The sequence below is a fragment of the Eleginops maclovinus genome, chromosome 1 (genome assembly GCF_036324505.1).
Source record: "Eleginops maclovinus isolate JMC-PN-2008 ecotype Puerto Natales chromosome 1, JC_Emac_rtc_rv5, whole genome shotgun sequence".
Lineage (NCBI taxonomy): Eukaryota > Metazoa > Chordata > Actinopteri > Perciformes > Eleginopidae > Eleginops > Eleginops maclovinus.
Window position 1 is genome coordinate 17,613,359 of NC_086349.1, and position 243,793 is coordinate 17,857,151.

A 243,793-nucleotide genomic window follows, 5' to 3' on the forward strand; every position below is an offset into this window, starting at 1 on the left:
CCTTATTATACATATTTGTTCAAATTATTATTCCCTTCACAGTTGTCATACTTCATTCATTTCCTCATCTTGATCCATTTTGTCTCACCATTTATAAGGTCATTTTTCTCTTCCCATAGCTGTGTTTGTGCACCTCCAGTTTCAGCTTGGAATTTAATCAATTTCATGATATAGTATAATAGTAATGTGACACTCTCCCTGCAACACGCAGAAGATGTGGCAGTGAAGCATTAAGCTCTAATCATTTAAGGTTTGCATTTGGAGAGAAACTTTAATGAATATTGTTGTTTGAACATGCTTTTACTGAAATATAAAAAAGAGGGAATTATGAGATTTTAGATTTTTATAACTTAGTTTATTATTGATTTTCTGTTTCTTTTGACCAAATATCACATTGGAAACAAATATTAGTAAACTTTGCATAGTGATGGTATAGACTATTACATTTGCGTTATTGTGATGTACGTACCTGCTGTGAGCACACCATAGCATACTAAAACCAAAACTGGAATCCATTAGTTACAGTGTGATAATTCTCAAGCAGGCCTATTAAAACAATCAGTAAGTTAAAACACGATGCAGCCATGAATCTCAGCAGCCTTTTCCAATATGTGTCAGGTGAAGCGTTTATGCAGACAAAGCCTCCTTGTCTACATATATTGTCATTACTTAGTGACCTGCACGTAACATAACCTTGTAATGTATGAGCAATGTGACATGACCTCCTCCTGTCTGTGTTCCTAACACTTGCAAGTTGCCTGCAGGTAGAAATAGTAGAGCTAACCTGATGTCTTACCCAGTTATTTAGGCTGGCTTCTCAAATCCAATTCTCATCTCATCTCGTCTCTCTCTCTTTCTCTCTCACTATAATATCTCCTATTTTGGTTGGATTTTCATTTCATTGTTTGAATTGATTTTCTCCCATGTGGACCTTTTTGTCCATCTTATTGAGGCTGGGCTGTGGTAGCAATCTTTTTTTTTCCTACCCAATATTTCCCCAGGTGGTGTACCTGTAAATTGATGCTGTTCAAAAATGTCCTTGCAACACATGCATAAAGTGAGATCTAACAGTATAGAGGGACTTTCTTTGTATCTAAACCTCATTGTGAGTCACATCACACCTCATGTTTCTTAAGCCTGCCAGTACCCTGCACTTATGGTCAATTATAATTTCCCTCCTGCTTTTGGGGTGCTGTTTGTTAGGAATGCAGGGGGTGTTTATGTTCAAGGGCAAGTCCCTGCAGAATAACTGACACCAATAACACCCCCTCCACCCATCCTCTCCTCTTCCTGCTTTATTGATCCAGAGATAAGGGAGTAAACAGCCACACTGATTTCTGTGTTACAAGTGACAACCTCCAAATATAATAAGCCCTGTGTAGGACAATCTGAATTCATGCACATATGAGCCTGAAGCTATACCAATTGTTACAGATAATCCTTTTCCTTTATTTAAAAAAGGCCTTGTTTTGAAATCACTGGTAGCCCCAAACTGTTGTGGTTTGTCTTTCCCGAAAACAGTAATAATACAGTGTCTGTCAAGAAATGTAAAAAGACGAAGACAGTCTGGCAGACACATTTTAGAGCTGCATTAAATAAGAGATGACAAAAGCATAATGCACTTGAGGGCTGTGATAAGTGTTGTTGGAACGCTTTCAAATCTGCCATAATCTAACGAATCTGCTGGTAATTTATTGCACTGTTTTGCTATGTATGAATGCGTTCAAGCTGTCTTTATGCATCATTTACTTTGAACATTTTTTGTGCAGTGTAGATTTTCAGGAAACGATGTTGTTTTGCAATGTTAAATATATGTGTAGCTTTTATCCTCCTTTGCAACAAATATCTTCCCAATTTTTTCATAATTCTTACCGTGAAATGAAATCCTACCACTTAAATAAAAATATATGGAAATTGAGACAACCTTGAGCAGAAAAGGGCTGTCAACATCCTGAACCTTTCCAGGATATTCAAACTGTGGCCAGCAGCCTACACATTGAAGCTACAGCCTTGTTTCTTTATTCAATACAAAAGCATCACTACTCATAGACTGTAGCACCAGTATTGATTACACACCACACCTTCTCTTCTTAGTTACGGTAAACACATCAGTTAGTCCCGAATATTATTCAGAACCTTTCTTTCAGCCTTTATGTTTAAAATTGAGCAGATTATCCAATTTCCAAAAACAAAGTTATAAATCATGATCTCCACTCCCCTACAGACTTGTGCTTACACTTTATACCCGTTCTTCTCATTTATTTTTGTGAGTGCAAGATAACAAAAAAAGCAATCCCACAACTGAAGGAGTGAGGAATGTGAAGTACATTTTCGTTTCAATTTATTATATAGAAAAGGCTAAGTGTCTGGATTTATATTCAATTACCTGCTCATAAAATGGAGGAAGAAATATGTGTTGTCCCCCAGATGCAGATACACATTTCTCCTAGCTGTCCATTGAAAAGCAGGGGTTTCAATGAGCATTGACAGGCTTGAATAGAATTGATTCACTTTTTTTTTTTTGTCATTCAGACAATCACTTAACGTTATTTCAATTTCGGTGGTGATATATTTCTTCCCATATGCATTAATATAAAGTAATTGCATTTTTCTTTTGAGCAAGCTAGGATTTGTCACAGTACTACATAATGAATAACACTTCGATGGTGATAAAGGATGGTGCAATATTTCTGATTTAAATGTACAGCTCAACAAGCCACAGATACCAGCTATAGTTTTTCAATAATTGTTCCCCTGAAGGAAGACAAAATGACAGAGCGTTTGCCAGGTTAGGCTATATAAAACATTGAACAAAGTAAGAGTGAATCATTCTTATTAAAGACAATTGGTTTTTGTGACTTACAGCTCTTGCAACAATTATGTCACGCATACAGTGATTAAAGTAGCTGTAATCTGTTGTGTTTGTTGTGGGAATGGAATATAAAATCGTATTTATAATTTAACGGATGTGGGGATACTGACATCCTTGGTTTGCAGTTGTGACCATGTGGCCCCGACAAGCTCAGAAAATGCGTTCAGTATGGAAAACGTAAATTAAACTAATCCGTTAACAGGCCACAAGTGTTGTCAGTACACACGTCATGCTAATAAGATATCTGCAGTCGAACCACAGATCCTTACATCAACACACCTACTGTACATCATGACCCCTCTTTACTATTTGCACATGTTATATTGAACAGCTCCAGTACCAAGAAGACCACTTCAACTAAAACACAGAAAACCAAAGATTTATCACATATTTAACACACACTGTGCATTACGATATTAAGTGAAGTCTTTGCAAATTGTGCTATCAACTCACAGCCAGATCAGGACCATGGTGAATAGCTATTGAGCTTCTTGGAGAGGTGTGGAGCGTGTCATTGGCAATCCAGCGGCACGGTGTCATTTTTCACTTTATTTATTTACAGCTCACTCTATCTGAGTAGTCATCAGGGTTCTCCACTCAGCACAGGCTTGTAAAGTGTCAGGGGTAGATCTTGAAGGACCTGTCTAAAATCACCGCACTTCCCGTTAGTTAACTTGGGTGTGCCATTTGCTAGCTTTCACAATAACGATGAAGCGGTATGAATTTTAATATTATTTTTTAAAACTAATATTTCGTAATGATTTTATGAAAAAAATATTGGATCTTTTGAATAGCTTCCATACCGTGTGACCTAATGACATGATCAATGCAACATTGTTTTACCCACAGGACAAATGAAATACACCTCTTGGATTTTAGTCAAGTGAGTCGATATGAAGATAAAGGTTAGGCATTTTTTAATGAGGAGGTTGTGATTTTTTTTCAAAAGCCACAATCTCATGTGACCCAGTGACTCCAAATCAATGTGGAATTTGGACTTTGTATATTTTTTACGAATATTGTTATAAAAATATACAGCACAAAAATAAAAACACACTTACAAATATGAGGAATCTGTTAGATACTAAACTTAAGGTTGAAACATACATTGCATTAAATGTCAACATATGTATTAACATTATGAGATTTTATGTCAAAACCAACACAGCTTCCAGGGAAAAGACTTAGCAATTTTTACACACCTCAATCTTCAATGTGTCATTGTACACATCCTCTTTCGGTTCCTCACTGTTAGTCTCATTTCGTTTTTCTTCATTTTGTCACTCTTCATATTCATGTATTCACCACCTCTGCCTCCTACTGACTCAAACAGCACTCCTGTGATGCACACAATAGCACTTTGTCATTGTGTTAGGTCAATCTGTTGATGATGCAGTTTCAAGGTTACTTTACCATCCTTGTTGCATGCCCAAGGACATTTTAAAAATGTAGCCGCTGGGACAGAGTTCTTAAAAAAATGTAATTTATTTACATTCCAGTAATGCTAAATACTGCATTTGTGCTCTTTGAATGTTGACAAGTAATCCCCAGAATTATCATGTCATGGGTAATGAAAGTTTAACATGTACTGTAAATTTGTTAGTATGCGTGCTTACACGTCTGTCCTCAACCACGCAAAGGAAGTTGCTCAAACCGTGCTGCTTTCTATATCAGCAACCATGGGAGCTTTGCAGCTTACAGCCCTAGATAGGGGTCACTGACCTTAGGAACCATGCAGATCCAGAAATAAAATTGCTGCCCAATCAATGACTTACATGCTCTATGCTCACTGAAGGAGTATAAATGTGCTACAATATACAGTACATCAGTTTAGTGACAGATTGGCTTAGCTGGCTATCAGTGTGGCAGCCTTGACATGTTTGTATGCTATAGTCGTGGAGAGTAAGGGAAATGTGTTGATGATGCTATTTCCAAGGTTACACCGGATGCTTGTCTGAGGATATTTTCAATATTCAGCTAGGACACGGTTCCATGAAATAGTCAAGATTGCACATCTCTCCTCATTTATTTACATTCCAGTACCGACACATTCTGTTGTGCTGTTGAAATGAAGGATGACATTCAATCCCCAGCATTGTGATGTCAGGGGTAATAAAAGTTTAACATGTAATGTAAATGTATTTGTATGTGTGACTGTGCTCAAGGCGCCCACAGGAAGTTGTTAAAATTGTGCTGCTATATTTATGTAAGCTTTGCAGCTTATAGCTATTGATATGCCACTGACCTAAGGAACGACTGTGCATGCCAACCATGGATGAAATTCCTGCTAGATCAATGCCTACCATACGCTCAATGCTTATAGACACAATACGGAATAACCAATGTGGGCTAGAGATAAGGTGGCAACTGGATTTTAAAATTGAGAACTTATGATGAGTGTTTTTTGTTTGTCTATATTGTAGATATTAGAGTATGTGTTTGCCTCTCCTGTGGCAAGTAGTTTTGTATCTGTCATATTTCTTAACCATTACATTGTTAACAGATTTAATGCAATACATTTACTGTGGACAAAGGGAAGCGCCTTACTCTGTGATTACAAAATATGCATGAGACTGTTGTGATTTGTTGTACACCAGAGCCAGTGAACAGAAAGAAACACATTTTAAGCTGTTGAAACATTTTCTGTAAATACTAAATGTTAAAGTTAATTGCTTTATTGACCGCCAAAATAATGTACTGTCATAATGTATTCATTATTCCATTCTGATGTTGATTCACCAGGTGGTTGGAAGATCTCCAGCTACAATGTCTGTCTATTAATATTACTACTAGCCTAAGGATCACACCACATTATGCAAAAAAATCTGAACATTTTTTGTTAATTTGATATGTGCTCAGAAGATACATTACAATGATGTTGTCGATCCCCTGATTCTTTTTTCAAGAATCACTTGACATTGTACTTTCGAGTCCACAGCCATTGGATAGATTGCCTTTAATTTGGTGCATACATTCATGTCCCTCTCATATTGAATTGTAACTCATGACTCATGTAGTGCCACAATTAGGTTTAAACTTCAATGTGTCCATTATTTTGTGACCAGATACATGCAAAATTAAGGACATTCCCATTAATTGAATTTTGTTTTAGTGTTATCTCAAATTGTGTAGGCATGCTAACCTTTGGACTGCAGGCTTTGCGTCACCATGTTAACATTGTCATTCTGAGATATAAGCATGATTATGGTAGCTTTTGTCTCAAAGAACAACATCACAACAGCTTGGTTACAGAGTCTTAGCCTTGTTTTTGCGCCATCAAGGGATATGGCCTATACTTTATAACTCTAAGGATCGGCTAGAAGAGTTATGTTTTGCCCCAGGCTAATAAAAGTTATATATAGCATTAGTGATTTTGGGTGAAGGGGAACTATTTGTGTTTCAATTCAGTACGCAAGACACCGGGAGCATCTATTGATGGATGGATGTCCAATGAAATGTCAATGAGGTTAAACACCAAGCCTCTTTATCCCATCATCTAATTGCCACCAAAGCGTTAATCATCAGTCTGTACTACTGATGGCTCTCATTGCCACCATTGACTTGATGTCTCTTTCTGCCGAGTGGTCCTTTCAACCCACTCACATCCACTCCATATTTTCTCTCTCTCTCTCAGGTATCAGTTTATCAAGTGGGCACACAAGCACATGTGCAAAATATAAAGTCTTAAAACATTCCATATCTTAGAATGAACATAAATTCAACAGCCTAAGAGCTTTGGCAATGAGAGAAGTGAGATATGAAGAAACCTCCCACTTAACAGATCAGTGTCCAGAGGGCTTCATTTTGGGGAGAAATAATGACTTATGGCACAGACATATTAAGGCTTGTGTGGGTTTCACGTCTATCTTGAACTCCCTTCAAAGCATTCCCAGGAAGTGTAAGTAAAAAAAAGTATAATTTAGTTTGTCTTGTTTCCGTGACTAGTGAACTAGTAGTTTATTCTACCACTTAAGGTGCTACGTTTGACTGATCTGATAAAAAACCGAGACAATATGAATAATAACAATTATAGCTACCATCCATTGTGTATGTGGAGCAATTGTTTAGCTTTACAATGCATGGTGGGATACCTACCATATTGACCAATATCTGGTGCAAAAGAGAGATGAACAATCATTTATCCTGGTTATCGATCTAGGTGTAATTTTTTAAGCATATGTCTTAGTGACAAATTCATTAATGTCATAATCATTCACCTGACGCTTATACGTACATGTGAAGTACTGCTGTTGTTGTAGTTTCTGTTTCTGTAATAAACACCCATATGGAACTGGTAGAAAAGGCAGTGGGGAGCTAGCCAGTCACTAACTGATTAAACTTGTTAATAACTAAATGCATTATCTGTTAACACAGGAACACAAACTGTTTTTCCTGCCTTCAGACCTTCACATCATTAAGCCCAAAGGTTTACTTTCTGAAAACATATTCTGAATACATAATGGTTTAAAATAGGGATTTCACTTCATTATTTAAATATCAATTGGATTCTATGAGCAATGAAAGTAAGTGTGCTCCAAGCAGCAAAGGTAAAAGTGATGACATTGCTGCTGTCAGACAGTACATTACATATTCTTAATGCATTGAAATTGGGCCTTTTCATGCTGTTGAACCTGTAGCCTTAGGCTACTGTAAAGCTGTGATCTGATATAACCTAAATCCCTTGCTGAAAATATTCAGACACTTCATTTCCAATAGATCAACACAGGGGTTCTACTTTGGTCATCCCAGTTTCCCTACTGTGAAGCAAGCCCCCCTGCAGATCCTCTCAGGGCGTTCACTCTGTTCTCCGCAGCACTCCTCCATACCTCTATAGCTGTGATTACTGAGTAATCCTGTGATTCTGAGCAACTCTAAAAATGAGTAATTTTGGCCCAAGCAATACCCTTCCACTAAGTGGTATAAATCGGGCCATAACTGTATTTGAGAAAGACAAATACACAATCAGTCACTATGTGTCTCGTAGCCCAACACAGCACATATTTCAATACCTCTCAGTCACTGCCAACACCCCTTTCTCAGTGTAGAAAAAACTGAATTTTGTCCTTTCCTGTAAGCAAAATATTTTCACGTGTCTGCTCTTTCAGGCTATAGTTCTCCTCTCCTAAATACTGAGAGAAAAAACCCTCCAGCTTTTGAAAGTGGGACAGTTGGTTTTGCTGTTTAGGTTGCCCTATAATATGTTATATTACTAAACCTCAGTGGTGAGGATTAACAGTCCAGTGAAATGCCCTGCTTCAGTTTGCTTTGTAACCTTTGTGGGACACAGTATAATGAGATGTCATTTCTGCTCTAAAGGTGAGAAGTTTTTGTTTTGACATATCTCTCCCCCTCATTTTCAATTGATAACTTTGGAAGGCACAAATTCAAAAGAAAAAAGATGTAACAGTCAGGTTTTATCTCATTTATAATTGCTTCAGATGTAAGTCAAACTCAATTCCAAAAGAAGTCCAAGATCTCTTTAATATCCAGTTCCCCCCTCCTATTTCCCTTTAAGTAGTAGCAGTAAATCATCTTATTCCACACCGCATTTCAGTATACTATATTTTGATCAGCTTGTTCAAGTGAAATATATTGAAACCCAAGAGTGATTTATAAGGAAGCAACATCAAGATGAAAAATTCATTATGTTTCATGCACCATTTTATTCATACAGTATTTTCCCATATCACATAGTTCATAGTTCTTAAAACTTTGGGATCCAACCTCATTTTCAGCAGAGCTCTTTGCGGTCAAGCTAAATTTGGCCCCACAATATTAATTTGTGCTGTTTTCCCCTACGCAGGTCAGTTGACGTTAATGACAAATCAACATAGAACCTTAAGTAAGTCAACTGACCTTTTGTCAGTGAAAATTTAGGCAGATAACAGACTTGGGGGTCATGTGCAGGAGACCAGGTGGAGGGCTCCTCTAATAGAATGAGCTTCATTTATTTTTATAAATCTCACTGACCTTCAAACAGCTACAGGTTACCATCTGCAAAACAGATCCAAACAACTCCCATAACAAGACATTGTGGTGAAATCCTCCTGTGATCCCACTCAGAAAACATATTGCTGACCTGAAGTCAGTTCCCATGGCAACTATAGGACTTAAATCTGAGAAAGTAAAGTTTTTTACTTCCTCCGTGTCCGCTGCCCGCTAGATATATAACTGCCTGCATCTGTCTGCAGACATTCTGAGTTCAGCTCGGGTTCACTCAGACACACACACCGTCGAATATGTGAATACTCCTGTGCTGCCCCCGTGTTCATCACTGTCATTTGACTGATATGTTATTTGGTGGCTACTACTCTGGAGACACATGGTTGATATTTGACCTAAACACCAAATAACCCCTTTCTGTCAGTGCTCTTCAGGATTTTAGCTTGTGCCAGATTTAATTTGACCTCTCTCCTATTGCCTCCCTCTCTCTACATCCCCTGCTGCTATAGTGTTTTTGAGAGCTGTGCAGAATAGTTTGTAACACAGAAGCTTCATTCATAACGTTAAATATATTAATAACTTGAAGAAACATTGCTTGCAATTGTTTACCTTCAGACTTTGTAATCAATTCCAAACTTCTAAACGTCTTTCTATCAAACTAAATGTTTTGCTTCAACTCTTATTTGTTGCCATTAAGACTTTTAAAAACTGAATTTTAACTGCAGCCAAACATGTCTTTGCTTTCTCGCACAAAGAGAGCATTGCACCATACATCTGAAGCCTCAATAGAAGCTTTTATGGTAAGAAAAACATTTCACATAGCCCTGAAGGCTACAGACATGTAGCCGACTGTTAACGCTGAATTAGACATTTTTGGATTAACAAAGTCCGATATTAATGCTTACACACTACCAACTTCATTCAGTTATAGTCGTCATGGATCATAGAGAATTATTGAAGTCAATCAAAATGAAGTCTGAACACGACATGTTACTACCTTGATGCTTATTAAGTTCTGTTTTCTTTTTTGTTTGAGTTGTAATGTTATTTACCTTATTTTTTACTGTTGATATATTCCTTAAACAAACTACCATACACCCCCAAACATTATTGTAAGCATACCTATTCTGTCTAAACAGTCAGTTACAGTGGTTAACTTAATGTGTGTTATGAACCAAACTAACGTATAAACAGGTGAGCAAATGAGTGAAGAAGAAAGAAAGAACTTGAATGGAACACTTATTCCGTTTCTCTGTTTACTTTTCAGGTGAGCATACAGAAAGAAAGAGAAAGGATCGAAAACATGATTGAATCTTTGCAGGTCGCCTCGCCACACTGATTCGGTTTGCTTGCTTTTGTAGTTGTAGTTAAGTTTATATATGTGTTTCAGTTCTCTACTGGATTTGTCAGCTAGATAATGACACTGAACCGAGAGTCTTACAAGGTATTGTTCATTATAAAGGGTTTCTTTTCTCAAGAGTTTGTACGGTTGAGGTGCAGAACTACCGCAGTAAAGGCCATCAGTTTTTGTGATTTGAATAAATAAAATGGAAAAGTATTGCAGTATAACAGTGATTCAAATGAGGGTCATAAAGAAACGTTAATTAGGTCAAACATGCTTTAAGCGATAGAAAAAAGGCCAACAAATTAAGATAATCCTTTAATCAGTTCATCAATATAACTTTTTCATTACATTAGAGTGTATCCTCTTTACCAGTCTCTCAATTAAATTATTCTGCAGATCACGTGTGCGAGATAAATATAGTGTAGTAGAGAGAATGCTTTTTTTTGCAATATGTCATGCTATGCTATGATATTGTAAAAAAATATGACATTTTCTTACTGTTTTATGACATGCTATACTATGATGGGTTTTACAATATTAATGACATAATTATCTTTGATTTGTTTTGTAATTTGATGATTACTGTACCTTACGTACAGTATTTCATACATTTTTTATGAAACTATACTATGATATTTGCATAAATGTATTTATGACATTCTGCACTCTGAAGTTCTTTACATTTTTAATGGTATATGATACTATGTCTTTAAAAACAATATGACCTATGATACTATACATAATTGTTTTTGCGTTTTGTATGACCTACTACACCAAGATTTTGAGGAAAACATAAATATATAGGCTACATAAACATGGTGTATCGCAACATAACGTATGAACTCTTCTGATATACTCTACAATGACTTTTTAAATTTATGATATCACAGAGGGCAGAGAGTCTTCAGTCTAATGAACAAAAGCTTTCACAGAGGATTTCATCTGATAAAAGGCAGTTATTCAGGGAATTCCCTTGTTGCAGTCCACATGAATGATATTAACTGCAACACACATGCACATTATCATGCATGCACAAGGACATGCGTATGCTCAAAAGCTCTGAGTGCCAGTGCTAGATATTAATTCAACACCTGTGTAAACCAGGATGGTAATTACATTCTCTCATTTATTATATCCATATTTCATGTGTTATTTGACAGCGGATCTGTCTGGATTCATTAACTGTGTGCTTCCTAATCTACCATCATCTAAGATCTAAAAAGATATTGTAAGTTGCAAAACACACAATGATACGTTGAGTTATGATACATCCTAGGCTCAGGTGAAGAATAGTGGATATATCCTGGAACCAGATTTAAGGCAGAGAGGAATTACAAGATTTACATGTTCCCATAAACATAATGACATATCAATACATTTCTATTGTATAGGTACAATGGAAACCTTATATGGAGGCTCGACACAGGAACACCAAAGCCAGCTGCTTGCCGGTTACCCACATATTTATTTTGACAAGCCATCACAGTACAACATGCAAAGGTTTCCAGAAGGACGATAAACAATTGATCGTTGAAGAAGTATTATTCTCAAATTAATTATTACTATTAAATGTCTATCTCGTTAGAAACTCCAGAGAGGCAAACTGGACTTAGGAAAAAAGGTAAAATGACATCTGGGTGTCACATGGTGTACATTTAACGAGAATTGAGTGGCTTTGCTTAAAGATAGGATCGAATAAAGGCTGAGTTTAACATGCTCAGTGTCTATCAACACATTGGGTTTGGGCCCTTTTATTATTTTGTATACTTGCATTTAAACCAGTTGGGTTGTATATAATACACAGTGGATGATTCAGTAGGTATAACTGGGTAATAATCACCTACTGTGTTGGACTATTAATCTTTCATGGACCAATGTTTTGGATTAAGACCCCCTCTGCTGGCTGCACATACTTATTACAAAAACTTTATTACCAGACAAATTCATATAAATCAGAGAATTACATACATATTATAAATATACAATATCATATATAATATACACATTAGTACTGGCGTCTGTATTCTTTGAAAGTCAGCTGTACCCTATGTTTTTTTTTTTGATTGGTTAGTGTTAGCAATATATGACACTTTCTGTGGGTAACTCTTGATAACAATGTTTTTTAAATCAGCAAACCCACTAACTGAATTTTGCTAATTATCTGATCAAATCAATGTATGCAAATGACTACATTAACCTCCCACCTTGCAGAGTTACCCTGAGTTTCTTTTATAAATTCATCACTGTCACCTCCTTATCAATACGCAACCTGAGATCCCACAAAACGTGTCAAGGTTATGTCAGCCTGTGTTTCTTAGGGTTGAACAAGTGAGCTTTACAGGATATTTTCTGCAGCATGGCCACACATTAACCTTCTGAATTGAATTACTCTATGGACTCCTCTGGCTTTCTGTCTTATTCATTATAATCTCCCAATTTGCAAAGTTCTGACCTTTTAACACATGGGGCTTATAGGATGAGTTAGAACCCTAGTGGCATAATGACACAATCACTGAAACGCACGTTGAAATATGGAAGTCTTGTTCTAATGATCTGCTAGTAATCAGAGTCATGAGTATTAAACTTACACGAGCTGTTATGATCGAATTAAGACAGCATTAAGCTCTTTTTATGAAGTATCTTGTTATATGAGGTAATTTAGGTTGTGGTATTTTTTCCATTTAATCTTTTTAATAAAGAAAAGTGCTTTCATGGACAAAATCCAATTTGAGGTTGGCTGACTTTGATATATCTATCTAAACACTTATGAAAAGTAGACGTGATTTGCAGTAGACTGTGGTAAATTGCAGTTCCCCATTGTTATTCAGTGTACTCCTAAAAATTAACGAAGGTTTATAAATCAAATGTATAACAATATAGTCTCTATTGGTTTAAAAACCTTCTTAAAAAGTCAAACTGAATATCTCAAAAGGGTGGAATTGGTAAAATACATTTTCACAAAAGACAATTGATCCAACATTAAGGATATGTTTTTATTTAATATGTTTTCTTATTAATTCTGCAGTGCTCATAGAGCTAGTAAAAAGGTTTTTGGCCCACAAACAACACATAAATATCTGATAAATAAATATAAAATAATTCACATTCACAAGCTATTATTCCCAGTTACCCACACATCCATTAGGAAGCCATAGTGAACAATCACAAAAGCAGCATTTCATAACATACACATTTTGTGGAAAGAGCCACAGAAGAGACTGAAAAAAGCACAGAAAACCTGATTTAGGGAAGGCAAACTGTATCCAAAATTTCAAATGAAAGCAAAATCCTTGAGCATAATTATTGTCCCGTAAACGAGGTATTTAATGTTTTTAAAATGATTATTTTCATTAGTTTTAACTCCCTCCTGTATTTCTCTTAATTTGCTGTGTTACTGGAGGCTGTAGTGGTAGCTCAGCTTCACTGCTGCTTCTTTTTTTTGTATTCGTCATTATATGCGTATGTATGGGCTCAGTCAGATTCATTAATGCATACAAATGTAGAAAGCCGGAGAGAATTAAATCAAGTTCAATAGGAAGCCATTCAAAGCTGCAACCTGTGGCCTATTCCAAATCATACTTTTAAAATGGAGCCTGTAGCAACATTATGATGCATCCTTCTGCTGACACACAGTTACACTTCCTGCAAACCTGATCTGTTTTGATCAGAGCAATACAAAAGTGGAGAACAAAACAAAGCGAAAAGGTGCTTCAGTATTGCTTTACATAGAGAAATTCCCTCTTGGCTTTCCTCCAATATTACTTTCAGACCTTAGCGTTGTAAAGAAGCATCTGGGAAAGAAATCAACCAAACTTCCTGTGTTGGTTTAGCAAATAACAATATGGCATTTATAGGAGAAACATCATTTCACAGATAAGTCTTTTTTTTGCTTCCAGTGTTACAATTTACGATTCCAGTTTTATAGGAACCCCACTGGAATTTGACACATTCCAAAACCACTGCGCACTAAAGACGTGCAGCATACGGAAAATGTTTGTTCCGTTCACAGAAGTTCAGCTTCGTCATCATCATCCTCAGATCCTGAGGGTCCCTGGCGAACTTCTTCGTACCACTTGTTGGTCAGTGTCTTCATCTGGATTCGGCCATGTAACAGGTCCTGTGAGACACACATTACACACAGAGCCCTTAAACACACTACATATGGTGAAGCTCTTAAATGTCAGGGGTTTTTGTATTTTGAGAGGTATGATTCAACATTAAATATCCTTTTCAGGTATTTTGGAAAATTCAAAATTTTTCTTCTTGAAAAACGGCATAATTTTGCACTTTTGAGAAATTAGAAACAGTGAATCTTAATTGCAATTTATGTAACACAATGTTACTATATTAAACTAATTACCAATGGTATCCAGTATGTATAATTCAGCAGAGGTTTGATAATCACCATTTCATAATTTTCTAAGTGACTTTTGAAGATTATAGCAAATTACCTGAGGTGAAGTATATATTACTTGGCCTCCAGCAAATTACACACAACTTTATTCTCACCAGAATGATGCACAATGCTTTTATTGTGAAGGAGGTAAAGTATATGAAATGTGTTTGCATGTTTCAACAGCTAACTGATATAGTCTATGCGATATGGTCAGAAAATGTGTCTTTTTAAATTACAGGGAGGCATCATAAACAGAAATCGTCACTCAGGATATTACATCTCCCAGACATGATATTTTGGTTGGAGACAGTGATCAGTCAGGAGGTAAAAATAGGTGCAGGGTGCAAAACATACTCGCAGCTATGTAGTCGTTGATTGCCTTCCCAAGGGCCACAGGCACTTAACTAACCCTGTAGGGCTTTGAAATCTAGAAACAAACTGAATCACCAGCTGTCAAAGTCTATAAAGCTCAAAAACATGAGCTTCGACAAATTGGTAGTTCGAACATGTGGTGAAGCATTTCTGTTTACGAGAGGTCAAACTTAAAGGACTGAAAGAAAACCATTATTGGAAATACTAATATATGTTTAGGAAAGGGACTTAGAGGATGGCTGTATCTCTCTTTCTCTCACTTACCTCTTGAGTGAGCCTTCGAGTGAAGAAGGGGTTAAGGTATTTAGCATCAAGCCACATAAAGCCCTTCAGATCTTGTCTCTGGTAGATGTGTGCCTCATACTCCTCCTCTGTCAATTCAGATAGGTGCTCTGATTCAATGGTATTACCCTGGAGAGAAATATGGAAGATAGAGAAAGTCAGACTAATAAAAAAAGATAGAGGGGAGTAAAAGGAGAGTGGCCAACAAATTAGGCAGGGGTAAAAGAGATGTAGGGGAGGAAGTCCACTGCAGGAGTAAGTCCAAAGGACAGAGGAGTGGGGAGGGTGATGGAGTTGAGATCACACACTGAAGGACCAGAGATGAGGGGGAAAGAGCTGAAGGAGCAAAGAGAGCGAATAACATCAAAGATAGATTGAGAGCTGAAAGGAAAATCAGAGGGCTGATAGATCTAATTCCCGGTAGCCTGGGAATAACACTAAGCTTTGGAAGACATCAAATACTGTACATTCTGTACACCCAGGTCATGCAAACACACCACCACATGCCACTAATCAACTCAAATGCAAGATGTACTTTAAAAAGAGACCTTATGTCAAGAGTTTGAGCCTATAGAGTCAAATATAATATACCCAATTGTATGGTGTGTCTGAGAAATTGTATTAATGAGAGTCGTTAGGGCTTATTGATGCTTGTCTGAGTTTTGCTGTGACTAAGTTTAAAACTCTGAGATAAGAGTTTTACAGTTAGACCTTTGATGTTTCCCCCTCTGAAAAGAACATAAGGGTCTGGTTGTAGAAGGCAAAGCAGCCAACAAACTGTGTGTACAGACTGTTATAGCGAAACATATGACTTTCATCATTTACCATCTTCTTCGTCTTGCTGAGATTAATGTCTTTCTTGTTCTTACGCCGCGACTGGCTTTCCTCAATGTCCATGAGGCGAATGAGTGGCATGGTCCCGCCCCCCATGAGGAGGATGGTGAAGAGAACGATGATGATGGTGGTGGTGCCAATAAGCTGCCGTTTCTCAATTGGCTCCAGGCCCAGATGGAGGCTCAAGGCATAAGGGATAGCACCTCGCAAACCTACCGGAACAGGACAAAGCAGAAGAACAGGACTATGAGAACACGTACGTCACTGTTTTTTGTAAATATGTAAAGCTGCAAATAGCTATTAGTGTCATTATTTATTAACTGATTCTTACTTCTATTGATTGGTTAATTGTTTTGTTGATACATGGTCAAAAATAGTGACAAATGCCCATTTTATCAATGTCTCATGATGAGAGAGTTTGTGTACTCATTTGACAAAGAAAGCAGGAAATATTCATTGTTTGAGAAGCTGGAATAACAGAAATGGTGCATGCTAAATGACACAAAAAACTAATGGTTTTATCTTTAAACTACTTAGCTGTAGATCAGGGGTGTCCAAACATTTTTCACTGACGGCCACATACAAAAAAATATACGAAAGGATTGGCCCCTCACTAGAGGTATACTGTATTGCCCCATAAGTTATAACTTAGAAAAACCAATCAGATGTAGGTAAGTTATTCTGGAAAAAAGCAATATGATGAAAGAAAAAAAAAAAAGCCTACATCAAAGCTTTCCGTTCACAGGGTTTGATTATTTTCTTCCCATTTTCATCCCATTCCTTAAAGCAGAAGCCTCAGATGCTTATAATAAGGGAATTCTGAAGGGTATATTTCAAAGTTGTTATGAAAATTAATTATTGGGCAATGTTTTAATTAAACTAAGATTTGTTGTTGTTGGTTGTTTTTGTGACAGGTTAGACAAAAGGGTCATCTCACCACTGAACCACATGATGAACATCATTTTGGGAGTGATCTTGTGATCTCTGAAGAAGTTGAGCAGGAAGGACAGAGGGAAGATGTTTATTGCTCGGCCTAAAAGAACCAGGACCTAGAGAGAGAACAACAGCTGTCACACTGACACCATGCGGATGATCACCAGGAGTGAAACAACAACAGCATTCAAATAATGTTTTGAAAAGGAAAGGGCACTTACTATGCACCAGATGACGAAGGATATTTCAAATTTATGAGGGAAGCTGAAGATGGAGAGACCCAGGAAGGCAAACACACATGTTTCTGGAAAGAGAATACATTTGGCATAGTGGTGAGTATTTATTGTAAAATGAAAACAAAGGGGAAGTAGGGAAAGGACTAAATTCACTGACCACACATGAAGGCCATTGTGCGCAGTGTCTGCTGCATGAGGATCTGGGTGACAGGAGACAAGTTGTGATGGGTGTAGTGAGACATCACGATTCCCGCAAACAGGATGGACATTATTCCTGTAGGTGGAGAGAAAGATTGTCATTTAAGATAGTTGCATAAAGTCACATGTAAGAATCTTTAGCATGCATTGAGGAGTATGAGACACCCACCAGACAGTTTGATGCCTTCTGCCAGTCCATAGGGAAGGTACGCAAAGATTATCATCATACCAAACTCCAGCGAAGGAGTCTTCCTCAGATCGAAGTGTTTTAAAAACTAATCAGTAGGTTAAGGAATTTAAACAAGATGAACAATAAGACAGAGTTCAACACATACACAAGACAAATACACTAAAAGAGTAAGGATACAATAGCCGAGATGAGTCCAGTGAGGGTTCCCAGAGCAGCAGAACCAAAGAACATTTTAAGGAAATAACCCAACGCTTGTAAGAAAGTCTCCCAGCCTGTTACTGTGGAGTTGTCTGAGCGGGTAAAGCCCTCCGCCGTGCTGAAAGACAAAAGTGAAAAAATTCAACTCAAGCCACAATATCAGTATAAAATCCTGAGGTGTGATACCTCTTTCTGACCCTAGAGGGCAGAATAACTCCACGATTGAATACTAAAAACTCACAAGTATGAGAAATTGTGCATGAGATCAGAGTTTCTGCAGAACGTTTAATCCTTTATCAAAATCCTGTTTGGTAAACAGAGGTTGACTATATTAACAACGTGATTCAACAGGAAGAGTGACACAAAGAAATGATTGGGGAATGTTGCAATACACGGCATTGTATATTAGCTGAGTCATTTCTTTTTAGAACGTGAAACATATATTTTCAAAGGTAAAGTGAATTTAGGGACCATGTAGACACATTTCTACTCAACAATAACTTTACATCTTTATTATGTTTCTTAGCAGTTAAAGCTATCTATCAAGTTTATTCTTTGTACTCTAACTTAATTGGGTGGAAATGATTTACCATCATGTTTTCATCCTAAAAGAAAAACATTGTGGATGTGTGTGTTATGGTTATTCTGCAGACAATCTATTAAATTATGCAGTACAATGTTTTTTATAATATCATTTATACAGACAAACAAACAGGCAACACGATAATCTGATTGTAATGCTTATGAACAAGCTCCCAAACAAAGGCATTAGCTGCGTGGCTCCTATAAATGACTAGGGCAAATTGTTAAGTAGCTTCGAATAAAACCAGTCTGCGAGGTGTGAACACCAAGCAAATTGCCAAGGCTGTGCAGACTTTCCATTATTCATGCAGTCATTTACTCCAATGCGGGAATACAGACACTTGAGATCACTTTGCACATTTAGCTGACTGTGGGTAATGGAGATAAGGCAACTATATAGTGAGTACAGAGTGAGCAGTAAGGATCGCAGTGATGCAGGCACACAAGAGTCCTGCCACCAGTCTGCTTCTGTCAAACTTGTCTGACAAGGTTAAGAATGTTGTCGATTGCGACCCCTATTTTGTCGACGCAGAACAATCTTTATAAACAATTCTGAGAGAGTGATACACTACATTGTCTCCTATGATGACTGAAAGTTTCCTGACAATAAAACATACGGGCAGCAAAGGGACATTTGTTTCCATCTTTACTGGAGGCTTCTGGTATTAAACCGATCCCGTGGAAGCATTCCAACAACAATCCTCATCTGTGAAGATAAGTCAGATCATATTCTCTGCATTTGTAAACTTTGGAGATTAAATAGGTCACTGGTTCTTTTCTCATCTCAACTCCTGTCATCAGCAAAAGAAGGTGGGGTTAAAATGTTGGAATATGCCTCACTGCACCTCAGCTGACAGAGGAACAAGTGTGTCAATGTTTGTGTGCGTGTGCGTGTGCGTGTGTGGGGTGGTTCCTCCATCAAAGCAAATAATTTTTAATGTATTGCATTGGGAACTTAAGGGGTTGGGTACAACAAAGTAAACTGTTCTTTTTAATAGTATGCGTTGCTGAGAAAAACTGTGTAAATATCATGCAAGGGCAAACATGTTACACCCCGTAGAATAACTAAACCCAGAGGAAGTAGATAGAGACTCTTACTTTGTGAGGACAATGGAGACGGCGTCATTGAGGATGCTCTCACCAAACACCAGCATTTGGAGGACCGGGTCTACATTTAGGGCGTTAAAGATGGCGATGGTAGCCACGGGATCCACAGCTGAGATCAGTGAGCCAAAGGCAAAGCTACAGCAAGAGAGTGGACATGTGTTATACAGGAGTCATAAGACACTTTACAGGCATGGACATAAGAATTAAGAAACAAACACACATGGGCAACAGAGGGACAACATCTGTGAGTTCACAAGGTCAGACGGATGCCGACAGGATATGCATCACAAACAAGGAGGCACATGTTTCTGCTCAGGCAGGGCAAACCTACAGGTTGTTATTTTATTAATTGCAATAATGAAACTGAATGAAATGAATTGCATTAATGGAAATAATTACACTGCGGTCTGTGTGAAATGGCAACACCTACAACAACACGTTTTTATAAATAGTCCTTTCTTCTACTTTAATGTCATTTGTTTTTGTACTTTGCAAAAACAAATAGACTTGAATGTCAAGCAAACAATTTTGATTAAATTACTGTTGATTACCAAAAATGGCATTGAGTGGGCAAAAATGTTTGTAAAAATACAGTGTTGAAACTAGAAAGCCCCCCCGAAAAAGCCAGGAATGAAATGTACGTTTTGGGACTTCCCCTTTCCAAAATCCAATCAGTTATTTTTTGGCTCACGTTCTGGGTCCCCTCCTCATGTCATTAAAATGGGTTAAGCAGTTTCCGCGCTATCATGCTTACAAACACAAAGAGAGAGGCAAATGGGACGGGAAACATCCTAAAGGAAATGAGCAGGAAAAAACCCTGTTAACAGTAACATTCACACTGACTGAATCGATGAAGATACACACATGTGCTCAATAAACAAACCCCCAAAAAAACACATGGATAGGGTTTGGCATACTGCTTGTGTCTCAGTCATCTTTGGCAGCTGGTTTATCCAGCTGTCTGGAACTGAACCAGTGTGTGGGTGTAGTACTTAGATAATACTTATATCAGATTTCCCTAGAAGTCAATTGGACAAAAAGTGGTTTAATTGTAAAAAGCCTGGAAGTACAAAAGTGTAATCCCTAGACACTTCTTACACTATTATTATTATAAAGGATTGCTAGTTGAAATGCAACACTAACACTCACCTATCAGTCATTGACATCTTATAGATCACATCAGCCTGAGAAAAACACAGACACACATTGTTAGGAGAGGCAACAAAGAGATCTGTTATGTACACAGAGCGAGAAACATTCTGAACAATGAAAAGATACTAAGGGCCAGTTGCAACTTCACACTCTATTAATAGCACACATATCTTTTAGTAAAGCATTAACACGTTCAAACTTTTTCTATGACCAGGCCCTGGTAAACCTCACCTGCCCGAGGAAATAGATCCCTCCGCCGACTATGAAGGCAGAGATAGCTGTGCCGATCACAGCAAAGAGAGTAATGGAGCCAATGTTCTGGAAGAAGTTACCCTGAACATACATGGACACAAAGCTCAAGTATTCATAGGCTTCAGTAGCATGACATTTAAGTTTACATGGTGTTACATAACATGTGGCAAGCAGTTAAATGAAATGTAGGGCAGAGAACAGGTACAGAGAAAAGACACAATATCATTTTGAGAACTGTAGCAGAATGTATCTGTAAATAATCTAATTTAATAAATAATCAAATGATACGAGTCCCCTTTTTGGATTTGTCAATTAGTTTCAAACCTCAGGTATGATTTGATATGACACTTGTGACAAAACATAGCGTAGCCAGTCTGAGGCCGAAGCAAACTTCTACTACTAAACAGCAAACATTATTATGTAATAATGTTTGCTGTTTATTTGACTGCAAACATGTTTTGTTCTCTACATATATGGATAAGGTTATTTTTTTCTTATTGTTAGCCAATTGGCGTAGGAAATAAATACCGATGTTATGTTTCCATGCATACATCGGTTTGCACTTTTAATTACATCACATGCATAACAAGTCATTATTTATTTGATATCTTGGGCAGTCTTATATATACCTTATGTAAAGAGTATCCGGATTCAAAGATGATGGGCGGAAGAAGCAAAAGGAAGAACATGTTGGGTCGGAACATTTCTTCCTCCTAAAAGAATAAGATAGAGACAAAGTTACATACAAAACACAGTAAAATAGCAGACGTGGTGAGGTGATGGACCAGTGATTCCAAACTTTGCTTGAAGTTGCACACTATCAAATAGTAACAAATCATAGGGGTAAAGGGAAATTGTCAATTACAGCTGGCTGGGAGCTGCGAGTAGCAAAACCACTCAAAAATAATTTCAGATTAAAGACATTTCAAATTGATGTCTACAGTGAACATTTATATTGAACAAATTACTTATTTACAAAAAGGATTTGTTAGCATTTTTTAAATTAGCCTAGAAAAAAAAGTACTGTTGTATATGAAGGAAAATCTGTGTGTGTGTGTGTGTGTGTAATAAAGCATGTGATTGTAGTAATCATGCAATCCTCGACAAAAATTCCTTAATATTCATAGCGATAAATTCCGGTTCAGTGATAATCAGCTGACCTTTTTGTGACAGCCCTTCATCTGACAAAACAAATATGGATGTTGACTTCAGGACGGGTGACAAACACACACGTCCTGTGTTCATCACAGGAAATGCCTGTCTGCCAGCATTCATGCATTAAAGCATTACTACCCCTGACATGGTGCTTCTAGCACACATGCTGTATAAGAACATATGGATACTTATATTAGTTTAGATCTTTTTATTCACATACGCACACAGAGTAACCCTGCAACCACTGCACACTGATGATTTCAGCGATATAATGAAATCATTGTTGCTTCTCGCTAAATGGGCCAGCCTCCAAGATCAGGCGTAGGCATCATGTGGCCAAGCATTACGCTCTGGCTGCCCATGTGTCTGTGCATGATGTGCCATGTGTTCAAAGCCAGCGCGTTAGTGTGTGTGTGACTGAGTTCTGTGCATCATCTATGTCAGTAATGTTAAAGTGAATTTACAGTATGCATTAGTGAATGTTCATGGAGAAGATCTATTTATGGGCTATGGTTGACCCCGCAGTTGTGTCTGTCAGGCAGAAGAGGGACATCCCCATATTTTCTCCATCCAGTCAACAATCTCTCTTACTGTATTATGGAAGTCAGCTTTGACAGCTGGTTGGGCCTGACTCTCGACCCAAATAACTCGACAAGCAGAAGGATATGATAACCATTACTTCCCAAACAGAATCTCTTTTTATTACTTTAAACATTGCAATGGTATGATTTGCAATGCGTTAGCAATTAATAACTACCTTCCCCTGTCAAGCGCTGTTTTAGTTAGAGTATTAATTCTTTTACCCCATCCTCTGAATTTATAAACATATTTTTTCCATCCATCTCCTTATTCTGGGCTATGACCCAGATATGCATGATACGATTGGCACATGAGATGAGACAATACAACAGCATATGTTTTAATTGAAAACCATACTGCAAGTGGCTCTCAGGATTTTTACTTTAGCTCTAATGATACATTTGCCAACACCATACACTCAATATAAACTCTTAAAAACAGCTCAGGTAAAGAGGACAGCCTACACTGGGTGTATGCTGGTGTAAATGGTTTTGCTTTAGCTTACTTTGCCTTATTATGCATTCAAATTTCAGGGAAAGGTAGGTCAAAAAGGACTGCTCCTAGATTATTCCTTTTTTGACATTTATCTCCGGCCAAACTCTACCTTCAGGGCAGATAAAAGGTCAGGAATGAATATTAATACCTGAGACACAAGAAATATACCTATATCTACAGCTGTACTTCCGCATGAATGCATGCATGTTCCTGACTGAGCACACAAAGACTTTGCATATGCACATCTAGAGATTTAAATAAGCAGATGTCAGCAAGCTAGAGCTTTGCCATATGTGTTGATAGGAGATTTAGTAGGGCTTCAATTATAGGTCAAAATTATAAAGATAAAAATTGCAAATTACATTTGATTAACTAACCAAGGGGAAACATTGTAATTGGTTGTTCGGCCTGGCAAACAAACCAACAATATTTAATTAGCAAAAATAAAGAAAAGCAGCAAATCCTCACAGTTAATAAGTAAAACAACAGCAAATATCTGCAACTTAAATAATGTATCAGTCATTACAATAGTTCAAATTCTGTTGATGAAAAATGATTTATATGATTAGGTACATTGAAGAATACTTTGACAACATCAGAGATGGGCATACTCTAGGGAAGTGCCAAGACAGAGCTTCAACTAAATTAGGAAAGATGAATGCCAAAGATGAAGAGAGCACAGTTAAAAGAGTGTCTAGAGAGAACAGAAAATATGAACGGGAATGATGGGGAGGCCTTCGTTGGAAGTACAGGCTCCCTGGGGGCTCAGCTTTGACACACACTGACATCACCACATGGGAAAATGCCCCTGAAACCACAATTAAAACTGTTCCCCTTGTGTCGGTCTCTCTACGGCGTGGGAGAAATCTATTAAAAGTACGTGCTACCCCTGTGGGGATTTAAACACACCGATGCTGCCACTGAGGAGAAATGAGGCAACATATAACAGTACGTAGAGAAAACTAAATGATTATCTGGAGTCCGATGTAGATGAAAATATAATCACCTATGTATGTCTCTCTGTGCCCTGCCTGGGAGAGAATATGCTCCTAGTGTGTTACTTCTTACTAGCATCTCTTCTTCAATCTGTGTCAGAGCACATGGGAAGGAGATGGGCAGATGAGAGAAAGGAAAAGCATTGACAAGTACCAGAAAAGCAGAAAACAGGAACTACCTCTCTTCATGTGCTGGCTTGCAGGGAAATGACAGGAAATAAAAGGGTTCTTAGGAAATAAATAGTATAGAAAGCGGAGTGGTGGTGAAAGCCAGTTATGACAGGATGCTGCTGCCTGCAGGGTTTGTGGGGCAGCCCCAGAGGCCTGCTAGATAAGTCATGTGTCTGCTAAAGAAACATGCTTGTGGGAAGAGATGTCGCAACATTGAAGCCTTTGAAGGTAGCTAAAAGCGTGAGAAAGCATCCAGTTAAAACAAAAATGAGCTAGTAATTGAAAAGAATGACAGATGCATTCCATTGACTTGGTCAAACAATTTAATATGTAAATCAATAGTATGAACAATTTAAGAAAAGTCGCAGTTGAAAAATGATGCAGACAGAACCACCGACTGTGTCTCTCACTGAACAGGTCACAGGGTGCATCCTGCTCCCAAAAACCAGTAGGTCAGAGATAATGTTTTTGCATCATGGCATGGGAGTTTTGAAGTTTCCAAAGGCCTACTGACCATTTATCAAATCCATGATTCTGCAAAGAAGCTGCTGCATATCACCTTATAACTACCTTCATTACACTCTTCTTAAGCAGTGTGGCGATAACAGTTCATGAAGCCTATATACGGACAGGTGAGGATGCGAGTTAAGCCTAAACACAGAGATGGCGGTCTAGAGATTCACAGGACAGGGCAAAGGGGCTCCGGGGGCTCTGGTTACTAGTAGTAATGATGAGTCAGCAACACCCTGGGGCCCCCAGGCTAAAAAACAATGGACCCCAGTGTGCAAGAAACATTGACAAAACCTGTCCTCTTTTCAGCCCTCCCCCTCACTTTGCATCTCTCTCTCCCTACATCTCTTGTTCATTTGTTCTCTCACTCACTGGCAGAGAACAAGGAATGTTAATTAAAGGCTGTGAGAACCAGGAGAAAAAAAGAAGGGCTCATAGGGACACAAAGGGGGAAGATAGCAAGCAAAGAATGGCTTGTGTCACGATGGGTAGGTAACAGTGGAGATAGAGGGATGAGATCTGTGACAAAAACAGTGTCCAGGAAATTAATGAATGGTACAGAAGGAGAGAGGGAAATGTACAGCACATGGATGACAGATGCTTATTGTGTTGGGGTTGGGTGGGGAGTTCCCGGAGAAATTGCTGATGGATAATATTACATTGTATAAGTACTAGGAAATGTAGTTACATACTCTAGGCTTGATGTTTGCAATACGCTTACACTTAGCAATGCAGAAGTGTGTCCACCCTTTCAAAATGACAGTTATCAAGCATGCAATGGGTGTTGCCCTTTTGCAACTTGGCCATGCATTGCAAATGTGTTGTTTTTTTGGTTATATGTGTGGAGGTATTTGGATCTGTTTACTTGATCAAACAAAACTTATCAACATTAATTATGGGTAAATCGTGAGGGAGATGTTTTGCCAAAGCAGTGTATAAACAAAGAGCTGTGATGCAGGGTGTGAACGAGCAGTCAAACAATACCTTCCAGTTGGCCAGTTCCTGGAACTCAATAATCTTAATAAAACCTCCCATTAGAATTCCTGGAGAGAAAGAGTAGAAACATGGTTTGAATATTTTACAACATCATATGAACGTTTCAATGAAAGCAGAGTAAAGACTGAGTTCAAACCTGAGGCAAAGTGATATTTTAGTTCTCAAAATGAAAACAATCCTGTAAAATATCCACCATAGCTCAGGGGTAAAACAGATATGAAGAGTGTAAAAGGGCTATTGTCTTAGTTTTGTCTTCGAGAAATTCCCCTTGGGCATTAAGCTCTCTTGTTACGTAGGCTGCAGGAAAATTAATTAAAAGTGCAAGACAACACACAGATGTTTGAAGGGCAAAAAGAGAGCGAGAGACAGATAAGATGGAAAAAGAAAATCAAGCACAAGCATAAAAGCATTCTGTAAGACCCAAATATACAGGCAGATGGAAGGGTATAATGGAGAGGATGCAATACAATGAGTAAAGGAGAAAGAGGAAATTATGAGTAAGGAAGAGCAGGCGTCCTGATCTGTAAGCAGAGTGTTATCTCTATTCAGCAAAGCCCCTTACTCCAAACACGGAGACAAGCCTTGTCTCATGTGCAGTATGCAGGTCAAGCAAAAAGGGAAATGCCTGCAGGGTCAAGACAGATGTGTGTCTGGGTGCTTGAGTGTGTTTTAACTGCACAAACAAATCCATTCTTAGAATTCACCTCAAGTGACCTCAAACAGATAACACAATAGAGAGTTTCATAAGCTTGCAGAGAAACATGTAACATAAGAAGTACTCACCGAGGGAGACAACAGCCACACTTTCTGGAAGAAAATGCAGTTTGAACTTGATAAGCAGGTGCACCAATATGATGCAGATACCTGGGGTGAATGGGAAGAGCAAAGAACACTGAATGAATATTTAGAACGAATACATCTCCGTCATGTCTCAAATATAATGTCAAAACAGATCATCACAAAAATAGCCACCACATCACATAGTGTTAGGATCATTTCTACGGCTTCTTTCCTTCAAACAAACAACTGTGGACTGGAAAGGAATGTCTATTAAAGATCATGTAACTTTAACTGTGTATACTCTCAAATGGTTACTTAAATTCAAATCTAAGTCTTTGAAAATATTTGATGTAAATGAGTAGACTTGTTTGATATATAATGACTGCAGAGCAGCTGCTTGACATTTAGAATTATCATTCTGACACTGTACAATAAAAGATCATAAATAAATGAGGTTACACTAGAAGCAATCATGTTCAATATATTAGCAGATCAAAATGTAATGTTTGTAACGTTTCAAGACTAACACATACTAACAAGCTTATCCGTCTAAAAAGTAAGAGTCTTATTGGCTACCTCATGCATCATTAATGCCACTTCCCTTGAAAATACGCTTACAGCGTAAGCATGTGACTTAAACTGCAGTCAACTAATGTGGATAATGGGTACTTTGTATCTTAACTAGCTCTTCGTGACATTACACATACTGTTGTACATATGTTAATGTTTAACCACATCCTCTCCTTCCTCCACTTCCTACATCCTGTATCACTGCTTACACATCGGATTTAACAAATCCCTATATTGAATGTACAATTTCCATACATCATAAGCTGTATAAGGTCTAGTTTACATACACTGCCGGGCCAAAAAAAAAAGGTCACAAGCCTGTGGGGGGCAGTGCTATAACCTGGGGTTGCTGCAGTTGGCCTGGTCTAGGTTCAGCAACGTTATGTGCCCAAAGAATGAGGTCAGCTGACTACCTGAATATACTGAATGACCAGGTTATTCCATCAATGGATTTTTTCTTCCCTGATGGCACAGGCATGTTTCAAGATGACAATGCCTGGATCCATCGGGCTCAAATTGTGAAAGAGTGGTTCAGGGAGGCATCATTTTCACACATGGACTGGCCACCACAGAGTCCAGACCTGAACCCGACTGAGAATCTTTGGGATGTGCTGGAGAAGACTTTGCGCAGTGATCCGAGTCTCCCGTCATCAATACAAGATATTGGCGAAAAATTAATGCAAGACAGAAATAAATGTTGTGACATTGCAGAAGCTTGTGGAAACGATGCCACAGCAAATGTGTGCCGTAATCAAAGCTAAAGGCGGTCCAACAAATATTAGAGTGTGTTACTTTTTTTTAGCCAGGCAGTGTATATTATGTGAACAACGATGATCATATTTTTCATTGTGGATTATTTGCTTCTTCTTTTCTAACCTGTTTTCTCAGAATGAATCTAGACTAGTTTCCTCTTATAAAACAAAATGTGGGAGGACTTTATGCTGGCAGTCATAGTTTACAAAACCAATATGATACAAAAGACTGAGTTAGACAGATATTCAGCAATGCAGCAACATAAAGCCACTAACCAATAACCAATAGGCTGAAAAAAATGGTCAACCCGCTGGACTGCTCTTCTTCTTGGGCCTTGACCCCTGTCTGGACAGGAAGAATGGGCTTGGCGGTTGGGGGAGCCGGGGGCGTTGGCTTGGCAGCATGTGTTGTAGAGTGGAGGGTTTCGTTGCTGTTATCAGTGTCATTGGACTTGCTGCTTAGACACAGTCAAAAGAATAATGATAAAACATCAATAGGTTTTAAGAGGGCTCTGGTTACAATATTCACACATCACAGAAATGATCAAAACATGTTATTGTTAAATCCCTGCTGAACAATTAGTAATAATGATATTCTTTTATAATGGGAGACGCCTTATTAAGAAACATAATCCCTTGATGTTACACCTTTTCCATGCTAACCTTTTATAATAATATTAAGGTTAACTAGATTTGTACTCGTACATTTCGTTATATAACATAATTTCAAACTAACTCACCTTAATGATAAGATTATAACACCTGACAATACTAGAGAGAATATAATGTTTTACCATTTCAAGGACTATTGTAGGCAACTATATCAAGATGTATTTTAACTAGACTGCAGTGACGCGACATTTGAAACTTGAGTAACATTGTGAAGCTATTGCTAGCTAGCTACAATGGGCTAAGTTACTCCGAAGAGAATACTCAAATCAATAGTTTTTGCGTCAAACCTGAGAGACTGCCCCTTCTTTCGTGTGTCGATTGAATCGTTTCCATCTTCTCCATCATGTTTTATTGTTTGCTGGCTTTTAACTGGAATAGCCTTATGATTCACATCCACTTGGTCCTCTCCATCACGCAGGTCCAACGAGTTCTCCCTCTCAGCTCGCTCTGGCACACACGGATTTACACATAACAGCAAAAAGGACAGCAACAAAACCTTATGGTTAACGCCTCTCATTCTCAAACAGGTGCATTTAGACCTAAAAGCAACGTTTTTAAATAAAAAAGACGGGAAGTTCCATGTCGACAGCTCCATGTATCTGTTGACATCACATCACTTCCTGGTTGAGGGACTTGGCTGGGAATTGTAGTCTTTACGTTGCAAGAATAACAACAGAGAATAGAAAATAAACAAAGGGACGCAGATTGTTGCAATTATTGTCAAGCAAATATAGAATCAGATTTATGTGACAATTGATAATATTTATTTCAATGGCATGAAAAATATGTCAAATGCCGATGGTTTACAGTAATCTCTCTGTACTCCATTTCCCATGAGCAACTTTGGTGTAGCGTCCGCCGTCCACTAACCATCACGGTCCACTATCCTTCTCTTCTTTTTCATGAAGGGTGTAAAGTCCACCTGCTGTTATACGGAAAATTGTGTTTTTATTGTACCCCGTACTAGCTTTAAATAACTTGCAGATCTAGGAAACACCTGCCATCTTGTAATGAGGTATATTAGATAGGTGCATATTGAGCTGCTTATAATTTTACATCAATAACATAAATAAGAAATGGGAAAATGTAAACGTGTACCATACACATCCATTGTTATGAAGACATACGTTAATAAATAGGCCTCTACTTCCAAACCTTAATCATACATGGCCAGATTTACATCTCTAATTTTTGAGGACCTTTATCTAAGCTTTGGAATTGAATGGATTTTATTTTCATATATTTAAACCTTACACAGGTAAATACAAGTAGCCAATACATCGTATGAATCAAATAAAAGTCAATGTATTGGCTATTTTTTTATTTTGTTACTGAAACTGAAATATATATGGTTATCTGTACGTAGATTAGCTGGCAATAGTTAATTAGATTAGATGGATTAGCTTCACTATATTGTTCTCAATTGGGGGATTGTTTTCGTCACAGCAGGATGTAAACAAGGCATTGCACATAATGTGAAAATGATAAAAGAATAGAAAATAAACAAACATTTTACATAAAATATATCTCAAATTTAAAAAATAATACAGAACTACGAAGTAAATACATTATCGACAGTGAAAGATGTCGCAAGACTATCTGTGAAATACAGAATCAAGGGCTAATTACAGCTAATAAAACTATTAGTCATTATTAGCTAGGTTATGGTCATGCCACATGCCATTATGTTTTAGACGTCGCAACGGTTGGGAAAGTGTTACGTTCCTCTGAATTTTCAGTCGCCAGGTTACGTTCTCATCGTTGTGGGCACGTCCTTGTTTTGTCGGGTACGGTTGACGCCCACTTTCAGTATTGCAAATTTTGCAGAGAGGCGGCTGCCCCATTCATAGGGCCAGACAGCAGGCAGGCAAAGCGCAGGAGCAGCCAAAACACTATCACCGACGTAGTGTCTCAGATAGATGATGGTCTCTCACTGAAAATACCAGGCCAGGTTAAAAGCTGCGCTATCATTGGAAGCCGTTCCCGGAATCGGACACACCCGCAACCAAAATCGTAAACAGAAATGAGATTTGAATGTTTTGATTGAATACTGGGGGTAGTCTCCTGCGCTCGACCTGCCGCGGAAATAGACTGACTTCCTAGTCGCCTGTCTCCTCATCGCTACCGCTGACCGGCCACTCTACTCGGCTCATTGAACCCAGGCTGTCCGCGGACCACTGGCTTCGGCATCTGGACACATCGAAACGGGTCTGTCGTCGTTGAAGATACGGGAGCGTGCCTGTGTGCGGGTTTTTTTGCCTGTATAATGCCGACACATTTGCGATTCCGGAGAAGGTCATTCCTTGGGCTTTTATTCCTATTTTCGCTGTCCACCTCCGCATTGTACTTCATCTACTCCGCCCCCGGCATCGGTAAGTGAAACAAGTTGATGCTATTATTTGAAACACATAAACACGTTAGGATGAAGTGAGGGTGTTATGGGCTGCGAGGTCATGTGTTCAGCTTGGGAGTGTAGACAGGCAGAGGGGCCATGCGCCTCTGCTGAGCCTTGATCTTTCCCAATCGATGATGAGACTCAACTGGATGCTGGAACTCTATCCTATAATATTCATGTACCTGACCATGATAATAATAGGGCCAATGGTGAGCACCATGGCTGGTGTTATTCTGCTGGAGTTAGCAGGCCTTACAGCTATGATTATAAGCTTTAAGTAATGGCTATGCATACAAGAAAAATATGGTATTTTGCGTTTGATTTTAGGTTTATCGTTGGCATCCATAGAATAGCCAAAGTTCAACAGATAGAGGCAAAGGTCACGTTATGAGTCATGGAATCATAGGACCAAATGACATTTGCCTAGAGATCAGTGACAAACATCCCTACATCATTATTACCTGTAAGTCACCTGCAGTTGTGCAATATTACATCCCTAATATCATTAACTCATTATGTGCCTCATTATGCTATCCCTTCTTATTTATTGATGTGTGTGCAGACATGTGTGCCAACTCAGTTTTTCCTCTGTATCTGCGGTCTCATCCATCTTTTCTTGAAGACCTTTAGCTCAGTGGCAGTGGTCCACTCATCCTATCTGACTCAGATAGGATGATAGACCTTTCAAGCTTGCTTTTATTTTTAGCCCTTATCACCCATGTGATGCCCAAACATCAGTCACTTATTGTAGCTTAATTGACACAGCTTATAAAATTTGGACTTTCAACCAACTCTGTCCTTGACTCCGTACCAACCAAATCTGCTGTCGTATAACTTTCCACTGAGTGGGTGTAAAAAAAAAAAACCTGAAGAAGGTGCAAACTACTAACAATAACATGATTGCCTATTCTTTTTATCTGAAGGGAAAGTTCAAATGGAAATATTTCTGGAAAGGGTGCAGTAAAAGTTGACTTCTGGTTTCTTCTGCTTCCTAGCCACTTTTGGATACATATCCTGTTATGCTTGCTAAACAGATAGCTTGGTAAGGTTGAGCTTCGATCTTTGAAACCTTTTACTTTCCAACACGTTCACAATCAGCATTTATGGGCTTTTCTCTGCCAAACATGCGATCCTGACATTAATGGAGTGGGGAGTGTATGTATAAATAAAATTGTGCATATGTCATACAAGTGCATCCTTTCTAAAAATTAAAAAGAGAGCTGGTCGCTCTTACTCATCAAAATGGTTATTGACCCATTCACGCTTTTTACCTGCTGTGGACAACTTAATCAATAATTGAATCAATTCTCATGTGGAGGACACATTACAGACAAGAATAGCCTGTGTGAGTCCCAGTAATGGTGACCAATGATTCCTGGAAATGTGAAACAAATAAACAAATGAATCATTGAGCTGCCAGTTACAACACAATCCTTCATTCAGTTGTTTCCTATTTTTCCAGTGATGGTGTCTGGTGACTGACTGAGAGCTGCTCTTGGCCATATCTGTACTCCTGGGTGTTGACTATTGCAGGGCTGTAATGACCACGTGGTTTACTAAGGGTTAGTTCAGAAACAGAACAAGGACCAGCAGCACAAGTCCATTAATTATAGATGGTTACCAGGAACATGCCAGCTTCTGCTGCTGTTACTAAAAGCTACAATTTAGTCTTTTACACTTAGGTTGCCTAGTGAAGCAGCAGGCCATAACGGGCATACCAGGTGGGGGTTGGATGATGGTGCGTAAAATAAATTGTTCTAATTTCTTTGACAAAAGTCAGTGTGACTTTCTATAGTGATATTGATGCAGGGACATTAAATGAGGTTTCAGATGCTGTGGTTAGAGATGCACAAGTGTGCTGCAGCCTGTGAGACAAAGACCGACAACATTAAATGTGGCCAGTTAACAAAAACATTCACAGCGCATTACAATTTGATTTAACAATCCCCAACAGGATACATCATTTGAGTATAGCATCTCCTCTCAGACCTCTTGGTATCACAGACCTATTTAACAAATACAATACTTCCTTGGTGCAGATAAGTCGATAATAAATCAAGCACAAGGTGTTAAAAATATGGGGTAGTGTGTTTGTTTGACTTCATTTGTGGGCTACCCTTAATTGTTATGTGACAAATGCAGCCTCATTGGGACATCTTCACCATGATCACAGCCTAACCTAATGTTCATGCACCAATATTACTAAAAATTAACTTAAACAATCATACTGTCTTAAAATCAGCCCTGTAGTGGGCCTCAGAGATGCCATTGAAGCCTTCACATTATTTGCTTTACTGTTGCAGTTATATTCTCTGTAATCCAAGCAAGAGTGTATTGTATTATTCTGGGTACCCTATGGCCCTTATTATCCTTGTGCATATTTTGAAGTAAATGTGAGGTAAAGTTAACAACTAATTGTTAACAAATGTGTTAAATATAACATTACACCCACAATTTGAAGGTGTAAAGATTTGCTAAAGGATCATATAAGATGGGACACTCATACCAGGTGGGGGTTGGATGATGGTGCGTAAAATAAATTGTTCTAATTTCTTTGACAAAAGTCAGTGTGACTTTCTATAGTGATATTGATGCAGGGACATTAAATGAGGTTTCAGATGCTGTGGTTAGAGATGCACAAGTGTGCTGCAGCCTGTGAGACAAAGACCGACAACATTAAATGTGGCCAGTTAACAAAAACATTCACAGCGCATTACAATTTGATTTAACAATCCCCAACAGGATACATCATTTGAGTATAGCATCTCCTCTCAGACCTCTTGGTATCACAGACCTATTTAACAAATACAATACTTCCTTGGTGCAGATAAGTCGATAATAAATCAAGCACAAGGTGTTAAAAATATGGGGTAGTGTGTTTGTTTGACTTCATTTGTGGGCTACCCTTAATTGTTATGTGACAAATGCAGCCTCATTGGGACATCTTCACCATGATCACAGCCTAACCTAATGTTCATGCACCAATATTACTAAAAATTAACTTAAACAATCATACTGTCTTAAAATCAGCCCTGTAGTGGGCCTCAGAGATGCCATTGAAGCCTTCACATTATTTGCTTTACTGTTGCAGTATATTCTCTGTAATCCAAGCAAGAGTGTATTGTATTATTCTGGGTACCCTATGGCCCTTATTATCCTTGTGCATATTTTGAAGTAAATGTGAGGTAAAGTTAACAACTAATTGTTAACAAATGTGTTAAATATAACATTACACCCACAATTTGAAGGTGTAAAGATTTGCTAAAGGATCATATAAGATGGGACACTGCAAATAATTAGCAGAATAACAGAGCAAAAAGTGGTAATTGAATGATGGAAAAGGGCGAAGAGGAGGGAGAAATTTAGAAGGAAGGATGAACGGCTTGAGCCTATCTCTTTTCCTTCTGCTGGTTTGCACATCGGGGAACCCATTCATAACACCTGAGCGGGGCTTCCTGATACCCAGGTGGCTTCAGTGCAGAATGCCCCAATTTCACAGCTTAGTCCTTTCTTGCTCACTCTCTCTCTCTCTTCCTATCTGCCTCTGTCTCTCTCTTGGTTTCTATGTCTTTATGTACTCATATTCATCAACACCCCAGCCTCTATGTTGCCCCACATCATGGACACTGTCTAATGCAGGCTGCGACGAGAGCTAGGGAAGACACAAGCTCTATTTATAAGTTGGGAACACACACACCTCAACATCCGGTGAGACTAAAGAAGACTAGAAGCCAGGTGCTTTCCTTGATCTCTGGAGACCAGGCTCATCATCTCATCTGAATAGCTACTGTATATGTGTGTGTGTGTGTGTGTGTGTGTGTGTGTGTGTGTGTGTGTGTGTGTGTATGTGTGTGTGTGTGTGTGTGTGTGTGTGTGTGTGTGTGTGTGTGTGTGTGTGTGTGTGTGTGTGTGTGTGTGTGTGTGTGTGTGTGTGTGTGTGTGTGTGTGTGTGTGTGTGTGTGTGTGTGTGTGTGTGTGTGGTAAGGACTGTTTACTGTATATCTCTCTCTAAAGATCTCTCCTACTAAGTTTAGGTGTGACCAATACAGAGTTATGACAGTTTCTGTTTCTTCACAGTGTGGAGTAATGCAGTCAAGGACATTTAGCAACGGTTGTACAGGTTAATCAGGGAAATTTAAGAGTTGCTTCATGAATATTAAGCAATACAAAGGTGAGGTAAGGATATGATATTGTATGTGTACAATGACATTGAAGTGTATTGACACTCCTTATCCACCTGTCATTCTTTCCTTTATTGCAAGCTTGCACACCACCAGTAAGTACATGTCTCAGAAAAAAATATAGCCAAAGCCTTACCATTTAAATACACCTTCTGCTTTGACAGCCACATAATAACTGTACACCTGCAGGTGTTTGCTGACAAGAGCAATTTTGTGTGGCCCTTATTTCAGGGTTTTGAGAGACTCTAAATCTATGTATAGAAAGATAGGTCTAGTGCATTCTGTCAATCAATTAATTGTTTGCAGTATTATCAGAAAATGAATACCACAAAAAAGAAAACCTGCAAATGTAGAATTTTCTCTAATTAAATTAACCTGGCTTTCTTAAGTAATATGTAATATACTCGATAAGCCTTTCATCTGCAGACAAAGCGTTACACTGCTTTTAAAGCTTGCTATCACAAATGTGTATGCATACAGTATATGTTGTTTTATGTATTTTTCTTAAAACTGGAAAATGTGCTTAGTTTAGATAAGATTAGGTGTGATACATTAGGTTCGATCAGCAATACAAATGATGTATTGCTGCCTGAATATAGTCTATTTTGTGACATTTAAAATACACTAGCACCAGTATAGCAATGTGCATTGAACTTTCTAGCTTTTCAGCCTATTGTGAGTCTATGGATAGTTGATAAATGATGTCATGTTGGTTCATGTTGTTATTCAAATTTCATATTATCTGTCTCCGTCTTCCAACCCTAAAGTTATTCAAATGCTTGAGTTTTGGAGGCTGGCTGAGGACCATGTATTTGGTTAAAGCTTGCCTTGTGTGCTGTAATTGCTGTGATTGATGTCCTTTGACTCTGTCAGCACCCCTCCATCCCTCACTGCTATTGGTAATGCAGGTTTTTCCAAAGCCCTTTTTTTACATTTCCTCTGGTCCAAGCTGTGTGTCAGTCTGCACATATTGATTGTCCATCCACTTTTATGTCTGTGTTTGGAGCCACTTCCTGCATAGCAGACTCTACAATGTTACAGTCATCTGCCATTCCCCAGGAACATTTGAATCCTAATCAACTAGCTTTAACCTAGATTACCATGGGTTTGTGACGGCATTGTTTTTTCAGTAGGTGCAAGACATGGTGGTTAAATCCATGAAAATAGAAAATGTGTTCATCATTCTAGATAGATGAGCTGAATTTTTAATAAATGAATGCCAAAGAAACTCCAAATCCCTAGCTGTTTAAATTTGGTCTCTTGTGTGAAGTTTGTAGGCATCAGCATTATAGCATTGTTTGTGGTAACCATCGTGCTCACTGAATTTACCAGAGTCAGACACAAATCCTCTGGCTGTAGTAAAAGTGGTGTCTGTCTTTATGCAATGCAGTGGTGAATGTTTGTATTTACAGTTGGTGTTGAAAATACATGTTAGTGTCTATGGCATAGTTCTGCTGATGTGTAAGTGTTCATGCTACTCTAATGCCCCACTTTGATTAATGCGGTATGGCTCTCTGGCACTTTAAAACCACCCATCTCTAGTCCCCTATGTAATGCCACCTCCACACCACCTTCTGATGCTTAATTGATCCATTCATTTCACTCAATACAGCCACCCTCTTAAGGCTATTTTCCAGAGGCTAGGGATAACCGGGGTAACATATTAACTTGGTGCTGAGCTGCCTCGGATAGATTCCATTGTGAATGAACAATCAAACTACATTGGAATACATGATTCAGCTTCTGTGTTTAAATTCTGAAAGTTCTTCAGCCATTTAAACATTAAAAACATTTCTAGTTTATAAAACAATATGAAAATGTAAGAACTCAGCATCAAAGGAGAACAGAGAAATCTGGATACACAGCAGGTCAATCACTGAAATTCCTCCGGCTGGAGCACTTAAGATCTGGCGTTTGACATTTTCACTGCTGTTGCCATGGTTCCCCGAGGGCTTGTTCCCATCCAGGACTGACTCCTTTTTATCGTCACAGCAACCACAGAAACATGCCCTCCTTGTTCCCATGATGATTGGGGTGACAATAAATCCCCAAGGATACAGTCATTACAGTTATTTGGGACAGAGCCATTGACTGTCTTTTTGTCTGGGACATCTGTACACTACAGAGGAGACCATTCAAGCAAAGTTACATTACAACTTCTCTAAATAACTTCAAACAATGGCAATCGGTTCTTGCTCCTTACCAGTGACAGGTCATAACAACACTTTGGCCCTTATTTATATTAACACTTCAAAATGGTTATTTGTGCTTCCGTCTAGAATCTTAACACTTAAATCTGCCTGCCTGGTAGTGAGCCACATTCCTGTGTTGAATTGTGTCTGCACAGTCCAAGGACATGTGACTCTAAATACTCTATTAACAAAGGAATTTAGTTAAACATCAATAGAGTGGAAGTTCATTGCACCTTGTGAGTCAGTCAGAGGCATGAGCAATCCTCTTAAAGCCTTCATTGACCGTGTGATACTTACCCGCTTTCACCCATTACACACACACACACACACACACACACACATACACACACACACACACACACACACACACACACACACACACACACACACACACACACACACACACACACACACACACACACACACACACACACACACACATTGTATACTCCAAATATGGTTAACAAGAATATGCAGACAGGAGTGTCAACCCGGAAAGACACAGCAAAACTACTTTGATTGTTACACTGTAAAATCTAAAGCATTTGTTTCCCTAAGTCCTTGCTTTTATCTAAACAAGCAAGACAATGTTTCAAGACAATTTAGTTTATATTTGTGGAATTCTGCCTGGGCCAATACAAGAAATGATTGTGACTTAAAGTGGGATATCATGCTATGCAAAGATTTATTGAGGCTCTATTTCGAAGAGATGGGTCAAACCAATTGCGGCTGCATTGTAATATTTATGTGGGTATAATAAAGAAATCATCATGAGTCTCCTGTTTCATGTGAAGGCTTTTTAATTGTATCACATCCACAGGAAATAATGATCTAGAATCTAGATCATATTCATTAAACCTTTGTCTGCAACTTTGTTTTTCTGCACATTTGAATACTATTGGATTCCACCTTCCCTTTCAATGAGACCCACTTCTGTATACAGTTATATACATTGTTTACACAGTGATCTATTTTTTAACCAGTTATTTGATTTTCACATCACTGTGTTTGATTGAGGTGTTTTAAATGTGTCATGTAACTAAAATATACAGAAATATCATTGCAAAACAGCAAATCGCAATAATGACAGACTTGCTGTAAATTACCCAACTTAACACAAGGCTACTACCTAAAGATTTAATAACTTAACACAAAATATTAATTGTAAATATAATTTCATTCATTTAAAAAAATGTGATGCTTTCAATAAATATCCATGCAATTGTCAGAAGCATAATTGATTATTCATCAAAGCTATGAATTAAGGTTGGGATAGTCAATAAACAAATTCAATTTTATGTGTTAAATGTTAAATATATTCTGAATGGTACCATCCAGGCACATTTCTTTGAGTTGTGAGATCCATTTCCCATTTCAGTTGAATTATTTGCACACAGAATGAAAGCCATTCCTTTACTTTGCTGTTTTAAAGATGAATAATGCATAACAAAAAAAGGTTAAACAAAAAATACAATTTGAATGTTGTGTGTTTACCGAACATTCATGATGATTTTATTGTCCACATTTCTTCACTAGACTGGTAAAAAGTATTACAGCTACGGTTTCCTATCTTCTGCATGTTTTATCTTCATACACTTTGTAGATAAAGGCTCACAAGTAGGTAGCTTCCTCAAAATGTTGATTTTATATTGTAATGCTCATCATAAACTCAACTTCCCTCAACCTAAGTTCCTGATCCTGTAATTGTCTGTTTGGTTCACCTTTAGAAAGACACAAGAGGCAAATGAGCCATTGTTGACCCTTACACACGTACTATATGCACAAGTCGTATGTCTTATTCTTTTGTCTGTAAGATGACCCATGTCCAACACGTTTGATATTTGACCACAGACAGATGGTGGAGCTGGGTTCAGAGGGGTAGGGGTGGAGGTGTACCAATGTTGAGATAGAGAGTTGTGAGTCATTTTACTGAGGCAGCCTGAAGGTCTTGTGTCGAGCCACTAATCATTTATGTAACCTAATCATCCTGAGGAGAATCCCAGTCTTTGTTGACCTGGTCTGGGCCTCTTTTTGTTATTGAGACTGTTGCCATGGTTACTTTGGTCGTGTTTAGAGGACAGTCAAACTGTAACTTGTGGTGAGATGGTGTACAGCAGTAATGATGCCAGTGAGTCATCATTCAAACACAAATGTTGATAACAATGTTGATAAAGGTGTAGCTCTGCTGGTGGCTGATAATGTGATAACTGCACCTGTTTTAAAGTTTACCCATAATAAGCATTTGATTAAAGCAAGTATACTCTGTCTAAACTTTACTTTGGGACTGGCAGTATTTGTGTTACAAACACTCCCCATAGAAAGATTATATATTTCTTTCAAAGCATCTCTTTTAAATAGGCTTAACTATATGACCCCTAGTATTCTATACATGTCAAAATGATTATTCAATAATTAATTAATTATTTACAAGGAGTGGATATATAATACATTCTCCTAGTCATCTTTCCCGTAATGAATCACCTTGCTAAAGCAACATACGTATCAATGTGTTCAAATGCACTAATAATGCTGGAATAGATTGACACACATCTGCAATTGAGCTTTTTGGACTTCCCTGCGATTCTTGGGATGAACAATGGTGTCAAGTGCAAAAAAAAGTAAGTCTATCGCCATCTTAAGGAACCTTAAAAAAGATCTATCAGTCAGGGGGGAAAGAAATCCCTCCTCCAATTGAGGTTAAAGGAACATAGGGGGTCAAAACTGACTGTGAAAAGATCCCTTCCATGTGTGATTTTAATGAAAGTGAAGGATTACAAAATATGCAGTTATTGTGTCACATACATTTTAAAATGTAATCAATGCTGATGCTGCTTTAACCAAATAAATAGGTTCCATAAACATTTGCATACAAATACTTGTGGCTTTAGAGTTGTTGGGTGTGTTGCTACAGGTGACAAGACACTTCACACTAGTTTATCCATTATTCCTTTGAGACAGGATTTTCCCTTTCTGCTAAATTATCACACCGGCTTCAGCTTAGTATTTGAGCATGCACATATTTTTTTGGCCAATGTACCTTAACATGCTGTAGCATAACTTACTCTTAGCCTGGATGTACTTGCTTGGATGCTATGTCTTTGAGCTAACCCCTCTGTAACGCATCCCCACTGTACTATAAATGAGTCCTGTTAAAACAACAAGGACGCTAGGTAATTTGATGCACTGCTATTGTCAGTCTTTAAACACAAAGCTGACAATTTAGATATCATGATAATGCCTTCTAACATGCAGTCATGCTGTTTTGTGTTTTCTCGGGTATCCAGATCAACATCTTAGGTTGGCCATGGCAGCAAATGCAAACAGGTAGCACAGAACCTACGTAGAAGCTTCATTATATGGCTCCTCTAATAAAACCTCAGGAGGCCAGCTTTGTTGATTAACAAAGCATAGCTGCGGGCAGAGCGGATTTATGTCCACTGCGTGATAATAGTCCAAATTACCAGCTGCTTTTATATTCTACTTTGGTGAGGCCCCTAAAAATAGATCCTTGTTGATAAAGTGGCCAGATGAGACACCGTTTATTTGATTCTCAAGTGAAGTTACCCCTGCACAGAATGTAGTTTTTATCTTAATGGTGCAGAGCGGGGAGTAAATAAACCAGATAAAAAGTTGTTCTCATTTTTGTTTTTCACTGGAACAGAACTTTCTCTTTAGAGAATGCTAGACTATTTAAATATTTTCTTCAAAACATGCGTTACCTTTATCTAGCATCAATAGCTACCAGCTTCTCTTGTAGAACACGTTTTTCAACGTGTCAACGGAATCTGTGTGTCACAACCGGTGTTAATTTTGTTGGAAATTAATTGGTTTTAAAGCTTAAATCTGAAAATCATTCATCAACTTACTACCAATTTGAGTCTTTTTCCAAACACTGATGTGAATTGAAGCGATACATTTGATCTTTCTCATGATGATGCTAACTGCAGCCACCAAGCCTGTGCAATTTCCTAATGTCCCCATTGAATAAATAGACCAATATTTAACACATATAGTTAAAATGCAGTATTGTGACTCCTATACTATTCAGCCATACTGTGTCCTAATCTTTTCCCAAGGACAGTCACTTTAATGTTTATGTTTAAGAAGATCAGAATACGATTTTAATTTAGCATTGGTGTGATTAGCCAGTTTACCTTGTGTCTTGGAATAACCATAAGCATACGCTACAGCAGCCATATAGGTCCTTCAGATAATAAGATGAAGAAATACATAGGAAAGGGCATGTGGGGTTTTCCTGCATCTGGCTCAACTGTATGTGGCTACTGTGACAGCGTGGTGTGCTAGCTGCCTGCTCTGGCCCATTTGTTCAGTCAACAGGAGTAACCTCCAGCTGTGAAGAGACCTCATCTTTCTGCCTGGGGGTGGGGGTGGGGGTTGAAAAATAGAGTAAGCAGGAGAAAAATAGGCAGAGGCAGTCTTGTGTAGTGTATGATTGGTGTGTGTATGCGTGTGTTTGTGTGTGTGTATGTTATTAGGTGCCTCTGTGTGCGAAGTGTGTGCCTATATGTGTCTGTGTATTTCCTCAGTAGACGCTGCACACTGAGCCACTGCAATAACACAAGAATGTTCTGGTAAGCTGCCAAATTTAAAAGTAGGTGGAAATGGCTTGGCAGAAAAGAGCAGAGGGGTGGGTTGGAGGGGGTTTACCGCAAGAATGATTCATCTACCCGGACCTACTGACACCGCAACTGTTTTACTGTTAACCCAGATTGAGACAGGAAGTTTAATTAAGCATCAAACCGTCTATGCTCTGAAATCAGAAATTGTGAAAGGAAGCAACTAGGCTGCGTAATTGTATGAGTTCTTTGGCAAGAGAAACACTGAAACACTGTGTCGAGACAGGAACCGCAGAGGGCGCGAGGGGAAGACACTGAAATGAATCTTGAGTTGATTTAATGACCTGCAGTGTAGTTGCATTTGGCAGGACCTAAGTTAAAAGGTGATGAAATCTGCAGTTTTAAGTATTTCTCCATACACACAAAAAAAAAAAGAATTAAAGGGGTATGGAAAGCAGCAGTGGACAGGAGAGAGTAGAGGTTGGGAAGGGTTATCACCACCTGGAGGCAAACTTGCCCCAGTCACTTATAGTAACTGGAAAACGTCATAGGTCAGACAATCACCTAACCTTGTTGTAGTCAGTCCTGACCCTGTATGTACCAGTGTCCTTCCGCCACGTAAAGTTTTACTTCTTAATATTAGATTATTTTTTCACATTACCTTTTCTGCAATTCCAGGGGACTATTGAAAAAGAAACTCTATGACCTGCAGTTATATTTCTAGCTTTGCTTCAACGTAACCCAGTTTGTAAATCCAGAGAGAACTGAGAACCTGAATGCTACATTAGGAAACAGGAAGTGAATGTACATAGTCCTGCAGAACTGCTGTAGGTGTTTACAGATTTAAAAATATTGATTGAAGATGAATAATTGTTTCAGTTCACATTTATGAATACTGGCAGTTCATAGTATTATCGTGTACTGCTATAGATGACACCCTGATGACAACCAGATAACACCTCAGCCAATAAGATGTTCTGTTTTTCCCAACCACTCTGTTGGTACAAGATAAAGGCACTGCATACCCACAACTTCTCACTTTTGTTAATATCTTTATACTCACTGACACTGCCTCCCTCAAATTGAGAATTAAACTGTCACAGCACTTTTCCTACTTGATCTATAATCCCATCTATGCACTGACTGGACCAAAGCTAAAGGACGTAGGATATACTGAAATTTGCAGTTCAACACTGAACTGCATATTATTTTGGCCACCAATAAAAGAATACAGGCCGCAGCATGGATAGAGAAGAAGATGAGGGGTTTGAGACTGTGCTAGGAAAACAGATTGTCTGTCTCAAACTTATACACAAATACATATACACAATCCGTCAGTCTCCCACTATCCATCTCTCACTTTCCCTCCTTCAGATCAGTTTCCCAGTATGTGCTTGCAGCAGACTGAAAACAAGGGGTCCTGGCACCATTGTGTCGTTTATGTAATTCTCCTCACCGCGTCTGGTCCCTGTGTTTCTCTGCCATGTAGTGGCTCGGCAGACACAGGGACTCAGGGGAGGGTAACACACACAAACACACACATACACCAGAGCAGATGGAGGGGCAGAGTGCCTAGTGCAAGACCAAAGAGGAACTCAAACTAGACCCCATGCTTTCCCAGCTGGCATAGGCTACTTTAGTGTATACTGTGTCTGAGTGTGATGTGTTTTTCCAAAGACGTTATCTTTTGAAATGCCTTTTCCATTACTCATGGTTTCTTATTGCGCCTCACATAATGATACATTACAACATATCTCCTACATGTATGTTATCAGTTCAACTCCTTATCTAGGTATTTAGGTGTATCCGTGGAAGCAGTTCAAGATTTCTTACTTTGACGTGCTATGCTGCATTTATCAGCTCTGACAGCAGTGGTGGTTCCTCTCTATATGGAGGTTAATCAATCGATTAGTGTCATTGATTAACCGGGAGAGTTCACAACAGCCCTAAAGCTGAGAGATTAAGAAAGAAAGAAATCTCTGTAAAAGTTTGACACTTACAAAATTCTTTGAACCGTAGAGAGATATGAAAATGGCATGTGTATGTAGGCCCTCTTCTTTATTTTAAGTCCAGCATCTGCTGTAACCATAGCTAACAATAAATAGGGGAAGCACAGTTAAATATAATGCATTTCAACTGTGCTCTTCTTTATGAATGTGCAGTGCTGTATATTAGAGCCGATTTATAAAGACATACATCTCTATCAACTCCATCTTTAATAAGTATATTGTGGGTCATATGTAATTAGGGTTGCAAAGGGGCAGAACATTTTCGGTAAATTTCCAGTAAGTTTCTGGTAAATTTCCATGGGAATTTAAGCATGTGAATTTCGGAAATATTTTATATTAGAAACTTTCCATTGGAATAATGGGAATTATGGGAACTAACTGGGAATTGATGCAATGGCATGAACAGATACATAGTTAGGCTAGCTAAACAACTGGGATGATCTTCAAAACATCTTGCAGGAGGCAGATAAAAACAGCATCACATTTGAGGTAGCTAGCATCTTTATAAGAGTGCCTCATAGATGGTAAACGAACTGATGCTAGCTATGGCTTATTTAGCATTTAAATGATCAGCTAGGTATCTAGATGAATACATTTGTATGTGATATTTGCAATTTAAACATAAAATAAATAGATTACCCCATAATATCATCAAACCTTACTTCACTTTGTGTAGTCCACAGGCTCAAATGAGTGGCTTCAATAGTCTTGTGCTTTGGGCTCAAAAGTGTGGTCCAGTCTTCTAGAAATCATATGTGCATGTGATGGAGTAATGCACAGTGCCTGTAGGGGTGTGGTCTCAATAGCCATGCAGTAAGCAGTGTGCATGTGATTGAGGAATGGCATGGATATACTTGAATGGCGTTTGTTTGTTTTATTCAAAATTATGCTAAAATATACTTTCCCCAACTATATTTAAGTTCCCTATGAAGAGCCAACCTTCAATTTTGAAATGTCCCAGTTTATTCCCTTAAATTCTCGTTAATTCCCATGGAAAGTTTCCATCATTGAAAAATCCCGGAATTTTGCAACCCTATATGTAATGCCGGTTACTGTTTCAGATATTTGACAGAGACAGTCCTCCAACTCAGAAAAAGTGTGCCCTCATGTCTTTTGCCAAATCACGACACATTGCAGTTTTTAATTGTCAGAATAACCAGCATTCATTCATCTGACTATCTGAATGGCAACTTTTACATAATAGTTTGTTTTCCTATTCCTAATAATAACATGTGGAATAAAAGCTTTCTGATTTAATACAAATATACATACTTATTCCATATTTTAATGTATGGCGCTATTTAAAGGATGTCCTTTACAGGCAGATGTTTAACCATAGATTCATTTAAAAAAACGCTGACAAATGAATGAATAAAAGGAATTGACTGGCCGGGAGGAAGTGGGAAGCGTAGGAGAGGGGAATGTAAGCATGCTCTCAGGACGCGGACAGGGTGCCAGAGACTGTAATAAGTGCTGACGTCATTTTTACTGCGGGAAATGAAGAGTACTCATCCTGTGAAAGAGACATCTGGTCTGAGAGTCTCGTCTTCCCTGCTTTTTTTTTCTGTCATGGACTCTTGGTTTCTCTTTCTCCTGTTACTTGTCTGCCAATCTGTTCATGTCCTTTGGTCTGAAAGAGAAATGCAGTTATTGTAAACATTTTTGAATTCCTTTGAGCATAACGAGGGTTCTGCTTAGTGGAGTTATAATGGTTTTCCTGTCATTGTAGTTCTACACAGTTATTTTCAGGAGCGTCGGGTGTGGTGTGAAAGGAGGTGTGTGTGTGTGTGTGTGTGTGTGTGTGTGTGTGTGTGTGTGTGTGTGTGTGTGTGTGTGTGTGTGTGTGTGTGTGTGTGTGTGTGTGTGTGTGTGTGTGTGTGTGTGTGTGTGCGTGCGTGCGTGCGTGCGTGCGTGCGTGCGTGCGTGCGTGCGTGCGTGCGTGCGTGCGTGCGTGCGTGCGTGTCTGCAGGGTAGCTGCGTGTTTAGAGGAAGCCTCATGATCCACTTTAGACTGAGTGCCATGTGACCATAACTAGCACTGAACTAATATTGTCCTTATTATCAGCAGCAGCTGCTTGTGCTCATGCGAGTTAGCTTCCATGATTTAATGTACCAATTAACAGAGCAAAATCACATTTTTATTGGCTATACTTACCCCAAACCTCCCTTGGCCAGTTTAGACAGAATGTCAGCACTGATACATCCATCCTCTGGCTTATGTTGGACTCTAACCTCCTCTACTTTCTCCCTGTATTGAGCTGAGAAATTAAATGAGAAACAAAGATTGAAATGATTGCAAGCAGAACAAAAATAATGAATAGCAATTTTAAAAGAAAAGCAAGTAAGAATTGAAAGAAAAAAACATTTGCTAACTGTTATGTTGCAATTATGGGTCATGACCGAAAGAACGAGATCGCGATACAAGCGGCCGAAATGGGATTTCTATAGTGGGCATCTCCCGTAGGTATAAGGTGAGAAGTTCAGTCATCCGGGAGGGACTCGGAGTAGAACCGCTGCTCCTTCGCCTTGAAAGGAGCCAGTTGAGATGGTTCAGGCACCTAGTGAGGATGCCACCTGGGTGCCTCCCTAGAGAGGTGTTCCAGGCAAGTCCAGCTGGGAAGAGACCGAGGGGTAGACCTAGGACCAGGTGGAGGGATTATATCTCTTTGCTGGCCTGGGAGCACCTTGATGTGGCCAGGGAAAGAGAATTTTGGGGCTCTCTGCTGGAGCTGTTACCTCCGCGACCCTGAAGGATAAGCGGGAGAAGATGGATGGATGGATGGATGTTGCAATTATGTTAATAATGTTTGCATTAAGGTCTGCATATCTTATTTCTATATAAAATACCATTGGGCTTTTTGGCCATAAATAAAAACCAATTTAATTTGAATTTGAACATGTATGAAAAATATTAAATGACAAGGAAATTGATGAAATAATCCTCAGTAAGCAGATTGTTGTCCCCCTATTTAGTAACATAGAGGAGGAGTCGACGTCTGCGACATATTATGAATTAAGGTATTAAAGATGTGGTAGCTTTTATCCTTCTCTTCTAAGAACTGTGGGCCCGAAGCAAGATTAAATTAATCCAATTGTTTATTAACATGCATTTAAATTGTAAGAAAGGGAGCTCTGTGTGACAGTATATGACCTTTGTGGCGTGTTGCAGCGCCTTTGTCACTCACACTGGTTTGTATTTTTTACCAAGCGGTTGCAGCAACTTTATTCCTCCTTTTTATATGTCGCCTAAGGTGTGCACAGAATGGCCACTGAGGAAAACATTGCACATGACTGCTTACATAACCTTAGGTTACCCATGATGGGAATGGATGTTGGGGGAGGGGTCCTGGAAGAGTAAATGGAAGAAGGAATGATTAATAAGGACTGGGGAGAAAGACAAAAGAAAGTGAGTCAGACACACCACAGATCAAGCAGTGTTTTTTCCATTACAAACTGAAAGATAAGATTCATTAAGTTTGGTTGAGGTAGTTACTTCTCTTCATGTATGGTAACTCAAAATATATAACTAAGATTTGCCTACGTTAGCAACACAGAAGTTGCTAACAATGCCATCCAAACAGAAACTCAGAAATGTATAAAAATAAAGCATTGAACTTTACTGATGTGTAACAGCCTCAGTCTGACTTTATTTGCCATGGCACAACATCAGAGGAATCTACTAAATATAATTAGATTTACGCACAACACCAGCTGTACTTTAGTCAATATACTCATGTAGTAAAAACCCTCTGCAAAGCAGGATATTATTCACTGAGGTTTTGCTCAGTATTGTAACAAAATACTTTCATAAGAAGTGACTTAGCTTCTGATTATGTTTGTTAAAATATCCATTGAACTTCTCTAGAATAATTCCCTTTATATGGGGTAGTATATTTTGAAAGCATAAAATGTATCACACAAAGAGTAAGACGAAGTATAAGTTGATGTTGGAAGTGCTTGTGTATGTATATGTGTGCATGTGGATGTGGTTGTGGGTGTGCGCATTCCCCTGTATTTGTGTCGGAAAGAGAAGTTTTGAACTTTTTGAGGCTGGCTGGCAAGCAGGAAGTGAGTTTAGTTATCTATGCGTGTCTGATTGACAAGAAGGAAACACATTTTTTAAAAATAGTCTTTGTTTTGAACAGTGGTTGTTTAGAAGCAGAATGTGAATCAAAGGAAGAATGAAAAAACCTAGATTACAGACAGGATTCACTTGACCTGTTGTTTGTTTGTGCAGATGAGATTGACATTTTGAATCGTTTTCAAAATCGCAGTTGAAGAGAACTGCAAAAAAAGAAATGTATACATAATTTCCCCATATGGTAACACAGCTTTGCCGGCTAAGTGTGTTTCTGCTTGTGTATTGACTGAGAGGCTGCTGTGTGTGTTTATTGATCTAACACAGCCTCAGGGTTTCTTGGCATCACTTACAAAGGGTCAAAAGAGGCTAATAACACACTTTTCCAATAATGGTTTGAAAAGAACATGTATGGTTTATGTGTTTTAAGAAATCCCTTCATAAGTGTTTCCTAAATCCACCTTTATTCAATCGGAAATCAGAAATCAATTTTCTTAGCATCATGCCAATCCTAAACATCCCCAAAAGGACAATTAACACACATTGCAGCAGTTTTCCCCGTTGAATGTGAGGGATTTGGTGCTAATGCAATGAGTAATGGAATGTTTACTTAACAATTAGATATTGAATGGTGCTTGTTCTGTTCATTTAGACTGTTACATTGCTGATAGTGTCATTAATCCAGCTTTAAAACAGGCACAACACACATTCAGCATTCACTGAGATATCTGTGCCTTTAGTGCCCTACTTTATATATTACTGGGTATATGTACAGTATGCATGTGAGGGTCTGTGGCTGTCAGTGATATGCAGTGGAAGTAAAAATGACCCTCTCTGAGAGTGACAGCTTTAAACCCTGAAAGCTATGAGTGTATGGGTATGTCACTGTGTGTGTGAGCATGCAGAAACCATTTCTGCTGTGAGGAGGGAAAAAAACCTCTTATCAGGGAGCAACCACAATGGGGCTGATCACCTCCCACTGCTGAGCTATCAATGTGGCGTTAATTGCCTTTCAGAGGCAACGCTGGATGGGTTGTGGGGGATTGTGTGTGCATTTCCTTTCCTGCTTGTTTGTTGGGTTTTCTTATTCGTTCAACCCAAGTTACAATACATTATGGTGCAGTGACTGCCTGGAATTGTCCCCGTCAGACTGCAATCCATCTTTCAGATTATTTACTTAAACGATAGGAACAAACAAACTTGACAGGAACTGATACAAACCACATTACACAGAGACAGCAGCACAGAGAGATGGAGAGAGGAGATAGAGGGGAGGACAGATAAGTGGAAAGAGGAACGGATGAAGACAGAGAAAAAAGAAAGAGAGAGGTGGGCTGGGCTTGGCATGCGGACAGCGTGTTCTGTGAGAGCTATAGAGGACAAGGGCTTTCAAGGTCTCCTTTTATGCTTCATGGGTTACGGTGGGGGTGGGTTTGTGGGGTCCTTCTGGTCTGCATATCATGTAGATGTGTATGCATACATGCGATGCCCCTTGCTAGTGAAACATCAGAAGGCTTTGAAATAAACTTTGATTGAAGGCTGTGTGTGTGCTCACGCATTCGCTTGCTTACATGTCCAGCGCTAATGGCCTTGTTTTGTTGCCTACCACATTTGCTTTCTCTAAACTCCAGGTCTCTTGTATAGCATTTGTCACAGTATTAAGTGCGCAGGTTTGACGAGTGAGCAAGTGTATGCCCACTGCTTTGTATACAGTAGATCAAGTGTTAACATCCTCAATCTCTGTGCTTAAAGACTTTTGCTGACTTATGAAAGAACCAAAGAACTATTTTGCTTTAGAGAGCCAAATGTGTTTCAAGGTTGATATTTTACAGTTAAGATGAGCAGAGGCTCTGGTTTGCGTTTTTTCTACATTCTGAAGCAGTTCAGTGTTTACATTGATATGTACAGTGCATGTGTCCTGATTTGTCCTTGTAAATATATGCATAGATAATATATCTCCATATGTTTAGCAGGCAGAGGAGATGCCAACATGTCCAAATATGTTGGTGCCTGCAGGACTGCATCACACTCCAGAAGCCTCTCAGCTTTTTTCCATCATATGGTGCCTCAGAGGGGCATCAGTGAGCGTGTGATTGTGTGTATGTGCCTGCAAGTGTTACAGTGAGAGTGAACCGGATCAAGTCAGTGTCATATTTTCCTTTTTATTAATGTTATCCTTTGCCAATTTGCTCTAGCCACGCGGTAATATTTGCGTGTTGCAGAAGTAAAATGAGAACATTGATTTCAGTTACCGCTTAGCCGCTAGTCTCTAGTCCTGCAAGCCGGGCAGTTTGTATAAAACAAGATGAATGTGATGGAAACTGTAATACAATTACAAATGACAAATTACATTCCCTGTACTTCTAGCTCAGCAGTATTACCCATGCCAGCACATACACAGACAGTGTGTGCATCAACTGGAAGATGTGGATCATATTAGGATTGCTTTAAGATATATGCTGATTGGATTGATGGGGAGAAATAATGCAGTTGGATACAGATTCACTGAGGAAGGGGTCCGTCACTGTTGCAGGATTGTGTTGGCATGCTGTTGAAAATAAAAGAGTACAAACCACTATTCAGCATGTTACTTCCTGAGTTTTGGACAAATAATCTCTTCCTCTACTGACAGCAAATCAGGAACACAGCCATTTACTACATGCCCTAATGCAAGTGCACATTCTTGACTTGAATGTGTATGAAGTGAGCTTGTGGGCTCAAGTGACAGTTAGACAACATCCCCTCTATTTGTTCCACTCTCTTGCTACTGTTTGGTTTAATTTAAGTCAACCTTCACAGAGCGGAAGTGGCAACAAGCTTCTCTGGTAAACTTCCCAACAGCAGAGATTTCCCACATGATATGCAGCAATAACGGCATGAGGTCTCTTGATTGATTGAATGCTGGTTTTGCTAGTTCTCTTTGAGATGTGCACCACACCACCCTTTCATGACAATTACTGTGGTCATTGTGGTGCCTTTCAGACACACAGAAATATCCAGAAACTTAGGACTTCCTCTTTATGTGACTTCTCTGCTGCCCGTTGCCCTTTTGTTGGACTAACAAATGCATCAAAAATTACTTTGCATGACTAACAGAGCAATACATGATGAGTGCGGCCTAATACAGCATCATAACAACATTGCAATTATTACAAACAACGGTAGTAACCAAACAACCATTTCATTATCTCAGTTTCCTTCTTCCTATGTAAATTGATTCTTCCTCCCTTGTCCTCCCCCATCAGCACAGATTAATGCTCTAATAATTGGCTCCTTTGGAAAGAAAGCCCGTTGATGTGTGGCAGGGTAACCCCCCTCATTACGTCACCATAGCATGTTATCAGTTTTAGCCAGATCAGGTAGAAGAGTATGCTAACACTTAACTTTCCTGTGTTTCATATTTATCTTTTTCTAACATGGGTATTGTTCTAGAAATCTGAAATTCAAATAGGAAGTTGTCGGTCATCAGTTAAAAGTTTTGTTACGATAATGATTTATTTAATTTCTGTTTATTATTGGTTATTATAACTGAGGATGTATTTCTGAGGTGTTTTCCCTTCATGCTTTAGTGTGTATTTCTATTATCTTCCCCAGTGTGCTGCTTAAACACACTATTGGAACCATAACAGTGTATCAAAGAGTAAAATAGCTTACCTTGCTGTGCTTTTTCTGTGTCCACAGTGAATGAGTATGTGTTCATGGTCCAAGCCAGAGGGATCCAGATCAGAGAGAACGTGAAGAACATCGGGGCCCAGGTTCTTGAGCAGGTGGTGAGAGGGGCTTACAGCAACAATGGCACAGGTAAAAATATACTCTTACACTGGTATCTGATATGCTATCTATTCATTTATGATATGTATCCAAACTGCTTAGATAAAGAGGGGAAAGAAAAGTAGCTGTTTTATCCTTCATTTTAAACGTGCATAATTAGGCAGCAGTGAAAGGAGTAATGAACTACAAAAAGCATTCAAACAAAAAGGAAAGACCACCTAGGAAGAAAAATGCTGATAAAGCTTGGATTAATATGCAGTCACAATCAGAAGATTTTGATTTGATATATTTGTATTTGTGTGACTCCAGATTATGTCTATGACTTCAACGTGAGTGAGAGTGATGGTCCTCCCCCCACATACCTCCCTGAGGGCTTCACCTACCTCCCCTCTCAAGTTTGCCCCCAGAGGCTGTCCTCAATGAGTAAGTACACTGTAAATTATGCGATGGAATGTTTTGATTTCACTGATTATGTAGTATATGTATGCTACCAAATAGCAAAAATCAATCAGTATCCTAGGTGGACATTTACATAAAAAAGCTATTTTCTTGGCCTTTATAAAATCTTCCCTTCAGTGAACTTTATTGCTCTTCCATGAGTATTTGTTCTAAAAAATAAGTAGTGAATTGGATGAGAGCTTCCAATTTTTTCTGTTTATAAAACATAAATAAAGTATTTCTTATTCCGATTCTGATTATCTTATTCTCTTCCTCTTCCTCATTCCTAACTGTGCTATTTCCCCCTGTTCACATTCACACCACTGCTCTCTCTTTCTCTCTATTGCTCACCTTTGTTTTCTTTGACTCATACAATGTGCCTCTCCTTTTTTCCCTCTCTTCTTCTCTCCCCCCCACACAGAGGGCAGGTTAGACGTGAATATGAGTGAAGTGTCTTTGGAGGAGGTGGAGAGACTCTTGCTGCAGGGAGAGCCTCAGATTGCCTCAGGAGGCTACTGGAAGCCCAAAGACTGTATACCTCGCTGGAAGGTAAGTCCGGATGAGATATAAGATGTAATAACTGAAAAGCACTGTTGTATACACACACAAGGGGGAGAAGGGAACACACTGGAGTTGCCCTCAAACAAGGCAAGAGGGGTCATTGGATTGTTTTTGTAAATAAAGGATGTAAATCTCAAACCAATCCAACATCTGTCAGGATAAAGGGTTTTTATATCTGATATTTAAATAGGAAAAATCACACATTTACTGGAATATCACTAAGTACAAGAAGCAGAAGGGAATGAATTCAACCATTTCAATGTGCTTTGCAGTACTGTTTAATTCTTGCACCCTACTCTGTGCTCTTTTTTTTGCCCAACAGAGCAAGCTTGACTGCCATCTGTGTGTCTGTCTCACATTCAATTGCCCTAAGGGACTGTGACTGACTCTTTTCTCTCCCTCTCTTTCCCTCCCTCTTTCTCTCTCTCTGTCCCTCTTTTTTATTAGCTGGCAATCTCTCTATCATCTCCTTAGTTCCTCTCTTAGCCACTCATTGTTTTCCATTTCCCTTGCATTTTGTTGCTTCCTGTGACAGCTTGCCTTTTAGTGAGCTTCAAAAGAAACTTAAAAACAGGAACTGTCAAAGCTAGGAAGTAAACACGTCCACACAGCTCCTTAGTGCTTCTTCGCATGATGCATGACAGATCTCATTGTGGAAATGGGATTTCAAAAACCTGCCCATCTTTTAACATGAGTCTTTATGGCAAATGGTTGTTTTCGGGGCTGTCTTTGCCCTTACTTTCCCATTTTCTCACACAATTATAGCTCTCAGAAACATTTTGTGCCAGTAGAAAAAAGTTAGCTTTGCTGAGCAGTCCCAATACATTTATACACATCTTTGTGTTTTTGAACATGTCTTAAAAAATGTATAATAATCCATTTTTTTTGTCCCTTAGGTGGCAATCCTAGTCCCATTCAGGAACCGACATGAACACTTACCCATTCTGCTGCGACATCTGGTGCCAGTGCTGAAAAAACAGAGACTCCAGTTTGCCTTTTATTTCATAGAGCAGGTATGCACACACCTATTCACAGTCATTGGCAGGGATTGACAGATTCTCCTGTGTAAAGTCCAAACAACTGCAGAAAGTAATTCTACTCAGGTGGTGATATGTTTGTGATTTGCAGTAGAACAAGGGTTGACATTAACAATACAGTACAGGCACAGTTAACAATCTTTTGCATAGCAACCTACAAAATGAGTTTCTCTTTTTTTCCTTTAGGAGGGCACAGAGCCATTTAACCGAGCCATGTTGTTCAATGTGGGCTACAAAGAGGCTATGAAGGACCTGGACTGGGACTGTCTTGTCTTCCACGATGTGGATCACCTCATGGAGAATGACAGAAACTACTACGGATGCACAGACATGCCCCGACACTTTGCTGTCAAACTTGACAAGTACTCCTACATGTGAGTCCTGAGTCTGTCTCTGTGGGCATGTTCAGTAAATGTGTTCCTCCCTTATTCTGAGTTAAATGTGTGTAATTTTCCCTCCAAGGCTTCCGTATAATGAGTTCTACGGTGGTGTCAGTGGCCTGACGGTGGAGCAGTTCAAAAAGATTAATGGATTTCCTAATGCGTTCTGGGGCTGGGGAGGAGAGGACGATGACCTCTGGAACAGGTAAGGGGAACACACTTAAATGCACAAACACACACACACGGCTGCAGCATGAGCTTTTCAGTACAAACACACAGCTGCAGCTAGGGCTTTAAGTATCGTTGACTTTAGGTATGATCAAGAGATGGGATGGTCAGTTGGCATACAACAGGCTTTTGTATTAGTTTTTGTATTCTTTCCTTCCATTTGCCTTTGCAACTCAGCATTGTTGATCCTCCCCCCACCCACACAGCTCACAGGCAGCTGTACACACTTAAGCCTTTCTGTATACACCACCAATTCTAATTGTTTCAGTATGTAATGATCCCTTCTGTTAAAAAAATGTTGTAGAACCTTTTCCTCTTGTATTGTTTACATACCTATATCATGTTACTTGCACTGTTAATAAGATAGTATGACCCTTCTTTCTGTGGTAAGTTGACAATCAAAGTCATTACTGCACTGCTTGTTCTGCCGGCCTGTGTACACTATGGATAAATGATCGCTTAATATGTTTCTTTAGGGTGCGGTTTGCAAATTACTCAGTGAGTAGACCACGCGGAGACCAGGGACGCTATAAGTCAATTCCACATCACCATCGTGGGGAAGTCCAGTTTCTAGGAAGGTGAGTGTTTACACACACACACACACACACACACACACACACACACACACACACACACACACACCCACACACACACACACACACACACTAAACATTACACATACACACACTTTGGTTAAAAGGGGAGGGCGATCATTTGAATAAGGCTCATGTGGTGTAAGCCAGTCACATGATTGTCCAGAGCAATGACTTCAAGAGAATTTCAACTCATTTAAAGACTTTGCATGTGATTTGCTTGTAGGCTTCAGGGCTGGAATTCCAATGAGGCTATTTCTATTCACATCCTGAGTAACTCCAAATAGGCCGAAGAACAAGTCCCTCTTTAATTTGTTGATAGGAAACTTAGTAGATACTCCAAATTTTTTCTCCAAAATAAATGCACCTTTGTTAATCTTATGACTCTTTTGAAGTCACATGAAGAAAAAAAAGCCAACTGTCACTTGCCTCACTAACCACAGACAATGAGGCTTTTTTTGTAAATGGAACTCCTAACAGAGTACAGGACCACCTGTTTTTCTACATTTCACAACATTGTGTCATGAAGTCAATGTAACTTGCCTAACCAGAACCTTGAACTCCTCTCCACTCCTTGTTCATATATTGACTGTTTGTTCTTGCAGATATAGTTTACTTCGCCACTCAAAGGAGAGACAGAAAGTGGATGGTCTTAACAACCTAAACTACTCCCCCATAGTGTCCAGGAGGCCTCTCTACACCAATATCACGGTCAACTTGAGCAGAAAGCTTGCACCCATAGCTGACTACTGATCTAGGATCAGCTGGACTGCAAAACACCTGGGAATCAAAGTCCTCTGGGACATCAGCCATATCTCACCAGTTGCAGCACTGCTTAGGGCTTTTAAGTTGATTGATTTGTTGCTTTATTTCTTTGTTTGTATGCAAAAATAGGAGACTCAAATACGTATGTTGTATAAATCATATACAAAATTAAGGGTAAATGCTGCACTTGCTTGTACCACAGTCCATCACTCCTCTCATCTCGGCTTATCTAGTCTTCAGTCTCCACATGCCTTTTGCACCATTTTGGCCTTCAGCATCCATTCATTCATTCGTATCTTTTTCAGTCAAATATTAGCTCAACCCTACACTATTGTGCTTGTTTATCAAAATAGGCCGTGACACACACACAAACACACATACTCACACAACACTTTGACTCGCACGTGCTGACCTGGGACCCGAGGCTTTCCTTTTCTTTGCTCTTGCATTACTTATTTTCAGAAATAAAGTAGGCCTGTGAAAACATTTGCATGCACACAAGACCACACAACAACTTCTAATCCGAGTGGACTCCTGCAGCTGGTTCTGCAGAAAGGTTTGCCAAATCTGAAAATAAACTTATATTAAGCCTGAGTGTTTTCAGTCAAGTAAACTGTGTGTGAAAGGGATTTCCTAACTTCAGAGAATATGAATACCTTTATCATATCTCATTAATTTAATTTTGTCCTGTGAACGTACCACTTAAAGACTGTGATGTTTGTGTTGGCATAGTTGGATTGGATGTTCTGGCTCCTAGCAAGTGGCTGTATGTTGGAGAACAATGCTCATCCTGTTAGCAATAAGCTGTAATATCAGACAGCAGAACTTAGACCCGACTTCCTCAGTATACAGATGCAATAGCATGGATGCTAGCATACCCTTATTGGACGACAGAAAAGGAGTAACTGTATGCAAACTTCACATTCACAAGCAAACATGCCACCCTCATCAGAACATGTGTGTGTTTGTTTGTGTGTGTTTATAAGGTAGGGAGAGCTATGCAAATGGCCTGTATGTTTCCTATTGTCAGTGAAAGGTCTTCAGGGGGACCTCCAGGACCCCTGAAACTGTGACTGACTGACTTTAGACCTCACTTTGTGTGCTAAGTGCTAGTCCAAGCCAGGGAGAGATAAACGTTTTTATTTTTAGATCCTACATCCTTGATGTTGACTCAACTTCTTTTTTTTACAACAGAGAATCGGACGTAGAGAATACTTTATTGCTGTCACTGTCACTTGTGTTTACAGAGGCTTTTGCTTTTGTTATTTTTCAGATTGTCTAGTGTTTGTTATACTGTTAGCCAGCCCTCCTTCACCGTGGGTGCTGTGAGAACTGTATCTCTTCAACAACTAATCTATGGCTGCCTTTATTTTTTTAACTAATACTTCAGTTCACTTTGAGACGTGAATAAAAAAGAGCAGATCTCATTGCTTATATTAGATGTCTCCTGATAAACCACTGAAACCACTAGCTTTCAGTCAGGCAGTGGTGAGTGTGATTGTTAAGTAGATCAAACTTCAGGATGTTGGTTTTAAGTATCCAGTTGGTAGCATGCAGCCTAACACTGTGCATTAAGACTTGCACTCTGGCAGTACATAGCAGTTGCTCAAATGTTGCTTCTCTAATTTGTGTTTGACAGTGTTGATTTTGAGTAAAATATCCCAATACTGTAACGTAGTTCCTTTTAAAACAAACAAAGAGAAAAAAACATGCAGACACTGTCTACTCACTGTCTGTCCTCTAGTCATGCAGCTACTTCATTTCACACAAATCGCCTTGTATGCATTTCTGAAGATGTATCTTTTGGGAAAATGTGGTTAATTGACAAACTGTGTTTCCACTATACAATAGGACGTAAAGAGGCTGGACCTCATTTAATTTATTTTATGTTTTATGGATAATGTTCTGTAATTGTTTATTTTTATTTTTGCGGTTGATGTGATGATTTAGTAGGTGACAAATGACAGACTGTGTTAGATGCACTGAAACTTGTAGTTATGTGTATTTATGTGGGATTGTGAGGTGCAGGTCTGTGTAAAATGGGAGATTTTCCATTTCATTTAGATCCAGATTCACTCTCCAGAAATGAATAGCTGGTGACATAGAACAGGACCTGTAGCCTGGTGTGTATAAATCTGCTAGACAGTCACGTTTGAAGAGGCCATTTTGTGTGACAACCACAGGAAGAGCAAGACACCTAATCAGAAAATGCTATTAGTTGTTGCCTTTCACTGGGCACCTCCTTTATATTTATCGGTAATCAATGGTGCTGACCTACCAGAGCTCCCTTTGTGGGAGTCTCTCTCTGTGATTACTGAAACCAATGTTAACATCATAAAGGCTGATATCGCCAGGAAAAAACACCCCTTAATCCTGCCTACAGGTGGCATAATTATTCAGTATTTTTTACATCCACACGTTCTGCCTTTTCATCCAGCCAGGTGAAGCTAAATTTTGTTTTTGTTGCACTGGTTATTTGCCCAAAATAGACGTTCGTGTTTATCTCCGAGCCAATCACTCGGGATGTGCCCAGTGGAAGTCATGAACAGTACCAGCGTTTGTGTTAAGTTTTACTTTTCCACGTGTGTTTGATTGAAATGGCTAAACCTTTCCGAGGTCTAACTGTCATCCATCTAAATTTTGAAGTGTATTTTTTTTTATTTTGTTTTTCAGCACTGATATGAAAATGATTTATAGTGACCTGGTTTTGAACAACTGGCAGGTTCCTTTTTTAACGTTCTTGACACAAACATGATACACTGTATATTATATTTGATTTTGTCATTGCTTTAAATTAAAAGCTAGATGGAGATATAGCAAAAGCCAAATTTAGTTTGAGTGTTCAGGTGAAGTTTCAGACCTGGAGCGACCTCTAAGTATCAAAAGCACTTCTGGATGACTTAGATATTCTTAGAGTCAGTGCTCCACAATGTAGAATGTGTAGATTCATCAGCCAACACCATACTCAACAAGATGAGTTTTCTGACTTCTAAACATCTTTGTCCACTATGAAGTAACAGGGGCAAATCAGTCAGCGCTCTCTTGCTTTTTATTTAAAACAGAAAAATGAAATGTTTTCAGGTTGTGATAAGAGCATGCTGGCTTAACTTGTCCCTGTTATATATATTTACTGTACATGGTCTCAGTCCAGACCAAGACCAAGCGTGCTGCTCACTAATGAGGCTACATTGTATCATTATCTCACTTGCTCTGATCCATTCTGTACCAGTCTGAATGAAGAACCCATATTTTGGGCATCTGACAAGACTGGCAGCCTTAAAGCTTCTTAATTTATTGCAGTGTTTTTTCACTTGAGTTTTTTTATAAGCAAAAATATTTAAATTAAAAAAGTGCATATCAATAAAAATGATCATTGTAAATATAGTTGTGCGTAGTGTTTTAGAAATTCTATAAGGTCTTAAATCACTACAAATGCTAGCATAAAGAACAAGGCTTTGGAAGGATTTGGCTGCGGGTTTATCTGGTGCCATCTAAGTGCTAGTGAAGCTTACACAGTGACATCAATGTTTTTTACATCCCTGCTTCCCGGCACATTCTTTAATTTAAACTTAAAATATCCATATCCCATGAATTTCAGATTCTCTCATGATCTCTGAGGTGACCTATAGGCCTCACTGTACCTAATATGCCGTAGCAGTAGAAGAGACATATCACAGCACACATAGGCATCACTTTTGAAGTTCAGTCTCTTTGTTCTGTGTGATGTCTCTTTGATAGTGACAGCAGTTGGGATAAAGTGTAGGTTAGAGGAAAGCACCGCAGAATGGAGATGTGTCTGCCATAAGCACCATATGCTTACAATGCAATGCAACACAGGCACACAAACCAGCAACACAATCCACTCCAAATCTACAGACGCATCATTTTGTATGAAAGCTAATTATATATAAAAAAAAAAAGATTGCTAAATTAAGAATATATATCTTCTCTGATTGTAAGGAGAGCATTTCTCCTTGAATTGAAGCCATTTGAAGCCACTTGTCAAAACTTGATGTCAGCCTTATGTGAATCTGTTTGTGTATCGGCATATTATCTTTTGATTATTGAAATTTGTATGATGGAGATTTTCTTTTATACCATCAATGTTATTGTCAAATTACACCAATAAAATGAAACTTGGAAAGATCCAGTATCCTGTCCCTGCCTGTGTTTTTGTTCTGCGTGTTAAAGTCTGTTTATTTTCAGTGTGCTTGCCTGGAACCGCTGCCTTTTCCCAAGCTTTCCTCACAGTGTGGTCAGTGGTGCTACTTTAAATATGCAGAATAATGATGTGGTTATACTACATTTACCAAATTACGGAAACATGAAGAAAATCATGCTTACTGTGAAGAGGCGTTGAAGGAGCTGCCAATGAAAGGGCTCTACAGGGAGTATTATACTTTAGTTTCAAAGTGTTCTACAGAGCCTGTAGGGGGTAAGAACTATGTGCAATAATGTCAGGATCTTCCTTAGAATGTCTCTCTTATCTTATCTGTATATAATAATACAAATATATAACACTAACAAAGTTTATTGTGGCCTGAAGCCTAAATGGCTGCACAAGCAGAGGAGGGGCTCTACACTGTAAGTAGGAATATAGACAGCATCATGCCCCCTCTTGAACACTTTCACACACTGATTATTGTCTGTGGGCTCTTGTGATCCACAGTCAAAAACAAAATCCCAGCAGGGGAGCAGATTCCTCAGTTTTTTTACACATCTTCAAATAGTCCCTCTTTCCTCTCTTATCCCTTACAGTCTGTGCATGTGCATGTGCATGTACATATCCGGAGCCGGAGACAAAGATAATGCTTGTTGGGATTGTGCAGCCTGTCACCCATGGAACAAAAACAGAGAGCAGAATGAGATGCTTTGACGAGAGGACACTTAAGATTCATTGAATCAGAGCAGCTCCAGCCCTGTGGCATTTAGCACGTTAACTCTGCATCTCTGCTAGTTAACAGAAGTGACAGCTGATAATTTAATTATGCTCCTGGAAAAAGAAATGCTAAGTGGCAGGGATGAGATATCTAGATAGGGTTTTAAATGTATTCCAGATGATTTGAGCATCACTTCCCACACGGGTTATCCTCAGCAAGCGTGAGTGGAAAGATGACAGTATTTCATGCGATGCACCGCTTTTAAAAGTCCATACATCCTCACTGAAAATGCCCCTGCTTTCTCTCCTGCTGTGTAACAGTAGTTGCAGTGTGTGTGAGAAACTTGGCAGAGACATAGAGCCCGGCTGGAGTAGCCACATCTTAATGGAGCCCGGGAAACACAAGGCTTTGGTATGCTGACACCAGTGTCACTCTGTCAGACACTCACAGAGGGCAGCTCTTAACATCTCAAGAGCCATCTCTGAATGTGTATACAACACACGCCAGCGTGCACATACACATCGGATATTAATTCATCCACATGCAACCCCTTGAGTGTTGTGCCACTCAAAGGCTTTGAAGTCACTTGTTGCGCCTTTGCCTTTGTATGCTGCTTGTGCGCCAATGTCAGTGCACTCCTCCCTACAGGGTATCTTAAACTGGAATCTGCATCAGGAAATAGCAGAATAACCAAATGTGTGGCTCTCAGTAGATCAGAATCATGTTACACTGTTCATCCACACTTCCTCTATGCTGCTGTCTGTACACAGACTCCTCACTGGGAAACAACCAGAGAGACATGTCCTTTAGCGTTGCACAATTTCTTGATTTGTGGTTTTCTTCTATATGAAAATGTGCAGACATCATACCATTATGTTCAATGTTTTCATATCTGGTTGAATCAGAGTTATAGAGGAAGACAGCGCCTGTGCTGTCTCATGCAGTTGAAAAAAACAATAAAGCAGAACAAAAGCCACGGTGCACATGTACAAATCTCACATGAATCTGTAACATTGCTTGGGTTACATAACCCTTTATCATGGTCTCAGGTTGGTAGAAGCATTACCCAGCCTTGCAGCAACCTGCTCCCTCCTCCTTGATTGTATTTTCTCTCGCAGTGCTCCCCTCCTGTGTGTATTCTCTGGGTTACCAATGGGACAGTCCTTTGTGTAGTGCAGCTTCCCGAGGGATGGCGAAGCGTTCAGCTGCTGTCTAGCCCAGGAGTATAAACTGGCACTGCTGCTGCTTGCCCTTTTGTCGTTTACTGTTTGTGTTTTAGTATGCGCCTGTGCATCAGCGCAGGCATGTATCCTCCCCAGCTCATGTTGTGGCTATTGCCTGCTTCCCTGTCAGGATACAGGCGGGGGACGAGGAGCTTGAACACACAGCTGCTTCCCATTCACACATTCTTTATCCTCCTTGACACTGCCGTACTCTCTGAGTCACGGTCCATCCTCTGCTCTCCTGCTTGCTCTGCCCTTGTCACATCGCTGTCTATCAGCTTGCATTTTCTCCTCAGTAGAGCCAGGTTTTGTCCTCTCAGCTTGCCTCCTCCCTACACTGCCATACTCATCTGCTCACTCTTCCTCTCTGACACCATCTCACTGTACTATCTTTTAATTTAAAAAAAGTAGTGTTTGATCATCTCAACTTACCCCCTCAGCCAGTTCTGATCCCCCAATATTGCATGATTTGCCTGTGACCTCCACCCTCTCCATTCGCTATTTATTAGCCCTCGAGCATTCTTATTTTAATATGTAGCCTCTGGTTTTCATTATGCTGTGAATGCTCCATCCTGTTCTGGTTACTAAGAGATGTTGTCTTTAAAAAACTATGTGCTGATGATGTGCAGAAGACCTGCTGACGGGTCCCCAGTGGTGCAAGGTCAACTCATTATTTACAGCTCATTTCACTCAGCTTCATTCATTATCATTGAGTCTCACCCTAACCCCCCCTTCTATAAAAACACAGACATATCCTCCTCAGTTTCACTTAATGACCTCACCTTATCATCTGACCGCTTCATGTGACCACAGTCTTGTGAGCTTGAGAGGATTTGCAACTCTGGTTTGATCTTCCAACTCTGTTTCTATTACGTTTTTTCCAATGAGCACAGTTTTCTTAATGAATGGTAAAGTCAGGGATGTTGTACAAAAATTATTCCCTCATACAAAACTGCTTACTCTGTGGAGTCACACCTCAGATTCATCCACCCAGCAGATATTAATAATATAATTTCCGGTCCACATTACATGCCGACAGCCAGTTAATCAGTGAGAGATGTTGCTGTCCTGAACTATTCGCTGAAATTCTGTGAAACCTGCCGACAGTGCAACCTGAATGCAGGCATAGTCATAATTCAAAATCTGTTTGCTGTCATGAGTCTGATATTTAGAGGAATTAATGCACTGGAGCTTTTTTTAAAACCCCTTTGAAAGTTCATTATTTTCAGGTTGTTATTATTATTATTATGTCATTAGCAGGTGTAGTTTTTGACCTGGTTGGTTAAGGACAGAAACAGCCTGGGCAATCATTTGAGGATCTGTTCAAAGAGAGTTTGTATGAATCAGAGGGAGTTATGTTTGCAAATCAAGTAGCATATTTAACCCACAAAACCACATCTTGGCAAGTGAATTATAATTACTGCTCATAGGACGTTGATATGCATCTGCCCATAAAAAAATAAATGATTCCAATGTTTGTCAGATTCTTTTACCTTATTAGGAATTCCAACACGCTATGGCAGATGTTTTTATCATACTTAATCATAGGCTTTATTTTAATGGCTGTTACCAAACATGGTGCCTCCACAGTATTAAGAAAGGGTCATAAATGCAGGTATTGACAGTGATATAAAATGTTTGCAGTGTAATGTACTGCACATTAAATCCCAAAGAAATCCTAAAATCCTAATGGTGTCACAGAATCTGGTCACAGAAATGTTTTTTTCTTTTGAAAGTTTTTTCTATTTTCTCCTTATTTGTTTGCTGACTATCAATACATGGGTGGAAATTATACAGACAATATTGTTATTTAAAAAAAAACAAATATATGTGGAAAAATTGCCCTTAACTATAACAACATTAACGAAATAGTATAATTCCTTCCGGTCTAGAAAAGGACTTTTCATTATAACAATTCCTGTTACTTAGAGTAACGTGTCTTTTTTATTAAGTATTCATTAGCAACATAATTGAAACACAATCCCACTTTGCCTCATTGTGTGTTAATAACACTGCCACCAGGAAGTGTTTTAAATTGTATTTATTGTAATCTTTACCATGCCATGTAATGTGTTGTCACTGTCCCCTAAAGGTGAGTTTTGGAACGTCCATGCAACTTGAAGCACTGCGGCATATACAAACACAACTGTCAAAGCAGAATTACATTTTAAATGTGTGACAGGGAAGTTTACAAAAATGTAAATAGCACCAAGTGGACATACAGTAAGAAAAAAAAGACCAAACAACATAGTATGTCAAGTGGGCTTGTCAGTAGAAACCCGTAGCAGCGTATTAATCCCATATCATCCACTTTGTTTCCCCATTGCTCTAATATAACAGTTTGACATTTTAACAATGCAGTCACTTCATATAAGTTAAAATAAAAGGTAAAATGTAAAACAAAACAATCATGATCAGAGAAAAAAATCAAATGCCCTATTGAATAAAATCTCAAGGGAACATATTGCCCAGCTATACAACCATAAGTGTGTCTTTGTATTATGTGACTTCCTCTTCTCATTTCATTAAACTGAACACCCACAACCTCCGGAGAGGGTGGGGGAACTTTTTTTTCTGGTTCAGTTAATTTGCATCTTTTCAGATGGGATTTGAAAGAAAGAGGAGAGAAACAGAAGAAGTCACTCGATCCAAATGAAAATCGCACACAAGTCTCTTTTTGAAAAATATTCTATAGCTCAGATGCTACTGGTCTCCTTTTTGGTTTCTGCCTACTTTTGGCAGTCTTTGACCTCCCCTTTCAATTCAGCTAGCTGTTCTGAATGGGCGGTTAGGGTGCCATTCACCTCGGCCAGATAGGAGTCTGAATGTCTCTCAAGCTCTGCCCTGATCCTCTCCAGGTGCTCTGCCAGCTCACTCAGGCTGCTGCACTGCCCCTCTACCTGGCTCACCCTGCTATCAACGTCCTTCACCTCCTTCTGTACTTCTATCGCTGTGCTCCGGCAGCCCTGCAGCTCCCCAGACAGCCGTCTTTTCAGGGAAACCAACTCTCCCTTCAGCTGGGCCAACCTCCTCTCACCGGACCCTAGGAGCGAGGCTTGGTGGCCCATCAGTTTGGTGATTCCTTCCACCTGATTGACTATCTGGTGCTCTCTCTGCTCCCAGGAGGCGTTCGCGTGGCCAACTTCACTTGCAATGAATCTAATAGAGTCCTTTAGGCCCTTCAGAGTGCGGTTCACAGAGTTGATGTTAACCTTCAGCAGGGTGATCTCTCCATGGACGTTGCCCTCTGTTTCCTCCTGTGCGATGTGGAAGAGCATGTTCTGCAGGGTTTTGTTAAGGCGATCTAGCTGGTCAGATTGTGTATCAAGGCGATCAGTCATCTTCTTCTCCATCCCTTCACATTCCTCCTCTACTCCAGGGACACTGACACCCCTGCTGGCTGGCTGGAGGGCGAGCAAGAGGAGGTGCAGAGAAGCTCCAGATCAATTAATTGTTTCTGAATGCCATCCAAGTCTCCCTCCACTCTCCTCCTGACAGACTCGATCTCCGTCTCCAGTGCTGGGACCACCTGACCCTCCAGGAGTGCTGGAGCAGTGGCATTACTCAGCTCCTCAACAGCCACAAACACTCTCTCTTCCAGGGTCTTCAGCTTGTCATCCAGTATGCTCTTGAAGCCGTCCAGACCACCAGGAAACCCACCATCAAGTCCACCCTCTGTAGAATTAAGGCGTACCTCTATGTCCAGTAGGCGGGTCTCAATCAGTGTCTCTACATGTACGCTCTGGTCAGTGAGAGCAGTCTGGAGCTGTCTCTGAGACTCTGTCAAACCTTTTACAGACTCTTCCAGCAGCAGCACACGCTGGGACAAACTGTTTACCTGCAAAAATCAAACAGTTAATTAGTAAATTATGAATCCAATAAGATGTCCAATTAGACCTGATAACAATACATTCTCTATAGCAACAATGGAAAAAGGGTTAGAAATCAATCAAGCATTCTGGCCAAAATGTTCTTGAAGAATTTTATCTACTTTTAAAGCTAACAAGTACATTTATTACATTTACTTGAGTAATTGGTGATCAGATCAGTGTGTCCTACCTGTCCACAGCAGCTCTCAGTGAGAGTGAGGCCCTGGATCTGAGCCTGCAAAGAGCCCAACTCCTCCCTGATCCCTGTCTCTCTTCCATCTAGAGACTGCTGCATCTGCTCCTGCCCATCCATGTGCTCCCTATGGCACTGGTTCTTCACCGCCCCAATCTTCTCGTCACAGTGGTTCTCCAGACCGGACAGACGGCGCTCAAAGCCATCCAGGATCTCCGCTCGCACGCCAGCCAGCTTGGCGTCTAGGATCTGTTCCACATTAATAGAGGAGCCAGAGATGGGCCTGCCTCCGGCTCCGTCTAACAGCCTCTTGAGCTGGCCATCATGACCCAGGACCATCCCCTAAGGAGAAACAGGTGAAAAGGGAAAAAAAGTAACATTTAATAAAGGAGGGTGAAGGTAAACTGAGGCCTGAACCATCTGTAGAGATCTGTTTCCATCATCTTTGTACCTGAATCTCCTCTAAGATGTGAGTTTTGGCTCGCAGCTCATCCTTCACTTCCGTCACACTCCCTGCCAAGTCTCCAAATCCATTGAAAATTTCTCCTCCAAGTCCGTCAGGAGTCCCATCTGGGATCACCCCAAATCCTACTGTAGAGTCTGGCACACGGGGAGCGTTTGGTAGCAGGGACAGCAAGACTTTGTTGGTATCTTCCCGGAGAGATGTGCGCAGGCGCTCCTCCAGGCCGGCCACCACCCCATTGAGAGTGTCCAGACCCTGTGTGAGGCGACGCAGATCCTCCTCCATGCGGTCCAAACGTTCACCAGTCACTCCCGAAATCCCAAATTTGTTTCCTGTATTTCCAAGCGTAAAACAGAAAGGACAATGGAGGATTTTTCTGTGCCCCAGGCTTTACAATACATCGTTTTATGTTCTCACTATAGTTTAGATTTCCCTTACCAGTAGGGAGCTGTCCTGAGGGTATTGGTCTGTGGTCAGGCACACCAGGGAAGGGTTTAACAGGCTCCAGTTGTCCTCCTCCAGGCCTGTGGTCCACAGGGGGTCTAGGCCCGTGAGGGAAGCCTTTCGTTCCTGGCCGGTGGGGCAAACCCCCACCATTGAAAGGTGGGATCATGACGTCAGGCAACGACGTGGGTCCATCATAGCAGTTTTCTCCTGAGTAGCCGGGACAACATCTCCACTCCAGCTCACTCACCGTCTTAAATCCCACCTTGTACGTTGGCTTATAGAATGTCCTGTACCTGAACGGGACATAACAACAAAATGAGACTAATGAGGAATGACACCAGAAGAGCAGCATTTGTTTTTCCTAATTAAGATCACAGAGCCAGAACCAGGGTGTGAGGTGCAGGTCAGAGATAAAGGGATGAAGGTTGTTCTTTATGAGATTATATACAGATTAGAGGGAGATTAGGAGATTAGAACAAAGTAATTTAAATGATGCAGCGTCAGAGGATTGAACCAACTTTCTCTCTCACACACAGACACCAACAACCACACACACAGTTATTCAAAAGGGAAAATCCCCTCTTTAATGTCCTGTGTATTGGATACTTGAAGTCACATCTAGAAAATTCATGAGCATATCAACATGGTCCCACACAAATCTGAAGTGTAGTTAAAGTGTTATTCCAGACCTCATTTTGTAGGTTCGTACATATATATATATATATATATATATATATATATATATATATATTATATTGAGTATTTAGCCCCCAGTGACTCATATTGACAATACATGATATGAACAGTAGAGGGCAGCATTGATATAGAATATATTCTAGAGCATTCCCCAAACTGCAGTTTCTCTTGAAGTGATTACTGCACATTTTTTACTTCACAACAAAATTCCTTAGGACTTAAACTTGAAATGGTTATCGTTGTTAGTTTAACCGTTTCCTGTGTTGCATTTTGTGATACATGTTTTTGAAAAACCTACATGACAACAGGACACTTCTGACCCCAGATGCACTTGGTGGTGTACTCGGCCTTCACGAAGGTAGACACTCCGTCCTGCATGATGCATGTGATGTTCTTCTGGACCACGTAGGCACAGTGGTTTCTGTGGACACAGTAGAGTGACATCATAATTAGTTACAGCACTGACATATCAACGTGGCAATACCCGTCCCATTACAGATCAGAAGGGCCTTATTTTGCTCCATAACTGTGTATTAATGTTAGACTACATAGCCTTCGCTGAAAAGGAAGAGTCTGTTTTATAATATTTGTTTGAATATCACTGTACCCTATTTAGTAGTATTTCCCTACAAAGCACTGCTGCTACTCCCCCTCCAGCTGGGTGATTATTCCTTACTGACATATGTCATTCAGATATGAAGCTCCCTTTCATCACCACCCTAGTGTTTCATAAACTTGCTATCTTATGTAGAATTGTAATAATATCCATTTCAAATTGCATTTTCAGGGGCAAATTATAACCAGAACTTACAAGCTATGAAGGAGTTTTCAAAGAAGAGCTTCATAAATGTAAGTAATATTCCCCTGTTTCATTTCAAAATCACCTATTTATGGATCCCTGTCAGCGTGATGAAAGAAGATTTTTGCTGTGCTTTGCCTGAATTGATGTTCTTATGTTTCCTTTTAGTTAAAATTTGTGATTTAGTAATTCAAAACACATTTATTATTGACACATTTAGTGATTTGAGCCAACAACATTTTTGAAGACAAGGAATATCAGCAAGACTTCATCCCCGGGAGTTCTCAGATATGTCTATTATCCAACACATAATAACTTCACAATAACTACTTTGAGTAGTTATTGCATCATGCTGGAGCTGGACCTTCTCTATCTTTCTCCTTCTTCATTGCCAGTGCAGCTATAGCAACTGCTAAATGTTCCCCGGGCCTCTGCGCAACACAGGAAACGATGATCTGCACTCTTTAGACTCACATGAGAAGCAGTTCTTACATTCAGGGGGGAACGTTTAGCAACACATGCAGTACTTTACGTTGCTCCACAGCTGTTTCGGGACAAATAGAGGTTTTTGGAGGAGCAGGGAGGGAGACGGGGGCTGAGGAGCTTCTACATGCCAAGTTAACAGGTTCAGAGGGCTTACAGGCGGCCTGTCAGAAACTGTGAGAAACCGCTGCACTGCTGCTGCTTTATACAAATCGTTGACTGTGTTGACAGCATTTGTGTGTGTGTGTGTGTGTGTGTGTGTGTGTGTGTGTGTGTGTGTGTGTGTGTGTGTGTGTGTGTGTGTGTGTGTGTGTGTGTGTGTCACACTCTCTCCGTGTTGACATATGTTAATGGTGGTGGAAGGAAAAGGGCAGAAGTCAAAATGACAGAGCTCCTTTCATACCAGCCTGACAACCTGCTGCCAGGTCATGGGTTGTTAAGGAAGTGGCAGTTATGACCTGAACTGATGTGGTATGACGGGAGCTCTTAAACTACTTTAAACCCACACAGGCAATGTACTGGCAGACAGAAGGTTATATGGTTAGAACGTTCTTTAATGTATCAAGTGGTGCTTAGGTAAAGGAAATTAAGACCTTTAATTTCCCTCTCACTTAAACTCATAACTAACTCACGTGATATTTCCCTGCCCAGTCGTCTGTTGCCGCTGTTACAATGCTGCAAACAATTTGCTTTCATGCATTTTTTTTTGGCACAACCCTGACTGCAGGCTCTTTTCTATATGACCCCTTGGGTGGGTTAACACTGATCACTCCCTCTGCTCTCATCTGCTGCTACACAGAGCCTTTGGTGCCAAAATAAATGTAATACATTATTTTCTAACAGATGAAAAATACATATGTACACTATCACATTTAGGTGGTGACAGTTAAAGTGATTCCTGGATTAAGAAAATCTGATGACACTTCATACAGAGAAGTTTAAACACTAGTGAGTACTTTAAGTAGCTTCAAAAGCTTTAACTATTATATTGTGAAATCTTAATAGTATCTTAAATGAATGGCTTCCTCCTCATAAGTTACAGATTTATTGAATGCAACAAAAATCTTTATTTGTTGATAATAGAAAAAGCTTATACAAGCATTAAAGGATTTATGACAGTTGATGGAGCACAATACACAACCATGTCTGTGTATTCAATACAGAAAGTACGTGACCCCTTCTCCATTACAGGCAGAGCTGATCAGTGGAGTGAAAACTGACCATGTTCACCAATTTGGTTGTCAGGTGCACATCAGGGTGGTGGGGAATCCAGATGTACATGGGTTGAAAAAATGCTTTCTCCCAGTGTCTGTTTCTGCCTTTCCCTCCCCAGTCTGCTCTTTGCCTGTTTTAACAGATCTGTCAATGTCATTTAGATCCAAGAGTAATATTTTATCCTGAGTTTTCTTACGGGTTGAGGTCCCAATTGAGAGATCGTGATGGTGTATGTCAGCTGCGCCGACACTGATATCCTCTAACACATGTGAACATATAATACACACCTCCTGGGTCTTTGATCTCATATCCACAGAGACCGAACTGCTTTTCAGGATAAGGATTAAATGAGCTTTATCGAGAGAAATACGAACCATAATGAGCAAGTGGTCATATGTGAGAAAAGCAAAGTCTTCAGTGTTGCCGGGTTAGTGAGAACTTTGTTTTGTCTGCTAATGCGTGTCTGGATGACCTCCAGACTGGAAATGACAGCACTAATCGGGACAGTTTGGGGAAAAAATGATGAGAAGTTCTGATCTATTATGATCTAATATCTGAGGATAACGGAAAGGAAAGAGAGAGGAGCCACCTCTGGTCTATTTTCACGCCAGTGGCAGAGGGATACTGTTTAAAAGCGTATTACATACTTTCCAATGTTAAGCACTCAATGGTGACAGATGGGAGCGGTTGACCACACAAGATAACCAATTAACAGTAAACATTATTTATGACTCGCATTTAAAATCAAATAGCATTGGGCAACATATCATACCCATGCAAAAGATAATTAGCATCAACAGCTCCAATAAAAACACAACATACATGTTTTACATTTTTTACATTTTTTAAGGGATCATGGTTAGAGCTATATCTGATTTATGGGTCCGGGACAAATTAGTCTTCAAAAAAGATTTAACGGTGTCAACTGAGGGCAGGTGAACTTTTCCTTGGCTTTAGGGCAGAAGCAGCTATGGTGATGAGCCTTTAAATGTAATGTTGCCCCAAGGACAGACAAAAGCATCTGGACAGAGAGCCTGAGCTAGAAAAAGAATAGCGTAAAAAGTAAGAAGTAAAGGAAGACGCCAAAATATGTTTCTAAATCTTTACAAAACGTAAGAGATCCTTTGCGGTTATTTGGTCCTAAATGATCATAAATAGTACTGGATACATGAAAACTTTGACATGAGGATTACCATATTTCATGACAATCTGTCCAATAGCAAAAAACCATGACTCCAGCCACACGGCCATAATGGCTAACAGTTTCTAGTAGCAGCTGATTAGTATGCTTTCCTTGAGTGAACTTACCAAGCTCATGTAATGCATCCAATGTGATTACATTCCACTCGTCTGGTATGCAGTTTAAGACTGAATTATGCCTTGAAGAATGTTTAGCCAGGGCTGAGTCAAATGCTACTTATTGCTTATTTGACTAGTTCACTGTACATGTTAAAAACATGCTCATCAGCTTCATTTGTATGATCTAATACTGCAGTAAATGGTATTTGAGCGATTTCTGATATTGTTTTTCTCGTATGTGTTAGACAATTAGAATACAACAGAAAACATCAAGAAAAACACCCAAAATCGTAGAAAAAAAGTCTCCAGTTGATCCACACCCTCACTGAACCACCCAACCCCAATTGACTCAACATTGTTTCAAATTCATCTGTGTATTAAGCTCTGTTTTGAAACTCTCACCTTCATTTGACACACGTCTCTTTCTCTCCAATGATTATTAAAAGTCGGGAAAGCCACTCTTTCTGTTTCTCTTGCGCAACTTTCTTTCACCTTACACACGTCGCCGTTTTAACGCCACAATTTTGTCTTTTTTCTATCATTAGAGCGTGTCATTTTTTGACTGTTAGTCTGGTCCCACTGTAAATATTTCCAGTATAGCATTACAGTTCCTAAATCGTTTCAGATCCTCCCAGGGGAAAAGCAGAATTCCCATCTCAGTTTCTCATGTGGAGCGTTTTGGTAAATATTATTGCTGCTAGACCTCCACCCTCTGCTCGGCCCAAAACAACTCACCTTTCAATCCCCCCTGTTTTTTCTCAAAACCTCCCTCTACTTATTTTCTGAAAAATCTGCAAAGTACAGGTAATCTCTGTTTACTTTCATAAGCATACCAGTCCCGCTCTTTCCTCTGTTTGTAATGTGTCTTTTTTTTTTTTTTACTTTCTTTCGATTTTTCAAGAAGACCGACTGTGTTTCCTCATCATGATCCTGAACTCTCCGGCTTTCTAAATTGCTACTTTTCCTTCATGGCTTTGACGCTGTGTTACTTAAATCCTCACCTTCCTGAATACTGACCGCTCTTTCACCTGCAGGTTTCCTGACTGTTTGAACCGGGCCACTGCTGTTCACTCCCGACAGATTTATGACTGGAGAAGGCCAGATAGAAAACCATGCAAACTTTAATAGCACCTTTAACAACCGTGTCTATAGGCTAACCACTCTCCTCCAGGGCCCATCTCTTTCCATATACGCTTTTAATGAAACCTATTTCTAGCCAACTGGCAGCACTTGAAGGCCCCATGGTGCAGGGTTGATTGACGTTGCTCTTGTGGCTACTGATTAGGGTTAAAGGAAAGACGTGATACTCCCAGCTCTAGAACCAATGGGATCACATGCAAAGACAGTCAGCTCCAATGCCCGCTCTAGTTATTATAGCTTTAAGACAGACCATTACTTTCACATGTGCTTACTTCTGGCAATCTGCCTCTAAATCTCACTACAGCTATGAAACCATCCAAACATGTTTACAACCTGTAGTTGTTAGTTTCTATTCATTATAGATCATTTTGCGCTTGCTTTATTGGACAGTTCTATACTTTTTTATGTTGTTTTGTTCTGTTTCTCTCTTGGAGTACTTTAAGAGGCTCAACCACCGGTAAAAACACATATATAACTTATCCTGAGGCATTTCCCAAAGCACATAATCTTCTTTGTGTAAGAATAGCACTCAGTGTTCTTTAAATAATAGGGTTTTTAAAAGGAATTGTAAGGTTCATTGCACAGTATATGTTTGAGAATGAATCAAAAGCAATGTGTTACACAGAAGGTGGCTGCTGTACAAACCAAAACTACTATTTCTCTGACTGATAGCACCCTTTTAATATTCAAAGAGAGCTGAGAAACCTTATTTAAAATGTAGATACTTTGTTAAATTAACACCATCTCGCTAGACCTTTGCAGGTTTAAAGTCAGGACTTGACTAAGTGGCCAAGGGGCCGTGGTTCTACTTCAATCTCCCTACAGATGTCTGAGCTCCTTAAGCTATTTCTAAGGGTCAGCCCAGCCACCACAAGGGAAAAAACTCATTCTTTTGGTCAAAATTCAAAGCTCATGGCCCACAGATGGGGGTTAGATTGTAGATGGACATCTTTGCCATACGGCTCAGCGCCTTCTTCACCACAATGGTCTAGTACAACGCCTGAATTTAAGCTGCCAAATCCAACTTTTGATCTCAAGGCAGTTAAAGTATTTTGGGTACTTTTCACACTTTCTAAGCAAAATTGAGAGAAATTGCTCCAGTTTCCTTTCTTGCAAACAATTTCACTCAAGGATCAATACGACTCTCATGTAGGTTAGCTAAAAATGAAGCTTAAGCCAGCAGGTGTAAAGCTCAAACATGACTACTTGTTTCTCATTCTTTGCTAAGCATTAATTAACTTAATGTCAAGCTATTAATTTCTACAGTTTTGAATAGAAATGTGTCAAAATTTTAATGGGAAATTAGGAGACAGACAACAGACTTTGAATATTGAATCATCCCAGTTCTAAAGAAAATGTTTGTGAATTCATTAGCCTTGTAGATGGAATTTCACTTTCACATTTCAACATTTGACCAGAAAGGTCAGTGAAAGCAGTTAAGATGGATGTATATATGTTGGTGATGAGCTTGGTAGTTCACTGCCCAGCCTCTGTGACCCTTAGCAGGAGACTGGCTCCAGTCTTGTCCTCCACTGGACACTCAACACAAACTTACAACAGCAACCGACAACCTCTAACCCCTGCCAACTCACTGACCTTTACCCCCTTGACCTCTGTCCAATTTATCATCAAAAAGCCCTGGGATATTTCTCTAATCTGATCAGTGAAGGCATGTGGCATCTGCTGGGATCCTAATTGATAAATACAAATTTCCCGTTGATGACTCTGTTTGGCTTTTGGATTACGTTTCACCTGTTTATCTGCCATGTTGTGGTATAGTGGCAGTAACATGGTGAGAAATGTTATGTGTGATGCTACACACATTTTTAAGACAGCTTGTTTCCTTTATTATTATTAAAAAATAAGCAGAGAATTTGATACACAGAATAACATAGAAGTAGATCATATGGACTTGCCAAACCCAACCAGTTAATAATAATAAAACCAGAGTTATTTTTATTTGCTCTAGGAAAATAATGGTATATAATGTCAAAAACATGAGCGTCATGAAACTTTGCAACCTTGCCAAAGCCTTGGACGAATATTACAATCTGGAAAATCTGAGCTAAGGCTGGACCGTTTTAGCCATAGCCTGTGTAGGCTTATTTGCAATAAAGCTGTGACAGGTACAGTATTGTAACTGTCTACGATGTCCCAGTCGGTGACTACAGGGCTATATATTTTCTCAGTGAAGCAACGGTTGCACTGAGTAAAAGGAAAAGACTGTGAAATCAAATGACTCGCTTTGCTACCATAACATAGATAATTCAACATGGACTAAAAAAAGGCTCCAACAGCTGATAATTGTTTTAATATCTCACTAAAAGACAGGAATGTTTTGTCCATGTGACTCTGCAGTCGGTAAGAAAAAAGAGTTTGTATTTACAAGCTGTTAAAACATACCAGTGAAATCCTTTACAAAAAACCTTCCACCTTACATACATGGACACACACACACACACACACACACACACACACACACACACACACACACACACACACACACACACACACACACACACACACACACATTTTATTTTTAAGTGTCTATTTCCACGGACCAGTCCAGGACAAAAACAACTTTGCTCGTATATCTTTGGTGGTGGTCTGACACTGAACCGTCCCCAGGGCCCACTGTGTCCAAGGTGGGTCAGCAACTCATGTATAAACACTATAGTTGGACGCAGACACGTGTGGGAATATGACCAGCTACCAGCAAACACTGACCAATTGCAATTACTGATCAGCTACTTTTAAATAGAACAATCTGAAACAACTAGTTAATCTCCCGGTCGATCAATCTTTCTTGGGATTCTGGCTTGGAAATATATTTGGCATTAATTGGCATGTGTGAATATAAATAGACCTCTCTGGAGTCATTGTCAAAAATAAATGGATGCCACCAGCATGCAGTTCTTCAACAAGACATGAACAGCAAAGTTAGAAATATGAAATATAAGTAATAATAAGATGTATTGCATACAGTAAGAGGCAGTAAGAGAAGTAGTGATTTTGGCGGGAATAAACGATGACACGATAATTAGCAATGAGCAGGAGACAGACAAGAGTTATTTTGTTAGGTTAAAGAACAAATGTTGGTGTTGCATTTTGGGTGAGGGATGCTGATGAGCCTGTTCCCTGGTGAGGTGTGTGTACATGGCAGACGGAGCAGGGCTGGGCGATCAGCAGTGTTCAGTGGCAGTTTGAGTGAAGCAGCAGGTAGCTGGGGAGCTGTCCAAAGACATAACAGCTCTCGGGGGAAGCCAAGCAAGAGAGACGGAGAAAGGGAGGACAAAGTGAAAGAGCCCCACAGTCCAAACATCAGCCATCCAGGCAAAATATATCCACTAGACCTTTTTATCTCACAGCCTCATGGCTTTAAAGTGCATTATGCGTTGCTTAGGGTTGGTTTTCCCCTTTGCTCATGTAGTTTGACTGTCCTGAGGATATGATTTCAATTTTTTGACATACATCACAGTTTATTGAAGAAAAACAGAAGAATATCCTTTTACCTCGACTTGTTGATTTTGGGAAGAACTTGGCAGAAAGTAAAATAAAATATAAATCAAGTTTTCAACATTAATCTCAATGCAACCTCAGTTTAGACGGTGTTGTGACTAAAGTATTGATTAAAGATAAGCGGTACCACTCCCCTCTGTCAGCGGCTGTCCAGCTGTACTGTAAGACTTGTCTCTTGTTGAGCCCCCATCCCAACCACTGTGACACCCGCTGCATTACTGATCAATACTCTTGTCATCAACTCAGCACCCCCTTAGCTAAATCATGAAGGAAATAAAGACAGCTCTGTTTTCATAACCCAGCATGTAGTTGTTTCTCTATATTGTTAAACACAGATGGTTTTAGGTGTGAACCAAAAAGGGTGGATGGTGAGTAAGGGAGAAACAGAGAGTCAATTCAGGGATCTGTTACCAAGACGATGCCCTAACTAAAACCATATTTCTGCAACTCGCTGGTGATATGTGTTTCTCAGGGGAAATACAGTATGAGGTGGGTCCTGCTTGAAGCACTCTAGCTACTTGGAATGCCTCTTTGAATTCAATACCCTGCAGTGTGGGAAGGGAAAGAAAACCTGCACTAGCGCCTCTGACATGTCCAAAAAGGAGCACTTACTTGTGACGGGTCATGGGCTTGTTTGGGGAATGGTGAGGGTTGAGTCCAGCCTTGTACAGGTTGAATCTGTTCCCATAGAAAGGACTGACATGGCCTCCATAGAAAGTTCCTTTACTGTCCGCCACAGATAGCCACACTCCTAAAAGAAAGAGCTGTGCAACCAGAAGACACAACATGGTCCTGATAGTTTTTTCCTCTAAGAATTTGAAAAGCTGAACTTAAATCCACAGTCTTGAACTGGCTGGTGAGGAAAAAGTTGTAAAAAGTGATAGTTGTAGCTTCCTCAGAGTGTGGTGTTGAAGGTCCCCGGCTCACGTGCAGTGTTGTCTTTCTCAGCGGGCCCTGAAGGAGACATGGAGCCCAAACAGCTGTACCATCAGCAGCATCTCACGCTGCACGCCTTCAGTTCACGCACTAACCACAGCCTGAGCACATCAGACAGAGCAGAGGGAAAACTAGTGGGGCTGAAGAGGGAGGGGAGAGGAAGAGGGGCAAGGAAAACAACACAAAGGTGTGCTGGAGGAGGGGTAAAAAAAAAGAGGAGAGCAGGACAGAGGAAAGGAGGAGTGAAGAGAGTGTCTCTAGGAAAGTTTCAGCTCCATATACATACACATGTATCGGGTGTGACCTGCTGACTAGGTTGGAGCCTCCAAGTCCTCTGCACTCTGCATGAGTGAAGCTGTGTGCAAGCAGCAGCGCTCTGCTGCCTCTGAAGGGGCAGGCAGACAGACAGCCTCTATTTGCATATCCCACCCCAACTCCAACCTCGCTGCTCTGCACAAGAGGGGGACTGACAGCTAATATGATTTAGTGACTCTCCCTTTTACACTTTCTTACATACATACATTGGTTTATTACTTAATTCTGCTTTAGCTCTGTTTGCCATCACATCTCCCGCTCGCGACCCCTCTCTCTCCATTCTCCAACTAGAGAATCTCTCGTTAATTCCTGATTGCTTTTATTCCTTTTCCCTTTCCTTTTCATTCTCCATCTGCTCTGGGAGTCGTTGGACATCAAAGTTCAGCCCCAGTTTTCAGTGCCATGTGCGTAGCCGTGGCTGCAGCCGGCTTAGACGCTGCAGATCCGGACACAATGGACCTCCTCCTTGCCCTCACCGCGGTCAGTCATTAAAAATCCCAGCCACAGCTTCAGTTGCGATCCACACCACGACCCCCTGCTTATGTCATTCCGCACTTCCATGTCGTTCTTGAATTCATGCATAACTGCCTCCATGTCTTTCAGCAGTTTTTCCCTGGGAATTACGCAAATCAATTCAGTCTCCTAATTCAGTTTAATAAGAGAGCGTCAGTGACTGATCAGTGTCTTAATTTAGGTTTGTTGAGCCCTATAAAATGTCCCTAATGTGCTGTAGATGCTTTCTTCTCGATTTTGGAGGTGCATTGTACTTCTATCACAAGAAATTAGAATCACAAAAGCAAACTATAATTACTAAACGGTATAGATACTGTACATATTTTCACCTTATTTGTCAAATTTGTATTGCAGTAGTTACTTTCGTAGTGATATGTCATAGATAGAATGTTCATCCCATTGTGCATACCATAGAAAAATATGCAAGAAAATAAAGTATCATCAGAAAAATATTAAACTACACTCCAACAAAGGTCAATGGTTTATAGCTCTACCGTCTCGTGGCAGTTTGAGCACTGCTGGGTCTGAAACATTTGACAACATTTCCCCCCAAATAAGCCACTTCAATTTTGCATTTATAAATTCTGATCCGACCGCCACACCAAAATAGCCACAGGCTCGATCACAATTTTATCTTCTCTAGTTCTCATAGTGATGCACCTCATCACTACAGCATGATAGTTAGATGGCATGCTAAGCCATGACATCTCGGTGAGTGTGTCTGATTGTAAAAGCCTCCTTGAGTAGGAAGATCTAAGGGGGGGGGACAGAGTCTGAAGGGGCCTCTTTGTTTAGACGATTACTAAGCAAGTGTCCTTCACACATGTGTGTGGAGCCCACACCATTAACCCCGCTTTATTTACTCTTCATTTACAAGTCAGTGTGAAAGAAAAACACACAGTTTCACAGTATGCAGAGCCACATCACATAAGTGGAAGAGTTTTTCCAAATATTACTATTTCAGACCCAAGGGTGCTCTAAGATGTTGTGTGTTATCGTTGGTATAACTAATATTTTTAAATCTGTTCATCTTATTCCATGGTATGCACTATATTTTGGACTCATTCAGCTTCCTTTCGTCTGCTTGTGCTGCAAAGATTTATTGACCTACAATGTCAAAGCTGCTGAAGAGTTAAGCCTCCTGCTGAAGATTCACCCCGTCGCACCCGAAGCTGTCGCCTTGGAAAAGCAGGAAGACGGTGAAAAGGAAACTATTTTCTAAATCTTTGTCTATTCTGGCAGACAGCTCAGAACTAAATACCATTTTTCACAGAAATGACTGGCACAATTTTAAGCAGATGTCAGCCTCAGCACACTGTCCAGATGTTAGAGAGCAAAGAAATATATCTGGGATTCTCTCACTGCAAGTTTGGGAGTGTATGTCTATTTACAGCTTTAAAAATACATTAAATTTTCTGTTTTGATTAATTATCTCTGCACAAAACAGTGGCTCATGAGTCTGGTTTGCTCCATTTGTTCTGATCCCAATTCTATTTCCTTGTGTTTCATGTAGGATGGCTCATTCTGCCAATAATACATTGTCTTTGGTGCTACATGTGTGTGTAGTTTCAGTATCCTTATCTGTTCCTGACTGAGTCCATACTCTGAAATCTGAGAAGAAATTCATGACCCATTTTTTTCAAGGCCATACCCTTCTGGGCATTGGCTCATATATTGCTTTTCACTGACTGCAGTGACTGTGACCAAAAATGTTATACTGCAGTTGGTGTAATTTCTTCATCCTTATATTGTTTTGGACTTGGATATTGTATCATGTTCCAAGTGACATACTTCCTATGTCTAGTTTTTCCCTTTAGCCCGTAGGAGCCATCTGTATGTGGAGTCTCTGCGCACAGTCCCGCAGTGAAGAGAGATAAAGTTAATGAATCCACTTTGGAGAAACAGGACACCACTCAATTAGTTTCATTGTCCTAACCTCTACATGAACCATCTTCCATATTTTGCTATCGGTCTTTTCCAGGACTTTTCCAGGACAGACTTTTATCAGATTAAGAGACAGGGGGCACAGACATAGTGAGGTAGAGAAAATTGATGGATTCCAGTTTAATGACATCATCTGCTCAGCAATGAGGAGGACACTTGATCCTTTCTTACAGAAGTGACCTGGGAAGTGACCCAATCTGAAGACAAGGCAAGTAGCCGTCATTTATTTTCTAATTCTCAGGGTGAGACCAGGAGGAATCGGTCAATTTATGTAGAAAATAATCGTTATTGACAAATGTGTCAATGAAATGGGAAAGCCAATGAGCGAGGCACTTCTGCTACGGAAAAGATGAGATAAACAGAGGCAAAAAAGGAGTTTACCAGCACACTATCATTTAGGACAACTGAAAAATAAATAAATTAACCTGCAATCAACCCACTTGTGTTAATTACTTGGTGGTTATGACCCTCCAACACTTTCACTAAAAAATATACTCATTAAAACGTGACACCAGCAGTTAAACCAGACCACCATCTACATCAGCTCAGGATGGACAGTGATAAATGACCTATTCTCCCCACCTTCCGGGCTTTTAAAGACCCACTGGTGCTGTTTTAACCAGAGAGAGGAAGTATTCTGTTTTGGCATGGGGATGGTAAGATTTATTGAGTGCACAGAAAGTCCACTATCACAAGCACAGATTAGGCACATGTTGAGTTTGACTTCAAAGGCATGAAAAACCTTTTCTCTATCAGATTTACTCTGAGTGACGGGACCCTATATAGACTCATGATCACAAGATTTCTCTTCCTGTTCATCCTTATACTCTTCACACTGGTTTGAAGAGGGCAGAGTTAAAAAAAAAAAAAGAATGTTTAAAAAGAAAAATACATCAAGTGGTCATTGTGGTTTGAGTTGTCACACACCCCCAAATAAGGGGGACAAACACAGGTTTCTCACGAGGTCAAAGGGGCCTTCCTGTGATAGAAACAGCTTATTTTTCCACAATAGGACCAGGAGGATATGAACCCATAAAGATGTAGGTGGGGAAATGGAATGGCCTTTCAAAATATACAACTGAACTCAACAACAGTCCATTCTTCCTCTTCTCTTTGCAACCACACAAGCCCCAAAGCACTTCTCCATGTCGTTGTCGCTCCATGTTAGGTATGCAAGAGTTTACCGACTGTCCAGGTCTGTTCAAACAAGAGCCAAAGAGAACGAATGGGTCACCGAGAGAGGGGGGAGCGTATTTGTGAGACAAAGAGGCACCTCATTGAGTCTGTGGTGGCAGCAGCAGCATCCTGACTGTAAGAATGTGACAACTGTTGCTTCTGAAACAGAGTCCCAGTGTGAGCTGGAGATGACCTGTACACTTCCTGAAGGTTTCATCTGAGAGAAAGGAGAAAGCTTGTACTTCTCTACTAATATCTGAGGGTCTTTGTGGGAAAAAGTGATTTTAAACTAATATGGTAGCTACAAATCAGGAATGTTTAACTCTGAAGTGAAACAGTCCTGAAAGTTAAAGTTTTGATCCTATTTTTGCATCAACCATGTCACCAAGAATGTCAAAATGTGATCATTTCGCAAAAACTTTGATAATACTTAATGGCAAATAAGATAACTAAGATTTGTGTTTAGATGTTTTATTGCTTTCCCACATAATGGTCTTCTAAATGAACATTTACACTGCTTTCAGGCTGTTCAGGCTGACTCTTCTTATGCTCAATTCATTTGAACATTAATTGACTGCTATTCTGCATAGGGGCCTTTTAGAGCACTAGAATATATGAGTGAACTTTTGCTGAGCCAGACATCCAGTAATTTCTCATTCGTAGTCCATCAATACTGGTGGCTACGGTTGGATTTCTTTTGGGCTTTTTTTGACGGCTGCCTAATGATGCTTTTCCTGAAGATAAAGTACTGAAGTATGAATGCTAAGATTTATATTTGTGGACTGTATTGACCATGGGTTTTTTATCTATATGGTTGTTTGAATATTACTCTACCATAGGCGCCATAATAATATACATGTGACTTCTGTATTCCACAAAGTTATCAGAGTTCCTTTTCCGCTATCCATTCATAACTACATATTCAAACGTGACAGCCTGCTCTCAAAGTTACGATTTTATATACATGTGTTGTTATTCTTAATTTACAGACTACGCTGCTGCAAAAGGACTTAATGACACATAAGATATAATAGGAACAGACTGCTTTAATATGAACAAGTTAATCAAGTGCAGCATTGTTGGTGTATATCAGCCAGATTTCGCAAGTCAGTGGATTCCTGGTTTAATTGTTTCTGACTTCTCTATTTAGTATATTTTCAGGTGCCAAATAATGAAGGGACACAGAGAGAAGAGTTGATTAAGAGTGATGAGGTCAGAGAATAGATTCCAAATAACAGCTGTACGTGACTATACTGTTTTATATTTTCCATGTGAGTTTGCTCATTGACCCTTTCTGATTTTATTATTACCAGTACTATCACAATTTACTCATGCCATCCTTGTTCTTTGTTTTTGGGGCTGAAAACATCGAACAACATAAATGAGTCTATTCTTTCTCTCCCAACAATAAAATATAACAGATTTAGGAAATTAGCAATTAGATTTGTGCTCATACACATGTAGCATTGTACATACCCAATGTACTCCAGGAGCAGATAAATTGATTTAAATGGTCTGCAAAGAATTTCCGCTCATTTTGGGAAGTCAGTTTAGAGAGATTAGATTTGAGTTTTTCTCAACTTCTTGAAATAGTGGTCAACACTGCTCAAATCAGTACTTTCAAATTGCAAATGCCACTGGTTGTATGCAGTCTATATGATTTATGGGTCAGTCATATGAAGCATTAGCTCATACATGCCAGGTCACTGCCAAATGTGGTTGGTGCGACGCAAAATTACATTGGATTTATAATCAATGCTGGCGCTCAGCATGCAACACACACACACCCCACACACACACACACACACACACACACACACACACACACACACACACACACACACACACACACACACACACACACACACACACACACACACACACACACACACACTTCTCCCTCCAGTGGTACAATAGTCTGCATCTAGTCCACATCTGGTTTACATCATAGCTATACCACCACCACACAACCTAAATCTATCATGAGACGCACACATGCATTTCAATCTCACTCATATTTAATACCTCATCATGCACAGCTCTTAAAGAGTGAAACACAGAAGCACAATGTTGTTCTTCACCCTCCAGCAAGAAGGCTGATTCACATTAATCCTCAGTGTTTATAGATTGCAACATTCAGCATCTTGGCCCACTGTAGGAATACATCAGCACAGACACACGTGTTAAATGTGTCAGCAAAAGATTGTGCATGCAAACACTTATTACTTTAATTGCTGGCTTTGTGTTTTATTGTAAACGCTGTAGAGCTGGTGGGGGTCAGCGGCCTGCAGAAAATATGAGGTGTGTTGAGTTGCACACACACTCACAATGAGCCCCTTGTTTCCTCAGCAATGTGTTCCCAGTTGCAAAGCAATTAAAGACTAGTTTACTGGCCAGGACTGCTCTTTTTTCTGCCTGTGACGCAACCCTCCAGGTTGGCCCAGCTGAAGGCTGAGTGATGGGCATGCACACACTGGCAAGCACAAACACATGCACATGTGCATTCAAGTACAGGGAGGGACATAAACACAAGTGGAATCATGCGTGTGCATGAAGAAAAATACACATCATTTAATCTTAGCCAGAGTTGCCAAAAGGTAAACACTCTACGTTATTGCAGCACAAGGCATGCCCTGTCTGAGGCTTCATGAGGCTCATACTTTGCCGCATTACAATGACAATAAATCTACATGAGTGACTGAAACTTTACAGTGAAGTCACAGTCATTAATGTGTTGACTCAACATAGATTCGCTGAACACAGATCCCAGTGTTAACCTCTATGCAGCAAAATATATAAATGCAGAGTGGAGTTAGCTCATATTAATGATGTCAACTGTTCTTTATATAGAAACAGAAAAGGATTGGGCTTACCACATCATTCTTCTCCTCCACTTCCTCCAATATTTCTTGAATTAACTCATTGTTCATATTTTTCATTTTACTCTGCCCTATTATAAGAAAACTGTTTGTGACCCCCCCATATGCAAAGTCCTACTGCTTTCCTTTATCCACTGATGGATGGATTCTGGGGTATAATGTCAGCAGAGCATTAATTCAAAGTTGCCGGTGATCATTTTAATCACTGTCTTTAAACAAGAAAGGTTAAACAGTGCTCTCGGTTACAACAAAAGCAAATCTTTGGCCATATTGTGAGGATAAATATTATTAGTTGTCAGTCGGCCAGTATCCAGGGCTCAGACTGGTATGTACTGTACAGGTTGTGTGTGTTTCCTTTCCCAGAGAATCTACTACGCCAGGCTGATGTGTCTCATGATAGCACTGCAGGCGGTGTGAACGGGTATAACTTTCTCCAGGTGACGTGGTCCTTTTTTTTCACTCCCCCTGAAACCTCTCCAAAAGTAAAATAGACACACATGAGGGTTTGGCGCACTCAGGGTCAGAGGGTTTAGGTTTTTTGCTGTGGCTTAAGTGGGTGATGGGGGGAAGAAGCCGTAACTTTCTTTTGTCTCTTTATTTTCATAGTGTGTTACGAGAAGTAGTGCAGAAACTCTGCACAGCTGTTCTGTACTGCAACTCCAAATTACTTAAGATTGGGTTATAACACTGAAAAGGAAATAATTCAATCTAACATATTAGGCTTTAGTTATTTTCATCTGTTTTCCTTTTCTTATCTGTGGCAGAGGTTTGATCACACAAAAGCAGCCTTGTGTTTGTTCTCTTTCCTGTGGCTTGTGGTGAAAACAACAGCATTAAGTCAATCACTCACAACTTTGTGTGGTGGGTAATGTTATGCGTTTGTGTGTTCCCCATTTGTAGTTAAGTGTGTGTTTTCCCACATACACTGGGTGGTTGTTAACAGTTCATGTGAGGTAAAAACTTTAAAGGTTCATAAACTCGCATCACTAAAGCCATCATTGCGTTTCCTTGCTCATATTTTGGAATATCACTCATCCGTCTGAAAAAAGGGTACGAATCCACATGGTTTAGACAGAAAGTAGTCTTTCTTTCTGTTCCATCCCTCAGATGCCCACTGACTCCCGTACCACTTTCTCCTTCATTGCTCCATCATAATAGAGGGATTTAATTCTTGAGGCCGACCAGCAGAGTGCTGTAGCTGCAGTTTGGCATTCCTTCAGGGTTGATTTTGTAGTGTGTTCACTGCATTTGGTGCCAGTGTCATCATTGCTGAAATGGTCAACAAAACCTCCCTCTCGGTGAGACCATGCACCAGGAATCACAATAAGTTTTCACTTTTCCATAGCATCAATGACTGGCGCCAACAGTTTTTTCTTGGCCCATCTGTGTAAAAAGCCTTTGAGTGAAAAGGAGTCTCACTCAAACACAACGAAACTCCAAACACCCAACCACTAACTTTATCAAGCATTTATTTTTTTTTTTAAATGCTTGATAAGATAAATAATTCCATTCAGTAGCTAAAGAAGTGAGTTCAAACCAAACATGTTGAAAGACAATGAGCCTCACATCATTACAGTTGAAATACTGTACACACACACACACACACATACACACACACACACACACACACACACACACACACACACACACACACACACACACACACACACACACACACACACACACACACACACACACACACACACACACACACAGGAAACACTATAGGCAACCAAAAGTTAACTAAGTTAAGAGTCTTAAGTCATGCAAGTGGCTCAGGGAGGATGTAGTCATATTGCTGATGTAGCTAAATGCTATCTTTAGATAGAGCCACACCTGTTGTGTGAATGAAAATGAATCAAGCTACTGGAAAAACTGAAAAAACTGCTGACTAAACAAATAACAGCAAAAAGCTGTCCGGACTATCATTCGCTGCAACAGGAATTCTGAAAATGTATTTTTGGCAATCTTCTCAAACCAGTGTCCATGATTTAAGCCATGTTCATGTGTACAGCCCTTAATCAAAGTCACATTCTCAGAGCTTCACAACAGCCACATTAAAAAACAATAAATGAAACCAGCACCCCTTCAACTTGGGGCCTCAATAAGAACAAATGAAAACACAGAAGAAAGTAGGTTAAGGAAGATAATTGATTAAACGCTGACATAAAACTAAAACCCTCTTTTGAAGACCACAAGGCATGCAGTTGTGAAATATGCTGCGTTATAGCATACTCAAGCAACATCTACAGCTAGCATGAAACATGGTTTTGTCTGCTATACACTATCATCATTAAGGTTTAGGAAAGGCTTTGATCCTGAAGTACGAAACTAAAAACCACACAATGGTAGGAGTCCCAAACTACAACCAAGATGTGGTTTGAAAGAATAGATGTTTTCAGCACGCAAGTTAATGCTGAAAACAATCAAATACATCTGGATCCTTTTGCAAACATTCACAAAATGCATTTGTTACTTTCACAGGCAGGGGAAAAGGGAGCAGAGGATACATGTCCATAGAGCACAGCAGCCCTTCTTTTTTGCTTGGTGGCGAGTTTATGATTTATAAACACCACTCACAGAGAAGAAGAAAGAAGAAAAGAGGAGCGTTTGGCAGAAGCTGCAGGCTGAAAAAGACGATTTACCGCGCTGTGATCTAAGACCACAATGAAGGCTTTTACAACTCTGGTGAAATTGGCCTCACTGTTCCTAATGTGTTTTTCTTCCTTGACCTTCAGCACCAACGCAGCATTCGCAGAACACACACATACAAACGGCATTCTTTAACAGAAAATACAGCAGGCTGCTGTCAGTGACATTTATGAGTTTCATGAATGACATTCTGAGCATTTAAAGAAAGAAAAAGAGTGCTGAGAAAATGTGTGTGCTGTACCATATTTCATCGTCCTAATATATGAATTGTGAGCAGGGCATGGCAAACATGTAGTAAACTCAATACACTCACAGTCTTGGCTGGTCTGGCGTTTCCTATAGATGTAAGCGTTGGAATCGCTATATCTTAATCCTCTTTATCGTGTACAGAGAATGGGTGCAGTATCTCCACTCTTCTTCGCATATTAGTTACTCAACTTAAATGGACAGCAAATACTTTAATTTAGAAAATGGCCAAATCGTGTCTCTGAGTTAGCTTTTTCCGCCCTAATTTCCTGTGAGCTGAGCATGGCAAACATGTAGTAACATAGGGCTCATCTGGGATGCAGTCTCAAGCTTTGGATGCCAAGAACCCCTGGCTTGCTTACCCTGGGGAGCAAGGACAGGATAGAAGAGAAACAGAGAAGCATCAAACACACCGCCCAGCACAGGTTTAAGGCTCATCCTCACCAGCCTCTGAAGTGGAATCAGCTGCATTATTTGATCTTTTGTTGTTTTTTTGAACAGAGATCATGTGTTTCCCCCTTATTTTTCTGGACACTGAGACGCTTAACTTCATGAAACACTTACTAAAGGAGCACATATGTAAGGATAATAGCCATTTGGAGCAATAAAGCTGTCCACTTGTTGGCTGTGACAACCCAAGCCTGCATGTTTCAGTTTCAGATGGATAAATCAAAAATGCAAACGTCACACACACTTCCAAAGGGTTACAGATGTGTTGTTTTTTATCCATGCATGTTTATATATGTGGGTTTGTTTTTTTCTGTGTTGAATGTACACTCTACCATTACGTAGAGCTCTACAACTATGTAGACGGCTAAGACACGTCGCAATTTCAGTGGGGAAAATATATATTTAATATAATATAATATATATTTTAGTAGTTATATTATGGATATTTGATGGCTAATTAAGGTGGGGATTAGCTTGAAAATAAATAGTTTAGCTAGGACTTTTGTTTAAATATTAGCATGTTACTTTAAATGCAATAATCCATTTTATTTTTATTGTAAAATATTCAATATTTTGATTGCATTGTTGTGTTTTGTGATATTTCTATTCAAACCCGCAGTCACTCAGTATGACCTGCTGCTTCACACACCTGACGGAATTTATCCAATACAATTAATGGCTCACATGTGCCACAGGAACGTATTGGAACTACGTACAGTCACACTCGACTCCCTGGGGCCAGATCCAGTAAAAAAAAAAGGCTTCTATAAATAAGGCCAACTGTTTCCCTTTAACTAATAAATCTTTGAAAGCTGGATTTCTCTCCATTGTGGCATCTGGCGTCATTTGTCACATCTGTGGTGAGCAATTAAGTATAAAAGAAAACCAGGAAACCCTGCAGAGGTTGCACTAGCTGGTGCCAGCAGCCACTGCTATGTTTAACCTCACCACAGAGAGACCACAATTCAGAGACAGTGGAGTGCAAGAAGAAAAATGTCCGAAAGCCAAAGTATTGGATCTGAGAAATGACATCATTGTTATCCAGGGAATAATGTGGCTTAAGTTACAGCATTCTTGTTTATGTCCACCACAGGCTAACAAGCGTTTCAGGCTGAGCGTAGATTGCAATCACAGTCCTCAACTCTTGTAATCTGGGGAGGATAACCTTAGATCTGCACTTTTAAAAAGAAAGATACAGGGTAATCACCTGCAGACAAATGCAAGCACAAATCTATTCACAAAGGGTGCATGCATGCCACTGCTACCCCACTGACTCCACCTCAAATCATAGACTTTTAAATCTGACATTGACATTTAAAAAACACAATCTGTTGAAATTTATCAAGTTGTGATTTTAGATAAAAATGGCTTATATATGGTGTCATTGTTTAGCATTTCCTGACTGGTCCTTAAAAATGTAAGGTATTTCTGTCCTCTAATCAACAGTACCGTTCAGTACGAACCAATAACTAAAATAGGGCTTCCGGCCATGCTGCACCAGACTTACCCAAGTTGAGAGGTCTGACTACAACAGAGTCTGCGTACTATAAAGATGACATACTTGAAGGAAAACAGAATCTCAGAGACTGTTATGGGATTTTGATTACAGCCCTGCTAACTCGCTACACGTTCAGGACAGAGATTCCTGGTCTGGCTCTGAAGCCTCCACAACTCTTCCTCTACCTAAACCCAATAAGAGTCTAATTGCTGCATCTGTTTCCACTCACAATTGAACCACAATTAGGAGGTTTTCCCAGTGTGGGGGTCAAACAGCAAAGCTACCGTCCGAACAGAAACACTATTAGACACGCTAATGACTTTAGACAGAACAGGACACAAGTCAGGCCTGCAGTAAGGAGAGCTGTAAATTAAGTGTTCTCCAAAAATGTTGATAGAAATATCTGCAGTCATATGCTAATGTTTAAATTTTTACTGTTAGAATAAGTGCAAAATAAAGCTCAAGCATGTATTCTAACACCACTTGTAGATGCCATCTGTTGTAAATAAAACATCTACCTCAACCTTTCAATGGTCCTTAACTTCTCTTTCATCAGAACGCCTCCTCGTTCTCCTGACTTCCTGATCTCACATCTTCAAAGTTTTGGACTACGCTGCTGCATGCACCTGTGCCAGTAAACATAAAAGAATATCATCAGCACATATATGTGCATACCAGCATATATGTATACACACTCACACAGATGCAAACCTGCTCAACCACTCAGTGAATGAAATAATGTGTTTCCTTTTATGTTTCATGCATAATAATAAAGATATTTTTTGATTATTTTTTCGCCTTGTTATTAAAAAGTTTCTTCTCACATGGATGGACATCTGTCTAGACTAGTTCACAGCCCAAGTGTGTTAGAGCACTGACATCCCACGTGGGAACTATTGAAAAATTATTTGTATAACTGGGCTGACCTTTCCTCTCACTATCCCCAAAACAAACACAAAATAGCAACAAAATGCTTTCATAATGGGGCTTTAATGTTCCCAATTGGAATGTGCTTCTGAATAAAAGAGTTAGAATAGTGGAACGAGTGTGTATGGACCGAGAGCGAACTGGGATCAGTGATGCACGTCGAACTATCAGACCCAAACCCGTCCACCCTTCAACTTTTCAACTGCTCAGAGCCATCGCTCCCCAAAGCCTCTCATCCCCTCCCACCACCAGCTCCGTCCATGGCATGCTTTCAACTTCCACCCCACTCTTTGCCTCTTTTTCTATACATCTTTCATTTGTGCTTTGCCTTTCTCCTCCTCTCTGGATCATGCAGTGAAGAGAGAGGCAGATTTCAGTTCATTGATGGTGGAATGCCATTCACAGCCTCTTCCTCCAGTTCATGGGTTGAGTGAGGCGTCTTCCTCGTACTAAAATACCAAACCATATGCATCTTGGCCATCATTTTACCCAGGCCCTACACCATAGGCCAACTCCTTTCAAATAAATGTCATATCCTCCTGTTAAGAGACTTCAGCACTGACCTTTGACTCCTTTCTATTAGACAGAAGCTGTGGTAGCAAGTTCAAAGGGCTACTGGACATACCTGAGGCATTAGTGGCATTACCGCTATATGAGGGATTACTGTTTGTTTGTGTATGAGCCTGAGCACTTGTCCATGCACGAAAGCACATTCATGCACAGCACCTTGCATGCTGTTGATAGGGTAAAGGGCATTTTACTCTAAGTTATGGAAGCCTTTCAAGAAGCACTGTGAGCCAACCCTCAAAGCTACCGGGTCACAAAAAAGGAACATAATGCACCTAAATTAAACAAAGCACAATGCAGCTTCTGTTGTTGAAGCGAAACTCGCCCCTCTCTGTCCCCAACACACATCTGCAAAATCATTAACAGATGTCTGAAGAAACTCCTTCAGCCAGCATATCACAAACACACACTCCGTACCTCACCATATTCTTCCATTTTCTCAGTCACCACGGCTGGCTCTATTCCTCTGCAATCCCTCAAATCCATCTCCAGTGCTCAAAAGCTGATGCATTCAGGCCACAAACACATGCAAATACGAGAAGGAAAAAAAAGCCAAACTTACTGACTCACATGCTAACGTCTGTATGCAGGCTTATCCCATTTCAACAAAACCATGATCACCAGAGACACAAACCTCTCTCATGTTTTGTGTCTGTTGCTGAAGAAGCATATGCTCTCTTGTGGTATCTGTAATCCCACAGTACACCACTTCATAACTTCATAGAATGTCTTTTTACCCCAAACCTTTTTGTGTTTATTATTACATATGTCCAACAAATACAGAAGCATTGTAGTACAACTTATTATTTGTTGTTTCAGTAAAACACATTCAGTCCTTCTGAGCTCATTAGGCCTCACACCTTTGGAAGGAAATGGACAACAAGGGAACCCTGCTTCCCTCACCACAACCCTTCATCAGCTGAGCTCAAATAATTATCACCATATAATTAGTGGACCAGATTTTCACGAGCCAAACAGAAAGTGTAAAAGGTGTGCCGGGCCCGAGCCAGGCAGTTAAGTTGAGAGGGGCAGAATTCAGCGAGGTGAAGGAAAAACTGGATGGGGTCCACTGTGGGACACAACGCACTCAGGAATTTACAGTTGGTCTCATAAAGCCAATGAAAAGCAGAGCTCTAAAACAGCAGGCAAAGTCATCTGAAGGAAAACACTGGGAGGAAGAAAGACAAGAACCAGTTTGGTGAACAACAACAAGCTGAGGGACAGAACATCACACTATGTTATGTCAGATATCTCAAGTAGTTGTTACTTGGTTACCTGCTGTAGCTATACATGGAAACTGCTACTCTTAAATACACCGCTACTTAGCTGCAGGATCAGAGCAGCCGGGTTCAATTAAATACGATGTGGTTTTCAGAGTAAAGTGATAATATCTATTAGGGTTTACGGGATTAGTCTCGGTTACAGGCGAACACTGGAATGTGGAGAGATTCTGGTTACTGTCGTTGATCAGTGCAAATCCACACGGTATTAGACTGCTCACAGATCCCGAGGTTAGTGAACTTGGGTTCTGGTCATGGCCAGAACACATTGGCCTTAACGGGGCCAAAACCAATGGGGTCCTGCCACAAACTACCTCATAACCAGGATTTGGCTTGGTTACACTGGCACTCGATTAAATGTATGTGTGTGTGTGTGTGTGTGTGTGTGTGTGTGTGTGTGTGTGTGTGTGTGCGTGCGTGCGTGCGTGCGTGCGCACGTGTGTGTGTGTGTGTGGGCGTGCGTGCGCGTGTGTGTGCGTGTAAGAGCGAAAGTGAAAGAGAGAGCAAAGCCATGGACAATTAAGCACCCCAGCAGCTGTGCTGGTGATGTGGAGCACATTCATCACTGTTTGTGACTGTGTTATATTGGGTTTCCGTACTTGAAAGTAAGTGTTCAGTTCTCGGTAATCCTGAGAGGATATAAGCAAAAAGCAGAGACTAAAGTTAGACCTGCTCCCAAAGCTTTCAGAAATACAGATAATGACGGGAAAAGGATGATCGAAATCTAAAATGGATTAAGAAATCAAATAGTTTAGCGCCAAATGATCCTAAATGGATACGTAAACAAAACTCAGTTGGATTTCCATCAAATTTCTGAATGAACTCCGGGTTGTTGCTGATGCTCCCCTTTATGTTCCGATATTAAAATTAGCTCAAAAACCACTCTTTTCCATAAAGAGATGGAGTAAAGAAGAATGATAGATAAAAGGGGCTCGTTACAGAGACTGTATTGGAGCTCTGTGCTTGTTTTGCTTTTGTTTGTTTGGCATTTTGATGATGTTTACCATTAGCATCTAGGGTCAACATTTAGACCATGGCTGGTAGGCTCTCTCACAGGACAACACCGAACAAAGGCAGGAGTCTGCAAGTCTGCACAGGGTGGCCCCTAACCTTTGCCAAACAGGGGCCCGGTGTCACTCCATCGATGCCCTCAGACCATGTGTGATCACCAAGGACAAACCAGGACAAGAATGCAAACTTCATGAATGTGACTGAGTCATGATTGGATAGTGTGTATGTAGCAGGTATATAAATATACAGGAATGCATTCCACCAATAATCCCTCACGTTTTATTTTATTGTTCCAATATTATTTATTGTCACTTTTATTTTGGTATGTTTACTACAAAAGACCGTTTTGGGAGCTAATGCTTTTATTTTGAAGTCTTCACTTTCGGCAGTGACGTCATCTACCTGCTTGCACCCTCTCTCACTCAGTTGTTTGATGGCAGACTGAGGTGAGGAGAGTTTGTCATGTGCTCTTTGTAGATTTCTGTTCTAAAAGATGTTTACAGTGTTTATATAATATCATTCCATGGTGCTAATGTGTTGCTGTGTAGTTGTTTTGCAGAAGTTTGAGTGTTTTAGCAAACTTTTAGTTAAGTGTACTGTTTAGCAGCACTTGTGAGGACTCACACACAGCACCGGCAGCATGTTTAATGGCGTCTTTTCCCCACCACAGACTGGTGTGTTGCAGACGTCCATCTGTATTAATGCTGCTGCATTATTGTGTTTATTTGATGCAGGTATGTTTGTTGCTCCCATGTTTTTGGTCTATTGTGTTTTGTACTATGTGTTTATTTTATTGTTTTATAAGTACTAGTCTCTCAGTTGTTTGATGGCAGACTGAGACTGGTGTGTTGCAGACGTCCATCTGTATTAATGCTGCTGCATTATTGTGTTTATTTGATGCAGAGGAATAAATACGCCACAGTTTCGGTTAAAGACAACAACCGAATCTCCTTGTCCATCAAACACGCACAACACAACGCAGAGTCGTAGCAAGGGTCTGCTGAGAAGTAGGCCCAGACCGGCTACATGTACAAGATAAGTCACAATTCAGCAGCAACAACAACATACATGAACAGTCTGTCTATAGTGCCAAGGCGGTAGTTCAATAAAGAAACCATGGATGATTTACTAGACGCTATCACTGAACAGTATAGAGAGGCCACACTTAAACACAAGCCATTACACAAATGTTACCCCTCTTATTTGGCTCATTGATTTTGGGTTTAACTGCAAAAAACTATCAAAATGGTTCAGTTCATATGAGAAAACTTAGAACTCTCATATTCGCTGATAAATATTTTGAAACGACTTGTATTCCAGATGAAAGAGATTGCGTGAGTATTGCCGCTCTATCTGTAATAACCCTGTCATTACAGTCATTTACATTACCAATGTTTGAAAGCCCAGAAGCAACAACAGATAAATGAAGCTAGCAATGTTTGAAAAGGGCTACACACATTTCAAATTCCAACACTTTATTTAAACCAACACAACTCACACACAGGGAGTGCTACCTCTGCTCCAAAGCCATCAGACTTGAAAGATGACTTCTTTTTTTTTTTTAAGTAGTATGCCTCTCAGATTTTAAATAGTGTATTACTGCTGGAAGCCTATTTCCTGTTTTACTGCACACTAAAGGAACCAAATCCACAGAGGATACACAGTCTGGATGCCAAAATCTGCTCTAAGTCTAAACATCCTCACACTGGATATTGAGGAGGACACTTCCCTCAGCTCTTAATGACCAGGTATGGGGTTAACAGTGATATGTTCAAACCATTCACTTACAGGAGGAAGTAGTTATAGAAAATCAAGGATTTGAGAAGAGCTCTGTTTTATGTCCAAGTATGAAACAACAATTGGAGTGATGTCTGGGAACTTGGAGTGATTTCCATGGGGTTTAGAGTGGAAAACTCTTTCTTGATGGGCTGTTGGTGATGGTGAGTGGGTTGTTGTAATCCGGGTGGTCAAGGATCCCAGCTATCCCAGCTGTCCCAGTTGCCTGAACCATGCCAGCTGGATGTGGCAAGGCCCTGGGAGCCACTGAGACCAAAGGGACACGAGCCAGAGAGATGAGGAACGGATTTTCAAACAGATAATTGGTAGAATTGGTAGCAGAGGAGGCATAGTTCAGATCATCCAGAGGATTAGTGTCATCTTTGATAGCTGCGATTGAAGGCAAAGCCAGGGGTAACCGAAGACTTTGGCACTGTATTCATGTGTGGAAGGAAAACAACAAGGGACGATGGATGCAGTGTGAGATGAATGAGGAAAAGGATACGAAGCTCAATGGAATCCATGGAGAATACAGTCACAATTGGCTCTAAAGCTACAGCCTTTATAATACTTCATTGCTCTCACTTTGGATTCTAACCCACTCTGCTGCATCAGTATCTCTGAATGCCTCAACAGATTACCTCAATTACAGCAGATTGTCCCATCTGGCGCCTCCAAAGGCCCCCAAAGCCCACTGCTGACTGTCTGTCATTGATTGCATATGTGTGTGTGTGTGTGTGTGTGTGTGTGTGTGTGTGTGTGTGTGTGTGTGTGTGTGTGTGTGTGTGTGTGTGTGTGTGTGTGTGTGTGTGTGTGTGTGTGTGTGTGTGTGTGTGTGTGTGTGTGTGTGTGTGTGTGTGTGCGTGCGTGCGTGCGTGCGTGCGTGCGTGCGTGCGTGCGTGTGTGTGTATGTACAGTGAGTATGATTTTGCAACAGTGCTTATGAGTTGTGTTCATGCCTCTCTTTGTGTGTTTCACATATCTAATGAGTGCTTTTGTAGCTTTATTTACATCTCTCTCGCTTTCCTGTTTTCAACATGTGTGACTGTTCACGGTGATGTGCTCACGTGTGTCCATGATTGCTAAATGCGTGTCCATTAGAGTAATTGCAGTATTATCTCCGTTGATGCTGAATTGTCCATTTAAGCCAATATCAGGAGCTTAAGTCATCATCCAGCATGCTGGCTCAAAGAGAGAAGAGATGGTCCTGGAGACGGAGAGGGTATCTTCATTTTCTAATTTAGTTTGTTCTTAATTAGACATCTGGAGGGAATGGGACATTTTCCAAGAGGACCAGGGATGACCTATTCACTCATTTTCTCCTTTTTATCAAATTGAATGTCCCCTCCGCTGCTCCTCGTCGTAAGAAAAAAAGTTATATAATACGGCATTGCAGCATTCACCCAGAAGGGGTTATGTGGTTTCCAGAAAGGCCATCGTGGTCAAACACGGACACAAATCTAATAACAAAGTATTGGATCCAATTATCTGGTTAGCCTTGCCTTGTTTTCTGCAATCTGTCCGGCTGATTGTCATCAGAAAGCTGTGTAGATAAATCCCCATGGACAAATATTCACATCTGCAGACCAGAAATGCCTACAAGTAAACACCGAAAAAATATCAGGGAGAGAGGCAGGGCGACACGTTTACACATCCTAATGCAATAATAGGAGGACAAACGGAAAGTGAAAGTGATATCATGTGAAAACTGTATCTTGTGGTGCCTGCTGGGTTTCATCACAGCAATTTTGCATCATAACTTGGAAATAAACATGGCATCAACATTCGATTACAAGCAAAAGTAAATCAAATCCATAGCGCAAATCTCAGAGTATCATCATTGTGGTTGATTAGACACTGACACAGTAGTCAGAAAGTATTCTAAATGAAATAACGCAACGTTAAGCAACATTTTGCAGCTCTCATTGGCAGTGATGACAAAGGGGTGGAATTTCTGCTTACAGTCTTAAACAGTATAACAATACACGAGCTGCATTAGTAAATACTGTTGTGTGTGTGTGTGTGTGTGTGTGTGTGTGTGTGTGTGTGTGTGTGTGTGTGTGTGTGTGTGTGTGTGTGTGTGTGTGTGTGTGTGTGTGTGTGTGTGTGTGTGTGTGTACAAGGTTTTGATAGCTTGGTGCTGTATTATTCCATTGCTTGGATGACATTTTTCGACTTATTTTTCCAGTTCTCAATGACTTAAGGGGCCTCCCAACTTTATCATTTCCAGGCAGTTAGCTTGCCACCTGGGAACTCAGGGCGTTGTGTGTGTGTGTGTGTGTGTGTGTGTGTGTGTGTGTGTGTGTGTGTGTGTGTGTGTGTGTGTGTGTGTGTGTGTGTGTGTGTGTGTGTGTGTTGACATGCTTGTATAATGCACATTTGTGGGTGTCAAGCGTTTAATAACAATGAGTTTAACACAAGCCGCAGAGAGACATAGCCATCGGCGATTCCATTACTGCAAGACAAGGGTAAGTTGAGTCCAGCAAAATTTGACCTTTTTTTTCTCTTAAGCAAACACTCAGTGGAAAGCCCTCAACAGAGTGGAAAGAAAATATAAACACACACACACACACGCATACATGCACGTGGAGTCTATCGAACGGAAAGTCCTTGTGTTTCCCAGTTTGGGACAACTGAGTAATCAAGTCTTAGGATCTGGAGCAGTGTTACGATCTGCATCCTCACTGATAAGCCAAAAGTCCTCTCATATCATGCTCTGGTTCATAATGAGTGTCAGTAATCCTCCCAGAATTTGTGAAGCTTTATTGCAAGTATTTCCTAAAGCAACAACAATATTGCATAAAACAATAGCTGTGAGATTGAACCTGCACTGGATGTTTATTATCAGCTTTGTTTGGAGTTGGGACAAAACCCCAATGTTTTATTTAAAATATCAATTCATCAAGGTGAAGCAGAAGCTTTTCTGAAAAAACATCCTGAAACATTTCAATCTGCTTCATTTAGCCTTGCATAATACCCACTGATTAGGCTTGACATCACACTGCAAACAGATGCTGCACTTGAAAGCATCGGATGGGACAAAAAAAATAGATCTGGGTTTTATTAAAATGCCAGAAACCGGTACAAAGAACACACTGGACTTCAGCACTGAAGCATTAGGTTCACGAAAAATAAATCAGGCGGCTTCTAATCAGCATTTCGAGGACAAGTTTGCTCCATTTGCTCTCATTGAAATTAGACATGTATACAAACAGACCCCCGTTTATAGCTCTCACACAGACCAGAACACAAAGAGTCATCCAGTCCAGTGCACTGGTATGCAGACACACATATGCACAAACACAAACAGGCACGCAAGTGAAGGTGGACGCCTGCTGCCACTACAGTGTTTGTTTTTGTGCGGATGGCCAATTCCGATTGGCGGACTTTCAAAGCCGTTTCTAATCCATTTGATTAGCTGAACCCAAGAACCTGGACTGCAGACAAAGAGCTCTTTCACACATGCAGTCGCTGCTTACAGCTACATGTGATCTCAGGAATCTGTACATCACAAAACATTACTCTGCATTCCAGCTCCCTCCTGTCCTAGCTGTTTGCGTTTCCCTTCTGGCCTAAACTGATAAGGCCACTGAAGTGTTTCTGACTTGATATATCAACGTCAATCACCATCAGGCATTTATATCCTTGTATGTAAAGGGTGACAAGTTTGGTGCAATAGTTTTGCAGCTCTCCTGAGTCTTTAAAGATTTCCTATACAGTAATGACTTGAAATTTGATGTAGGTCTTAAATAAACAAATTATGTAATTGTGTAAAGGAATTCACCATACCACAAATTACAGCCTCAAATGTTGCAATTGCTTTTTTATATACACTCCTCTTTCATAAGGCTACCGACAGGAAGGATTTATTGCAGGATTAGATATTTTTATAAACTGAAAACGGTTTGCTCTGAGACATCTATGAGCCTCTTGTTACTCCCCAAATTAGCAGGAACAACTAACAACCCTCACACACAAATCACTGTCAAAGATGGATGATGGATTCCCTTTATAGGCTTAAATTAACGCTCTCCTTAGATTTCAATCTTGTGGTTTTTGGAAAGACAAGAAATACACCATGGTCCTTTATTGCTCTATACAGTCCTTTGGGTTGCTAAGCTTTGATTGGACAATCGTTGTTCAGGGGAGGGGTTTTGCCAGTCAATTGAAAGCTTTTTCATTCCATGGAGTGTCTGTTTATGTGCATTTTATTGGCACATGTAGGTAACAAAAAATTATTCAGATTGGAATGAGAAGTTACTCCTCTAGTTTGTTGCAAAAAATATGTTAATTTGGGTCTTATCCTCCAAACTGTAGTAAAATAATCGAACTTGCTGCACTGTATAGAAAATGTGAATTGCCTGGATTCCAAAAAAACCTTTGTCCAAGAGCCACCAAAGAGTTTCAAAATGTTTAAAAAAGTGGCTATAAACAAATCTGTTTTAAATACGAAATAGAGGGAGCAGAAATCCATTCCTCCTGGCTACTTTTATGTCAACATGTCATTAGCAGCTCACATGTGTTGCCATCTCTGGTCCTGAAGCTGATTTGGGAAAAGTAATGAAAGGGCCATCTGGTTTGACAGGGCCTCTGACATAAAATGTCTTCTGTTAAAACACCACAAGAGTTCCCTTGGCGTACCGACATGGTCACACTCAGGTGAACACCACCATCAAAACCCAAACACATGAGTCAATGTGTGAAGTATGCATTGCTGTAAAACGGTGGTGATCATAAAGCCTCAAAGGAACCTGAAAAGCTGTGGCGTAAAAAGCTGTGAGCGACTGTTCTTCTTTTTGGGTTTGCTTTCAATGGCAGTGGATCAAAGTTTTAACAAGACCCAAAGGTTCACTCATCTTTTTACAGTTAAATCAAATACTTCAACCTTTAGACAGGAAAAACATCAAGAAAAAACATATTGTGTTTTAGTTTTAATGGCGTGCTTCTGGAGCCCAAACGCAGTCCAATTCGAGAACATCTTCCCCGTGTGCAAGGTCTGTACAAAAAAGGCAACCATTTACTGTGTCTTCAAAAAAAAGAGCAAACACATGGTTTGAGAGCAATATTTATTAGCTCTCTTCTTATCCGAGAAAATGTCTTATGAATGTAATTACACAAAAACAGCATGTCACAGATTTTATTTAGCTTTAGGTATCATCCCCGAAAGAACAATTTTAAAAGGTGGTTCCTACAATTGAATAGATTGCTCTCTAAAAAGGCACATGGGACAGAGACTGGAAGCCTGCCTGCATTTTTGTGTGTGTTTATTGTACAGCACAGTCAGGCATTTTAGGCGACACAGAGGATACGCAGACCTAGTTTGACGAGGGAGTGTCGGTGTTTGCCTGCATGAGACATTGTGGAAGCATCAACTAATCAAATGTTTTCTGTAGGAAAATGATGGCAAACATACCTTGAACCGCTAGCTTCACTTTCTGTGTCAGCAGGTCCAACATGAAACACAAAGGCAATACACAGTTCATCAAAGAAAAGCATCAGTGAAGGACAGGAGAATAAACAAAAACGGTTTGTGTTTTGACCGTATACACGCTGTGCACACTTTAATCTTTGTTCCTTACGAGGTTTGGCATTGGATTGTATACAAGGAAAGCTGCTGCGTTTCTGCAAAATTGGGTTCTATGTCATTTGTTCCGAGTAGAAAAAGATAAACCATGTTCAGTGTGACAGACTAGCAGAGCTATCCAGGTTTGGCAGGTACCATCGATTCTGCCTCTCGCTCTCTCTCTTGCCTTGTGCTCCTAGCCAGCTGTGTCCGTCCAGCCATCTGCGATGCATTGGACCCAGAGAGAGGGAAGGGGGGTGTGGGGGGGAGCTGGAACCTATCAGAGCCCAGGAGATCAGCAGATCTGCTCTGTATGTGTTGGACCTGACCTGTCCTGAGCTCTAAACTCATCCACTGTCCAGTAGAGGAGTTATGAGGAGGTTAGGAGTAGGGGAGGTGATGATACTGTGTTGACAACCCGGTCTACTGTAAGTTTACTTTGTGTTCCTGGTTTCCAATGATTGCATGGATGGAATTTTTATTTATGGACATAAGATTTGAGTTGTGTGTTTGCTTGGAACACAGGTCTTAAAAGAAGCATCTTCAAACAAGATATAAATATATATATTTTTTGCATTTCTGCTTAGTTTTGGTCATGAAAGAGGCAAGCAGCATGCTTACTTGCTGCAATGGGCCCTGAGTTTAGTGAGCTAAACTTTGAATGTGTTGAACGTAAGGTGGAACCTTTTGAGACAATAGATGGGTTGGATCGTTGTACATAAGTAGACTATTTTGTATTTATACTTGCTGTACAGAAAGACGATTGTCATGCGATTGTTTAAACTAGAGTTAAGCAGCTACTCAACAATACAATTGTTTTCAGACAGTAGCTCAAGGAAACTAGATTATGAAATGAAATGTTGGAACCCAGCCAATGAATGAGTCCAATCCTACTTTTCAGCAGCTTTACTCTTCTCTTTCACCCAAACAGAGTCAACATCTGTGGACAGGTTAAACCAGGTGTGGCCTGTCCTGGGCCCAGGATGCCTGGGGTTAGATTTGAAGCTTAATGCGGGGGGACAGCTGTGTTTATTGGGGGGCACTGATGATAATGTTGCCTGACACCTGCAGCCCTACGGTGGTGATGGAGATAGTTTGACATGCCTGCAAACTGTAATCCCTTTATGCTTGACCTTTTCAGATGGGAAGGGAATTTAGTTTTTAAAAAATGTGTCTGAATCACCTGACACGCATTTTTTAAACCTCTACCCTCTGGCGATGTTTTGCTATACATTTCATATAAAGTACCTTTTGTGCAGAATCGGAATTTGTAGTGCTTAATAATACAAAAACAAAGGAGGCATCTAGCACCTGCAGTGGCTGAGACATCCAACTTACACCAAATGTGGAAGTGGATGGGGTCATTGGTAAGACATGTCAATGAACATTAAAGTAACTTCAACTGATGTCGATTGTGGCCATAATTTGATTCGCGTTTTTGGACATACGGAGAATATCATTCTGCCTTGGCCTTAAACTGAAATTTCAAGCCAGCATTTCCCACTGTGAAAATCAAAGATAACAGTGAGCTGGAGTTCACGGACAGTACTCATCTTTAGTGGTTTGAGTTGTGGGCAGAGATGTAGTGGTGACTGTTTTTTGAAGGAAAAACATTCAGAGTCCCTGCCAAAAATTACGACCCACCCAGGGATTATAGAGCACAACACAATGATCCTCAAGTATGCAGCCTCCTAACCGGACACATTTAACAACCCCTTCCCTCTTCAACACATACACACACACAGTTGCTTTATGACATTTGATACGCATTTACTGCTGTATGAAATGTAATATGTTCTCACAAATCTCAACTCTAAAAATCCTAGCTGGTGCCTAACACTAGATTCATGTGTGAAATATGACACAGCAAATCCAGGCGAAGGTGTCCAAGTTCAACTCTTCGACCTTTCACAACAACCGTTCCGCGCGATGAATTTAAAGCCAGATTAGTGTTTCAGATTCCATCGCTCCCATTGTATTTCCTCTCAAGTCTGGCCAACCAACCAAAAGCCTTTTATTCACATACTGCCTCCATATGCTCAATAAATGCCCTGGGCTATTGGTAACATGGGGCTAAAATCAGGTTATAGAGTGCATACTGTTTGCACAACAACATTACAAGAGCAACTCTGAGACACACTACTAGCTGTTGATGTCCGCCAATGTAACCATTAACTCATTAGGAGCATGTAGTGAGTGAGAGCACCAGCAAATTATTTCCCAGAAGAAGGATGAAACGGTTGTGTTTGTTTGTTTTTGGGTGACCCGGTGTTGCTCTGTAACAACCTGTATTTCCCAGACTGCTTTGTGCTCCATTACCTGTTTTTCTAGTTCATCCTCTAGTTACAATACATTCATTCAATATGTCAAGTGCTGTTTTTGTTTTAGCATGCTTTCAAAATAATCAAAAATCATTCAAGCAAGATGTTGTCCAGTACTGACTCATTGTTTGAGTGTAAACAGCACAGTGCATATTAAAACTGGTGACAATGACAAAGAGGAGGCAGTGCAATCTCTTTGTATTTTTTAGTGTTGCTTAAGGGGGCTTTTGTGTGTGCGAGTGTCATAACCAAGAAAGCTTGGGTAAAAGCAAGGTAAAATAATTGCTTTGGACTTAATACCAATACATTTAATTGATAATTAAAGTAACCACTCCATTATAGTTGTTTCTTATTTTTCAAAACTGTAATAGATGAGGGCGAAGTTTTATGACTTGTTTCTCCCGTGATAGCATTATGTACATTAGAGTTCTCCAGCACATGCATTTTGGCTGCAAATGGCAGAGTCTGTACTGAAATTGGTGAAATATAACTGTGGGCAGGCACTAAAAGAAATGGGGCTTGTTAAAGAAACATCTTGTATTGATGTTTGTAGGCTTTACAGGGCTATTACTTGCTCTAGTCGGTGGCACACCACGGAACTAGCATGTTTGCCCTATGTCCAATACTGCCATGAGAGAGACGCCCAACTTGAAGCATAGATGCTGTTTCTACAAACATTTGTTTTCAAAGTGTTGTCCTCTTTTGTAAAATATGAAAAAAGTCCCATAGTCATGCAGCATAGGTTTCCAGCCGCAGAAAAAAATTAAGAGACCACTTCAGCATTATCATTTTCCCTCGTTTTATTATTTATAGATATCTCTTTGAGTTAAATGATTTCCTTTTTTTGTATTCTATAAAATACTGACATTTTCTCTGTGTTGGCATTCAACAGACACTGGAATGGCTGCCATACATGTAGAGACAAAGATTTCAGAAAAATTTGGAGCGGTCTCTTCATTTTTTTCCAGAGCTGTAAGATTAACACAGCTGTCATTGGATTAACTCGAAAGCAAACCATGTTTCCCCTCCTTTACATTGATGCACATCCTCGCAGGAAGCCGACTTTGAATCGTTGTCAGGGTTTGGGGAAATAGGACCCAAGTGCAGCAACAAAGGGAGGCAGGTATGGGTACAAACAAAAGGCGAGCTTTATTCCAAAAGCTGTTTTACAAAAATACGAAGTTAGGAAAAATCCGGGACATGAAAAACACTTGACTTGAACGCATGAAGACGATAGGGAAATCCAGGACATGAAAAACACTGGACTTGAATGCATGAAGAGGATAGGGAAATCCAGGACATGAAAAACGCTTGACTTGATACATGAAAGACGACAACGAACTGACAGAACACAAGGGAAAGCAGGACTAAATACAAAGACACTAATCACGACACAAGCCACAGCTGGGGAGGGGAGGCAGAAACATGAGGGCAACAGGTGACAACAATCAGGGGCGGGGCAGACGCTGACAATGGCGGGAAAACACACAAAGACAGAAAGTAACAGGGCCTGCAATGAGAAACAAGGTAAGTACAAAATAAAACAGGAAATGGAAAACGAGACACAACATGAAACACAGGGGCTTGACTAGACATGACATGACGTGAATACATGAACACCTCACTTGGTATGACATAAATAGTAGATTAAACATGAAATGACAGACATAATAAATAAACATAACTAACAGATTTGACGAGACACAACTATCGTCTTATCACTTCAAGACAGCCATTCCTGCAGCTGCAGAGCCACTGTGGGAAACCTTGGAATCCTGGAATTTCAAATGAGTTTCCTTTCCTTCCTTCTTTGTTTTTCTTCTCACCCTCCCCTCCTATGGGTGTCCTATAGGTCAGACAAGTCTTTTTGAAACCATAATGTTCAGCACTGCTCTAATATCAAAGTCACAGGTGGAGACCCGTCCTGCAGAGGGCCTGTTAGACTCACTGTCGCACAGCTCACTGACTCACAAACAACTCGTGACCCATGCAGCTTTTTTTTTCTTTTCACCTGCCAGACAATGCTGTCTTCATCAAAGCAATACACATGCAAGGTAACATTTTCTTATTATTCACTAATGCAGTTTGACAAGTTGGCTTTCCCCACAAACAGGGTTAACCTCTTAAGACACCAGAGCCCCACAATCGGCGTTTTGGACCACCGAGGTCCTGTTGACAATTTGACCTTTGAGCTAATTGTTGACTGTTAGTTTAGCCACTGCTCACATCCTCCCCCCCCCATCCCTTGGGTTTATGGATCTGTCTGTATTATGTCTCTCAGTCTGACTCCAAGAATTTCTTTCTGTTTTGGGCCTTCATTTCGCAGCTTTCTGTTTTCCATCGATGTTTATCTCCTTTTAACATCTTTCTTTAAAGAGGCCCTACATTGTAACAACCGTATCGATGAACATTTGAATGCCACTCCTCTGTTGTGCTCCCCTTAGCTCCTGCAGTTGCTATGGTGTTACAGTGACCCCCAGGTCATCACAGCTTTCTGACTTCTCTTTTTGAGGTCCGAGGTTAAGCTTATCCATCAAGACCGGGGTCACTGAAATGAGGAAATAATGATGCAGTGTTCCCGCCTCTACATGGCGTCCCGCCAAGTGGAATTCCTAATTATTCGAGCAGGTATTCCCAAGATCTCTATGCGATTAGAAACAGCTTCAGCATTTGAGTATGAGATGTGTATGTGTAGATGTGGGAAGATGGAGAGGCTGCAGAGTAATAGGCACTGTGGAAGCGTAATGGAGGTCTAACAGAGTGCACACACACAGTAAATCTTGTGTCACAAAGCAGAGAAAGTGCACATTGGCAAGATTATATGAAAAACATTGGACACACATCTGGTTGGGCTGTAATAAGGTGAGGGTGGGTTTCATTGTTGTGATGCGTTTCAAGGCAACAGTGACATGGATTCAGATATATTGGCAACAAATAATAGTAACTGAGGTCATCATTCTTTGCTTAGAGCCCCAGTTCACCATTGGTTAATGTGACAGAGATGGCTGACCCTTGTATACTTCTTATAAGGGTGTGATGACAATGCTGACATCGAGTAACTCCCTGTGAGAACGCTACTCTAGCATATTTCACAAGGGGGCTCTGATGACATCAGATAAAGATTTCAAAAAGATAGACACTGAACTATACCTATTTGAAAGATAAAACAAAGGCCAACACAAAACATTAGATGCCAAAGGGTTCCTAATGGAAAATTCTTGAAAGCAGAGTGTACACGGGTATATCAAGAGATTAAAATTCATAAAAATGATGAAAATAAAATCATTTAGTTTTCCTCATTCCACCATTCTAGTTAAGCAAGTTTACTCAGTGCATTTCACATTGAAATCAAGCAGTTTGACACGTCTGAGAAATGGTCAGTGATAGCCAAACATTAAAACAAACACATATTGACACAGCTGGCTGTTTATGGGGGCAACAGAACGGTAAACTGAGCCGAAATAAACAGAGATACTTGAGGTCTGAGATGCATGCTGAGTTTGTGGCCGGATGATCAAACAAAAGCCAGATGCTGTTCTGGTTTCCAGTATTAGTTCCCTATAATTTATTAACTTCACTCATTGTCCAGGATTTCTAGATATTCTACTTTCCACCACTGTTTATCATCCAGTTCCTCATAAAACCAGATACAATCCATCATTTAAGTGTTCTGAACTTAAGACGCCAATGAAAGCCCATTGAAACAATCAATGATGGATCCAAAAGGTCCTAGAAGATAGCGAAGCGTTGTTTTGCTGTTATCCTCCAACATGCGCCACTAAGAATGTCTTGTTTGTAACTCCAAGGTCATCTTTGTCCTTTTGCTCCTGATGTAACTGCAGACATTGGCCAGGCTGTTACATAATCCCAGAAGCCACATGAAAAAGTCAAATTGGCTATGAAAATCACCGAAAATCTCTTTGGTTACATCTACAGAACCAAACAACACCTCCTTACAGAGGATACTGGCCAAGCACATCATAACAGCTCTGCACACTATCATGCTTTTCTCCGTCTCTCTCTCTCACTCTCTCCCATTCAATATGACTGCCATATGGGGAACTGCAAATCAACAGCTGGTGGGATGTGTGCTTTTGCAAATTGTTAACATATTAATGTGTGATATCTGCTGAACACATAGTGTATGCGTGTGTGTGTGTGTGTGTGTGTGTGTGTGTGTGTGTGTGTGTGTGTGTGTGTGTGTGTGTGTGTGTGTGTGTGTGTGTGTGTGTGTGTGTGTGTGTGTGTGTGTGTGTGTGTGTGTGTGTGTGTGTGTGTGAACATCCAACTGCCACATGTAAAGTATTTAGTGGCTTAAAATGTGTTTTTTTTTAAATGCTTATTCATTTGCACATGAAATATACAGAAATCACTGACATAAACAATAATGAGACTATAAAAGTTGCATTTTTTAAATTCTATCCCTCAACAGCTTTGCAATCTGCGACAACAAGAACAAATCATCACATCACAAATTTGATGTATGCCCCCCTGTGGGTCTGGCTGATGACACATGACAAGATGTAATACGATTGTGATCATAAAAACTCAAGCCTGGAAAGCAGCCAAGAATTCCAAAGAAGTGAGTGAGTTAGGGCGCCCAATGTAATGGACTCATTCAACCCTCTTTCATCTCGAACTTTGAAATCAGCAAGAACATTAGATTTATTTATATTGATTAATGTGACACACAAGGAAACATCATTTAGAGTAATTTGCAACACCTGGTGTAAAATATGTAAAGGCAGGCGCTGAAGATCATTTATTATATCCCTGAAATGACAACAGCGTGACAAGGCACGTCTTTTGTTACTCTGTGACTCCACACATAGACAGTAATTACAGGACTTCCCATTTCTATGGGTTTTGACAGATGGGTCATTTACTGTCACCACATATTGACCCATTGAAGGTTGAAAGTCTGCTAACGTTAGCCAGACAACAACCCTTTCGTGCAAGACAAACACAACCCTAGGATCTCCACCATTGACTCAGCAGGTGTTCTTGTTCTGCCAAATTTCTTAACCATCCATATCTGATTTTACCCAGGTTTGCTGAATGATGAATCAGAGTGATCATAAATAAGCTATCCTTTACTTTTAAATAAAAATGTATAGTCATTATTCATAGCATCAAAACTGGCGTTTCGTGGAAATCAAAAAGCATGTAAAGTTTTGCAAACCATTCAGGAGCTGAACGCACAAAAACACCCACAGCCTCATGCAAAAAGTTATTTGGCCAAGCAATATATATTAACATATTAATATGTTTGCTTTAAATTGGGTAACACTGCTTTATAACATTTACATACATTTGCTGGACAAGGTTCCTAATCTGTGTTTCATCACCCATGCTCAAACCAAAAAGAGCAATCCTGAAATGTTCTAAAGTAAAACCATGACCTCTCGTCACAGCCAGGGAGGGTATCATTGATATAATCCTGTTTTCATTAACTTGATTTACAAGATAGCTTTTTGTACATGTAACATTCTTCAGACCAAACAAACCACCAGTGAATACACTGTGTGAAAGTCAGGCATGCTAAACGACATAATCACCGATGAAATCTCAAGCTGGGTTGGAATTGTTTTGCCTGAAACACACACACACACCCACACACCACACACACACACACACACACACACACACACACACACACACACACACACACACACACACACACACACACACACACACACACACACACACACACACACACACACACACACACACACACACACAGAACTGAACTGAACTGTATTTTATAACCCAAAGCATGGATTGCACAGTTCTTTGATCATAACAAACCCATTCAGCACTAAAATAAAAAGGAGTGTAGAATATATTTCAGAGCCAGGCACTGTAACCACTAACAGATGGCTCCTCTGCCACTGAACTTAATTGATGGAGGAATGGAAATAATTTCAGCCTCACCAATCAGAGTTAATAGAGGCTAGTCCTCCCCCGACACCCCTGTTGTAATTAAATATTACTGATGCTGTACATTATAAATCTCAGGTAGGTTAATTCTGCTGTAAGTTCTAGACTGTGACTTGCCACATGTACAAAACAACCACAATCTCTGTACAGCCTTAATGGAAATGAAAGAGGACAATACACATACATTACCAACAATGGCAACAATAGAACAGGCAATTGAGCACGAGAAACAATGACCGATGCAGAAGTAATATGAATCTACATAAAAAATATAGCCTTATAGATTGTGTAGAATAAAATATCACAAAAGCACACAACATAGACATGTTGAATATGCTCTGGTAGGGTTGAACAAGTAGCCAGGCACGTGATAAACCTAACCTTTAACACCTCTCCTTCACTTTATGTTTATCACAAATCCATTGTTCTCTTTTGTTCTCAAAATTAATGCTACACTTTCTAAAATCTCGACCTTAACACCGAGATGGTAGAAAGAGGGCCATAGAGGCAACTGCATCCAAAAGCAAAAAAACGTATCATTGCGCAGGGTGAATAGGTGTGACTAATAACATTAATTATAGCCCTGTACAATTTAGGCAGGCCAGGGCCCTGATAATGTTACTACTGGATAAATATAATTGAAAATACTCACAAAAAGTACTATGTTACAATAAATAAGAGTCCATGTAGTTTGTAACTTCCACCCTTGCTTTTTAATATTAATACAACCAACAAAAGTGTGAACCCGAGGCAACGAAGACAGCTGGTGTTGTGTTCCTTATAAACACAGATGGAAAAACAGAAGTGCTGGTAACAGTCAGTAACAGCCTGCGTGGACCAAGTTGGCAAGCTTTGCCCCTCCACATTCCCCTACTGCAAAGGATTAAATCTTTGCACATTTAACAGGGATGCTTTATTTTCTTTTAAGTATATTTTATACTTTTCTGTGTACTTTTTGGCTGAGTTTGTTTATCAGATTAAACAGGATATGTGATAGATGTTCTGTTAAGAGTCATATCTTATGCTTGTATGTGAGTGAAAGGAGAGGAGAATCAAAGATGGAAATACAAAACATTTGAAATAAATTAAATCCATTCCATTCAGGCACTCTTTTTGCCTGCGAAGGGAGACTGGAGAGTGAGCCCAGCTTCCAGAGGTCTGTGGGCCAGTTCTGTGAATAATGCTGGAATCAGCTCCACAAACGTTGAGAGAGCTGCAATCATTCAGCACCTCCGGCAGTAAACAGACCAAATTGTAATTGGAGTCCTTATGGGAGTAATTGCGAGTGAAGAATCAATGTGATCTCCATCATTTGTGTTCAGGCCACAATGAAATACTGTACAATGGGCTGCCACGGTGCTGAACAGCAGAGAACACAGATTACACAACAATGTATGACAGTTGCAAAGACAAGGTATAGTTGATTGTACAAATATTTCCAAAGGATGATCCAGAGGTCTTCATTGTGGCTCCTTTTGTTTAAAGGAAAGTAGAAACAAATGATTTCATTCTCTTTCAGTTCAACCTTGAGCTTTTATCAGTTAAAGAGCAGAAATATTAAGAGCGCTCTATGCTCGCCAGCCACTGCAGAGACCTGGGTTCGGTTAAGGGCAGTACTGCTGTTGTTTAGGGTCTAATCAAACACAACTGTTTACTGCACAAGACTGGTGGGGCATAGGATTAGGTTCTGGGAAGGATAGACACATTTAAAGTGATACCATCTTAGTGTCTGTGCCCATATTCTAAAGCTTTAGAGAGTCACATTTTAGGTATCTCCATTTTGTGTTTTGATTGTTATTGTAATTTTAACTGTTTGTGAATAAATTGAATTGAGGTATGAAATTGTCTCTTCTGTTTCACTACAACCTAGGTGATAACCTAACCTATACCACATTACCCATTATCTCAGGCTTGAACAAACTCAATGGTTAATATAGGAAAAAATTAAAATGTTGGATTTCATCCACTTGTCTTCTGCATCTGCACCAGATTCACTTTAACTGACAATGAAAATGTGATGACAAGGCATAAGTTGAGCAGATATGGCAGATGTGTGGTCACATGACTTGGACTCAAGTAAGACTCATGTCATGATGACGATACTTTTAGACATGCAACTAAAGTCACTTTTACACTGATGACTTATGCCTTTACTTCACCAGGAACTTCTGAATTGGAATGACCTGATGCTCTCTAAGCCTAACGATAAAGATGTATGTTGTGCAGACAACTTTTAACTCACACATTGTGTGAGCAGAAGGGGACAATGCATTTGGCAGTGCAAGCCAATCATACTTATGATACTTTGGAATATCACATTCTGCTGTTAAAACGAAAAACAGATGGAAAAATTGTGTCAGAGATTACAATTGATTACAATTGCATCATAAGATAAACATAGCAAGGCACAGCTAAATATTTTGGTTTTAGTTGTTAGTTAACAAATGGGCTTGTGTGCATGTAGACTTTGATTTTGTCTACTACTTGATACAGGAGAGAAATTACTAACATTTATTAAGGAAATCAAGGCTGAAATATGGGTAGGTAAAATATATTGTGTAAAGTATTTTTATATTTATTTGATCATCCATGCTTTTGTTCCTTAAACTTCATACCTGTATCATTATCTAGAGGGCAAATGGCGATCAAACAGCCAGTGAAATGAGAGGACAGAGATGCCTTTTATTACAACATCAAAGAGTATGTATCATTCCCCAACCTGAGCGCTTCACTGAGCCACTGGGTACGTTGCATGCCTTATTAGATGAGTTCAAGCTAATCCAACTGTAACCAATTGTGTGTTATTGTTCACGCTAATTACTCCATCAGAAGAGGTCGATCTATTCTGAGTTTGCTTCAGACTCACATCCAGATGTCACAGGTCACACTCAACCAGCATTGAAACTTCTTGCTCAAATACCCACCTTCACCCCCATCCTAGTTTATCCCATAACCCTCCGTTCACTCAGAAGCTTGACCCATATTCTCTATAACCTTACAGCCTGGGAAAGATTAATCTGCAATAACGGGAAAACGGGGTTGTCATTGGAGATTTTACTTAATACGCATACATCTGCTCCCTGCTGTGGCCCTATGACCTGCGCATGTGCCCCCGTCACTTGAGAGCACAGGTATGCAGGGAATGCCATTGCAACAGATTCAGGCAGACGTTGGAGAGGGCTGCAAGCGAGAGAATCGCAGCTTAGGGGGTGAGGAGGACCTCACTTCACGCCAAGATTAATGTTTGTTCAGCCTGGGGTAATTTATGAAAGGACCCCAAGTAGGGGGAGATGGTTATACCTCCATTATCTGTATCTCCCTTTCTCCTTCAGGCTACAACATTCAAAGAAAGTTCTGAGCAATAATATAGAAGAATTGTGTCCAGTGTTTTACCCCCCTGTTGTGGAGCATTAGCCTGTAGCTATCTCTTTCAACCGTCTGTCATTAACCCTGATTTGTCTTGTCTGGATCGCAATAAGCAATGAGAGAGCTCAGCATTTCACACATCATAATCTCATTTTGCAGCCTCTGGCACAGCGTCAGAACAGAGGAGACTTGAAAGCTGGTGGTCCAATCACATGTTGGGGTTGGTGTGTGTGTGTGTGTGTGTGTGTGTGTGTGTGTGTGTGTGTGTGTGTGTGTGTGTGTGTGTGTGTGTGTGTGTGCGTGTGTGTGTGCGTGTGTATGTTAGGGCCCTCTCTATTGAAGCATTAGGATATTTGAGTTTCGTTACACAACAATATAGAGAAGCCTTCAAACAAAAAGCATTTGTGTGTATGAGCAGCTTCCAATGATAAAGGGGTACATTCAGGAAGTGGTCATGCTCTTTATATTGCAAAGTATTAAGTAAGTATTGCCAAACATTAACCATATCATAGTTGCCATGCGCTAACAATGTTCAGTCAAACATTTGGAAAAGGTCAGCATTGGAAGTATTAAAAATGTGATCATTGAATATGATATAGGACTGCAGTACTCTAAGAGTAAGTGATTTTGTTTTTGTGTTGTTGATCCGAGTGCATGATAACTAGAGGATTTGTCATTGAGTTGGTTAGTTTGGACAATTGAGAGGCACATAGGGAGCTTATTAGCTGACATGCAACTCTACATTGGCCATGGAAATAACCAACAGCAAGAACTGTAATTGGAGAGTGAAGACAGCATGTTGAGGCTTGACTTCTAGGAGCAAACATACAGCAAAAGTGTAGAGCAATAATGTATTTAAAATTATTTTCAAGGGCAACAATATCAAATATTTATATTTGTCCAGTATTGTAGTGACGATGGGGGAAACTAAACACTATTAGTTTGCCACTTACACCAGACCACTGAAGGCTGTAAAATTCAGCCTTTATCCAAAACCAAATGGCCCCTTTGATGTTTGCTAGATACACCAGATTCACACACACACTACGGTCAATCACTATACATGTTAATCTTAAAAAATAAAAAAAAAGGACTGATAAATGGTAAAACATTTGGATCCAATCTGTGTCTGTGATTTATTGTTCCTTGACTTATTCTTCCTTTATATTTGCCATGATCTTCCTGCTGCCATTCTTGAATATTTTAAGGACCCAACAAAGGTTATAAATGCCTGTATAATGCATAGAGCACATACCAAACACACAACAGCTGCTGTCAGTCCCTCTACTCTACATACCATGTGCACTGCACCTAAAAAGTATTCATGTGTGAAAGTACATAACTTTCAAAGGAGCCTCGAAGACTCACAATTGGCTGATGCAAACATACTGTTGCCATAATACAGTAAGGAATGTAATCATATCTGATAGGTGGATCAGTGTCAATAAATTAATAATGAAGCGTACAGTTGAAGCATGGGAGCTGGAGCATATTGGTTTAAATGAAAGCCACAGTATAGGCCTTGGGAGGATTAAACAGACTCTTTTGTCTGGCTGTGTAATCCTTCATATGACACAGTATTATCCAAACAAATCTCACATTTTAATAAAGACAGGAATTCCTCTCCAGCAAGAGGACCAAGCTGGATTGGGTGTGATGCTGGAGGGAATGCATATTGCAAATGTATTGCCATAATTGTCTCCCTGTTCATGTTGTTTCGCCCGTCAGTCTGTCCACATGAGCAACTTAATCAAATGTGCATTCATTTCCGACAGAGGATGACGGAAGTGTGTAGATTTGGGATCATCAGTATTCCTCATTTATAGGATCGCATTTCATAGACAGTTATGTAGCTGGCAAATGTGAAGTTGAGACAGTATATCGGAGCTTGTGAAACTAACAATGACTCGTAAAAAAGGACAGACAATCTATGAAGATTATGAACCACCAAAGAAGCAGAAATCATTTGCATGTTCACAACTTTGCTTTAACATTACAGAATGACCATTTGGACCACCGACAATTAATCAAAACAGAGCATCACATCAACGCACTTCTTCGCAGTGTGAATGTGATAACTCCATGATCCCATGACCTTGTCCTTGACCCCAAACAAGATCCCATGACCCAAAGCCCTCCATCTACTTAGTCCACAAAATACCTTCATGCCTATTATGTGGGCTCTTGAGCTTTTCACTACAGGCATGCAGTACTAATGAACTTCATTTCAGGTTAATTCCAATCCACTGTTTCTCTTCATCAGCAAGTTTTAAATACAAGGCCTGGCAGGTATCAAAGGTAAGATTTTTGATATTTTGGGCAAATTAATAAGTAATTCATACTGTTAAACTCTGCTTCTCATCTGTGTGATAATCAGACGGAGACAGAATGTTTTGCTTGTTGGGTTGATCATGGCCTTGGTGGCTTTGAGAAGAGTTCCTTTGACTTCCCTGGAGATGATTTGGTTTAATGGAGAAAAAAAAAATCATCATCCTCCCAAAGCAGTATATATTTAGCCCCTCATCCAGGAATCTGTAAGACTAACAAATCCCTGCTCTTTACAGGACAGGATATGAAGGATATCTGCCACAGGAATCACAGAACATGTGCCAGTCAAACACGAGAGAGAGAGAGAGAGAGAGAGAGAGAGAGAGAGAGAGAGAGAGAGAGAGAGAGAGAGAGAGAGAGAGAGAGAGAGAGAGAGAGAGAGAGAGAGAGAGAGAGATGCATGCACATGTAAATACGTTTGTGTGGTTTGAATTAAGAAACACTGATGTGCCGATCTACAGACAGCCGTGTGTTTTCTCAGGCTATTGGTTATTAGGGTAAGAATTTGTGCATTGGTGACCCCATATCTAACTTAAGGCAGACTGTATCCACTTAGCACTGCAGCACAAATGTTGAAACTCAGGCATGGCTGAAACCAAAGCAATTCCAAATTGGAGCAGTCAGGAATCCTGTCAGATTAGCCCTCAATCCCCCTAAAGCATGAAGGCGTCACCATTGCATCCCAAAGGGAGAGAAGGTCTCACTGCTTTGTATGGTATGTATACATTTGATATGTGGCCCCACCATGCTCATGTCCCAGCTACAAAACCCTTGACTTATAAAATGTTGAGATCTTTTCTTCTCCATTTTAAAACACAAACATACACAGTTACAATAAACTCCCATGTCCTTGCTGGACACTGAGGTCTCTGCAGGGCGTGAGAAATAATTGTGTGAAAAGCTGGACTCCATTTTGGTTGGGTGTGATAGCCACCGATTTGCAAATCATTCCTTTGCTTTCATGGGACTGACAGGGCTGCCAAAGGAGGGGAAAAAAGATTAAAACACTGCCTTCCAAATTTAAGGAAAGAGAAAAAGGAAACAACTTGCATACAAAGATAAACCCAAGCAGAAGTGATCTGAATAATAAACAGAGAAAATAAAGAACTATACAACCACTTGAGTTGTTTCTTTGAATCAATTAATTGACCATTCTGAAACAGATGCTGAAAGCGGTGTGAAATTGTGTATTTGTGGTAAATTCATTCAAAATCTAAAGAGAAAAATATGTTTCACTAAAGCAAGTGGGCCTATTTATTTTCAAAACCGCGCCCACTTTGCCCAAAAGTAACAATTATAGATCAATTGTTAATGTTACAACCAGTCTTAAAGTCAGTGAACCAGCTCAATATTGCAGTTACACAGCGATATCTGCAAAGGGTTTGCTAACTTTTGCTACTACAAGCAGTTGGTCATTCCAGGATGATAAGGCTGCAGCCGCAAAATCCCTGAGTGTATTGAACTAAGTAAAGGTATCTTTTATTGCATTTAAAATAACCTTTTTATAAGAGGGAGGAATCATTCTCTTTTAAAGTGTACATGTCTCATATCGACAGGTTACAATTGTGATTTAAGCATATCAATATAATACCATCAGAAGAACCCAGGTTGGAAGTCTGTGTTAACCCCACATATTGTGGAGTGACAGCCACCACCAATCTTCTGTGTAAAAACAGCACTTTTCTTTCCCTTCTCTGACCATTAAATGCAACCAGATCACTGCACGTGTTTCCGTCTCAGCACGGGTCTTTGTTTATCTACCCATGAATCTAGGCAGCCCTCGTGTTGAGGCTGCAGGAAGGGATGGAGACTGGAAGCTGTGAGAGTAGAATATGATTAGCCATAAAGCAGATCTTCCCTCTGCATCGCTGTATATAAAACTCAACATATGGTCAGGGACGTCTTTACTGTAGAGCCAGCTGCATGGGACTGAGTGAGCTTTCAGATCAAATGTTTACTTTGGACTGGACGTCTTCCCTTAAGAAACTACAAGAACAAGACTCCCCAATTCTGAACAGAGAGGTGGTTACCCCTGTCAGGTTCTGACACCCCACCTGGCAAAACAGAAGAAATAGTTTTAGTGTGTGTTCAGAGCACACATGTACAAAATCACATGTGTGTACACACACATTTATCAAGGCAAGAGGATATCTTTGTGCTCCATTGCTGAAATTATCATCAGTATTAAAAGTCAACATTACATACTGTATGTCTGTGCAAATACAATTTCTCTTAGAATTGACTAATATAGTATAGGACATTTTTTTAATGTTTGGAGCAAAATCATGTCCTGATGTTCCTGTAATCATTCCAATATTAAATGTTTATCCTGTTATCTCCAAAATCACTGGCATGTCCAAAGTAGTAGTCCTCCGACTCCGTTAGTTAGGACACTCCATTAGTTAACATGCAGGCGTTCTGTGGGCAGTCAGGGTCTGACTTTCATTAGCCAGCTGTGGTTCAGTGGTAATGCGGATAAGGAGCAGAGAGCAGAAACATGGAGACTGTCCAGTTCAGCTCCCGGGACAATCTCTGTTTACTGGCCATGGGTTACAGGGGTAAACATCCAGCAGCAGACAAAGCCACGTAAAAAAAGAATTTGACATGGGGAGAAGAGAGGAGGATAGAAAAAAGAGTGACGAGTGTTTGTGGAAACATCTCAACGATATTCTTTCTGTGTTTGCTTCAGAGAGTGGGAGCTGTTTGCCAAAGCGTTTGTGGTAGAAAAATGCTCTGATGCAGCTTTAGGTGACATCATGGCATATATGCAGCTTCTGCTTCGGCTCCTTCAAACATTTCCTATGTCAGCTTCAAGGCCCAACCCACTCATCAGAGGCACAGTGCACACACAACTACAGCCTATTTGTATTTAGCGTTTAGGCCACATATCTCAGATCCAGAGCCATTATCTCTTCTTCACTGTTCCATTAACTTCTTGGAATGAACTCAAACCACTTTGGTCATATCTGCATAGAAGCTTTATCAAATTTCCAAACTTACTGGCAAAATGTCCCGTTCCTCCTAACATCTAATGTCTTCCCATGCATGTGTTGCCAGGTCTTTGGCTTTGTATCAAACTTTCACTGTGTGCATCACATAGCTGCGGTTATTGCCTGTGGTTTAACATCTATAGAAAAATAGCCTCCCGTGAGCCAAACACGTGGCCACCTGGCTCCAGTGAGCCTGGCCACAACATGGAGGCAGACGCATATGCGCTCACACACACTGACAGAAGCCTGTCCAAATAGATGCACTTAATTGCAGTGGTGACAGCAGCAGGATAGGACAGGAGACAGCTAGCGCTCAGATTAGGGACAATCAGCTGAGTTGTGTCTGGGATTCTGGCCAACAGAGGGAGTGAGAGCTAGAGCTGCAGAGCTGGAGGAAAAGACTTTAAAGAAAATGTGGAGAGTTATTTATTTACTTAATCTCTAAAAGACATTGTCTGCTGAGAAAAAAATATGAGCTTATCATAGTACAGAATGTAGAAGGGACGGCAAACTACAAAATGCTGATAACAGATCAGATCCAACCCCCTGCTCTGCGACTCTGGATGATTGGCCCATAATTCAACTTGAAGCTGGACAATGAAAAGCAAAGGGATGGAGGAAGTGGAATACAGTAGGGAAGAGTGGGATGGGAAATGGTATAAAGAGGAGACAGGCAGAGGAAGATTTAGTGTTGCATTAAAGTGATGCGGGAATAAAACAGGTAACATGGGGATTTTTCTGCCGCTTTTTAAAAGCTCTCTGTGTCATAAGAACATATCCTGCGCCTTTCAGAATGAGCTACAGCACGATGCATGAGGGAGAACTTTACACACCTGCACTTCCCTTTGAGGGGAGGAGGGGGAGTTGTGAAGAAGTCACAGGAAAAACATGGGACAGCAGACAGCTTAATCAAAACTGCATCATTCAACAGATGTGCGAGTTATTTGAATATTCAGTTTAGTGATTATCTTCCAAGATTAAGAATGAACATTCATTCACTTTTATTTTCTGTTTCCTTCTAAGATAAATGTGAAGCTTTGCCTGTCCAAAATGGAAAGTTATAAAAATGACTTTTTTCCACAAGAAAAATCCAAAAATAACCAGCACAAGCCAAGGCTTCTATTAAAGTTTAGAGCAGTGGTTCTCAAAATTGGGATCCATGCCGCCACAATGGGATGCAAGACAAGTTTGAGCAAAAGGAAAAGCAAAAACTAAAGAAACTTAGTTTGTTTTCTTGTTTATTACTGAATCACATATATGGCGTTCATTACATATATCTATTCACTTTGAGAAAAGACTTTTGAAAATCTATTTTACTTTTAAGTTTGCTTGTTGGATAAAAGAACACGTTTCTATATTTGCATGTGTTAGAAAGGTCTGAATAATATATAAGAATCTCTGAATTATTCACAAAGTGGATGTGTTGGTGTGAGTGGTGGAGGGTGAAGAGAAATGGAAAAATAATAGAAAGCAGCAAAAGAACAGAAGAAAACAGGAATGACTTGAATAGCCAGTAGAAAAGAGTGAGTGATGTATGTTTTCATGCTCCTCAAAGCGCCATCTGAAAGGCCCGGTCTGCTTAGGGTTTCCCTCCTGCCCTTCCTCTCCCACCCTGTTACTATTCACCGGGTTCTCTCCTGGGTGTGGGGCTACCAGGAGGGGTCTGCTTTCACCTCAAAACCCTCACACACAGAGAGCAAGAAAAATAAGAGTAGGAAGAGAAGTGAGCGATAGCGAGAGGTTGTGTGTGTACTTGGGGTGCTGCGGTATTCAAATCCTTTCTGCTGTGACAAGGTCTGCCAGAGTTCACGCTCTGGGTGCCACAGCCAAAGACAACACACACACACACACACACACACACACACACACACACACACACACACACACACACACACACACACACACACACACACACACACACACACACACACACACACACACACACACACACACACACACACACAAAATGGAAGTTAAAGATCAGTCATCTGATGGGCAGGTGGGGGAGAGTGAAAGCTATCTGATGGACTGAGGATGGGGAATAGGGACCAGCAACGGATCTTTACTGCCGTTTGTTTAAACCATGTTTGATTCAGAAGGACTCGTCCAATATTTAGTTAAGCTCTCAGGGATGATTTACAGCACAGGCGCAGACACTTTTATGAGCGGTGAGAGATGACAACGAAGGTTAACTGTGCTTGTGTTGTGCTGCTTCGTGTGTGTGTGTGTGTGTGTGTGTGTGTGTGTGTGTGTGTGTGTGTGTGTGTGTGTGTGTGTGTGTGTGTGTGTGTGTGTGTGTGTGTTAATCACAGCATGTTGCTTGTGTCACCTCAGATTTACTTAATCAGCCCGGGACATTTTATTGGCCAGCTGTGGTGCCGTCATGCTGTACATGATCAGAAAGGCAGACCCTGACAGACATGCCTGCTGACCAGACCTCAAAAGGTCTACCGCCTTGTTTTTAGCTCCTGCCTTTAATCACTTCAGCAGATCACTATAACAGAACCTATTGTTCACACACTCTCTTTCTTCCCTGGTGTGTATGAAATTTCCAGGAGGGATTTTTAACCTTGTCCATCCCCACTTTACGAACCCCCCTCCATCCGCCCACGTCCATATGTCTGGGCACCAGAGCTCGAAATGTACGCACCCCACACCACGCACTTGTCTACACGTGCCTGTCTCACATTTGGGTCATGCGAGTCAGACGTGAAGCCCCACTGGTGCTGCAGGAGGAATCGCAGCCTGGTCATCAACACTTATGGAAGAAATGTCCAAGACAGAGTTGGCAGGAAGTAGCAGCAGGGAACATAATCCATATCACAGATACACAAACTTTTCATGCCTTTATAGAAAATTATTAGTGAAAAGTTTGAATTGTTCACTTCAACTCAACTACACCACACTGCCAAATGTCTGTAATTATACCTTTTTCAAAATGCACTCAAAGGTCAGAGAGTAAACACTCTGCATTTGTGTACCAACTTCTTTCCCCACATGTGATCTATGGACACGGGCAATTACTAAAAAGCTTATTTTTGACAAACGATTCATCATAATTATGCATCTTGCCCTGTGAAAGAAGCAGACTTTATCTCGACATGGGTGAGAGACAGGCAGCAGGCAAATAAATGCAACAAGTAAACTGAATGTGACAAATGACCACAAATGGAAACTTTTTCAAAAGTAGTGTTTGGGAAATGCAATGACACAGGTCGTTGCAACAATAGCAGTGAAATGGTACTAAATCTCTGGGGGCTGATAATCCCGAACATTTACTGTGGCTAATTTATCCTTTTACTGCAGTTACTTGGGTGATCAGAAAACAACTGTGTCCATTAATAATTAAGTTCAAACACATATGATCGAACACCTGTTTTGTTCAATAATTAATAGCAAGAATGTCAGTTAAGAAGTTGCGCACACACTCACCAAAATCAGTCTTCTTTGCTTTTGTGTGGGGAAAGGCGTCGGGTGAGTGTTGGGAGAGAAACAGAGGGGCCTGTGTTTACACTGGCACGGTGAGCGCCTTGTGAAGCCCCATGGAAATGATCAGCTCAGATCTAATAGAGAGAAAGCTCCACCATGACTGACAGGGCCTGTCTGCCTTTGAGGTTCTTGACAATCAACTCAGTCCGTTTCCCAGCGCTCTTCACTCCCCAGGGGCGGCCGCACCAAACGAAACAAATAAGAGAGATTAAAAGGAAAAACGTTTGCCATACCAGGATCGTGGCAGGAGAGCGTATAGCTAGGGTGAAAGAGTGCGTGCAGCACAAAAACATGGAATGAGTTGTCCGCTAACTTGCTGTACACTGTAATTTCAGCTCTAATGGAGGGGCTAGAGCGCCAACGAGATTCCCAACAGTGTAATTTCAGAGATTGTCGTCATTGACAATGTACAGCACTTAATCTCAAGAGAGGAACTTGAATCTACAAGTAATTGGTGTACGTTTCCACCATGTAATCCAAACCATTTTCTCTGCATTCAAAAGGAAAATAACAACCAGTGTAGGACCCTCGTGGTCTCAGGGTGGACCACAACTACAAAACTAATCTTCTCTTAAGATGTGCGTAAATTATCAAAGGGGGTAGTTTTCATAAGTAAGCCTAGCATTAACATCCATCTCATGATACCAGCTGTATCCTGGGAAGAGATGGGATTTCTTGCATTGAGATTTGGGTGACCATCAACAGGCTAACTCTATTGACTCCCATAATTAAGTTAGAAGGCTTTGGTCCTTTTCACAGCAGCTTTAAGGTTATTGATAACTTCACAGAGTCGGGACAGCAGAGTCCAGCAGGAGACAAAAAAGTTCAGGCTGGGCAACGAAGAAATTAACAAGTGAATGGATTGATGGGCCGACAAGCCAACAAAAGGCCTGTCCTATCCATTACTGCCAAGCAGGACACACACAGCTAATACATTGCTTCTTATTACATCATCCAATTGTTGCATGTGCAGCCCACACTTATTCCTCCACCTGTTATTCCTCACAAATCAACTCAGAGTGAGCTTAAAGATGATTTCCACCATAGACAGTCAAGCTGTGCACAGAACACACTGCCAAATCCTATCAGAGCTTAGTTTTCCCAAGCACCGAAAACAACAGCTTCTCTATTTGTGTGAATGCTTGTCTGTAAATTTACAATGAAGATCCTTAGGAAGATACATGAAGTTTTTCAAAATTCGCAAAAAGGCTGTGTTCACCATCTAGTGGAGGTGAAAAAGATGACTCCTGACATGTAGAATGAAACAGACTTTCAATAGTTGTAACTGACAGGCAGCAGGACAGGTCTTCTTTGTATCAAACATATTTTTATTCAAGGGAATCTTGATCCAATAAATCATAGAACATTTCTGAAGAAAAATTGCTCAGTTGGGGTCTACAGTATGTGTTTAACATTACAAACCACAATTGCCTTTTTCTAAACAGTGTGCCACCATAATTATTTATAGTAAGCATTATTTATTTATTTAATATAAGAGGTGTTAAACAACAGTCACACAATACTATACTTTAGTTATCTTCTCACAAAATCTGGCTTATCCAGAATTCTTACATGATCTTGTGAAATGGTTAACTTATTGTTTTTCCATTTCCATTTTTGTTTTCAATGAACTCTTAAACTGAAGTGAGTTATAAAAAACATTGGTGGTTGAATTTGCAATTAAGAGTTTTAAGACTGGCATTGTAACTTGCCGAGCTGAGAAAAATCCACCACCAGAGTTCACCAATAATACATAGTATAGTTCAGCTCTGCCCGTTAATGACAGTTTGCTTTCTTCATAACAGAAGTAAACTTGCATGGATATATAAGGTGCTGTTTTACAGCCCACATGTTACACATTCAACACATACTGTCTACTGGTGTTACTGAAAACAGTTGTCATTGTTTAAGGCTGTTTTAGTTTTCTGAAGCGTTCTGAGAAACTTTGGATCGGAGTTTCAATGCCAGGCATCAGCGCTTGCCGACAGTGTGTATTTCAGTTCTGTTACCTGCTTATGGTTTCAGCATGTACACTGAATCCATAATACAATCTCATTCCATTGTAACATCTTCAGGCAGCTCAACCACCACAGGGGCGCAGTCGTCCAAATCTGCATCAAAGTCCCAGCGAAACTTCTTGGTCAGGTGAGCTTTGAACTTCTCTGCTCTCTTACGCAGGGTGCCGTCTACACCAGGTCCACTGGCAAACTGGAACAGGTCCTGTCAGAAAAGGAAGCAAACAATGTAATCATTTGTAATCTCTTAAATCCTATACTAGTTAAGATGACTTTATTAGGTCAATGTCTCAAATATAGGACAGGTAGGATCAGGAAGAAGGACCTGATTGATATGTCACTTTATTTCAGATGTGATATTCCATTCATAATAATAAGCTCAAAACCAGATCATTATTTTCTTCATGTTTTCACATGTTGAGATGTGACAGTTCAAATTTGTTTATTATATTATACTGCATTTCAACTTAAGTTGTTATTTGGACCAATAAAAAGCTCAGAAACAAATTGGTTGTCCAAGCACCCTGATAAAGTCTTACACCGACACTACGTGTTTTTTTATGTATATGTACTTGAGATCATGTTCATCCCATCAGGCATGTGATTCTGAAGTTGTGCAACATCTACCTGCAGTGTGGAGGTGAGGAAGTTGCTCTGAGAAACGATGTCAACAAAGAAGTCTGGTGGGATTTCTCCGAGCTGGTGGTAAAGCACAGCGATAAGCCCCAGATAGAGCTCCTTATGCTTTCGCATTGCCTCCTCTGATCGACACAGCAGAGACAGGAGACTCTTCCAGTGCTCAAAGCCCTCATATACATTTCCAATCAGGAAACACACAAAGGCAAACTGCATCTCACCTAAGAGGAGAGACACAAAATGTAGTTAGATTTGAATATGTAAAAATGGAGTTGTGTGCTATATTGATGGCGTAGTATTACCTAGCAGGTTGAGAGGCTGCAGCTTATAGTTCTTCTCCAGCACAGTCTCCAGGGCATAGCTCTGGTCCAGGCTGCACTGAGTGATCTGGGCCGGTGTAGCCCCAGCTGGGTACTTCTTCTCGGGGATAACAGAGAAGCGCAACTCTGTGCCCTCCCTCGGCTTCATCCTGGGGAGCTTGTCGAGTCCCTCCTTCATGCTTTGACAGGCTGTGTCATTCCTCGGCTGCTCCGCCCTGTCTTTGGTGTGTGTGAGTTGAAGCTCAGGGATGACATCACTGAAGGCACATATTTGACCTGAAAGGGGCTGCAAGTTTTTGGCAACCTCCTCACTCAGCCGGTCAGTGAGGGACACCCATTTCCTAATCACCTCATACGGATAGGGCCCTAGGTGGGGATCCAGGTCTTGCAAGTTGGCCCTTATCCGGCTCACCTCCTTTTCATCCTGGGAGACTGAGAAGTCCAGATCTTCTTCTTTTGGATCCCATTTGGCCAACAGGATGTCTTTGGGTTTGAGAGTGAGGAAATGGCCTGTCTTCGGACCAATTTCTCCTCCACAGCTTGTCGAGTTAGCAGAGCAGTAGTGGAGGAAGTGCAGGCCTGGGGGGATCATCTTCACTCCCTTGAAGCGGGGACCAACTTGCCAACTCTTGCAGTCAATCCCCAGCTCCGTACCTTGAGGAACATCCAGCAGCACCAGCGTAGCTCCCTCCACAAACAGCCTCCGAGCAACATCTGGATCCATGTCTACAATGTTGCTGTTGGCCATGTCTGCTCTGTCAGGGACTTCTTGGAAAATCAATAAAACAAACCACGCTACAAAAGAGCTAAACGTTGCTTTCAGTTGTTAAGGGAGTTGTTCATGCTCAGAACAGTCCTTAGAATTTCCTCGAAATGAGTAACTACGTCCGATAGTTAACACAGACTGATGATGCTTTTTTTATTTAATGAAAAGCGCATACAATTACATGCAGTTTTAAACGGACGGTATTAAGGTGCATTCACCGCAACGATGCCATGTGTGTCTGATGTTGATGTTTCGTATCGTTGGGGAATCGTTTGGTCGAGGCTGTGCAACATATCTTTGTGTCCGTGCGGAAACAATGCTGTAGAATAGTTCCGCTTCTATAGTAACACGAGGGGATCCAAACAGCTTTTATTTGTATGCTTTTGAGTGCAGCTTTAATTTCCCTTAACAAATATATTCAAATGTATTATAATTTTAATTAATTTATGATACATGATGATATGCATGATTATTGCAATGATTATATATTAGGCTGATATTTGTGATAGGTGTGACAAAAAGTATGTTTGTATTTATTTGTCATCAATTAATTATTATTTATTACATAGTTAGTTACTTAACTGTCATTTGTATGAAGAAAATGAGGAACACCACAGTGCCACGAGTAGAGACATTTATTAGTTTTGTAGTACATGACAGGAGAACTTTTCATGGGTATATCGACATATGACTTACAAAGAAAACAAATGGTTGTCACAACAAGAGAGGTTAAGAAAAATACATTGTACATACATTTTCTACAATTATTTGAAAGTATAGTGGATATTTGATAGCTTATCTGTGGTTATTATAAAACTTGTCCATGAAAAAGTAGCAATGCTGGCATAAAAACATTGAGAACTTCACAACTGTATGATACTGCATTCAAAAACGGTTTGTTATTGGCTAGGTAATATCCTCAGTTTCAGGCGGTGACGTTTACATAAATCCACCTTAAAGTACTACAGGTAACATTTTCTAATGTGACAGCATGGAGACAATAAGTTTTTGCCAACAAGTGATCAGTGCCTTGATAACTTTGATGAACCTGATTCTCTTTCTCTTCTTTCCTCGTATTTTCTTGACAGCTGAACAAGAGACTTTCTTGCCCTAAAATAATATACAAAGCAAAGTATTAGTTTTGTATCCTGTTATCTATTGATACTGTTCCTCTCACATTATTTAGGATGCTTATGTTGTCTTGTATAAACCATGTGCAAACATTTCCCAAGCCCTATCTATTTCTTATTTGATGTAAAAGAGGAGTGATGGTGGTGGTTGGGTGTATCAGTCTGTTGTAAGCTGTGCACTTTTTTATTACCTTGTGACTTTATTTATTGATAGACATATTTATTCTATACAAACACTTACCAGATTATCAGGGCTGCAATTTTGACTGATGAGCTGCTCCATGCTCTCAAGTGGCCTTTCCAGGTCAGACGTTGACTTGCTACTTCTCTGACACCTCATCTGATGTGCCATACCATAGATGGAGACCAGAATACGATGTGCCTGCAATAGTGGCCCAGAGAGGAGATTAAATTAAACAGCATTTCATATAGTCCATTCATCTCAATAAATGAGGATACTTTATAACACATAAAAGTAATACTTTATTTTTTTCCTTGAGATATTCTTCTTTTTAATGTGAGTGATCCTGGTCACAGGTTATAGCCTCATGTTTACCCTGTCCATGGTGCTGAAGGAACACATGCTGACGTGCCATTTACCTTTCCTGGGGGACAGGGGTCTTTCCCTTTGGAGGTATCGAATGAACCAGTCAAATTCTGCAAAACAATATCAACATATGGATTCATTCAAATGTGAAGCAGAAAGTGGAACGCTGCAGTCTATCACAGGATAATCAAACGTCGCTCCCACATGGTTGGTAGCTACTGTATCAGTGCTGCCCGAAACGTGAAACTTAGACCCAGGTAAGAAGAATTTATATAAACAAAAGTTAAACTCAATCAACAAGGCGCACATAATCGCAGACAAATATCTGTAAATTGCATCGATATCCTCATACCAGATTCTGCAGCTCAACGAAGATGAACTCTCTGTAGGAAACCAGAATCTCCCTGTAGTTACATCTACGTTTCCCACAAGCGTCGACCAAAAAGAGAAGCACCAGGACATTACGGAGTAGAGTTCCAGTCAAACACTACGAAAAAGACAGTGATATACATATTATTCAAAGAAACAGTCGAAGAATCAATGTTTAATTGGCTCCTGCTTAGACCAACAGTGTGCCACGGCTTCACATGTGTTAAAGCATCCGTCGGTTTCCAGGCGTTTCTCCACATACCAGTGACACCTGAATACAGTCCTGCTTGAAGTATAGCTATATACATTCACTCTATCGTTAGCAGCACACATTTGGAAAGTTCTCTACACCCACACATCTGTTGCGTATTTACACATCAGATGTTAAATCCTTACATACCATTTATCAAGTTGTGCAGCAGGATCCTCAAAGCAAAGCCATATCTTTCGGTAGCATGGAGAACCAATGAATAACTCCTGATCTGGCCGAGCTCATTGTCTATTATCAGTATTGTGTTATACTTCCTCAGGTGGATAGGTTAACGCGGTAGCAGGTAAACCTCCGATGTGGTCCTCCGATGTTTCCGACATCGCCAAAGCCCCTGCCGCTCTAATTTCTTCAGGTCATGGATTGCTGACGCTGGGTTTAGGATTTCACCAGGTCCAGTCCCATCAAGTCGAAGACAACCTCTGTGAGCGATCACTTGCCTCTATCCTTTCGGTTTCGTTGAAAAGAAATTTTGAAGTGAAGGATTGGTGTTAATTGCGCGTGTCTTTTGGTGCGTATTTATATCCTAAATGCCGTCTGGGCATACATTTTCACATTGTGTGGCTTAAAGTGGGGAAGAAGCCATGAGATATAGTGAGAAAAGCAGAAAACCAAGGGAATAATAAAACGATTCTTATTGGTTATGATGTTGAGACATTTACATAATGCAGTGATCCAGACTGATTTCAGCCAACCCAAAGTTACAATAAAACCCCAAAGAGACCAAAATGCTGACCATACATGGGAACTGCATGGGAGTATTATTGATGGGAAAACTCTTTGACTTAAGTGTGTGGGAAAACACATTCCGGAGAAACTCAATGTTTGCTAGAGGAATATGCATAATTACATTTAGCATTCAAATCACAACAAAGCATAATAGGACTTGTTCGGCTGAAAGAGCAAATTGTGCATTAAACAGTGTAGTTTATTGGATGCCTGCAAAGAATTCAAACACATTTCAAGCAAGCCATGTAGAAAAAGATCATTACTACACATGATATATCATGTAATAGCCCCTGATGGGGAGTTTATATACAAATACTAAACACAGTCAAATCTAGACATGGAAATAAATTCCTCAAAAACAAGTTATGATATTTTCTTTGTTGAAAGTGTTGACAATAACAACTATCACCTGATATATAAACATTTCAAAACATACTGTAAAGGCAGATTCACTCAACCTGTATATTTTGACCTTCCATTGCCTATTTAAAGTATCGAGTTCTGTCTTTTTCCAGGCCTTTTATTATAATTACTATGACTGAAATTAGAAATACAACACTGATCAACAGAAAAACAGACTAATGTCAAAGTGAAAACAAATCAACATATTAAACCATAACTGATTGCCACATTTTGACTTTAGAAATTGTGTTGGAAGTTTATTTGTAAATGTATGAATTAAGCCACCACCTCAGTAGAGTGAATGTGTTGTCCTTCAGTAGTTAAAAGACAACTGTTGCCTGGGTGATCTACCAGGTGCAGCTTTATGGCAGTGTTGCAAGGAGAGGTGAACTCATGTAACTGTATCTGAGGTTGTGTTTGCCAGAAGGCAGATGGGAGACTGAAACAAAGTGGAAGAAGGTTCAATGGTCTAATGAGACCAAATTGAAACTCCTTGACTGCCATCCTGAACTTTGGGGAAAGTTTACCTCCCAGCAGGAAAATACCACAAATACAAAGCTTAAGTTACACAGAAAGGGCTTAAAAAAGTTATGTTTCCTGGATTGTAGAGTCTAGTCCTGACTAGTCTGTCTGAGGACTTGAAAACTGCAGGTCTGCGCTACCTGGACTACTGTTGCTATTATTTATTCACTGGAAGACGGAAGTCAATCATTTAGGGTTTTAAATTGGTACTTTGTTTTCACTTTGAAATTAAGGATCAATTTTCTGTATAAGTCTACAAACTGTAATTCAATTTTGTAAAATAACAAATCCTGAAAAAAGGATTCACAAATCATTTGTATCTGCCACTGATTGGCAGGTCCTGGTAGAGGACAATAGTCCAAAACAATAGTCGAGCATGTCCAAATCTGTTTCCTCCCAGACTGGTGACTCTTAAGATTCCTCTGGCCTTTTCAGTCCAAATTTGTCTCTCTCAGAATGTGTTTTTAATCTTGCTGGCTACGCCTGCTAAGATCTCTCCTGTCTTCTTCTGCCAGTTCAGGACGTGTTTGGACTCAGCACACCACAGCTCTCCATGACGGGGCTCCGCATTCTCACAGCGCTTTCGCACCTCTTCCTGCTGTTCCTGGGGAATGCACAACAAGGAAGGTTAGATACCAGTAACACATGCATGCCGTAAGGAACCATTTTCAGATACAATGAGACCATTATCTGTCCAGTGCTGATTTACCCATTATTAATTGATAAACTTATCTACATTAACTGAACTTGCATCAGACTGCAGGATGTGTTTGGCATTCTCCATCAAGTGAACAATGTGAGCTTGACACCAACAAAGTGGCTTACTAATATAATGAAAGACAATAATAAGATCCTTACCTCTGTGCCGTGCTGCAGCTCAAACTTGTAGAAGAGAGCCCAAGCGTCACCCAGGTCTGGCTCAATCTTCACTGTCCTCAGGAACCACTCTCTGGCTTTGGTGATTTTACGCTCACTCCAAAACAACCTAAAATGTGTGCAATGAAAGGCATTATATTTACAAAATGTGCAGGCTGGAATGTAAAATGAAAACTGCAAGAGGAATAGAAAACAATATATAACAAAGATATTAACAAAAGCAGAGTCAATACTTAAAAGAGAGAGGAAAACAGTGAAGAGACGCTGACATACTTTGCAACAGCTAGCAAGACGTGGGGATCATGTTCGCACTTCTTTAAAGCATCCACACTCTTGGTCTTCCTCTGGGGCCTGGCCTCCAAAAACACTGCCTCAGCCCACAGGATGCCTGCAGGACAGAAATGGGAATGGGAAACAGAATATTTGAGAATATGAAAACACATCTACATTCAGTTGCTGTATCTGTTCTTGTGAACTTTGCAACCCTTATTGCTGTAACTGAAAGAGTTCAGTTGCACAAATAAAAGAGTGTTTTGAGGTACTATAAAAGGTAAACATTAGCTTGGCTTTGGCTAGAAACAAAATTACTTGGAAAACCATTAGACGTGGTACTTTGGTGACTTTTAAGAATATTTCTAGCTCTAATAGGACCTTACAAAGTAAAACAGGCTGCTTCTGTGTCTTCCTTCAACAGCAGGAATATACCTCACCTGAGTTGGGGCACTCCTGCAGGGCTTTGGCCATCAGTGTGTTGGCGATGTTCTTCAGCCCGGCCCTGAACTCCAGCCTGACTGACTCCAACCTGGTTCAAACATTCACTTTTAGAGTCACAGATTTACATGTGTTTGGCATTTCTCTTTCCTTTTGTGTTTTTGACATTGTCGTGATTTAAATGGATTAGCACATTGCTTTGTTGTGCATTTTCTCACCATAGCTCGGGGCTCTGGGGGTTCTTGAGACGAGCCTTCTCCAGGATCGCCCTGGCTCTGGTCAGCTGTCCAACTCGCTCTTCCAGGCGAGACAGCAGCCACCACAGGCCACTGGAGTGGGGACACTTTTTCAACTACAGAGAAAAAACAACTTATTTTTACAGGTATAGGGGAAAACACACATTTTCATCAACACACATGATCCAAGAAGCTTTTCAAAAGTGTAAGTTTAATATCCCTATTGTTTAGTTTTTATAATAACCCCTCCTCACCCCTTGGTTGTAGGCCTCCCTGGCTTTATCCATGTTTTCACACTGCTCTTCTATCTGCCCTCTCATCATCCAAAGTTTGGGGAAGTCCTCGTAGTGTTTCAGGGCCTCGGTGCACAGCTCGTGAGCGGCTTCTATGTTCCCCAACACCCACTCCAACTTCACAGACTTCATAAACACCTGGAGAGAAACAAAACATACAAACACATGTTTTTAGACAACAAATATATACACATAGGAACAAGGACTTCTTCTTCAATATCCCCTGGGATTGTCATTTACATGCCATATATTAATATTAAAAGGTAGCCCCCATTATGCAACACAAATAACAAGGTTCACCTTTATCTAATACTATCATCCTATGGCATAGCTTAAATGCTGCTTCATTAACACAAAGAGGGTGCCTTTTGACTGACAGAACAATCTACAGCCAACATTAAATAGGATCGCTTAGTAGTATCAGCTAGCAAATACAAAATAGATGAATAAAATAAAAGATTGACAACTTAAGTGCACCACAGACCGCATCTGTCAACACATGTGCCAATTGTTTTGAGGTGTAATAACCTGGCAAGCCTGAGTCTGAGAAGATATCTCCAACAATTGATTATTAATGTTCTGTGAATAATAGACCTTATGATCATAGGGTTGAATTAAATGACTCCTTAAATACACAAATAATTGTTGCCCTGTACAAAATGGTCAGGGGCAATGTAAGTTTATTCAACAAATATTTTAAGGGAAGTCATTTCTTTATTTGGATGACAACTCTTTTCAGTGTGTTTAATCCAACATAACCCAAATGATATGAAAGGTTTTTAAAACAGGGATATAAAATGTACTGTTGAGACCAATTCAAAAACTCTATCCATCAAGTCAGTGGCTTTGTGATGATATCTACTCTTTTTATTTGTACTGGAACCTCATGAGAGTTAAAAAAGGAAAATCTCTCTTTTCCAACTTTTGACACACACACACTTACCCTTGCTGTTGGGGCACTGCTGCGGGCCTTAGCCAGTAGTCGACGGGCTCTTTCATACTCGTTATTCTCAGACTCCAGCTTGACAGCAGCCAGCCAGATCTCTTCACTGTTTGGGTTAGCCTGGAGAGGAAAAGAAGAGGGAGAAACAACATGAAGCAAAAGCGTAAGAGGGGGGAGTAAGGGAAAAGGCAAAACAGAGATAGACACGGGTGTGCAAGAATAGCACGTGAACAAGTCATAGTTTGCATCATCGTCACCTGGAAAGCCAGAGCGAGAATACTTCTGGCAGCAGGTACATCCTCAGCCAGCCACTTGGACTTGGCTCCCATCAGCCACAGGACCTCTGCTTTGGGACAGTGAGCCACTGCCCTTTGGAGCAAGGCCTCCAGAGACTCCCTGAGAGATGCAATGAGATTTGGGAGAGCAATGGATGGGAGGAGCGCAGTCAGAGAGTGGGCGAGAACAACAACATTTTAAAGACAGACCGTTCATTTAACAAATATCAATAAAAGCATGAAGTAGTAAAGTCTGCTCTTTAAAAAACAAATCTGGTCACCTGGTGCCGTTATTTTTCTCAAAGTAGGCAGCTCTAAGCCACACACTTTTTTTACTGGGGAACACCTGCAGGGCGTGGGCATAGATGGCTCTGGCACACTCCAGCGCTCCATGGGAAACACACTGAAACACAACAGAAGAGCCTCTCAGTAAGTTGAATGCTGACTGAAAATGTGTATGTGAATTACCGCTTAATTTATGAGTGTATAATTGTTGATTGTGTTAAAAAAAAAAGTTCAGTTCTCACGCTATCGGCATCTTCCATCCAGGTGTGTTTGCGATCTTCCTCCTCAATGCCAATCCCTATGACGTCCCTTATCACGGCCTGGCAGGTAGCCACACTGCCTGCTTTGTCACACTCCTCGGCATCCTGCAGAAGAAAAGAAATCAAAATGTGGGTGGTATGTAGAAGGGGAATTCAAGAAAGTTAAGGGATACACACCTGACGTATCAGAGAAAAAAGTCAGTAACCAAAAACTGCTAAATACACCTCGAGTAAAGCAGTGTTGATGATTTACAGTGTATAGATACTCAGTCTTTATGAGGTATTCTTTGCACAGAGGACTCTTAAACGGGACGAAGAACTAGATAGGGTGCCATACACAAAGGGATCCTTTTAAGAAGTGCCAAATCCTGCCATTTTAAAAGATGATCTGTTGTTGCTGTTACGATGAATGTACTGGCATACTGGCCCTAAAGAACCTGCCACAATAACTCATACTTTGCCACAGGTATAAAAGCTAGGTAGTGAAGGGCAAACTAATTTCAGCAAATGCCTATGATTGCAACAGCTGTGAACTGCACTTAACGGTATGTTAGTCCGAGTACTGACTTGTATTCTGTTGCATCCAGCTGAAATAGCTGAGGGCATCCCTTTTAATTTATTCTGGCATGCTATCAAAGCTGGCAGTATTTACTTATACACATCAAGGTTTAAAGGCACAATCATTCATTTTCTTACTGTAATGTTATCACCGAGTATGTATGATCTAGATTAAAATATCAAATGGTTTCATCTGCAAATCACCATTGAAATTAAGGGATATACCAGCAAACATTACTCAGAATTAGTCCTTGGTCAACCTTAGCCTTCTTTTTGAAAGACCTTGATAGTGGCGTTTTTTACTTTCTTAGGTGCTTAACAAATTCTACTAAGACTTTCCCTCTGCCATACACAGCTGCAGGAAAACCACGTCTGTCTGTCTCTATGATGTCATAGTAACCAATAGGTCACAGGAACACACCTGTATCCACTGCTCTCTGTTGATCTCCACACCGTTGGCGCGTAGAGAAGTGATGGCCCTGTCAATGATCTTTTCTACCATCTGAACGTTGTCATTGGCCTCCTCCAACTTAGCAGCAGTGATCCAGATGTGGCGATCGGTGGGGATGTTCTCTCGAGCTTTGTTTAGGACACGACGTGCATTCTCGTAAGTCTCTAAACGGGCCAGGGCCAGCCAGAGCTAAAAAAAGGGACAGAAATGAATAATTAAATGTAGAAGTAGGTGCAATGGTTCATATGTTGCATTGCCATTAATGGCATACTGTTAGTCGTATGCAGTGGTTCACGTTGGAAAAATATTTAACCAAGAGTACCTCCACACTAGTCGGGCAACACTCCACAGCTCTGCTGAGCATGATCCTGGCATCCTCTGGTTCCTCTAGCTCCACAGCGGTCTTCCACAGTCGAACGGACTTGGACACATTCTCGAGAGCTACATGAAAGAAAGAAAATACACAATTGTTATGTAATTTCCTTTAATCTGAGTGATAAATTACACTTATTTACAGTGCCAAAAAGGAAATGGAGACACACGATGTTAGCGAACATAATGAAGCAATAAAAACAAACAGCACATAATATTTCCGGCAGCTGTAGTAAAGTTCAAATGTGTCTTGAGTGGAAGGCAAAGTGTTGTGTATATAACAGAGAAAAGTAGACATGTAGAGACGGAGTGAACCATTCAAAAGGGGAAGCTCCACATCCATCTCTGTCAGTAGGGTATGCTGCTGGGAAACATTAATGTGTGTGTGTGTGTGTGTGTGTGTGTGTGTGTGTGTGTGTGTGTGTGTGTGTGTGTGTGTGTGTGTGTGTGTGTGTGTGTGCGGGTGCATTCAAGTTCGGGCATTAACACCATGGTTCAAATGGGGTGTCTGGCCTTGATTAGAATTGTCATGTATTAAAGTTCTGTGAAGGGGGCGCATAAACGTCTCACATGTTGGGTTAGGATATCAACTTTCTAACAATGTGAGCATGTGGTATTTCAAATTCTGTTATGTATATTGTGGTAGTTGATGTTATCATGGAGACTTGCCCTTCCTGAGGACACGTTTCTTAGCCCTCATGTCTGTCTCTAGCTCTGCAGCTCTGATGTAGATGCGGACGGACTGCGGCAGGTGGCGGACAGCCTGGGCTACCACGGCTTTAGCTGTGTCGCCAGGCTGAAGTCTGGCAGCCTCGAGCCACACATCTTCACTCTGATGGGCAGAGAGAATGGCTTACATCAATAAGGTCTAGAAACATTTGGCCCACTGCATCACACATGCACAGTACCGCTTTAATGTTAGAGGTTTCATTCTTCTAAACATGGCTGTATAACAACAACAGATACCTAACAAATCACCACATTTCACCCAATACATGATCTAGCTGTGCTACTGACTAGGGATGCACCGCTACATCGGTGAGACATCAGCATCGGCCGATGTTAACCCTATTTACCACCATCCGCACATCGGTAAATAAGGTGACATCCCGATGGCAGTCACCGATGTTTATGTTTTGCTACGTGACCGGGAGAAGTTGCGTTAGCGTCATTTTAAAAAAATCTGACGTACCAAATCTGAAGTCAGGGCATCATTTGGAAGGATTAGAACAGAGACTGTGGGTCTGCCGTAACTTTAAAGTCACTCTCCTCTCCTCTGTGAGGAGCTGCTGCTGCCCGCAGCATGCTGCAGGACTTTTGCCCCATGTAGCGGGTGTCTGCAGGATCGGTAAATTAAATCCATCCTTCAGTGTTCTTTGGAGGCCGTCGTTTATATTTGTGACTTTGTTATACTTGCTGTTACTCCCGTTAAATTCCAGAAACTTACTATGGCTCGCTCAACCTCTCTCTCGCTCTTACACATGCACACATGTATCCCCCACTCTCTCTCTTAAAGGGATAGGCTGCCTTAGTCAGCATTATACTACTATTACAGTTTGAATAGTAAAACATTGCCCATCCGCATCGGCAAAAATTGTTATTCTTCACATCGGCATCACCTGACATTTTTTCAATCGGTGCATCCCTACTACTGACACATTGGGTGCTCAGGCCTTTAATAGTTTTGATGAACGCGTGTCCACCCTCCTTTACCTTAGGACACATCTCTGTGCCTTTCATGATCAGGTTCCTGGCCACCTGCAGTTTGCCGGTCACCTCCTCCAGCCTGGCAGAGGCGATCCAGGCAGGCGGGTGATGAGGATTGGTCTCCCTCACTGATTTCAGTAGCAGACGAGCCTTTTTGATGTCACTAGACAGGAGAACCAAAGATACACAATCAGGCAAACCCACAACTTATTAACACAAATACAGGAACTCTATTGTTTTGCTGGTGTGTCTTTACCTGATGTCTCCCCCGTGGGTGGGGATCATGGAGTTGAGATCAGTCAGGTAACCCTTAGGATCCACCACTGTCTGACCACTCACTGAGTCAGACACCTAATGATTTATTAAATGCAGTCACAGGTTACAGGAAACAGCAAATATTGTGTATTGACAGAATCGAGAGCATAATTGATAGAATACAGATAAAGGAAGATCATAAGTTACCTGGCTGAGCCTCATATCCATAAGTGTGTTTCTGGCCTGACCGATTTTCCTCATGTCCAGCTCTCCTGTCCCTGGTGTCATGCTTCCCGGGTAAGGCGTATTCAGACCTCCCAGCTAGAGAATGGAAACAATGGTAACAAAGAGAACAATTATTCTCTGTGAGAAATTTCTAACAGCATGGCAAAAAGGTTTATGAAACGTAAGCCTAAATCTTATGATACAGTATTTTCGCAGCACTATAAATAGTACCTGTGAAAAAATACTCCATTTATTTTATTGTTTTCAATGTAGGTACTTAAAGATTATGTGATCGACTGTATAAAAGGTGTTTAATGCATGTGTCTTTACAGTTAAGTTTGTTTTGCCTTTCTTTACAGCATTTCAAAATAATTTTCAATCACTGAGTCTACTAAGATTACATAGAAACAGCATAATAAACTTTTGTTTTCTAGTGAGAAATCCTGACTCCTGCTGGTGCAGGCTGAAACTACATTATGTGTTTGCATGTTTTAAGCAGATGTCTGCAGGATATGGATGAGTGTTTTTTATACTGACCCCTTGCAGAGGATCAACAGTGGTATGCTTATCTCCGGTCTGCAGATGTTTGGAGAAAAAGCTGTCGGGGACAGGGGTGAGTTTCTCATTGCGGGGATTTCTCTGTCGCTTATTCCTGGCATCTCCCACCTCAGGGATGCTCAGCCACTCTTCCTCTGACACCTCTGCCAACTTCCTCTGTGAAGAGGTGGGGAAAAGCAAATGATCACGGATGAAAAGGGGTTTCTAAATAACGTGGAATGTCGGCAACAGGGCTGCAAAAATTTGTAGACTTATTCACAGTTGGGTCAACAGAAAAGCACTCGCCATTTATTTTGATAATTGAATAATCCTTTAACTACTTTTCTCTGTCAAATTTAAAGACGATGTTTCTTTGTAACGAAGGTATGGCTCTGTCTAGAGCCAATATGTAAAATGCGGTTACATTGCTTTTCATAGTTTCTTAAACATGTGATTTTCCACCCAAAAGGAAAAAAATCCTATATGTCCTCAAAATGATTATCAGTGAAAGGAGAGGATAGTAGAGGATCATTTAATGTTATCATATACCTTAAGATCTGAAAACTGCTGCTGGATTTTGGGTCGTTCCATACGGTACTTCTCAATTTCTTCCTTTTCTCTCAGCTCCCTGAAAATAAAAAGGAAAGCATTCAAAATTGCAGTCACTTCATAAAACAAGTGCACAGGATTTCAAACATACTATATATATATATATATACAGTGGGGCAAAAAAGTATTTAGTCAGCCACCAATTGTGCAAGTTCTCCCATTTAAAAAGATGAGAGAGGCCTGTCATTTTTATCATAGGTATACCTCAACTATGAGAGACAGAATGAGAAAACAAATCCAGAAAATCACATTGTAGGATTTTTAATGAATTTATTTTCAAATTATTGTGGAAAATAAGTATTTGGTCAATAACAAAAGTTCCTCTCAATACTTTGTTATATACCCTTTGTTGGCAATGACAGAGGTCAAACATTTTCTGTAAGTCTTCACAAGGTTTTCACACACTGTTGCTGGTATTTTGGCCCATTCCTCCATGCAGATCTCCTCTAAAGCAGTGATGTTTTGGGGCTGTCGCTGGGCAACACAGACTTTCAACTCCCTCCAAAGATTTTCTATGGGGTTGAGATCTGGAGACTGGCTAGGCCACTCCAGGACCTTGAAATGCTTCTTACGAAGCCACTCCTTCGTTGCCCTGGCGGTGTGTTTGGGATCATTGTTATGTTGAAAGACCCAACCACGCTTCATCTTCAGTGCCCTTGCTGATGGAAGGAGGTTTTCACTCAAAATCTCACGATACATGGCCCCATTCATTCTTTCCTTTACACGGATCAGTCGTCCTGGTCCCTTTGCCGAAAAACAGCCCCAAAGCATGATGTTTCCACCCCCATGCTTCACAGTAGGTATGGTGTTCTTTGGATGCAACTCTGCATTCTTTCTCCTCCAAACACGACGAGTTGAGTTTTTACCAAAAAGTTCTATTTTGGTTTCATCTGACCATATGACATTCTCCCAATCCTCTTCTGGATCATCCAAATGCCCTCTAGCAAACTTCAGACGGGCCTGGACATGTACTGGCTTAAGCAGGGGGACACGTCTGGAACTGCAGGATGTAAGTCCCTGGCGGCGTAGTGTGTTACTGATGGTAGCCTCTGTTACTTTGGTCCCAGCTTTCTGCAGGTCATTCACTAGGTCCCCCCGTGTGGTTCTGGGATTTTTGCTCACCGTTCTTTTGATCATTTTGACCCCACGGGGTGAGATCTTGTATGTCTTCCATTTTCTAATAATTGCTCCCACAGTTGATTTCTTCACACCAAGCTGCTTACCTATTGCAGATTCAGTTTTCCCAGCCTGGTGCAGGTCTACAATTTTGTCTCTGGTTTCCTTTGACAGCTATTTGGTCTTGGCCATAGTGGAGTTTGGAGTATGACTGTTTGAGGTTGTGGACAGGTGTCTTTTATACTGATAACGAGTTCAAAAAGGTGCCATTAATACAGGTAACGAGTGGAGGACAGAGGAGCCTCTTAAAGAAGAAGTTACAGGTCTGTGAGAGCCAGAAATCTTGCTTGTTTGTAGGTGACCAAATACTTATTTTACCGAGGAATTTACCAATTAATTCATTAAAAATCCTACAATGTGATTTCCTGGATTTTTTTTCTTATTCTGTCTCTCATAGTTGAGGTATACCTATGATAAAAATTACAGGCCTCTTTCATCTTTTTAAATGGGAGAACTTGCACAATTGGTGGCTGACTAAATACTTTTTTGCCCCACTGTATATCCTCCTAAAGCTGAGGTGAAAAATGGACAGATTCTTTGCTTACCGTCTTTCTTTGCGTCTTTCATCCATCCTCTTGTCCAGTGCCGCATAAATAGCATCTGCTTCTTCATCATCCTTTTCATAGGGCCCACTGGAGAACAAGCTACCAGCGTATCCATTGAACTAAAGGAATAAAACATTACCGTGTGATTGAACAAAACAATCATTAAAATGCAGTTATTGTCTGGTCAACTTAAAATATTGAGTGATTTGATCTCTTTGACAACCCTTCAACAAATAATAACCAAATAACAGTCAAATCATAAGCACCTCATCGTAGTTTGTGTCATTCAGATCTTCTTCATCCTCCTCGTTCTTTTTCATTTGGTCCCCAACCGTCCTCTTCCCTGGAGGTGCATGTCGGTCATCCACTGGGTCGTTTGCATCTCGAGCAGGACCGATATCAGAACGGGTGGTGAACCCAGTTGCACTTAAGAGGAGCAATTAATATAAACTTTATAATAACAAATAACCATGATTTAGACGTATTACATAACTAGCTGGTGAGGGTTGTTTCACAAGTGTATTTGTGCTTTCTTAGTGATGTATTATCACTTTTGATGATTGACTCATTGACGTTAGATCATCCTGTCCTGTCATTTAAGCCAGAAACCTTTTGGGACAAGAATTGGTTCTCACTTTCAATTGATTTAGCAGCAAGTTGTCAGCAGTTTTCGCAGGGTCAGAAATAAATATAAACGTAATATGTAATATCTAGAGTCCGTGGCCCACTACAGCAAGTAAGACATCAAATCAATGCATCTAACGCGAGCTAATATATATGTGCATATACAAACTGAGTGAAAACAGAATTTCCCCCTAGGGGGATTAATAAAGGTTCTTGTTGTTATTCTTCATTCATTTAACCCAGGTTAGCTACTATTATGTGCCTATACATATAATATTCATATTGTCGCAACGTCTTAATGACTTAAACTCAGTTGACAAACATTAATGTGCAAGATAGTTTGCACAACTTTCATTTAAGTGAGATTACCTAACTTATTAGCTACAGAGCTATCAGTAGTTAGCAAGCTAGCTAAGCGTGTTAGCTTCGTTAGCTTACCCTCTGCCCAGACCAGGCACGTAGCCCAGCGGAGCGGGCATCCCTAGAAACGGCTTCTTCTTCTTCCCCATGAGCGGAGAGGCGAGGGGCATCACCGGGGGCCCGCCGCCAACCCCCGCCGCCCCGGCGCCTCCCGCAGATGATTTGGAGACAATTTTAGGTCCTTGTTTAGCAGAGCTAGCCATCGTTTCTCCAACGACGAGGATGATAACCGCCGGATAAACAACAGTTGCACTTCCGCCAGCAGCAGACAGCGACCCTGTCCTTTCCGAAATGTCCGTAGATTGTTTGTAACAGCGCCTCCGCAGGCAGGATTGTTTCTGTTTATTTTCTCTTATGATATTAATTTAGTTCTAAATTGTTGACCTGGATTGTGTAACGTGGTCATTTCCCATGCCTTGCCATGTAACTTAAAAGTGTTTCATAAGGGTATTAATTATGTTTTAAACGACTATAATGTGTACTCTGGCCACAGGAGGGCGCTACATCCTGAAGAATAATACAAAAAATAGATTATAATATCCATATCGTCCAACAGGGTGGGAATGTGTCTCAAACCTAAAAAGCAGACAGACAGTTAGTAATACAATAAACCAGTTTCTGTCAGTTTCAGCTACTACTCAGTCATTATGTTGATTTAGGAATGATGGCACTTGGTATTAAGTTTTCCTAAATAGATTTTTAGTTGCCAGAGACTGTAGGCCTCCCAGAGTTTATGGGTTCAAACTACTGAACTATAGCAACCAATCACATCTGAACTAGAGTCTTTAATTGATTAGTATTCAAAATGTGACTAAGTGTGTGTTTAAGGTAAGTTATTTTCCCATGTGTTTGAGCATAATGTGTGATATTTTGTATGGAATACTCACAGGAAGGTCAACTAATTTTTATTGGGAGGAGGGGGGGCATGTTTTGACTTTCTATTCATGTGATATTGATTATAATTCTCTTTTATTGTTATATTCTTACTATTCCTCTTCTGAGGGCATTAATAGAGACTTTAAAGGCATACTGTTGTATAGGCCTGGTAATTATTTAGAATTTAGTAATCACCCTAATATGGTCTCTGTACATTTTATGAGACTATTTAATTTACTTGACAGAGTGCCAGAACCCCAATCATGTCATATGACACAGCTGGCACTTGTTTGAATAAACAATCAGGCCTTGAAGGTTGCCAAATTCAAATAAACCTTCAAGTTCTTCATAAAAGCAGAGCATTAACAGGGATCCTGCATTAAAAAAAAAACATCTACTCCACTGTTAAACCATTCTTTATTGGACCATAACCGAAGCATGCTCTGGTACTCAGGATATAGATTTCAGAGTGGTTTCAGTGATTTTAAAGTAATTCTGACAACAACATGTTAATGTGTTAGAGCAATAACTTGCCTTGCATTAGGAGTGAAAAATATCCACGTTGGCGAGTCTATAGTCAAACATGAAACAAGAGACTGCAATAAGTGTAATTACATTCTAACATGACATTTCTAGGTTTCATCCCTTGAGATAAAGTGAGGCCATACATCAATTAGTTTGAATCACGTTTAACTTCACCCATCCACCGTCTGATCCCCAGGCCAGGCTTTAACATTTCTCTTCATTTACATTGCCTGGAGGGCAGACATTATTTCACTCCTGGGAGAAGGACGTTGATGATGAAAATGGACTGTCAGACACATTAGAAGACATATAGCTCGGTCAGCTGAGGACCAATTTTAACATGGAGCGCAACTCGAGCCTTGATTTCATCTCTAACACATAGCCTCTTTTACTTTCCTGTGATTATTTCAATGATCATTTCATTTGAGTTGAATGATCTATTTAATCACATCTAGAAATAATGTGCTGCTTGAATTCACATCAGATGGTTCATACAATAAGGGAAAGATTGTGAACAAAACCACAGATTACATGTCTGTGTGCTGGGCATCATGCTGACCCATGGATGAGTGATCCAGGTCAGTCTCATCAGTGATAAATAAATCATTAGTAATACTGGCCAATATTAACAATGAGAACATCTTTCAGAGTCTGGTCCAATTCAGTCCCCCGTTTCATTTGCACAAGAATGGGTTCATTTATCTCTGCTGTGCCTCATTTATGTAACCATAATTTCACACACAAATGGCTTGGACAGGAGTACTGACATCTTGTATTTTGGTAACAAAAGTGTGTCTCAATGAGCATAAAGACATTCAGCACACAGAGACACACACACAAACACACATAAAGTATACAATTGTGTTGGCAGTGTCAGAAGAAGATAGCTGCTCATGATTTGATATCTGTTTGGGGCCTGTGAAAGCTGACTGACTAACTGGGGTCCTTCCAAAATTCGTACCATAATCATCCCTTTGATGTGCTGCCATAATACATTTGGCAAAGCTTCCTGTCCATGCAGCTGTGAACTGGAAACAGAGGGCAGAATACAGATACTTTGATAACATATTTTTATAGTTCACCTGCATTGTAGTAAACATGGTGTCATGTCTCAAAGGGCTGCTGTCATTGTGGATAGGTTATTTACAGTGTGTGTGTTAGATCTGTTTTGCACCGAAATGGCGGAGTTTTTCAACATATTTGCAGGTGATCTTAATTGACATTAGCTTAAAGTAGTTTTATGTTTAGAGTATTTGGTAAATGTTGCATGTTGTATAGCTTATCCGGGTGTCCCATTTAACATATCTCCATTAGGTCTCATGATTGAGGCAACTAATTGGAATATTTTTTTATTATGCTAAACACCAAGATAAAGTTATAATAATTTCCTTGTCTTAGTTTAAACTATTAGTATGGTTTATCTATTTGAGCAAAGCTGAAAGACAGTTATTTAATGGTTATGTTTTTTTCAACTTTCACTTTCTCAGAATAGCATTTTTGAATGATATATATTCATAAAGTAATCTCCCTAATTTTGTGAAAAATACTTTCATTTGTCATATGGCGATTAACTGATATGAAAGAAAATGAGTAATTGGTGAAATAAAAAGCAACAAGGCAAATTATAGCCGGGATACTGTGTATGATAGTGTGTCTATTTCCGTGCAAGCTTATAACAATCTGCATGTTTCTGCATGTTTATCCATTCATGTGTGTGCCAGTTTGCATGGATGCATGGCTCCATTTAATCTGTTTATTCGGTGCATATGACATGGAATGGAGGGGAGTACCACTGGACTATCTGTCCTATCTGTCGCAGCAGATGTCCACATTGTGATGATAAATGTAGATGTAGACTGAATGCAGAGCTGCATGCAGCAGAAGCAGCCTACAGGAAGATACAGAGAATTAAAAGAAAATTGCAAATAAGAAATGTCCCGTTTTTTATGAACTGATTGCAAGAAAGCGGCAATTTGCAAGAAAAGACGACAGGAGGAGATGCGTGGAGATGACAGGTGTATTGATATACGTTCATGCATCACTTACAAACACACCTACTCACACAAAGAAACACAGACACATCATTCATACTGCATGAACTGAAATGTGAGTTAATTTTGGCTCATTATATCAACAATACAATGAGGACGAAGCAGAGGAATTGGAAAATAGGACATGGACATCATCATTTTTCATTATTACACAAACATGCTAAACTCAATTACTGTCTTTAAGTTGAAAGCAGTCTACGTGCAAAAAGCCATATTTGTACATGAAGAAATTCCTGAGAGGATTAATGGTTTATTTAGCTCTTATTACTGATAACGTATTATTGTGAAACAAAGAGAAGTGTCCTTCAGAAAGGACAAAGGTAAACTGCCATCAGGGCCTTCTTTTAGATATAGCCAACCAGAGTCATCGTGGGCAACAGATGCTCAGATGGAATTTCATTGATCCACTAAGCTTAGTGCAACAACAAAGCTTTGAATGAGGACGGTCCAGTAATTAGTCTAGAGCAGGATCTCAGACTGTAGAGAGGAGAAAAAGTTGGTTGATTGTGTGTTTTGAATACTAATACATTGACAAATGTGACGATGTGGGTCAATCATATTGGGTATGATTCATTAGGCCAATTGCTATGCAAAATAGTCCTGTCCTTAAGCAATAACCTTGAATCAGAAGGAAAAGACTTGCACGGTTGAGAGTTACGGACACACATACAGCAGCTAACTCACAGTGATGAGGAATGCTTGATGTATTTCTTCAGATCCAAAGCATATACTTCACATGCCACTGGATGTCACAGCATCCTTCTGCTGCCATGTTACATTACCCCTTGTGAGCACTCAGTTTCACTCAGTGGGAGAGAAAATATGAAGGCAAGTAAATGACAATCTCACTGGTTTTCTAAAAGGTTTTCTTATTTTCCACATTAAAGGCCTGACTGAGCAGATAAAAGAGATCATTGACTGAATCAGTTCTCCTGACCTGTTGTTAGAGTGACACTGGCATTAAGAGGGGTTATTAAGACACAGTGAATCAAACCATTATGCATTCCCAATTTCTTCTGACCCTGTACTTTCTGAGAGGAGACTCGTACTTGGCTTGAGCAAAACACAGATTCATCAAGGGGAAAGGGACCAAAAGCGACAGAAGAGATGAGTGGGGTTTCAAAAGAAGAATGGAGAGACTGAGTGAAAAAAGAGAAAGGGAGACTTTGCAATCCTGCCACTACTCATAATTATGAAGCTTGTATTAACCTGGAATTCTCACAAAATAAATGTTTTTTGGTATGGAAAAAATGAAAGGATATCAGCCAGCGTCTTCTTGTCTGCCATTTACCGCCAGAAATCTGTCTTTGTATTGTTTTAATTCAATAGCATATTTTTTATATTTTGCTCACATTTTCAGTGCTTTGCAGTCTATGAATTGTTCCCTTGTGAGGATTAAACCAAGCATTGTGAGGAAGATAATTAAATGCACCAGGACTAAAAGGGTGAATTATTTTGTATGTATTCAGAAGCATTAGAAAGAGTTGTTTTGCATAAATTAAGACTTTATGATTAATCTTAATGCACCAAAAGCAGTTCTTTAAAGTAAAGGTATTGTTAGAGTGTCCAAGTAGAGAGTCTACCTACAGAAGCTGGGTGCAAATTCGAGAGAAAAGAAAGATGCATCAGCTTTTATTAAAGCAATTGTTCTTTAAAAAAAACAATGTCTGAAGAAAGACAAGAGTGACCTCCAAGGGCATTGACTTTCAAAAGACGAGACTCGACATGAGAAGGGATGAGGACTGATTGTGCAGTTGTTGCCTTCCTTTCTTTTTGACTTGCAGGGACTGTTATTATCATTGGCTATTGTTTTTACAACATCTTTATTTTTAGGTTTCGCCTCTGCTTGCTCTGGCTACATCTCTTTTGTCAGTCTGTTTGATTTAAAACCCCAAACTTTTCATCCAGTCTAGCTTCCAAATACATCCAAACTGACTCAGATAGAGGTGGCTTAAAATTGCAGTTTGTCATAGTAAGTTGATGGGACAAGCTGACAGAACATCTTTTCTTCTGTTCAATTGTGTTGGAGTCCGATGACGACCAAGCTCCTAGCATATGATTCACATAATTGTCATACTCATCAAACCATTCGGTGCCCTCTTGTGCCCTGTTGATGGGGGCATTGTCGTACTGAAAGAGATCACTCTCATCAGGCTAGAAATATTTCATTGTATAATTAAGCTAATGACTCAGAATAAATGTGTATTGATTTGCAGCAACATTCCCTCAGAGGAGACAAGAATGGACCCGAAGTAGGGAGAAAATGTCCCCCACATCACAACAGAGCCACTGGTTAGGCATGTCTGTGAATGTCACAGACCATAATAGGATGTGAAAGCCTTTTTCTATGTCATTTTTATATATTATATTTCTTTATTTTGTCCCGGTCTGTATAAAGAAACATAATGTCCCTATCTTATTGTGACACATAGGCACTTTTCTGTGCCACATTATCAAAGGAATCAATGACATTCAGCCAAAGGCTCAGGATGGCATTTTTCCTTGTTCAGTAAAGACTTTGATTCACAGGGGGGGACAAAAAAAAAAAAACCCCAGATGTGCCTAAAGATGTTCCTGAACCATAGCGTGGGTTTGTGTTTGTGTGTGAGAAAGTGTTTGTGTTTGTAACATAGATCAGCTCCAGACACTATCTGTCATACTGTGGACATTTGCATAATAGTGAGGTCACCATAAGGGACTGAGTGGAATGTGAATCAACTTCCTTTCCCATCCTTCCCTCCATGCACACACCCATAAGCACAAATACATCACATACAAGTACACACATTCACACACACAACCATAGGCACAAATACATCTCACACACACGTACACACATTCACACATTAAGGGTGCAGAGCAGGAGGCAAGAGGTGATGATCAGTGACTGGCTAAAGGAATAGATCTCTCAAATAGGTTCTGTCATCTTTGCTCCACATCCTGAATAAATCCAGAGAGGGGACACAACTTTTTCAAAGGATACTTCTCTTCAATATGCGCACAGAATAAGGGAAAACTCTCCCAGGTCTCTGATTAGGAAAACAGCTCAGGGCCACAACTTAACACTATAAAGTGGATTCCTCTCTATCATCTGCACTCATCTCGGTGGAGTAAATAGCTTCCTGTGGGAATTCATTAGATTGCTTTCACTTCCACCTGAAAGAGCCTTCCCTTTCAGATCAGATTAAGAGCAGGCAGCAGAGAACGCTTATGTTCTATTGAAATACAACCTCTTTGAATCTGAGAGTTTAGATGCTCCCAAGGTTAGTCCAGTCTTTCCTCAACTGCTCTTTTCTTTTCACTTTTCCTGTCCTATTTGGAACCATTATATCTCACTGCCAACTCAGTGACAGCCATTCACCATGACACTAGCTTTGGCAAGGATGATGCCACACTCCAGTATCAATAGCTTCTCTATGTCTCTTGAGAAAGTGCTCTCGTTTTCTCTACCGCTCCAGACAGAGCTTGAGCCCAGGCCCTAGACAACCCTTTTTCATCCTCTTATTATGTCTGTGTTAAAACATACAGTTTAGTTTTTAGCCTACAGCTGTTTTCCAAAGTGTGAAGAGTTTAAATGTGTGAGTATTTATCTATGCATGTGTGTAGCACTGTCACAGCAAAAAGTAAAGGAGTCTTGGCACAAGCAGAACAGGCCATATGTGATGGCATTACACTGACAATAAAAGTTTAATGGCATCATCTGTTAGTAACAGGGTGTAATGTATGGGCTGTATAAAGACACCAACACTCACATAGTTCCCATTACTCTTCCCTTACACAATTGCTTATCAACAAGAAATGATGTTTCTACCAAACTCTCAACTACAGGCTACAGAGTAAAGAATAAATAAACACCTACCATTCCCTTGAGCTACTATTCCCTCATGTTTATCTGTGCCATGCCACACAACACTGTACAAACACTCCTTTTCACAAGAGAATCTTAGGTTTTTTTGTCACCTGTCACCTAATAGGCCGATGTTGTGCAAGTCAAACCCCTTGATCTTTGCAGCTCCCAGTTTATTCATTATTCACTGCACTGACCATCCTCTGAATTAAAGATACCAGCTTTGTCTACTCAATTTTTTACAGGACAAAATGTCCTTACAGGCACGCAATAGCACACTTCTAAATTAGGTCCTGTGTTTAAGAGCATGAGTACAAATGTGTCTCTTCATTTGTTCGTGTCTACAAACGTGTGTTGGGATAGACAGTAAGTGCAAATCTACATGAGTGTGTACAATATCATCTTTGTGCATATAGTGATAGTGCTTACACTCCCAGTAAGCATGTGCTCTGGTGAAGCCCTGATGGACCTGCTAGTCCTTTGTTCCTTGTTGTTCACCCTTTGATGCTCCAGTGCCTAGACTCTGGGGAGGGCCCTCATCTTCCAACACAGACCGATGGACGTTCTTGAAGTCTTTTAGGACAGATTGTTTCTGTTCTACACTAAAAAGCACCGGCATAGAGCAATCTGCTTGCATCAGAACAGCACTAGAATCAATTAGCGAGGTATGCTGTGAGATTATATTGACAAAGACACGTTCACAACTTGTTCCCAAATTCTCAGCTTTGAAGTGAAGCTCTGCTGTTTGACGGGCAAATACTGGCTGACGTGGGTGTCCGCCGAGGGACAGCTGTTTTTAGGCTTTTCTGCAAGCATCGAGTGGAACTCCTTTCCGTTTCTAGGTTTATGCAAAGATCATGTGTTTGCAGAGATGGTAGCCCACACATGCTCTTGACTTTTTGACTGTTTCAATGAAGCTCCTTAAAATGGGCACAATTGAAACACAAAAATCTCTCTTGATTCATCCTCAACAACTATTAGACATGTAAAAGCAGCTGTACAATGTTGTTTAAAAGGCGTTCTGAAGTCTGGGAAAATAACCCTGATGTCAAATTATTGACAGAAAGCCAGCTTTATACAGACAGGGGATGTGGATTTTGAAAGATGAGGTGATGACCAAAGTTTAGGTATTAATAGCTGCATTATGGGAAATGGTTGAATCTTCAAGTGAACCAAACAAGATTGCGTATAAGGTGTTTGGTGTTTAAGTATATGTTGAAGCTACGCAACTCAGGTCTGCTTCTTACTAACAATTTAATATGATTGTATTATTTTTATTCTTTATACTATTCAATCATCATTTATTTCAATGTGTTTGTAGCACAACACTGCATTTCCACATTATCTCCCCAACTGGATGATATTTTCATATTTCAGTCCATTTTACCTTTTTAACAAACTGTCTCACTTACACCCTTGAAGATAATTTGGAAACTTTTGGATCAAGCAGGGAAAATTTCGTAGTTATTCAAAGAACAAAAAAGAAAAATCAACAGAAATCTTCTTAGAGATTGTCTGAAAGTCTGACTGAAAGTATACACAAAGAGATGCACAACATAGCTTACCCATATTGTCAACATGGAGACTGACTCACTTGCTGCATTCTTGAATGCATGCAGGTTTGTTTATGTCAGAGGAAGGCTCACTTTTGTTTGAGATTGTTTGCCTACAGAAGCATTGGTTGAAGACGAGAGTTTGTGTCTGCAAGTTTGCAACCTGCACAAATAAAAGGACAAGGTACATACTGTGCAGTTTTCAGTGCTGCCACTATACATTAAAAGGAGACATATAGAGACATTCCGGGTGACTACTTTCTGTGTTTACTATCAGTCAGACTCTGAGGCAAGCATTTCATAAGGCTTCTGTTAAATGTTTGTTTTTTTGAAAAAACTATGAAGCCTTTGCTTCTTGCTTTTTCCAGAGCATGCATTTCCCAAATCTCCAGGAAATAAGTGGTGTAAAACTTTATCCTGGCCATTATAAAGGACAAAAATACAAAGATATCGGCCCAGCTTGCCATCATCTAAATGTAAGCACAATTTCAAATGCTGTGTAGACTGGAGAGGCATACACTGTTACTGATTTACCTTCTTTGTGGCTAAGTTTTATCAATGCTTGTCTGAAAGTCATACATTTCTTTAGCTCAGTCACTAAAGGAATATCACACCTAAAGTATGTCGCAAAGTGCATGGTGCAGCCCACAACTTAAACTGATATTATGGTTGTTTGCGGCAAATGCATGTGCATGCGTACTCTAACTGTACTCTGTATAGTGTGTATAACTGTGTGTGTGTGTGTGTGTGTTACAATGCATGTGCATTTGTGCACCTACCTGTATACTGTGGGTACAACTGTGTGTATTAAAACAAATGTATAAACAGTATATAATAACAGTATGTAAAACCAGAGTGAAAACTGAATTTCCCCCTTGGGGGATAAATAAAGGTTCATTTTCTAAATATCACATTGGGGTTATATTAAAACATTAAACTTTTCTGCAACATAGTCGCTGAAAACAAAAAAGATCTCACTGTATCACAATTGAAGCCTATTGCTGCTACGATTGGGGTTGAGTGTGTGTTTATTTGTGTGTGTGAGTGAGTGAGTGAGTGAGTGAGTGAGTGAGTGAGTGAGTGAGTGAGTGAGTGAGTGAGTGAGAGAGAGAGAGAGAGAGAGAGAGAGAGAGAGAGAGAGGAGGAGGGGGGGAGGGGGGAGCAGTATCTGTATCCAGTAACAGATTGTCTACGGGCGTAATGACCTTTTGTCTCCCGGCGGTCAGGTACACGGAGAGGGGGGCGGGGACTCAGAAGGAGCCGCTTCATATCGGACTGGTCCCGGCGTCCCGGACAACAAATGGCCGTGAACCGACAGAGAGGGAGAGTGTGATTCTTGTTTCTGCTCTCTTTTTTTGTGTATACGTCTACAGTGGGAGCCGTCTCCATGCTCACGTAGAAAGGTACGAGGGGGCAAGAAGCGCTCTTTATTCTCATACTCAGAACATTTTATCCATTCGGCAGAAGAATGGGAGAGTCCTGTTGACACCACGGAGAGATACACGCTGAGACCGACTATGGCTGTGGACGGTAAGAGCGCTCAGTGTCTCTCTAAAGCATGCAAGCACCATAGTATTTATACGGGGACATAATATTGAGTTCATAGTTATGCTACATTTTAGTTTTTTTAAAAGCACATTACACCATATTTGAATGTTTGGCAGGGACATGTGCTATTCTGAAATGATAGAATACGGTAGTAGGAGTTATGCTTTATCGAAAGCATAACTGTACTCAACAATACATGTAACTATAAAATACATCTGTAATTTCCTGGATTTTTGGAATAACCTCGGATCCTGGCCAGTCCTGACCAAAACAAATCATCAAATCTCTGACTGGATCATATATCTTCAATTCAAAGTGTGAATCCACTATTTTTTTTAGTGTCAACCTGAATTTGACTTTAAAATGTGTTATTGATTATTGCAGCCACAATGTTTCTACATACAAGTGTTTCTCTGATGGAGATGTTTTAGAATTGTTGAATTTTCAATCCAGTTAAGTAGCCTACCAATGTGTTGGTGTTGTGCAAAGATACTATATTGGAAGTGCAGTGTTTATCATGGTCTATTTGCACCTGACACTCTATATCTGTGGGCCAGCACCTGCCTCTAACTATAACCTGGATAAATTATAGCTCAGGAATAAAACAATGAAGCAGTATTCATTATTTTGTTTCACTAATAATGGAGACGAAATGCTGCAGATGTGCTCTCATACAAAAAAATAGGATTAGCTCATGATTATAATCGGCGAACTTTCTAACAATTGTTGTTTTCTCGACTTATCAACATGTAATTTTGTTCTATTGAATTACAGAAAAAGTGGAACATTGTCATTAAACATGTCTGAAGCTTAAGACAATTGTTTTAAGGAGAGCAAACCCAATTATCATAATGTCATTATTTCACAGAGCTGAGAGAATCAGAAAAGTGTCACATTTGAGAAGTTGGAAACATTTTTTGTAATTTGCTTGAGACAATACCACAACTATTTGAAAAGTTTAAAAAGTTGCTGATTTACACTTTCTCAATTGATTCATTGACTTATTGTGCTATCTTGCATACCAGGCAAACCCCACATTTCTGAGAGACAATGTTTACATTGAACAACAACATTTACTTAACAGGTCACATTGATGCAGCCAAAAACAAATGTCTGTTTTCAGGCCTCTGAGATGTCTTGCCCGATTCTCCAGCTCCAGGGACAAAGCTGAATAGCCGTGTATAAGAAAGCTAGAGTATTTTTGGATTGTTTGTACTGTTGTTGTTGTTTTTTGTTGTTGTTATCCCTTTAGCATTCCTGTGCTTGGCTTGCTGGTGTTTGCTCCAGGCTAACTAACTTAAGTGAAGCCTAATCAGAGGCTCTCTCTGCTCAAGGGCAATAACGCTTGTGAGAGCATCAGTGTAGTGCCAATGCCAAGTATGTCTTCCATCTGTCCTCTGTCTACCCAAGCAGGTTAGCTATTCATTAGCATGGCTGGGGGTTGGACACTCAATCAGATATTCATATATGCCAGTGACACATTGTGCTATCTATAATTAATCCATCATTTACTTAAACATCATTAATTTACTCAGCGCCATGGGCTTTTTGCTCCAAAAAACTGTGGCACTGTTTTTGGATACACAGGGTTTGATACACAACCAGTGGCAACAGCTAGAACCATTTACTGAAACTCCTCATGCATGTTAGGGCACAGACTGGTGTTTGATAGGAACTTGACAACCTCAAAAGGTTGTTTGCTTTGTGTACTGAACTGGATAACTGTAACCTGTTTGTTGTTAATAATCTAACTAAATTAAAATGTACTACACATTTCACTATGTCATCTTGGACCCTGATTTGTTAACTAAGAGTGTTTCAGGGGGTACAGATACACAATAATAGCTGATGATGTGTAAGATTTGTCTGTAGGTTGCTGTTTCATTGTTAGGTAGACAGTCGGTCACATGCCCGTGACTGTTGATTACAAGAGTTGATCTGCATTTTAAATGGTATTAATAACATTATTAGTCAAGACTGAATGTAAATTGCTGAGAGACTTACATTTTCTTTCTTGCTGCCGACTGAGTCAAGCTTTATAACTATACCCCCTTCATGTTTTGGCTATTCAGAGTGGATGAAATTCAGACGTTTACTTAAATCGACCAGGACATCTGGCTGTATTGTTATATCTGAGATAAGCCACCATAGAAATGATGCTACTGGGTAACTGTATTGTCCACACTGCACAGCATCCAGGAGCAGGGAGATTTTTCAGAGGAAGATAGAGAGAGAGCTGCATGGTCCATCCATATACACATCAAAACTAAGCATGGGGCAATCCAGTGTGTGTGTGTGTGTGTGTGTGTGTGTGTGTGTGTGTGTGTGTGTGTGTGTGTGTGTGTGTGTGTGTGTGTGTGTGTGTGTGTGTGTGTGTGTGTGTGTGTGTTTGTGTGTGTCTCCACTCCAACATTCAGGCCTGACTAAGCTCAGCATGAAAGATATCCAAAGATATGGGTCGATGCAGAGAATGCCAGAGTCGCTTCCATCCATCCATACACTGCTAGACATATGTGCTCACCAATATGACAGGTTCACATGGAGATGAGCAAACCGCTGAATCCAAATCCAAAAACAACCTATTTATTTATAACGACCCCTCTCCCCCTAAGCATGTGGGTAGATAGACGAATGTAGGAGGGTTGACGTTGTCTATTCAATGTCTTAATGATGGACATGTGAGTAGGAAGGAGAATAACAAATGGGAAAAAATGTGTACAGACCTAAATAAAAAAAGGATTTAATACAATTTTTTCTTTAAAGGACACTGAAATGGCATAAAAAGGAAAGAACTGATGCTTATTCTTAGGAAACTACAACTGCCATTTGCTTCTTAGATACTACTACTATGTTAAACACAAAATCACAAATGTCTAAAAAAACTATCTACATTGTTGACCATTGATCTTTTTCTGTTGTGTTTAGCCATCTAGACTTTCCTCAATAGCCCCACAGCACATATACACATCTTTTCTTCAGATCAGGTCACAAAGTCTGTGCTCATTCAACTGGGAAATAATCACCCCTTTTCAGTGGGGCGCTTCTAGTATACCACAGGATTTTAATCTGTACTTGTGCATGTGGGTGCCTGCATGTGTTTTGGTCAATGTGTGTTTATGTTTGAGTGTGTGAACATGCAGATGAGGCAGAAGGCAACAAGCCCCTCAGTTGGTGGGACGATGGGGGAGACGGGGGTGTCGTTGTTAGCTTTACACTGACAAATACACCCTTTGTTGTTTTCCTGGCGTGTGTCACCCTGCCTGCTGGAAGCAGCGTCCATTTGGCGCAATTGGTGTTGGAGCCAAATGTGTTTCTGGCCTCTGTAGTAAAGTAATATGGTAATGGAGTGTTAACCCTCTCTGTTACAGTGGCCCAGCAGGGTTACACAGCAATCTTATGTGAGCATGTGTGTGCGTGATAGAGCATGCAAGCAGTTAACCTCTCTCCCCTGTCCATTGTCAACCCCATCCTCCCCACAGCAGGGTATGTGTCACTCAATACACCACATGGAGAATCCTTTTGAACACACACACAGCCTCCTGTCCTCCATCATCAACTCTCTGATCCACCTCAGCCCTGCGGCTGCACCTGGCCTGAGCCTGTGGATTTTAGACTCACAGAGAAAAGTATAAAGACAAAGTGGACAGAGGGAGAGAATAGACAGAGAATGATGTGTTTGTATAAGTTGTTGAGTGTCTGAAATTCTCTAAATGTCTTGTCAAGTGTGATGAAGAGTTCTCACAAATATTTTCCTCAGTCGAGTGACATTTTAACAATATATGTAATTTTAACTTTGCAGTTTTCATCATACTTAATTGTTATGAAAGCTTTGCACTTACCAAAGTTATTGCGTGTAAATGGGAGCACAGTCTTCCATGCTACAGGTTGGAAACCAGCCAACAATTAGCCAGATTATCTAAATTGAGGTGACACAAATGTGAGTGCACCTGTGTGATCACTCATTGCAAAGAAAAAATGTGTGTCTAGAAAACAATGGTTCATTGAGATTAACAGAATACAAAAAGAGACTGACAAAACACAAATCCCCCTTTGACATGGATCACTTGGTTTGACCCAATGTGGCCCAATTGGCTGCTTGCAGTATTTATTAGTCCTCCGCCCTCAGACACACCCTTTGCTGAACCAGGAAGTAACCTCCCCCAATGAACACGGTAATTCAAAGACAAAGAACATAATTAATACAAACAAATACCCGTGCTAAAATGTGTGCAAATACAATAAACAATGTCAGGGTTAAAGCAAATAAAGAGTTTCCTATTAGATCAGAAGTGTGGTGTTAATTGTTGACTGTTACTATTGGTGGTGAGGGTTCTGTGTAATTGCTTTACCCTGTGTGATTGTGGCCATCACAATCATTTTAGTTTTCGTTTTTTTTTTTTCCTAAATGCATTTAGCAGAACTGGGATGTTTGTTTGAAACCCGTATCATGTAACTGCTTAGAATAATTATCCACTGATTTGGCATTTCCATTGACATCTTCACAGCCGCAGCACACAGTTTTGTTGCAGTTCCCCGTTAAGTTGTGTGGCCCTAATGACTTGGTTAAAGGGATGTTGAAACACATTAATGAAATTGGATGGTGCAAAGCTATTATTGTGTGCAATAAACAGGAATTATCCTTAGATAAGGGGGGGTCATAATGCTGTTTGTCAGGAGTAGGGCATTTAAATCTGCTCACTATAATAGAAATAAAAGAATCAGTTTAATTCAATCTCAGACATTTTTTTAATAAGAGTGTTGATGGAACACATTTTCAATGAGTTATTGATCTAATGAATTTTTCCTCTCAGACCGTCCGCCAACAGCTTCGACCTCTGACCCAGTGTGCAGGGGTGTGATGGACAGAGGATGATTCAGTGGATAAACATTTACACTCTGCTCCTAAAGGCCTCTCAGAGATTGATGAAGTGGTAAAAGAGGAGTCTGCTTTGGCATAAATCAGCAGTGGATTAACAGGAGCAGAGTGTGGTGGATTTTGGACTCTGAGGCATCACACTTCAATTGTCTCATCCATCCAGCCCAGCCTCACCGCTAACCTTGCCATCCTCTTAATACTTACAGAAATGACAAGGCTTCACTGTTCTGATCTAGTGCCCTTGTCCGGGGTCCGACTTCACCCTCAATTCCCCCCTCCTCCCTTACTTCCTCCTTCCTCTTACTCAATTAGAGTGCGCACAGGCCCATATCCTATTTCTCTCCTTTAATTAGCCTTCTGCACACGAAGAGGGATCAACGGAGAGGTTTAAAGGGTACGGGCATGGATGTAAAAGAGAAATGTAATTTTTCTGAAGGATTGCACTAATTAGATATAATTTCATACAGGGGTTGTATCCCTTATGTGCCACACCGTTGTTCAGAATCAGAATGCCTTTATTCGTCCCACTGGGGAAATTTTATTTAGACTTTCTGTCTTAATAATAGCTCTCTTCCTCCATCCCTTTAAATGTTCTTTCCTGAAGATGCTTAATCAATTGAATCAATTTGTGTTTCAGATAAACCATTTGTGTACTTTTATTTTAGGCTATAGTTATGTTAATGGGATTGTAATGATTCAATTTACTTTTAATGATTATTGTCCATTGTTGTTCTCTGTCCTTAAAAAAATGAGATCGCGCATATTGTGTTCGAGCCACGTTTCTGTAATCCTCCTGTGTTCCGTCTCATCTTTGGCCAGATGTCTTTCAGCCTTCAGTTTCAAGGACAGCAGTCAACCTTTCCCCCCACTCGCGATCCTTCCCATTAGAGGCTGCTAAACAAATAGTCTAATTAAGTGTGGCCTTGTGTGATAGGGTAAGCTCGGAGTTTTTCACTCTTTGTTAATAGGTTGGCCTGCTCCTACCAAGTGCCGGGGGTCAGTGGAGCCTGTGGTGTAGATTGCCTATTAAGCCAAATGGCTAATGGCTCCAGCTACACAATAACAAGTCAGACATCCTTGCACGCTCAGGAGCACGAGTCACGTTCAGCCACCGCAAAAGCAATTACATTGCCGGTGCTCGCAATCTTGTAGCATGATCCGCGAAAAGGTTTGATCTGCATGTGAGATAGTTTATGCATGTAGAAAGTGTGTGTGTGTGTGTGTGTGTGTGTGTGTGTGTGTGTGTGTGTGTGTGTGTGTGTGTGTGTGTGTGTGTGTGTGTGTGTGTGTGTGTGTGTGTGTGTGTGTGTGTGTGTGTGTGTGTGTGTGTGTGTGTGTGTGTGTGTGTGTGTGTGTGTGTGTGTGTGTGTGTGTGTGTGAACATGTTTTACAGTCATTCCACCCATCGGTTATACCTCTTCCAAAAATAGAAATCAATTTTGCTTTCTGTCTTCTCCTCTTATCAGCCTTTTAGCCATTCCCCTTCTCTCTGTTCCTCATCTCGCTGCTCCAGCCTATATTTCATACTTTTAATTTTGGATTTGTCCTACCTCTATACAGTTCACCTTCTGTTCGTATTCCACTGCCTCTCTTTTCCTTTGCCTGCTGTATCCCCTGGTGTGTGTTGTAATAGCGCTCTGTGAGTATATACAGTTCTGTCTGGGTCTTTGGCCTCCTCTGGCTGTCACAGTGCTGCTTCAATGGAACCTCAATTTACCATGTCAATAGGCAGCTAAGTGTCAGCGTGTCAGTTCCACAGCCCAGAAAGTGAGAAAGAGTTGTTTAAATGCAGCTCAACTTTCTGTGAATGGCTTTAAGCTCTGGAACTAACAGTATACCTACATCACAGCTTTTCGTTCTCAAACTTATCATGTTTCCTCTCATCCCTACTTCATTCTCACCTGTATCTAGTCCTCTCTTTTTCTGCAACATACCTCTCTCTCAGGCCGCTGCTCTCTCATGACATCCCCCAATGGTATCTCTCTAGAGTTACATAAAAAAGCCCTTCTATCATGTCAATCCCCAAATCTGTTGCATAATCCCTGCAAATGTGAGATTTTCTCCTCACAAACTTTTGCCTTTTTCCATCCAAAACTCACTGAACCAAGAGGCTCTGACTGATATATATATATATATATATATATATATATATATATATATATATATATATATATATATATAGCTCTATATATATATATATATATATACATACACAAAAGCCATATGGCACCCTCAAGAAATGCCTCACGCCATGTCAAATACATGTTGCAGGGATTTATATAATGCTCAAGCTACTCAGATATTTAAATAGTTAAATGTGACACACATGCTTCAGTTTGCATGTACATATAATGTGATTTTCTGCCTTTCAGCCACAAATAAGAACTGACTCTGATTTTCTTAATGTCACGTCCCAGAAAATCTCCTTGAGGCTGAACAGAAGACATCCCTTTTAGCCAAAATGTCCTTCTACCTCATGTGCCCCCTCCTGTCGTACTATTAAAAGATTCATTCTCAGAAAGAGATTGTGACTATGATGCCAGAGACAGTCACTATAGATCATGTTTTGCTAAAAGAAATAACATTTCACCTTGATTTGTTTTGTCAGTTAAAATCCTAAACCTGTAGCTAAAGCTAGAGTTCTTCTATCTAAATCTCATTTGTTGTGTACCCCAGGTTTCTTTGGATTAGTGGTTGTTTTAATCCTTGCCTTGGTCTTTTGATCTCTTTACACCGTGTGGGAAAACTGGCTGTGCACTCGTTGTGTACAATGATGCTCTTTAGAGTGTGTGCCCCCTTTTGACCTGATTTTGTGGAAATCCACTGAGACATGTGGCTGTTGTACCTTATCCGTAGATTAAGACGGATTTGTCTCTTATAAGTGGGAGATAGAGGCAGCGCATGTGATTGCCTAAGTGCTGCATTTGTCACAAAAGGCTGAAGGACTGAAAGACAGAATAATCCTCTAGTGATACATGTTCAGCCATGTACATTTGACTCTGTACAAGAACTCAGGGCTGTGTAAGACTTTTGCAGATCCTGACTGTCACTATAGGGAATAAACAGCCATCAGTTTGTGTAATATATCACCCTAAATGCAGCAGTTTCCTCTCATTTCACTTCATCAGATTTTGTCTTGTCCTCCAGTCATGTCACAATGACTAATTTATGACTTTGTCCCAGAAATTGTTATTATATTGAACTTGTAATGACAGATGTTAAAGTGAAAGCAAGAGCAAACTATTGTCGCGGGAGGCAGACGAGGTTATAGCGCTGTCAGTCAGAGTTAGTGGGGGCGGGTTCTTAGCTGTCATTCCAGCGTTTCGGTCTCGCCCTACATATCAGGTCACTGGTGCTCTGCAGGCTTTGGGTCTTGGCAGGAGCAAACACACGAAAGTAGAGACACAATCCTAGACATCCATGCAATGCATACCGTTTATGCACTTGCGCATGCACATAGACAACTGTGGCACAGAGAAATATGTTCTGATGAGAATAAAAAATCGACACGAGTCACGTATTAAGTTTGCAATAGTCTCAGTGTCCTCAAAAGTGGAATAAAAAGATCACTATAGAGATAAGACATATCTTTTGAAACTTGTTAACAGGCCCCTGTATTGGGACAGCAGAGGAAAATTATTGTACTGGAGGATATCGGGTGGGATGAATGTAAAATAATTAAGGGTTGGATAATAAAGCTCTTTCTTGTCCTCTGTCATCTAAAGTGAAAATGGCTCCAAATCAATGCGTTAATGGGAGTAGATGTAATAGCACAGACATGGGAGTGTGGGTGACAGAAAGAGAAAAGCGAGCTAACGCATTTGATCATGCATGTGCTATTAATGCCCTATTGTTAACATGATGTGTATGAGGGATAATTGTGGTGTGTTTTAGTTTGTGTGTCTCGTTATGTGTGTGTGATTGTCGGTGATGTCGGAGTAGCGGTGATAATAAGGAAACGGTTCAGCAGAGTGGAACAGAGAGTAGGAGTGAGAGCGGGTTTGGAACAGAATTACTGAAATCACTGTGACAAACCATGGAAAGTGGCAGTTTCAGCGTTAACAAGCAAGTTCACACACACATTGACATGGATGCACACACACTAAGGTTGATTAATTGGTGGGTCTCAAAGAGGAGCCCTGAGCAGTTTCTATACCACAGCGCTACCTATGAAACATCTGGCATCATTAGAAGTCAACATTAGGGGATTTGGAGAGCTGAAAGTGTTTACAATCTTGACATTGATTGTGTGATGTATCTGCTTTGGCAAATGGGTAAAGGAACTTGTTTCTAAAGCACGTAATTACATTTACTATTACTGTAGGGATTGATTTTTAAGAGATTTACAAATGTAGCTCGGGATGATAGCTGTTTAAATCACAATAAATGAGATTATTAGTGAGATTAATTCACAATGAAATAGTCCTAAAAAGTCTAAGCTGATTTTATATATTTAGTTTGAGTACATTTTGTTTTGATAGGTCTGTTTATTAAAGGAGTATTTTAGTATTTTGGGAACTACACTTTTCTTGCATTGATACCACTTTCCGTGGTGGTGGGTTAGTTTAGCATAAAGGGGGGAAATGCTGGTCTGGGTCTTCCCTAAGGTGAATAAAATCCACCCAGAGTGAAGTCTGTAAAACTCACTTAATTAACATCAGAAGGTATCTTTATCACCTACTGGCTCTATTCGTAATACTCTTGGAAAAGAAAAATAATCATATTTCATAAAATGTTGAGCAATGCCTTTAAGGAAAACAAAGGTAAGCAAACTATAAGAAATAAGGGTATAAGAGAAGGAGGAGAGATGAAGGGTAGGCAGTTAGTGTAAAGGATTAAGAGGCAAAGGGGGAGTAGAAAGGTTCCCCTGGGATATTTCGGCCTGGACAAGAAGCTCCTGCTGGGACTTTATGTGTATTGAAGTGTGTATTTGCCTGCATGTGTGCATAAAGGCTCCACAAAGAGCTTTGATTCTCTTCCCCGTTTCATCCCAAACTGCCCGCTTTGTACCAGCTGCTGTCTGCTATGTTACCTGACAGCGCAGTCTTGGGAGAGAACAAGTGTGTGTATGTGTGGGGGAAGCATAATTGGCATGTCCGTCTGACTGAAAGGCCCGGACGAAGTGGCAGTGCAGGAGTCGAGCTGATAACATGGCAATTAAGCTCAGAGAGACAGACCCCCAATCAGCACAGCATGCCGCAGAGACCCACAGAGAGAGATGGGACTGCAAGGAGCGGATACAGAGTCGGGGAGAATGGGAGAGTGCCCCCCCCCCCCCCAGGTGTGTGCTAATTTGTCTAGCTGTTAGACTGAAAAAGAAGAGGTTCCTGAATGGTCTAACACGTCTGACTGTATTGTGCTTTCATACACTCCTCTCACCCTGAAAACACCTGCTGTTGGTGCTGCAGATGATCGGAGAACAATGTTTTTAGAAGCATCTTTTTTTTTTTTTACCAACAAGGCATCAGGTTTACATCTTCTGCTGCTTGTTTAAATAAGGCATTGTAGAAATAGAGCAGAGCAGAGTTGTGTGTTGTCTCTGTTTATAGTTGCTAATGCAGCGTGCAAATCTCCTTTCACCTGTCTCGGTAGTAGCACCTGTGTGTGGTTCCCTGTCACAACCTTTGCATCTTCTACCCACATTCCTTCGTTCGTTCCTTCTTTCTCTCCTCCTCCTTCTCGCTGACTGGTAATGCCTCCTGGATCTCATCACCAAGGATCACAACAAACTTTTAAAAACTTCGAAGCTCTGAGTTATATTTCACTTTGCTCACAAAGGTACCTCCACCAGCACCGTAGCCGCTGCAGAGTTGCTGTTTCTAATCATTCATGCTGCTTTCGGATCTACAAACTAACTCCGTCTGCAATTTCCATTCCCTCCCCGTCTATCTGAGCTTCCAATTCATTGGCGCATTTCCATTCGCTCTCCCCTGCGCTCTTTTCTCCTTCTTTGTTTACCTCTCAGCTTCTGTGGAGCATCAACTTTTATCTTTTTCTCCACCGCCCATTCTATAAGCCTATTTCCCCCACTCTTTCATTCCTCTTCATTTTCTTTTTATCCCCTCATCCTGGTGTCTCTTTGTATGGTCCCAGTGTTGGTGAAGAGCAGATTATCAACAAACTCTCACAATGGCCATTTATTCATTTCATTGTTTGCAAACCCCTCAGTGCTCAATAACTTATGCGTTTGTTTTTGTGTGTTTGTGTGTGTATATTTTCAGCTATTGACTGGTTGTTATTTTTGCCACGCTACATTGCCCCTTAATTTGTCCTCTAATACAACATGTCTATGAACAGTGAAATACATGTGAAAAACAAAGTAGGGTACTTGTTTGATAGGCATGGCTTCAGGACATTCAATAAAGTATTGAGTGCTGAATCTCTCCACATCCCGTTCTCCCATCAGGCCACAGTGTGAGTGCACCACATTGATTTAAAGACCACATGTGACAATCACAATAAGCTGAAGTCCATTCAGGCTCCAGACGCCACTGGGTTCACACCGGCTAGCTCAACCTCTGCTCATGGCAGTGATTTAATGTAAAGAGTTATATGGTTAGCGTACAAGGGGCTGATTTCTCTATGCTCAGCAGACAGAGTGTGGGTGATCCTTGGCGAACGGCCTTGCAAGCTATCACTGGAGGTATTTGTGAACTCAAGGAGCTAGCATGCCATGTTTTGCTTGCACAAATTACTTCTTTAATTTCAGTTTAGGAAAGAAAAAAAAAGATAATGGCAAAAGCTGTTTGTGTGATTGCTGAATCACTTTAAAGTTCATTAGCAGACCATCTGGCTTATAGCTCTTGCCTCCAAATGATCAGCTTAAACTGCGCTTGAAATCAAAAACTTATAGCTTGATATTGAAACGCATGCAGACATAGTTTTTTTGTGGTTGACCTGTTCACTGTACACTGAATTTCCAGCATTTAGTTTGTGTGCCTTTTTTAGAGGCTGTGGTGTTGGGTTAAGATGGGAAAGGGGAGATATGACGCTTTAATATTTTGTTCACAGACATCCGTTAATCCACTCAGGCAGAACACTTTGCCACTCAGGGGAACAGCTGTAAACAAACACTTAATATTAAAAAAATCTTGTCTAAGCTAAGAAGTTATGCTCTATGCGTGTGTTCATTTAATATCCCCCATCATTTTGGATTCTTTTTAGCAAAATGCAGAGGAGGACATCCTGCATGACAGACAAACTATGAAGGCAGTTTAGATCACAGCATGTATTGAGATGTGAAAGCCGTGGAATTGTGTTATTCTTACGTGACGGCTGAAATTACTGTAATTGAAAATATACAGAATAACATAATGCCGACGTTCCCTGACTTTCACTGCACTGAATCTTCTAAAATATTGTGAATCTGCCAGTCAACGTATTGTCAAGGTGGGATGTTGATCAGTTAACTTCTTGAATTTGACCTTTTGCAGGATTCACTTATTCAACCAATCAGACGGAACACAGTTTAGTTTAACCTTTTTAATGCTTGCTTGCGGATATCCCTGCCATGTGAATTCAGAACGGTTTAAACATGCATAAAGTCGTGCTCTGCCTGCTTGACCTTTTAATGTAATTTCCTTTATTTTGTCCTCTATCCCATCTGATAAAACAATCTATTCGGAAGTCCTAACCAGGCTAGTTAGGATGAATTTGTCAAAGGTTTTCGTGAGCTGTGAATGATAACAGTGTAGTGGCAGCATGTGAACTAGATTGATCATCTGATTACCTCCCCAGTTAAGCTGTTTTGTCGAATAATAATTCAATACCTCTTAAACAACATCATGCAAATATACACGGATAGTGTATGCCCTTGAAAAGCTTTGGCATTCACTATGATGAATATACTATGGATTCATTATGCAAATGTGACTAACTGGAGTTGCATTGCTCTTCTGTATGTAGATAGTGTCATGGTCAAAGTAACTGGATTAAAAGCGTTGTGCAGTATATTTTAACTCTCACGGATAATGTAGGGGTTTTGGTTTCACAGATGTGGAGAGATTTATTACTTATGGCTGCTTTAATATTTTAAAGGAAGCCCTTAAGTTTCTTGCTGAAACATCAATGAGCTTGTTTACTTACAAGTTTGGGTACACATTTTGAGTGTTGTACCAGTTCAATCTAATTCAAGGCATATTTACATGGACCATGATAAACAAGGTGTAACATTTATGTGTTTCTATGGTTTGGTCTAGCAAATCCCGAAATTTCCACACCAGGATATACTCGCATAACCAGGATACTCCACGCAGAGCCCCAGATAAACCGGGATGCTAGTGCACATTTAAAGGCACCCAGTGATCTTGTCGGTCCCTCAGTTTGATCAAGCCTGATCTCACCTCACATCCTGTTACTCAACCTTGTCCTCCTTTCTCCTCTGACATTCGCTCTGGATTATCGATTGTCTGTGAGATCTAATCTATCCTCCTGGGTCATCATATGAGAGCTTGGCTGTAAAGGGGATAAAACAATCTCATGATCTCATCTGCTCATCATTTCCCTCTTTGTCCTCTTTCATTTCCTATTACAATTAATATTAATGTTCTGCTCTGAAGCTTAATTTGACATCTATTCACTCCCCTGTGATGTGTCTTCTTGCACATTTTCCCATCTTTTCGGTTCTTATTTACCCTGGCCTTCAGTGCTATATCCTCTTAAGAGGGCAGGCCCATGTTAGAACCCTGTATTTCCTCTCCTCTGTCATAACTTCTTTTCCTTTTCTAGTGAAAAACGTTTAGTGAGTTCCGCTGAGCAGCAGTGGATATGACAGCCAGTGTCCTCGGGTGAAGGAGATAGGTGGACTGTGTTTGTGTACGTGTCTTTCTGCGTTTGTGTGTTTTATCTAAAGTGATATGTAATTGTACGTTGTCTGACACAGGGATGGTTAATCAATAGTTCTGTCTGTCTTGGTGGAGTGCGTTGGGAGTTAGAGAAAATAAGTCAGGCTGTCCTTAACGCTGGACCGTTCACTTTGTTGTTTTCTCGCTTCAGTACTGCCTAAAATAGGAATCTAAGGTCAGTCATTTCTCTAAGCAGCCACTGTTCTTCTCTGTGCCTTTGGGGTGCAAATGGATATGGCAAAAAATTTCTGTTATCAGAAATGTTAGCTGCACCTGTGTTCAGGATTACACTGTGCATTGTGAGCTATAAGTTCCCCACTGTTTAAATAAAAAAATCAGCCTTCATCCACATGGCTGCATATACAGACTCTGCAGCTGTATTCAGATACAGCAGCCAGAACAAAAGCGGTAGGGATTATACAGATATGTGTGGGAAATCTTCAAGAGTGGCATTCTCGTATGCATGAACATGCCGGTATCTGCTGACACACACAATCAAAAACATAGATGTAGCTGCAGTTTTCCTCATCTGTGTACTGATAAGAGTTGGTGTGTGGTTATCTTGAGCCCGCATTGTGAGTGTCCATTGTTTATTCCCATTTCCCTATCTGCGTGTTCCTGTGACACTGATGGTTTGTGAAAGAAACGTCAGCCATAGCCTGTGCGACAGTTTCTCATGTCATAGTGGGTAATAGACTGCAAAGCATCATGGGAAAAACCCCTGGGGTACAGGGTTTTAAGTTTATTTTCAAAGCTGCAACCAGAATTCTTTTTATCACCTCCTGCTATTTCAAAATGGAGTAATTTCATGGCTCATTTCTGAGGTTAAGACCGGGTCGGTTAGAGTGGAAGAGTTGTAAATAGCCCCTCGCTTTACCACCCAACTTACTATAGGACCAACAAATCTGGATCATTTGTAGACGTAGTAGACGTGGTGGAGTTGGCAGCACCGGTCTGTTTGATGCTATATTTAGGACTTCAGGTTTAATGTGTTTCACAGGCTTGAAATCACTTCATGATGAAGTTTCACCCTCTTGCAGATTACCAGGAATGAAAAAGACAGGGATTTTTTTCTCTCCCCCTTTCGTATACAACTTGGTCAGCAAATAGAAATGTTATCTTCGAGTTGAATAAGAGGTGCTTGGCAGTTCATGCTAATATGCTGTTAAAATACACCATGTTAACCTCTCTGTGATGCCTGAAATAGGGTGGATTAGCCTGGCCACTTGCCTCCATGCGAGAGGATACATATTTCAGAAGTTGATGCCAAGGTTATGCAAAAATCAAACTTCTACAAAAAGCCCACTCAGCAAAAAAAGTCCACACAGACTAATTTAGATGCACTCTTTAGGAGTCAAATGAGTAATGTCCAGTGATGCCATGTTAATTTACTGTGGGATTTGGCTTGGAACGACCTTCCAGGGTGCCGTATTTAACAGCTTAATTACCTTTACAAAAGGGTATACCTATGAGATTAAGCAGCCTCTCTGCAAGGCAGATGTGCTGCTCAGTCGAGAGGAGGTGATATGAGGTTACACTTCACTGGGCTGAGTCGTATTGACCTACCTACCCTCTGCACACACTGACACACACATAAACACCTGTATGACACTTTGCCCTTGGTTTTGACACCTCGGCCACTGACAGTTTTCTCTCTTACCCTCCATGTGAGGTTGAAGTTACAGATATCTGAGCAACACAAATTGCACATCATCAAATCTTCCTTATTTATTTACTGAGTCTGCTTTTCACCCTGCTTCACTCCATCCACCCTTCATCCTCCCTAGTCTTCTCTCACTTCCTGATTTGAGGTGATAAAAGTCACCGGCAAGGGCATCGAGAGATAATGCTACACCAGCTAGTGAGAAATAGGAAAGAGGAGATTTGACGTTTGTCCGGGCTTATCAAAAGCATGTTTAGACAGACAGGGAAAGGTGACAGATAACCCCTCCTGCTGAATAGTAAAGATGGTAATCACTCTAAATGCAAAGGGACTGCATTCGACACTGATCTTTATCACATCTAGATCCACAGCTAAATCCTATCATTGAGCCTCTTTTAGAATAAATTGCATTTTCTAAAGCTTTGCAACCATAAAATAATGACAACCGTCAGAGGCATACGTTGTAATGCCTTCCAACGGAGACATGAATTGGATATTTAATCACTTTTGCGTGATTTTAAAATCTCAGCCGTGTCTTGTGCCAGGAGGTTAAGTCGGCCGAGTCTATTGAAGCTTGCAGAACGAGCGCTCTGTCTTCATTTAATGACTGCTGGGGTTGGCAAGAGTTTTTGATGTGGCACATATTGAGATTTCAATGGAACTGTGAAGTCATGATGTTGCATTTCCTCATCTACAAAGTGATGTCTATAAAGTGTAGGTCAGTCTCCGCCTAATAATTGGAAAACTCTCTTTAACAGCTTGTGAAATGCAGTTGTTTCGTGGTCTATTAACGCGTCTCCCTGTCTCCTTTCTAAGCTCTTTTACCTTTCCACAGTTTGATCAGTTTTCTGTCAGTTTGCATGGATCCAATGCTAATTTACAGAACCGCTCGCTCTTTCTTGTCTGGCTTGTTCTTGCTTTTGCGCTCGCTCTTGTCTCCTTCTGAGAGATTGGCAGGTCTTTAAGGTTGCAAGGCGCTTAGCTTCCCACGTCCCTTCCTCCTGTCTCCTCCCCTTCAGTCTGACTGGCAGTAATTACATCAGGGCTGGACTTGGTTTGTCCTGACGACCCCAAAGACCTGACAACCAGAAAGAGAAAGAGAGAGAGAGGGAAAAAAGGGGAACAAGTAAGATACTGCTGCATAAAACATACAAAAGTAGCAGCATATAGAAAAGGGGAAAGCGTTAGCGCAGAGAAAGAAGGCGGCATAAGAAGGAAGAGAAGGTTACACATCAGTGATTCCTGACAGGCCTTTCTTGTTTTCATCTTCACACTGTTTTTCATTCCTCCATCATAGCTGTGTGAACCCTTTCGTATTCACCACTGCTCACTTGAAAATACTTTTGGGTTGAGAAAAAGTGCCCTCCCCATCCCTTCACAACCCACACCACTCTCAGCTGCGATCCAGAGTTTCCCACAAGCCTCAGCTTTCATACAGCAGCTCTCAGTGGTCTGTAGTGTAATTCTGAAGTGGGAATTGTCTTGGAAAGCTTGTATTTTTCCCCCTTGTTAGTGAAAAAGAATGGCAGGTTTGTTTTAATGTTGACAATAGATTTCTTAGTTATATCTTTACAGCTCTTATCGGGTATGGAAGAAAGTGCAAAATCATTGGGCTTAAAATCCCATGTAGAGAGAAACATGAAAGAGCTTATATAACCTAACATACGGAGTTGAAATTAATCCATTCTCTTTTTTAAAATCTGGTCCCCAAGAGAAGGGAGGAAAGAAATTAGGAAGTCATTCAGTACACGAAATGAGGCTTTTCTAATAGAATACTCCAACATTGTTCAGTTGTTAAGCTTTTCTCAAGTATAAAAGTAATGAATGCAATGGTCATTATTCCTTGTTTTGCTTTTAGCCCTTTCATCCGTGTCCAGCTCAATGACTGCCTTTACACGCACACATGAATCAGATGGTTTTAAGGGAGAAATCCAGTTGTCATAGCAAATTGCGGAGTGCTTGACATGCACACTTAAGCTGCATTAACTTTTAGATTGTTTGTAATAGCAACTCCTCAAGCCTATATTTAAACAAGCAGTTGCATATTCAAAGTATATTAATGATTAATGAGGCAGTAACTTTAGTGTATTTATTCTAAGGATATTTTTTGTTTGACTTGACTGGACTGCAGTGTATGCATGTGTTAGCAGGTTTATCTTAACCCTTTAGGAATATATTTCTTGTCAACACTGCGTTTTAAAAATCAAGTTACTGTGGAAAGTTGAAGAGAAGCAGCATCCTAAAGTCTCTATCTCTATTTTATTCTCCATCATGCACTCTCTTGACCTTTTTGTGCTCCCTTCCACTGTCATCTCTCTGTTGTGTCTGGATGATGTGCAGTCAAATACTCTTATCTTGAACATGACTAATGCATGCGTGTCAGGTAAAGGGAGCAATGGGTGTGTTTATCACATGGAAAATAGACCCACAGCCACAGATGACACACCCCTGTAGCCTGTTCAATTTGTGAACTGCTGAAGATGCCCTGTGGCTCTCAGAGAGCTGTCCTCTGAACATGTCGTGACAACTTGTCTGCTTAGCTGTCTCACAACACTCACTCTCTGGGAGGATAGGGTAGACACAGGGAGGGACTGATAAACACATATTTATGATGAAAGATTTAATAAGCAAAGACTAATCTAGCAAGAGAGACAGAATTCAAAAAATCATGCGCTGTCTCTGTGAATATGCACTTAGCATAATTGGAGATCACAGTGGAGTCGCACTGCTGCCCACCACCATCACCAAAACAGCCATCTGTTCGTAGCAGTCTGACAGTCAGTACACAGAGCATTTAATCTGGAGTGAATGCAAACTGTTAAGCTCTTAGAGGATTATCAATTATTTATTTTGTTGGGTTTTTTTAGGTGTTGAAGTCTCTCAGTTCATAGACAAAAGACAAGCCCATTAAACTGAGACAATGCAATCAGTGTTTGTTCTTCTCTGTCTGTTTTTCATCTCATCTTCCTTTCTCTTTCTCCTCTCAGCGGCGTCCAGCTTCAGCTTTTGCCGTGCCTCCCTGGAGCACACGCTGTCTGCTGAGGAGCTGAGCTACCAGCTGCCGCGCCGCCCCGGAGGCAGCAACCTGACCTGGCACGACGGCCGCGGCCAGAGGACAGCACACACGCGCACCGTCAAACTCCTGCAGCAGCCCGGCACAGAGGGCATCCAGGTATAAAGACATCCACACAAACAGATTCAAAGGCAATGCCGCGGAGTGTTTAAGGGCATGTTTTGCTTACAAAAACAGTTTGCAAGAACAATTTATTGTTCAGGCATCGAGGGACAGCTCAGATTTACGCAGGTTTGACTCTAACAAACATAGAAAGAGAAAGAAAGACTTCAAGGCTGGAGTGATACTTAGTTTAATTAGTAAAGCAATCTGCTGTGAAAGGCTTGGGGATAATCTGTCATTGATTTGGATTTTTTCAAAAGGAATAAATGCCGGCCACAGGGCAATCACAGCAGCATGAGAAAAAGAAAACATGCCTCTTGCCACATTTTAGAATCTAAAGAGGCAGATATTGAAAGTTTTCACTTTAATCACATTTTACAATAGCTTGGATTCAGTTCTGCCAATTACCCATAATAATTTGAGTGGCCTATTGTCATTTAATTCATAATTTACCATTAAAATTGTATTTTTGTTTATGACATTTTCTTCCGTATTTATGCCTTTTCATTTTGTTTCTTATTTGTTATTTGTGACACATTTCAAATAGCCGTTCAAGGTAATCTGGTTGTTTCTCTGGCTCCTGGAATCAAACTGTAACTATTATTACTACTACTACTAACAATTAAAAGTTATTTCCAGTTTGTATAGTAAAAAGATCAAAGTAAAGTTAAATTTAATGACATTTTTATAGTTTTATTTCTGCATTTGTGATAATCTCTATCTCATTATTTAAAGTTGTTCTAACATTAAAGTCCAACGTTATAATTACTATAATAATTCACTTGAATGATGTTGCATTGAATGACATCCCTGTGCTGGATAAAATATATTAATAATTATAGTTGGAACTTCTTTTTAGAAGCTTAGTTAAGAAAATATTATTTCCCTTGAGGTGTGGTTTGCAGTATAATATTAATATAATCCTGTGTGAATTAAATGGTGGTCCATAAAAGCTTTCCACTGTAATCTTAAAAGCAGTGACTGCAACTATATGTGAGAGACAGAGTGGTGTAATGAAGCTGCCATGACTAGGGTGGGTAAAAGCCATATGTACTCTGTGGAAGATAATCTCTTCGCATCAGAGAGAAAAGAGAGCATTAGTGCATCAGCGGCAGGGGTGCATCTTTGGCTGTGAAATCTCAGTGGCACCAGGAAGTCTAATTGTTTTATCTTGTACATGATGTTGGCCGAGCCTGTAGTGGATACCGCCAGAGAGAAACTGGTTTTGTAACGAGTGCTAAGAGAACTGTTATCTCACTACTTGTGATGTAACTCTGCTTGTGCAAGGAAGCACATGCTGCATAAAAATGGACTTAATATTGTCCCATGTGTCTGAAAATCTCATTTATTCCACAGATGCATGTTTTTCCCCCTGAAGCTCAGCAACAGCTTCAACAGAACTGACTGGTATAAACACCGGGTATGAAAGTCATTTCGGTGCTGAATGGCTGGTGGGGAATGCTTGCTTGGTGGCTCAATATCTCAGCAGTATAATGTAAGCGCAGCAGCCAGAGCATCATTTAATTCCACACATTGCTCTTGTGCAAAATGGAAGCCCATCTGTGCTGCACCAGAGAGAGGCAAAACAAAGAGGGAAAAGAATCTATTTTAAGGCATCCCGCCTGTGTTTGACCTAAAACACCATATGACACAACAGCCTTCATCCTGGCTACTACTCTTACATGAAAGAGAGCCGGTAGTCCAGTGGAAGTCATTTGTTCAGTCTCTCTGCCATAAGAAAGATGGCTGTAAAATGTACATATGCACCTCGAGATTGTTCAATAATCCATAAAAGACTTCCCCCTCAGCTATAACAGCTATAAAAGGCTTAATAAAAGACGAGTGGGAAGCTGTTTCCATGTGATTACACAGGGACTGGATAATTAAACCTCCTCCATACCATGAGAAGTACGGCTTATCATTTCCTTGTGGCAACAAGCCTCTTCATGCATTATTCAACCACTGTTAGAGCCGTCCAGCCCTCTCTGATGTGTCTGTGTGTCTCTTGCATTCACAACCAAAATCAGAGTCCCTTTGTACCTCTAGTCTGAACAATCTGTGTCAAAAACCACGCTTCAGGTGCATATCTCATGAGGTCCACTGGTAATAGTCCCGTGCGAGAAGGGTTTTAGGGTCTTAATGTGTGTATACGTGGGTTGTGTGGATTGGCATCTTTGGGTCCATTTCTCTCAGGAGTGATGATTAGATTATTCTCCATTACACCGGTTGTGCACACATCAGCTGTAATGAGGGAGCCGGTTGGGACCTGGGGAATCTTCCTTATCAGTTAAGAAAAGCTAATATAACACAGTATGCACTCATATGCAAACTTCTGTGCACATACACATACATACGCACACACAAAACCACAAATATGGGTTTTTGCAATACTGACCAAATAGGCAGATCCACACTTACTTAAGTACATGCAACATTATGTAACATATATTTACATATAAGTGTTGTCATTCAGCATTTTTCAGTGGTATAGTATAAATATATAATATATAATTGGATTTACACCCTGGTCGATGTTTCAGGAATTCTCTAGAGATGAAAGTGAGTTTCTGGAAACAAGGCTGATTCTGCACTACTGTACAAGGTTAGAAGTTAATTTGGGCTGTAAACAGATGAAATTACATGGACCACACCAGCAGCGGGTCTTAAAATTGAGGTTATACACTCATTTGTGTTCTTACATAAGTGTATGTGGACCAGTATGCAAACCTATCCAGTTGTATTGATTTCCAAATAATGACTCATTGCATTGTCGCACCGTCTACATCATCCTTGAATTGGCTGTTGTGCGACTAGCCAGATGGGTTGAGGGAGGGGTTTGCGGGTGTCTCATTTTGCTTTCTGACACACAGCTTGTGGGTGAACCTTTAAATGAGACCGGGGAATAGGTGAAATAACAGACACAAATTAGGAAGTAGCAGCAGCCACTGTGCCTTCTCTCCATATATCAGAACCAAGCCTGTTAGAGAAAGTGTGGCCCTTATTCACTAAATTGCCATGCTGGGTTTGCAAATACAAAAGACCTCTCTGTGATTGTGTTTCCTCCATATTACAGTGGCGGAACTTTCCAGCAGATACCAACATAAACAGTGAATTGTATCGGAGCAAAAACACACAAATATAACACACAATGCCTTTAACTTTGACCACTCATAACCTATATGGAACACTCCATTAGTCACTGTTATGATTGTCCTGCATCTCTGCTTTAGTAAGACTACATTAAAAAACTGCCAAACTCCACTTTGTGCACTGCTGCCATGACATCAAATTGGGGTCTGCATTTTGCTCTGTACCACCCTGAATCATACATTTACCGTATTCACTGACAGGCATGAATATTCCTAGTGTATATTGTGTGCCCAAATCTTGTACAGTAATAAGCTGCCCACTGCTACTATATTTTATAGATTACATTGTATATTTTAGGCTACATTTTTGCTGCATTTTTTTTATCTTGTCTGTGTCTGAGATTGATGGTTCAACCGACAGTGTGTTGGTTAATTACTTTACTTCTTTGGACTAGTCTGAAATATCGTTCAAATTTTGACCAGACAACCATCATCACCTGAAGATGATTCTGGCCTTGGTGAGCCCTGAATTTTTTACCAACAGCATATACGCATCTCATTTTCTTTCCAATAAATTGACACACATTTTTGTACAGGCATTCATGGAACTAGATGATTAATCCACACAATGCTCCTGTAGCGCCAACGCAAGGTGGACATTTGTGTCTTTTCTTTGTGAAATGTCACAACAACTATTTGATGGATTGTATTTTGGCCTTTTGATGGGACTCCATCATCACCCATGACGATTACCTGTCACATAAAAAGACGTTTTTATTTACTGATTCATGGAGCTGCTTTCTCAGATTGCAAAAGAACCAGGGAGACTGCCCTCAACAGAAAAGTGAATGTTTGGGTTGTGTATTGCAAAACCTGGAAATAAAGAAGTCACCTCTTGTATGCAAATAATGATCCCACTGAAGGAAAGGCAGATTTAGAGCAATGTTTTTATACAACCACAAAACCTCATAGAGGGGGTCCGGTGGGTGTTTGGGCGTTAATATGTCTGACTCACAGCAGAGGCTGTGGCTGAATCTCACTTTCTTGCTAAAGACATCACTGGTTTGTTTTAGTTTTTTTGTAAACCTGACCATGTGCAAACTTAACTCTTAAGTGCTTTTATTTCCCTACATTTGATTAAACTGAAAGGTGGTAGATCAGACAACCCTGATATGAATCCTATCACCTCACCTGTTGTCAACCTAAGTGCTGGCACTTCATGCAAGTAGCATCTTTGGTGGCTGATGGCTTTGATGGTGTTTTGATGATGAAGTAGAGAACTGAGGTTTTAAAGACCGAGACACAGAGAAAAACAAATAAGCGAGTGTTGCTCTGTCCGAGACACATGTTTGACTGATGCAAAATAGAGAGCTTTGTAAAAAATCCCATCTGGCCTTTTGTCCCCCTACTGAGAGTCTGCTCACATTTGCATGAGTGCAAAACATTTAGAAACTGTGTGTCTCGAGGACAACCACAGGCAGAGCTGTGCGGCAGCTAACAGAGACTGACAGTTATCCCACTTGCCCACACTCTTGCACAAGAGCACACTCATGAAAACTAACACATAAACTTTATCAAAATCACAGAGACATGCTCAAACACATATGCATAAAGAGTAAACAGAAAAGACACACAGGGGGGGTTGATTCAGTGATACTGAGAGGAAAGAAAACATGGAATGAGAAAATAAGAAGAAGTGAGAAGGATTTATGAAGAATCATCTGTCAGTATCCGTCAGGGTCTTTGGGATTGAAGAGACTGATTGAAGATCTGATTCTGTAACGACAGCAGAGGATGAGGTAGATCGGCAGAGTAGATGGGGAGAGAGAAAGAGAGAGCTGTTAGACATCAGAGCTTACAGAGAAGATAGAAGAAAACTGTTTAGTAACCTGTGGAGACATAAAGTGACAGCAGGAGAAGATGCAGAGCCAAGAGGATAAGGCAGGTGTGAGGTAGAGTGCATGGCGTGCAGATTATAAATATATAAATCCCAGATTGATTTACAGACACACACACACACACACACACACACACACACACACACACACATACACACACACACACACACACACACACACACACACACACACACACACACACACACACACACACACACACACACACACACACACACACACACACACACACTGCTAATTGGCGTAGCATCATTGATCAATCTTGGGCAGGATGTGCAGAGACACATCACAAACGGTCACAAAGAAAGAATTTCAAGGATTCACCACGCTCTGCTGACTTTTGGCTTATCCTGATTCAGTTACACTGAGAGGCAAGACATGCAGTTGTAATCGCAAAAAGAAAACTTACAGTATGCACCTTAATGGACAAAAAGTAGCTCCATGCACAGAAGTCAAGGCACAAAGAAGATGGAAGGGAGGAAACAAGAGAGAGGAAGGTGAGGCGAGGGAGGATGGACGATGTCAGGCAGGCCGGGGATAAAATTTACGAGGAGCAGGTAGAGGCGGGATAAGAGACATGATGGAACAAAGAAAGCAGGAAAGGACAAATAAGCTTTCAGAGGATACAAACACAAAGATCAATCGAGAAGTGCAGAGAAAAAAGTCGGAGTGTGTGGACTAGTAAGAGGGAGGAGGAGAAGGAACACAGCAATATCACAGAGACAGAACTCATCTTGTTGATACAAAGAATCAGCAAATTAATTTATTGCATTAATTTCCACAAAAGTAAAGGCATAGGAGAAATGAAATATAAAAAGGTCCATGTGGGTCAATAATAGTTATTTGAGAAGACTAAAAAAATCTGTACATGAAGATACAGCCATCGGACATTTAGCATTATGTTTATAGCATGAAACAGCTAGCATGGTGACAAAGTACTACCTGTCTTTATTTAAAACAGACCATCTAAGTTAGACTTAAAAATATGAATATGAAGATCTACATGCACTGTGCAGCTGCATAGTTTATTTTTCAGGCTATTTTTTCTTTGATTGTATTGGCCTCAATCAAATACAAGATATGTGTATATAAGTAACACAATATTTTCATGTTAAATCAAGTGAGGACTGCTAAAACACATGACTTTGGCCAACTGTCCTGGCCCTTTTGTTGCTTACTACAACATACCTATCTATTACCTACCCCCCTCTGTCTGTCCTTCTTTGTCCTCCACCTCTCATTAGACTTCTGCCCCATATACAGCCGCCACTTTGCCTATTCAGCCCCTCCATCTCTCTCCTGAACGTAATACATGTGGGAGCTCCTCCCGCTGAACAGAAGTAGGTCTCAGGAGTGGGGGCAGTAGTAAAGGGTGAACAGGCAAACACAGAACTGGCCAGAGGAGATATGGTCTGATGGATGGCCAGAGAACAAGGGAGTAAAAGTGAGGGAGGAAGAGGAACGAAGGAGGGATAAAATAAAGAGAAGCTATCATTCCATTTTCCTTCTGTCTGGCTTCTTGATGATGAAGGCCATTACTCAGTCAAAGAGTTACCCATTGCCTCTGCACACTGCCTGCTCTATTTGTCTATTTCTTTTGTCTGACTTTTCCCCCCTGTGTCTGCCACCTTCCCTTTGGTTGGATGTATTTATTAATAACATTTAGTGTACAGTTTTACAAGTGTCAGCAAATGTCCAAAATATTACATATTTTCATCAGCACAACGTATATGCTATGATCTCAGTTTAAATTATGCACTTTATTGTATTTTCTTATGTGTTGATGCAATGTCATGTAGCTTAGTCACGATGATATGTGTTTACAGATTATGTCGGTCATCTTTTGGAAAGCATCTCTGTATACATGTTAATGTCTATGGTAAAACTAAGTTCTAGATTGCCAATTTACCTGAGTAATTGGCCAGTGGGAAAAATGCAGAAAGGATGAAGTTAAATATGACCATTCACAAATGAGGAAACCCCCTTTGTCCACATTCAATCTTCCACAAGGAAGAGCCTTTCCACAACCTTTCAAACGCAGCGTTCACACGGTTCCGTCGCGTTGCGTTGCTCGGAGGGCGTGTCTGGCGCTTGGGGTTAACGCAACCAATAACAAATCATACTGCTAGCTGTCCATTCAATGTTAAAACGAAGTACACTGGATATAAACTCCCCAAACAGGCGAATGTATACCAGTTTCACCCACTCTCTGCCACCTCCCTCCATGCCTGGTTCCTCCTGCTTGTGTCCCTGTATGTGTACAGGAGGTGCGTCAAGTGTCAATGCAACGGAACCATGTGGACGGGCCATAACTCATTCTCAATTAATGATGGGGGCTGGGGCAGTACATTGGGGTTATTAAAATGGCTTTACTTGCATTAGAAGTATGTGTGTAATTATGAAACGGGCGAACACATGGAGTTGTTTTCAATTATGGCCTACAAAGCATTGGTGCTTAAATTGACAGGTGGAAATTACAACTGCAGGCAAATATGTAGATAGATATGAACCTGTGTCCATCACTTATTGCTATGTGAAAGTACTCTGGGAGCTGGTATTAGTGTCATTAACAAAAAAGTGATGAGGAGAACATTGGATATTAAGCAACAAAAGTGTGTGCAAGCTGCATTTGTGTGTATGACATTTCAGCATACATAATCCCATTAAATGCAGTCAGTTATGGAGTGGAAGGTTTGGCAGCAGTTCTGTGTTTTTCTGTTGAAAATCTGCCAAAGCCTTTGTTGTGGAGTTGGCACAGTCAGAGCATGAATGAATGGCTTAGATATGAGACAAAGTCACACAAGTAAGAGAGCTGAGGGGACAAGGAGTGGTTGTCTTTCCGGCCTATATGAACTGGATGTGACTTTATTAATGACCCTATTAATTCCCCGCACAGAGCCATGAGTCGTGACAGACAAAGAAAAAAGCCTGAAATCTTTTAGGAGAGAGAAATGGAGTATGAGAGGAATAAAGACACATACTGTTGTTGAAAGACTGTATGACAGAATCACACTATTGCAGCATTAGTCGCTGCATAATGAAGATACCACTGTCACCAAAAATTACCTTTGTAAAAAGATCACAGCATAACATGATACTGCACAGCCAATGTTGGGGAAAATAATATACGAAATATAATTAGTGTATCAAGATATGTCGTTGGTAGAGGGGTGAAGTGTCACATTGTACAGAATGTGAACATTGACATACATGAGAAAATATATCTTCTACCTGCTGCGTGAGAACATATAGCAGCAGATAGCAGCGTTACATTTGTCTCTCTAAATTGGGGCTGAAAGGCAAAGACCGAGTGCAGTGCTCCTTTTAATCAAATGAACGGCATCTGTTTCCCCTACCCTGCCTACAAGCTTTTAAACTTTATGTTCCCTGTTAGTTTGGGATACATTTGAGCTCATTATGTTAATTTCAGAATGTGAAGAGTAGGCTAAAGCTTTTGAAAATGTTTGGTGGTTAAACTTGTACACATTTCTTACTTGAGAGATAACACTGCTGACTTCACGTTACTGTATAAACCCCTAATAAGCTGCTTTTCATTGCACTACTTTATTTGCAAATGTACTACCTGAAGGGATTTTGTTACAAATGGCATTACAAAACTTCTTCCTAGCTAATTTCACGTTAATGAGAAAATCCAGCAAGTTGGAAATTTAAGTAAGCTATAGTGATTACAAGGTAATTATCTGGGAATATCAATCATCAAACCTGCATCATATTGCACCTCAGAAAATGAATACATACATATACTCACAAACTCTGTCTTGCTAATACTGTACCTACACACATGCAGCAGCACAGTGCATCTGTTAATACTCTGTTGTTGTTGTGTTCCAGTTGCGTCCAGGTGAAGCCTTCACTGTGTATCACACCAGCCCTACTCTGTCCAGTCTGTCCAAACCTGTGGTGCTGTGGACTCAGCAGGATGTCTGCAAGTGGCTTAAGAAACATTGTCCTCACAACTACCTGACATATGTAGAGGCCTTTTCCCATCATGCCATCACAGGTACTGTACAACACACACAGATGCATGCACAGAAACCATGGGTCTGTTTCAGCTTCATTTATTGTAATGATTGATAATGACTACTTTTCATATTTGAAACGTATCAACGCGTTTATTTGATTAAATGACCTACATAGGAGATGTCTTTATAGATGTTCTTCCCTCGCAGTGATATCCCCAGTCCCTTGTCTATTCACCTCAGCTCCTTTGATTCAGCCCAGCAGAGATGCTTCTGTAGACAAAGATATTGGAAACCAAATGCCATAAAAGGCTTACCAAATGTCACATAAGTTTTATTTTAGGTTTGTGGTTCCACAGCTTAGCTTTTTCAACTGGAAACAGGTTTACATCCAAATCTCTCCAAAGGAGATTTAAAAGGCATTCATGTGAGGTAACGAAAGTGCAGCCTATTTTTGGAGTAGAAAGGGAAAGCTGCGGAAAGAATGGTGGGTTATCGTGTTTCGAGTTCAAACACCCCAGCCCCCACACACATATATATTTATTTGTTAGAAAGCCCACATAAATGCATGCGAGTGTATGCACTCACAAACACAATAGACACACATGAGCAGGTACATTTAAATGTGTACAAAAACACACAAATACACATTAGTCGCACACATTGACAGACCAGACGGTAGAGCAGTTCCTTTCTCAGTGAACAGATTGCTGTTCCACGCCGTAGGGTCAGCCACCACTCACTTACGTACACACACACACACACACACACACACACACACACACACACACACACACACACACACACACACACACACACACACACACACACACACACACACACACACACACACACACACACACACACACACACAGTGTTAATAATGCTGCCACTGCCATAGTTACAGCAGCTCTGATCTGATCCTTTTTTATTTATGTATTCGAAAACCAAGAGAGACAGAGGCAGAGGCTTAGATCCAATTATTCTTATGTATTCACTTGCTGATGTCCAGCTGGATTTCATTTTGGCAGGGTTATAAACTTCTGGTTATTCTTGCGCAAATTTTGTGTGAATATGCCGTTTGTTGTTGATTCATATGGTCAGCATCAAAGACACATAAACAGAGGGATGTTGGATCACACCCACAACTTAGAAATGGATTGTGTGTCTGAATCATCTTAGTTCAGTGACCCAGTAGTAATTTTCTCTCTCTCGGTCTCTCAGTAATGGCACCATTACAGTGGAACAAGCTGCCTGGGGAGATCAGTGTAGCTTCTTCACTCGCTCTTGCTTTTATATCTAATATGTGTGTGTGTGAAGGTTCATGCTGCCATCTTTTGTTATACTCTTATTCATTGTATCATGACTGATGTTAGCCTCTGTCTCTTCTTTCCCCAATATTGTCGGTAGAAGCAGACAAGGTTAGATACTCTGATTCAGTTTAATGCTTGTCAAAAGCAGGAAATAGGTCGTCAGACTGTGTGCAATGTGATTATAATTCTGATCCACCACAGAGAAAGGTCAGGATGAATGGTGTTCCCTAAATCACATCTGTGATTGCTTCTCTAGTTGACAGGCAAGCCTGATTTACCATTGGTGTGTGACAAAAACACTTTAATTCTTGTCAATTTAAGATATTTGTACTTATATCATATTACAGTCTGCAGTACATTGACTTGAACGTTTTAGTTCCTAGTTATTGGCATTAATTTATTTGTAATGAACTAAGATTGATTGTCTCATATCATTACATATAGCATACTCATATGGAACCAATCCAAACACTGATGGTATAGGTAAGCATTTGTCTATGCAATCAACATTTACTGCAGAGTGACAATTTAAAGCACATTTTTGCAACTTTGAAGACTGATTGTTCTCTTTGTTCATTTAGAATTTGCATGGTGTTGTTTTTATTAAAAGATCTTAAGAAGATGAAGAAGATTGAAGATTCAACTTTATTGTCATTGCACAGAGTACAAGTACTAGGACAACGAAATGCGGTCTCTGCATTTGACCCATCCTAGTGTTAGGAGCAGTGGGCTGCCATTATGTACGGCGCCCGAGGAGCAGTGTAGGTAACCAGTGTCTTGCTCAGGGACACCACGGTGGCACTTGGTCTTTCGGGGAGTTGAACTGGTGACCTTCCAGTTCCCAGGCCAAGCCCCTATGGACTTCGCCAAAACCGCCCAAATGTTATTCCTCCCCGTCGGGGAATTGAACCCCGGTCTCCCGCGTGACAGGCGGGGATACTGACCACTATACTAACGAGGAACTGTGCTTCAACCACACCTTTAGATTTTCTCATAGCAGTGCTATATATATATATATATGTGTAGCCAGACTAGTTGTCAGAATAGTGAAAGTTGATCAATTTGCATTCACAATAAGCATTTATGTTTTATGCATTTAGTCAACACTGCGTGCACCATGACAAGAAAATGCAAAGGCACTGTAGGTCAGCATGTTCGAAGACTTTCTCTCAGACAGTCACTAAACTGTCATCTGTAAATATACTGTGTGTATATATATATATATATACTCTACTTTTTCATGGCTGCTGCTGCTGCATATATTTAATTAACATACTGAGATCAGGCTACACAACCTCAAAATGTGGTCTTTCAGATTGCATTACATTCCTGCTGCATGAATTTACAACATGCAGTAATCTATTTTTTTGATTATCATGATAATATATACAGATGCAGCTCACAATGTTTTTATCATGTGTGAGTTGCAGAGGATGCAGATGGGATGTAGACCGGAAGGGAAAATACAATATATAGGTTAAAAGTTTAAGTGAGTTGTGGACAAAGGGGGTTAGGGGCTACACACTTACCTTGGTAAGGATGTAATATAGTAAAGGCGTTTAGGGACAGCATGGACTGAATTGCTCTACTATCAAAGGATTAATCCAAAGCTTATTCTTTTATAAGGAAGCCATTACCTTCCTCCCTTTCAAATTGCTTTTTAGGTGGGCTTAAGTGTCATTATTGTCCTATAGCTGAGGAGAACTGTTTCCCAGTTGCCCACAGACGTTGTTAATAAGCAATTTATTTTGAAGCCAAATTGAGAAAAGCGATCTCCATTGAAATAGCTTTTGTTTTTGTGTCTCTTTTTTCCCTGTGACAGCACTACTTTCCCTATCTGCAGGCAATTATTAGGAGCTGCATTAAGTCTGTCTGCTGGGAATTGATTTGAGCTCCATTTATCGGCTTTGTGTCATTTGTACACACATACACACACTACCACACAAACCTAGGACAGTGTTTTTTCTAGGACACACTGGTACTGATATTGCAAACACAAACCAGAGGGCTGTTGGAGACATGGGTTAAAGAGGTTGATGAGTGTGCAAGTGCGTGTGTAAAAAATAACTGTAACTGGGCACAAAATAAAAGGAAAGTGATTGTTGTTGTATCCACAAGATAGTTGTGCTCACACAAAATGAGTTGTTCCACTTCATGTGCTGGAATGAGGGAGCCACTGGACTCTGAGGAGAGGGAAATAATCTGCCTTATTTTGAATCACACACACACACACACACACACACACACACACACACACACACACACACACACACACACACACACACACACACACACACACACACACACACACACACACACACACACACACACACACACACACACACACATTAATCCATGACAAAAGCTAACTGGTTTGTCATGGCTTAGTCTCCCAGACAGTGGAGACTTACACACTGTAGAGGCAGCTATTGTCTGCATTGTTCCAGCCCATCTGGTTGAAACGCAAGTACTGGCTGACAGTTCTGTCCTCAATTAGCTTGCCTGGGTCCAGTAAAACCTAAACATCATATCTCAAGGGTTAACGTTTGAGTAATAAAACATATAATGCTAATACCCTCTGACATCTTTGTCAGTAGTATGTCCTAAAACTACAAGGTGTCAATCACTCAACCTTAAAAAAGCTGTTTTAACAACAAAAAAAACGACTGTTTTAACAATTAAAATATACGGACAAATATACCTGTGATAACTAGCATCTATAAGAAATTGAATTAAATACTTAATTTTCTAAGTTTTTAATACTTGAATCAGATGCATTTTTGAAACTGAAACCTTGACCTCCAGAGAGCTGGAGTTTCACTTGTAAGAGTGTATGGTTCAGCAGATGAGTCAAATGTATGAAAACATGGGAATACTGACTAGAAGTCCAGTAACATATAATGAGTTCCAGTTGTAGAATATTCAACTTTTAAGGGGCTGGTAGACATCAACAGAAGTGCCAGATGGTGAAGAGCTTCGCATGTCCCCTCACCCAGGGACAGAACTGAAATTCTGCCAGAGGCTTCAAGATAGAAAAGTCCCTTATGCAAGTGCCTGAGGGCGCAATCCAAAAGTGTTGGCAGTGAAACAATATTTCAATTATTGTGATTAAAAGAGGATGTCTTGATACTGAAGAGCTTCAAGACACTTTAGGATGTCTTGCTGACGACTGCCTCCTCAGTTTGTATAAGCAAGACACTGCACGCCACTGCACTGATTAAAAATAATACAATCCACATGAGCAAAGATGGAGCAAAAGTCGTAATACGCTGACAAAACAACTAACTTCTCTTCCAAAATGTGCACAGTCAGTCAATTGAGTGCTAAAATTGTAAAATAAATGTCACAATATCCTTCTTCTGTTAGAATACAGTGGTATGGCATTAGTATCAGTTCTAGGGAAAATGGGCAAAGGAATGATGCAGTGCTTTTACTTTACCCTATGTTGCTGAGGTCATGATGATGGGAACAATACAGCTTGGGGCATGTTACATTCGTTTTTACCAAATGTTTGAGAGGCACTTAGCCCCGGCTGGGTCCACTGTGGGTCACAACAGACCTGCCTCGGTCTATCACTATATTACTCACATAAATCTCCTACACCCTCAGGCCTGTTGTTATGAAACCTGACTCTGTTAGGGAAATATATAATATATATATTAGTCGGACTCTATTCTCTTTTCATTTACCTTTGCCTTGTCTTCTTATGTTATGCTTTGTTTCGTTTTTCTCTCTCTTGCACTACTTAGACAGATGTGCTCATTAGCTACTGTTGAGTGAAGGAACAACAAACATAGTTATTGTGTCCAATTATCTATATTTTGAGTATGTGTATGTGTGTGATAAAGCGAGACACTGGAAAGTAAACTTTTGCTATGTGCATGATATGAGAACATACTATAGAGAAAGACCGCGATACAGAGCATGCAGGGATGTCTTCTGGAAGGAAATAGGAATGTATGGAATGATATGGAGAGTGAGCTGCATGAGTAATGAGTCTAATTATGATTTGGGCATGGTACAGAGCCACTGCAAGTATGATGGATTCCTCTTCTGTCTGCACCGGTGAAGGACACAGCTCCCATACCTATTGTAACCTGTGTGTGTGCGTGCTTGTATTACCACATTGTCCAAGTTTTGCATATTGCCTTTGTATTTATGTGAGTGCAGCTCGGTTGTAAAATCTGTTTACTTTGGGTAATGGTATGTTAAATGTGTGTGTGTCCCCAGGGTTAACTTCGGAACTCTGTAGTAAAGATCCAGCCAACCTGAGCAGTGGCAGACTCTTTATTGTACTAAATAGTGCTAACCAGGAAATTAACACTGTATGCATGGAAATCACATAGTAAATCTACAGCATAAATGCACCTATGCACATTCTTCACACATGCAATAGCTAAGTCCTCACACTCTTACATTTAGGGTTGCATATCCCTTTGAAATACATGTGCAGAATCAGTGATTACAGTGGATGATTTATATATTATCATCTTATAACACCAGGGAGTTAGACTTACTTGAATGCAACTGTATGAGGTAATTAAATCCTAACATTGAATACAAAGGTAAAAGGTAGCACACACATAGATCTTCAGCATAAAGTTGCGGTATCTCAAACTCACCAATTTATTAGTAGACAAATAGATTTATTAGTTAATATATATTCCTGTATCCAGTCTATGGCACAAATAAAAAGTGTTCCTGCTGCTTTTTTTTAGGCCTTCTGAAAAATGATATCATATGAAATGGTTTTAATACTCTGTGCGATATAAAATATAATTGTACCTTTGTTATCTAGCTGATACCACACTACATTCTACATGTTACACTTCATTTATTTTATAAATGCTGCTGCTGCTACTTTTCTACCTGAAAGTATACTTTGATTACATGACTTTTATTACAAATGTGTACTCTGTAAATTGTAATTTGCATGCCCTTTATCTCATATTGTTTTACCTTTTGTAACAATATAAATGACCACTCTGTGAGACGAATAAAGGAATTCTGATTCTGATAATGACAAATATACATGGGCTAAATTGAATGACTCTTATGGTACTGTATTATTTATGCTGCAGTACCGTGAATATTATAATTGGGTTGAAAGATGCCTATTTTACAAAATAAAAGGAGGAACTTCATTGATGTACCTCTCCTCCTTGCAGGACGGGCGTTGCTTCGTTTGAACGGGGAAAAGCTAGAGAGGATGGGAATCGTCCAGGAGACGCTGAGGCAGGAGGTCCTCCAACAAGTCCTCCAGCTGCAGGTCAGAGAAGAGGTCCGCAATCTGCAGCTCCTAAGTAGAAGTAAGTAACTAGACAGTGTTTGGGTAACAATGTTTCTGTGAGTATATGTGTGCACAGGGAAAGAAAGAGAGTGGAGAGCAGTTTGGCTAAATTGGGTGGAAGTAGTCTGAGACCACGCGCACCTGCTGTGACATTCGTGGAGTTGGACATGGAAGTGCAATTGTTTGTGGCTGCGTGGGGCTTTATTGATAGGAGCTCTTGATTTGCTGCCCGGCCGCTGAATGATGGCTTTGGTAAACACTTTTATTATCCAGTCATCAATAACTGGCTTCGTCAATCACTGCTGACCTTGATTCAGCAGTTGCTTCTTGCAAACCTGTTTCAGCTTTTGTTGTGCTTGTTGAACGTAATTGTTTTCTATTTTCATTCATGGCTAGGAAAGTCATCAAATTACATTTCCACACAATTTCCTTCCTCTCAAACTGGATTTCAAATATAACCTGGATATTGTTTTAATCCTTCAGTTTTTCAATGAAATGTTACCCAAAGGTTCCTTGATAATAGGTTATCTTTTCGAGAAGTATACTATAGGACTAAATGGTGTTAACTTGTCAAGGGTTTTACACGTTTATTAAGTCGTATGTAATCATTTGATGGATGAGTGGTGTCATGTTTCTTTTCATTATGTGTTCAGAGCCAAATGCACTGAGCAACTTAGAGATTTTTCACTGTTTTATCAGCAGCAGCATCACCATGAGCTCATGTCTCAAAGGAGGGGATGTGCTGCATGCTTTATGCTTTAGTTGTTTCCAATGTACGTCAGTAATTCAGTTTTCTAACAATAGCGTCTGGAGGTTTTGTCTGCTGTCTTCTTATTCATGGGGCACCATGGAGTGCAGAACATTGTCTGCAAAAATAATAAAATGAAAACAAGTGCATAAAATGTTCTCCAAATTGTCCAATCTGCCTTGACATAAATTCATTTGACTAAAACAGAGCAGTACATTTGTAAATGCAGTGAAATGAAGTGTTTATGCCACCAACTGTTCATTATGAACTGATAATGTGAGGGCTCTTACAATCACCAGTTCCATTCAAACAAGTAAATGAAGTGGTCTTTGCAATCTGTCATGCTCACTCTCATTTTCTGATCATTCATGTTGCCCATGCTGCTACGGTTTCTTTCTCTCCTCTGTCTGCGTTGAGGTAAAAGCTTTACAGAAATTATAGAAAGAACTCTTGGTTTGATGCCGATTTTAATCTATCCATGATCCACCTTTGGGACCTGAAAGTGTTTTGTCGAGACAAAATCATACGCGTATAGAGCCAGAGATTTTGAGAGAGCTCCACCACCCCACAGCAATATGAGAAGTGAGTGTGAGGGAGACAGAGCAGGAGATATAAAAGAAAGACACCTAGTACTACAAACCGGAGATCTAAGCCATAGATGTGGGCTCCTGACTGTGAGATGACATTTAGAAATGTAATAAATGAATCCGAAGACATCGAATAGCACAATATAAAATAGTTTGAACAATTTAGGAAAATAACTACTGCAATCAAAGAACAGTCCTTATCGGTCTGAATGATGAACAAAAAACAGACACTGGACAAGTTATTGATTCTTACATTTACAAAGGCCTTTGATTACAACCACTTGAATCTCCAATTGCAATTAAAGAGTAGCAGTCACACAAGAAGAACAACCAGTATATGAAGGACTTAATTGGGCTGTTATTCAATTATAATGATCATTAACCACACACAAACCACCCTTTCTTTGAGCGGATGATGATGCAAAAGACCAAATTATGTACATTGAAAATCAGTTAGAACTGTGAACTTTTTCACATAAACTTTTAGCATTTCTGCCTCAAAGTTTCACAAGAAAGTGACAGAAATGTAATGATCGAGAAATTGGGGATGGTACGCAGCATAATACCTGGCCAGACTGAACCCAGCTTTATGTGTCTTTTAACTATTGGATCAGAACTACCTAACTCCCTCAGTGCTCATTTATTGTTTCATCTATTTGGTTTTTGCTCATTCCTCTTAAACTTTCCATTGCATTCGTGTCAATCAAGAATGTTGAATTTAATCAAACTGAATTAAATTGAGAGATGGAATGCAATTGACTGGTAAGGAGAAAGAATTAAATTGCTGTCTGACACTCCTATTAGAGCAATGCAAATGCAATTTGCCAGTTCACCAGGCTCTGACACTAAGCTATAAGGGCAAGCTAATTTGGTGGCCTTATAAAACACCTGAGGTTCATAGGGTTGGAGGGTATTCAGAGGTGATAAAAGAAGGACGGTGTGTGAAGCAGCTGCAGCGGTGATAATGGGGGATGTTTTAACTGCTGAGTGTGATGAGGTGGTGATATAGTGTTGGATGAGGGCAGAGGGGATAAAGGTCTGAGTGTGGACATGAAAAAAACAGAATGACTGTCCTGTCATTATCTACTACAACATGACAACCGACACTTCAGCAAAGTTTATGCAACTGTCAGGCTTACTCATGTCACTGCATCACTATATTTTTAAACTGCTTAAACACAGCATGATTTGACAAATTGCGATGTGGTTTTGGGGGTGGACTACCACTTTGGTCCAGACTGAAACATCGTAACAGCTGTTGATAGATTGCCTACAAGTGTTAAGCAGACATTTACGGTCTCCAGTGAATGAAAACACGTTTGGGCTCCACTGGCTTTTCTTCTATCATCACATGATATTCGCGGTTTTGAGTAAAATGTCTCAAAACCACAATAAATCGTAATAACTCTGAGAATTGTCGCGACAGTGCCCTCCTCTGGTCAGCATTAGTCCAATATTTAGTTTTCTAACATGACAAGGCAAGACTAAAGAATGTTACCCATATTGGGTTTACTTTCTTATGAAAGTAAAAAAAATCTATTTTGACAAACTACTTCATTTTCTAGTTTTAAGGTTTCATATATATATATATATATATATATATATATATATATATATATATATATCAAGGTATACCAAGGTATATATATATGTGTACCTTGGTGAGAGAATTAAGCAAAAATCCTTCAATCAGAATCAGAAATACTTTATTCATCCCAAACTGGGAAATGTTTGTGTTACAGCAGCAAAATACAATATGATAAAAATAACAAATATACACATAAAATAGTGCAATGAAATGGAATATTAAATGAAAATATAATATAAATGTACAATTATGTGTAAAGTGTAAAATGTGCATGTTATGTCCAGGTAACAAAGAGGCTATGGAGCAGTGAGTGGTCTGCCAGAACAGAGGGGAATTATTGTACAGAGTTACTGCAGTGGGCAGGAATGTTCTCCTGTACCTGTCCTTGTGACAGAGGAGCTGGAGCAGTCTGTTGGAGAAGGAGTTCTGCTGACCTTCCAGCTGCAGGTGGAGAGGGTGGGTGGGGTAATCTATGATAGACAACAGTTTGTTCAAGTAATTAAAACTGCAATGTCTCTCTGAAACTGCCTTAAAATCAAAAACTGCCTTTAAAGAAACCCAATTCCTTTCAAAGTACTTCATATTCTACCAGTTGTAAAGTCTGAAAGTATCTGTGTAGGGGAAAAAAGCTAACATAATTTATTGTTGAACAAAACTGTATTGTTTCACAGGAACAGCGTTAAAATCACAGCCTTTTAAAAAAAAACATTAGCATGCTAAACTGAGAGTAAACATGTACACTTTGTCTGAGTGCAGCCTCACAGAGCTAGTACCATTGCTGTGGTTGAGACACTGTAAGGTTAAATAAAAGTGCAGATTTTGTTAGAAAAGATGATGTTCGATAGCAAATGGTAGATGATGTGTGTGGAGAAGCGATGGAGTGGAGGGAGAAGGGCTGGCGCTGAGAAACAAAACGCCTCTCGTTGCACAATAACTCAAGCATTTTAAACACACACTTTCAGCTGTTGTCCCTGAAAGATTCTCCCAATACATTTTCAATTCTGGTGTGATTTAGTGGAGCCTTGTGTCATACTGCCTGTCAGATCTGATTCATCTGCAATGGATTTACCAAAGATTAAATATTGATCCCACAATAGGTGTTGAAAAGAAGATGAAAATACAAATAAGATTGAATGTGATGTGTATTTGTCTCTGATCTGAGCCGTGATAGCACGATTTATCAGGACCCTTACAAGACTCAGGCAGCTTTGGTAAAGCATTCTTCTGTGATTTCTTAAACCTTTACAGGCAATGTGAACTCTCCTGATGTCTCACGAAACTCCTTTTGAAAATAAAATATATAATATAAGGACAAATGATAGAAAAGTGTACTCGTACACCTGAGAGATGATTTTAATTCTGGAGAGAAGAAGAGGAAAAATAGTTAGCACAACATAGGTGAGATTTTTAAAGATAGAGAAAAAACAGGTGTAGAGATTGATGTATTATAAAGAAATGAGATGGGTAAATAGGTTAATGAAGGAGCTTGAATAGCTAAAGGAAGCGTGGTCTGATTTTCATCCTCGCCTGTGGGGTCCTTTACTTTCCGCTCTATGCTAATCTGTCTGGAGCAGGCTCACTCGCTCGAAGCACTGTAATAGCATTTCACACACAACATGAAATCACATTTCTTCTGTTGAAAATTATTGTTGGAAATGTTGTTCTCCACACAAAAACGAAAAGAAAAAACAAGAGTATGAATTCCCAAAAATGCATGTCTGTGACCGAATTGTATAGATAATCTCCAAAAGCATTATTTTTCTTGTACCTGTCTCTCATGAATAGAAGTGCAATACTAAATCACTGCAGTATCTCTTTGGGGTTTATTATTGTGACTTCTTAGGTTAGGTGGTTGTTGTCTGTTGAAGTAGCTTAAGGCTCTGAACAGCACATGAAAACATTTGATACATGTATTTTATCAGATCACTGCTGAGAATGCTGTCCACGGGGTATTTCTCACTGGCTCCTCTAGCACTAGCATAGACTACATGAATGGAAACATGTTTTTATGAGTTTGATGTTCTACACAACACAGAGTTGTTCAGCAGACATTTTGTGAAAGACGCAGAAACTCTGAATCACAGCTTATTTTAAATAAGGGGACATTAATTCCTCAAAAACGTGACACTTTTTACTGTACTCCTTACATTTGGATTGTTGAACACTCATCTCATTTTTCAATCTTTATTGAGAATTTCAACCATCCTGTTTGTCTTGTGTGGGGTGCAGTTTTACTGAAAAACTTTTGGCACCCATTGTAACTCTAAGAAACTTTTGCAGCCACCTTTGAGGTGACGTTTGAGGTCATGTTGACCAATAATGGTTGAAATTCAAATCATATCAAATCAACGTTTTTTGCAAGTGTAAATTTGCCCATCCTCCATTTTCGCTGCTATAGGTTACATTGTGTTCTTTATTTCCTTTTTCCTGCAACCTCTTTATGGTTGTGAAAGTTATTTCCTTTTTTCTTTCAGCACAAAGATAGTGCATGTATCTTGTATTATTTCTTCACCTACAGTATGTCCTGTTTTTTCAGCAGTGTTCTATCAGTTATTCAGTGAAAGGTAAGGATGATGTCTTCCACACCCCGGAGCCATAGCTCTCTTGGGGTAGTGTGAACCATGCAGGGGTTGTTGTAACATCTGGAAGGCTTTGGGAGGGAGGATTCAGGTCAGAACCCGGGGGGGACCTGCCCTCCTTCTTCTGCTAAGCCTCTGGATGTCGGTGTATCTTTATAATAACCTAGTCCCTTCTTCCTTCTCAACACATCACATTTTCATCTAAATCATTATATGCCTTTGTTTGTAGCCATATGCATGTTTCAGGCTCTTCAGTTATTAGCTGAAACATTATGACAAAATTTGCCCCTTCACTAAATCAAAGATATGTTGTCGGCAGCACCTTGGTTGCTGCATGAGACTTGTCTTGGTAACCTTGTTGCCCCTGTGATGTTACCCATCGCTGCAGAGCTTTACTCATGTGGCGCCTGCCAGCTGAACTGTAGCTCTGAATTAAAATATGAATAAAACTCTGAGCTTGACAGACAGAAAAAAAAAAGAAACATGACATTTCTCTTAAGCTCAAATTTTGCCTGGGTGCTGCTTTCCTATCCGCCCCTCCTCCTCTGGTGCACCTAGGCTGTGATGACTCCATTGGGAGCTCATTTAAAAGGTTTTCCATCAGAGAAGTTGTTTTCTCTGTGTCTGTACAAGTCTCTAGTCATATTAGTGACTCTCCGACGTTTCCTGGTTCAGGTTCACTCCGGTGCCGCGTTACATCTGTCTGTGTGTAGAGACAGGTGGCGCGTCTTCCTCGACTTTCAGGAGAGGGGGGCTTAGTCTGGGAGAGGAAAGTCTGCTTCCCGCCGACTCCTAGTGTCATTCCAGGATGGAACGAGCTGGCTCGTTGTCAGGGAAACCACCTGGTTGCATCAGTTGCTTCAATATCAGACAGGAGATAATGACATTCAGGAAAAAAGGCTTTTTATTATATGCTGATTAGCTTAATGTCATAATTCCCTTCCTTTTTTAGAGCTTTATTAAATACACACACACAGTGCTACAAGAATGACGTAGTAGAAGCATATACTGTTGGCTGTATAGATATAGTAAATCTAGAAATACATCTGTGCTTTAACATTACAATTTATAAAGAAATTCTCTGTAATGTGATTATCAAACATATTTTTTTTACTTTTTGGTGAAGGCTTTTCCTTTCCAACAGTCTTGTATGTCATTCTTTTTTTGTCACTCTGCCAACATCAGTGACAGGCGCCATCTTCATGCACAACATTACTCTCCTACATATTCAGTCAGCTATTTATCATGCTAAATTATTGTTTTTATTATAGAGGGAGTTGCTCTGTGATTGAGTGCAGGGAGTTAAATGAAGAGAGGCCAGTCACACCGGTTACTTGTTTGATGGTGAACAGAGTCTGGGGGAGTAAGGTGTGACATACAGATTCAGGGAAGATTTGAGGCCGAAACTTTTTCTCAGATGTGCTTTCAAGGCAGGATGTGTTTCAACACTTTCATGGTGCATTAACAGAGAAAAACATTTTGACCATGCAATGAGGCTTCAATAGGGCATGAAAACAGCACACTATTTCTGCACTTTAACCTGTTTTTTTCCATCCTTGTGAATCCTAATCATGTCCCCCCTCTTTTCTCTCTCCTCTCTCTGCAGCCTCCTTTGGAAACTTCTCTTAGCTCATCCATTTGGCAGCCCTTTCCTTCATCCCCTGTCACAATACATCTCCAGGAGCCATGGAAGAGCTGCTGTCTTCAGATATGTGAGCGGAGAATCGTAGAGTGAAAGGGGAAAGGACGAGCCTATAGACCAGATGCCAACCAGTCTGGAGGATTCTCATTCAACGCGGCCAATTTGGTTTACAGACACTGAGACAGAGACAAAGCCCTGCTCAAGGCAGGGGTACCCACTGTATCATTGTGATAAGATGTAAGATTCACAACCCTAGTGAGGATGTAGGCCTGTCACTGGTATTTGCTTGATCGCAGCAAATCTCCTTTTGGTTTCATGTCACATTTGGATCGCATCATTTGGGCATTTTTCAGAAGAACACTTGGGTAAATTTTGACATAAGCTGTTACAGGTCATGCGCACCACCAGGATCCATGTTGTCTCCTCTCTCTTTCTGGTTAAGGTCATTACATGAATCACTCGTTGGCAAGGTTCTATAAAGCCTTAACCCTCAAGCCAAGCGATCCTGAAAACATGAGGATGATGACTTTTATTACATGCAATGCCAGCATGTGGCCATTCGAGCTTCATTTGATCTCAATCTCCCTCACCAAACCTGTTCACAAAGAATCTCAGCTGATCTGGACTAAAGCCAATACAATCTTAATAAACTCTTCATCCACAGGACACACTCACATTTCCCTTTTAGGACATGCGTTTTGGAAATGTAGGTCTTCAGCATCAACAATAACACTTTAAGCTGAATGTCATTCCTACAATCTGTTGTTTTGTATTGCAACTAATCTGCAGTAAGAAATTAGAAACATATATACAGTATGTTGTAGAATAACATATTAATGTACATGCACAGTACCTTAGTCTTTTCTAACGGAGTGGATCTAGAGGTCACACAGTTAATGTGATAATCACTGACTGTCGATGCTTTATAAAGCAATAACATAAACGATAAAAGGTGAAGATGAGAAGCACTGTATGGGATTAAAAAAAAAATTGAGATGAAAGTATGGGTGTGTCCTGAGAGAACAATGGTGTTGGAGAGAAATATAGCTTTTGTCTGTTACTGGGCAGCATTTGCCAGCCTCATGGCGTCTTATAATGTTTGTCATCTCACAGATACAAATATAAGTATAAAGGACAAGGCTTGGTTTTGTTCTACCCACTCTCAGTCCCTGATGTGACACTGATTTCAAATGCCTAGAAATCAGAATACTTTGACAGCTACCCAGATGTAAGATTCCCAGCGCAACTCAAGCAAGCACCTTGATGACACAGGAGAAGACGTTTCAGTCTCTTAAATAAATGAATTCAATAGATTAATAATCTCTGAACAAACATAACCTAACCTTCTAACATACCTTCATTCGTCCTTTGACAAGAAGTCTTTGGGTAACATCAGTATTTGACTGTTAAAGGGAGAGAAACTCTGTATTATTTTTGGATAATGTGATGTACTGTAAATATGAACTCTTTTGGGTTACTTTGTCAGATGATTGATGAGCTGTTTAAATGCAAAAAAGGGAAAATGAAACATATTTATCTGCTTTACAGATATGAAGACATATGATGTGGAATATGATGAAAGCTGTCTTTTTAGAATAAAGTAATTGAGATTCAGTGTTGGTCCTGTTATAACATAGTTTTAGCATGACGTTTTACTTTTTGTCATTTTTATTCATGAGAGTTTAATATGTATTGTAGGTAGGTAAGCAGACACTAAAGGGTACCGTGTAACCTGTGTACCCTATCCAAGCTACGGTAGAAGAGGTAGAACATCTTTCCAATATGGACATTTCAAGTTTTTCAAAATGTTTGGAAATCAGTTCTTCTAATCATCTCTTGAAACAAGATGGCATTATTGTACTACTAGTTTTTTTTTCATGGCAGTTTTCCTATCAACAATGCAGATTGTATGAGAGAGTAAAAGAGTGTCCTCTGAAAATACAAAAAATAGCCAAGTTATTAGTTAGGAAGGTAGTTGGTTTATATAGTTTGAAGACTCAAAACATATCAGATCAAAATTAATATAGCATTAGACAATCAAACAATGTAACCTGGTTTGCATCTGTCATGGCATTGAAGCACTGAGAGGTGAAATCTGTGAGCAAAATATAACTTGTTTGCATTTATTTTCTCAAACAGTCCTTGTCCGACACACTTGAGTAAAATGTGGTACTCTTCTCAAATCCCAAGTGTCCTAGATATCCAACACTAGGCATTTCCAAGAAATGCTGCTCTTGTGGATTCTTGTTTTTCTTTCTCAGTCTGAATTGTGACTTAATTATATTTGTCACAGAGAAGGGGTCTCAAACTTGCACCAGTGCTCTGACCTGTCATTCAGAGTCCTTGAGTCACGACTTAATAAATTCAAAGTGGAGCTGCTTGCCTGAAGAGATACACTTACCTAGTCTCTGTCTGCTAACTGACGCACACACACTGGGATCCAATTACTGTGAGACATGAAGCATCTCACAAGTTGATAACAAGGCACATGTATGATAAACAGACTCAGTGAACAGTGGCCTTCTTAACCCTGGCAGAGAATAAATCTGCTGAGCAGATGGTTGGATGATGCAGTTAATTGGTTACTGTTTACTGTTAAGTGTCTTTTCTTTTTGAAAGTGTGTCTTTCGTAATCATTCCCTAAAATGCTGAGGCCGTCTATCTAGCTTGTTTACTGTTAACTGCTAGCGGCTTTGATCAGCTGGATCTCAGTCCTCTGACAGCTCTGAAATAAAATGAGAAACACTCTGTCCTCTCTCATCAACTACTGTTGAGCAGCCCTTAAGCAGCTGCTCCAGTGGAGTTGCTCAGTGGCACAAACAGCTGAAAACTGTTATTTTTCTGGCCAGCGCCCAAGTGTTAAAAATCAGGATACCACAAGGCAAGTCAGTATAAGGAAAAAAGTGCATGTGTGCTCACTCAAGTTTCACTAGAAAGGTCAAATGATAAATAACACAATCAACTGCTGGATGGACTCTTTAAGAGCCTATTCGGGCACAAGACCACTCCACCTGGCCAGTTATAAAAACTATTAAGTAGCCTTTTGTTCACTCAGCAGAGGAGAGGGAACATAAATCACTGCCATGGTAAAAGGATGAATCACAGGTCAAACAAAGCCCTGCGTGAAGTATTCATCAGCGACCATTTAGGAGAGCAGGAAGAAGCTCTAACTTTATCAGTTGGGTGGAGACCGCAGAAAAATGGCAGTTATCACTCAGTTGAGAGTGAAAAACCATCTGGCTCAGTTTCATGAACCAGCCCCTAAAGTCTTAGGAGATGAGAGTTATGCACATGACATTGCCATTAAAATAAACTACACATTTAAGGTGCAAAACATGCTTCAGGGGCCCTTACCATATGATCTTAGAGCTGCTTGAAAAGAATCGCAGGGCAATACTGCCCTCTAGTGGAAACTTAATGCAAACAAAATTTGACAAGACATAGCCAGTACAAACCACAATGTGTTTGAAAATCTTTTATATTTTCATCAAGACAAAAACTTTTTTATCCTATTCTGTAAAATTCTTATTGAATAAAAATTAGTGGCATGATTAAACATTTGGACAGAGTATACTAAAGAAAAAGCATCGCAGTCTGCAAAAACAGGACTTGAAGTGAATGTTAAGAGGCTGATAATTTTAAATCATTTAGTAAACGAAACATAATTTTAATTTACCTAAATACACCTAATACTTGGGTGTATACATCATCATAGTCAATTTAGTACCATAAATTAGGCTCTTCTGCCCTCCACTGGTCATTTTACATAGCCTACATTACATCATGGTTTTAAATGATTCCACTAATAGGAAATATTAGGTCATGACGAATGGCACCAATCAAAAACAGAAAGAGAGACCCTCTGTTGTTTTACTGAAACTGAGTGAGCAATGATGCAATAAATGATTCATTTAATGAGCTGTGATACAAGTAAGATTTTTCTTTAAGCCATATGTTAAACACTTATTAAAAATGATTTACATTGGAAAATGCAAGGAGTATGCACATAGCCTGTAGTCCACTAACAGCATTACAAATCCAATATTGTATTGACTGTAGGTCTGTGTGTGTTGAGTTGCTATTAACATCAATAGGATTATAACATCTAACTCAATATTGACCTTGAATTTTGGGATTGTGTGATTGATTATTATAAAAGCATTTATTATCTATAAGCCTGTAATACCTCCCAGATATATTAGCCTATAAACAGATGATGTGGCTGTAACACTTACCAGGTATATTAGCCTATAAACAGATGATGTGAGTAAAGTCATTATTAAGCACATTTGCTATTCCAGTGGTTTTCGGAAAGGGCTACTTGACGTGACTGACTAAAGCCCTGGCCTACAGTAATGACAACGAATAGCCACAGTCTGGACTCTAATCATCTGATTTGGTAAAGCCGCTATAGCTGGAGGACGCACGGGGAGAACATTTGGCAGCAACTAGATTAAAATGCTTGGCGAAGGTTGATTTGAGGAATTTCAGCCCTGACCCTTTTTCGTCAGGAACGAGCGCCGTTACGTCGGAAGAGCAGCACGAGCCGGTATTGCAGCGAGTTTAATAGACAGAAACCCCAATATTAATCTACTCGATATCGATAATAATAACGCGAGAGTTTGCAAGTTGCCTCAAGACTGTAGTTGCAACTGTCAAAGGTGGAGTGGATACGCGCATGACCCAACACACATTACTGTAATACTGTACACGGCCGCCGAGATAATATCCGTATTAAAAACCGAAATAATCCCGAGGTAAGGAACCGAGGAGTGTACCAAAACCGACTGAGGTTTGGCGTTTCAGCTCATTTTCCTTCGCTTTGTTTCCTTTTACTCTAACCAAGTGTTTCGCTGCCGTCGAAATTACTGCACTAAATATATTTTTGTGCCTCCCTTTAGCTCCAGCCAGCGCAAGGATTTTTTTGTACTCCTCCTTCGTAATAAAGTCGCCATTTTGCTTCACTGCCTATATAAACCATCCCGTATTCTAATATTTTTCCTCAAGGATCCGAGGACCTACCTATTTTTCCTGGCTATTTCTTATATTTCTGGAGTGTTTAAAGAGAAGACAGGGGTTGAAGAAGTGCCTCGTGGTATAGCCTACATATTAATGCAGGGAAGGAGGGGGGGCAAAGCAAAAGGAAACTGGGAATGAGGTGAAAGTATCCTGGATTTCTTTTTATGTACAGACTTAAATGTCATTTCTCTTCTCCTCCCCTGCTCCTGTTTTTATCCACCTCGTCGTCGTCTGCAGAGTGGGGGAGATTGGACAACCGTGACGACTGTCCACTTCATTTCTGGCTCCCCAACCTCAGTGTGACCGCTCGTTGACGAACAGCAGGTGTGATTGCCATGTAACACAACATTGGTGGAAAAACGCCCACTTCGGTGTCTGTCTCCTGACCCCCTCCTCCCTCACGTGGGTGACCCGGGGCCACCCGGCCCCTAGTGCTGGGTGACTGCCCGACACTTCAGGTAGGTGTGGCCGACTCTTTTTTTACTTAACATATAAATAAGCAGTGGTGTTAAGTTACTAAGTTGATACTCAAGTACTGTACTTGAATTCTGAGGTACTTGTACTTTGCTTGAGTATTTCCATTTTTGCTACTTTGTGTTTCTACTCCACTACAATTCAGGTAAATATTGTACTTTGGATTCACTGTAGTACCTTAAGTAACTTTGCAGATTTTGATTAATGATGTGAAATGTAATCAACTCTTAAATAAGCCTTTAGTTACACCTGGAGTAAATTCACAAGCTGACCTGTAGTATAACAAGTATTTAAAATGAGCTGCACCTTTACCGGCTTTAATAACATCTAAATCCATCAATAACTATAAACAAAACATATAATATTATTCTGAAATGGGTTATCTGCATAATTAATACATACTTTTGTACTTTTACTCGAGTGTCAATTTTAATACAGAACTATCAATTGTATGAGAGTATTCCTACACTGTGGTATTTCTACTTTTTCTTAAGTAAAATATCCTAGAACTTCCTTCATCTCTGTAAATAGGCAACACGGTAACCTTGTTGTAGTTGACACACACAGCATGGCAGTGAGCCACGTGCGGAGCTAAAATACTTATTTCCAGGTTAGTTTATTAACAGATTGGGAGAGGAGATGTGAGTGGATGTCACCAGGTTTTGTTGTGTCTGGTCAGATGTATGGTAATGTAGGACTGTCGTTTAGTCGTAGAAATTATCTTTCATGGAAACAACAGCTGCAATGTTATTTTTAAAAATGCTAATAAAGCGTTATTTTATGAAGAATTATTTTATGAATGCTTCATTTGTAAAAAGTACAGAGCTCACTATTGTAACTCAAAATGAAATATTACAAGCGTGCATATTCTCCATTGATTATTGAGCGTTCTATATTCTTGTGTTTCACTCTCGCCACCACATTTGTTTATTTGAAGAAGTGAAATGATCTTCTTCTCTTCACACTCTGACACGTCAGGCAGGAACAGGAAGGCGTCTACTGTCAGTGTTTGCAATATTGCTGCAACTTGAATTGTGCCGCAAGCTCGCCAAACCTTATGAAGTTACATTTATTACCAACTTTTGACAAACTGAGCTTATTGTCACTGTGACGGATGAGCCATCGTCACTTCATGCACATTGAGCGTGTAAACAGACACTGAGTGGCCCCCACTGAGTGACCCTTTGTGTGCTGTTGTAAATTATTAGGAGAGTGGCAAGAATGTGTGTTAGGAGAAAGCATGCTGGATCATAATCTGTCCCACTTAGCATAATTAGCAATTGTCAGCCTTGATCCATTAGACTGTCCCATGCTGGTCATGAAATAGGGTTCAGTACACAGAACCCAAAACTGACACAAAGGCTTATTATGGCTGATGGGAGCATTATGTTTGTAATGGATTGGCAGATGATGCCATGTAATCCATCTAGCAGCTCACAAATGAAGATTAGCTCTCACTTACAGCAAAACAACTTTACTTTAATTTTGACAATGTGAGTTAATCATGAGATGCATCGCTTGTTTTCATTATAAAGAAAGAAACAAGGAAGTAGTACTGAATCCCCCGGTCTCTCCCTTTGACCCACCTTTTTGTCTAATGGGCAGAGCCATGGAGTTAGTGTGTAAGTAAGAGTATTGATTTTGAAATGAAACATGGAAGGTCACATCTTCATTAGCACTGCAGATTATGTGTGAGCCTCTACTCAGATAACCTTCAGTCCAATCACACCGATGGACGACATGAAGAAAGTGCATTGCAGAACAAGGGAACACTATCGGGGGGGGGGGCAATAGAACAGGATTGATGAGCATCGAAAAGCGTCTAAATACCGCTTCTAGCTATCACTCTCTCATGTGTGTTTTTCTACCCTCTCAACTACAACTGCAGGCATGGAGAGCCCAAGTGGCCCCAGGCTTGGGAAGCTGTCCTCAGCAGGGCTGCCAAGGGGCCGGACCCCAAAGCATGGACATCCCCAGGAGCCTGTCAGAACTATGCCAGGCCCTGAAAACAACAAGAAACACAGTGAGTGACGAGCCGCCACACTTAGTCGAATGAAAACACTGTGTGGACTTTAGAGCTATTTCATCAAACCTTGTTTTAAATGTGGAACCTCGGAAAGCTTTTGTTTGTCGGACTGAGGTACACGTATATGTAAGCGTTGCAATTGTATTCTAGCTAATGGCTCTCTGTAATCTAATAGCTTTAATTTGTAGGACTATTGTAATTGTTTTGTGGCCTATAATAGCTCTATGCTGGCTATTCAGGGCTGCAGTTTAGTTTCTCGAGGACTTGATCAACCTACCACACTAATAATCATCTCTGTTGCTTTTTTGAATGGAGTATGTTTTCAATGGTTCCCCAGCCTCAATGTAATATTACCCCTCCCACCACATAAGGGCCTGGACTACACACTCTTCTCTTAGACTGCCTCACAGTGAGAAAACCATACAAACAAGGACTGCCAAGCACTGACATTAGCGAAACCCTAAGCCAACTGGATGGAGATGGAAGATTTTGGGAATGAGAGAGCCAAGCTGGGGAATTATGTTTCAATCCAATAACCAGCAGATCATCATGACTTTGTTAATAAAGTGAGGCAGAGTAGGAAAACTGGAGCTGCTCTAATATGACCCAGTTGTTTTTGTTGCTACAAAATAGCCCCTCATTCCTAGACACACGCAGACCGATCGCTGGCCTACACAATTTGTTTCCTTTCCGTATTAATATTCAGCCCTTTAGGCTAGATTTGCATGCCTTTGTGCGTGGGTGCATGCATGTGTGAGTGTGCTTGCTGTGGACAATGATACAAAGCTTAATTCAGGTCAGAGCTGTGAGGGCACGAGAGCGTTGGACAGTGTTGAAGCCGTGTAGTAAAGGGTTTTTAATGTTTTCATCTGTTTGGTCTTTTGAGAGTTAGCAGTTTTAAAAATGCTCACAACACGGGCCCTAACTTTTTATTGTATACAGGCTGCCAGCTGTGGTGTTTTTATTTTGAAGAACTGATTGTAGTGTATTTGAGTGACATGTTTTTCACAGCAGCCTCTTGGAGTGTTATGTTTTATAGATTTTTTCACGCTTTATTACTCAATAAACAAGACATGTTTATAAATCAATCAGTGTGAAGTTGGTATAGTGAGCGCTGATCGTTTTGAGACTGAAGGCTAGAAATGAAAGAAGCATTCTTGGCTGAGGTTCAGTAATGAGTACCGCTGATGGTTATGTGTCCGTGCATGTGTATGTCTGTTAGTGCGTGCGTGGGTGCGTGCGTGTGTGCGTGGGTGTGTGTGTATGTGTGTGTGTGTGTGTGTGTGTGTGTGTGTGTGTGTGTGTGTGTGTGTGTGTGTGTGTGTGTGTGTGTGTGTGTGTGTGTGTGTGCGCGCGCACGCGTGGGTGCGTGAGTTCAGGTGATGCTTTCACATCTAACGGTCCTGGTCTTTACGGGACTTTTTCTGGTAACCTAAGACTACCGCTACTGGTTGTCTTGTTTCATTTTCTCTTTCCACAGTTGATGTTATTTCACTCTCATTAAAGTAGAGCTACTAAAAGCAACCAGTACAGTAATTATATCAGCAGTTGTGATAGGGTACGTCTGAGCTAAATACAGCTTCCAGCACTGTTTGATTGAACAAGATAAACATCTACTTCCACTTGGTTGTGGTTGAAAAATTGTCTCGTTTGGCTGCAAAGCAGCTCTTATCTGGAACATTTCCAGGGATTTCCCTAGCCTTTGGAGAGGCTTACTTGGTAACATTGCCAGTGGAGTTTTATGTGATTTTGAAGATTCTCTAAAAACATCCAGAAAAATCCAGGAATTGATTCAGACACAAAGCAGTATGGTAACGCTTTACAATAAGACTACCTTTATAAAGGGTTTAAGAACAGTTTCTTATTCATTAATTAATAAGGTTGTGAACACTTATATATAAATCATTAATAAGCTTTTATAAGACAAGAGATAAACAGGGCAACTGTGACCGGTTGCTTGCCAAATAGTGAGCCCTCATTTATCTGTACTGCTAAGCCTTATATTGGCTACTTAGCTTACAGAAAGAAACATCAAGCTGGATGGAGGGAGAATCAACTCAGTGAACAACAGATACCAAGGATGCTGGCTGATGAAGAAGACAAAGTCAGCTAGGTAGCCGATATAAGGCTTAGTCATCTTGCCAAATAGTGAGCCTGTGTTGATGTATGAAAAAATTAGAACTGGTTTATAAATGGTTCTTAATGATTAATAAAGTGTTTACAACCTAATTATTAACCTAATTATAAACACTTTATGAATCTTTTATAAGGTAGTCTTATTGTAAAGTGGTACCAGCAGTGCATAAGAAACACATTAAAAGTCTTACATTTTCCTCTAAAACATGCACTCAATTACAGTGGCATTGGCTATTCCCTAACAAGCAAACCCTAACAGCTGTGTGTTAGGATTCCAGAGGTAATCAAATATATTCATTGATATTGGTGGGACTTTCTGTAATTTCTCAAGCAAAACACCAACTCTGTCTAAACATTTTTTCCGTTTCAAACAACAAGCCATCTTTTCAAACGTGGCCTCATCTGCTCATTACTCATAAGTGTAGGTCAGGAGCACTCTGTAATGTTAATGATGAGGAGAAATGCTACGCTGCTTATCATATGGAGCCTGGAGCTAGCTCGTCGGTCCCAGGGGAACTGTGATTCTCGGTTTGGAGAAAGAAAGGCATCAATATCTAAAGCTTTCTGTGAAGCTTTTTCAGTCTGTGTCCATCGTACACAGTGTGCCCTTCAGATAACCAGGTACCGTATTATCTGCCCTCCTCCTGCTGCTCGGGTTTCATTTTTCATTACATGTCTCTGGAAAGTTTGAACTTTTCCACCCTGTTGAAAAATCAATCTCTCATGATGATCAATAAACGTTCTATTTGGAAACTTTGCATGATGTAACAATAAAGAAATCCTGAATGTCTGGAACGTTTCTTTTTTGTTGTGCTGTAGTGGTTTCTTGAAATCCCTCTCTGATTTTAAGCATGGAATCAAGGACTGCAGCTAATCGGGTTTGTGTGCTTTCCTAGACTGGTGCGGTTGAGCTGTCACCTTGCCACACCAGACAACTGGCAGGAAAGGATGTGGTCCTTGAGGGTGACTTGCTCTGCCTTTGTTTCTCTCTCTTTTCGGTCTTGCTCTCACATTCTTTTCACATTAACATCTTATTACAGCCCTAGTTTTGTAATTTTTTCTCCACCAGCGGTCTAAGCTGTTAAACAACCAACAGTGAAAGTATTTGAACAAAAAATATGCTGCTCTGCCAAATGCTCTCAGCAAGCCCTAAAATTAGGCGCCTCTCTGCAAACATTATTGCACAAAGGAGTTGAGAATAAGCTTGTGTGTGTGTGTGTGTGTGTGTGTGTGTGTGTGTGTGTGTGTGTGTGTGTGTGTGTGTGTGTGTCTTACCACGAAAGCAGTGCAGTTCCCTACCTGATCCTTTGACATAATATTTTTCTCTGAGCACGCTATGTGTAAAGGGAAATAGTAGCATGCATTCATTGGTTAAGAGCTGTCTCTATGGGTTGTCATCCATGTGTGGATGTTATTTGTGTTTTTTGTTTGTGTTTACATGTCTGCATGTGTGTGCACAGCAAGGAGTGTTCTCAAGTGACAACCCAGTACTCTAATTGCAGGACCTTCATTTCAGGCCTATCGACACCATCAGCTGACCCTGCATATTTGCCTCAGCAGCAATGTCTCGCTCTCCCTCTCCACCTATTACCGCTTTCTCAAACTTCCTCTCGATGGTCCAATTTTCCATGCATAACTGTCACTTTGTTCCATTATATGCTTTCTCAAACCCCTCATCCTTCCTCCATTTATTAGGGAGTTTAATCATCAGCAGTAATCCCCGGCCTCACTATCCCTGCCACCTTCCGTTCCATTCCTGCATCCGCTCTTCCCACACCGACAATCCCCATTGACCATCCTCAAGCGTCTCACATTTTGTATTTCTTATATTTTGGAGTTCTCGCCTGCTGATCCTTTGACTTTAGGAAAATGGTGAAATACCAAATGGTGCAATGCATATAGAGCTATAGATTGGAGAATGTTTGGGATGAAATTGAATTTGAGTGTTTTTCTCAGCCTGATGCTGCATCTCTTTCTGAAGAGAGTCCTTTGTCATTTTTGTCACACCTTTATTTGGCAGGCTTGAAGGTGGCATATGAGAAGGAGTACAGGGAAATGGTAGAGGAGAGAGTTTGAGATGGTGAGTCACTGTCCATAAGGAGGGCACTGCAAACAGTCTGGAGCAGGCATTGTCTGTCTGGCACGTATATACTATATGCGCTGTTGCATAAACACATGCCTCATCTCAGTGTGTAAACCACAACATATTTCAGTGCAGGAAATTCTACTATTCTCCTTTGTCCAGTCAGGCCTTCATTAGACTTTTTCTATTTAATTTTTTGTCAATTCAAGTGTCAGCATCATCCTGCAGGAATTCTGTTGTGCTTGGATGTCACTAAACATATCATTGGCAAGTGGCCAAATGGGCATCAGGGGATATATTGGGTTTCCAATAAGATGAGGCATGCCGCTGATGTGGAAGGCTGTGCAGAAATCAATGCAGGTCTGAAGAGGCTGTTGAGGTGCTGTGAGTCGCCAATGATGTGGCAACAGCAGGAATCTAAAGCCCAAGCTCTTTTCTTTTGTTTGGCTTCTTTAAGTGTGGTTTAATGGTGTTAGTAAATGGAAGTGTACCACAGGTCTCTGTGGTGTTTCCTGGATTCGAGAGAATTGATATCATATACAGAAGTTCAGACAACTGTGTGAAGTGAGCATTGTTTTCTTAAAGCTTTCACACTTCTTAGACTGGATACTTATTACGAGTTATTAAGTAAAAAGATCTAACACTGCTAGTCTGCTCATCACTTTATCATAAAGTGACACACATTTTAAAATGGGCCAAATCATGAATACATGATTCCTAAAACTAAAAGATATGTCAAAGCCCTCACATTTAAAATGTTGAAATTCTTAACATTGTTACACCTTATACAGGAATCAAATAATCCACAATGCACATTCATGCTGCTATTATTCTTCATTCATTTGACAAACAACCCTGTATTTGTGTTTTGCTATGTTGGTCCATTCTTTATACTTGGCAACTATTGTATGGCTGTGATTGCAAAGGAATACCTCCTCTGGTCCTGAAAAATACATTGAAGGACTCTACAAAAAGGGATGGCTAAATGGGATTCAAATGGAATTTAAATTAGGAAATATACATATGAAAGACTGTTCATACTGAGGGAAATCTTTGGTCCATTATGTCTGGCCCAAAAGTTATCATCCAACCCACAGAACCACTAAATGTCATATATATATTAAGTAATATGATAATAACTCAATGGATCTTCTTCATAATCACATCCAAGTAGATTGTATCAATTTAGATGCAATTAGATGAAGTGTAATGGCAAAAAAATGAGGTGTCTTTGTGTTTTCAGAAAAAAAAGCTCACAAATGAGTCGAATCATGTTTTTGTGTGATTGTGACAGCAAAAAGCATATCTGTGTTAGAGATAACGTAATGTATATACTGAGTTACACAAAAAGAGAGAAACAGAAAGATAGAGAGAGAGGGAGGACAGGAAGAGAGAGAGAAAGGAAAAAACAGAGACAGAGAGTCAGAGTCCGACTCAGTGAGCCAGTCTGGTTTTCTTTCAGTCCAGCAGCGCCTGCATCGCAAGACTCCTTCTACTTACTCACTGTCTGGAATCAGGCCTGACTGGGAGGGAGTTATGGGGACGTCTTCAAAGAGAGGTCCGTATAACATGGGAAGGTACTTCGTGCTGTGTGTGTGTAATGGAGAATTTGAGGAAATAAGACTACATAAAAAAGAATCGGTATACCAAAAAGGAAGTATGAGGTGGTGTGTGTGTGTGTGTGTGTGTGTGTGTGTGTGTGTGTGTGTGTGTGTGTGTGTGTGTGTGTGTGTGTGTGTGTGTGTGTGTGTGTGTGTGTGTGTGTGTGTAAAAATGCTGACATGCAGAGGGGAAAGTTTTGAAGAGCTAAGAAAACAGCCCATTGATAAACTCTAAAGTAATGATGTAAATGCTGCATTAAGTCCCAGTGTTTGCATTATCTGTAAACCAGGACACACACTCTAAAGAGACAGCTTCACCGTCCACTCTGCGCCGGTATCAATGTCTCCATCTATTGTCCGTTGAGAATGAGGATGTGGTGATACTGTGTCTCTTTCCATGAGGTTGTGTCAGTTGTGAGTGGTGTTTTTATGTGTGTGTTGTCTTTCTCCAAACCACACGATGTCTAAACCCCACTGTGCAGTCACAGACAAAGACTCCTGTGTGAGTGTTTGTCGAGGAAAACAAGTGACTGTTCTTCTGTGTGCACACCCGTGTGTGTGTGTGTGTGTGTGTGTGTGTGTGTGTGTGTGTGTGTGTGTGTGTGTGTGTGTGTGTGTGTGTGTGTGTGTGTGTGTGTTTGTGGGTAATGTGTGCACCCTTGCACTCAGGGGGAGTTGTTGCCCGCGTAGCTAGGAGAACACAGAGGTTATTTGAGATCATTAGGCAGCTGCCAGGACCCAGGAGTGCTGGATCCTTCTCTTCTCTTCTTCTTCTCTCCTCTTCTCTTCTCTGCTTCTCTGCTGTCAGGCTAAGGCAGAGTGGAGCAACAGTTGCAGACAGCTGGGAGCGAGTCATACTCTGACATTAGTTGAACAGCTGTTTTATCCCTGTGGCCCGAGCCTGAGAACCGGGTTTTAGATTTTTCCACAAAGGGCCTGCTTTGTTTCATACCAAGACAATGGCTGTGATTGCTGAGAGTGTTCTACCCATACGCGAGCAGACAGAGCAAAGTCAAAGAAACTGAAGAAATGTTAATGTTTCCCCCCGGATAGGTTGTATTTTTCATTTTTGCAGTGAAGTTTTCGGCCCCCCCTTTGCTCCACATGCATATTTTTGTTATGGTTTTGCTGCACTGAAAAAACTGAGACGTTGACTTTAATTAAATATATTATGTCAACAAATTTCACATAACTGTATTTGGTTAGTTAAAAGCAACAATAGTAAGTTGAACCTACTTTTTTTTTTATTTAGTGAAACTCAATGTTATTGCTTTCAACTAACCAAAAACAGTTATGTGAGATCTGTTGACATAATACATTTAATTAAAGTCTGTTTTTTCAGCGTGGAATAAGGTCTCTGGTAGTGGTAACTCAGACAAGTGGATCCTATTCCCATAGCAACAAGAACATATCTTTCCCAAGAGCAGCATTCATTAATTATGCCTTTCTTTTACAAGACCTTTATTTTATAAGACAGGAATTAGAATGCATGCTCAATTTCCTCCTCAGCACAAGAGCTGCACCGCCGCCTGCATCACCTCCCCAGCTGCTACCCAGACAGCTAATAGAGAAATGCTTTGTCGCCTTGAGAATATTAATACACTCATATCTATGCACACACAACACACTCACACACACTGGTAATGGTTTTGTGTAGTTGTTTGTGTGTATCAGTGTGTGCTTTTTATGCATGTGTTTGCACCTTGTGTTATGAACTATTCCCAAACACAGCCAGCAATGCTGTGCTGCTCTCATTCAATCTTATTTACACCTGCATTATTTTCTTTCTACCTTATTATTGTGAGTCTGAAGTAAAAGATTACATATAATTCGTCAGCCTGTGTTGGTGTCTGGGTTTGAGTGGGAAACAAAAAGAAGACAAATGAGGTGAAAAAGAGAAAGTTGATTTGTGTAAGAGGGAAAACAGAGGGGGAGGTCATGGCGGGTGGGACCGGATTGTCTTTTTATACACATTAACATCACTGACAGAGATATTTTTTTGCCAAATGCTAAAATCCTTTGTATAATCCCGGTAGGCACACAGAGTGCTCTGATAGAAAAATGAGCTGCACTAGTCAGTGTGCATCCTGTCGCTGCTTGTCAATGAGTTTACAGGCGAAGGCAGTTTCTCTGTCCTCAGCGTGGAAAACAGGTCCAAATCTATGCCGTACATTTGCTGCATTCCCCTTCACAACAAAGCCCTATCATGTCTTTTCAAGTAGATTCCCTTTGAACATTTTTCTAGATCTGAAATGACTGAATAGGCTCTAGCAGCTGTCTCCTGCTCGCCTTGTTTCTGCTGCCGCTCTCCGGTCTTCCCAGATCAATGCAGGGGAGTCGAGAGCTCATGTAACGATGTCTCAATCTGAAGTGCAGAGCCTCATCGTCTACCTGCAGCGCTGTCATTCAGTATTCTGCTTGGTCAGAAGAAGAAGTCATCGGCCTCTGCAATTCTCTCCTCTCTCCCTCAGCATCCTAGACACCCCCCCCCAAACCCCCACCTGCTCTCCCTTATGCATACTCTCATCCCTCAGCTCTCTCCATCTTCCCTCCCTCTCTCTCAAGCAGCACTGTACAGAGGAAATAGAGAGCAGAGGTCTAATCGTAGCAGAGAAGAGAGCAGTAATGAGCCAGTGCACCGCCTGTCCTCCAAAGTTCAGCGGGAGAAGGTTTTGGAAGGGTGTGTGGAGGAAAAGGAAGTGAGAAAAGCTAGACATGAAGTGTGAAAAGAGGCGAAGCGTCACGATGAGAAATGGAGGGGAGGGAGCAACGGGGAGCAGAGAGAGAGAGAGCTGAGGCAGTCAGTCCGCTGTGTGCTGTGTCAGGTTCACACAGGCACGAGCGATTATTAGCTGATCTATTTGGCTGAACATAAGGCCTTTACCCACAATGCCTTCTTTCCCACACACACACACACACACACACACACACACACACACACACACACACACACACACACACACACACACACACACACACACACACACACTCTTTTCCTGTATATATGACAATCATACGTAACATTTTAACACTTTTCAACTTCAAAGCAGTATTTTAAACTACTCTGTTTCATTTTGCACATTTTTTTGGTAGTTTTTAAAATTATTTTATTGTCTTTATTTTATATTTTTTCTTATGTCCTTTTATAATATACTGCATTGTTAGAGGAGCTCGGGACCTACAATTTTCAATGCCATAACTACACTGAAGCCACTGTGCATTTGATAATAAAAACCTTTGAACCTTTTTTTCATATATAGTTTGAATTTGTGAGATTCTGGGATTTTGGAGGTTTGTAAAATACAAAAATATTTGTGGACAGATGTCAAGAACATATTTAGATGGGCTAATATGATATAATTAATTCATATTTCTTTGCCATGAATATATAGCACTGGCAGTATTCTATGTTATCTGAGAGATGGTTCTTTCTCTCATTTCACCAGGTCCAGTGTGTGATGAGCCAGCAGAGGGGAAGAGGAAAGGTCGCCCTAAAGCAGAAGTGCAGGAACTGAGGAGCATCCCTGTGAGTATCTCTCTTTGAACTGAGTGGGTGTTTGAAGTGGGCTTCATTTTTTTCCTGCACAGAGTAGGCAGCTCCCCATGAATATGCACGATATACAGTACAGTAGCGATAATCCTTGCATGTACTGAACTCTCTCACCCCTGAGCAGGCCCATATGATAGTACAATGGAAGGAAGAGTTTAAGCGCCGCTCCAGGGTTAAGTGTCCGTGTTCAGGCTGCTGGTTAGAGTTTCCCAGCATCTATGGCGTCAAGTACCACTATCAACGCTGCCAGGGGGTGAGTCACTAACCTCTGTTCTTTCCCTTATGCGCCTACCGCTACCTTATACTTCAGAGAAGTCTTAAACAGTAGACCACATTAAAGAAAAACATCAAAAGGGGCCATCACAATCTGTGATAAAATCTGATTTTAAACTTCCAGATAATTAACAATACTCACACCTTAAATATGTAATGATTATTGACAATGCATGGCTGTTTCAAGAAGCTATGATAACTGAATGCTTCCAGAAACAGCTACCCACTCTCGTTGTATTGCGTAGGGAGGGAGCTCACAGTAAATCCCCCCCCCCCTCCTCATGTCTGTGTTTGTACCAGGCTACCGTAGCAGAGAAGCTGAGTCACGGCTGTCCCTACTGTGAGGCAGTGTTTGCCACCAAGGTGCGCCTGCAGAAGCACAAGCTGTGGAACCACCCTGACAGGGTTAGTATGGAGCCCAAGGACGAGCAGACCAAGCTCCAGAAAACCCTCGTGAAGACCAACACAAAGAAAAGGTGACAGCTCAAATTCCCACCCACTGTGACCCACATAATGGTGTCAGAATTGTCATAAGGCTCACTGCCCAAAACTGTCCTCCCTCTGTCTGTCAATACAGGCCAATGGAGAACAGTCCACCCTCTCCGATGTTCTTCAAAGTGAAAAAGACCCACGAGGTGTCCACGCCCTCTCAGAACGGGGAGATGGCCCACCAGAAGAGTGAGAGGAAACAGCACAGCCAGCCTTCCCAGCAGATTCACCAGCCGGTCCAACCTCAGTCCCAGCAGTCCCACAGCACGTCGTCGGATGCCGAGGGCAGCGAAAGCGAAGGGGACAGCCTTCCCGCTTCATTCCCCGACGAAGACCCAGAGCGAATGAGGCACAGTAAGAGTTCAACATATCTTTGGTCTCGTTCCCAACGTTCTCCTTATATGCTTGTATGTGTTTGACCATTCTTTGTTCTGTGTTTTTCTTTTGAGCTAGGACGGAAGCAGAAAACGCCTAAGAAATTCACTGGAGAGCAGCCTTCGATATCTGGGACATTTGGATTGAAAGGTAAATACAGAAAAATGATCTTACAGTCTATAACAATAAAAAAGGCTTGTCCAGTAATCTCCTGTAGTTGTGATCCTAATAATAAGTTCTGAAAAGTTGGCTGAGTCATCATTGATTACTGACAATACAGCGGCAGGTTGATGATTCACTGAGTAATGGAAACCATGGGAGGACATATATGAGGTGTAAGGATTGTGGTTTGTAGCCTCATTCAAAAGAACTCAACATCGTATGATTGGCCCTGTGAGTTATTGTGAATGCTTCCTACTATTTCTGATCAATGGTGCTGGTCTTTAAACAGAGCTAATGTCGCAACTGTAGAGGTGTTTTCATCCCACTACATGAATCAGTGACTCACACGGCTCTCCAGTATTGCTCTGCTTTTCTGTCTCATTCATATGCTGAAAATGTCAGTGACTCATATAGCATACACAGAGATGTAAAGTACTTATCAAACAATCCCTCCACAGCGAGCAGGTATCCATGCTTTCTCTTTTGCTTCCTTTTCAAACTGCTGTCCACTGTTTCAAAACTACATCCTTGTTTCAGTTTGTTCCCCTTTCTAAAAATGATTTTATATTCAGTATCCACTTTATTTATGTCAGCATTTATCTTAGTCTGCATTTTCCTTCATCTGCCCATTCTGCAGGTATCTCACATTTTACCTTACATCATTTCAATGGATTTCTACCATGACTGTGTGTGCGTGTGTGTGTGTGTGTGTGTGTGTGTGTGTGTGTGTGTGTGTGTGTGTGTGTGTGTGTGTGTGTGTGTGTGTGTGTGTGTGTGTGTTTTGTAGGCATGACTAAGGTGGAGGAGAAGCTGAAGGCGGGCCGTGTGAAGAAATCCGAGGGGAGTGGGTTCAGTGAAGAGCCCCAAAGAAGACCTACTTCAAGTCAGTCGTCCAAGAAAGATCCAGCTACAACCAGCTCGGGTGAACAACTTAGAAAGAAATAACAAGAACATTTATTAGCCAACTGATAAAACTCTTTAAAAATTAAGCTTGTGACAAAAAGACTACAACCTTTGTTGTAGTTTGTGAAATCGTCTCATAAGCTACATTTTGATATTATCACATGCTAAAAAAAGCATAGGATTAAACTGTCAGTTATATAGTACACAAATGTGAATGTCATACCCACAGGGACAAAGGACCAGTAATATGTGTTCAGCTATCTGACAGAGACTTCCTATTTCCTCGTGCTTTCTAAGGTGCGGACACACAATGGCAGCGAGCAATCCACGACCGAGGTGAAGTGGTGTGTCCTACCTGCTCCATCGTCACCAGGAAAACAATCCACGGCCTCAAGAAACACATGGAGATCTGTCAGAAGGTCAGTGGTTCATATAGCTGTCCATCAGGCCGGTGACTGTCATCACTTCTGATAGAGCTCGATGTGAAATATTATCCCAACAGACAAGTTAATACCGTTCCAAGACAAGCATACCTCCACTGCATTTACTTCTGGTCTTCTGAAAATGCCATAAATATCAAACGGTCATAAAACAGTACCTGCTGAAAGTTGTGGTCCCAGTGCAGTTTGAAATAAATCTTAAATTCCTACAGTTCCTATATAAATCAGGATCCAGTAACATGTGACACTATGCAATACGCCAATTTGCATAACAAAATCAATGTAGATTAAAAACAGTTTAGATATTTCCTTTCACCACATTTGTTATTAAACATATTTTTCTTTCAGAGTATGAAATAAAGCTCTCTCAACCCAAAACTGTCATTTCCACATTGGATTATAACTTTGAGTGCAGTGTTATTAGATACCCCTCCCTGAGGTCTCCATTGAGTCTAGGGAGCCTTTACAGTAATGATATTGATTTGAAAGCTGTTGAAATAACATCAGGCAGTATCTCAGTACAGTCATCTCAACCATGTAATATCCTTTACTCATCGGCTCTCCTACGAAAGCTAATATCCGTTGAAATGGGTTGAGGGAGAAGAAACTGTGCACTTCTGCGGTTTGTTTGCATTGCACTGAATGGTGGTCTACGGCAATTATAAACAAGAAGGGTGAAATAAAGATAGAGTTTATCCAAGTACATTATATTGAGTTTTACTGAAGACAAACCAACATCTCCAGGCCATCGGAGAGACCTGTTCATACAGCCACTTTAATGGCTCCTTGGCCCAGTGGCCTGTGTGACTCTATTAAAGTGACAGTCTGCCGTAAAGCAGTGACAGAATCGCCACATTACAGCTGGGCCACTCCCCATAAAAACAACTCTAAAATCAATACTGAGACCAGGAGAGTAATCTACGAAAAGGAACACTTTGTAAAATTGGCTTTCTTTAGTCCCAGAAGTTGAATTTGTCTTCACCAAAAATGTGCTCTAATAACAACTATCTATTAGGTTACAGATATAATGTTGATATACTGATAGATGTAATATAGAGCATAGTCTGTGATAGTGTTGAACTTGTTATTTGATCCTCTGTTTGGCCTTTACCCCCTGCAGCTCCAGGATGCTCTGAAGTGCCAGCAGTGTCACAAACAGTTCAGGTCTAAGGCCGGGCTCAACTACCACACCATGGCTGAACACAGCACCAAGGTACAGAGAGCTCAGACAGCTAATGTTTCACCACTGTCACACTGACCCACTAAACGAGCAGTTAGCTATTAGACACTACAGCAAAGCACTACACCCATTCAGGGACACACTTACACTTGTGACCCTACGTATTGAAATCCACCGTCAGTACAGCCTGTGTCAGTCTCACAGTGTTGGTGAGGGGTGTCTTTTGATACATGCAAACGTAGGAAGGAATCAAAAAAGTCTGTTTTTCCCATAAGTTATATTACATTTATCTGGTGCGTATTCATTGTGGGTTCTAAGCCCGTCTCTAAAAATCTCGTCTTGAGGTTTGTAAACGATCAAACCTTTGACCTGTTCATGTTGATCGCCCTTGAAGTGCTCACGCTCCTGTCTGCAGCTGTCTTAACTCTGAAAGCAGAGAGCTTCATTAAGATATTATCATGACGCTCCTGCATTAGAGCAATGGCGCTGCTATGAAGTTTGCTAAATTATTCAACACTGCCTTGTTCGGAAAAGTACGATGAAAGATTAATGAACGTACGTGCACCAAACCTTCTACCATATGTGTTTGTGATAATGTGTGGTAATCCTTTTCAATAGTTTATGATACATTGGCATATGCATGTATGTTTCAGGGGCTTTGTTTGTGTATGTTTTCCTCACAGAGATGTCTGTACCATCTCTGTGAGGCACGTGAACTGTCATCATTTGTCTTCAGTCTTGACCTTTGGTGGTTATTTTACCTTAGTGGCAACATTCCAGTCAAAAGCTAAGCCGTCAGTGTGTAAAAACGAAGTTATCCTCACGTGCTCTTCCTCAGCAAAGTCCCCAGTATCATTTTTCATATTAGGTAATTAAAAACTTTTGTGACAAGCTGTGCCGTGTGTGATTGTGCTCTAGACTCAAGTAGCTGCTGATTAGAGAAAGCTTTCATCATTAGCAGGTTCCTCTTGTGTCATTCTCTTTTTTCTATCAACAAGACCATTTTAAAGGGCATTTTATTCAAAAGCAGAACCGAGGAGAATCAGACTCACATAATCTTAAAACATATCCCTCTTAGAATTTTGGTGGAATTGTTTGTTCTTCAGTAAGATGTATGCTGTCCTACTGTGGCGGCTCAAGTTGTGCATTGTATTTCTATATAACGTATATTAACAGCTTTTAAAAGTGTAAAGAAGACAGTTATTTAGATATTTTTTTAGTGTAGAGACTGGTGTTACATTTTCTTCCATGGCCACAATACAAAGCAAGTGATATGCTGTGTGAGATATACTTTTGAGAACATAATATGTAATCAGAAGTGTTATTTCTTTAAATACACTAGGATATTATTGTGTATGATATATTGTATATTGTGTATAATATATATTATATTGTGTTCCAATCAGTTTCTGCAGCATCCTTATATACATAGATCAATGTTTATGTACTGGGAACTGTAAATAACTGAATTATTTTGCTTCTTTTTTTTTTTTTTTTCCATTTTATGTATTGTTTGTTTGAGAAACAGATTTACTTCAGTCTTTTATAAGCTTCGTTATGATTTGATTTGGCATTTGGGCTCACTCTGGGTCCAATGTGTAGTCATGTGTCACAGCCCAAGTGCAGTGTGGGAAAGAAACAAAGAGCACAGGGGTCACCTTTTCAGTTTGACCTTGATGATGCTGGTTCTGCCCTGATCCCGCCGCCTCTTCTTTCCCTCATCTTTCTCCCATGCTTGCTCCTCTGCTGTCTCTGATGGAGGCATTAAGAATACATGCTGATGTAGTTTGATGTGCTCTCCTCCTGCCAGGGTAAATCAATGGCTGAGCTGGTGTCTGTTCCCCTACCTGCGGGCATGAGCTGTATTTATTTTAAGTATTGAAGTGCTCTGGCACTATCTTCTCTTCTTCTAACCCTTCCAGAAAGCTAAGGCTATGTCTCAGTCACCTCAGTGCTTTCTTTGTGTGTCAACATATAACAAAACACATGAATCTCCACTCCACTGGGACTCCTCAGTAAGGCCAGACTCTCCACAATCCTCTGCACTTTCTGCTTTCTTCTCCCTGGCAGCTCTGCCATCTGTTGTTCTGGTCTTGGCTGGGGTTTGGCACCAACCGACAAACACGAGTTTGACAGTTGTCGTAAACATGCCTTGAGTAACAGCCTCACCATGTAACCATTTAATGATCCTGGCACAGTGAGAACAACCCGAGATGGAAAACACATTCTCATCACCATTTTTTTCAAAGTCAGGAGGGATGGGGAAGTGTTGTGGTGCGACACGCTTATGCGGCGTTGTGTTTGTTCCCCCTCAGCCCTCGGGGAGCGAAGGCCAGACGGGCGACGAGCTTGAGGAGAGAGAAAGGCTGCGCCGAGTGCTCAAACAGATGGGACGAATCAAGTGTCCTAGTGAGGTATGCGCTATGTCTTTCTTCCTGTGTCCCTTTCTCTTTTCCTTTTCTCTCGTTTGTTTCTACTCTTGCTTTCTTGTGTCCTTCATTTCCATTTGTCAAACTTTCCTATCTTTCATGTCACATCTTCCTCTGTCCTCATCTGCCAGTTTCGATTTTGTTTCTCCCTTTTCCTCCGGCTCTTCTTTTTGTGTCTGCCTCCTCTTACCTCTCTCCCTCCGTTTTCCTTTATGCCTTGTTCTTGACATGTTGCCCAAAACCACATCAACACTCTGTTTCCCATTACTCACACTACAGTGCAAAAGGCAAAGATTTGCAAAAAATAGACTCTCTACTGTGACATGTTCTCAAACACAGAAAAATGAGCAGTTTCCTCCTGTTTTGGTTTCAACAGTAAAGACTAAATATATACGTATTGCAGCAATTTTGTTACATTTTAGTAAAAGTACACGTTATTATGCTTACGCAGTTTCTCGATTACTGTAATGTGTTTTCATTCTGTCTCATTTCTGTTACCGGCCTCACACAATCACACAAACCCTACTTGTGCAAACTCACACACATTTATACAGGGCTGCTCAGCCCACTTTTCCAACCTGATGGGCTACCAGTACCACCAGAAACGCTGTGGAAGCGAGTTCTCTGACAATGAGAAGCCTGTGTTTCTGTGCCAGCACTGTGGAAAAACCTACCGCTCCAAGGCCGGCAGAGACTACCATGTGCGCACCGATCACCCCCCAACCATCACCACCACCACGACAGCAACCAACAACAATAACGGCAAGGACTTTATCACCGACACCAACAACAACACTGGAAAAGATAAGGTAATAACATCATGGAAGCCTTTTTACCAATGTTTAGAAGCATTTTTACTGACTTTACTGTCAAAGTTAGCAAACGTTTACCCATGTTCCACTCAAGGAGGTCCTACTGCTTCCCCAGGTTGTTTCTGAGGAGTCTCCATCATTAGGCCACAAGGTGCAAAGCCCGCCTGAGAAAGCACCGTCGGGCCACTCTAAGGAGAAGGAGAGAGAAGCCAGGGACAAGGACAGGGAAAAGGAGAAAGAGAGGGCGCAAGTCAAAGAAAAAGTAGCACCGACTGCGAGCCAGGGGGATGACTTTGATCGGACACCCAGTGGCAGAGTGAGGCGCCGCTCAGCTCAGGTGGCGGTGTTCCACCTGCAGGAGATAGCCGAGGATGAGCTGGCCAAAGACTGGGGCACCAAGCGCCGCATCAAGGATGACCTGGTGCCCGACAGCAAAAGGGTGAGGGCAGAGAGCTGATGCATTGACCAGATTTAAGTGGTCGAATCACAGCAGATAGCTATGCCACTGTGTATCTCTTTTAAACACATACTTTAAAAATATTATTTCAAGCACCTTGATACAGATGTTCTTTTTGTGTGTAGTTAAATTACACCCGTCCTGGCCTCCCCAACTTCAGCCAAGAGCTGTTAGAGACCTGGAAGAACCAAGTCAAGGAGAAGGGCTTCATCTGCTGTCCCAACGAGGTAAGGACATTTACTGCTACACAGTAATGTGTATTATATATAAAAAGATACTTACTGTATTAGAAACAAACAAAACCCTGTGTTTATTTCTGTTTTGTCTCAGAACTGTGAAGCTGTCTATTCCAGTGTATCGGGACTAAAAGCCCACCTTGCCAACTGCAGCCAGGTACAAACGCTCACCTGGAGCAGAGCCAACAACCTGATGTCCCTCTGTAGTTACTGTAGTCAATATAAGAAAGCAAACACACAGAATTTCACAGACTTTCAACAGATTGTTCATGTTGTAAACATTAGTTATTTTGAATTATTTAAAAGGGGGTTACAGACTTTGGTGTTATTATGCACTTATGGATTATTATTGAGCTTACATATTGTGTGTGTGTGTGTGTGTGTGTGTGTGTGTGTGTGTGTGTGTGTGTGTGTGTGTGTGTGTGTGTGTGTGTGTGTGTGTTGTGTGTGTGTGTGTGTGTGTGTGTGTGTGTTGCAGGGAGGAGGAGAACTTGGAAAGTACACCTGTCTGATCTGTCAGAAGGAGTTTAGCTCAGAGAGCGGTGTGAAGTACCATATCAGCAAGACACACTCACAGGTTGGTCCTTCTCAGTGTATATTTCACGACCTAAATATTATTTAGTAATAAAAATATAATTTTAAATAGAATGTACCTTAAAACAGTCGCTGAAGTTGGTATGTAGGTCTTGTGTAGAATGTGTTACTGTATGCATCTAATGTGCTTGTAGGGAAAAGCTTATATAGATCTATAACTATATACAGAAAACGTCAATAAAACCAAGAACTGACCACATTTTTTCTGTCTATAAATATATTTTGTTGATACAAAATAGAGGCTCGATCCCACAAGGTCAAAAATAATCACTGTTTTATTTAACTACAGGGGCTCATATTACTGTATAGAAACATGTATAAATGTTATACAGTCATACACATGCTCCTGACAGTGTGTTTATCGCTTTAGAACTGGTTTCGTGCAGCAGTCAGTCAAGTGGTCTCTACTACGAAGAGCAAAGCACCAGAGGACAATGGGATAAAGGCTGAGGTGAGGAACGGTGCCACGGCTGGTAAGAAGAGGGGCCGCAAACCCAAAGAGCGCCCCCCCGTGGTTGCACATCTCCAAACAAAAACTGAAGCGCCTACCATTACTCAAAACTCAACCCCTGCTGTGACCCCTTCACAGTCCCCCTCCTTGCTCCCCGAGCCAACGGACAGTGCTAACCCAGGCCAAAACAGACAGCCCATCCCCTCCAGCGCCAGACGAAGCAAACCGTAAAGGCTGTTGTTGTCAGAGTAGCTCTGCTTTTGTCCACCCAGGAGCCAGAGAGGAGTCTCACTGTAAATGTTGTGCCAGGAAGCTAAAAGACCTTTCTAACTCCACAAGGACTGGGCACCGAGAAGAAAGTAAAATCAACCCTTAAGAAGTAAAACATTTAGTACAGACTTTTTGAAATCCCAGCGTAAATGTGTCTACTGTGATAAACAATGCTCATGTAACAGTAGGGTTTTAATTCTCCATTCCACTTTTGTCTCCTTTTGAATACCCATATTTCAGTTTCTGTACTCACTGCAGGGGTGTCAGTAGTATTTCAAAATAAAATCCTGACTTCTACATGGTTAGCATTTTCTAAACAGAGGTAGTATTCCAAACAGATGCAGAGTAATCCTCTCTACAATATCAATGTTGTGTTTGAGAGGTTTTAAAAGGATATTCTATTAGCATGGTGAAGTCATTTAATGATAGCTAGTGTTTTCACATTTTTTCCACAGATATACTGTACTGTGTACATAAACAATATCTATATCTATATATCTATATACTCAAAGCAATGATGCCATCTGTCATTTTATAGCCTGACACGTCCAAGTAGATCATGAGCAGTCAGAATCTTTGCAGTGTGTGCTGTAGTGCAATGTTGTTTTTACATTATGTTTTCCTTGCTTGTTTCTTTGTGTTTTTTTTTACTTTTTATTATTTGAGTAAGCAAATGTCTCATAAGCTAAAATATTGGTCAGTTGTTTAACATCTCACTTCAGTGACATTAACTTTTTATTTTATCTGACTTTAGGACATTATGGTGAAAGGTATCTACTTAGACAACCTTAATTAGGTGATCATTTCTCTACTTCTTTTACACTGAAATTAATTAGAAGAATAACCCAAAAGGTGATTGTTTGAGATTTTCCATTTCTAAGGTATATGTTAATAATTAATATGGCATTGTTTAATCGATTTTAAACAAAAAAAACTTGAAGCATATGTCTAAAATAGGACTGGCAAAGCTTAATGTTGGACCGAGGGAGGAACTTTGTGTGAAGCTTGTTGCACCATTGCAGCACAATCAAATGATGTGACACCATTTTAAAGGAGGCCGTATTTTGGCTACTGCTTTAGCTTGAATCAAAGAGCTGAGGAGAGAATACAAATATCTTTTATAGAGGTTGAGAGGTTTAAAATAATCTTTTATTAAACAGAAACATTGCAAATGAAGATTCACCTTTAATGATGTGTATGAATTAGTTCCTGGATGCTCAAAGTTATTGCCTTGCACTTTAACCCTTAAACCCCTCTCGCTCCCGTCTTGTATTTTTGCACTCCAGGAGTATTCAACCTTAACCTAGTGGCTCTCAGGCACAGGAGCGGGAATATTTAACTCTGATGAAAAAGCTACAGAAAACTAAATTTGTCTTTACATGGGTAATAAGCAGCATGGTTAACTCTTTCTAGATAGAATCTGTAATCTAACACAACCGTATAATTATGACTCACAATACAAAGCCATAACAGGTCATGGCTGCTTAACAGTATAAAGTAAGTTTAGTTTAAGATTAAAAAAATAATAATTCCTAATTATTAAATACAAAATGTGTGCAATCAAAGAATATTTTCACTGTAACATCTCTAAAGTTAATACTTGAATCCACAGTTTTATTAAAGATTTGAACAAATTAAAACTCCATAAATATGTGATTTATATTTGGAGTTTGTGTCCATACAAATAATGACTTGCTTGTTTAAAAAAAAATACAGATTGTAAATCTATTTTATATTCTCTTGTGTGTATAACCCGTATAGCAATCTGATAGCTTTGGATACAGTTGTGACGTGGGGATATTCTGGTAAGATAACAGGGGTGCTTTACTTGCCACTCGACCTTAAGGACCTAAACTCAGTAAGTCCACTCATCCATCCTGCCACTCTCTCCTCATTGGCAAGTCATGAGAATGTTGCACCAACAAATGTCAATGTCATCATTTAAATGGAGCACTGATGTCAGCCAAACATTTCCAAGAATCATTAAATTTGAAATAAATGTGTCCCAGGTGGTGTCATCCCTATGCCGTGACCTTTTCTATTATAAAGCAAAGATTTGAGCTGAATTCCTCCACTTTTAATCAGCTGATGGAGTTTGTTCAGGTGGGGATGATTATGCATGTGTCTGTCTCTGGTAATGGGATGGACCTTTATCTTCTATCCAGGTTCAGCAGACGGAGAGGATAAGTTAGACAAGCACTGATGGGTCTTTGGACCTTTTCGATATGAGTTATCCTGACCTTGTGTGTGAGCGTGTGTGTGTGTATGTGAGCCGTGTGTATGTGTGTTTGTACAAAACAGTTAGCACCTTTGTAAAGACTGGATGTCAGAAATGGTAACACTTTTTGTTGAGTTTAATGCTGTGGCACAGAATCAGTTCATCAGCTGCTTGTTACTCGTGTCATTAATGACGTCACATTGACTGTGTTTACCTGACAAGCTTTGGTGTTGCAATATGATAGTTAGGCACTGCTTTTAACAGTGGGTATTTTATATTTTATCTCACCCTTTACTATCTGTCTTCCTATGATGTGGAACACACATATCTATCCCGCAGTGTAAGCTAACTGCAACATCTTTAGAGAGTACAGCAATACACCATATTTAGCTGGTTTTGTTGGCTTGCTGATATTTTGATATTGATGTGTCTTCTCAAAATTGTATGGCTTTTTTCACTTCCCCTACTTTTATTTGTTTGCTTTTTAAGTATAATTAACTCTTTAAAAAAAGGGTGAAAAGATTTGTAGACCACAAAGGACATTGTAGGCCCATGTGTCGGCATACACTGTTATTTTATCCATTTTGATGATGCACATAAATTGATCTTTTTCAGTACACATTGACAACACATTGAGCGAGTCCTTTATTCTTATTATTATTGTTATCTATTCAATATGGGACAAAAAGGCATATGTATGTGTGTTTGTTTCTGTATTTAGTGCACTTACTATACCATGAAATAGGCTTGAAATAGGAGTGTTGTTGGAGCTTTCTAGTTACCCTGACTGTGTGTGGTGTGACTTTTGTACCTGGGAAAACAGCAGGCTCAAGTGTCTTCCCTTAGTCAGCAATGTTATTTCCAAAACCAAGGTTAATCCACAAACATCCGCTTAGAAAGCCTGAGAATTTTACCCTTTTATTTGGAAAACTGGTTTGTTTCTATACAACCTTGTTCAAAAGCAGGAAAAGGCATCCACGCCTGTTGTCAGGGCCATTGTGACGAAACTGTTGAGAGTTTTAAGAGATGATGTTGTAGCTCATAAATGGTTATGATATAAAGGTAACAGGTGACATGAGATTAATGATGTATTAAAGATTTCCATATCTGAAATTGAGCTGTATAGATCCTAACATAGGAGGCATCAACACCTCCTTTGAGTCTGAACTGTTACAATTTTTCTCCCAAACTTGTTGTATTACCTGTGCATTAATATCCCTCGACTGATTAATAAAAGTTTGTTGACTAAAATTGTGTGTTAACTGTGTTAAGTTTAATTTTAGTTGAGCTGTCAACATCTAACTTTAGCTGTTATAGTGAACTCTAATTTCTCACAGTGATAATTTTGAGAAGTCAACTAATTGAAAGGCGACCTAAAGTGCCATGTATAAAACTACCTTTTCTTTGGTACATAAAATAACATTTCAAATAATGATATGTAGCTGTAGCTAATTAATTTGTGGTTATAAATAAGTGCTGCAGAGCAATTTAGGTTAAGTAGCTCACATGATTGCCAAGGAGTCATCAGTAACAGTTAGCCTAGACTATCATCAATGCTGTGTAAATGTAATGTTTCTGTTTTTTTGTAGCCAATTCTATGTAAGATGTTTAATCTTTAATGTGTATTTTTAGGTATCTTTATTTATCAAACACAAATGTATTCTGAGGACCCTCTAGGAGTCATGGACACCCTGTATCAGATCAATGTGCTAAAAGGAGATGATACACATCATTTAATAAAGCTCATAGTTAGGCCTACAAATGGTGTTTAAAGGTTGGAGTTATTTCATAATTTCACAACAGTTATAACTGATCTTGATAAAGTCAAGGCCTATTTTAAAGTCATAGAAATGTTTTTTTAGTTTATGATAATTATGGTACTGCACTGAATCACACCAAAAACAAATACAATACGCCCATGTATGTAGTAAAATAACAAAACAATGGTAACAGTGTGAATTGAGCTGTAAAATGTCTCATGTATGTAGTAAAATAACAACGCAATGATAACAGTTTGTATTCAGTTGTAAAATATCACACGTGGCCTGTGAACCTCACCCATTGCCAGCTTTTGGGAAGGCGCTGTATCATTTGAGACAACGTAGCCTACACGCTGCTGGGTGCGGATAGAAAAAACAGAACCGATGCATTCTGGGGCTTGAAGTCCATACGCTGGAAAATGCTGACGTTGCCTTGCAATGGTGACATACAATATTCCTACACAACCCATGATGCCTCGACGCCAACTCTGCCCTCTACACCTGATTGTCAACAGTAGCAATATCTGCCGTTAGCTGGGAAGAAAGGCTCTCAAAGATGGAGAACGAAGAGAGAACTTCTTCTGTGTCGAACAGGTAAAACTGTTACAATTAAGAGTGTTTTATAAGACCATTGACTTCTCATAACACGGCTTTTCCGCCATACTTTTGTACAATCAAATTCAGGCAGTTGGTTTGTCTAAACATTTTTACGGAAACACGACATGTCACACTGTGTGCCTTCAATAGACCTGTCACTGTAACATTACCATAAACGTAGTTAACTTGTCGCTGTCATGGTAGGGGGGAAGTTACAGTATAACAGTTAGTTTATTACGTATGTCATATCAACGCAGTATACTTCAAGTCCTTCGTATTTTCCACTCCTACTCTTGGTTATCATAGTTCTCATATGTTACACGAGGTGCCCCTCCTTCCATATCTTCACAGTCATCTTCTCAAACCAGGAAAACACGAGAATATTTAACATGACTTCAAACATGCTAGTGTGACAGGTGTAGCTATACATACATACATACATCAAAAGCCTGGATTTAGCAATAACATGCATTTTTCTTAGGAAGAAGCATGGCCATTTTCTTCTGGCACTGCAGCATGACTGAAAGGCTATTTTCTGAAAAACAAATGTCTTCCTTGTAGGGGAAACGAGGCTACAGATAGAGGCCACGTTTGATTTATGTGACTAATACTGTAGCTGAATATACAATACGTCATACTGGGATATTGACCCAGTTAGTCAGCTCTCTGTAACCACCCACAGCCAAAATAAAAAAGCTCTCAACTCTGTACACTACTGAGCCACAAGAGGGTGTTGCTGCATTGTTGTATCCACTGAGTGGTACTTCCTGTTTACACTCACTAAACCTGATCAAAAAGCATAATGTTTAACGTGGCAAAGCCTTACTGGAGTCAGCGCACTAGCTGTGAAGTATATTTTGACAACGTGAAATTGGCATAAATATGTAAGCACAAATGACTGATAAATATAATATAAAACAACAAGTAACATTTTAATCCATGCCTGAAAACAAAAGCTACACATCTTTGCAAATACTCAATTTAGCACCATTATGGTTAGTTATTTTGTCCACCCCTAATATCTACTTGCATAACTCTGTCCTAGTGTCCAAATAAGATAAGAATAGGCATTTGGACTTTGGGTCCTGTTAAAGGATATCTTGTACCTTTTATGGCCCCTGCGACTTGTCTTTCCTTTTTCCATTTAAGACCTTCACTTTCATAAATGATAAAATTATTCCTGAGACACAAATATATGTGATTAACATTCTAGGGTGCATATAACCAGAAGTCCAGCATTTCTTTCGCTGTACTTACAAAATAAGTAAATGTCTCTTTAGCAAGGGCCTGTGACCCTTCAGAGTGTCTCTGTTGCCAAAGCGAGACAGCTGAATGTTTGGCATAGCAACCAGTTCAGGCTTCTTGTTTCGAGATGGCTTTCTTGCTCTGCAGCTGTCCCCTGACTGCAGTTTAAAGCAACAGCGACAGTCTTAAAGGTGCAGTGCAAAGAGAAACAGAAAAGACACTGAAGTAACGTTAGTCTCCCCTGTGGTTTTAACAAGGAAGTTAACCAAAATGAGGTCTTGTCAAGTCCATGCTCCAAATGTTTGAAAAGCTTTAAATGTTGGTTTGAATCTTGTTTAGTAGCGTCTCTAAGCGATGTGGTTCTTGAGCTGTGGCCTGCTCAGTTCTTCAGTTTGTTTTTGCTGCACTGGGAAACAATTACTCTGTCTCGTCTGATCTCTGAGAATAACGATTTTTCTGTGCAAGTTGTGGCCAGGGAGGAGTGTGAGTGTGTGCATGTGTGAGTTTATGTGTTTTGTGTGTGTGCATTGCCTAGGGTTGTTCCTCTGTCAGCCGATCAGTAGTGTAGGGTTTCATCATGCTGTTTATTCCCCAGCCTTCACTGTGTGAGTAAAGTTAGGGAGGGGCCTACACTCTGTGTGTGTGTGTGTGTGTGTGTGTGTGTGTGTGTGTGTGTGTGGGGGGGGGGGGCGGGTGCGCGCGCTATGTTGTGCTGACGTCTCCAGAGTCAGGCTGATGTAAGGCTCATAGAGACATGGCAACTCCCTGCAGGGCAAAACGCACATTGCCTCCCTCTCTGCCCTTCCCTTCTGTCAACTTGTTCTCACCTCAGCCCAGCCTAAAGCATATTCGTTGTTCAGTTTGTTATTGATGTGTTTATTGCTCTTTCCTGGTCCCTCCTCGACTGCTCGACAGATATTACAACACTGACTGTCAAAAACAGAGTGTGTGTGTGTGTGTGTGTGTGTGTGTGTGTGTGTGTGTGTGTGTGTGTGTGTGTGTGTGTGTGTGTGTGTGTGTGTGTGTACCAGAAGTGGGAAGGTCTGGCTCTAACCTGGCGCTATTAATACCCCCTAATGAACATAATCTGTAGGGTAGGTTATCCTCTTACATTTGTTGGCCGGACGACTGAGGGGAGGAGTGAAGCGCGAGTGAAAGAGGAGGGAAAACTGTGCCATAGTTTCACATTGAGGTCGCTGTCTTTACCAAGCAGCAGTGCCTTGTCTCTCCCTCTATTGCTCCACTGCATTGAAGAAACAGAAAGCTAAACAGATGTTATAAGTTTCGTTTCTCATTTGATCTAATTCCCCTCATATTGCCCAACCTCTACCCCTGTCTCTCAGGATGTGTTGCACCAGAGGGCAGTGCTGTTAAATGCTCCATTGTGAGGGTGTATATATACTGAGTAAACGTGTTGGCAGTAATATTGGATTAAAACACAGACTGCGTGATACACACAGTGGGAGCCTCCCAAATATTTTTCTCCCGTTATGAACTCTCTACCATCCTACTCAGGAGCTAGAATATCTGGCTGTTGGACTCTAAGATCTGATGGCAGGTAAGTGCATTTTATTTATTTATATACTTCATATACAGTTTTTTTGTGCGCTCTGGTAATTTCAGGTGTTCTTACCAATTGAGTATTTTTGCTGTTCCACTCTGTGAGAGCTTCTCTGTTTAAAAGGTGCATAAAAAGGACAGACTGCAGCTCTCTTTGAAACAGCCCTAAGGTTTTTGTTGACATGCTTTGGGAATTCTGGCATCTGTCATGTAACAACACAAACTCCATGAGAGTGACTTTTTTAATGTTTTTATCCGGATACTCTACATTTGTGTGGAAAATTGTGATTAAAAAAAAAAGAAAAAAGATTGATTTACACGGTTCTCTACACAAATGAGTGAGTCAATACGAATTGTAATGAAATGAAGAGTTAAGTTTTGTTTTAGGTGTTAAGTCGGATGCAAACAGTAGAATAGAGTTTAGATTTACTTAATTTAAAAATGTGTCATGGTATTATAAGTATCTGACTCAATTGTAAGGCAACGTAATGCTCCCTATATTTTAATATTGGGGTTTTATGAAATAAATGTCCTACCTTTAAGTGATCTTTTGTAAACAGCCTCTTTAAAGCAAAGAGTCTTGGGATTTCCAAGCAGGGAAAACTAAACAACATGCAGGGTAAGCCAAGTCCTTCTGAGTTATTTGCTGCTACTGGTACTGCTAATAGATGGTCTCTACCCTGCAATCAGATCTCTTTACACTTTTTTTCCTACACAAAGAAGCGTTTGACTAAGCATTGAGTTATTTCATTGTACTTCCTACTCAAAGGAATGATTCAGCACAGTCACCTAATTGTTTATTGCACCTTGGTTTGGCTTTAACTGATAACCCAGGAGGAGTGTGCTGTGCTTAATGATCTATGTGTTCTCCCAGTCCTACATGATAAATACTGCAGCTCACTCCCTGGCTCCATCCAAGATCAGGTGACCCTGACCCTGGTGAGCTTTGCTTTCTCTTGTTGGCTTTCAAACTCCTGAATGCTCCAGTGAGCACTGTTGGGACCATAATCCGGAAGTGGAAACAACATAATTTCACCGTAAACCAGCCACGCCCAGGTGCTCCTCGTAAGATTTCTGACAGAGGAGTGAAAAGAATTATTGGAAGAGTTATCCAAGAGCCTAGGACCACTTGTGGAGACCTTCAGAAATACCTGGAATTAGCAGGTACAATTGTTTCAAAGAAAACAATAAGTAATGCACTCAACCGCCATGGCCTGTATGCACGCTCACCACGCAAGACTCCATTGTTGAAGAAAAAGCATGTTGAAGCTCGTTGAAAGTTTGCTGCACAACATTTAGACAAGCCTGTGAAATACTGGGAAAATATAGTCTGGTCAGATGAGTCCAAAATTGAACTCTTTGGATGCCATAATACACAACATGTTTGGAGGTCAAATGGCACTGTACATCAACCCAGAAACACCATACCGACAGTGAAGTTTTGAGGTGGGAACATCAGGGTGTGGGGCTGTTTTTAAGCATACGATACTGGCAAACTTCATATAATTGAAGGAAGGATGAATGGAAAAATGTACAGATACATTCTTGATAAAAATCTGCTGCCATCTACCAGGATGATGAAGATGAAACGAGCGTGGACATTTCAGCAAGACAATGATCCCACACACACAGCCAAGGAAACTCTCAATTGGTTTCAGAGAAAGAAAATAAAGCTGCTAGAATGGCCCAGCCAATCACCTGACTTAAATCCAATAGAACATTTATGGAAACAACTAAAGATCAGAGTTCATAGAAGAGGCCCACGGAACCTTCAAGACTTGAAGACAGTTTGTGTGGAAGAATGGGCCAAAATCACACCTGAGCAATGCATGCGACTAATATCTCCTTACAGGAGGCGTCTTGAAGCTGTCTTTACCAACAAAGACTTTTGTACGAAGTATTAAATAAATTCAATTCAATACTTTTTCCCTGTGTCATTCCATTTTAATACACATAACTTAATGTATGGACATCGATGGTTTGATTTCTTTGCATGTGTGGATTGCATGGGTTGTTGCCGACATCCGATGAAAACTTCATGTCAATAGCACCTTTAGAAATATATTTACTGAGAAGATTGGTGACGTGTTCAATACTTATTTTACCCGCTGTATATACATGTCGTATAAAACACAATAAGCTAAAGGTTGAAAGACAAATGTGCAAATAAATGCAGAAGTTTATATACATTGAAAATAGGATTAAATAAGCAAAAACAGAATGTACATTTTTTTTGTAGTGGAATAAATACTGCGTATTGTAATGATAAATACATTTATGAGTTGCAAACAAATCAATGCTACAAGTCAGCTATAAAGTTGTCTAATCAAGTCTGAAATGTTTCTTGAATCCTAGCAGCTTCATTTGCAATATCAACAAGGACACATGCTTAAGATAAGAAACAAGGAAACAGACATTTGACATAGTATTACAATCACTGAAGACATTATTTCAAAGAAGTATGTACAGTATCTCAGGATTGATGGGGACATTAAAGTGCTTCACTGTTCAAAGCATGGTAAGGGCCAGAGGCAGCGTGGCTGGCCAGCCTTGCTTTGCTGTTCTGGTAGGTTGATTCATAAAGTTTCTCAAAGTTGTCTTTGAGTATGTTTTTATTTACATAGCTTGATCACCACAAATCCTTTCTGCTATTACTATTTATGACATCAGTGTTATAAAAGATATTCCAACACTGTTGATGTCCAAATATTTGTTGTGTACGCCACAGAGTCCACAGACTTTGTCAAACTAAACTTTTTGCAAGAAGTTCTCGATGGGTTTGTCAGCAATAGATAAGTTCTTGGTATTCTTGTTCTCTGCCCTGAAATTGAATTAGTCTCAACCAATAGCTGGGTGTTCTTCAGCACCACAGGAATGCTCTGCCGTTAATGTTGTTCTTTCTGGTTGTTTTAATTGTTTTGTTTCTCTTGTGCAGCATGAATGGACTTGGAGCTACAACTCCATTGTTGTTGTGAAACCCTGATCTGCAGAATGACAATAAAATATGTTTGAGTCTATAATGCAGGGTTTTCACTCTCTTGTTATGTCACACAATAAAACTATGGTTCTCTAGGTGGAACGAGTTAAGTTAATGTGTTGCCAGACACTGTTACAAGAATGTGCAAGAGCCGTTTATTGGTGTAGAGATAATAGAAAAATGATCAATGATATAAGCAATACAAGGTACACATATTTTCCATCGTGGAAATGTATTGGAATTGTGTTCGCAGAAGATATGAAGCCCAACCTGTTAAGTTGTTGAATAGTCAAACAGGCAAAGTCACTGTACCTGGCTCCCATAGGAGGCTCATACCTGTTTTGAATCTGCTTCCTTTCATTTGTTTATGAGGCCCTTTTATTTTTTTGTTATCTATCAAAACACGGCATTACAATGGTCCTAGTTACTTGTTACACAGGTCGCAAATACTGGAGGACAGTAGTCATGTTCTTCAGCCCAGTTAACCTTTTGTGTACTTTGGTGCTTGCAGCAGTTGAAGTGTATTATTGGACGAAGCTCACCTGTTAGAACATTAACCCACGACAGGACCTGTCCTTTTGCATTTCTCTCCCACAGTTGCAAACAAGCACTGACAGACTGTCTGTATTTGATCACTTTTATTAAAGGATTAATTATCCTGTCAATTACATTTTCATCATCCGAGCTATGTTGTTCTTGCCACGCCTTATTGGCTATTTAACACCATCTTTCACCACTGTCCAATGGGATACTGATCAGCAGCGGTTGTGCTGTCATTCTCTGTGTGGTTTACTAAGTTAAATGACAAGCCCCATTCTAATGTTACCAAAATCCCTTATATAGCATTTGATAAAATGTAAGTTTTGATATTTTGGGGATTTAGTTCTCGTCCAGTTAAAAAAAAAGTATGGAATTGATCATTTTTAAGAGCTATACAGTTGTCTGCTCAATCATTAATGTCTTCAGTTCGATTAATTAAAAAACAAGAGGACAAAAAAAGTAATTGTATACTTTGTTTTTTGTTGCTTTACAGTGGAGGTGGTGAGGGATCACTGGATCGGCTTCTTCCCACGATAACCACAGGCCTTTCACCCAGGAAACGGACCACCAGCCAGTGCAAGTCTGAGCCTCCTCTCCTGCGCACCTCCAAAAGAACCATCTACACCGCCGGCCGCCCACCATGGTACAACGAGCACGGAGCACAGTCCAAGGAGGCCTTTGTCATTGGTAAGACACAAAGAGTCGCACGCCACAATGTAACAGCGATAATGCTTTCTTATCTTGCATGTCCTTGAGTACGGTACTTTCTCCCTTAAAGTTGCATTGTCATTCATGAAAATGCATGTTAATACATAATGCAATAACATGTTTTTACTAGAGAGGTATAAAAACTGAAGGAACCTTAGACTAGGTCATGTGCTTAGTCTAAGTGGTCTTACTGCTTAGAGTGGAGTCCCTTACTGTTTCACCTTGGTAAGATCCCTGGTATGTGTTTTGGCCTGTCTCACTACATTCAAGTAATAGCCTGAAGCCACTTCAAAATATACCTAATGTGCCCTGTCAAGCTGCCACTAGTATGTTGTGTCCCAACCAAGCAAAGGTATTTCTTTGTACATTGCAATTACAATTGTATGAAAATATTATCTCTTGTTTTGGCACAGGTTTGTGTGGTGGCAGCGCTTCAGGAAAGACAACCGTAGCTAGGAAAATAATTGAAGCTCTAGATGTGCCATGGGTTGTCTTACTTTCAATGGACTCTTTCTACAAGGTGGGTTTTAAGCTTTATGTTGTGTGTCCATTTGAATGCCACACACTTGCTAAGGAGTGTGGTTTTGTCAGGTTAATGCACAGAGTGTTTATTACTTAGACTATAGCTTGCCTGGATTTTGAGATGATTTTCTCTTGTCAAATCTTGACATCAATCCAAGTGCTGTCAGGTTCTAGAGATAAAAACCTTGAGGACTGAGAGAACCACTTTTTTTAAAATTACGTTTAATTTATGGTTTATATGGCTGCTTACTACCCTGTGCCCTGAAGGAAGGGAGAGAGTGAGACTAAGTGCAGAACACAGAGTGAAACAGAGAATACACCTGCCTTTGGATCCCAGAGGGGACAGTAGGATATGGAGAGAAAAAGAGACAGAAAGGACTAAATATAAGAGGGCAGATGACTCAAAAGAAAAGCACAGTGATGGGTAAATGGGGAGAGAGAGGTTTGTGGGGGGCAAGCAAGCAAGAGCCATTTTTCTTGCCACTTTATTCCTCCTCCAGTATCCGGTTATGTAATCCTGTCAACATCTGACAAGCTGTGCGGAGTAGGAGAGATTTACCCTCAGCTAATGATACCTTAGTCCTCAGCAGGGGGCCAGTTTGACAACAGTATTCCCAGAGATCGCCATCCCAAACATTTTGCCTCGAATAAATTACTGTCCCAAAAAATATTTCCTAATCTCCTGTTACATTTTCTTCGTGTTGGTTCACACCCCCCCCCACCCGGTTTATGATTTTTAGAGAGTATTTAGTTCACTTGAAAAGGGGGTGTTGCTGTTCTGAAACTGCCAAATACCATGTTGTGGTTTTAATGATAGACTACCCTAGGGCGCTTACACAGACACACACACCCACACACACACACAGACACACACACCACCTGGTACAGACGTCACTGTGTCGCATGATGTTTTCCTAAATTTAGGTCCTACAACTTCCAACAGCTCTCGAACAGTAATCTGTGTCTAAGTGTTTGTGCATTTGCCGGTGTATATTATATGGCAAACCACTATTTGAGCAACGGTGCTTTTTTATAAGAAACATATCGTCAAATGGTTTTATTCATCTTTTCCTATTATATGTTTGATATGCAAATGTTAATTTCTGCTTAGAAAAATCCAGAAACTGAGAGACAGGACATTATTTGAGCATGAAAACGGTTTGAAAGCATCTTTGCAAACTCATTTCCTCATTGTTGTACTCCTCAGGTCCTGTCCCCAGAACAGCAGACTATGGCTGCCAGTAACGACTATAACTTTGACCACCCTGATGCCTTTGACTTTGATCTGCTGACCCACACCCTGCGCAAACTCAAGCAGGGCAAGAGTGTGAAAATCCCCGTATACGACTTCACAACTCACGGCAGACAGAAGGAGTGGGTAAGGCTGAATGCACTCGTCGAAACACATGGCGATGCACTTTGTAAGTTAATGAATAAGCTTGCTGGCCGTAACTGCATATAATCTCAGTTTCTCGATTACCAAAGAGGTTTTTAATCTCCCTCATGAGTTACATTTCAAATCTGCTGCTCCAGATGGTCACTGCCAAGCCATTATTATGATTCTTGTTTTAATACTTTCATGTCCAACTACACTAAGACATTCTCCCATCAGCTGCATCTGTCAAAGTGATTGGTTATTACGATTGTTGCAACATAGTGAGACATATACTGTGTATGTCTGTTTAACTGTAATAATACCTGCTTGTGTGTCCTCCACAGAAAACGGTGTATGGAGCCAGTGTTATCATCTTTGAAGGAATCATGGCCTTCGCCGATAAAAAGCTCTTGCAGGTAGGGCCAGGTTAATGTCCTCTAACTTATTCAGCTAGTCATTGGAACAAACTGGTTTCAGATTCATATTGATGTGAGCTTCTGTCAAATGTGTTTTTACTAGGAATAATATGGGAGGTAACTTTTTACTGCTGTTCACATAACCCAGCCGATGATGTGTATTTAAAAACAGGTTCATCAACTTTATTCAATCACAAATCCACAACTTGTATATACTGTATAAAGACATTCAACACACTGGGTTGTGGCTTGTCTTACTGATATCTGGATATTCATTGGCTGTTAAGTGCAGAAGGTATGCCAAAGATGTTTTTGAAGCGACACACTTTGTCCACCAGAGAGCACTGACAAGTTCCTTTTACAGCTGTGAAATGGAATTTATTTAATAAGCTTTTATCCTTATGTTACTTCCAAATTGATTTATTTTTGATATTATTTGATTGACAGTTACTGTTTTTAAACTGCTGTTAAAAAGCTGTCTATTGACATCAGCGATTTAAGCATTAGAATAATATAAATGGTTATAAGTATTTGTTAAAAACTAAATGCCAATCTGTTCAATAACATGCTGTATTTATGAATGTGAATCTGACTGCTGTTTTAAAAGACTAAAAACACTGGCCCCTTTTTCTTGCTTTTAGACATAAGGGAAACACAACTGCGGAAAGGTGATACAAAACTAAAGCTGAATAAATTACAGGGGATTGAATAATAGTCCCTGCACACTTGCAGCTCCAATGTGATACAAAACTAAAGCTGAATAAATTACAGGGGATTGAATAATAGTCCCTGCACACTTGCAGCTCCAATGTGATACATTATTTTAAAAAGAACAAAGTGTTTTTACAGCCAAATTATCATACATTGTTGCGTTAATATATTTATAAAACAAAGTTTTAAGAGTTTGTCATGAACAAGAAAATAAGCTTTCAGTCATTCACAAAAGTATATTTCTTTATATAGATATAAAGTCTTATATTTAGATGAACATTTCCTCTCTGTTTCATGTTCTCCTGTCAGTTGCTGGACATGAAGATCTTTGTGGACACAGACTCTGACATCCGGCTGGTGCGTCGGTTGAGGAGAGACATCACCGATCGAGGCCGAGACATCGAGGGCGTCATCAAACAGTACAACAAGTTTGTGAAGCCAGCGTTTGAGCAGTACATTGAACCCACCATGCGGCTGGCTGATATTGTGGTGCCACGGGGTGCGTGCATTCTCCAAATAAACACACACACACACACACACTCACACACACACACACACACACACACACACACACACACACACACACACACACACACACACACACTCACACACACACACACACGTGTACAGGTATATTTTAGTATATTATGTCTTTATTGAACAAGGACCATGCATAAAAATACATTTATCTCAAAAGGAGAAGGATTTTCTAATTAATTCACAGTCCTTGGGCAGGTTCACACAAAACCATCAACAAACACCATCAACAAACACCAACAACACTGCACAGTCTCTATCACAAACAATTAAAAGTACAGGTCTATACAGTACAAGTATATTACAATTCATTTCAACAAAAACATCTAATCACAGTCAAATGTAATGGCAATACTGGTTGCTCAATATCCATTTGCACCTTGGGGAAAAGAGTGAAAGTCTGTGCTCTAGTTAAGCTCAGGTTACTATTACAATGACCTTTAAGGGGGAAAAAAAGTTGTCTTTTGAATTTGATCAAAATTGCATTTCACTGCTTTTAAAATTAAAAAGTTCATTTATATTTTTGAAGGCCCATGGCTCCAAGTTAACATCATGCTACTTTGCTTTTGTTTTGGTCGTCCCGTCAGGCGGTGGCAACATGGTGGCCATCGATTTGATTGTGCAGCATGTCCACAGTCAGCTGGAGGAGGTAAGAGAGGACACACTAGCAGACCAAATAAATGTTGTGTCAGATTTTAGAATTAGTACATGTTAGTATAGCATTCATTTATCCTCCCTGATATTTGTTTTCTGTTGGGTTGCTCCACTCTCAGAAAGGGTGTAGCCACAACCATCCATTAACTATTTTTTGTCTGTAAAGCTCCATCACTCCCTCTGGTGGATAGAGCATGAACCACACCAAACAGATTTAAGGGCAGGATAAATGTGCGCGATTATTGGTTTAGTAAGTATGAACATAGATAGTATTATGAGCCAAGTATTATGATAGCAGCTATTTTGTCTGTTTCTGGATTTACTGTTTACTTTTAAGTCTCCAGTCACGATGTTTAACTTATTTGTGTCTAAAATAAGCAAATTATAACTTTATCATTTCTGAGTTACAGCCTTAATGGGAAAAGAAAAAACTGAACCTGAAACCAAAACATTGAAAGTTAATTTCTGGACATTTTGTGTTATTTTACTTACATTTTCTAGATCAGGATTTTCTGGAGTTGTTCTGCTTCTCCATCTTCAGCTTAGATGTCCTTCAGGTCAATCTGTTATAAATGTAATTATAGCCTTTTAAATATTAATTCAGATCATAGTTACATTACTGATTGACCTGCTGTAATGAAGCTGACAAACAAAAACAATAAATAGATGTGCATTTTAACATTTACCATTTACTTTAACATTATTAACCTTGAGCTGATATTCATCCATATCAAACTAACTTCAACACTTCACTTAAAATAAGTGTAAAAGGTGTTCAGGTCAATTAAAATAGTATTAAGAGGTAATATCGGTTGAAAGGCCGTGATAGAAATCTCTACGGTTCATTCTTCAGAGTAATCCCTTTCACACTGAACCGTTTGACTTTTGGATTTGTTTTACAACCTGCACTAACTTTCACCAAAGGCCCATTTTAGCTTGTGGGGGGATCACTATGTTAGTTTTCTCTGTTTCTCCCCACCATACACACACATTAACACACATGCTGATGGACTGCTTTCTCACCCTCCCCCCCACTTCCCGAATTCCCCCCATGGCTCTCAGCGCGAGCTCAGCGTCAGGTAGAGTGGCCTTTATGCTGTCTATCATTCTCTCCTCACCATCTGTCCCGTTCCCCCCGCTTCTTACGGGGAGAGAGAGGTAAAGAGGCCAGCTAAACCAACCTCTACCTTCCACTGATCTGCTGGCTGCCATGGCACCTCACCAGGCGGCCCTGCCGTAACTGTACAGCAAATACGACTAATTAGAGATCAGTCACGAGAGCATGGGTCTATGCCAAAATAGTGTAGTCAACACCAACCCTGAATAACTATAATAACTTTATTAAAACCGCTGCCAACATTTAAAAGTCAAACTTAAATCAAAAGTTTGGATGTGGTGTGGTGCAGCCAGCATTTAATGTCAAGACGTTGGTTTTTCTTCTCTCTACCTTTTTAGAGAAATGACAGCTTACCCTCTTCCTGCCTTCTGTGTCTAAAAATACACCAATGAGTCAAGTCACTGACCCCTCCTCTCAGCGGTAGCAAGAATAGGAGAGAGAGAGACACTAAAACAGAAGAGAGAGCGAGAGAGAGAGAGGAAGCTCTTGCTACATCTATTGTTGACTATCACATACCTCAGCCACACAGAAAGTTTCCAATAACCGGCTACAAAGCACTGAGTTTTTCCATTGAGTGTCGGTCACAGTATCTGATACAGAGAGAGAGACAGGAAGTGAGCTTGGTGCCTGTCTTTAGACACAGGATGTGCCGGGGCCTGTGAGCTGAAATACCAACCTCTACTGATCTACACGGTGAAAGAGTGACAGCCGCACGACAGCTCATGCAACTCCCACGCATCAATTGGGGCACGTTATCAAAATCTGATCAGAAACGTCTTTTGCCCCAGAAACTGTAAACAGCTTTTAAAGCATGTCCTGTTTGTCAAACCTTTCACTTCATCTTGATATAGGATGTAGAGATAATGTTCATCTTAAAATGGGAGAGTACCTCTATACATCTGACAATTTAAAGCTTCAGCTGTCACACTTTTCACTGTGTGATAATCCCTCCATGTCTTCATCCACCTTATGTTGTCTCTTCTCATTTTTTTCCTCCTTTTCTGTTTCCTTTTTTTGTCTTTATGTCCCCTGTGTTGTGATTGTTGTGTTTCGTCGAAAAAAAACTCCCTGTAGAGGAAACTTCGCTGGGATATGTGAGCAGATTTGCTATGATTTTCTCTTTTCTTTGCATCTGGCTAATGTTTACCTCAGTGACCTTGTGGATACTGCAGTGTCTAAATGACTGCATCACGGGGTGCTTGTAACGGTGTGTTCCTCGAGAGCCCAGGGTAGACTTCGCTAACGACATATTTAAACCTAGCGTTAATGTGTGGAGTCCGGGGGAATTATTGCAATAGTAGAGACCTAATGTGGGAAATATCCATCATGCATATATTTCTATTACACAGTGAAATTTCCCTTCCATATATATTATGTTAATAAAGAACTGATCAGTTTTAATGTATTTTCCATTATCAGGGTCTCTGCTGTTGTAATTTCCCGCTGAAATACTCAGGCACTGTGAGCTTTGCAGTTTTGTGCTTCTGCATTTTCCCAAGCAATCCTATAAAGTGGTTACACAGTACCAATATCTTCGCTCTAACTACTCCTCAGAAGTTACTTGTGATATACTTTCTTTTCTGCATGTACTTACACGTGGGTGTGGGTTGGTTTGTTGTCTGAATGTGCATACAGTACCTGTGTGTGCACGCTTGTGTGTGAACCTGCACATACTGTACACATGCGTGCAGGGGAGTTTTAATTGCTCTTGTAATTATTTGCATTGTTTTCATGCTTCTTTCCATCGTTCCTCTTTCCGCTGCTCTCACCCCGCACCACCTTCGCTCTACTATTTGTTGCCGTGGTTACAGGGCAGCACTGGCTTCTGCACACCAGGCCCAGCCCCTCCCCCAGACCCTCAGTGTTCTGGACAGCACACCCCAGGTTAAGGGCATGCACACCATCATCAGGTATGAGCTAAGAGACGTACATTAACAACTACATAAAAAAAAAAGAAACCTGCCATCACTATAAATCCTGTACCTTTCTTTTGTTTATCACCACATTTAGAAACAAGGAAACCAGCCGTGATGAGTTCATCTTCTATTCCAAGAGGTTGATGCGTCTGTTGATTGAGCGAGCACTCTCCTTCCTCCCCTCGCAGGTGCAAAACACTTATTTATACCGTTAATTATTTCATGGTGCTGCATGCAGGCTTTGTAATCTTTTGTATTAAGCAGGACATTATTGACTATGAACCATTAGATACCTGGGTGTAGATGGAGACGGGAGAAAGAAAGGGTGATACAACCAATGGGTAGAAAGAAGCTGACAAAGCAGCAGAGTCAGATACAGTGCAATATGTGGCCTTGAATTGGTGAAAGAGAAATGCAAACGGGAAATGAATGGAAAAATAATACTTGTATTTGCTAAAAACAGAATCAGACAAAAATGCTGCGGCATGGAAACGTTCTGATTCACCACAAGTGAAAGTTTCCATACATAAACCATAACATACAGGTTTGCATTACAAGCGACTGAAATCTGAAAATGAAATGATTGACTTCTAAAAAACACGTTAGACCTGTGATCAGCGTTGTACTCAAAATGATTCTAATACTATCTCAGGTCCATGTAGTGCAGACCCCCCAGGGAGAAGATTATGAAGGCAGGGCGTTCCACGGGAAGAGGGTGAGTGAACTCCATTTACTTCCTGTGAGCTTTTTAAATGTATTAAGAGCTTTAATGCAATTAACCTCTGTTTGAATTATTATTATTATTATTATTATTATTATTATTATTATTATCATTATTATTATTTTACTGTACTTTTGTTTTTCTTTAGATCACGGGTGTGTCCATTCTGCGCGCCGGGGAGACCATGGAGCCCGCTCTGAGGGCGGTGTGCAAAGATGTCCGCATCGGCAAAATCCTCATCCAAACCAACCAGGACACAGGAGAACCAGAGGTACAGTTTAAAAATGCAATTTATGGGATATATTATTTTGCCATTACTGTCCTATAATCCTTTTTACAATATGGAAACTTTCAGAAAAATGCATACGCTTATTCAAACATGAACACATTCTTTAACAATATATTACAATGAGTTTCTTGCACTTGTAGCTACAGGATAGTACTGATCAGGTTGAATTTGGCCCCACATCCTGTCTCTAAATTTTAAATATTTTCAGCTTCATTACCTGCGGCTACCAAAAGACATCAGTGAAGACCACGTGATTCTGATGGACTGCACTGTGTCCACTGGAGCTGCTGCAATGATGGCTGTGCGAGTCCTCCTGGTGGGTGCGCCTGATTGGTCACAATCTATGCTGCATGCAATGAATCGCATCCCCTCGTGTATTCTGTATTCACGTGTGTGTGTTTGCATTCCCAGGACCATGACGTTCAGGAGGACAAGATCCTACTTGTGTCTTTGCTAATGGCAGAGATGGGAGTCCATTCAGTGGCGTACGCATTCCCACAGGTCCAAATCATCACCACAGCTGTTGACAAGAAAGTCAACGATCTCTTCCACATCATACCCGGCATTGGTGGGTAATGTTGAAATGAAGAAACACTGTTTATCACATTATATTTACCGTCTTTCACCACATTATTTATACATGATGTCAATCATTTTTCTGTTTCAATCAACGCTGGTGCTTTTACTGTTGTAGGAAACTTTGGGGATCGATACTTTGGAACCGATGCACCCCCTGACTGGAGCGACGAAGAGATGGATGAGCCCAGTTACTGATTACATTTTTAGCAGTGTACTAACTTATTAGGTGATTCAGAGCCGTTCACCTCAGAGGACAACATAAGGACATAGTCTTTGCTGCTGTCGGGCTCTAACGTGCGTCCTTCAAGGGCCAAACCAAACCAGGTGCCCTGACAGATCAACTGAAACAGAACAAACCATTGCCTAAGTACAGTCACCTTGTTTCAGTTATAAAGTATATTATTTTATCTTATGTAAATGCTCTTGTGAAAAGTTGAGTTATGAAGTATGAAATATTTTTATACATACATTTAGTCCAAATATTTAATTGTACTTTTTAAATTAATGCCATCTATGACATTTGCTGGCATGTTGGTTCGAAAAGATATCAACTGAATGTGAATTTGCTCGTGCCGTAAAAGAAAAAAGACATCAAGCTTTTAAGGTTATTTTAAACCATATACCTCACAACTTTCTCAAAAGTAAAATCGGAACATGAACTTATGTTGCTCAACTTCCATCGCCATAGGCACTTTCTGAAGACCATTCGATCGAAACAATGCGTGGGTGTAGTTGTCTTTCTTTCAGCTCTGTGGTTCATATTTTTCCACTTTGTGGATGCTGACCCAACCAGCTAGGTTAGAGAAGCCTTTTTCATTTTACAGCCAGAAGTATGCACTCGTGGCATATATTTATGCAGCATATCATTCATTTACATACTTTCTATGTATAGACCTGACCAGTCAGCAGGCAAGTCAAGTATCTTTTTAGCTGCAATGAAAATGGGTCATCTGCATTCAACAAAAAATGATTTAGTGTTTATTTCAGTGCAATAACTCCTGATTAATGCCTCTATATGTGGTGCAGTAGCTGGAATTGGTTCGTATAAAGGGGGCTGTTGAGATATATGAACTCAGAACACCAACATGTCCAAAAGTGTGGCGTTCACAAAGCCGTGCCAGTGCCTGATACTTAATATAAGTATTGAAATGAAGGAGGTTTGTCTGTCAAAGTTGGTGCCCCTTTAGCTTTTTTAAATGTTTGCCAGGGTTTTGACGCAATCCATAATGTTCCTTAATTTGGTTATTTGATTTGATGCAATGAGAAATCAGAAGAAGAGCGTTGAATATTCATTTGGAAATCATAATGTGTTTTCATTAATAGGATCTTCAACAAGTTCACAATAACTTATTATTTAATGCATTTGTTTTAAAACAATCTTCATATAGACATATATATAAGTAAGTATTAAAGCTATTTATTTTTACATTTTACATTTTGGAGAAAAAATAAGTGTACAACCTTAAGGGGAAAAAAACACAAACATTAGCTGTGAAAAGTCAACTTCAGCCACGTCAGCTACAAGCACTGATACGGCTGTCGGTTCACCATTACCATTTGTCCCCCAGTCTCAGCGTTGACTGCGTGCTGTTATGTGTGTACTGCTGCTGCATGTTTTTATATGTTCAATAAAAGTGCAGTCTAGCTTTTTAAATGGCTCAACGTGTATTATTTGATGTATGTCATATTTTCAAAAAGCTCACCCCAGTAAAAGTCTTTAGTGTGTCAGTTAAAACCATCAGTTCAGGGTTATTGAAACACACATAGCACTAAGCATATACCTTTATATTGTTTCCTTTTATCAAACCTACAGAAAGGCATTACTTTTACTTGAAAATGAACAGGAAGGATATTGTGGTTGTCCTCTTCTCATGGAAAGGAACCTTCAATCACTCTCCATAATTATCACTCTGACAGCTGTCAAGACGGCCGACACGGTAAAGTATGATTGACACGCATTTGATGAGGCTGATGGACAATTACAAACCAGCAGCCTATTAGACAGATATTGACCCACAAGAGGCAGCTTTTTTTTGGGAGGAAGGGGGGCTGAGGATGACACTCAAAAGACGTGCAAGAGCTAAAATTATAAGGAAGCTTAGCAGCGACATTTTTATTCTTGTACTGCTCTAGTTTAATCGAGAATTAAAAATTCAGCCGTCAAACAATTAAAGGATTTTATTGTTTATTGTACTGCAGCATTCGATGAAAATACCATATTCAGTTACAGTGAGGCAAGGCAAGTTTATTTATAGCACCTTTCAACACAAGGCAATTCAAAGTGCTTCACAACAAATACAAAAACCAGAGATATAGTGCAGAGTAAACACATTATAAAATGATATTTAAAAACACTCATTACATTTGCTAATTTGCCTTTTTAAACATTTGTTGGTGGCTATTAATTTTTCCGTCACTCAATTTTTCATTCCGTCTTCACCCAAGCATAATAGTTATACCTGCCATTGTTTGAAGACATTTCTTAAATACTATTTTAATTCAATACATATGTGTTTTATTTCTTAATGTCAAAATGAAACATCATATTTGATCCTTTGAGTGGAGATGTCAGTGGAAAGTTTACCACCAACACTGACAAACAGGAAGGTGGTGTGTGTGTGTGTGTGTGTGTGTGTGTGTGTGTGTGTGTGTGTGTGTGTGTGTGTGTGTGTGTGTGTGTGTGTGTGTGTGTGTGTGTGTGTGTGTGTGTGTGTGTGTGTGTGTGTGTGTGTGTATATAATTGTGTGAGTTGCATCCTTATTCATAGTACGGAGCACGATGAGGTCACAGCTTAGTGAGGGCAGCAGTACCTTTTTTTCAACTCAACGATCTGCTTCTTTTTTATTCTCCCGTCACTATAGCTTGTCTCCAGGTTGATCTGCTCTCTTCCTGTGCGCTTTCTTTTGTTCTTGACTTTACAGTGATGAAGATTGTTTCCCTGTCTGCCTTCACTGGGTCTGAGGAGTCAGAGGGTCTGCCATGTGGGTAAGAAGTATGCAGTGGAAGCTCTTAGCGAGAAGGAGACTTCACAAACTTGCCACAATCCTCCATTATTGTGATGATTTGTTGTGAGACGGAAGGGAGGAAACATAAAACATAACTTTGTATTTATGGTTGCTGTTTGCTTGGTTAATGTGCTATCTGGCAGAGAGTGTGTGATGGTGATGGTGTGAGTAGGCCAACACAGCACAGTGGCTTAATGCAGATAGTTGAGGATGAATAATTCAGACGGTGGATTTCTGAATCATGAGAGGAGAGTTTGGATTAGTCTGCTGAAAAGGGCAAAGTATTGTCTCTCCATTTCTCTCCTTTCACTCTCGCTTTTATCAGTGTGTTTGTGTCCTCCTGTGCTCTCCATCTGCATAGTTTATCATGAGAGTTAGATTTCTAAGAGACTGTACTATCCTCATAAAGTCAGGCCAGGGTGATTTAGATGTTTTTAGTATGAGATGCAGTGTGTGCATTAGGCTGAGTTCGAGTGTTTAATTGCTCACTGAGTGGTTTCAGTGCATTAGCTAACATTAGAGAGCCAGATGTGGTGTTAACTCTTATATTGTGCTCTGACTTCTCTGAATGAGACAGTTGCAGATGAGCCATACATGTTCTTTGCATTGTTGCAACTAGAGTTTGTAAGATTTAACGTAACATTTCGAAATTAGATTACATTTTTGACTGGAAACTACACCTGTGTCCGTCTTCCAAAATAATAGTGATAAATGTTTTTGCAACACAATGTGGAAACTAAAATTAACAAAATTAGTTCAGTTTTTGCTTAAATTAATCTTTTTTGAAATCATATTTTTGCATGTTTTTTTTTTTTCCTAATTGGGTGAATATTGTTTCTGCCGCCAAAATCCTTTTCTGGTCGCAAACATCAAATAATAAAGCTTATTTTAGGAGATAATGTTGTTAGATTTAAGTTAATCAGTTACAACTATACAGCGAATATTGACTAAATCTATTATGTTAATATACTATCTCTCTTTTTACAAAGTCGAGTTTTGTTCATTCTTTTTTCTTTTTGCATAAAATGCCCAGAAGACCAGAATCATGTCAGATGTACATTTATTACAGCTTTTTAATCACAGCTTTTTGATTTTGTTTTAGTCAAAGGAGTTGTCCCCTGCAGGATACCGTGCGCTGAGGCTCCTGCAGCCCAAAACCCGCTTTAATTCTTGAGTAGTTCTTCAAGGACTGTCCTACCTGAGAATGGTGATTTCAGGCTCAATCTCAGGTTCGTCAGCCCATGAAGAGATAACTCACCCCAGCAGATTAGAACGAGAAACACCAAAAAAGAAAATCTGCCAGGACTGTGATGATATGCATTTTGATATAAAATAAGCAAAAATCTAAACATCAGAGACAACCTCATTTATAATTTGTTAATTGTGTTCCATTCCATATCCTACAATTGCTGGACTTCACTGTTAAAATAAACCTTTACCTAATATATCGAATGAAATCAGTTAATGCACAATGTAGTAAAAAACGGTGTCTTACACTTAATACCAAAAGCCATAATACATTTAAATGACCTTTGAAAGGGTCTCTTGTCCTCACACTGACTTCCCCAGGTTAAATATTGAGGTACAGCAGCAACAGTTCCCCCAACATTGCACTGCATACCACCAGTAGAGGGAGCAGTGTACACACTAACAAGAGCACAGGCTGTTGCTGCTTGTCATTACTTTGGTTCTTTTTTATTTTCATTTCTAAGCTAAATCACCTGAATCAACCATTCAAGGATTTGCTTTAATGTCTTCATGAATGGCTACATAATTGCTAAAAAATATAGAACAAAGAATTGTTGAAGGTCACCTCACAAGCTGCTTTCACATCGTAACAACACGAGGACAGATCTGAAATGTGATGTTTTTTGAAAACACTGAGACAAAGTTATATTTTATTTTAGGTACCCAAATTGTATTATATATTTAATATTTATTTAAGACTGTTGTTTGATCCTATTTTAGAATAAAGCAGGTAATTAGTTATTGGTTGTTCTTATTTGCATCTGCAAAAAATACTCCTGTTAACAATCCCAATTTGTCAGACACTTAAATGATGAATGCCAAATAAATTACCAAGTGCAGGATGAGAAAGTGTATTTTTGTTCTTACATTTTAAATATCTTCATACTTTCATACATACATTAGTGAATAGAAAAGACAGACTACGGGGTATGATACTCCTTTTACTGCTTTATTACCAACAATTTTGACACTACAAAAAATATCCAAAAAGCATTTTCATGGACAGCTACAGTAAAGTTATATTTGAATGGATTCGGAGAAACTCATTTAAATATTTTCACTTGTTAATTTCCTGGCATAGATTAAACTTAAATAAATATAAAGAAATCTGAGTTTTTTCTATTTGTTTTTTTGCCAGTTAGTAACGCAAGTGTTATTCAAATTTACTAAATGATCTTGCATAAAGCATTACCCTTTTTAAAATAAAATAGAATAAAACTAGATTAAATACAATAATTGTTGCTGCATATGGACAACCTCAGGGACATCATTGTCAAAAGCTATATATCTGTTTGGTTTTTTTCTCAAAATGATCCAAAAATAATACTGTCTGATGCACCGTAATGTTTGCAGCATCTCGGAACAGTTTCCTTTTTTTCTCTGAAAGAAGACTTCTAGATTGTTCTGTTCACTTTTCATTCACTTAGTGTCTTTGCTTTATGAACTGTTTATTAGAATTCAAAAATGATGGGAATATAGTTTACAAAGGATATTGAACAAAGCGGCATTCAACTTTAGGAAGCACACTCTTCTTTGTATTTCTTGTTAGATTTTAATGTGCAAAACCTTTCAGGAGAATATAATGCAAGTTCTTTTTTATATTTTGACCTCTGACTGAGATTGACATACAACTTAAACGCAAAACTCACAGGTGTAAAATGAAGTACAAATGAAATGTAAGAAGTTCAGAGTTGCTTTTAATTTAGTACGATAACGTATAACCAGTTCTGTTTTCCACTAACTATCTATCACTGCAATGTTTCCATATAAGATAATAAAGCGCTTTACTTTTTCAGTATTATGTTACTCCTGAAGTATGTTTGGCCAATATTTAAATATGTAAAAATCATACAGTAAATGATGAAAGAAAATAGACAAGTAAAATAAATGTAACGTCTCAATACACGTTGGCATCTCTGACAATGATTTGAATAGAAATAACGCACTTAATAATTTTTTGGAGAAGGTTAAAATGTTTTTGCTGCCTTTAAAACCAACAGGTTCTTTTGGTGTAAGAGCCAAAACTAACCTGTACTACAATGTCCGCCATTTGTTTATTGACCCATACTGGTTTTCAGGTATTGTTTCAGCTCAAAGGTCTTTATGAAAGTGTCTAAAGAGACAGCAGGTGCGCCCTGTCACACCGCTCTCAATATTCAAAGGACAATGAAGTATTGCGATCTTTGTTATTTTTGTCTCTCTACCGCCACAAAGCCCACATT

The 243,793-nt window shown here is 40.2% G+C and overlaps 8 protein-coding genes and 1 non-coding gene across 19 annotated transcripts; 4 read left to right on the plus strand and 5 right to left on the minus strand.

Annotated features, from left to right (window-relative positions):
• Positions 1–13,139: 13,139 nt before the first annotated feature.
• Positions 13,140–29,196, minus strand: slc9a8 (solute carrier family 9 member 8). Its single transcript, XM_063886068.1, has 16 exons — positions 28,855–29,196; positions 28,172–28,350; positions 26,577–26,657; positions 25,782–25,840; positions 21,522–21,605; positions 20,872–20,973; positions 20,638–20,672; positions 19,480–19,623; positions 17,779–17,917; positions 17,581–17,686; positions 17,371–17,487; positions 17,199–17,281; positions 16,982–17,093; positions 16,036–16,256; positions 15,193–15,339; positions 13,140–14,277 (listed from the first exon to the last, which is right to left on the minus strand). The coding sequence occupies exons 1-16, from the start codon at positions 29,160–29,162 to the stop codon at positions 14,164–14,166; spliced, it is 2,031 nt and encodes a 676-aa protein (XP_063742138.1). The 5' UTR covers positions 29,163–29,196; the 3' UTR covers positions 13,140–14,163.
• Positions 29,197–30,420: 1,224 nt separating this feature from the next.
• b4galt5 (UDP-Gal:betaGlcNAc beta 1,4- galactosyltransferase, polypeptide 5) lies at positions 30,421–59,925 on the plus strand. The gene is made up of 9 exons (XM_063880898.1): positions 30,421–30,939; positions 51,681–51,800; positions 52,080–52,193; positions 52,630–52,757; positions 53,666–53,782; positions 53,993–54,180; positions 54,269–54,391; positions 54,891–54,992; positions 55,613–59,925. Exons 1-9 carry the CDS (start codon positions 30,834–30,836, stop codon positions 55,758–55,760), a joined length of 1,146 nt encoding a protein of 381 aa, XP_063736968.1. The 5' UTR covers positions 30,421–30,833; the 3' UTR covers positions 55,761–59,925.
• A 3,505-nt stretch (positions 59,926–63,430) lies between these two features.
• LOC134867606 (EMILIN-3) lies at positions 63,431–77,254 on the minus strand. The gene is given in 8 exon segments (XM_063888319.1): positions 63,431–64,613; positions 64,616–65,252; positions 65,255–65,713; positions 65,935–66,279; positions 66,389–66,732; positions 66,839–67,140; positions 67,842–67,964; positions 76,611–77,254. Coding segments are annotated over 8 exon segments (2,421 nt in total). The 5' UTR covers positions 76,787–77,254; the 3' UTR covers positions 63,431–64,578.
• Positions 77,255–121,472: 44,218 nt separating this feature from the next.
• On the minus strand, positions 121,473–124,218 carry aar2 (AAR2 splicing factor). The gene is made up of 3 exons (XM_063895377.1): positions 123,119–124,218; positions 122,808–123,037; positions 121,473–122,385 (listed from the first exon to the last, which is right to left on the minus strand). Exons 1-3 carry the CDS (start codon positions 123,882–123,884, stop codon positions 122,218–122,220), a joined length of 1,164 nt encoding a protein of 387 aa, XP_063751447.1. The 5' UTR covers positions 123,885–124,218; the 3' UTR covers positions 121,473–122,217.
• Positions 124,219–127,123: 2,905 nt separating this feature from the next.
• Positions 127,124–139,451, minus strand: prpf6 (PRP6 pre-mRNA processing factor 6 homolog (S. cerevisiae)). The gene is made up of 21 exons (XM_063888203.1): positions 139,246–139,451; positions 138,450–138,609; positions 138,184–138,302; positions 136,403–136,481; positions 135,854–136,030; positions 135,299–135,412; positions 135,093–135,187; positions 134,843–134,999; positions 133,799–133,961; positions 133,080–133,198; positions 132,728–132,946; positions 131,731–131,853; positions 131,485–131,606; positions 131,186–131,324; positions 130,929–131,048; positions 129,947–130,123; positions 129,675–129,808; positions 129,456–129,547; positions 129,019–129,133; positions 128,728–128,854; positions 127,124–128,473 (listed from the first exon to the last, which is right to left on the minus strand). The coding sequence occupies exons 1-21, from the start codon at positions 139,428–139,430 to the stop codon at positions 128,321–128,323; spliced, it is 2,889 nt and encodes a 962-aa protein (XP_063744273.1). The 5' UTR covers positions 139,431–139,451; the 3' UTR covers positions 127,124–128,320.
• Positions 139,452–149,314: 9,863 nt separating this feature from the next.
• samd10b (sterile alpha motif domain containing 10b) lies at positions 149,315–192,530 on the plus strand. Of its 2 annotated transcripts, none has more exons than XM_063909814.1 (5): positions 149,315–149,609; positions 167,997–168,181; positions 177,042–177,210; positions 183,651–183,791; positions 190,881–192,530. In XM_063909814.1, the coding sequence occupies exons 1-5, from the start codon at positions 149,597–149,599 to the stop codon at positions 190,901–190,903; spliced, it is 531 nt and encodes a 176-aa protein (XP_063765884.1). In that variant the 5' UTR covers positions 149,315–149,596; the 3' UTR covers positions 190,904–192,530. The 2 variants fall into 2 exon arrangements, with proteins under 2 accessions (XP_063765884.1, XP_063765821.1); XM_063909751.1 differs by lacking the exon at positions 149,315–149,609 and adding an exon at positions 160,995–161,146.
• trnad-guc (transfer RNA aspartic acid (anticodon GUC)) lies at positions 179,372–179,443 on the minus strand. The gene has a single exon. It is a non-coding gene; the product is annotated as a tRNA-Asp (tRNA).
• A 2,982-nt stretch (positions 192,531–195,512) lies between the features above and the next one.
• Positions 195,513–220,345, plus strand: znf512b (zinc finger protein 512B). Of its 8 annotated transcripts, none has more exons than XM_063882650.1 (18): positions 195,513–195,673; positions 196,173–196,393; positions 198,298–198,432; positions 207,702–207,781; positions 207,930–208,058; positions 208,379–208,554; positions 208,656–208,921; positions 209,021–209,092; positions 209,892–210,026; positions 210,305–210,426; positions 211,568–211,660; positions 213,943–214,041; positions 214,611–214,865; positions 214,984–215,307; positions 215,451–215,552; positions 215,656–215,718; positions 216,040–216,138; positions 216,526–220,345. In XM_063882650.1, exons 3-18 carry the CDS (start codon positions 198,300–198,302, stop codon positions 216,835–216,837), a joined length of 2,460 nt encoding a protein of 819 aa, XP_063738720.1. In that variant the 5' UTR covers positions 195,513–195,673; positions 196,173–196,393; positions 198,298–198,299; the 3' UTR covers positions 216,838–220,345. The 8 variants fall into 8 exon arrangements, with proteins under 8 accessions (XP_063738720.1, XP_063738712.1, XP_063738746.1 ...); XM_063882657.1 differs by lacking the exon at positions 195,513–195,673 and adding an exon at positions 195,692–195,708; XM_063882642.1 differs by lacking the exon at positions 195,513–195,673 and having other exon boundaries at positions 195,682–196,393.
• A 956-nt stretch (positions 220,346–221,301) lies between these two features.
• uckl1b (uridine-cytidine kinase 1-like 1b) lies at positions 221,302–238,972 on the plus strand. 3 transcript variants are annotated; one of them, XM_063883425.1, is made up of 15 exons: positions 221,302–221,448; positions 228,267–228,460; positions 228,895–229,001; positions 230,211–230,381; positions 230,723–230,794; positions 231,815–232,004; positions 232,630–232,691; positions 234,888–234,907; positions 235,625–235,723; positions 235,824–235,917; positions 236,382–236,444; positions 236,599–236,721; positions 236,948–237,055; positions 237,151–237,307; positions 237,434–238,972. In XM_063883425.1, exons 1-15 carry the CDS (start codon positions 221,411–221,413, stop codon positions 237,511–237,513), a joined length of 1,578 nt encoding a protein of 525 aa, XP_063739495.1. In that variant the 5' UTR covers positions 221,302–221,410; the 3' UTR covers positions 237,514–238,972. The 3 variants fall into 3 exon arrangements, with proteins under 3 accessions (XP_063739495.1, XP_063739479.1, XP_063739486.1); XM_063883409.1 differs by lacking the exon at positions 221,302–221,448 and adding an exon at positions 223,883–224,254; XM_063883416.1 differs by lacking the exons at positions 221,302–221,448; positions 234,888–234,907 and adding exons at positions 223,884–224,254; positions 233,759–233,775.
• The last annotated feature ends 4,821 nt before the right edge of the window (positions 238,973–243,793 follow it).

Excerpts from the sequence above, each read along its gene's own strand:
- uckl1b (XM_063883409.1), top strand. The coding sequence starts at position 224,187 with ATGAACTCTCTACCATCCTACTCAGGAGCTAGAATATCTGGCTGTTGG. Across the intron at positions 228,461-228,894 it reads CAAGGAGGCCTTTGTCATTG|GTTTGTGTGGTGGCAGCGCT; the intron begins GTAAGACACAAA and ends GTTTTGGCACAG. Across the intron at positions 229,002-230,210 it reads CAATGGACTCTTTCTACAAG|GTCCTGTCCCCAGAACAGCA; the intron begins GTGGGTTTTAAG and ends TGTACTCCTCAG.
- b4galt5 (XM_063880898.1), top strand. The coding sequence starts at position 30,834 with ATGCCGACACATTTGCGATTCCGGAGAAGGTCATTCCTTGGGCTTTTA. Across the intron at positions 30,940-51,680 it reads CTACTCCGCCCCCGGCATCG|TGAATGAGTATGTGTTCATG; the intron begins GTAAGTGAAACA and ends CTGTGTCCACAG. Across the intron at positions 52,194-52,629 it reads CCAGAGGCTGTCCTCAATGA|AGGGCAGGTTAGACGTGAAT; the intron begins GTAAGTACACTG and ends CCCCCCACACAG.
- znf512b (XM_063882650.1), top strand. The coding sequence starts at position 198,300 with ATGGAGAGCCCAAGTGGCCCCAGGCTTGGGAAGCTGTCCTCAGCAGGG. Across the intron at positions 209,093-209,891 it reads TGGGACATTTGGATTGAAAG|GCATGACTAAGGTGGAGGAG; the intron begins GTAAATACAGAA and ends TGTGTTTTGTAG. Across the intron at positions 215,553-215,655 it reads TCATCTGCTGTCCCAACGAG|AACTGTGAAGCTGTCTATTC; the intron begins GTAAGGACATTT and ends GTTTTGTCTCAG.
- prpf6 (XM_063888203.1), bottom strand. The coding sequence starts at position 139,430 with ATGGCTAGCTCTGCTAAACAAGGACCTAAAATTGTCTCCAAATCATCT. Across the intron at positions 136,482-138,183 it reads GAAAGACGCAAAGAAAGACG|GGAGCTGAGAGAAAAGGAAG; the intron begins GTAAGCAAAGAA and ends TTTTATTTTCAG. Across the intron at positions 129,809-129,946 it reads GGGAGGCCTACAACCAAGGG|TTGAAAAAGTGTCCCCACTC; the intron begins GTGAGGAGGGGT and ends TTTTCTCTGTAG.
- samd10b (XM_063909751.1), top strand. The coding sequence starts at position 161,056 with ATGGTTAGCGTACAAGGGGCTGATTTCTCTATGCTCAGCAGACAGAGT. Across the intron at positions 177,211-183,650 it reads TTCCCATCATGCCATCACAG|GACGGGCGTTGCTTCGTTTG; the intron begins GTACTGTACAAC and ends TCCTCCTTGCAG. Across the intron at positions 183,792-190,880 it reads TCTGCAGCTCCTAAGTAGAA|CCTCCTTTGGAAACTTCTCT; the intron begins GTAAGTAACTAG and ends CTCTCTCTGCAG.
- aar2 (XM_063895377.1), bottom strand. The coding sequence starts at position 123,884 with ATGGCCAACAGCAACATTGTAGACATGGATCCAGATGTTGCTCGGAGG. Across the intron at positions 123,038-123,118 it reads GCAGCCTCTCAACCTGCTAG|GTGAGATGCAGTTTGCCTTT; the intron begins GTAATACTACGC and ends CTCTCCTCTTAG. Across the intron at positions 122,386-122,807 it reads TCCTCACCTCCACACTGCAG|GACCTGTTCCAGTTTGCCAG; the intron begins GTAGATGTTGCA and ends CTTTTCTGACAG.
- slc9a8 (XM_063886068.1), bottom strand. The coding sequence starts at position 29,162 with ATGGAGCTGTCGACATGGAACTTCCCGTCTTTTTTATTTAAAAACGTT. Across the intron at positions 28,351-28,854 it reads AAGAAGGGGCAGTCTCTCAG|CAAGTCCAATGACACTGATA; the intron begins GTTTGACGCAAA and ends GTGTCTAAGCAG. Across the intron at positions 17,282-17,370 it reads CACAATGGCCTTCATGTGTG|AAACATGTGTGTTTGCCTTC; the intron begins GTCAGTGAATTT and ends TTCTCTTTCCAG.